At 38.4% G+C, this 288,358-nt stretch overlaps 6 protein-coding genes across 9 annotated transcripts; 2 read left to right on the forward strand and 4 right to left on the reverse strand.

Annotated features, from left to right (window-relative positions):
• Positions 1-27,582: 27,582 nt before the first annotated feature.
• fam49bb (family with sequence similarity 49 member Bb) lies at positions 27,583-112,083 on the reverse strand. 3 transcript variants are annotated; one of them, XM_052114343.1, is made up of 12 exons: positions 111,826-112,082; positions 85,465-85,548; positions 56,431-56,513; positions 55,047-55,168; positions 54,019-54,124; positions 38,765-38,904; positions 32,121-32,198; positions 30,573-30,689; positions 30,393-30,472; positions 30,132-30,258; positions 29,870-29,940; positions 27,583-28,757 (listed from the first exon to the last, which is right to left on the reverse strand). In XM_052114343.1, the coding sequence occupies exons 3-12, from the start codon at positions 56,501-56,503 to the stop codon at positions 28,694-28,696; spliced, it is 978 nt and encodes a 325-aa protein (XP_051970303.1). In that variant the 5' UTR covers positions 56,504-56,513; positions 85,465-85,548; positions 111,826-112,082; the 3' UTR covers positions 27,583-28,693. The 3 variants fall into 3 exon arrangements, with proteins under 3 accessions (XP_051970303.1, XP_051970304.1, XP_051970302.1); XM_052114344.1 differs by lacking the exon at positions 85,465-85,548 and having other exon boundaries at positions 111,826-112,083; XM_052114342.1 differs by lacking the exons at positions 85,465-85,548; positions 111,826-112,082 and adding an exon at positions 72,505-73,201.
• A 1,213-nt stretch (positions 112,084-113,296) lies between these two features.
• On the forward strand, positions 113,297-115,503 carry eef1a1l3 (eukaryotic translation elongation factor 1 alpha 1, like 3). Of its 2 annotated transcripts, XM_052114340.1 has the most exons (7): positions 113,297-113,562; positions 113,638-113,817; positions 113,938-114,234; positions 114,307-114,457; positions 114,546-114,802; positions 114,885-115,119; positions 115,197-115,503. In XM_052114340.1, the coding sequence occupies exons 1-7, from the start codon at positions 113,419-113,421 to the stop codon at positions 115,307-115,309; spliced, it is 1,377 nt and encodes a 458-aa protein (XP_051970300.1). In that variant the 5' UTR covers positions 113,297-113,418; the 3' UTR covers positions 115,310-115,503. The 2 variants fall into 2 exon arrangements, with proteins under 2 accessions (XP_051970300.1, XP_051970299.1); XM_052114339.1 differs by having other exon boundaries at positions 113,297-113,817.
• Positions 115,504-115,755: 252 nt separating this feature from the next.
• Positions 115,756-223,520, reverse strand: asap1b (ArfGAP with SH3 domain, ankyrin repeat and PH domain 1b). The gene is made up of 30 exons (XM_052114337.1): positions 223,290-223,520; positions 222,754-222,824; positions 221,077-221,203; positions 168,620-168,692; positions 167,603-167,748; positions 161,841-161,915; positions 161,384-161,433; positions 160,643-160,772; positions 157,872-157,957; positions 157,062-157,137; positions 156,828-156,914; positions 151,790-151,890; positions 151,595-151,664; positions 150,592-150,679; positions 150,294-150,342; positions 147,580-147,743; positions 144,401-144,534; positions 144,136-144,227; positions 143,471-143,657; positions 141,772-141,857; positions 140,178-140,293; positions 138,634-138,701; positions 132,362-132,469; positions 132,049-132,274; positions 126,297-126,452; positions 125,056-125,134; positions 124,698-124,756; positions 123,663-124,171; positions 120,515-120,637; positions 115,756-117,161 (listed from the first exon to the last, which is right to left on the reverse strand). The coding sequence occupies exons 2-30, from the start codon at positions 222,807-222,809 to the stop codon at positions 117,087-117,089; spliced, it is 3,396 nt and encodes a 1,131-aa protein (XP_051970297.1). The 5' UTR covers positions 222,810-222,824; positions 223,290-223,520; the 3' UTR covers positions 115,756-117,086.
• Positions 223,521-229,431: 5,911 nt separating this feature from the next.
• On the reverse strand, positions 229,432-236,520 carry LOC127634695 (GTPase IMAP family member 4). The gene is made up of 3 exons (XM_052114345.1): positions 236,417-236,520; positions 233,977-234,768; positions 229,432-231,471 (listed from the first exon to the last, which is right to left on the reverse strand). Exons 1-3 carry the CDS (start codon positions 236,445-236,447, stop codon positions 231,446-231,448), a joined length of 849 nt encoding a protein of 282 aa, XP_051970305.1. The 5' UTR covers positions 236,448-236,520; the 3' UTR covers positions 229,432-231,445.
• A 1,841-nt stretch (positions 236,521-238,361) lies between these two features.
• chmp4c (charged multivesicular body protein 4C) lies at positions 238,362-241,925 on the reverse strand. Its single transcript, XM_052114347.1, has 5 exons — positions 241,539-241,925; positions 239,981-240,158; positions 239,411-239,519; positions 238,889-239,015; positions 238,362-238,759 (listed from the first exon to the last, which is right to left on the reverse strand). The coding sequence occupies exons 1-5, from the start codon at positions 241,783-241,785 to the stop codon at positions 238,698-238,700; spliced, it is 723 nt and encodes a 240-aa protein (XP_051970307.1). The 5' UTR covers positions 241,786-241,925; the 3' UTR covers positions 238,362-238,697.
• Positions 241,926-257,159: 15,234 nt separating this feature from the next.
• Positions 257,160-266,306, forward strand: zfand1 (zinc finger, AN1-type domain 1). Its single transcript, XM_052114346.1, has 8 exons — positions 257,160-257,226; positions 257,415-257,457; positions 257,714-257,753; positions 258,152-258,279; positions 258,535-258,626; positions 259,807-259,928; positions 260,039-260,194; positions 265,870-266,306. Exons 1-8 carry the CDS (start codon positions 257,172-257,174, stop codon positions 266,044-266,046), a joined length of 813 nt encoding a protein of 270 aa, XP_051970306.1. The 5' UTR covers positions 257,160-257,171; the 3' UTR covers positions 266,047-266,306.
• The last annotated feature ends 22,052 nt before the right edge of the window (positions 266,307-288,358 follow it).

Raw genomic sequence — 288,358 nt, forward strand, 5'->3', positions numbered from 1 at the left:
TAATCCTTGAGATGTTTCTACAACTTGATTGGAGTCTACCTGTGGTAAATTCAGTTGATTGGACATGATTTGGAAAGGCACACACCTGTCTATATAAGGTCCCACAGTTAATAGTGCATGTCAGAGCAAAACCGAGCCATAAAGTCCAAGGAACTGTCTGTAGACCTCCAAGACAGGATTGTATCGAGGCACAGATCTGGGGAAGGGAACAGAAACATTTCTGCAGCATTGAAGGTCCCAATGAACACAGTGGCCTCCATCATCCGTAAATGGAAGACGTTTGGAACCACCAGGACTCTTCCTAGAGCTGGCCGCCCAACCAAACTGAGCGATCGGGGGAGAAGGGCCTTAGTCAGGGAGGTGACCAAGAACCTGATGGTCACTCTGACTTCAGCATTTCTCTGTGGAGAGAGGAGAACCTTCCAGAAGAACAACCATCTCTGCAGCACTCCACCAATCAGACCTGTATGATAGAGTGGCCAGACGGAAGCCACTCCTCAGTAAAAGGCACATGACAGCCCACTTGGAGTTTGACAAAAGGCACCTGAAGGACTCTCAGACCATGAGAAACAAAATTCTCTGGTCTGATGAAACAAAGATTGAACTCTTTAGCCTGAAAGGCAAGCGTCATGTCTGGAGGAAACCTCATCACCTGGCCAATTCCCTCCCTAAAGTGAAGCATGGTGGTGGCAGCATCATGCTGTGGGGATGTTTTTCAGTGGCAGGAACTGGGAGACTAGTCAGGATAGAGGAAAAGATGAATGCAGCAATATGCAGAGACATCCTTGATGAAAACCTGCTCCAGAGCACTCTGGACCTCAGACTGGGGCGAAGGTTCATCTTCCAACAGTATAATGACCCTAAGCACACAGCCAAGATAACAAAGGAGTGGCTACAGGACAACTCTGTGAATGTCCTTGAATGGCCCAGCCAGAGCCCAGACTTGAACCCGATTGACCATCTCTTGAGAGATCTGAAAATGGCTGTGCACTGACGCTCCCCATCCAACCTGATGGAGCTTGAGGGATCTTGCAAAGAAGAATGGGAGAAACTGCCCAAAAATAGGTGTGCCAACATAGCATCATACTCAAAAAGACTTGAGGCTGAAATTGGTGCAAAAGTTGTTTCAACAAAGTATTGAGCAAAGGCTGTGAATACTTATGTACATGTGATTTTGTACGTTTTTTATTTTTAATAAATTTGCAAAGATTTCAAACAAACTTCTTTCACATTCATTATGCGGTATTGTTTGTAGAATTTTGAGGAAAATAATAAATTTAATCAATTTTGGAATAAGGCTGTAACATAAAAAAATGTGGAAAACGCGAAGTGCTGTGAATACTTTCTGGATGCACTGTATGCCAATCAGACCCCATAAGACCCAAACCAATACCAAAAGTCCTAAAACCCAGACCAATACCAGACTCACCAACATACACAACAATACAAGACCCTTCAACACACTAAGACCCAGACAATACCAAACCCCTAAGATTCAGAACAATACCAGACCCCTCAAGATCTAGACCAATACCAGACCCCTAAGTCCCAGACCAATACTAGACCCTCCAAGACCCAGATCAATACCAGACCCTTCAATACACATGCCAATCAGACCCTTTAAGACCCAGACAAATATCAGACCCCTTAGACAGACCAAAACAAGACCCCCTCAGTCCCAGAGCAATACTATATCCCCTAAGACCCCGACCAATACCAGACCTTTCAAGACCCAAACCAATACCAGACCCCCAAAGACCCAGAAAAATTACAAACACTCTACTACCCAGACCAATAAGACCCCCTGAGACCCAGACCAATACCAGACCCCACTTAGACCAAGATCAATACCAGACCCTCCAAGACCCTGATAAATACCAGACCATCTAAGTTCCAGACAATTACCACACTCCCCAAGACCCATACCAGACCTTCCCAAGACCCAGACCAACATCAGACGCCTAAGACCCAGACCATGACCAATACCAGACCCCCTAAGATCCAGACCAATATCAGACCCCCTAAGAACCAGACTAATACCAAACTGTCCAAAACCCAGACCAATACATTACCCCCTAAGTCCCAGAGTCAGACCAAATGCCAGATCCCCTAAGACTAAGACAAATATTAAACCCTCTAATACCCAGATGAAGACTTGACCACTTTAGGCTCAGACTCACACCACAACCTAATACCAAGACCTAGACCTGAGTAAGGTGGTCTATTCAAATAAACTGAAAAGCAGGAAATGCAGAATTAATTGCAGCATTTGTTTCAACAATAAACGTTTGCATCATACTTTCAATGTTTCCTATTTTAAAAAAAACTGAAATTCTACATATATTACAAAGAAAGCTACACTTTTACATTGTCAATAAAGCACAGCACTCTCATACAAGCTTTACACACAAGTTTGTTTTATCTGAGGTCCACCAAACATAACAGGAGCTGTGGAGGCATCTGTCCTGTTTGGGGTCATGAAACGATACAGTGCCAACTAGTTATGGACATTTTGTATGCTTGAAACAGGCTGTGGTCAAAGCATAGACAATAAATGTTGAACCTGACCCAGACCAAGGTCACATTTATTTTCAAGACTTGAGAGGTCTCAAGGCCAAGAACACCTGACTCCCACACTGAGAACAAATACGTCTGCAACCTAAGACCTGAAAGAGTTGTAAACACACTTGATCACTTGACCAAAACACAGAAGACACATTGGCATTCTGTACGTGTTTAGATGTTCCTAGGTATTTCCAGTATGACGGTTAAGTTTGGAGGTCAAGGATCGTTGGCATCATTTGTTGTGTATCAACAAACTGCATGCACTTGTTACATAATGCAAAATAATAACAATAACAACAGGTCATTCTTCATTTAAAGGAAGCCGGGCAAGCTGTTTTAAAGGGGGTATTCTGCGTGTGTGAGCATCTATTCGTGCATATACGTGTGTTTGTGTTGCCATGCTATTGGCGTGATCTCATCCATGCATCTCAAACAGGGCAGAAAAAGGTGCAGCAGAATGTATGATAGGATAGATTATCTGTCATGTGACTGATAAATTTGCTTTGTCAACATTTAAATCCAAAGCAGTGTCATAAGAAGCTGCTTTTTGTTTTTACAATAACAAGGAAAAAGAGTTTGTTATGAAACCAGTCGTTTAGATGCAGTGTACAAAATATTTAAAAAGAGGCAGCTGGTTGTAAGTTTACTTGTGGTCATTTGAATTGAATGAAAACATATTGTTATGACATCTCTACGATTCAACACACTGTAAAATCATAAAGTCTGTTTCTTATTATGTGGCTTAACTAGAATTATTTTTAATGAACTTAAATGACTTTTAATGAATTTAATTTAATTTCCAGTCTAAACAAACTCCCTTATTTCTTGCACAAATCCTTGGGTAATTTCTTATCATTCACTAAGTTTTAGATCCGTTACTAATATTTGTTAAAAAAATAAATAAAATGCAATGGGTGGGGCAAGCACAAAACTTGAATGACCGTTTGATTTGTAAAAAATCTGTGATCCTTTCAGTGCAATTCTGCTGGCAATGATTCCGTGCAGCCCTGCTGATGAGTCAGTTTCACCCTCTGTGTCTTCAGCATTCCAGAATATTCCACTGGGATTTGACTCTGGAGTCTGAGGAGATTCAATAGATTTTCCATCACAGAATTAACTTTGAGAGGAGTGACATTCTCAGCAGTTGACTCAGCTTTGCTGTAGAAATACATGCATGTCTCCTCTGTCCGCCAAGTCCTCTGATCTTTCATGCTGAAAGGGACACTAAAGTCACACCAAATCTCCCTGGAGAGGGATACAAAGGGACACTAGGGTCAAACCAGCCATCTCTAAAGTGGGATACAGAGATAAGGCTCGGCAGGTCTGTGGCCTACGAAATCACCGGCAGTAATGAATAAAACATGTGATGAGCGTGTCGACGCAGCGTTGACTGCATTATTCATGCTCACTGATGCTGTGTGTGTGTGTGTGTGTGTGTGTGTGTGTGTAAGACGCAGGGATAAGGTGTGGCTGAGATGCAGCAATGGAGGAGAAGATAGTCTCTCTCTACAAGGTGCCTTAGTATTTTAAAAGTGTCTCTCACCATCCTTTTTACGTGTTATCTGTCCATTAGTCCAGTGATTCCCAACTAGGGGTTTGCATACCCTAGAAGGTACTTGGAAAGATGTAGATTTTTGCTATTTTTAACCTACAAAACAGGAAAATAATACATTAAAACCACAAAATGTGATAAATCTCATTTTTAAGGAAAGAAAGTGTGTTATGTGTGCAAGTTTTATATATTTATAATCACATTGTAGCAGAAAGTAGACCCTACTTGGCAATGCTGTTTGGACCCATAGTATCAACTTTAAGTGACTTTAATAATATGAATGATAATGTAATATGACAATAGGGCCTATATTTTTAATTAAAAGGAAAATATTTCTAATTTTGGGGTTGATGAAGGGGTTTTTGAGTATTTCTGTCTGTCTGTCAATTTATCTGACTTTTTTAGTCTGTGCCTGTCATGCTCTTTCTTTCCCAAAGACATTATGTCTTTCAGAGACAAATCAATATGGCATTGTCACAGCAACATGCCTCAACAATTGAAAATGTCTCTCAAAACTCTGCTTCTCTGTACTCCAGAGCAAAGCTACAAAAACTGAAATTATTACAAAATACCAATCCTCAGTCAGCTCGCCCAAAGACCACATTCAAAGACCATCTGATGTATATTGCACACAAAACACTTGCAAAAACAGCAAAAGAGGTGTACACTCATGTTGTCCAAAACACATATGGGTTTCTGTATTCCGCGGAATACAAAAGTAGATATGTTGTTAGATATGCTGATTTAAGAACAATAACAGTTGAAGGAGACTCACTTTTAAGCTTAAAAAAGCACCCAAAAGTGATGCAAAAGTACGTAATTTTCCAAGTTTTCTGAAGACATACAATCACTTATTAAGATGGACAGATCAAAATTGAAGTCACTTTTTACTCTCAAATCAAACTACAGACTAACTCCTGTACAGAGCACAAATCTAATATGGCGACACATCAATAACATCAGACCTCATTCTTGGTCAGAACAAATTTCAGTGTGGAGTCGACTTTATGTCAATAGTTAAAAGTGTGGCTTTCTGAGACAAGACAACACTTGGCATGATACAAATTTTGACATTACTATTTTACTCACACTGTCATGCTAACATGTGCAACCATAGCAATACATCAACAGACAGTCAACATGACAATAGCACTACTTCATCTATCATATATTTAACACATTGCTGTTTTGGCAGCATATATTAAATAGTTTAAGATATAATGTGTGATGGTGAAGCGAGGACTGGTCTTATGGCAGCTTGCGCTACAATGTAAATTATATTGACTGTTCTGTGTTACCTGTCCTATTTGACTTCTATAGATTTTTCAATGATGTGTGTAAAGCATGCATCAGTGAGTTTAGTGTGTGTGTGTGTGTGTGTGTGTGTGTGTGTGTGTGTGTGTGTGTGTGTAAGACGCAGGGATAAGGTGTGGCTGAGATGCAGCAATGGAGGAGAAGATAGTCTCCCTCTACAAGGTGCCTTAGTAGTTTCTCACCAAATGTCTCTCACCAACTTTTTCATGTGTTAGCTGTCCATTAGTCCAGTGATTCCCAAATGGGGGTTTGCATACCCTAGGAGGTACTTGGAAAGATAGATTTTGCTTTTTTTTTACCTATAAAACAGGAAAATAATACATTAAAACCACAAATTGTGATAAATCTAATTTTTAAAGAAAGAAAGTGTGTTAGTGTGCAAGTTTTATATTATATATATATATATATATATATATATATATATATATATATATATATATATATATATATATATATAAGCGCTGAAACAGTTATTTGCCAAAGACAGAGAGAGAGAGAGAGAGAGAGAGAGAGAGAGAGAGAGAGAGAGAGAGAGAGAGAGAGAGAGATGATATAGAAAGATTAAAGAGAGAAAGAAAATGAATGAAGTTGGTGTGACTACTCCACCTGCAGGCCCCAAATGTATATTTAGGTCAAATATATGTGTAAGCAGTTGTTCAAATGTATTAACTCACAAGTTCCTCATTATTTTGAATAAGTAACATGAATATTCATACAGCAGCACAATGTGTGAATGTGATGTGTGATACTGGATTTCTGCAACAGTTCAACCCCAATTCGGAAAACATTGTGACAGTACGAAAAATGCTAATAAAACAAAAATGAGTGATTTGTAAATTATATTCACACATTGCTATATAGAAAGCACTACAACTACACATTATATGATGTTTTACCTTGTTTTTGAAAATGTACTGTAATTTCAAATCAGATGATTGCAACACACTCCAAAAAAGTTGGGACAGGGGCAATTTAAGACTAATAACAATTTGACAAGTTAAAATAACAAGGCAATGTGAAACAGGAGATGTTAAAAAGATGAGGCATTTGTGTCATTGTATATAATGAGCCTCCAAATACAGCCTAGTCTTTCAAGAGCATGGATCATTCAAGACTCGTCAATTTGCCTACAATAGATGCTTCAGCAAATAATCAAGCACATTGAGAACAATGATCCCCAAAGACAAATTGGAAGGTTTTTGGGCATTTCACCCTCTACAGAGCACAATATAGTTAAAAGATTCAAGGAATCTGGTCAAATTTTGGTGCGTAAAGAGCAAAACAAAAACCACTTCTGAAAGTGCATGATCTCTGATCCCTCAGACATCACTGTCTTAAAAAACATCATTCATCTTTTACTTTAGTAAATCTTTGTTAGACAACACCACTCGCCACTGCATCCATCCACAGATGCAAGTTAAGACTTTACTATGCAAAGCAGAAGCTGTACATCAACACTGTCCAGAAGCGCTGCCGACTTCTCTGGGCTCGGTCTCATCTTAGATGGAAGTAGATCAGTGGAACTGGGTTTTTTGGTCTGAAGAGTCCACATTTCAAATAGTTTTTGAAAAGCACAGCCATCATGTTCTCTGGGCCAAATAGGAAATGTGCCATCCATTAGGGTCAGGTCCAAAAGCCAGCATCTGTATGGGCCAGGGGATGTATCAGTGCCCATGGCATGGGTAACTCGTACATCTATGAGAACACCATGAATGCAGACAGATATGTAAAACGTTTGGAGCAACATATACTGCCATCCAGTACCGTCTTTTTCAGGGACATCCAGGCATTTCCAGCAGAACAACTTCAAACCGCATACTGCCTGGATTGCAAGTGCATGGCTGTGTAAGCAGAGACTGTGGGCGCTTGATTATTGTCTAATTGAGAATATGTGGTGCATTATGAAGCGCATTAGATGGCAACAAATACCTCAGACAATTGTTCAGCTAAAGACCTACATAATGGATGAATGGGGTAAAATTCCACTTTCTAAACTTAACAAACTTGTGTCTTCAGTGCCCAAATGCTTAATAAGTATTATTAGAAGAAATTGTAATGTTTCACAGTGGTAAACACTCAACAGTCCCAACTTTTTGGGAGTGTGTTGCAATCATCTGATTTGAAATTACTGTCCATGAAAAATTCACATGATAAAACATCATATAATGTGAAGTTGTAGTGCTTTCAAAATAGCAAAGTGTGAATATAATGAACAAATTACTCCTTTTTGTTTTTATTAGCATTTTTCATATTGTACCAACTTTTTCAGAATTGGGGTTGTATAAACAATATTTTAATATCGAGTAACTTCCATTTTAGATCCAATATGGCCAAGAAAGCATAAGAGTGTTGGAATATATTACTCAAAACGTGTGTTTACAGTAATATGATTAAAACGTGACAGCTGTACAAGTGGCTTACTAACCTTTCTCACTCTATACTTGGAGCACAAACACAGTAAAAATAAAGCTGTGGTGTTGCTTGCAAAACATGTGAGAATTAAAGATTGTATCAATTAATAATTGCTTCATTGCTTTGTAGGAACACAGGTTTAGGAGTCTTATTGCATGATATACTACATGAAAGGGCTCAGCAATATTTCATAATATAGACAAAGGAACCATAAGGTGGAAGTATGTTATCATATAGGGTTACATTTCACAATTCTTTCTCTTTTAATAACTGTATGTACGATTAAACTTTGCTTGCGCTTCACTTTTTTAATCCCCCTCCCTCACTTTTTTTGAATGACACGGTTCCTTTTCACACTTCCCCCTGTGGTCCAACATCCTCTTTTGTGACAGAAACTGTTAACTTACAGGACACAGAGCCAGCACTCAGACGACCACCAAACAGGAAGGCCCATCCACAACCCAGACCCTCTCTGGCTGTAGTGAGAAGGCTTCTCTCTAATTTCACACATCCTTCATTACTTACAGTGCTTCATTCATGAAATCGGATGTGACTATGATCCAAAATGGCCGCCGCAGAGCAAGAAGACATGGTTTGCACAGTCAACAGGGGTTCTCCCAAAGATTTATATGCCATTGACAGACAAGTAACTGCCGCTGCCTCCTTCCGAAACGCAGTGTGAAGAAATCACACTATTACAGACTATGATGAATAACTTACATTGAATAAAGAACATGCATTGCTGAACATCAACAACCACTAAGAAATCAAAGCCTTAATTGTTTGCAGCAATGGTAAGAAAGTTAAAATATAGTTCACCCAAATATGAAAATTCTGCCATTATTTACTCACCCTTATCTTGTTGCAAACCTGTATGTTGTTATTTTGGTTTTAGTGAAACACAAAAATAGACATGTTTGAAGAATCATAATGTAGATATTACACAGAAAACACATTACATTTTGACAATGTAATGGTAGTTTGTCTTTATGTACTTTATGAACGTTGCTCCAGTAACGTTGTGGCCATGTCCTCAAAAATGTTGCCAATTAATACCATGGATGGATAACGTTATTACAGCAACATGGTACCTGGTCTCCAAATACCTTCATCACACAGAGATGAACAGCCTGTAAAGACTGTGTTTTAATTTCAACTGTGCAGTATTTTTATTTTTTTGGCACAAATGTTCACTACAGAGGCCAAAATAAGCATAGCAAATTATGTAAAAGCCTCAATGTTCTTTACTGTATAATGCAGTACTTTAAACTTTCAGCATTTCTAGTAGCATTTGTTCTCTTGAGGTTAATGCAAATATGAAAAGTTGAATATTGCAAACATACTGAAAGCTGATTTAAGAACTTAATTGCACTGAAATTAAAACAATTTCTTGATCACAAGTGTGAACAAATATGATACAGAATGTTTGACTGCTCCCGTTTCACTCTCTGTTCAAGCTGATGAGCCAAACAACGTTTGGTATGTAAGTTTCACATGTTTATGGCACCATCTAGTGGTTATTTGTGAAAAACGTGGTTTCAATGTTTATATCGATCTATTTTAAATGGTGACTGACTTGGTCAAAAAATAACTCTTATGTTAGGATAAATGACAGCTTATTTTAATAAAGTAAAAGTGACTAATGATAATATTGTTATTTATATTGATATTTTAAAATGAGTATTTGCTGAATATAAGCAACTTGTGCATGGTTAAAATATTGTTTATTATTTTATTGAAAACCCCTCTTTGAAATCCATGTATCAAATATGATACAACAGGCATTTATGGTATATCTCTCAATCACCATTACATTACATTCATGCCCACCACAAAAACTTAAAACAAAACAAAATCACAGCTTTTGTTTTCTGTGTATGTTCATATACGCAGCCTGCTCGGTCATTATAAATATCTAATTATTTTAGATTACAAGCTATTATTAAGTCATCTTAGCATAAGTTCCTGAGAATTCGTAATTTTCTGGCAATTTTTTAATATGTCAGACTTTACAGGGTTAAGAATACTTTATATTTTTTTACACAAATAGAATGAATAACTAAATGTTTTTTGTGGCAATTTGTTTTTACATATGCTCATATAGGCCGATTTATTAACAGTGTTGGGCAAGTTACTCAAAACAGTAATCCACCACAAATCACTTCATACTTCTGTAAAATTGTAATTAGATTACTTAAATTTTAATGGACAAGTAATAACATTACAAATAACATTTTTTTAAATAATTGTTATTTTAATGTCTGTATTATTTTCCTTGTTTATTGTCGCTGACCATTCAGCCATCACAGAAACACAAAGAGATGCCCATGTACATATGAACATAATTCATGTTTTAAATGTATTCTACATAAATAGTTATTTATAAAAATATGTGTGGCCCAAGTAACGTACTTAAATGTAATGAACTTGTTTGCACGTCAGTTAACGTAATCTAAATGTAAAAATTTAAATGTATTGTGTTAAACTACTTTTGACTTTAACAGTAATTAGATTACAGTAACTTATTACTTTGTAATTAGTTTAAACCAACACTGTTTATTAATTTAGTTAAGTAATTTGGACATTGAATCTGTGGTGAAAGAAAATAGATTCATTCACAAGAGCGTTTTAGGGACGAAAACCAGAAAATGTCTTGAGATAAAACCCTGAATGATGTCTTAATGTGTGGTAACCGTGGTACAAGCGGAATAATTGACTCTGTTGCTATATTAAAATATATTTTGGGCAAAGGAACTGTGACGAGGAGGAGGGCAAGCCAGGCCGTGACTACGCACACCCAGCCCCCAATCGGGCTAATCAGCTGAAGAGAGGGATAAGTGCAATGGGATGCAGCAGTTGGAGAGAGAGAGAGCCACATGCAGCTGCCGTGTGTGCATTTATGTTTTGTATCTTTTTGTTTAAGTTTAAATTAAAATATTACCTTGACTGTTCAGCCGGTTCCCGCCTCCAACATTCCCATTTTAAACCCAGTTACAGGAACATATTCACCACATTGTCCAAACATACAATAATGTTAACAGGATAAATACTGAACACAGCAACGCAACGTATTTGAAACGTTGCTGCAATTAATTTTGTTCGGTCTGTTACAGTGTCACAATGTAACAGTGTAAGCTGGGTTACAATGACATTGCCAGGGGCTTTCAAGCTCCAAAAAGATCAACACAAAAAATAACCCCAATATTAAAAAGCACCATTAAAGTGTAAATAAAATAGTCCATGTGACTCACTATATTTCAAGTCTTATGAAGCCATAGGTTAGCTGTGTCTTTCCCTCCCTTGGCGCTTGTGTCTAGTGCACATTCACGTCCAGAATTCAAAAATGGCATATTGCATTTGGTTGCTAAATACGAGAAACAATCAAATGACGTTGAAAAACCATTTCTGAATCTGGGTAGGAGCTTTGACGGAAGCGAAGATCAGTGAAAAATGACTTTAAATTTCAGTCTGTTCCTCACTCAAATCTATCAAATGGTTTCAGAAGTTCTTCACAAATATCTAATTTTGTGTTCCACCGAAGAAATATTGTCATTGCTGGTATGAAATGACATGAGGGTGAGCAGATAATGACAGATTTATTTAGTTATTCATTTTTTAGAACTGTTGCTTTAAGTGATACTTTTCTGACTTCTTGCATATCTGACTGCACTTAATGTGTTCTTTACTATGACACCTCAACTGTACTAGCTACAGTACTGATAGAGGTACAGTTCATCATCTAACCTGCACTAACTCAGGGAACAGATCAAACAGGAAGTTTCTGGGTCATTCTGATTGGTGCCCATGTCACAGCTCCCATATTTTCACCCCTTACAAAAGTGGGCCTCTTCACGATGATTAGATTACAGGCTATGAACGGGTGTGACAATTTCTTTTTCTGAAATTAACAACAAACTGGATGGGAGTGGAAGACACAGCAGAGATGACATAAATTCTCAGGGACAATGATGAAAGACACCCATGACCCATGAAAAGGATGGAGAGGTCATGTTGCATCTAAATCAATGTGGCACACCAGAACACACACACCCTGTTAGCAGGTTGGTGGTGTATAAGCCTGTGTGCTGACAGCTGGTGTGAACACAGCAATGTGAGGTCAGGAAGGGTTGCGCTGAGACTGGTTATCCTGGACCAGGTTCAGGATGATCACTCATCCGAGAATGGGACGGAAATGCTTTTTGAAGTCCTTGAAGAAGACATACTCGGGCAAGATGGATGGTGGGAAAGATCTGAAGTTCATCCTCTGTTCCCCGAAGAGAGAAGAAAATGTGTTGTTGGCCTCACAAGGAACAGACCTTCACTAAATTTAAAATGTCAAGTCTGTGACTATCCAATCACATTTAACTTCTCACTAGGTTTATGAATGTCTACGTGAAATTCCAGGTAGTGTTATTATTCCTATCCAGCTACCAACATTTAGCAGGAATGTAAAACAATAAAGTGTGAAACTGTTTAATATTTAGCACTTTTGTGACCTTCTAGAAGACAAAAGCAGTGTGATTAGAGACCTTTAAGAAAGGCATGTCAATTGTCTGTTGAAAGCCCATTACTGTATTAGTGTTTACCTGAGCTGTAATTAATCTGTACACATCATTAATTGCTAAAAACATGAGCTAAAGTGTGGCACAGCAGGGTAGATTCAAAGGAACAGCTAATGAGAGTCATTTGATCAGGAATTGGACTGCACTGATCACTATGTATGTTTCACACTTTAGATTCAGAAGAAACAACTCATAAGAGTCATTTGTTCAGGAATTAGACTACACTGATCACGATGTATGTTTCATGCTGTAGGTTCAAAAGAAACAGCTCATAAGAGTTTTCTGGGGGAATCGGACTACACTGGTCATGATATATGTTTCACACTTTAGATTCAAAAGAACAAGCTCATACGATTCATTGGTTTGTGAATCGGACTGCATTGGTTACAATGTATGTTTCACATAGAGATTCAAAAGAACCAGCTCATAAGATTAATTTGTACAGGAATCAGACTGCACTGGTCGAATGTATATTTCGTGCTGTAGATTCAAAAGAACCAGCTCATAAGATTAATTTGTACAGGAATCGGACTACACTGGTCACAGTGTATGTTTTGCATTGCTGATTTAGTAGCGGTGTTGCAGTCCTGCTGAATGGTAATGCTGGAAACAATGTCAGAATATTTCAGTACTGTGTTCCGTCCACATCGGTGGAAAAATGCACGTTCAAGAACCAAAATTGTTTTTTTCTAGATTTAAATCAGTTCTGAAGGACAACCAATTCCTGAAAACAAATAACAATAAGAACTTTACGAATTTTCACTGGATATTTCTTAGTTTGCCATTTGGCATTATATCTTTCATAGGGAACTCAAAAAACTATCTGTCACTCACTCGACGTTGTGTTGATGTAGTGACACTAGGGGTCACTCTTGAAAACCCGAGACACCTCTAATCTTTGATAAAAGGCCAATGGGAATTGGCGAGTGGTATTTGCATGCTCCTCCCTCGGACATACGGGTATAAAAGGAGGGGACGTCCCAGTGCCTTTCTTCCCGGAAGTGCACAAGGAGCTGACGAGTTCGTGGGATGCACCTTTCTCTGCCCGGTCCCGATCTCTCGGCTCCCCCGCCCTCACTACCCTCAATGACGGAGTGGCCAGGGGTTACTCAAAAGAGCAGTTTCCTCAGTCCCTGGGTCACATAACCGGTGTGTTCGGCAGTCAGCCCAAACACCGGCTTTTCTCTCTCTCTGACAGGTTCAACGCCCTGGCAGCAGCTCCCCCGCCCCGGCGCACCAAGCTGTGTCACAGACGTACTCAAACTCGGACGGTTTCGACGGACTGCAGGGATGAAACACCTCCTCCCCCCTCCTCGACCGATCCGCCGGTGAGCACCAGGAGTCAGGTAAGTGCTTTGATGTCCCTCGACTCAGCACATGGCTCAAACCCCATCAATGTGGCCTCCCTGGCTCCACCCCGCTGCGAGGCCCCACCCGCCGGTACGTCCGACGAAATTGTTCCCCTGGTCCCCCTCGCCCGGAGTTTGGACGCGTGGCTCTACCTTTCTAACCCGTCACATTGGCTGACCCGTATCGTCCGACTCGGCTATGTGATTCAGTTCGCTAGGCATCCGTCCAGGTTTGCCGGAGTCCACATCACCAAGTGAAGGGCAAGAATGCCGCCACCTTGTGTGCGGAAATCGCCACCCTTCTACAGAAGTGCGCGATAGATCCTGTCCCTCCAGCCGTAATGAAGAGCGGGTTCTACAGCCCCTACTACATTGTACCGAAAACAATTGGTTGCGGCCAATCTTGGACTTACAAGTTCTGAAACGGGCCTTACACAGACATTCACGAAGGTTGCAGAGGCTGCCCTTGCCCCGTTAAGGGAAGTGGGTGTCCGGCATTCTCAACAACCTCGATGACTGGCTAATCCTAGCTCACTCTTGGGACGTGTTGTGTGCACACAGGGATCTGGTGCTCCCGCACCTCAGCTGGCTAGGGCTTCGGGTCAACTGGGAAAAGAGCAAGCTCCTCCCTGTTCAGAGCATCTCTTGAGCTTTTCTCGGTTTGGAGTTGGACTCAGTCTAGATGAAGGCGCGCCTCATGAACAAGAGCGCCCAGTCTGTGCTGACCTGTCATTCAGACAGAAGACCGTGGTTCCAATGAAACTATTTCAGAGGCTGCTGGGGCATATGGCATCCTCGGCAGTGACCACACCACTTGGGTTGATGCATATGAGACCGCTTCAGCACTGGCTCCCGAGATGGGCATGGCACCACGGCACACATCACATGACCATCACGCGATCTGTCACTGCCACTTCAGCCCTTGGAACGACCTCGCATTTCTACGGGCAGGGGTTAGAACAAGTCTCCAGGCACGTCGTGGTTACAACCGACGACTCCAAGGCAGGCTGGGGCACTACATGCAACGGGCACGTGGCCTCCAGACCCCTGGACAGGCCCGCAGCTACGTTGGCACATCAACTGCCTCGAGTTGCTTGCAATACTGTTCGCCCTGCAGAGGTTCCAGCCATCGTTTCAGGGCAAGCACGTTGGACATTCAACACGGCGACGGTGGCATATATCAACCGCCAAGGCGGGTTACGCTCCATTCGCATGTCTCTACTTGCCCGCCGTCCTCTCCTATGGAGTCAGCAGCACCTCAAATCGCTGTGAGCCACTCACATCCCAGGCTAACTCAACACCATGGCAGACATGCTGTCACAACAGGTCATCCGCAAGAGAGAGTGGAGACTCCACCCTCAGGTGGTTCAGCTAATTTGAAGTCGATACGGGCAGGGACAGGTAGACCTGTTCACCTCCACAGAATCCTCCCATTGCCCACTCTGGTACGCCCTGACCGAGGACCCCCTTGGCATAGACATGCTGGCACACAGCTGGCCACCTGGACTATGCAAGTATGCATTCCCCCCAGTGAGTCTACTTGCACAAACCCTGTGTAAGGTCAGGGAGGACGAGGCTCCCTAGTGGCTCCCTACTGGCCCACCCAGACTTGGTTCTCGGACCTCATGCTCCTCACATCAGCCCCTACCTGGCAAATTAAGGAAGGAACTTCTTTCTCAGGGACGGGGCACCATCTGGCACCTGCGAACAGACCTCTGGAACCTCCGAGTCTGGCCCTTGGATGGGACGCAGAAGACCTTGGTGGCCTACCACCTGCCGTGGTAGACACCAAACCTCAGGCTAGGGCCCTCTCTACGAGGCGCCTGTATGCCTTGAAGTGGCATCTGTTCACTATGTGGTGTTATTCCCGACACTAAGACACCCAGAGGTGCACAGTCGGCTCAGTGCTTTCCTTTCTGCAGGAGAGGTTGGAGGGAAGGCTGTCCCCCTCCACCTTGAAGGTGTACGTAGCTGCCATAGCTGCGCACCACACACACAGTGGACGGCAAGTCTTTAGGAAAGCATGACCTGATTATCAGGTTCCTGAGAGGTGCTAGGAGGTTGAATCCCTCCAGACCATGCCTTGTTCCCTCATGGGACCTCTCTGTAGTCCTGCAAGGCCTTTGTGGGGCTCCCTTCGAACCCTTAGAGTCGGTAGAGCTTAAGGCACTCTCCTTGAAGACTGCCCTCCTGATGGTGCCCACCTCCATCAAGAGGTTAGGGGACCCGTAAGCGTTCTCTGTCTGCGAAATGTGCTTGGAGTTCGGCTCACATAATCCTGAGACCCCGACCGGGCTATGTGCCCAAGGTTCCCACGACCCCTTTCAGGGAACAAGTGGTGGACCTGCAAGCGCTGCCCCAGGAGGAGGCAGATCCAGCCTTAGCATTGCTGTGTCCAGTGTGCGCTTACGCACCTATTTGGATTGCACGCAGAGCTTTAGGACCTCTGAGTAGCTCTTCGTCTGCTTTGGTGAACAGCGGAAAGGAAGCACTGTCTCCAGACAGAGGATCGCCCACTGGATCATCGATTCCATAGCTGTTGCCTACCAGGCCCAGCACATGCTTCCCCCTGCAGGGCTACGAGCCCATTCCACCAGGAGTGTGGCGACCTACTGGGCTCTGACCAGTGGCCCCTCTCTAGCTGACATTTGCAGAGCAGTGGGCTGGGTTACACCCAACACCTTTGCGAGATTCTACAATCTCCGGGTTAAGCCGGTCTCATCCCATATCTTAGTAGGAACAAACGGGTAAGTCCGGGTCGACCGGCCAGGTTACCACTTGTACCTAACACCTTTCACCTCCCTTGAGCTGAAGAGATCTGTTGTTGATTTCCAGCAGTGTTCACAGATGTGTTCCCTGGTTGAAACTCACTGCCAGCCCAGTACTTGTGCAAACTACGCCCAGTACTGGGACAGGTGCTGCACATGTGCTGGTTCCCCATAGGCAACCCCTTGCGATGTATATTCCGCTGAAAAACATTTCCCTGTTGGAAAACTGCGTCTTCCTTGGGCAGAGACCACTCTGCCCGAGTTTCCAAGCTCGTAGAGCTTCCTCCCCCATTGGGCAGGACCTACCATGGGACTTCTCCACATGGCATACTTCCGACTAGACTCGGAAAGACCATGTGACGTATTTCCACTTAATACCCGGTATTCCCCCCCTCTCTGGGCACCCCTAGTAACACTCCATCGACACAACTTCGAGTGAGTGACAGATAGGGAACGTCCTAGTTTCTTTCGTAACCTCCGTTCCCTGATGGAAGGAACGAGACGTTGTGTTAATCCTGCCACAACGATGAACTACCCGCTGAAATGGCCAGGACCTTATTCTCGGCTCCTCAGAACAAAACCTAATGAGCGGTATGCAGGTCCCCTCCTTTTATACCCGTATGTCAGGGGGAGGGGCATGAAAATATCACTCGCCAATTCCCATTGGCCTTTTATCAAAGATCAGATGTGTCTCAGGCTCTCAAGAGTGACCCCTAGTGTCACTACATCGACACAACGTCTAGTTCTCTTCATCAGGGAACGGAGGTTTAGAAAGTAACCGGGACGTTTTGTTTGTGGCACTTAGTAGCAGTGCGGAGGTGAGGGCGTGGTCGAACTCCCATCTGGGGAGAGAGAATGAGGTAAGGACACCCACCTGAGATGAATTGCTGCTAATCTGTGTTGACAGTGAGAGACGGGGGAGATAAAAACGCAGTACACAGAGGAGAGAGAGTGACACATCTGAGACTGCATGTCTGTGACCAAGACTATTTTAGTTTACTCTCTGAAAAGATGAACTCTGATATAATTCAGCCCTCATAAGTCTTTGTTTGACTTACACCTGAAAGCAATTTTGTTCTGGCGTGAATAAAATCTGACTCACGTGGAGTGTGGAAACTGGCTCCCACTTCCTCCTTTATCTGTTCAACAACAAACCTTTTCACAAGCAGGACAACTAGATATCCACAAGCAGAACTGTACTTCCACTTTGTTTTCTGAGTTATTTCTGTCACATAATTATAATCTAAACTTATTACTTTTGGATGGGAAGTAATTCGAATCACATCGACTATGGCATATATCCTGTCTAAGGTCCATAGCACTAATAATAGAGATGAGTGAAGACCATGTCCATACTAATACGTTTTTAGTCAAAAACCCTTTGGATTGCAACATTTATGCCTCTCATCCACACTAAAATTGCATTTTCCTTCACTGAAAAAGGAAACTTTTGAAAATGCTCTCCAGGACAACATACTTTGGAAAACTATTAGTGTGGACGTGGTCTGAATTTGCCATCAACAAGACATCTGATCTAACAATCCACATTCTCTGGACTAGATCATATCACTTTCCCAAAAGCAGGGGGAACTTTTCTATTTCAGTACAGTAAACCAACTAGACCTGACTAAATCGTCTTGCATAAAACATTATACCACATTAAGCAAACAAATATTGTGGCATTCCTTACTGCTACAGAACAAAGCCGTTGATGTTTTGTCATCATTGATTAACTGTTGCGGGAAAGCTTCACTGATTAAGACAACGAATTAGAGGAAGTGGCTCTGCAAGTGTCGGAGCGTTGAGGGGGTATCAGCAGATAGCCGTTGTCATTCTTAGAAGAGTACACCCTGGAGAGGTGGGGTTGCAATGTGTAAGGACTTTGTGGTTTGGCTGTCAAGGTTGAGTCGTACAGTCAAACTTCTTCAACACTCTCTCTGCTCTTTAGTTGAATTCCCCCAAAATGAATTTCAGTAGTGGCCGTTTAACCTTTTTAATAGTTATTTGGGCTCTTCACCAAAGAGTTTCACATTGTCTCTGTGAAAAGATGTCATATGCTTTCTCAAGCTTTTTACTACTTGTTCATCGTATCCTTGTGTTGGGATTCCACTGTGTTGAAATAAGCAGGTGGGATTGAGTGAAAATGTACACGTGAGTCCTTTTATCATGACTTGCTTACAATAAATGTTCCCCAATGCGTTTAACTCTATGAAGTGAAGCATTAAGCTATGGTGCCACCCCTGTTGCCATGTTCTGTGCAGGTCAAGCATTGTAATGTGACGCTCAATGTCCGAACAATTTCCGAACAAGTAAGCATCCTGGATCTCATTCTGCTGCTTCTGAGTTTGAATCTGACTGCCCCCTGCTGATGCGGCTTGTAAAAACACAACAGATAAGTACTGCAAGCTTAAATTGCTCAGAAGATAGGAAAATATGTACTTTTATAACATAATTTACTTTAGGATTAGGAAGCATGCATTTTAAGCATGAGCTATTTTGTATACAAGTAACCACTGAAATTACAACATGTTGAAATAAATGTACAGATATAAAAAAATTGCATTTTTACTAGATGTAATTCAGTGGATCTCGAGATATCAGGAATGGGCGTAGCACTAGTGACAACGTAATTATTAATTAAAAAAAATTATAATTTTTAAGAAGTATTTAACTGAAATGTATATTTGGAATTTCAACTAGTAAGAAAAGAAATATATATATTTGTTGTTATAATTTGAATAGGAAACTAGTGAAAATGCAATTACAGATATCAAGTAATTACGTCATTTTTTAAAATCAAGAATTCCCTTTTATACTTGTACAAATGTGTTTACTGTTATCAAGCATGATCATTTTCACTAATCATGATTTTATTGCTAATATCAAGAATTATCAGTTTAACTAGTGAAAATTGAATTGAATATATATATATATATCATTCATATCGTGTATGTGATAGAATGTCAAATTGGCTTGTGATATGTCCATGCTATTTAGGTGACAAGAATTTTTAGATGCCCAGATATACATACACATAACTGTGAAAAACTATCAGTATGTATGAGACATCAGTATGTGGGTGCAAATGGAGAGAGAGAGAGAGAGAGAGAGAGAGAGAGAGAGAGAGAGAGAGAGAGAGAGAGAGAGAGAGAGAGAGAGAGAGAGAGAGAGAGAGAGAGAGAGAGAGAGAGAGAGAGTCCTGCAGTTGTTCATGGGTAAATGGCACCTCTGGCTGTATGCTGACAGGGCCGGCACTTTGTGAGGGGCCCCACATCCAACCACATCCTTTACGGTGTTCAATGTCTACTCAAACAACAGAGGCCTTTTCAAGTCTCAATCACGTCACTAGTATGAAACAAAGACATGAGCTCTGTTCCAAAATGATGCTCTCTACTGCTTCTTTAGGAACCTTCCTTCAAAGGTGCATTCGCACTGACAGTGATTCAATTTCTGTAGGTTGCCAGTTGCTTTACCGTTGGTTACAGCAGTAATAGATATTACTGTATCAAACTGTTTCAGGTGGCATTTGTATAAAGCTGAACTATACCTGAGTGGGGGAAACATGAATTGTGTAAGAACAAGACCTTCCTCTTTGCAAATTATTTTAATAAATACCAAAAGTTGTGAGAGTAGGCAAGTAACAGTCTTGTGGTTTACCATGTTCTTGTGTCATGAGATAGCATGCCCCTGTTCTTGGCTTGTGAATTCTCAGGAACTGTATAGTAACAGTTTCTCATTCCCTCCTCTTTCCACATGAGATCACATCAATGTGTGACACACTTTAAAAAGAATCAATGAATTAAGAAGAGGGAGAGATAAGCAGCAGGGGTTATTACAAAGTGAAAGTGGTAGTAATAAAACCATAAAAGCATACTTTTTAAGACAAAGTGCAAGGGTCAAATTATGTGGGGCCATAGGGAGACAAAAAGAAAAGGTTGAGGGGTATTAAAAGTCTTAAAAGTACATATTTAGTAAACTACCTTTTTCAGGACACTGTATTTTAAAGATAATTTTGTAAAAATCCAAATAACATTACAGATCTTTATTGTAAAGGGTTTAAACAATGTTTTCCATGCTTGTTCAATAAATCATAAACAATTAATGAACATGCACCCGTCGAACGGTCATTAAGACACTAACAACTTACAGATGGAAGGCAATTAAGGTCACAGTTATAAAAACTTAAGACACTAAAGAGAACTTTCTACTGACTCTGAAAAACACCATGAGGTCCCTGCTCATCTGAGTGAACATGAATACTGCATAGTGGCATGAGGACTGCAGATTTGGCCAAGGCAATAAATTGCAATGTACGCAGTGTGAGATGACGAAGACAGCGCAACATGGAGACAGGAAGGACAGCTGATTGTCCTTGCAGTGGCAGACCACATGTAACAACACCTGCACAGGATTGGTACATCTGGATATCACACCTGCGGGACATGTACAGGATGACAACAACAACTGCCTGAGTTACACCAGGAATACACAATCTCTCCATCAGTGCTCAGACTGTCCACAATAGGAGAGAGAGAGGCTGGATTGAGGGCTTGTAGGCCTGTTGTAAGGCAGGCCCTTACCAGACATAACCAAAAACAACATCGCCTAAGGGCACAAACTGCCAAAAAGTGCTCTTCACTGACGAGTCAAGGTTTTGTCTCAGCAGGGGTGATGGTCAGACTCGCTTTACACCGAGGCCTGTATGCTGGAGCGGGATCAACTGACATGACCCTCCAGCATGACAATGCCACCAGCCATACTGCTCATTCTGTGCATGATTTCCTGCAAGACAGAAATGCCATTGCCAGCGAAAAGCCCGGATCTCAATCCCATTGAGCACGTCTGGGACCTGTTGGATCGGAGGGTGAGGGCTAGGGCAATTCCCCCAGAAATGTCCGGGTACTTGCAAGTGCCTTGGTGGAAGAGTTGGGTAACATCTGCAAGAACTGGCAAATCTGGTGTCGTCCATGAGGAGGAGATGCATTGCAGTACTTAATGCAGCTGGTGGCCACACCAGATACTGACCGTTATTTTGTTCAGGGACACATTATTCCATTTCTGTTAGTCCCATGTTTGTGAAAATTGTTCAGTTTATGTCTTCATTGTTGAATATTTATCTTCATACAAATATTTACACATGTTAAGTTTGCTGAAAATAAAAGCAGTTGAAAGCGAGAGGACGGTTTTTTTTGCCGAGTTTATAAAGGTTTCAACAGGGTTTTTCCTGTAACAATAGTTTATGCAACATATATACTGTTAGTATGTTTAAAAGGTCTTTCAAAGTTAAGCTGTGCTAATGTGGCACCAAATTACGTTTTGCGTGAGACAAAAATTTGCATGATGAAAAACCTCAACAGATTGCTCCCGAAAATGACCTTTATTGCCATTTTTATTAATTTAGCAGACAAAGCCCCTTGAAAGTCATTGTTTATTTTGCATCTTGACAAAGTAATTTTATTGTTTGCTCTTTCATTGCAATAAACTATGTAAAATAAATAGCGAAAGTACTCTTACAGTACCTAAGGACAAAGTTAAAAAAACAGGCTCATATATCTGCTGTCGGAGATAGGCCTCTTAGAACAAAATTTACAACAACATCAACAGCTGTGCTGAAGTTTACTGATAAATATTTCAATGCTGCATTCAGAATTAACTGTCACTAGAAAGATAAACTGCAACACTAAACCCTCCTTAAACCTTACCAAGGCTTTTTCAATGAATACTGAAACAGGAACGTTATAATTAGATTTAGATAATGATCTGATCATTTATGTGATTATATATGAAGTTACAACACACGGTTGATTCCACACTTAGGCTACCCATTGATTGTGATTCATTATTTATCATCCTTCCTAATAACTTATTCAAATACAAATTTCATAACCTCTGATACACAGTTTGATAATCGTTACCCACAGAGGCTGTAGCCTACAGTACATGACATCTACAAACAGAACTAGCCCTGATAGCACACGTACATCACCTTGACATCTTTCTGATGTGTGTTTACATCTGGAAAACATATTTTTTAGGTTGTTTGCTAATCTGCAATACGTCTATAAGATGTGTCAATAAGTATGCCTCAGATGTCAATAAGATATTCCACAGATGTCTTTGAGATGTTTATGATTTAGAATGTTTGTAAATCTGATATTCATAAGATGTTTAGCAGATGTTAATTAGATTGTGATGCTTTCCAGATGAAAAGATCTAAAACAGACATCTACGAGATGTATGTGTGCTATCTGGATACTCCTAACAATTTCAGTCATCATTAGAAATCAAATCTTAATGGTAGGGCTGTCAATTTAACACATTCATATAGTGGGATTAATTATACAGAAAAAAAAACTTGCTAAAAAAATGTAGACAATTAATAATCCTCAGAAATTGAGAAGGATATACAGGTGAAATTCGAAAAATTAGAATATCGTGCAAAAGTTCATTAATTTCAGTAATTCAACTTAAAAGGTGAAACTAATATATTATATAGACTCATTACAAGCAAAGTAAGATATTTCAAGCCTTTATTTGATATAATTTTGATGATTATGGCTTACAGCTTATGAAAACCCCAAATTCAGAATCTCAGAAAATTAGAATATTGTGAAAAGGTTCAGTATTGTAGGCTCAAAGTGTCACACTCTAATCAGCTAAACACCTGCAAAGGGTTCCTGAGCCTTTAAATGGTCTCTCAGTCTGGTTCAGTTGAATTCACAATCATGGGGAAGACTGCTGACCTGACAGTTGTGCAGAAAACCATCATTGACACCCTCCACAAGGAGGGAAAGCCTCAAAAGGTAATTGCAAAAGAAGTTGGATGTTCTCAAAGTGCTGTATCAAAGCACATTAATAGAAAGTTAAGTGGAAGGGAAAAGTGTGGAAGAAAAAGGTGCACAAGCAGCAGGGATGACCGTAGCCTGGAGAGGATTGTCAGGAAAAGGCCATTCAAATGTGTGGGGAGCTTCACAAGGAGTGGACTGAGGCTGGAGTTACTGCATCAAGAGCCACCACACACAGACGGGTCCTGGACATGGGCTTCAAATGTCAAACGTCTTACCTGGGCTAAAGAAAAAAAGAACTCGTCTGTTGCTCAGTGGTCCAAAGTCCTCTTTTCTGATGAGAGCAAATTTTGCATCTCATTTGGAAACCAAGGTCCCAGAGTCTGGAGGAAGAATGGAGAGGCACACAATCCAAGATGCTTGAAGTCCAATATGAAGTTTCCACAGTCTGTGTTGGTTTGGGGAGCCATGTCATCGGCTGGTGCTGTGTTTTATTAAGTCCAGAGTCAACGCAGCTGTCTACCGGGACATTTTAGAGCACTTCATGCTTCCTTCAGCAGACAAGCTTTATGGAGATGCTGACTTCATTTTCCAGCAGGACTTGGCACCTGCCCACACTGCCAAAAGTACCAAAACCTGGTTCAATGACCATGGTATTACTGTGCTTGATTGGCCAGCAAACTCGCCTGACCTGAACCCCATAGAGAATCTATGGGACATTGCCAAGAGAAAGTGAGAGACATGAGACCAAACAATGCAGAAGAGCTGAAGGCCGCTATTGAAGCATCTTGGTTTTCCATAACACCTCAGCAGTGCCACAGGCTGATAGCATCCATGCCACGCCGCATTGAGGCAGTAATTAATGCAAAAGGGGCCCAAACCAAGTACTGAGTACATATGCATGATTATACTTTTCAGAGGGCCGACATTTCTGTATTTAAAATCCTTTTTTTTTATTGATTTCATGTAATATTTTAATTTTCTGAGATTCTGAATTTGGGGTTTTCATAAGCTGTAAGCCATAATCATCAAAATTATATCAAATAAAGGTTTGAAATATCTTACTTTGCTTGTAATGAATCTATATAATATATTAGTTTCACCTTTTAAGTTGAATTACTGAAATTAATGAACTTTTGCACGATATTCTAATTTTTCGAGTTTCACCTGTATATGCAGGCAGAGCTCCAAAGAGGGGAGGGAGCTCCAAACCGCCAGCAAAGATAGAGGGAGCCCCAAACCTAACCCTTTTCCTAACTGTGAGTGAAAGTGATACCCTTTTTGGATTTGGCACAAACCCCTTTTGTAGTAACCCTGCCCTCTTTTGAGATTCTGACCCCATTTAGAGATCTCCTGCCTGCAGCTATAACTACTTGACCACCGGAGCAATTCAAGCTTGATGTACCACCTTGATGTGGCAGTAGGGTGCAGTCAGCTCCAGCTGTACAGGCAACACGCCTCATCAAATCAATAAGCAACAGGCAGAACAGCATTAACCGCTTTTGCGCTCAAAGACAACTGGACCGAGCACAACAGAATGCAGGGATCATGAGACTCTTTTTTTAACGTTTCAATCTACATTTAACTTGACACGGCATTCTGAAAACACAGCACTCATGACAAGAGACACTGAAACATGTGAAACCAAAGGGAGACACTCCAAAAGTGTCTGTCTGGTGCATGAGAATATAGACCAAAATAGCTCAGAAGGAAAGCCAATAATAGTGTTATATTCACTAAAATGGAAACAAAAAAACCTATATTTTGATTTTTAAGCCACTTTTTATATTATAGAAATTACACCCTACATGCCACAGTATATGTATACTGTATGATGTAATATTTATTATATGCTATATTTATAATTATTTTAATTATTATATACAACATTATTTTTATTTGGGGGCCTTTCTTGTAAATATTGACATACTTTATTAATTAATCGCAAATCATGTAATTAATTTGATTACAAATTTTTATTGATTGACAATTAATGAACCCTAATTAATGGGCAACATAAAATATTAACTTTGTGCAATGTATGTCCACATGTGTAATGTCTATAACGTCTTAAAAACATGAATAACGTCTAGGTTACTGTTGTAACCTCCATTCCCTGATGAAGGGAACGAGACATTGTGTTGAATGAAGCGACACTAGTGGTCTTTCTTGAAGGCCTCGGTTACCTCTGAACTGGGAATCGTGCATCTGTCCATTCAGGTTTTGCACAGAGGAGCCGAGAATAAGGTTCGGTCGTTACAGTGGCTCGGTACAGCATCGTGGCAGGGGGGACACAACGTCTCGTTCCCTCCATCAGGGAACGGAGGTTAAAACCTAGATGTTCCCCATCCATCACTCACTCGACGTTGTGTCGAACGAAATGGCACTAGGTGTCCCTATTCAATCACGCCATGCGCTGAACCGTGTACGTGAGCTGCTGATGCAGGTGCGGGCAGGCAGTTGCGTGTCAAAGCAGCAGGCTGCATCAGACTGCACGTACCCTTCCCCAACAGCCCATAAAAACATGATAAACTTTTTCGGTTCCCGGGATCCCAAAGGGGGGCAAGTGATGTGCGAAGCATGGGAGCAGGCCACGCCAGCCACGCATTCTCAATGCCTCCGTCTCCCAGCTCGGCCTATTTGGTGTCATCGTCGATGACTTTGCCCAGCAGTTTTTGGCGGTGAAGAAACAGAAGGAGGCTATCCCTCATATCATGCCTTGCCACCTTTCCAGCACGAGCTGTGCTCTGTCTGCTCCCCGAGGGCATCCCCTGCGGCTTCCAAACATCAGGCAGCACTGCCTCAACCTGGGCCCAGCTCTCAGCCCCAGCATCGAGCGCCCCACATGAGACTTTTCTCAAAACCAAAGCCTTGGGACACTCTTTTGCCTCCTGAAGCAACACTACCTGTTGTGAAGACCCACAAGGTATGTCGAAAACGATCGTCCCCTTAGTGCCCCTTGCACAGAGCTTTCACTTCCCAACACGTTGCGTTGGTTGGCCAGGTCCATCCGACTCGGCTACACGATTCAGGATGTTCAACACCTGTTGTGTGTGCTCTTTTAGAGAAAATAAACTCAGAAGTGCTGTCGAAGCACCCAGGGGCAAAGTTGCACTGGCGTGCAGAGAAGGAGAATGCCTTCAACAGCAACAGCAAAAGAGGTGAGTGAAACAGAAATTATCTCAGTTTGCTGATCGCACAACTGCTCGGCTCTGAAGAAAAAATCTGAATGGACAGATGCACGATGTCCTCCTTTTTACTGTCTGCCAATTTCTCATTGGCCTTTTCTCAAGTTCAGAGGTAACCGAGGCCTTCAAGAAAGACCACTAGTGTCGCTTCATTCGACACAACGTAGAGTGAGCGACAGACAGGGAAACAACTCTAAACAATTGGATAAAATAAAAATTTGACTTTCTATAGCCTGGTATTATTTAATTCATTATTTTACAATGAATCCTGCTGTCAACATATGTGGGCATACAATTTTAAGAAAACTATTTGCTTGTTTATTAGGTGCTAATAGTTACAAATCAAAAAGGGAAATGCACACAACAGTCACACTCAGATCTCAGGAGGTTAATGACCTGTATTTACTGTAAATAAGTACATAAATATGCTTATTGCCCTTGATCACATTCATATGGAACAGGGATCCCATCCCTATTGATCACAAACTTCCAAGACTTTTCCATTTGTTTTTTGATTACTGGATAAGAATATATAAAAATAATTCCATAGGGATTGCACTCACAAAGAGCAATTTCTAGCCTTTTTATACTGAGCAAAACATAAAAAATATATAACCTTAATCATTTTTCATGACTTCGGAAATCACAATTTTTAATTCCCTGACATTTCCAGGTTTCTGCGAGCAAGAATCCTGATCCTTTAACACATTTAAGTGGTGCTGAATAGCATGTAGACCCCACCCCTTACACAACCTGCTTTCTTGAACTCTTTTATTTTTTTTAAACATCTGCACTCTTCATTCCTGAACCCAGAAATGCTGCATGGATACAGAACACACCCTAAAACTCTCTCTCTCTTCCTCCACAACCCCAAGAGGTCCACTGTCAGAATGCAGAGAGCCCTGCAGTGCCCACCCACAGCAGTTCACAGAATTTATCTCTCCTTTCTCTTCGACCTTCATCCATGCCCTTACTTACTGCAGAGTTACAGCCTATGACCACACCCTCCTCTCATGCTCTCTTATGGAGTAGATTGTTTCCATCCTTGATTGCAAGCATGTTCAAACTGGCTGGTGATTTTCACATAACAGAGTAAAACTTTTTTTTTTCTCCAGACAAATCATTTAATATAATACAGATAAATATTGTAACAGCAGAAATCAGTGCAGCACTTTGATTTGATATTAGACTTTGTAAAAGTGGTGCAGCGAATATTAGGACCAGTGCAAACATTCATGCAATATCCCTCACACCAATAAGAGTGGCCATATGTTCAGGAGTGCATCACCACAGTTGATTTGCATAACACCAAATAAAAACAGCCTTTGTTTGCATATACCTTGGCAACAAAGCATTTAAAATAGTAAAACCATTATAAAAAATGAAAGCATTTTATTTAATCTCAAGATCATATTGTCATCACATCTGACACAACAGATTACAACCTATCACAGTTTTTGAAAGTTAGTTTTCAGACAAGAAAAGAAAAAAAAAAACAGAAATGTATAACAACTAAGAAAAAAAAATACATAAATCAAGAACTATAAAAAATATAAAACTTGAAAATATCTATCAATTTATCTCCACTTTTTAATATGCAAGTACCATTATAATTTCAAAACTTAATTTAAACACCTTTTACACACAATCAAGCAGACAAATGAATTTTAAACTTTGAATTTGAAGAAATGGAATCAGGTTGCCATGCAGTGGATGTAACATTAAATATTAATTCAAACAAAAATAATATATTTCTCTCTTTTAATATAATGTGTATTTCTAGATCATATAGATAATATATAGATATTTTTATGTTCAAGTCAAAACATTCACCCTCCCTTTATCGGGAAACAAGCTAAATTAACACAATAACCACAAATATAATCTAACAATGCTTTCATAGCTGCCATCAGTAGCATGGCTGTATTTCAGAAATATTAAAAACAAGGAATTCAGCAAAACCATTTTGGCACAGAAAACCACACATAATGCCAGTAGCATCTGCTTTGTAAAAAGACAAGGAAAGAATAGAGAAGCTTTTGTCTGATTCTTTTCTGTTTAATAAAAAAGGAATAACATTCTGTGCATCGCTTTAGTCCAGGAGAGAGAGAGAGAGAGTGTGTGTGTGTGTGTGTGTGTGTGTGTGCATCTCCTGAGCATGTACTTGAGGCCAGTCGTGTTTGTCCCAGAGCTTGTTGCTACTGCAGCATGCTTTTTATGGTCTTATTGGTTGACTCATCATTAAGATGTTTTGTTGTGTACCTGCACAGAAGACATTAAATATTTGACCAGCATTATGTTTTGTCATGGGGCATACAAGTCAAGCTATCTGTAGCACTGATGCCAAACAAGTATGTAGTCCTGATGGACTAGACTTCCTATAGATTACTGTTCAACAGAGCATAATCATGGGCCCATTTTTCATAATAAAGTAAATGAGAAAGGTCACAATGTCAGTAGTTCTCTCCAGATCATAGCCAGTTGCAAACTATTTGTTCTTTTGTACCACGATAGCCAGCAATCTAATAAAAAGCTCCAAAATTAATTTTCGCTAATTTAAAGTGCCAAATAAGAGTAAAAATTGACCTGGTCAAGCAAATAAAATGTTACAAGTTAGTGGGTAACTTTTTAGGCACTGCAGCATTACTCGTGATTTCAATTAAATTGTAAGAATACCCGTTGAACGCTCACTGATGTGAACGATTCAAATAAAAGTCAAAAGCATCTGTTGTGAATCACCTGCCAGTTTTTTTAAATTCAGAATTTCACAAAAAAAAAAAAATCATAATACAACTTTTTTGTAACAGGCACACTTTCCTCAACTTACTGAGACTAGCTCATCTCATAGAGAGAAAATTATATTTGTAATTTTAAAAAGCTAAATTATTATACATATACATATATATATATATATATATATATATATATATATATATATATAAAATATTTTCTCAATTCATCTGCCACTTGGACCCTTTGGACCCTTGCGCATAATTGAGTGTGTTTACATGCATCTGACAACATGTGTGGTCATTTAGGAAAACCTTAAACTGTTTTCCTTAATTACACAATTTCACATTGCATGTAAACAACTTCAATGGTGTTCCTTCCTGCTTATCCAATGTGCGCAAGTGTCGTGCGCATGACTGTTTTTGACATCAAAAGCAGAGAATAACACAATTATTTCAAATCTGATGTAAACATAGTTTTCTTGTGTTGTCAGATTTTTTTAAATAAGCAGATTTTTTATAATAATCAGCCTATCCATGTGCATGTAAACATGCTTCGTGAATACAATTTGTATTTAAAACACTATAATATGATGTTGGATATACTGTATGAGCCACTGCATGTTGTTGTGCTCATTATGGTACCTGAGAGCATTTAGTAGACCTTCCACACTATTTGGTGGCTGATCTCGGAGCACTTTAATACAGCCTTTCATCTGTTTGGGGAAAAAGAAGCCATGGTTAGAGTGAGACTAAAATAACAATACTTCAACCTCATGAATCAAAGTGCTGTGAGAGAGCCATCACCATTTTATCTAAGCACTCTGATTATGAGTCAGTGTTAGTCCCTCAGGAAAAGAACTTCAGAGGTGGGTTTGCTGTAATGAGAACTGACGGTTTTACTCACGTCTATTTTGGAGGATTTTGCAAATGCGCCGACGGGATGGACATAATCGTAGAGGATGATGACCCCCACCATGACACGCAGACAGAAGGAAACGGTCTCCTCACTGTTGAATCGGCTACGATACTCTCTGAATAGAAATATAGAGAATAAGCATGTCAATAAATATTAATTTACATTTACTCTCAATTCCTAATAGATTCTACTGATTATACATTGCAATCTGTAAACTTTATGAGATAGAGAAGGAAATGGTAGACTTACGGGGTTTCCAACATAACTTTGCACACGCTTGCCATTGTGCCTAATACATCTGTGGTGTTTTCAATGGGCAAGTTCTTATTCTGTTATGGGGGAAAAATTTGCTATTGTTAAATAAGCAAAAACAAAATGTACACATTGAAAATGTCTTTGAGAGAATTGTTTAGAACCATTTTTGTTTACCTCAGATACAAACTTTGTTGTGCCATCACTTAATGTCTTCAGCATGGGTGTGGCATCAGCGTAAAACAGAGATATCCTATTGGCTAGTTCATTATTCACCTCGTTTTCTCCCTCAGCCTACATAGACAAAAAAAAAATTACTTAAGAAGGAAAGCAAATATTGCTACTTAAAAACAAGGCAAGATGATGGCGAGACCATTATACTTTCGAGAGGCCTTTGCCCAGTGGCCCAGTTTCTCTAGTGAAAAATCAGTCCAAAACTCTAATACATATTTAATGTACTGAATATTACATTAAAATTATTCCCTCTATAAAGGATTGACGTTTCTCAACCTTTCTGCAGAAATTGCCAGGGAAGAGGTGTCAGCAAAATTTTGGGTTCACCAAAGACATCAAATAAGGCATTTTCAGATGGTTTCTGAGCTGTCATAACCTGTATAACTGTGGAAAGCCCCAGAATACTGCAAGTCCTGTTGGTTAATGGGATAGATGGATTCCGGGCAGAGGAACAGCGAATTGAACACAAATGGGAAAAGTGAAGACGTGCCCAGTCATAAAAAGATAATTAATCTTTAGTTCCTTCACAAAATACTTTTAATAATTTAAAAGATCTGCAGCACTGTGAAATCAAATTTGATGGACTGTAAGGGGACTGTATTCTGACGAATAAAACTAATTTAGAAGCAAAAAACATCAACTCCTAAATGAGGACAAAAATAAAATAAAAAAATTTGTTTTATTTCATAAACGAGCAGTTTTAATTCACAGTAAACTTCCTACACCTGCACATTCTGGTTTGTCAAGTCTAAAAATACATTCATATATTAAAAAATAGTCTAAACTGGGGCCAGAGGCAGATGTGAAAAGCGCTAGCTGCTAGAGTGATTTATTTAGCTCTCTTTCAGTGGGGGGTCCCAGGGGGGTTATGGTGGGCTACTGAATTCAGTCTGGGAGAATATGAGGGGAAATCCAGTGCCACTTGACTAAACAAGGTATCTGAACTGCATGGTGTCCCTCAAGGCTCTGTGCTAGGCCCGCTCTCAGATCAGGTTACGTAGTCCCAAGAGATCCGAATCTCTCTGGGAAAGACATGCATGAAGCTGACCACAGATCAGGTGCCACACCATATTAGTGCACTTCAATACACTTCAGTGAGCAGCTTCGAACTCACTCGCTCTCCCAGTGGGAGACCATTTTCTGTTTGGGTCCTTAGCGGTCCCCTGAGGGTTGGTGAGCGCAAGCGGCTGAGTATGTGTGTGAAAAATAAAGATACGTTTGTTAGTTAGAAAAAGTGGTTTGGATAAAATATGTGGTACCCCTTCAAAAGGGTATTTTCATGTAAAAAACAAAAGACAGGTGTGGATTAGACAAGTCAAAGGGATAGATCTTTTTTGTTGAACTATCCCTTTAAGTGGTGAGAGAAATGTACCACAAAGAAAGGAAACAAGGAGATGGCAATAGATGAGAGGAAGGGATGGGATGGGAGAACAGACTTAAGTAAAGTCATTGCAATAGAGAGGTGACAGTTTCTATTCTTGAGAAACTCACAGGAACATTATTGATCCTCATGCGACTCAGGGTTCTCCTGTAATAGCTGAAGTCATTCTGAATGGCAGGATTTGTCATCTGAAAAAGAAAGAAAACCCAAAGTTTTTAGTCACTATAGAGTACCCTGGTAGCTTCCAGGGAGTTCTAAGAAAATATTTAGATTTTGCTTTGTTAAACCTAAAATATTATTAATGATCTAATGTTTGTACTTGTAGTGAACTTTTTTTTTTTTTTTTTTTTTAAGAAATCCAGTGATTTGAAAGGAACAGACTTCAGGATTTTCTGGCATTTTTTCATGATTACTGGATAAGGATTTTTTTTAAATCAATTTTTACAATGATTGCTCTCACGCAGAGCAATTTCTAGCCAATTTATATTTTAGGGTTGTGCATAACTTCACAATTTTCTATTTACTATAGACATTTCCAAATCTTTGCAAGATTTTATACATTTTCATAACATTCCCAGGCCTGAAAATGACAAAATCCAAATTCACTGATATTTCCAGGTTTTCAATGACAATAAAAGGTTCCCTCTTTCACTATAAATTATTAAGAAGCAAGATTTGAGGTACCATCCTTGTCTGTAGCACAAAAAGTGCTGAACAAGTTTAATACTTCATGTCAGATGTTTTTTTTTAAAGCAGTAGTAACAGTGATGCTTGCATTAGCATGCACCACTATTAAAAATAAATGTATTTAAAGTGAGGCATATCTCCAGGCAATTCATATTTACAGTACTATGGATTCAGTGACAGGACTGAAGTAGACAAATGCAGTGTGGTACACCAGAAGGAAGAGAGCACTTACAGGATTAACCAAAGCTTTGCTTAAATGAGCACCAGTTCTCTTAGATAATCAGAGCAATCTTTATCTGTCAGGACCTAGACTGTCTGGGACCTATTTGTTCCCAATAGATGTATTCTTTAAACTTGAACCCTGCTGTTTCAGATATGCTGCTTGTGACAGATGGATAAATATACTTTAATGAATGGAGTTCAGGGTTGAGGACACATTCAGAGACATTCAGAGTTGGTGCTTGTCAAGACTAGAGAAAAGTCGGGTTTGAGAAAGGTCTCGTTAGGAAGGGCCTCTTTACGATTTGCGAGAGCAAAGGTCACCTATAATTATCCCAAATTACCAGCTCAGTGAATTTTGGACAAAGATAGTGACAGACATTAGGTTATTAAAACAACGTAGAGAATGACAACATATAAACTTCAGCTTTGTGGAAGTGGGCTGCAGACAGAATCAAAACATAACATAAACAAAGTTATACTGCATCTATGGCTAGGCGACAGATTTAATTTTCATGATATATTCGCAATTATTTTACTGCAGATATAAAATTAGGCAACATAGTTAATTAGCTTTTTATTTAGCCATTAAGTTTACCATGGACTGTCATTAAACTAGTTTCATAACCGTTCTTCGTCTCACAACTTCCAAGTATGAAGAATAGCAATGCAACTGAAGATTAATTTTAATAGTCAATTAATCTGTTGATTATTTCTTCGATTAATTGGATAAAAAGCAAAATTTTATTTCCTGTATTGTATTTAAAAATACTTTCATTCTGCATTCTATACATTATGTACAAAAACTACTGTAAAGTGACTTCACTGATGGTGCTTCTGGAACACATTTCCAAATAATCAATCATAAAATATTATTTTCATTATTGAAAATGTGATTAATTGTTTTCAGCATGAGTTAAAAAAAAAAAAAAGAGATGTTTTAAACCTCAGTAGCAAAAACGGCAAAAAATGGTTAAACCCCTTAAACTCCATAGGGGGCACTATATCGTGAAATAAGTCGGCGGATTCACTTGTCAGGAATATGGGGTGTCATTTGAAAGCTTAGAATATGAACTTTTCATAGAATTCCATTCAATTTAAATGAATGTTACATAAAATAACAAAATAAGGGCTGAAAACATTCAACAACAACAACAACAACAAAAAAAATACATAAAAATAATCCACCAAGTGGTAGAAATATTAATGTAAAAATAAAATTATTTTACATAGCAATTAAATGGAGAAGTCATATATTAAATGAAAGCTCTTATTCTCAGGAATGGACTGTACAGTTTATTGTAAACCACAGTTCGAAAGATTTTCAAAAGAATCACAAAGTTAAATATGATTTATGCAAGATATAAAATACAAAAATCTTTTTTTCTGCACCGACAAATGCAGCTGTAAACACTAAGTACCTTTTACCTCAGGCAGTTTTCAACAAAATTTTGCCTGTGAGCCCACTTGCTTGTCTTTGAGCTTGCTTGGGTGATTAATCCAATATTATATCTTAGATGTCCAGAACAAAATATGTAGCCTCGCAGGAAAAGCATGTTAATCAAATCATCTGAAAAATATGTTATCAACAATTGATGATAACATGTTTTATAACATTGCAAAGGGAAGAATCTCAGATTTCTAATGACACCTAGATTGAGCTTCTAGTCCACTTAGAGGCCAAGACATTCAATGAAACAATGGGGATGCATGAACTGAAAATTTAGACTAAATGTCTCAGGACCAGCACATCTGTGAGGGCTAGAATGCATTAGAGCGCCACCTACATTTCAGATCTGCATTTTGTGATGGAAGGTAATAGAGAAAAAATATTTTTCCTAGTACTTGCTGCCATCTGGGGGGGGTGTATGTATATATATAGTTAATATTATATGGTTATAATGATTGGTCCTCCAATTGAAGAATAAAATAAAAAATAAAAATCAGCCTTTTAAGCCATTTTAAATCAATTACATAAACATCTAGATAAAAACTAAATATTGTTACAAGTCTGAGAAATATATAGATAATTTTTTTTTATATAAATCGTGCTGGTTTCATGTCTATTTACAGTGAGGGAAAAATTATTTGATCCCCTGCTGATTTTGTGCGTTTGCCCACTGACAAAGAAATGATCAGTCTATAATTTTAATGGTAGGTTAATTTGAACAGTGAGAGACAGAATAACAACAACAAAATCCTGAAAAACACATGTTATAAATTGAATTGCATTTTAATTCCATCTGAGATTTCTTGCTCCCAGGTGTCTTTTATACAGGTAATGAGCTGAGATTAGGGAACACTCTTAAAGGGACTGCTCCTAATCTCAGTTTGTTACCTGTATAAAAGACACCTGTTCACAGAAGCAATCAATCAATCAGATTCCAAACTCTCCACCATCGGCAAGACCAAAGAGCTGTCCAAGGATGTCAGGGACAAGATTGTAGATCTACACAAGGCAGGAATGGGCTTCAAGACCATCGGCAAGCAGCTTGGTGAGAAGGTGACAACAGTTGGTGCGATTATTCGCAAATGGAAGAAACACAAAAGAACTGTCAATCTCCTTCGGTCTGGGCCTCCATGCAAGATCTCACCACGTGGAGTTGCAATGATCATGAGAACGGTGAGGAATCAGCCCAGAACTACACGGGAGGATCTTGTCAATGATCTCAAAGCAGCTGGGACCATAGTCACCAAGAAAACAATTGGTAACACACTACGCCGTGAAGGACTGAAATCCTGCAGCGCCCGCAAGGTCCCCCTGCTCAAGAAAACACATGTACTGGCCCGTCTGAAGTTTGCCAATGAACATCTGAATGATTCAGAGGAAAACTGAGTGAAAATGTTATGGTCAGATGAGACCAAAATCGAGCTCTTTGGCATCAACTCAACTCACCGTGTTTGGAGAAGGAGGAATGCTGCCTATGACCCCAAGAACACCATCCCCACCGTCAAACATGGAGGTGGAAACATTATGCTTTGGGGGTGTTTTTCTGCTAAGGGGACAGGACAACTTCACCACATCAAAGGGACGATGGATGGGGCCATGTACTGTCAAATCTTGGGTGAGAACCTCCTTCTCTCAGCCAGGGCATTGAAAATGGGTCGTGGATGGGTATTCCAACATGACAATGACCCAAAACACATGGCCAAGTCAACAAAGGAGTGGCTCAAGAAGAAGCACATTAAGGTCCTGGAGTGGCCTAGCCAGTCTCCAGACCTTAATCCCATAGAAAATCTGTGGAGGGAGCTGAAGGTTCGAGTTGACAAATGTCAGCCTCGAAACCTTAATGACTTAGAGAAGATCTGCAAAGAGAAGTGGGACAAAATCCCTCCTGAGATGTGTGCAAACCTGGTGGCCAACTCCAAGAAACGTCTGACCTCTGTGATTGCCAACAAGGGTTTTGCCATCAAGTACTAAGTCATGTTTTGCAGAGGGGTTGAATACTTATTTCCGTCATTAAAATGCAATTCAATTTATAACATTTTTAACATGTGTTTTTCTGGATTTTGTTGTTGTTATTCTGTCTCTCACTGTTCAAATTAATCTTATAGATTAAAATTATAGACTGATCATTTGTTTGTCAGTGGGCAAATGTACAATATCAGCAGGGGATCAAATACTTTTTTCCCCCACTGTAGCAGTGCCAGACCAGACCATCCGTCATATCCCTGCAGCATACATCGCAAAAGCATTGGCGGGCTGAACTAGGTCACTGCACCAAGCTGAGAGGAGGGCATGGGTGGATGGAGGTGGGCATGCCACCTTACACCCCCTACCTACCCACATTTAGCAACCCCAATTGGGGGGGGGGGGTCCTTTAATTAGGACATCCCAGTTCTGTGCCACAGGGCATCAGGGTGTATGTGAATGGGATGAATGTTTGTAATAGAAAGAGTGGGAGAGAAAGGCACTAGTGTTGGCCCGGCAAAAAATAAGACAACAGCTAGACAAAACATTATTTGATTTCTTGGGACACATAACACAATACAGCTCGTTTACTCTTCAGTCATTTAAGGTTGAGTGAGTGTCTGAGTTTTTGACATGTGTTGTCGAATGAGTCCATGTAATCAGAGTAATTTAAACTATACACTATAGCTCAGCATCATGGCTCCTTAACACATACACTTTCATTTAGGGCTGTGTCGATACAATCAAATATCGATATATTGTGATACTTTGTATCGTGATATATCATGATATTTTCAGTGCAGTCAGAGATGCTATAACGAGGGACGAAAGTGACAAACCGATCCAGTAGAGTTCAGTAGGGACCTCTCACGCATTTGGATCTAGGGCGGAGAAAAATATTGATTTTCTACATAATCTTCATTTGTACGATCCATTTGCGGTTTAATATAGTCTCTTTTAATAACTTTTCTGTTCTCAGTGGTCAGTTATTTATCAAAAACAATAAAAGAAACATTTAATTCTAATCACACATAGCGTGGATGCTATAAAAAAATGTCTCCCCTTTTCTACCAAATATGGTATGCCCAATTCCCAATGCACTCCAAGTCCTCATGGTGGCGTAGTGACTCGCCTCAATCCAGGTGGTGGAGGACAAATCTCATTTGCCTCCACGTCTGAGACTGTCAATACGCACATTTTATCATGTGGCTTGTTGAGCATGTTACCGCAGAGAGCTGGCGTGTGTGGAGGCTTCACGCTATTCTCCACAGCATCCACGCACAACTCACCACATGCCCCACTGAGAGCAAGAACCACACATTATAGCAAGCACGAGGAGGTTACCCCATGTGACTCTACCCTCCCTACCAACCGGGCCAATTTGGTTGCTTAGGAGACCTGGCTGGATTCGAACTCAAGGGGTGGTAGTTAGCATCAATACCCGCTGAGCTACCCAGCCCCCCTGCCACAGTTCTTAAAGAGAGAGAACGATTTTAGCAAAGTAAACACTTTTAAATAGTACAAATTAGGCATATAATCAACAAACATGTAACAATATACTGTATATATGCAATATAATTTATGCAATAAATTGCTTACTGCTGCAGCTAAGCAAGCTGTAACCAATCAAGTGATCTACCTTGGTTGGACCGCAACTGCCAAGCACACGATTGGCTGCTGCTGTTATCAATCATGATAAAGGGATTGGTTTAGGGTAAAAGGTAAGGTTAACAGTGTAACTTCAAATGTAATTTAATGCAGGTACTTTAAATATAAGTACAATACAACAACAAGTATTTACATAATAAGTACATTTGAGTTCAAATGCTTAAGTGCATAGTAGTTAAAGACACCGAATATAAACATCAAATACTATCATGATGTATAAATTCTATTTAAATAATTATTTTAATTTACTATTTTAGTTTATTTTTTATCTTGCTGTTCTTTTTAATGTTGCTGCTTATTGGGGATTCCAGGGTTCTTCATTATCATGAAAATAATGTCACAATGCAAAAAATGTTAATGGTCCTAAAAGAGTTCAATTTCTTTATGCAAAAGATAAGTTTTAATTTCCCTATGCACAATTGTACTTCTATTTTCTTTGGTTGATTCTAGAGTGACATATTTTTTGGACATGTTCTTAAAAGATGAAGTGAGATTCACCCAAATTCCTGCATTTAATCACCCACACTATTGGCCTGTACTTTGTCAGTTGGCTAGTATCAGTATACATCCATTGTTCTATAAACATCCAAATAAACAAGGATTTCATATGCAAATTCATTCAACGACTGACTCTGTGCAAATCCTTTAGGATTTTTTGGCTTGTACTTTATGTATTATACCCTCTCTTGAAACTAAATATAAATGAGAATAAAAGTCATTTTCACCATCAAGTAATCAGATAAATATGTCTTAAGCTGTGGTCATTACCTTAAGCTCATCAAAGCGGAGTGTGAAGTGCAGGATCTCAGCGAACTGTTTAGCAAGGGCCTGTTCTCTCTCCAGGTGCTGCGTTGGGTCATCATATTTTTCACTTGTGAGTGCTCTTAACAGACTGTGTAGAGCTGCTTCTATAGAATCAAATATCAATAGACAGTTAGGGTCAATTAGGTTTCATTGAGTGCAACTGTGAATGTTCTACATACGCTTAATTTTTATTGACAGCTGCAATGAGAAAAGCATGTCGTCAGCATAGGTACCATTTCCCATACAGTCATAAGTCACAAGAGGCCATGCGTTACAATGATTTTACTATGGTTAATCAGGTGTTGGCTCTGTAACGCACAAAGCCTAGAGTGGCTTATTAATGCTAAAATAATGTAAACTATAATATAATAAAAGAATATGAAAAAATAACTACATTTATTAACAATACTAAATGACAATAAAAATATAAGCGTCTGGACTTAAGCCACACAAAAATGTAGGACTGTCCTTGCATTAGATAACACAAAATCAAACCAAGTGGCATTTACTTTGAAAAATTACAACACAAGCACACTTTTAAAGAAACATATTTCACAAAAAGTTTTTGTAAAGCAATAGATACACGATTCAAATGTTAAGACAAAACGTATTCAGACACTTTCTGGTGGTCAGACATAGGTTCTCCATAGATAATGTGGTGAATTATACCCGTGTTTACTCTGCACCTATGCGACTTCATACATGCACTAAAAATGACCATGGGACTTGTTGGTTAAAAATCGTTTAAAAAGTTCTAGCAAAATTGCAGATCCCATGCCTGCAAACCTGATGCAACCCATTGTATCCAATAATGTGAATAAAGTGATATATGACCAAACTATACAAAAGATCAAACTATTTCCTCACAAGACATTCGCAGGGCTACGCAAAAGTCACAATTTTACATAAGAATTAATCTGAAGTTTCTAGATGTTCTCCACTTACACAAGCTGAAATTCTGAGCCCCTGCAGACGCCTCTACAGATGCCGTTCTTAACCCACAATTCCCATTCTCATTCTCTCCATTGCTCTAATGAGGCAATACGGTACACGGCAGCATGCTAGAGCAATTACATTACATAACAAGAGTCAGCCCGGCAGCCATAAATGAGTATATGGTTGAGGTACAGTATGATCACAACCCATCTGCATTGACCAAACTTCCAACTAATTTTCAATCCTTGTCTAAATTACGGTTCTTAAAATATACAAACAAAACAGAACAGTGCTGCCTTTGGAGTGATTCTGTGTATTGTTGTTGTTAGTTGTGAGAAATGGCTCCAAAAAGTAATATGTGATAGAGGGAGAGAGGAATGGAAAGAGAAAAGTGATGGATGGCTGATGAGGGTTTAAATCCATGTATCAACTACAGTTGATGAACAAATGAGCATTCAGGCCAAGCCTGATCAAGAGGCTTCTAGTCTAATAATCTTTGGAATTTTGGCATGTTATTTTCATATGCTCATTTAGACATTGTAACACAATCAAAAAGGTACCAAAAAGTGCCAAGGTTTAAACATGGATTTGACCGATTCACTGAAAACTATTAACTCAAAAGAACAATTCATTTGTGATTCAGACATCACGATGACACAGCCACCTACAGTATGCAGCTTCTATCTTAAGCTGTATTATTTTCTGTGGATCATGTCACAAAAAAGTAACAAAAGTGTCTGAAGTAAAAAAAAAAAAAAGAGTAAAAGTTCTAAATGTTTTTTCAACCAAGCCAATACAGTCATATACAGTAGGCTCTTCTCCACAGCACAGTGAGTATGAGAAAGAGAGAGGGAATTTTCAGAGGCTGGCCGAGTAAATTGAGCAGATTTGCCGTACGGTAATAACCTCCATCTGCTTTAGTCAGCTTGGCAGGGCTGAAGAGCTGATTAAAAATGGTCATGGAAGAAAACTACTCTCCTCGCAGTCAAAACAGAGCTTGAGATGAGCGGCTTTTAAGGGTACATGCTGAGTATGAAGCGTGAGACGAAGACGGCAGATCAGACGAAGGGAAGGGGAGGGTGGGCGAGTGTATGTCACATCTGATCAGATCATGAGAAAGCCAGAGACAAGAACTGAGATACGTAGACAATGTTACAACGATAGAAATACACAGAGATACACCAGACTGACAGAGTCATGAAAGGTGAGAAAGTAGAGATTGTGAAGTATCTACTCTAAACTAGACAAAGCAAAATGCACCCTCCATGGCTAAACTGATATATACACTTTTAATACAAACACAGAGTTAAATCGAGAATGCCTTTTCAAATTCCAATTCAATTCCTGATTTAATATGAATTTGAAATGGGGTAGCAACAAGAATGCAGAATTGTAAAAAAGGGGAATTTATAATTTTTTTGGTGTTAATATTATTTTTGTCAGTTGATTAACATTTTTAATTGCGATAAATCACAAAAATGTAACCGTTAATCGCAGATTTTGAAAGTGCTGAAATTTGACTCTCAGCTGGCAGACTGTAGCTATCTGCTTTGCTACATTTGCGTCAGGGTGTCAATGCCAGCATCAAGCACCGCTTTAACATCTCCATGAAAAATGCTTGCAGACAAAAACGTCTCATTCTGTGTATTCGTGATAGTTAAAACTTGACAGGCTTCTGCGGTAATTAAATTGTGCCTAGCGGAGGCTGCAAAGTGCTTGCTTTCGGTCACAAGTCTTGCTTTTTACACACAAATAGCATTAAGATGTCCTTTCCCCATCGCTGTTGTGGTGTGTGTATCAATGACTCCATGTGGACACATCGCAAAGGTTCCGCACTAGTCCCACAAGTGTTTTAGCTGGTTTATGATTTATTAACGGTAAATGCATCAATCATGATTAAGAAAAAAATAACGCATTCAACTTTTTAAATAAATCGCATTCGTTAAAGCGTACATTTTGGCAGCTCTTTTTAAAATAATTTCTTTCTCAGCTTAATATGCAGATACTAAGTAAGCCATTGGTTCGTTGATTCTCTCAAAAACTGTAAACACTTGTCTCTGTGACACTACTAAAACGGCTCTGTTTGTTGGAGCAACTCAACCAGCCCGAAATAACACTGGTTAAACCATTGGCATAAGTTTGTGGTGAGTTGGTTTGTCGGAGCAATGGAATATGGGGGAGGGGTATTTTAGAAATCTGTTTGAAAAGAGTCATTATTTTTGCAATTCCATTAGGAGCTCAATTGCCAGCATTTGAGGCATAATATTGATTACCACAAAAATTTAATCAAATGTAAAAAAAAGCAAAAATCTGGGTCCAGTGAGGAACTTACAATGGATTTGAATGTGGCCAATCCGTAAACGTTATAATCCTTACAATTTCAAAAGTGTAGCCACAAGACGTAAACAAAATGTGTTAATGTGATTTTAATGTGATAAAATCATTTACTAACCTTTCCTGTATAAAAATCTAATTTTATAGCTCATCCAATGGCGACAGAATGCTGTAAACCCTAAAACTACTGTTAAAATGACATTTTACTGGTCAAATAATGCACAAGTTTTAACAGAAGAATTATAAAGTGTTTTCTAAAATTACAAGTTTCAGATTTCTGCCAAATTTCAACCCTCCAAAAATTGGCCCAATTTACTTCCATTTTAAATGCCTCACTATAACCCAGATTTTGAAGTTTTTTAAAGAAAAGGATGTATGGGTAAAACTTTATTTTTGTGTTTATCAACATTATGCCACAAATGCTGTTGATTGAACTTTTATCAAACCCAGAATATTCCTTTAAATTAAATTCATAGAAATTCATATACCTGCTGTAAATGTCGTTTTTAAAATTAAATTTATTTTTTCATAGAACCCATAAACACGTTATTAAACGCACAACAAATTATATCTATTTCGAGAAACGTTCGATACTATGAATTTTCGCTAAATTAAATGCCACCTTCAGTAATGTACCTTTAATTTGTACATACTGTATTTCATTATACTTAATACATTAACTTTCATTATGTTGACTATGGAGAAAGAACACTTAATAATCCAGAATGCTCTGATTCATGTCTGAAAATGTAGCTAAACAACATACAGCAAAGCAGGCTTATTGAAGGAAACCTTATACAGAACAACTATGATGTTATCTGTTATTGCCTATTTTGTTTTTATATTCAACTAATGAAAGTCCTCTGTTGTGTGACTGTGCAAAACTTCTTTGAAATGCAATTCTTAAATTCTTAATTGTTTTTCATTTTGTACACATTCATAGTCAAATATAAATGCATTGTATAATCCATATAAACATAGTTAATGGAAGCCTGATTGCTTAAAGAACCCAAAGCTTGCTTAAATCAAGAAAAAGCAATATAAGTAAATTAAGTAAAGTTTGAAATAAATAAAAACAACAAATCTTGACCCTTCTTCATTGTTATTGATATTGTTTTTTGTAATTTATTTAATACAATTATACTATGAATAAACCTCAACAATCTGCTTTCTCATCATGTCAATTTCTGAAAAGTCAAACTTGTCAGTATGCTGCAGTGTACCACAGTCACGCTGTTAAAACATCGAATCGGTTACCTTACGTAACCTCGGTTCTCTCTAGAAGAGGGAACGAGTATTGCGTAAGCTAGCTTACGCTACGGGAAAGATTAATCTTTTCAGAGATATTGAAGCCAAAAAATTATCCTTAATTTTGTATCCATTGTCAACGCAGTGCAGCAACTGCATACCTTGAGCGGGCTAGCTAGCGAGCTCATAGGTTGCTCTGCGGCAACTGCTGCAGCCTATAGACGAACTTGAGTGAACTTGCGTCCAGTGACAGGTGCCCGCGCCGTCACTGTATCAAAGCCCGCCAAAATAGGCGTGGCTAGAGTGCATATATGCGTAAGTTCGTAGGCTGGAACCCTGGTTTTCATTGAATGAAGCGAAAATCGCTCGTGGCGCGAGCACGGCCGGCTACGCAATACTCGTTCCCTCTTCTAGAGAGAACCGAGGTTACGTAAGGTAACCGATTCGTTCTCTTACGAGAGGTTCTCTCGTATTGCGTAAGCTAGCTTACGCTACGGGAACCCATTGTCAACGCCGTGTGTGCCAAGCATCCACTGCATGAGCCCTGGGGTGGGGGGACCCGGGGGAGCCCTTGTGAGTGGGGGAATAATATTTGGCCGGCAAGAGTGCGGGCCAGTGTGTGTGTAATACATAAGCACATAGTGGGAAGGAAAAGACAGAGCGGCGGTGCCGGTCTGTGTGGAATGTGTCCCATCAGTGCAGCTCACCAGGGGAGCTGTAGCGTATTAAACCGCTAGTAGTTTCGCCTGCAGGGCGGGCACTTCCAGATTGTAAAATCTGACAAAGGTGGAGGGGGAAGCCCAGCCCGCTGCCACACATATGTCGTGAATGGAAATCCCGCTGGACCATGCCCACGAGGAGGCCATGCCTCTAGTGGAATGAGCCCTAATGCCTAACGGGCATGGTAGGTCTTTTGACGCATACGCGGCAGCAATAGCATCCACTATCCATCTAGACAGTGTCTGTTTCGAGGCGGCGAAACCCTTGGTGCGCCCTCCGAACGAAACGAAAAGCTGCTCAGAGCGTCTGATAGAGGCGGAGTGCGCAGTATACAATCTCAGTGCTCTGACTGGGCAAAGGAGATTGGCGTCGCGTTCGCTATCGGATGCTGGCAGCGCCGATAGGGAAATGATTTGTGCTCTGAAAGGAGTACCGATCACTTTGGGGACATAGCCGTGTTTAGGCTTTAAAATGACCTTGGAGTCACTTGGTCCAAACTCAAGACACGCAGCGCTGACAGACAGCGCGTGAAGGTCTCCCACACGTTTAACTGATGACAGGGCAGTCAGAAAAACGGTTTTGAGTGAAAGGTATTTCAAATCCACGGATTGAAGCGGTTCGAAAGGGGGCTTTCATAGCTTCGAGAACTACGGAAAGATCCCAGATAGGAACCGATGGGGGCGCGGGGGTTCATCCTTCTAGCTCCCCTGAGGAAGCGGATGACCAGCTCGTTTTTCCCAGTGACTGGCGTGCAGGGTTCAGCGAACGCCACGATGGCCGCCACGTACACTTTGAGCATGGATGGGGATCTGCCCTTATCCAGCAGCTCTTGTAAAAACACGAGCAGCGACGACACCCCACATGTCCGTGGGTCCAGGTCTCTGTCGGTGCACCATTTTGAAAACACAGACCATTTGGACGCATAGAGTCTTCTCGTGGAAGGGGCTCTAGCGTGTATGATAGTGTTTATTACTCCTTCTGGCAAAGCGACGGGTAGTCGTTGATCACCCACGCATGCATCGCCCAGCGCTCTGGGTGGGGATGCCAGATCGTGCCGCGAGCTTGAGAGAGGAGATCTGCTCTCACTGGAATGGGCCACAGGCTGTCAGTGACAGCCGCGTAAGCTCCGGGAACCATGTCTGATTCTCCCAGCGCGGGGCTATGAGGAGCACCGAGTGACGCGTTTCCCTGATCCTCTGCATTACCTGTGGCAATAGCGAGACGGGAGGGAAGGCGTAAAGCGGGTGGTTGGGCCAGTCCTGGGCCAGCGGTCCTCGCTTTCAAGAAAAATACTGGGCAGTGAGAGTTCTCTTCTGGCGCTAAAGAGGTCTATCTCTGCTCTGCCGAATATACTCCATAACTTCTGGACTGTTTGAGCGTGCAGGGACCATTCCCCTGGGGAAATATTGTCTCTGGACAGTCTGTCTGGGCCGTCGTTCATGTGGCCTGGCACGTGCGTCGCCCTCAGCGAGCGCAGGTGGCACTGGGACCAACTCAGTATGCGTTTTGTCAGATGGAAGAGGTTCCTGGATCTGACACCGCCCTGACGGTTTAGATAGGATACCACAGATCTGTTGTCCGGACGGACCAGGACGTGGTGACCCTGAATGACCGGGAGGAAGCGCACGAGTGCGTACTCGACCGCTATCATTTCCAGACAATTTATGTTAAGGAGCTTTTCCTGAACTGACCATAGGCCAAAAACCGGAGAGCCCTCGCAGACCGCACCCCAACCCGTGTTGGACGCGTCTGTCGAGATGACTTTTCGGCGAGATACAGCTCCCATCGTCACTCCCCGCTGATACCATTCGGCCACTGCCCAAGGCTGCAGAGCTGAGATACAGGTCGCGCGCGCTGTGTAGATAAGAGAGCCGTCATCGCCATGGAGTCTAGTTCTATTCCAAGGAAGGAAATTGCCTGACTGGGCTGTAGTGAGCTCTTGGTCCAATTGACTGCAAGACCCAAACTGTTCAGATGACTGAGGAGAACTGTCCTGTGAGACAAAAGCTCCGTATGTGACTGTGCCAAAATCAGCCAATCGTCCAAATAGTTCAGAATTCGCAAGCCCTGACTCCGCAGGGGTGCGAGCGCCGCATCCATGCACTTCGTGAAAGTACGGGGTGCTAAAGACAGGCCGAACGGAAGGATGGTGTATTGATAAACCTGGCCGTCGAGGCGAATCTCAAGAATGGCCTGTGACGGGGATTTATCTGAATCTGAAAGTAGGCATCTTTCAGATCGAGAGAAATAAACCAGTCCCCTGGCACACATGCGCGAGGAGTTTTCCTGATTGTAAGCATTTTGAGCGGTCTTTTTGCGAGCACCTTGTTCAAAACCCTGAGATCTAATATTGGTCTGAGGCCACGGTCTTTCTTGGGGACAAGAAAATAACGGCTGTAAAACCCCAACTTCGCTCAGAGAAGGTGGCACTCTCTCTATGGCCCTTTTGCACAGAAGGTTTGCTATTTCTGAGCGAAGCATGCAGGCTGCTTCCGTGTTCACAGTAGTTTCGAGCCAGCTCTGAAGCGGGGAGGCGGCGATCGAACTGTAGCAAATAGCCCTGTTTTATTGTGCTTAACACCCATTTGGATATCCCTGGGATAGCTTTCCACGCTTTGAAGCGTAGCGCTAGAGGGTGAATGGCCAAGTCGCCCTGATTGCCGCACACAGCGAGCTGAACAGAATGTGTGAGCGCACTTACTGTGCTTATGCATGACTGCTCGCAGACAGCAGGGACAGGCTGTTCTGTGAGTGACTTCCCGATTGAGGTGAATGGGGAAAGAGTCACATCTGTGAAGTGATGCGCGAGCATAGTCACGGGCATGGGACTTACATACAGAGAGGTGTTTGCTGGCCGTGTGCCAGAGTGGGCAGAGAAGGGGCGCACGGATTCGTGGGCGCGCTTATTGACTCCAACACTCGAGCTGGCTGTGCCTGCTTTATGTGAGTGGGCTCTGATAGGGACACGGGAAGTGTAATGCTTGTGTGTAGGGGTGAACACTGGATTGTGGGCACATTTTCTACACATAAGGCATGTTTGCTTTTTCGGTGGTGCCGTCCACAAGAGAAAAAGAGGTGGCGTTAGTTCTTCCTCGACTCCGGCGCGGGTCCTGCTGGATTCCTGGGCCGAGGAGGAGGCTTGGGAGCCTGACCACTCCTCGCTGTCCGAAGCCATGATGGAACAGCAGCCCTTATCCTCCGCCTCGTCATCCGAGATGGCAACAGTGCGGCCGCTCGGCGGCAACTGCGGCGTCCCAGGAGGCGGGGAGGGTGAGCGAGGCTCGAGGAGAGGCTCCGGCGAGGTAGTCGCTTCTAACACCGGTTCCGGCAGCCTTTGGGAGCGGCGCTTCTTTCTCGTGGCGAAGCGAAAGCGGCGGCGGCTCCGGTTTTGAGTGCTCGAGTCCAGCCCGCGGGGTCGACATCGGAAGCTCCTCGCAGAGGTCGCATCCGCCCGTCAGCGAGGCGAGCTCTGCATGTTCCAGTCCCAGGCAGAAGCGCCAGATGAGGTGGCGGTCTCCGGCGCTGAGAGAGGCGGCATGAGCGCAGGTGGTGCGAGGCATCTTAAAAAGACGCTCGTTGCTCTTTTTGTGAAGTTCAGCTGAGGAACTTGCTTGCTCTAAAAGGATACGTCGCCGGATGGCGTAGCTTCGCAGGATGGCTGAAGGTGGCGAAGGCGGCCGGCTTCTTCGGCGCTGTCCAAGCTTGCTAGATGCCCCTCAAGCGGCGACGTGGCTTCTGCAGTTCAGAGATGCGAAGAGCTTCGCTGAATAGATGAAAATCAGGGTTCCAGCCTACGAACTTACGCTTATATGCACTCTAGCCACGCCCATTTTGGCGGGCTTTGATACAGTGACGGCGCTGGCCTGTCATTGGACATAAGTTCACTCAAGTTAGATCTATAGGCTGCAGCAGTTGCCGCAGAGCAACCTATGAGCTCGCTAGCTAGCCCGCTCAAGGTATGCAGTTGCTGCACTGCGTTGACAATGGATACAAAATTAAGGATAATTTTTTGGCTTCAATATCTCAGAAAAGATGAATCTTTCCCGTAGCGTAAGCTAGCTTACGCAATACGAGAGAACCTCTCGTAAGAGAACTACAGTTATAACAACACTGACACCCAAAGGCCCAAACCTTGACCTAATATGCACGGATGGTTTCATCGTCAGACTAGCGCACTACATGCCAAGCAATCAGTGTAGTTTAGCGAAGCATGTCAGGCATGAGAGCTTGTGCCAAAAGACGGTTTAGTGTTCTGGACCATAAAGCGCGGGAAAGTTATATGACGAGTTACGTAACGTGCCCGCATGCGGCTAGCGTGGGGTGGGGGTGGGTGGGGGGTGCACTTATTGACTACACATTGAGAAGCCATTTCGGGGATGTAAAGGCCAAAAGGCTTCAGGGCAAGTCACGACCACAGTCGACCCAGTCAGTCTCATGCTAACATTCTCGTGTCTAGATTGATGAAAGAGCTAACAGTAATGAAGCCAGATGACCACTGAAGTAATCAAGATTTTGATAAGCGCAAAGCTAGTGACCACTTTTTCTCTATGAGTGTCAATTTCTGCACCACTAGCGACACCAAATGAAATTGCAAAAATATTGACCGTTTTCAAACAAGTTTTTTAAACACCCTCCCCATCTGCAAATGGCTTGCCAAACAGATCATAATCAGATCAAACAGCAAAGTTTTGAAAGTGCCACAGAACCAAATCTACAAATGGCTTACATACAGAGGTTAACCAACCAGATTGAGCCTTAGTACTGCGGGAAGTACCGCAGCATGAAAACTTTAAATTCTCACACGTGAGACACGTTCAGACGTTAGAGTGGTGGTGGCGTAGTGGGCTAAAGCACATAAACATAATCAGAAGGTCACTGGTTCGATCCCCACAGCCACCACCATTGTGTCCTTGAGCAAGGCACTTAACTTCAGGTTGCTCTGAGGGGATTGTCCCTGTAATAAGTGCACTGTAATTCGCTTTGGATAAAAGCATCTGCCAAATGCATAAATGTAAATGTTCAAAATGAAAAAACATTGTGAACATTTATTATTTCATTTGTTAGCCATAATGGCAATGCATTTAATTAATGGTGTTAACCTGTGTTATAATTGACCAAGCTAGTTGGCATTGTTTGACCCGCTCATATATGTGTGTGTGTGTGTGTGTGTGTGTGTGTGTGTGTGTGTGTGTGTTTGTGTATGCTTATTTTGTTGTTTTTAAATAATTTTATTTAAAATTACAGCGGTTGGTGTGGAGTAGTTAAAAACTGAAGTTCTTTGAAAGAAACATGTGGACAGATAGCTCAGGGGCTGTTTGCTCATGCCATCCGTTACCGTCTTTTCCTACTAATCGAGCATCTTTACTTATTGTCTGTTTTGATAAATGTAGAACGTAAACTACATCCAGCAGATTCACAAAAGGCCCTTTTGCGCTGTGGCTGCTAATGACACCATCCTGTAAGATCATTGTTGGTAATTTGTTAATATTATACTGTGTTATTTTTTTTTACATGGTATTTAACTAATAATTGTTGCAACGATTTTGCCTTAAAAGGTAAAATATTTGGCGAGGTGCATAGGGCAGCAGCGTTCATGATTACATGATAAAGTTTATTATTCAACTTAATTACATTACACAGTAGCCTACAATAGTGTGAGTGTAGTTCACAATAGTGTGGAACATTATTGCTTTTTGTCACATTGTATTGCGCACGTTGCATCCGAGCAAACTGAGACAATGAGCCTGCGATGAGTGTAAATAATGAATATGATGTCTGAACAAGGTTTGTTCTCCTTGCTCCACTTTATTTCCAAATGTTCTACAGTTGCTGGTGTGTTTTTAGTTTTATTTTCATCACGCCTCGCATGCCTGTGACAGTGGGGGTTCCCTCAACGTCATTTTCCGGTGTTACGGTTTAACTGGGGCTGAGTTCTCAATAAACTTACTACATAATGTTGGCATCCATGTACAGATGAAAATAAGTGGTATAATTAGCTCGAAAGGCAAAATTAAGAAAAACAAAATCTTACTGAGGCAGCAGATTCGATCTGGTTAAAAAAGAATATAACCAGCACAACTTCACACAGCGATATCAGTTGAGCTATTAGGTGGTGATAACAGCAGCGAGCATCTTTATGTTCAAATAAGGTTTCTTTATTCGGTGTGAAATGTTGCACATTTTTAAGCAATGTTAACACCACGTTAACTTGCACTTACCGTTCACAGTGTGACGTCAACTTGCGCTTCCCGTTCACAAGGTGTCGTCATCTTGCTCTTCCCGTTCACAAGGTGTCGTCAACTTGTGCTTCCCGTTCACAAGGTGTCGTCAACTTGCGCTTCCCGTTCACAAGGTGTCGTCAACTTGCGCTTCCCGTTCACAAGGTGTCGTCAACTTGCGCTTCCCGTTCACAATGTGTCGTCAACTTGCGCTCCCCGTTCACAAGGTGTCGTCAACTTGCGCTTCCCGTTCACAAGGTGTCGTCAACTTTTGCGCTTCCCGTTCACAATGTGTCGTCAACTTGCGCTTCCCGTTCACAATGTGACGTCAACTTTTGCGCTTCCCGTTCACAAGGTGACGTCAACTTTTGCGCTTCTCGTTCACAATGTGACGTCAACTTTTGCGCTTCCCGGTCACAATGTGACGTCAACTTTTGCGCTTCCCGGTCACAATGTGACGTCAACTTTTTGCGCGAAAACGATCTCTCTCTCCCGCACGATCCCCTGCATTCAGACTTTAACACTCACGGAGGCATAATTAGCCTAATACGGGACTGGGTGCGTAGAATCATGACCCGGCCCCGCCCTCCGCCCTGCCACAATAATGAATAAAGCTCGTAACCTGCAGGTTTGAACTGCATAGCGTTTCTAGTCATCACATGTGTAGCGTAAAACTCAAACGAATGTATTGAGACAAATATTATACAAATAATGTGGTCACAGAACTAATTCATGTAATGGAAAAATTTGATTCTTTTTCAAATGCTGTATTTTATAATATTTCATTTAATAAGTATTCTGCTCCCATAAATAATGATTCTGTTAACTTTTTCTTTCGTTTTTATTACAGGGAGAATATAACATAAAATGGCACGATGGTATACATATTAATTCATTCGCATTTGATAATCCTGTTAAAAAATGGAAAATATGGGCTAGCCTATCGGCACATTAAAAGAAAGCACAGGTTTCGAGTCTTAACAGTTTTTGGAATTCACAATTGTTTGAATATGCAGTCTAATGATGCCCACTCATAACATCTGTGCATATGTATAGAAATACTCACAAATGATAATTCTCTAAAGAAATGTGAATGAATAAATGCAAACAAATAACTCTCCAATATGTATGTCCTTGTGAATGCTGAAGTTAAGCCTTTATCGTGCATCTCCATTGCTATGTTTCCCCAGAAAATAAATGTTGTGGTTTAAAGTGGTTCTTCTTTGTTCTCCTCTTTTTTTCTTTTTTTATGGTGGTTGGCAAAACAAGCTTAACTTGCCCTTACTGCCTCCAACTGAATGGTCGTTATGTTGGGAGGAAGAGCTCTGAGGCGTTCAGCTCTGGCCTGCTGAAAATCTATTGTTATAAAGCTAATGACACATTCACGCAGTGATCGTGCTGGTAGAAAGCCTATTCTGAATGGATACACACTGTAGTTGTCTCTACACATTAGTCAAGTCAAGTGGTTTTTATTGTCATTCAACCATATACAGTTAGTACAGTACACAGTGAAACGAGACAACGTTCCTCCAGGACCATGATGCTACATAAAACAACATAGGACAAACACAGAACCACATGAGACTACACAGACTAAATAACATACCAATATAAAGTGCACGCGCAAACATGTTCAAAAAGTACAGGACAGTACAATAATTTACTAAAAATGAACAGGACAATAGGCACAGTGAGAGACAGTGCAGTGCCGACCAGTACACAGTAGTGCAAAAAGATGACAGTTTCTAAAAATGCCAAAATGTAAACATAACATACTATGAGATAGTGTTCTATGCACATAGCAGTTATTGAGGTAGCAGCCAGGTAAGTGTAGGAGAAAGTAGTCAACAGTAAACTTTAAAAACATTGCACACTTCCCCTTTAAGATTATTCAACCATTTACTGTTACCCCAAACTTTTTTGTCCAATGTATTAAGGCGCTAGTTTGTAAAACTGTCCTGTGTGCGATTAAAAGAGGACCAGCTGTGATGTTTCCCAGGGGCTGCTCAGGTGTTTGTACACAGTGTGTTTGTGTGTGTTTAATTTGTTAGATCTTCACAGTTCAGAAAGCAGACTGAAATAGATACTGCAAATGCATGTACAGCACTTGATGGCTCCAGGATATTTAAAGCAATAGTTATACAAATTGTCATTTTGTACTCACTTTCATGATGTTCATATGATTTTCTTTCTTGTATCGAAAAAAAAAATCTGCAGAATGTTCATGCTGCTTTTTTCCATAAATGAAAGTCAATGGGGAAAGGTGTTGTCAAGCTCAGAGGACAAAACAGTACTTTAAAAGTGTCATTAAAGTAGTCTGTCTGCACTATACCAAGTCTTCTGAAGCAATACCATAATTTATGTTGTTGTATGCAAAAAAACTATTCTGATCTCAAATCTCATACACATAGGGCCCTATTTTAAGATGCAAGCGTTTAGTGCAGAACAATGCTTTAATTCATAAGTGCAAAGTCAATTGGCAGGGCCATGAAGTTTTGGTATTTTGGTGAAAGCATGCGCTAAGTATATTTTGTTTTGTATAAGTGGTTTTGGCAAAATTGCCCACACACTGTGTAAATGGGCATAGCAAAGTGCAATTTAATTCTGAGGTTCTTCTCCGGTTATTTAACAGTCTGCTTCCTATTATATTAATAATATAATTTCCCTCAAGAACCAGCGATACAAACAAAGACAGCACATTCATAAGTAGTTGGTAGTGTAAATGGACTGTACGCAATGAATTAGAAGAATGGAAAATGACGTTCTTTTGTGCATTAACTGTGTCCTTGATGAATGTCAGGCATTATCTATGACAGCGACACGCTCCTTTTATACGCAAAGAAAATGCGATACTCGTTCGAATTTGGATTTACGCTCTGTTAAATTAAAGAGAATGTAAGTATTATTAATAATTTTCATCTACTGACAGACAAATCATGGTTAGTATTAATAGTGATTGCATCGGCACACATTTCACTTCCACCGGTTTAGAAAATTTTAGTTTATTTAGTGAAACATGAAAAAATTAAATCAAAACTATTTCTTAAATGAAATGACACTTCAAACTAAATGAAAATATAATCAAAATAATGAAGTGGTCAAAAAAAATCATACCAAATACAAACAATTGTTTGATGTTGTGCACGGAAGTAGCGCATTGCGTACGGTCGAAGCACGTAGCGCTGCACTTTGAGCACTCACAAAAAATAGAGCCCATAGATTTAAATATAATGGAGCATCAACACATGATTCTGCAATTTTGACATTATGCGAAACGCCACTGGTTCTTGCGTATGACGTTGCCAATTAAAGTGCACCAAATTTTTATATGTGGACGTGCTAATGAAATTTAAGAGGTATGGTGGTGGGAAACATTTTCAGTGAATAACGACTTAAATTCAAAGTTTTTTCACACAAAACTATTGTATGGCTTCAGAAAACTTGGAATATAGCGCATGAGTCGTATGGACAACTTTTATTGTCCTTTAATGGTCATTTATTTTGTCATTATTGAACCTCGACAGCCAACATCCCCATTCACTTTAATTATGTGATAATACAATATCTGCCTAGACATCTCCTTTTGTGCTCCATGAAAGAGCAAAAATGTCATATGGTTTTGGAATGCATGAGAGCAAGTCAATTATGACAGAATATTCATTTTTTGATCAATTATTCTTTTAATGGTTTGAAGTAAACAACCCTGGATATACACAATGTCTGTGACTATTCAACTCCAATAAGACAGAAAGGCTAACATACCTAATCTCTGTGAAAATTCGTAGAACTTCTTTAGTTTGCCTACTAAAGGCACCACAGCAGACCATGCCTTGTCTTGTAATGCCTCTTCATTGGGATTCTGGATTGCCTGAAAAAACAAACACAAAATATTAATAATACAACATCTGGCAAGATATAAATGGGACATATTTTGAGACGCAGTGAGGTTATGTTAGAAATGAGTATGTGGTATGAGGTTTTTAAATGATGCCTTTTTTGTTGAAGGGTTGCAATTTGTGGATGTAATTTATATCAAATCTAAATACACAAGAGGTTTTAGGTTTATTCATTATTAATATTTTCTACGTTGACACTGGTCAAAACATCTAATTATTGTTTTTCTCTCTTTTCCTTAGTGTTTAGTTTTCAAATACATGTGGCTCGTTTAATATTTACTTAGAGTGCTGACATAAAAAGCAAGGACTAAAATAAGGAATAAAAGAAAACATTCACTTTCATTCCACAGAGGACGCCTGTCCATGGCAACTGTATCTTTATAGCAACAGTATCCATGGCAACAAGGGCATCTATCACACAGACACTCACTCATAGTGAGGCGTGATTGAGCAGAGCTAAAAAATTTCAATCATGCACGCATGAGATGTGAGATTTTCAAAGCCACCAACACTGCTCCTTGCTAAACTCATTTTTTGAATACTATATGTGTATTGAGAGAGTCAATGACACATTAGGAGACAATTATAAACCACTTTGCATGTACAACAGAATATTTGCAGGGCTACATAGTTTTGACAAAACTTACTATTATCACACACAGCCTTTTTATAAGGTGTTACAAACTGCTTCTCTTGGGGTAGGATTTTGACAGAGGGTAAGATTTGGCATGACAGCGGCAATCTGCGTTTTTGACAATAAACCTTTATCCTTAATCTGGATTAATTTCTCGAGTTACGAATAACTTAACTGTGCAGCCCCTAACTTAACTTGTGCATACATATGAGTCAAACACTAGTAGATCTCTCCTTATTCATTTAAGAGTGTGCGTGCACCTCTCGTATCTCTTGCCCGGCGCCTTTATACGCCTGTAATTCGTCAAGTACTCCCCGTGCATCCTTCAGGACCACATCCACCTCTTCCCACGTCTCCTGCTCTGCGTCTGTCGGCTGGGCATCTGGAGAAAGAGTGAGAGAAAAATAGAAAATAAATGGAACAGTCTATAAAGTCTTCAATCAAAAGGTCTTTCAAGGTCACAGTTCATCACTGTCTGACACATGAATAGGATGTATACTCCATATATGCAACTCATGGCCATGGATTAGAGCTTTACACCTCAGCGAACGAGGCACAGATCAAAATGAAGGAAAGAACAAAGAAACCTTTGAACTTACTGACACTTCAAGTACTACATTCAAGATATACTGTAGTATGAACTTGAACTTTGATATATACAATCCAAAAGGAACATTACCAAGTGTTGGTCTCACTGAGGTGGTTACAAAGTTTTTGAGACAAACCTCCACAGCTGAGTCCGTTTTCATATGTTTAAAAGGCAAAGTTTGGAATTTTAAATGGTGGAAACTTCAGTTCCACATCTAAAGAGAAACCTCAATGAGACACTGCCAGCTTTTAACTACAGCTGGCTTCAAGTACATTTTAAGAAATGAAGGGCCACCTCCTTTCCCTAAGCACTCAAATTCTACATATTAAGAATGCTAAGATCTTTTTGCTTGTACGTTCTTGATACAGTAGGTTCTGTTCCTGTGATCTATATATGTTTTGTTGCTCTTGCAGTCCCTCACTCTCCTTCCTTCTCTATATATTACATAACCTCTGAGATGACACTATAGTAATTGTTCCTATAGGAGACCGACTGATGATCCATGAATTCGCCAATGGTTTGGTACTGCCTCCATATGGCCCCCTGTCTTTATTCAATAGAAGTGCTATGCGACTAAGCATGGAGCCAAACACTGTTGGGGTGGAGATGTTCTGTGGGCAAGTGTAATAAAAGCATGGAAACTCTTGTTTTCCACTCTCTCAACACTGTATAATTTTCTTTGGTTTGTTCACCTTCCTTCACTTTGGAGTGAACCTTTGACACAAACAAATGAGGTGGTAGCAGTTTGCATGCAGCTCATGAACTAGTCTCCAAGGAAAGGGAGTTTAAGATCCTATCGACCCCAAAACTTGAGATATAGACCACTGGTGCAACCAAGGGGATCTGATATTTTATATTGTGACAAGGCAACTTGACTTATGCCAAGTCTCCCAGAAACCAACTTCATGGCAAAGTGCAAAAAACATACCAAGAAGGGCATTAGACATATTTGATATCAGCTGCTGAAGTAGTGCATTTTGAGGGAACGTTTGAGAATAGAGGCTTGTTTACAGATAAACTCAAGATAAATGAATAAAGATGAGGAAATATCTTACTTTCAAAATCAAGGAAAAAGTTGGGCTCCTGCTCAAGGTCTGTGCATGTCAAAACTTTAAGGAGGTTCCCCATGACAATGTACCTAAAGAGAGAGAGAAAGAGATGGAGTGAATTAAAAAGACATAACTTGTACAGAAAGTAAATTGCAAAAAGTCTGATGTGTTGGCGATTCTTGCAATTTTGACAGTGAGATCTAAGTGAGATGGTGCGAAACGGGAGTAAAACTCAGCAGGAACTTGGCAATACGAAATGATGGTGATATCTGTGTTGCGATTCTTTGTGTTTAGTATGTTGTGACTCAAAATTGGGATCTTTTCCCCACTTTTTTCACAATCATCTTCACTGGACTTTGGTGCTTTGCACAACAAGTGCTGAAATTCCTGAATTACGTCATCGTAGAGCCATAGAAGTAGCATAGAGTACAAGATCATCAATGTTAGTAAAAACATCAAGCAAGGGAATAACGTACCCTGGCTCCAGCATATTTATCATTACAGGAAAACCCTTGCAGATTAGATGTACGAATTATCTTTATGGACATCCTAAGAAATGAAACATGTTATAGAATTGTATTCTTCGCTCGCTTTGAGTTTGCATTTTGGTTGGATAGAAATAATTGAGTGTTGACGTAATGCTAGCTTTTGGATTAGCGTAAATTGAGGTCTTGACATTATTGTTTTTATGTGAATGAATAAGGTACATTTCTAGTTTCAACACTAATTGTTCTTCAGTGCTTTGTTTTACTGGTCAAGAAAAACTAGCCTCATATTATGTGACCCACAATTGGTTTTCAAACATTGAATATTGGTAAATTATAACAACTTAAGCATAAAGCTACATATCTCTAGAATCTACCCATTTAGTGCCTTAAAAATTAAGATAGAAAAGAAAAGTTTGTTCTGAATCAAAATATAAAATTATATTAAGGATACTTCGAAATATACATTTTCCCCCACCTCTAGTATTAAAGGATGGTTAAAGTTCCCTACTCTGATTCTGTCATGCAACAATCTCCCCTTTTATCAAGTAACCATTGCCCTTCCAACCATCAGTTGATGCTCCTTCCCCTTACCCAACAGCTTCCACTCTCCAGATGCAGTGGTTTGCCTGTACAGGGCCCTGAGCCAACCAGATGTCACTACTGTGACCCCCCCTACCCAGCACACACTCAGAGTTACGGGAATCCCAGCGCTTTGGTGGCCAGTGCCAACCATGCATTTCATACCTACTGCTCACGTTCAGTTCCCTATTGAGGGGCCCTTAGGCTTTCAAAGTCAAGATTTAGGAAGTAGACCACAGTGTTTTTACAACAGCATTCTAAAAAGCATGAATACTCTTGGGATAACGGTGTCTACTGTGAATTTTTGCTTGTACATTTAGGAGTTCAGTCAGTAAATAAAATTAGAGTCATCGGTACAGAAACAAGGCCTGGCCAAACACTCCTTCAACAATTGTAAACTCAAATTCAGAAGATGTAGACCTTCTTGTTGTTTAATATAAAAAAACAAAAAATAAAACATGATATTCCTTGCTCTTTTAAAAATAAAATAGTTTGATGTACTGTACACTTATCCCAAGGCAAGAAATACACTCAACACAATTGCGCAAATGAAGACGTGAATGCTTGGCCAATGCATTGAAATTACGTGGTCCTGTTGTACATATTAACATTAATTCTAGAATTACTGTGGTGGTAACCTCAGTAGTGGAGTGGCTATACGAGTTGCACTTTACAAAAGTGATTAGTCAACTGAAATTGTACCAGTCCGATTTTTGAGAAGTCAGACTACCAGACCTACATAATGAGAGCTTCGTCCAGCATGTCTATGCGTTTATCGGACCACAACTGGCATAACTATTCTGTGCATGCTCCAAAACAAAGAGGAGCAATGTGCATTTGATATTCTTCCTTCAATTATCCAATAACAGACTGTGTCATGTACTGTATACTTCAAACGACACATACAACTCAACAACACCCAATTACGCAAAAACCCGTTGTAGCTCGATTACAACTGTGCATGTAAATGTACAAAGTGTGAACTACGGCAGTCCCCAGCGTGCAGAGATTAGCAAATCAGAACATAATAATGTACATATAGAAGTCTTAAAGGTAAAGTAGCCAAAACAGCCTGTTTAACGAATAATTTTGTTGCAAGGAACCTTAACATAAACTACTGTTTATGCAAGTGGACTTAAAATGTAACAAAAATGTAGAGTACGTCTCATTTTAGCAATACTAAATACTAACTTTAGGTTATTAAAAACTGCATTGCTGTGAGAAAATAAGCTATAAAGGGAAGATTCTAAGAAATTAAAAACACAGTCTTCCCACAATACCAGAGCCCTCTGAAACAGCCACCTGGCTTATAACCAGATAAACCCCGCAAACTGATGAGAACAAGTCTCCACCTGTATTCGGAAAATGATATTTTCTGTATTAATGCTGTTTTTACCAAGAACTCAAAATCCTTTAGAACGAGAGCGATAAAAACATAAAAGACAGAGAAAGAGACCTTCCAAAGGTTCCCATACTAACGCAACAGTAATCATATCATCACTCGCACAGGTCTCACAGTGTCTATACCAGGTTGGGAAGATTAAAAAGCTAAACACCCACACAGTTTATCTAAAACAACCCCAGATATACACAATGTCTGTGACTATTCAATATTTCTTTGACAGTCTTTCCTAAAGGTAGCTATATCGTACAAAAAGACTGAAAGACACATCAAAGGGCCGGCTTGTTTACTTTTAGCTTGTAAAAAGAGATGAAAGAAAAGGGAGGATACAAACAAGAGGGAAAGGGTCAATCTAGGCCACAAAAACATCAGCGTATTACCCATGATTCCTGCACTCGTATGAGCATGCAGACAGGCTAGATGTAGGTCACAGACGAGTGTGTGTGTGTACATGTGGTTGAATGAGTGTTATATAATCATAGCTGATGGTATGACAGGACACTCCTAAAGGAGATGCAAATCTAGAAAGCACAGGGGTAAACAGTCAAGCCTACGCTCCTGCCATTACAATGAGTATGACAGCCGCCTAAATTTGCAGGTGCACTTGAATGCGAAATTGCATGCTTGTAGTATAAATAAGTAGATCACTACATGTTTTGGAGTGAATAATGCTGGCAACTGGTTAATGTAACTGGTATTCAGTGTTGGGGAGTAATACCTAAAAGTACTGATGCTACTAACTTGACTAATAATTACATTATTCAGTACTGTAGGCCAGCTGTTTTCTATACACTATAGCTTTTCCAATAACAAGCTACTTTTTCCAATGATTAATGGAGTAGAGTGATAAACATGCTTTTTTTATACATTGAGTGATTACATGTGCACTAATACGCTGATACCTACCAAAAATCTGCTTTTTTGAAAAATTGCCCAATACAAGAAAACTGCGTTTATATAAAATTTTAAATAATCAAAATATTCTCTGCTTTTGACGTCAAATTGTAAATAGTTATGTGGACATTCGATAAGCCAGTAAGAATGCTGGTAGAGGGGTTTACATGCAGAGTGAAATCAGGATGCTGAGCAAAATCTATGTTTGCAGATTGATTCATGCTTAAACCATTTATGACTTTACCTCAATAAAGGAAAACTGTTTAAGGCATCAATTACCTTACACCAGGGGTGCCCAATAAGTTGATCGCAATCTACCAGTCGATCGCAAAGGCAATGCTGGTAGATCGCACAAAATGTAAATGTACTTTCGTACATTTTTATAAATCTTTTAGTTTCTGTCTGACTTGCACTTGACGAGAAAAATATTGACCAGGCGAGGTTTTGTTTATTCAGTTGCCATGGCAACTAGGTTTGCGCATACGCGGCTTCCAAGGACTTCTGAGAACAGAGTGCGAAATTGCGATGCTACTGCCCGAATTAGGCAAAACTGTCTGATTCCTTTGAGTGTAAGTCATCAGAATAAGGTAAATGCCCTGGCTATTGTAATCTATTGTGCTGTAGGTGTTTTGGGTTTAGTTTTAAAACTGAATGATATCAACATCGAACATTTATTACATATTTTTTTATTAATTAGAAGATGAATTCCATGTAGGGATACATGCAGTAGTCCCAACAAGCATTTTCTTATTTTAAATGAAACTGTTTTTTTTAGTTGGTAGATCTTATTGAGTTGGTCATTTAAAAGTAGATCATCACACAAAAAAGTGTGGGTACCCCTGCCTTACACAATGTCTCCTTATTAAGCATAATCGGTGTAAGATCTTGCATGTAAAAGTACTCTTTTTGCACACGTGCAGCTTTACAGCCAGCAAACCGAAGTAAAACGTAAACATGCTCGCCTAAAACATCCATTCTATTTCATATGAAGCATTGGCAAGTACAATTAATTTTACTCAATCAGTCTGTTCAAATGATTCATTTAAATAAACTGATAAAAAACATGAAAAAAAGATTTCTTCTTTGATTCTTTTGCAGCATTGTACATATATGTTGCAATTCACCAAAACATTAAACTGTATTCTCTAGTATTATTGACTGTTTTTGGTGTAAATGTATCTATTAAAATGCAGTTTAATGCATTTACCTTCACTGAGATCTTTGTATTTGTGCCAGATAAATACTCTGATTGCTCAAACAATAAATATATAAATAAACAAATAAAATGATTTAATCAGAAAGTTAGCAATCAGAGTACTAGTTATTACAAGCCCTGCTGCTTGAAGAGTAGCTAAATACATTTTCAAAAGGTAGCTTGTCTGAAGTTGAACTTAGGGCTAGGTATTGACACGTTTCCCGATTCGATTTAAAACCTTTTAATTCGATTCTGCTTTTGATTAAATTCCAAATCATCGGGTCTATTTCAGTTATTTTTCATTAACTTATGAAAAACAATATTTCTAATTGCTGTTAAATATACATGTGACCTTCTAACTTGGTACATTATGAAAATATTAACTTTACAAATTTAATTATTTCATTCGTTTTTCATCATTTTGGTTACATTATAGGTTATTAAAAATTACAATATTTCATATATTCTATCTCTGAATATGAGGTCTTGAATTTTTTGTTTTGTTACAGGTTTAATGTATACATGCATAATTGGTACTATTTACAACCATGTATGTTGATATGTAGAACAAGTGTTAAATTGGTACTGTCTCTTTAAGAATAGTGGCAGTTAAGCAAGCATCTCACAAAAGTGTTTTGTTGAATGCACATTAACAAGAGTGGAGTCCATTGGCTTCTATACCGCTGTTGTGAAATGTGTGATTACTATTAAATGTTTCCAATTTTGTTGTTTATGATAACTGTAAAGAACAAAGAGGGTATTCATATATACAATATTTAATGACAAATTAATTGTGTGGATCTCGTATTTGGATACTCAACATGCAGCGAAAGGATCTTGGTGCTAAGCTTCTTCACCACTATTCTACTTAATCACTGGCGAGTGAAATCTTAACATTAACAGTTAAGATAATCACAGACATTTTTAGTAACGTAGTGTAAAATATGGTCGCATATGTGTCTAATTTACTTACATTGCACATAAATTAAAGAGCTCATCTTGGGATTTAAAGAATCGATATTGGGATCGTTCAAATGAACATAGTGATTGAAACTGTAGGAGGTCTAACTACATTAATAATGTAGATTCCTCAACATTGGATGACAGTTGGTTTAAGTAACTAGTCAGTATGTATGCCTGGACTGAAAACTCAGAAGAAGAGAGATGGACTGGGAAGGTAACATAATTGCAGTGACAGAACACAGGCTGCTGACAGGTAGAATGTTTAGATGTGAAAGGGGAAGACAGGTAAACCGCAAGACAAAAAGAGTGAGTTTCTGGACGTTAAGGCAAAGAGACACTGGGAGACTTGACCAGGTGTGATGCAGGTAGGGTTATTGACAGGTAAGCCTTTAAGCTGGCAAAGTCTATGTGTGTGTGTGTGTGTGTGTGTGTGCATCTTGAACAGGAACAGGGGAGTTGCTGACAGTAAAGTGCTGATGAAAAGCGTTCTAAGTTCTAACACATACTAAGAGAGCAAAGACCTTGGCGAGCTCTAACACACACTAACCTAATCAGACAATCACACTTTCCAAGCTAGACAAACAGTGAGGGTCAGTGACAGGTTAAAGCCATGCTAAGGATCATGTTTAGATCAGGGTTTAGAGGTCAAGATCAGTGGCATGAGTTGATGATTGCTCTCATGCAAACAGCTGGAGATAGACAAGGCTGTGTAAAATAACAGATTTATTTGACTTGTTTTTAAAGGTTTGGCCTTTAATCGTAAAGGGAGTGCACTTTAGCACCTCTCTCTCTTCTGACTGCTGTTATCCATCTTTCACTAATTTTTTGCTCTTTTGGAAAGCGGTGGAAATGTAATGCTCTTTTAGCAAATGGAAAATCAAAAATAGTTGGTGACTGTAGCAAATATTTACCTCTATATAAGCTTACTGTGCTATAGATGAAATTACTGTGACGTCACATAGCAAGCAAAAGTGCATCTGGATTCTTTTGAGCAGTACATTTTAGCAGCCGTTAGTGATTATTTTGTGCGATGGCTCTGTGAAAAGTTCAAACCTACCAAACAGCTGCTAATGGGTCTTATTAGAGCAGATACGATCCCAATGAACATCATAATTATTATATGTAAAATCCTGAGTTTGATCCACTAATCCTGATGGGAATGTATATAAGTCAAAATCGCTAATAATAATAATTTCTTTCTAATCAAATCTTTACTGTATTCACATTGTACCTGTCCACTTTGCACCTGTTTTTGTCCACTTTGTGATAGGGTCTCAAACCACAATTTATCATTATAATTTTTTGGAACTTAAATTTAATATTATAATAATACTATATTGGTTATTATTAATTACTATTATTATTATTATTATTATTATTATTATACAATAGTAATATATTTCTAAAATACAATCTTAACTTGCAGGGGACATTCCTATGCAGTCCAGTTAACCTTGTTCCAAGTCAACCAAAGTGTTCTCTCTTAAGATTCTATTTTGGCGGGAAAATGCAAGACATGTTTCTATGTGTAGCTGAATTCAAAACAGTAGTATAATGTGCTCCTGATTTTAACATATCATTCTCTCTCCACTAATGCCCAGTGCCATCCCTTAAAAAAAAACAAGAGTTCCTGGCATACTTGCGGCATATTGTCCATTGTTGCCAAAGGTTTGCTGCAGGTTGACAACTACTGGTAAAGAGCTGCGAACTAACATTTGCAGTGAATCACAAGCTCATTTGCGTGTGAAAATAATAAGTAAGGGATGGGTTGTATTATTTCTATCATGCAGCAGCCAAAATGTTTATGCAAAAGTGAAATTAAAGTGAATCTGGAACACTTTAAATCAGGGACTTAACATTCTGAAATGCAAAACATTTAGTTTTGAGCAAAAACTGTATTTTTTCATTCCGGTTCAAAGGTTCTGCAGACTCCTTTCCAAATGGTTGCTGGTTAGAACAAAATAAAAGAACAGCTAATAATGTTCTTTTTAAAATGGCAGTACTCTACGCAACATTGTGGGTGAAATACCAATTGCAGCATTGCCAGATCTTACAAGAGAAACAAGCAATCTGGTCTGGAAAAACAAGCTCAATATAAGCCACTTGCCTCAAAATAAATGAAAAATTTGTGATTTATCACAATAGAAATCATAACAAGCATACAGTTAATTAACAGTTAAGTAAAATTTAAAAGATCTGCTTCCGATTCAAAACACGACAGCATCATATCTGTATTAATGCATGATGTCTAACAATAATTCAGTGAAGACTGGTAAACAACTGAGAAAAGTACTTTTTATATCTAATAATGGTTTGTAGTAATTGTACATAGTTGTTAAACAACATACACAACAAACAATTAGGCAAAGAAATGTGTGATGCAGCAGTTTTCTTCTAAATCAAAGCATGTTTAATAAAGTGGTGTAGTTGAACGCTCTGAAAACACTGTAGTAACACAACAACCCAATACAGACTGGGCAGAGCTGAGGACATAACGACTCGGTTACTAACATAACCTCGGTTCCCTGAGAGAGGGAACGACTATTGCGTAAGTAGCTTACGCTATGGGAAAACTCCGTTACTCGAGAAATATTGAAGTCTTTATGTAAAACGCATTGCAGCTGCACAGCAGACAGTGATGAGCGAGGCAGCTCGGTCATTGGCTGTGCTGCGGCAACTGCTCGAACCAATGACGGGGCGATTTAGAACGCGCCACCAATGGGGCGCGCCCGCTTCAGCGCTCATAGCCTGCTGAAATTAGCATATGAGGGCTATATAATGAGCATCCCGTCATTCCGGTTCTTTAGGTTCAATCGACTGAAGCTGACTGACCAAGCACAGGCACGGCAGCTTACGCAATAGTCGTTCCTCTCTCAGGGAACCGAGGTTACGTTAGTAACCGAGTCGCTCCCTTATCGAGAGGTCTCTCCTATTGCGTAAGTAGCTTACGCTATGGGAACCCCATGTAAAACGCCGTGCGTGCTGACTTCGCTGTATAAAGCCAGAGGCAGGTGCCTGAGCCTTAAAGCAAAGTGATTATTCCACAAGCCGGCCAGAGGCGAGCTATTTAGTGGGGTATGACAGGGCCCTTACCTACAAGGTGGGCGCTCCTTGTACAAACACAAGTACACATCTTATGTACTGAGTTTTTGTGTACTGGTACGCATAATAAACCCTCTAAGTCGGTCAGAGACGGACCTTATAAGGGAGGAGATAATGCCCAGCATGTACATACTCCAGCTCATTCCACAGTCAGACTGATAGAATGTTGGAATGTAGTGAGGGGACCTGTAGGTTATAAAACCTGATAAATGTCGAAGGCGAGGCCCAGCCTGCCACAAATATCTTAAATGGGTATCCCACTCGACCATGCCCACGAGGAGGCCATGCTCCTCGTAGAGTGAGCTTTGACGCCTAAGGGGCATTGAAGGCCCTTGGCTTCATAAGCTAGCGCTATAGCATCCACTATCCAGCGCGATATTCGTTGCTTTGAAACAGCGAGACCCTTAGTTCGGCCGCCAAAGCATACGAATAATTGTTCCGTCTGTCTGAACAGGGCAGAACGTTCCAAATATACTCTGAACGCCCTGACCGGGCAGAGTAAAATTGACTCGCCTTCGTCTGCTGAGGACGATAGCGCTGCCAGAGATATCACCTGTGCTCTGAAGGGAGTGGAGAGCACCTTAGGAATATACCCGTGCTTTGGCCTAAGGACAACTCTGCAGTCGTTAGGTCCAAATTCCAGGCAAGCAGCGTTGATGACAGCGCGTGCAGGTCGCCCACTCTTTTAACTGAAGCGAGTGCCAGCAAGAGCGTGGTTTTGAGCGAGAGCTGCTTGAGGTGCACGGTTCGGAGAGGTTCGAACGGGGCACCTTTGAGTGCGTCCAGGACCGTGGCCAGGTCCCAGATCGGCACCGAAGGTGGGCGAGGAGGGTTCATCCTCCTAGCGCCTCTTAGGAAACGAACGATCAGATTGTTTTTTCCTAATGAATGTCCTTTATCAGGACTGTGTGACGCCGCTATGGCAGCCACATAGACTTTAAGCGTGGAGGGTGTGCGGCCTGCCTCCAGCAGCTTATGCAAAAAGGCGAGTACGCACGGTATCTCGCACGTTTTGGGGTTCAAGCTCTTGGTATCACACCAGTCACTGAACACTTTCCACTTTTGGGCATACAAGCGCCTCGTAGAGGGGGCTCGTGCCTCAGCAATGGTTTTCAGAACTCCACTGGGGAGGTTATCGGGAACCCGTTGAGGGGCCATGCATGGAGGGCCCACAGATCGGGGCGGGGATGAAGAATCATCCCGCTGGCCTGTCCAAGGAGGTCTTGCCTCAGCGGAATCAGCCATGGGGCAGATTGCATCATCTGTACCAGCTCTGGAAACCACGTCTGGTTTTTCCAGAGTGGGGCTACCAGGAGCACTGCACATTTCACCTCCCTGATCCGACTGATGACCTGAGGCAGCATCGCGATCGGGGGAAAAGCATACAAGGGGCGGCTCGGCCAAACTTGGGCAAGCGCGTCCGTGCTTTTGAGAAGAGAGGGCAGTGCGCGTTTTCCTTGGAGGCGAACCTCCGCCTCGCCAAAGGTTCGCCATAACCACTGAACCGTCAGAGGGTGGAGAGACCATTCTCCTGGGAGAACTTTGTCTCTGGATAGCATGTCCGCTCCTTGGTTCAGGACGCCTGGCACGTGCGCTGCTCTTAGCGAGCGCAGGTGGTGTTGTGACCATAGAATGAGCTCCCTGGCCATAGAGTGCAGGGAGCTCGACCTGAGTCCACCTTGGCGATTTATATACAAAACTACCGTCATGTTGTCCGTTCGGACCAGGACGTGTTCGTTTTGCAGGTACGGAAGCAGGGCTCTGAGAGCCAAGGCGACCGCATTCATTTCCAGACAGTTTATGTGTAGGCGCTTTTCCGGGTTTGACCAAAAACCGGAAACAGGCCTGCCCTCGTAAAGGGCCCCCCCATCCTATTTTGGAGGCATCTGTCGTGATCATTTTTCTCCGCGTATTCACGCCCAGACTCACGCCGGTTTGATACCATTTTATGGCTTTCCAGGGCGTCAGGGCTTTTATACAGCCGTGATTCGCTCTGATCAAAAAGTGGCCTGAGCGCCACGCATGAGTGGGGACGCGGCTCTTGAGCCAGCGCTGGAGAGGACGCATGTGCAACAATCCTAGCTGGAGTACAGCTGATGCCGAGGCCATGAGGCCGAGCATTCTCTGAAATCGTTTGACAGGGCGCGTGCGCACCGTTCTGAACGATGTTGCAAGGCGTCGACAGAAAGCGCGCTCTGATGAGAGGTGCGCTGTCATCTGCACTGAGTCTAGCACTATTCCCAGAAAAGAAATATTCTGGCTGGGGGATAGCACGCTCTTTGCAAAATTTATTCTCAGACCCAGGCATTGTAAATGGCTGATAGTCCAAGATCTGTGTGTCATTAACTGAACCTCTGATTGTGCTATGATTAGCCAATCGTCGAGGTAATTCAGTATCCGCACTCCCGCTGTCTCAGGGGAAGTGCTGCATCCATACATTTCGGTGAATGTACGGGGGCCAATGATAGGTCGAATGGTAGTACTGTGTACTGGTATGACTGTCCCTCGAAGCCGAATCTCAGAAAGGGCCTGTGATGAGGCGCTATCGGGATGTGAAAGTAAGCGTCTTTCAAATCCACTGATAGAAACCAATCCCGGGCTGAACTTGCGCGAGGATGTGTTTGGTTGTTAACATTCTGAACGAGCGAATCATTAACGCTTTGTTCAGATGTCTGAGATCCAGGATAGGGCGAAGGCCACCGTCCTTTTTTGGGACGAGAAAATAGCGGCTGTAAAAACCTGCCTCGCTCAAAGAGGGAGGAACAGTTTCTATAGCGCCCTTCTCTATCAGTTTGAGCACCTCGGTGCGTAGAACATGTGACACATCTTTCCTCACTTTCGTCTCGACCACCGCTGAAAAGCGGGGTGGTCTGCGAGCGAATTGAAGTGAGTATCCGTGTTTTATTATGTTCAAAAACCCATTTCGGCATGTCGGGGACTTTTTTTTTTTTTTTCCAGGCTTCTGCTCGCACAGATATGGGCTGAATGCCGGCTGGGGGTGTGTCGCAGTGACGTATGGGCCCCGCCGGCAAATCGCTTTGTGCTAACACAGAATCTACGGCTCTCAGAGGCGCAGGTGCGCGCTAAGCAGCTGTATTGAGTGCCGAGTGCAGAGGTGCGTGTGAGAGTACAGGCACATGCGCTATTTCCGAAATGCTGACAGCATGAGTGCTTGAAACTGTATGAACAGTGTTTTGAAGTGGGGGTGCATTCATCATTATGGGCACGCGCGCCACGTTCATAAAGCTTTCCGCATTTAGCAGGGAGTTTCTTAGCTCGCGCATTACATCTGTGATGTTTGCGGCATAGCTGTTTGAAACTGTGTGGGTAGCTGTGTGTAGGGGTGCGTGCAGGGGTGCGTGCAATACAGCAGGCACACGCGCTACACCTATAGCACTTCCCGTTTTTACTGGGGAAGTGTTTATAACTGTGGGAACAGTGCTTGTGTGTAGTGGTGCATACATGACAATAGGCACACGATCTACATATTTGAGACATCCAGCCTGAGCTGGGGAGGTGTTTGGCACTGTTTTGGTGATTTCTGTGTGTCGCCGTGAAAACGGCGTTTGATTGCAGGTGAGCGAGTTTTATGACTGGCCCATTGACTGCTGTATAGACATTTCCAACCGCCTGTAAGGGGACTGGGTAATGTTCTAATGTTCTACACTGAGCTTACAGCTCTCAGAGGCGCGTGCGTAATGCTCTGCAGAAAGAGCCGGAGAAATGTTAGAAACTACAGTGATTACGGGTGGGGGTGCATACATAGGCACGCGCGCCACTTCCATAAAGCTTCCCGCTCTTAGCGGGAGTTTCTGTCTCGCGCGTCGCATCTGTGATGCTCGCGCTCTGTTTGGAACTGTATGGCCAGCGCTTATGGGTGGGGGTGCATACTGTGGTAGGCACGCCGCCACATAAAGCTTTCCGCATTTAGCGGGGAGTTTCTTAGCTCGCGCGATTGCATCTGTGATGCTTGCGGCATTTAGAGAGCTGTGTGAAACTGTATGGGTATGTGTGTGTAGGGGTGCGTGCATGACAGCAGGCACGTGCGCTATACTTATAGTACTTCCCGCTTTTACTGGGGAAGCGTCTATAACTGTGGGAACAGTGCTTGTGTGTAGTGGTGCATACATGACAGTAGGCACACGATCTACATTTATGGGTCGCCCAGCTGGAGCTGGGGAAGTATTTGGCACTGTTTGGACAGTATTGATAAGTGGGAGTGCGACTTTAGCGTGGACACGTGACCCCTTAGTGACACAGGCAGAAAATGATTTTTGTGTTTTCTGTGTGTTGCCGTTAACACGGCGTTTGAGTGCAGGTGAGCGAGTTCTGTGACTGGCCCATCGACTGCTGTACAGACATTTCCAGCCGCCTGTAAGGGGACTGGGTAATGTTTACACGCTTTGCTCGCTGCTGCTGAGGCGGTCTCTTCCATGCTGGTGCCCGCTCGTGTCCGCTGATGTCGATGGCGCTGGGTCGAACGAGCCCGGCCAGTCATTGGATGCAGCGTCAATAGAAAGAATGTCATCCTTTCCATCCTCGTCCTCTGGCGCGCCGAAACGAGGCGAGACCCACCGCTCTGTTGGAGGGGTGCTGGTCCGCCTCGTGGGCGGCGGGAGATCTCTGGTAGCGGTGAAGCACGCGGGGACTGAGCCGGCGTGGCGTCACCGAAGTCTACGTGCTCTGGCAGCCTCTGTGAGCGGCGCTTTTTCTTGCGCTGCTCGAACAGAGGTGGCAGCATCGGTGGCAGCTGGCTCAGCTTGCGGTGAAAACGGCAAAGCGAGCGCAGCAGCCCGGCGAGGCCCAGTGAGTCGCGATTCGGGCATCCGCCCTGAATGAGTGCAGCTTCTGCGTGGTCTGGTCCCAGGCAGCGAGTGCAAATGATGTGATGATCCCCGTCAGGAAGAGGGCCTCTGCACGAGGCGCAGGCTGAAGGCATCTGAAACAACGCCTTAGAAACATCACTCTTTACTTAAAGCGTCGCGGGGCGAGCGCTTGCAGTAAAAGGATATGCTTAGTAAAAGGATATGCGATCGCGCGCCGGATGGCGTAGCAGAAGGCTTCGAAGGCGGCTGAAGGTGCCGGCGTCCTCTTAGCAGTCCCGCTGTAGCTTTTCAACGGCGGCGAAAGACTCCAACAATCCGGAGGATCCAGCGAAGAGAAGGTCTTCGCTGAAGGAGATTAACTCTAAAGAACCGGAATGACGGGATGCTCATTATATAGCCCTCATATGCTAATTTCAGCAGGCTATGAGCGCGCAAAAGCGGGGCGCGCATCGCCCCGTCATTGGTTTGAGCAGTTGCCGCAGCACAGCCAATGACCGAGCTGCCTCGCTCATCACTGTCTGCTGTGCAGCTGCAATGCGTTTTACATAAAGACTTCAATATTTCTGGAGAAACGGAGTTTTCCCATAGCGTAAGCTACTTACGCAATAGGAGAGACCTCTCGATAAGGGAAACACTGATGCGAGCAGAATATTTATTTATTTAATTAATTGCAGCCCTTTGTGGTTTAATAATCACACAAGGACATTACACGATTTCAGTTTTTTTTATTATTATTATTAATTGTACAGGCCTGGGAAACAGTGGCAGTTTCAGCTCAATTTGAACAAAGCACCCATTGAAAGCAGCTCTTTTCTGGGGCTGCCAAAAGAACTTGGAAGTGCCGTGGTCAAGTGTTTGTTCGTAAACAGTAACTTTATCTACGTTTACTTCTGTGATAAAAACCCAGAGTTGTGAAAAAGGGTCCATAGCAGCATCCTGGCAACCAACAAGAACAACCTAGTATCGTGGCAATGAGTTTTGCACAGGCAAGAAACACAAAAAAGACTAATGACATCATAGACTTGATACTACAAAAGTGTTAGAGGTTTGTATGTGTAAAGCCTTTTTGTTTTTATAACGATAAAGATCAAAAGCAGAGAACATTAATCAGAGTACTAAAATTCACCCCAAAACAACTCTATTCAACAACAGGATATATGGGCCACAGGGCCACTGAACTGAGGAGTGAAAGCTTCAGAAATCCAAATAATATTAGGAACTGTGCATTTGCCTCTCAGCTTTTTCAAGGTGGCCCAAAGGGTGAAGGCTCCCAGTATGAGCTCTTTCCGATGGAGCGAGGCTCTGACCTGGTTGTTTTCTTTTGGAAGCCTCCTACTGGGAGATTGCGTGCTGGAGGAGAGGAGCAACGATGGGATCTAGAGGAGGGGGTGAACGGGGGATTGTCTAAGCCCACTGGGCACTTACAATTCACAACTGCATTCTGATTGGCTGCACCCAAGTTCCCCTGTATTCCACTGTATCCATGGAGTTGAAAAAAAGCTGGTGCTACCAAAAACATGCTGACAGCCAATCAGAATGCGGATTGGGGGGGGGGGGGGTTTGGGGTGGGGGAGCTGAGGGCACTGGAGCAGTAGTCCGACTTAAGAGCTTGTGTGTGAATATATGAATAGCGATGAGGTAATGCGCCCAAAAAAAAAAAAAAACAAGTGCAATGGCAACTAGCCGTTTAATTACAGAATTTTGCAAATGTTTGACATTCCGATCTGAAGGATTATCATTAATTTCAGTATGTGAATAAACCAAGGTTTGACTTGTCACTATGATAGTACCAAAGTAGGTATATATATATATACCTACTTTGGTTATATATATACCTATATATAAATTTCATGATATCAAGTGCAATGTATTTTATATTTATAACTCACATGATTAAGAAAAAGTGTTTTAGTATTTAAACATTTTCTAAATATGTATGTACGACACATCACTGGTGCCCCCAATAATGCAGGGTAGAAAAGCAGTCTGGCAGTGCTGGAATTCTGTAGAAGCACTGCAGCATGGGATTCCACGTGCTCCGCCATACTACGCTATCACTGGCGCCATAGGACAAAAAAAAAAAAAAGACAACAATCTCTCTCCTCCCTCAATCCCTCCGTCACATGGGCTCAGGAATGGAGTGGCTAACCGGCTGCCTGGGGGCAAAAAGGGGGAGGGGAGCGACTGAATCAGTGTGTGTTTTTGTGCACACTCATTTGAGTGAGTGGATGCTATAATCCATTTATGTATGAGAAAAAGTGTGTGAGATGCGTAGAATTGAATTAAAGGGGAGATTAATATAGAAATATTATTTGCAGAGGTGGCACTTATCATAGTACCATTTTCTAAAATTAAACTCCTAGAGGCTCAGCTATGAGTACAGCCACATTGATCTAGTAATACAGGCTTAAAATGTGTATTTATTGACTTGACTATCATTAAAAACAGTGTGCCTATTGATATTTGATTAAGTATGTGCAAATATGTGTGTGTTTGTGTGTGTGTGTGTGTGTGTGTGTGTGTGTGTGTGTGTGTGTGTGTGTGTGTGTGTATGTGTGTGTGTGTGTGTGTGTGTGTCTGTGTGTGTGTGTAATGCATCATGCAAAGTCAGTCTTCCGCAGCATCACTTACATCCTTGTCTGCAGATTTAAATTTGACCTAAATTCCTTGGGGCGTGCCGCCACATCGTGTTAGCCAAGCAGCTGCACTCTAAATCCACCCGACCGCCTGACACTCGCCCAATCAAACAGGCACACAATGCGTGAGCAAGTATCCTTGCAAGATCCACGCCCATAAAGTGCCGGACCCCACCCTGCATTAAAAAAAGTGTATACTTTGATTAGTAGAGTGACGGATATGGGGAGGGGGAGTGTGTGTTTGTTTGTGATTTGTAGCCACGCCCTCAATGGCCACATTGGAGTAAACAGACTCTTTTTAATGCCCTCTTTAAGCATGTTGTGGCAAAATCAAAACAAACTGCTGAGTAAGCCAATGAGGATACAGCAATTCTGTAGGATGTCTGTGATTGGTGCTGGCGGTTTGACTGTTACTGCAACAACAACACTGTCAAATGACAACTGTGAATTTTTACTTAAACTAGCTTTGATAACACCCAAATTAGGACAAATATAAACAATTCTCAAGATATTGGAAAGGTTTTAGAATAGTGGCCTAAAACAATTTTTAAATAGCTATTTTGCTTTTGGTTACATCTTTACTTAAACATACTAGCTTTGAAGTCAACCACACTATGACAAATACTACAACCCAAACAGTGATGCAATTGCTTCTCACTTCATCCGTTACAACTGCTATCACTTAAAAAAAAATTACCATAAATCTCAAGTAGTTGGTGGTGTATGGTGATAACCGGCGAGGTTTGGAGTAGGATTTTTTGTTAATCTCTCCTACAATGGGACCTTTTAGGCTGCACTGTACCGCTCATGATCAAAGGCAGAAACCATGGCAACCAAATATCATAAGCCAAAACAGAGCACCTCATCTGAAATGTTGGGAGAAGGAATTTTAAGCTGCCCCTGTTCAAAACGTTCTAAGTGTGTTTAATCAACAAACATGCGTCACTTCCATTTCAGAAGGTGCTTAGATTATCGTAATCTTTCAAAAGTTCCTTATTTGTAAAGGAACGCCTCAGGTAAGATAATAGTACAAAACATTGAGTGTGCAGTGATAGAACTTCGCATCCTGCATTTAAACATTTCGTCAGTGTCACAGCTAGCGAATACACTCTTCATTTCATGAAACGGCAGAATTGAAGAGTACAGGAGTTAAAACTCTTAAAATGTTCCCTCTTTTGCTGTCAAGGTCTGTAGGAGCGTGGGTTTAGCCTATAAATATAGATTAAACATGGGCCCATCGCCCCAACACGTCCAAGGATACATTTACACAACCTGAAGATGGAGATAATGAGATACAGTTTAATGCAAGTGTTATTGCAGTTGTCTGAACTGCAAAGTCTCTTTGAATTCGTTAACCTGAGCACTAATGCCATTTTACCAGTGGATTTTATAGGGCTGAGTCAGCCAATGTTTGACACATTTGACATATTCTGTAGAACAAAAAATGCCTTTTAGTGCCTGTCGGTTTTCTTAATTCTGAGCAAGTATTTGGCATGCATGAGGGCTGTGCATGCTCAGTGTGAGGGGTGGGGCACTGTCAAACTGAGATGGGATTTTTGGAGGGGGTGTGTGGCAGGAGGTAAATTGCGCTAAGAGGCTCAAGTTAATTTTGTAGGCACAGAGCGCCCTCTGCTGACAGGTTGTGAGGGCCACTCCCTATTCTTAGAGGTTCCTAAAACTAATGAATACATATTTTAAATAAATCAAGAGGTTTAGCATAACATTTCAGCAATTACATGGATAGTGAAGGGTATATTACTTTAAGAAAACCCTAATACCCAGAATTTAAAGGATAAATGTAAATGGCATAATCATGTAAAAGAGAAGTGTAAAGGAAGCTAAAAATTTTTTTACAACGTAGCCTTAACCTTTAAAGACAACCTGAAACATATTTTACTTCCACAAAGATAATTTTTTCTTTGTGAATCAGAATATTTAAGGAGACAAAATGTTTTTACTCCATGCCTATGTTAAGGTGCTGCGTGATATTGTACTGCGTGTTGAAATGCATTCAAATTACCAAACATATAATTTGAAAGTAAAAAAAAAATAAAAAACTGTTTCTTGTATATTTACAACATTAACAGAGTATTTAAAGGGATAGTTCACCCAAAAATCAAAATGCTCTCATCACTTACTCATCCTCATGTCATCCCAGATGTTATGACTTTTTTTCTTCTGCAGAACACAAATGAAGATTTTTTAGCAGAATATCTCGGCTCTCTATGTGCGTACAATGAAAGTGAATGGTGACCAGGCCTTTTAAGTTCCAAAAATCTCATAAAAGGCAGAATGCAGAATGATCTTGCCATTCAAATTTATTCAGCATTGGAACAACAACATCCATAAAAAATAAAATAATTCATGGGTGGGCGGTAAACAGTGTGTATATGACACATAGTAAATGAAAGGGAAGCTAACCCAATGAATATTTAACTAATCCCTCCCTTCAGCTGCATCAACATGTCTTTGAGAGCAGGGCAATGACTGACTCATAAAACACACTGGGATGCATCTCATACTTGAAAGATGTCTCACAGAGCTCTAGGCAGTGGCTGCGTCTGCTCATTCAGCACCACTTTACCTCATTTCTTAAAAGAGCAACTAATGTCAATGGAAACGTAACGGTGCAATATACACTCGCTTTTCAAGTATAGATCACTGTGAATGAGTCATTCAGGGGTACAGAAGTCACATAGAGAAATGTGTATGTTTTAAAGCAACTAGCAATGTCAAAAGTATCAGTATTTCAGTACCAAGCCGATACTAAAACAAAAATTGCAGTACCAACTCAATAAAGATACCCGTGTCTGACTGACACAAGAATTTTAAATGCTCACACACACACATGAATTTGACATATTTGGTAAAAAATTTAAACACACTTATTTTTTAAAATTGGATAGGTCCAAGTGAGTGACAGTTTAACCACGAAATGATGGGATTTCATTAAATATACTGTCTGAATGTGCTACGCACTTTATAGTAAAAGTGTGAAGTCGATCATGTGAAAATCACAGCAAGCGTGCCCTACTTTAAAATAAACTTTATACCATGTTTACTTGATTGAAAAACACAAAGTAAAAATGCAGTTTGTTTTAATGTATTTTTTACATTGACATTCAACTTTTTAAATAGGCTAAAAAGTGTGTTCAATAGCATATTATACATTTTTTTTGCTGTGGTATTGAAATTGGTATCGAGAATCTTTGTATTGGTACAGACTACTAAAAAGTTGGTATTGTGACAACCCTTAAAAGGAACAATTCACCCAAAAATTTAAATTCTGTAATTTTTTTACACCCCTTCAAACCCATATGCCATTTCATTTTCGCAGCACATAAACAAATAATTTTGAAAAATCTTAACATAGCTCTTCCCATATCAAAAAATAACATAGCCCCTAGAACTTATGCTTAATATTCCAAGTCTTCTGAAGCAAAACAAGAGCTCCGAATGAGAAAAAGACCAGAATTTAAGTTGGTATTCTCAATATGGTAGAATACATGAGAACAAGTGCCATATTACAGCTATGTTGATGGACCATTTGCACATCTGAATGCAGAAGTGAATATTATCACTGAATGACAACTTTTTCTGTTTTTTTCCTCAGCCAAACCTGCGTGGCTTCAAAAGACTGAGGACTGAGTGCACAGGTCATATAGTTTATGATTATGCTGTTTCATGCCATTTTTGTACTTTTTAGATCTTGACAGCTGGTTGTATGGAAAGAGCTGCGTTCAAGATTCTTCAAAAATTCTGCTGCATTCAACAGGAAAATAACGGCATACAGGTTTGGAACACAATGAGGGTGAGTAAATAATGGCAGATCTTTCATTTTTGAGTGCACTAATCTCTTCTGCTTGTTGTTTCCCTCGCTTGTTATAAAGAGGAATCTATTGCCTTGCAGATTATCAAGGCAGTTATCACTTATGCACCCTGTTGAGTCTTTATTGACAGAACGGCTAGTTACAGGTTAAAATTGTCAAATAACATCAGAAATATTTTCGGGAGCTGCCCCTGGCATCACACTGACTTGGTTACAGTTTGCAATATGATTCAGTTAATTTCTGATTCAGCCTGACTCAATCTGTATAGGACAATATTTGATCAGGAATAAAAAGGGATAGCAATGCACAAAAAACACCATTATATAGTGTAACAGATTGAAGCGCCTTAACTACATTCTGCAATCATTGCTTTCTGAACAACACACCCACTCATACTTATAACTTTGTAGATGGGGCCACCTGCTGGACAAAATAAGTGATACACAATCCAAGTTCAAACTTGATATGCGAGTTACATTCTGTTTGGGATATGGGGCAGTAAACAACCATCTACTGCAGCAACCAGGCTGAACACCTTAGCAACAATGCACTAAAAACCACACAGAACACATAAGCACCACATAACAAAACCCTAGCAACCAACCATAACACCCTAGAGTTTAGCCCTAGCAATGTGAAATTTTCAACTACTGTGCAATTACTGTTCCACTACAACTATAGGTGGTATACAGTGTACACCATGGGGTGGTAGTGGCGTAGTGGGCTAAAGCACATAACTGGTAATCAGAAGGTTGCTGGTCGACCCCCACAGCCACCACCATTGTGTCCTTGAGCAAGGCAATTAACTCCAGGTTGCTCCGGGGGGATTGTCCCTGTAATAAATGCACTGTAAGTCGCTTTGGATAAAAGCATCTGCCAAATGCATAAATGTAAATGTAAAATGTAGTATTTTGATAGTTGCATATTTGATAAAAGGAATGTTCCACGTTCAATACAAGTTAATGTAATTCAACAGCATTTGTGGCATGTTTATTACAAAAACATAAAAAAATTAAATGCATTTTGATTTGCCCCACATTTATAAAAGAAAAAAACAGTAAAGCACTTACTGTACAATGGAAGTGAATGGGAGCAATCCATAAACTAAACTAAAATACTCACTGTGTTAAAAGTATAGCCACAAGATATAAATAATATGTGTGTTAACATGATTTAAGTGAAATAAAATTGGTAACCCTTTCTGTGTAAAGTTATAGCCAATTTTACAACTTCATCGCCATGACGATGTAGTCAACAAACCCTAAAATGACTGTAAAATGACCATTTAAACAACTTTACGGCTCCAATAATTCATGAGTTTTAAGAGAATTAATGTAAGTACTTTTATAAAATTACAAGTTCCAAAATTTTGCCTTTAACCCTCCAAAAATTGGCCCCATTCACTTCCATTGCAAGTGCCTCACTATAACCTCGATTTGTGCTTTTTTAAAGAAACAATCTTTTTTAAAGATTGTATCACACTAAAATCATGTTAAGACACGTATTACTGTTTACATCTTGTGGCTATACTTTTAAAATAGTGAGCATATTAAAATTTACGGATTGGCTCCATTCACTTCCATTGCAAGTGCCTCACTGGAACCCAGTATATATATATTATTTTTTTTTAAATTTTTTTTTTTTAATTTATTCATATATATTTTTAAAGAAAAGGAGGGGCCAGTTAAAATAAATGTTTGTGGTAATCAACATTATGCCACAAATGCTGTTGTTTGACCTTAACTTGTATTGAACCCGGAATATTCCTTTAAATATTTAATTCACAGATTTGTGAAAAATAGGCACTACATGGTTAGGTAATAGCTGGAACATGTTTGGGTTGAATTTCCAGTAAAACAACTATATCATACCATTACTGTGATATAAAATGCATCTTGTTATTTTAGTAAATCACATAACACAAAATCTCCTTGACTCATTAATATGAATAAATTACAAACAAAAAAGAAAGAAAAGTGGGGCTCTTTGAGGCCCGTAGGCTTTCCAAACTCCAGTATTTCCACACTAACTCATCTCTTGTCAAAATGCTTTGATTCAACATTTTAAACATTGACTGTAAACTGTTACAGCTTCAAGCAGATTGTCTAACTCTAACTTATACCTCCAGCCATGTGAAAATAATCAGGCATTAATAATAGTTATTCCAACAAATAATCACTTTGAGCAATCATGCAAATCCTATTAAAGTGGAGAATCCTCTTGTAGAGGCACTTTTTAAGATTACCAGACAGTGGCAGCATTGGCTGATATGCAGGGGAGGAGACACTGTTCAAATAGGACCTCAGGCTCCACTGCTAGACATGTATATAATCCATCCTTTCCTCTCACATGCACAAGGCATTTTCATTGGCTTCCAGCCACACCATTTGGAATAATCCAAATGCATATCCTGCACTGAGCAACATTATGATTTGTGTGTGTTGCACACATCTAAAAACATGCTACTAGCTTTCCATTTACAGATCTTAGTTCGATTAAAAGATGCGCTTTCTATTTCATTGTCAGTATTATGTTTGTAACCGCTTATCAGGGTATCCATAGGAACGTCCAAAAATAAACATGGGCGGCAAAAAGTAGAAAAACCCATAAATAATAAATTGAGGGTAGCAAATGAAAGCCAATTAAGTCATAAGGGTGGAGGCATGCTGTCATCTGTCAGTGTATTTTATTGCATCAGATAAAGTATTAAACCAAGTGAAAACTAAACAAATCATGTTAGACCTTTTCTCAGTACTTACATTTCTGATCCATTTTTGCAATTACTTTAAACCATCTCATGGTGATTTTTAGTGGATATATGAAGTCAGTTCCACTCACGTGTCCACACACGGGTCCTAGCAGAGTAACCACAGGTTATAGACATGTTCCACTAAAGTTAGACAACCAGGAAGTTTCCAAATACTTTTACTCTTCATTTTTGAACAGTACATCAATTGCAATGGCATACATACTGTACATTTTTATGCTTACACTATATACACATTTGTTTTCCTGATATGATGAAATCTGTCTGGAAGATTAATGAAAATTCCCAATGAACATTAAAGGTGCAGTATGTAAGATTCAGAAACCCTTGTTATTAATGACACCTGTGGACGTCAAGTGAACTGCAGCCAGCTACCTGTTGCTCGTGCTCGTGCACACGCTCCATAGCGACGCGAGCGAGCGAGCATCTACCTAAACAATGACATAACATACAATGAGTCTGAATGTGATAGACTGGCATCATAACAGATGAGGTAGCATAACTAAAATTACACAGTTATGATTGTTTTACTACAAACTTTTGAGACTAAACTAAAACTATTATCAGCTAACATAGCATACTAATACACACATACAACTACATATTACCGAACTATACCAGACAGTTTACTGTTGCACTGTTATGTTGCACTATTGTATGTTTTGTATGTTGTCCTATGATCAAGAAACCAGCGTATTTGTTAAATTGATCCTGTATACCTGACTTCTAGTATAAAGAGAAGATCGCAGAATTTACGAAGCAAGGTAGATTGCAATTCGTCAGCATCAAAATGCATCAGGACTCAAATGCCCTGCTGATGTTCACTCTCGTTTTCGCTCGACCACGATCACGTTCCCGCTTAGCCAGACAGGATTCAGTGGATAAATGTTGTTTTTTTTGGCTTACTCTGAGTTTGTGTAGAGTCGGTGTTGTGCTGGGAACTGGACGTTTGCTGGATTCCATCTCTAAGATAACATTACCTAGTGTTGTAGTTTATTGCTGTTAATAGCGGAATAGAAGCTATAACTGTCTGAGGCAAGGCTCTCAGGAGCACAACCTTCACATAAAAATCAGCCTACAGGCTTTAATAGGCAACCTAGGAAGTCTGGGAAGGGCTAATTGTTTAAGTTGCGTTACAAGCCGTTCACACATTGGCCAAAAAAAGGTGATTACTACATGAAAATTGTTACATACTGCCCCTTTAATGAACATTTCTCTAGTAAAGTTCAATTTGATTACAAATTAAATAAATTACTGTATCACAGTAATAAGAATCGAATGAGAATTGCCGTGTGAATGTTATAAATTGTCATAAAATTAATGTCACAATGCAAAACAAACCCTTAAACTCTTCTGCTATATTGTGAAGAAAGTTAATGCTTAAAATGTAAATGTCTCTGCTATATTGTGAAGAAAGTTAATGCTTAAAATGTAAATGTCTCTGTATACATAAGTCAGGCATATGAGGTATCTTTTGAAATATTAGAATCTGAATTTTTCATACATAACCATCACTTCTGCACTCATTTTACTAAAAATAACAAAATAAGGGCTCAAATAATTTGCGTTGAAAATTAGTGCCCCTCGAGGTAATGCGGTAGAAATATTTATATGAAAATAAAAGTCCTTCACATAGCACATAAATTGATTCATATATCAAATGAAAGCTCTCATTCTCAGGAATGCGACTGTAAAGTTTATTTTGTTGCCCTAATACCACCTTTCGAAAGATTTTCAAAATCACAAAGTGAAATATGATTTCTGTAAGTCATCAAATACAAATGTCTCTTATGTGCTGATTACTGCTGCTGTAAGCCCAAACACTTTACCTTAGACAGTTTTCTAAACAAATTAGCAATTTTTTACTTGTCTGTGAGATTGCTTGGCTGAATAATCCAATTTTATATTTTAGATGTCCAGAACAAAATATGCCATCCAGCAGAAAACGTATGCTAGAAAAATCATCAGAAAAATATGTTTTTAACTATTGATGATAAAACATTCACGATAATGATAAAATAAATCATCACAAAGGGGAGGATCTCAGTTTTCTAATGACATTTAGACTGAGCTTCTAGTCCACTCAGAGGCAGATATATTCAATGAAACAACGAAGGTGGTGCTTGAATTGAAAATTAGACTGATTTTCTCTGGACGAGCACATCTGTGAGGGCTAAAATGCGTTAGAGCGCCACCTACATTTCAGATCTGTATATTGTGATGGAATGTGTTACTAAAACAAAAAACATTTTTTTGCAGTGCTTGCTGCCATCTAGTGGAATAAAATGAGACTTTTCAAAGTGAGGAAGAGGGAACAGAACCAGAATTACATGATTACAAATTTAGGTAAACAAAGAAAAAGTTTTTATTTCTCATAAAAACATTGTTTTTCATAAGATTATAAACGCATAATATTATTTATAAATAATTTGAGTCTTTTTTTGTATGGGGAGATTACTGGATAAATTGGGAAGACCAACTTTTTGCAATTAGGCCACAGTATATGTGAATGGTGAGCTTTAAAATTGGAGTGTGGAAAAATTGCATGTAGCAGCCAAAATAAAGTGCTAGAGTTTAAGGGTTTTAATGCTAAATTATTTTTGCAAAATATAATTTTTACATTTTAATTTTTTATTCAAGTGTGACCTGGATATTTTTTTTTGTGAGATTTATCAAAATACTGCATCCTCATGCATTACATGGAAACCAGTGTATATTTCTTGTAATAATTCTACAATGAAATACAGCAGCTTTTAACAGACAAGGCCCTATAATAATCCCTTTTCCCATCACCACACATTTCTAATATAACAATTTAGGCTTTCTTGCCCACCCGACTGAGAGCTGGCACACATTCAGTACCTACGCTTTGAGAGAAGCCACAATATACACTCATTTGTGTAGCTTTAGACTCCCCTCTGTCATGCATATAAATGGGGCCACCTTCTGTAAACTCTGACCCTGTGATTACATAAGCCGCCATCCTAGAGGAACAGGATGCTGCGTTACTCAAGTCCTCTTTATGTCCCACAATGCGGTTTACTTCCGCAGTGGCCAGTGGGGTTCACATCACATCAGCTATGATGGAAAAAAGTGCAGAGCAAGATGTTCGTCTCTTTTATTTAAGTGTGAAACTACTGTGACAGAGAACTGGTTAAAAAGAGAAATGTGTTAGGAAAACAATCTGCTGAAACAAGTGGTACACTGCTGAGAAAATAACTCTGCTTTCTCAGATTGCTATAAGGGATAGTTTACCCAAAAATGACAATCATGCCATGATTCACTAGCCCACATGTTCCTAAACTGAATTAATTTCTTTCTTTCTTTGGTGTAGCAAAAAAGTTGATTTTAGCCAGAATGTTAGCGTCATGAAGAAAAAAATGTGTTATGGGGTTGGAACAATAGAAGTGTGAATAAATGACATAATTTCCATTTTTGGGTCACCTACCACTTTAAGGGTATATGAGAAGAACAAACTCTTCAATTAATACATGTGAACAAACAATGCTGCATAAAGTAAATCCTAACACAATAAACAGAAATAGTTGACATTATTTTCCAAGGTTTAAATGAAAGAATTTGAACTTCTCAATATGCAAACCACTCAAATGCTGAATCAGGGTTGCCAAAACCACACAATCTCAAAATAAATAATGTATCACAGATCTAGGCACACATTCAGCAAGGCCTTAGAATTTAACACTAATTATCAGCAAAACATATCTGCAAGTTAAAATACTCAAGACAAGTTTTCCATATATGCAGTATATATGCACACATTAAAATTGGTTTATGTACCAATATAGCAAAACATATGAATTAGATTTCCGATATTGGATTTTTCTGATGTGGTAATAAAAGAAAGAAAAGTTGAAAAGCAATAACAGATTAACCTGTCTGTTACAAATTTCACACAGCCTGCACTCGAATACTATTATCTCATGCTGTATTCAGTCTTTAAAAGTGGGACAAAGCAACACAAATGGAATTTGCATGTCAAAAATTTGTTAGATAAAAGACACTTTCCACAACCGACAAGAAAGTAGGTCTTACTTTTCTTATATTTTGTCATATGCTGGGTTCACTTTTATACAGTTCAAGAAAAGCCTAAATATCTTACACTATGCACCAAAGCACAACATTTCCATTCAGTTCATTTCATTTTAATTGTATTGTATTGTCTTCAGTCATTTTTACACATTCATAAATTTGAGATTATGTGCATAATTATAAACTTTCATTGGTGCATTTCACCCCTTTCTCTCCTTGTTGAACGTGAATGACTCGCATGCCAAACTGAAAGAACAACATGCCCACTCCTTTCGTTCAGCCAGTCAGCAGATCCTCGTTCGCAAACGAGATGACGGAGTGATTAATTTATTAGTTTGTGAACGAGTATACAATGTACATTCGTTCATATATAAGACGTTTAATCTCTTTCAGACTCAAACGACTCGACTGGTTAAGTGAAGGGCATATTCATTCAGCTGGTGAAACCAATGTTTTACAGCCTGCACTCGAATGCTATTGGCTTGTGTTATAGTTAGTCTTTACAGGCAATAAAAGCCACTTGCACTGAGGTTATTGGCTTAAAAATATAGAAACATCAGTGAACGAGAAATACATGTAAGTGTATGGAGGTGAATGTTTCGTTCACTTAAATGATTTGTTCAAAACGACTGATTCGTTCACAAACAAAATATCACTACGGTGTTCTACAGTTGCTGTTAGTGCAGTTAATTGCTTTCACAGAGCAATGATTACACAACAGTTATACAGTTTTACTGTATATGTCAAAGCAGTTAAAGCACAATAGTTTGGCCCTAAGTTTGTGCAAGTATGCGCTACAGTAAGTATAGGCGCAAGTGGGTTTGGCGAAATAGTGCATGCAACGTGCTAATAGGCTGGGTCAAGTGCAATTTAATTCTGATGTCCTTCCGCGGTTACTGAACAGTCTGCATCCTATTTAAAATGTAATTTCCTGTCAAGCACCAGTGATATAAAAAAAAAAGACAGCTCATTCATTAGAAGCCGGTACTCAAAATGGACTGTATGCAATGAATTAGATGAATAAAAAACTACATTCTTTTCTATGACAGTGACAGTATGGAAAATGTGATTCTCCCAGAATTTGGATATATGCTCTGTTATAGAGAATTTAAATATTATTAATAATTTTCCATCTATTCATCATGGCTAGTATTAACAGTGATGGTATTGGCACGCATTTCACTTCTACTGGTCGATTTTGAAAAATGTAGTTTGTTTATTGAATCACGAGAAAATTAAACCAAAAATATTTCTAAATTCTAATTAACGTAAAGTATTCCAAAAATCATACCAAATCCTGCAATTTTACCCTCTCTAACTTCTTCCACCAGCCCCTTTTGCAGTGACCAATACAGCATACAAAAACAGATCATAAATACAATGACCAATGGATAGTTTTTGTTTGATAAACTGTCTATATCTGTGATTGTCAGGGACATTATTCGATTTTTCACTATATTTTTAGAGTTTGGACATTAACTTTATTACCACATGTTGGTGTAATCTCCAAACTGAAAATTTAGGAAATTAATTTAGATGTTGCCCTTAAAACAGATGTGGTATTTGACCACTGCATCAACATACAATACACACACAGTTTGCGCACATACACCCACAGATATCGCAAACACTCCCACCCATGGCCACTTGCGCTTTGTGTTGGCACAAAAATTCTGATTAGAATTAACACACACAACAATTTAATAATGTTGTTTTTACCGCAGTAGGTGTCATTCAACAGTGACTTCATAATAGATTACACAATAACTGTATTATAGTACAGATATGTTGCATTGCAACTATCATGTATCAGTAATCTAGTTTACATTCACTTTTCACACTGTTTTGTTATTGAAAAGTGAAAATGCTTAAATAATGTTTGTGAAATTTGCCATCTTCTGCCCGTTTCCATTCAAATGTCTTTTTAATTGATAAAAATGATGTATGTGATGACTTCAAGCTTAAAAAACACTTTTGCATAGGTTTTGGTTTAATCGCAAAAGAAATCTGCCTTCAAGCCGTTTCCATACAGAAATGTATGTATATAGCTAATGGTATATCCCAGATGTCCCTAAATGTTCCATTTGTTCCCTGTGCACTTGTTGATGACAGGTGCATGACACGAGATATTTGTGTTGGTACTCCACTGGAAGTGTCTTCATGACAGAGAATTTTTGATGCGCTACACCTTTTGTCGCAAAAAACCCTTAGATGGAAACGTAGTAAGTGACAGGACAATAGTTAAAAATAAAGCAATGTTCTAATTTTGATCGAAAACTCTTCAATACAGTTATAATAGTAAGCTTACCAGCAGTAAAGCAGAGGAAGTGACAGAAGGGAGGCCTACCTAGGCACTCGGCCAAGGTTGCAATCCAACTCAAATACTAAAACTCTGAAAACAGATAAAGGGAGGAGAGAGAACAGAAGAAAAGAAAGAAATCAAGTCAGTTTCATTATCACCACTCAAAATAAGCAAATACAAAAGAAAAAGGGCTAAGTGACATCATTCATTTAGTTCATGAGGAAATGGACTTTCGTAATCCAGCCACTGGCGTTCAACAATCCACCAAAGTTTTTCAAACTGCATTTCCTTATTTCAGTTCCTCTAAACGTTTGTCTTTTATGGTCTTTCTTCCCATAATAATGCAATTCAAACCCCAGAATAAGCCCTCACACTCCTTAAGCCTTAAAACTAATTTATGCTCAAACAATCACTAAACCATTTTGTGCCTTTTAAACCACACTGCGTATAGCACCATAGCCTGGATGTTCATAGTTTACCCATTACCACAAAAACAAACTCTGCCGTGTCTAAGTCATCAAAGACAACTTTAAGACTTTGGTCTAACGACTGCAATGCATCAACTTCCTTTAAACCACAAAAGACTGAAGTCTGCAGCGAATGAAGACACACAGTTCGATAAAGGTTGGGGAGGTTGATTACGTCAGCGAATTGGTAGATTTTAGTTGATTATAGTTGGTTTAATATTTAAGGCAAGTCATCTTTGACCCCTATCCTTGTGTATTGCATGTAGGCTGTAAAAAATGCCTCGTGGTAAAGTATGGGAGGTGCTCTGGCCACTTCCTCTTGTGCAACACTTCCTCCCATTCACGGCAGACATCAGCTTTCCTTTGTGCTGGCTGGCTTTACCCTCACCTCTTGTCAGTTTACTCTCTTTAGTGCTGTTTTTTCGAAAACTCTATGCATAACATGCATAACATGTGCTATGGGCATGAATGACATTTCAAATGTAGTATCTTATTAAATGTAGTATCTAAATGTAGTATCCTGTTAAATCATGTAATCACACTTATTTTTGCCTGCTGGAGAATAACATTCCTCAGACTAACACTGAAAAGGGGTCCCACACAATTGCATCATTGCAACCAATTAGCGATACCCTAGCAATCACCCTCAAATACCTCTACCGTGTAGCAGCACAATAGCAGCCACTCGGAACACCCTAGCAACCACATAGCAATGCACTTACAACCACTCAGAGCATCTTAGCAACTGCTAACCCATAACATCCTAGCAACACCATAGAAAACACCCATAACACATTAGCAACAGCATACAGTAGCAATGCGCTAACAACCACCAAAACTTTTTTGCAACTACACAGTAGTGTTCTGGCTACCAGCCACAACTCCCAAGCAACACCATAGAAACCACCCATAACACATTAGCAACAGCATACAGTAGCAATGCGCTAACAACCACCAAAACGTTTTTGAAATTGCATAGCACAGACTAGTAACAACCCAGAAGCACCCTAACCACATGGCAATGTGCTTACAACCACTTAGAGCATCTAGGCAATATACAGTATACAGAAGCAATGTGCTAACAAACACTCAGAACACCATAGCAACACCCTAGCAACCACATTGAAATGCGTTTACAACCACACAGAACACTCACAAATGTTAAAATGTTAATGCAAATTGAATTAACAAATGTTAATTCAGTTTATCATGTGAATGGAAATGGATTAAATTACTGCCAAATTACACAGCCCACTCTATGCAGTACTCGCATGGTGTTTTAAATCTAAATCAATCTTTCACTGTGTTCTGAGCTGTGTGATTAGCAAACATTACAGTGAAAGACCCAAACGCTTGACATAACCTAAACTGCAAATTCCTGACAGTGTCTCTGTAAAATGCACTTAGCTTGACAGCTTTATGTCAGAAGGTCAAATTACAAAGTCTGTTAAAACTTAAACAAGTGTCATGTTTCCTTGAGCAGTGACATCATTTTATCCCTCCTCAAACACATCGGAGGTCAGCAGGTGGTGACTAATCACTTCAAAGCTGCTTCTTTGCCATTGATATTGCAGTAATGGCCTTTCACTAGTTTCACAATTTTCAGGATCATGTTGTCTAGTGTATATTTGGCTAATTAAAATGTGCAAAATTGCTCAATACAGATGTAGTGAGAAAATGAAATAACCAATTAAAAAGGGGTGTACCTAAGGGCTACAGTATATAATTAACCCTTTCTGTATATAATTAACCCTTTCATATGCACTGTCACTCATACCATACAGTAGTGCTGCATGATAAATCATATCACAATCGTGATGTCAGCCTGTGCGATTATATGACGGCAAAATCCTGCGATTTTATTAAATAAATAAGTGCATGTGTGGACGTGACAGCCCCTTCTCTCTGAAAGCTGTTTGCCCATTTTCTAAACCGCTAATAAAAAGATGACCAGTCTATAATGATGACACGCGAGACGAGAGCAGCACTGCAGCTCGAGTGTCTGATAGAAACACAGCATGGTGATAAAGCTTTATTTCATCCTTAATTAAGCTTCAAATAATACAGGAGCGTGCCATGTAAATAAGCACAAACTCCAAAACTGTCATTCTCTGTGCGGTCAGAGCTGCTTCAACCGGTCGCGGAAGAGACCCAATCTGAGCAGGAGTCGAGACCAGGAGAGCCGGCTGATGCAGACTCTAACACGGAGATACTCGTCTCTCACCCCCCCCCCCGTCTGCAGCTCGCAACATCAACATCATGAGATCATCATGATAAGATTAATCTTGTGTAAAAAATAACACAAAAATTACAACAACAATAATATATATATATATATACATATATACATATACATATATATATATATATATATATATATATATATATATATATAGGTTTTGGATAGACAAGATTGACAAATGCTTATCAGAAATACTCTAATGGCTAAAATGTTTACAGTGTTCAGTGACTAAAATATCAATATGACAAGATGTTACTAAAATATTACTAAAATGTCAACAGTTTTCATTGACTAAAACTACATAAAAAAATGCTCAGACTTCGTCAAACAAAATGACTAAAAACAATAAATAGAACTAGGATAAGGTTGACTAAATATGATAAAAACATTTGAAACAGGATTAAGACTAAGATTAAATACAAAAAAAAAAAGCTGACACAATGAACACTAGTATTCAGTTGCCAGGTCATTAGGAGTGTATTAATGCAAAGCCAACGTTTACGTGTTTTTAACGTCACTCTTTTTTTTATCAGTATGGTACCACCTCCGCCTCATTTTGAGAAAGGAAAAACCCTGGTTATATGGCGATATTTTGGCTTTAAGATAACAGACACTGAGCAGAGAGAGGTACTGTGCAAAATTAAAGTTGCTACATCACGTGGCAACACGACAAATTTATATCAGCACTTGAAACATCACAGAGAAAAGTAGAAAAGTGAGATTTTAGAAAATTATCCACACACTGGACAAGAGATACCAGCGATAAGTAGAACTTTTTAGAAAGAGGATTTGGAAATACCAGTTGGTCATTTAAAAAAACAACAATAACAACCGTTTTAGTGGTTTGAGTCAACCACACTTTTATATCCAGTTTCCTTTTCAAAAGAGTTTATACAAAGTACAGGCTACATCCAGCTTAATTGTCCCTGTTTGTTTGGACAATCTTATTTTTGTAAAAATTTGTGTTCTTATTTATTGTTCCATTTTATTTAGGTGTAATAATGAGAAAATAACAAGTTTGCAGTAATGCAAAGATATTATTTAATTTAATAAAAATATGATTTTAATTTGAATACACTGTCCATTTATAGTGGTTTTTAATGCTAGTTTGTATGTTTGAGTTGAGCAATACACATTTCAGCATTATCAGTAATCTATTTGTAAATTTTCCTTGATAACCAAGCAAGTTGACCCATGATACCATTTGTTTATTATATCGCAATATTAAACTCAATAATCGCAATATGACATTTTCCCCAAATCGTGCAACCCTACCGTACAGTGACTGTTAATAACTGGGCCCTGCTGAGTAGCATCACACATATGCGTTTCTGCAACAGCCAGTTATGTTACAAGCTGCCAGATTCAAATTGGCACAGGCTGCGCTGGTCAAGCATCTGTAATTTATATTCGCTCAAACAGTTACTCATACAATCTTTTAAACTACAGAATAAGTTTATTTTATATACATACATACATACATACATACATACATACATACATACATAGGACCAGTCACCAAAATGCCACGCTAAGATGTTTACAGCTCTTAAAAGCACAGTAAATACATCAAATGCATCTGGGGCCTGGGTAGCTCAGCGAGTATGGACACTGACTACAACACCTGGAGTCACGAGTACCAATCCAGGGTGTGCTGAGTGACTCCAGCCAGGTCTCCTAAGCAACCAAATTGGCCCGGATGCTAGGGAGGGTACAGTCACATGGGGTAACCTCCTCGTGGTCACGATTAGGGTTCATCACTCTCAATGGGGCCTGTGTGTGGATCACGGAGAGTAGCATGAGTCTCCACATGCTGTGAGTCTCCGCGGTGTCATGCACAGTGAGCCACGTGATAAGATGTGCGAATTGACGGTCTCAGAAGCTGAGACCGTCAATGGTGGTGGAGACTTCTCCTCCACCACCCGGATTGAGGGGGTTGTAACTGCGCTACCACAAGGACCTACTAAGTAGTGGGAACTGGGCATTCCAAATTGGGAGAAAAGGGGATAACAAAAATTATAATAATAAAAATAAAAAATACATCATGCAGTATGCAGTCAAATACAAATGCAGTCTTCCTCTCCCCAGCCTGAGAGAACGAGGGAGGAATGTGTGAAATAAAAATACAAAAAATGCTCCTCTACACTTTGTCCCCTTCTACCAGCTGTGTAGTGTCACATGCAAAAATAACTCTGTAAAGGTATTCAATGGAAAGGAGGCGAGAACCGGCTTTTCAATATAAATAATAGTTTAATGAGAAACTTAGAAGAAGACACAAACACACACATGATGGACATGTCCGCTAATGATCTCTCTCTCCCGCACGGCCCCCTGCAGTCAGCCTTTAAACCTCACGGAGGCATAATTAGCCTAATACGGGACCGGGTGCGTAGGATCACGACCCGGCCCCGCCCTCCACCCTGCCACAAACTCTTTTAGCCCCTACTCATGAAAAGGTTAAATAACTATAATGTGATTTATACTGTAGCAGTGATATGAAATTACTCATACAGTGACATTTGATTTTGAACCGTGCTGTATGAAACGGCTGTTTTAGGCAACTACACACATTGGTTGAGTGGTCATCTTGCTTTAATGAAATGGAACTCGGCACAGATAGGAGATGGTCCCAGATATGCTACCATTGCTGTGTTGCTTTATATTTTGCATACAAAACATAAATAAAAGAATGTAAAAACAATTCTGTCATCTGTAGACAGAGATTGATATCTCAAAACAATTCTGCTCAGTGGCAGAGGAAATGTTTATTGAACAGCTCCAGATCTTGTCTCTAGAGACTACACAATAAGACTTTAAATATTTTCTTCAATCACATTGATATAATGTAGACTGCTTGGCCTATTCAATAATACAGATCCTTAGTTCAGTCTTGCTTTCGCCAAAAGACAAAATGTAGAGAAAGAAATGTAAAATGCTTCCACTATCTGGGAGGTTTTAGATAAATGACTCATGATTTGAATGCATGGCACGGATCACTATGTGGGAAAGTCTGTCAGGATTATCTAATGTATTTTATCTCTTTACCTTAAATGCTAAGCTGGCATTATGGGTGTGTTGGTTAAGTTTAATGGGACTGTGCTGTACGAAATGTAGTCTAGCCTAAAAAATACAGCTCAAGGATGTTAAAGGTTAACTATGCCTGCATGCTTCCACATTAAGAGGAGAGAAAATGGTCCTTACCTGGTGGGATACAACCCAATAAAATTAAGTATTAAAGTATGAATCTTTTTTTTTTTTAGTTTATTTTTTATATATGTTTGAATATTTCATTAAAGGGATCATACAATGGAGAATCAAAATGTCCTTGATATTTAGACATAAGGGTCGCTGTACTATAAAAACATACTGTAAATTTCAGAACTCAAAACTTCCTCCCCAGTCTAAAAAGAACATTTATAGTTACCACCCCGCTGAAACGTCTTGTATTGAGTATTGCACCCTGCAGTAATGCACAATTATCAGTTTGTTTGTAATAAATAGTAAGCCATCGTTTATTGCCAAGTAGAGGTCCGCAACCCAACCCGCGAACGGATGAATTAGGGGCTGTTCACATAAAACGTGTTTTGGAGTGTTCATCATCTCATAATTGTTTTCCTATGTAAGCACATGCTGGATGAACTTCTTTGACTGTTGCATCACATCACGCTGTTTCTTCAGCATCTCGAGCAGAACCGACACATTTTTAGACATGTTTCTTGTTAATAAGAACTTCAAGTCTCAAAATGCATGTCAAGGCACCTGCGCACTGTTTCATTTGCTACACTGCACCTCGATGTTTTTAGAGCGCAAGTGTCACAAAGATTCAATATTCTGAACAAGTTCAGGCTGCAAAGAGGTGACTGTTATATTGTTTAACATTATTCCAGATTGTTCTGCACCAAGAAAAGTTTCTGCATTGATAAACGTTAAGGCATTGTTTATTCCCTTCTGCTCTAGTGTACTGAGGGGCTGATGTGCCTTGTTAAAACTGTGTGTTTACAGTTACAACACTGTTACGAATGTTGATAAAATACAGCATATTTCAACAGTACTTGCTAGGAGAAGGAATGATAAAGATAAAGTGAGTCTTCTGAGTTTGGGCTTAAAATCACTGCTGCTTATCAAATCAAAACATAAACAGATAAAGAATATTTGTTTGAGTTGAATAATTATATTATGTGTGATGAAAGCAGAGTGAAAATAAATATATTACGGTGTAGTAATATGCTAATATACACAGCGGGGGGGCGTGGATACTATTTTTCTGATGCAATGATGTTAGCTAATCAGAACAGTGGGTGTTTACTTTCAAGTTTTAAAGGAGAAGCAGCATAAAACCGAACATTTCTGACAGAGGGTCCGAATGAGGATGGAAAATGATCATGTTTTACAAATATTTGACCGCTTGTTTGTGCAAAAAAAAAAAACTTATATAACATTATAAGCTAACCTCAAGGAACAGAATACAAAATAAAAATAAAACAGCATTTCATGACCCCTTTAAAATTTGGTCTGCTAAAGTTTGACACATTTTTGTCATTTCGCACATTATCATCAACTACAAGACACTATTTTCATTGACAAATTATTTGCCATTTTAGTAAGAGTAAAATGGACCAAAAGTAATGAATATGTCATGATGAAATATTGAATAATTTTAAAGGACACTTTCATCAAAAGAATAAGACTAAAACCAGTGGTGAATTCTCAGGGCCAGCAAAGCCTTCTCTGCTGGCCTAACATGCCAAATAAATCAATACTTTTCATCCTTTCATTCTTAATCACCTTTTTGCCAATGTATTTTTAATCATTTTCCACTCTTAATTAATCTACAAACAAATAGAGAAAAACAAAAAGTTTATCCAGTCAGAATTTATTCCTTGAAGCTTACAAGTAAAGCAACTAGTTTACAAATCGCATGCCCGAAGCCAAGCTTGTTTGCCGAAGCAGCACGTGAGTTTGAGCTTCACCCCATCAGGCCTTCAGAATTTATTCAGAATCCCTCAACAGTGCAAATGAATGAGCAACTAAAGTCAGATTGTCAGATTGTTCAGCCAATCAGATTGACTTATTTGGTCTTGGTGGGTGTGATCTTTAGGATATGTCCCAGTCGAGGGCTTCTAGCTGGCCTTGAGTGACACAATCGTGCTTTAAGTGACTTAATTTGAAAGTGAAGAGCGCGAGATCTTGCTGACGAGTCTGTCATTACTGCCGCTATCACCATTGAGAAAGAGATCCTTATGGATTTACAAACATGAGATGTTCTGCATGACCGTGTGATTGCTTAATTTATTAATCATGAAAGGAGGACTGATTTTCACTGTAAATTGGTAAGTCCTTAAGAAGTGCTTATAGCAACATCAAGAGTTTTCGAAGTGTAAATTATGCTGCTGGAGCATTCAGTGTCGGATCAAGTTTTGAAAAGTAGTGCTGCGTTCCATTCAACTCGGAAAGTCAGATTTTACAACTTCCTACTCGGAAAAGTGCAATGGAATTCAGCTTGAAGTCAGAATTACAACTTGTAGGCTCATGCAGAAAGTCTCGACTCTGACTTCGCTGAGATTCATGGGCATGATATTCAAACATTCATTTTATTAAGTAATATCGATAAATGAATTTGTTTCCACATTACTTGATATTAAAGTTTGTTTAATAAACGCCTGCAGAAACAGGTGTTTAAAACATTATAATCTCTTTTGATAATCGTACACCTGAAGCACAAATGCTAGCGCTGCATTGTTTATCAGTTGGGTTGCTAGGAGACATCTCTAATGAGAGTCAAACCCTTGCTTAGCGAAAGTGAGCATAGAAGATTTGTTTCCTTAAACGTCAACTTCCGAATATCGGGGAATGGAATGGATTTATGGTGGGAGATATCAAATATCAAATAATACGAAATATATTGCAAGCAACATATAAATATTATTAGATAGATTTTTCCAGGTATTATAGACCTCTTTGGTAGATTCATATGAAAAATTATGATTTTTGAATGTCATGCTGCAGTTAAAATTCGGCTTGCTTGAGCATTAATTGTCGTTTCAAGTTTTGGCTTTCGTGTGTGGATGTGTTTTTAAAATATCAATTGGTATTATTATTTAGCTGCGACATAATGTATGATGACCAAAGGCATAGGATGTCTTATTCATTGTGAAACTGAGTTTTCTTAATGGCATGAATCACACTAAAGGCCTAGACTTGTACGGCCCAACACTGACTAAAACAAACAAACAAACTGTGTAAAAATGAACACTGGTTCTACGGTTGACGATTGGACGTGTTAATTCAATTCGATTAATTATATAAAAAAGGTTATAAGCAATATTCCTACCATCGGAGCAATTCAAGCTTGATGTACCACCTGTTTCTGCAGGGGGCAGTAAGCTAAACTCCAGCTGTATAGGCAATGTGCAGCTGAAGAGACAACAAATCACAATCAAACTTGCTTGACAGTAGCAACAGCACAAGTTGAGAATGTGTTTTTGTTTACAAAAACAGCTTTTTTGATTGCAGTTATCTCGAAATGTGTTTTTCTAAGTTTCAAGCTAAGTTGAACTTTACACAACAACCTAAAATGCTGTTTTTATGACCACTTTTTGTATTGTACTATCAATTCATTACTTACTTGCCACAAATGAATGTAATTCATTTTAATTTAATTTATAAATTATTAAAATATATTTATTCAATAATTCATAAATTAATTATTGTTGAGGACAAATATTGATATATGCGATTAATTGCATTAATCATTATTCATGATTTTGGCATGTCCTGTTATTAATTATATTAAAAAATGTAATCGATTGATAGCCCTAGTTTGTTAGGTTGTGTTACGCTGTTAAAATACACTTCTGCTCTTGTTCGTGCATTTACAAAAATGTACATTTTCGTATTGAGCCTTTATCATGCTAACCATTTGGAATATTATTGGGCCTAGGTAGTCCGCAATATAAATACATTTCATGTATGATTTTAAGGACATTTTTATTACGTTTGTAGGATAAACAGCTTTAGCACTATGTTGGGTCATCGCTTGAGGTCTAATATAAAATCTGGGTCATGGAACAAACCAGTTAAAAACCACTGGTTTACTTTATGCCACTGAATGTATCTTTTTCCGTATGTATCAGTTTTATTGTTGTGGATTTCCCATCTACATCAACTTGCCAGAATCGTAAAAAAAGCTATTAAGATGCCATGATTTTATAAATGGCTACAGTGAATTATTTAGCGAATGCATAGTGCACAAAATTGCATTGCCAAAAAGCAACTTTCGGGTTGCAAGGTATTGCAGGCACAAATGAATAAATTCTAAGAGCTGACTGAGGTTTTCAAATGAGCCTGTAGATTTTCACCGGCCAACATTGTAACAGATAAGCAAGGCATCCAGCACAATCCAAATATTATCCAACATCTGTTCAGGATTCCAAACAATGTTGATGTAGAACAGCAGTCTCCAGTGTTGCAGCCACTGCAATTAGGAAAGCAGTGGGGAATGCTTTAGTGCAATCAGTGCCATCAGTGGCCCATTGTGTTGATGCTGTGAAAGCATGCAGCAGTTTGTTGGACAACTGTTTCTGCGCATTACTCACATCAGCCTGAAAAGCATTCACTGGAGTGCCCAAGGCGTAATGCAGATCATATATCACACTTCATGAGCTGTGCATGGATCACATTTGTTCTCACATGTAGACAGCTTGTATAATATACAGTCTGTATATTTCGCATCATAATACGTGTGAACATACATTATAGGATTTACATTGTAATCAATGTAGTATTTTTCTTCTGAACAGAAAATGGACACAAATGCTTATTCAATTCAAAAGAGATGATGAAATGTAATATAATAAAGCAACATTTTCTTTTAAAAGCACACTTACAGTAAATAAGACCTTGGCTTGCTGACTAAGCGATCATCATCATTACCACCTAAAAGCATCATGAAATAAAAATGGAACCAATTACTTTTTTAATCAAATGTCCTGGGTCTTTTCATAATTTCATCATTCAGCATGTTTCATTATTGTTCTAAAAAAAAGTAGAAAAGTAGTTTTCTACCAGGATAATGCATGAATCAAATCCAATATTGCAAAAGCTAATTCCTGAGGTTGACTTTATAATCACTTGATTAAACCTGGGAATGCCACGTTACTATGGCAGCTGCTGAGATTCTAAATGACTGACACCCTGAATGCCTAATGAGATTCAGAACTCAGAAACGAAGAACATCATACTTGGAACATCACCACGGCAACAGCTTGGAACCCTTGCTGTGAGGGGCTGGAACTTTGAGAGAGGACACGAGCTGTGAAGCCTTTTATTTGACGGAGTGAAGCTAATCACGTTGGAAATAAATTAGTTTACATTAGAATCGCAATGTAAATGTTGAGTAAGTGCAGCAGTATACACTTTATTAGCAAAATACAGGGATAACATTGGATGTTACAGTTAATTTGTGATGCTTGCTATTAACATTTTTCACACATGTTTAAAATCCTTAACACTATGTATTAAACTTTGGCAGATAGGAAATCATCCTGAACTGTTTTGTAAAATGGACAAATTTAATGCAGCTAATTCACAAATGAATTGATAAGAGATATGTTGTTACTATTTTTAAGCAGTCTGACTTATGGTTTTTACCAGGGTATTGATTTCCGTGAAGTCTATGAAATTATATTGACACTAACCTTAACCAGAGCCATATCTAATGACTAGAATATCATTGAGACTTGGACCCCATTTCCAGCTGGTATTAAGATGCATTTTTAGGTGATCCGATAACATGTGGTCACTGCTAAATACATGTGGCAACACGATTTGAGATTTGATTTTCAGTGCCCATATAAGCACCTCAGAACAACATAGAGCATGTTTGCCAACCCCTAGGCCGCAGATCCAACATAAATAGGAGATTTTTGCAATTAGATTTTGCATTTTTTAAGTTGACCTAAAATCCAGCCAATATACATTTGTTTTTAAAAACGACTTAAAGCAGCACCGACACATGACCCTCAAGCCATCTATGGATCCTGCATAATGATTTCATCATCAAAAATATATTTATCAATAGCCTATCAAATGTGTATGAATTGTGAGGTGCCCTTTTTCCAGAGTATTAATGGTAGCTCTTAAAAATCTTTTTACATTTCTTTTAAATTTAGGTACTGTTGAAACACAGCTCAGTTAGAGATTGAAATTAACCACAAAAGGATGCAAAGAATGAAATAAACAACAAATAATATCTGAGCATAGGTGATGTTACATGTAGGGCTGGGTATCATTAAAAAAAAATGTATATCGATACCGATACCTTGACTTCGATACCGGTTCCTAAACGATACCGATTTTATGAAATCCATTTTAACAAGATTACAAACATTACACATTACCTCAAAAAAACATTGGTTTTATTTTTTCAGTTTGTTGACTTTTTTTACAGACTCAAGACTCTCCTGAACCTACTCTGGTCACCTCATGCCCGGGTCGGCAGGGGCAGAGGCTATAATATTAAAGTGAATAGGACAAAAAACAAACAAGAAAGCTTAACTGTTAATTCAGCCGACCCTAAGGATAAGTACAGTTTATCAAGATAACTAATTTAATGTACGTTAAACTTGATCAGTTACTGTCAACCTTAAAGCATTTTAAGCATCAATTTAGCTAGCCATCTATAGCCATACATCCAGTATGTGTCCCAGTTTATAGGACTATGTCTAGAAACGTTAATTTAACATGTACACAAGCATGTACCACTACAAGTTAGCCGATTTTGTTTGTTGGTTTGTTTGCTAAACTTTAACCTTACCTTAAGTCATAGCGCCGCTGCATTCATCAGTAGTTTTGGAGGAGGACTCGTGTGGTGGGAATGTTCAAGGAAGCTCTGTGGCAGGAGGACGCTGAGAGGATGACTGCACTGGCTTGCAGTCGAAGACGGAGCAACTTTCTTGTGGAGTTAAATGTTGGACAAAACAGCGCAAGCGCATAAACACAGAGCACAAGTGAATCACAACAGTGTGAGCACCATGATAAAGCTTGCATGTAAAATGTAAACCTGCAGAACTTGCAAATCCCAAACTCGGGCACAACAAATATGATTGTGCACACAAATTAACAAGTCGCGAGCTGAAATAACAATACTGAGTGGTGGTGGCATAGTGGGCTAAATCACATAACTGTAAATCAGAAGGTCGCTGGTTTGATCCCCACAGCCAACACCATTGTGTCCTTGAGCAAGGCACTTAACTCCAGGTTTTTTTTTTTTTATGCATTTACAAAGAATTACAATAAAAATTAAAAGAGTGGCCTTCAAGGCAACAGGGATTCAGCTTTATGGCCTCTGAGCTTTCTAAGGGAGCATTCACACTTGGTTTGATTGCTTGGACTGAACTCAAGCTGCTTTCCTACCCTCCCACTGCCCCCGCTACTCTCTGTTCGCATCATATTATTTGGGTACAAACCGTGGTCCGATTACCTTATCAACGTGAGAACAAGCGGTAACTGTTTTATCACAGTAACTAGGTAACAACTATGGAAGACTATGAAAGCATCACTTGTTATTAAAGTATATGTCTGTTTGGAGTAACCAACAAAAGTTTTCATACATGGAACGGCACTTGAGATCATGCACGTTTGTCTCCCACAGATGCATTGAATGTGTCATGATTTTAAACAAGAGATGTGAAGAATATGAGCTGTTTTTTGAAGGGATTTATTTGGTGGCAGGCAGGTATGAGAAATGCATTATACCATAATACTTGTGATTGTGAGCCTGCAAAGATGCGAATCATACATAATCACAAGTGGTTCACTTCAGCGATTTAGTATGATTGCATTCATATCAGCAGCAAACTGTACTGGAGTTCACATGAACCATAACCCAGACCACCTTTTCAAGCAGACTTGGGTGTGGTTCCCTGGTGCACACCAGAGTTCGGAAAACAGCGCCCCAAACAAACTGAACTTTGACGTCATTCGGACCCGGTTGCGCACAAAAAGTGCCAGTGTGAAAACATGCTAAAGTTGAGTAGCCCTGACTTAAAGCAATGTTCTGTGTTTAATAAAGTTCAATCGACAGCATTTTTAGCATAATGTTGATTATAAAAATAAATAAAAAAATGTTAGCAACAACATGTTACAAACGTGTTGTACTTACCTACATTTGAAGCAAAGAGACTAAATGAGCAAAGAGTTGAAAATTTGCCACATTATGCCACAAATGCTGTCGATTGAGCTTAACTTGTATTAAACCTAGAAGATTCCTTTAAACAACCAATTCTAGGAAATATCATGAAAAAAAAATTGAGTAAGAAAATCCTTTTATCCTTCTCTAACCTCCGATTCAGAAAACAACACTGATGGGTAATATTTTAAAACAACATATACAATGTACAGGTTAAAACAACGTTCAATCTCTCTCTTTTCATCAAAGGGTTTTATCATTGTTGATATTCTGTCAATCAGAATGGACACACAAATGCACAGCTGTAAGCTTACCCTGCCATCATCTTGTAGGTATGCATTTACCCAAGAAAGACCTTGTCTGAAAGACAAGTGCAGAGGTAACTGTGAGCAGTGGGTGGTTGAGTCATCAAAAATATTCCTTACTTCACCCCTCCACACCCCATGTTATAATCTGTTTGTCTTGACCCCACACCGACACACTGACACAGAGATGTGATACTGTCAGTGAAGGAGAAATAAACGAGGCCAGCCACATGATTTGGAAGAAAGCTGACGCAGTAAGGGAAAGAACAACTGACAGCTGCTAAAAGCAATAGATCTGAAATAATCGGGCCACTCTGCCTTATTGTCACCAACCCTGTGAACATACAGACACCATCATATGGAATGTATCTGTATTTCCAGGTTTTGGCCTTAGTTTTATATAACGTAGATATCTATTGGGAATATAATACTTAATATTGATTTAAAATGCATTTGGGATAAGGGTATACCATTTTAACCCAGAAACCAGGTTTAAAGTAAAAGTTCCCTGAAAAATGACTACTCTCTCATCATGTAGGCTATACACCCTCATGTTCTTCCAAACCTGTATAACCTTTTATCCGAGGCACACAAAAGGAGAAATTCTGACAAATGTTGAAAATCAAGGTTGACTGAGGTCGTCAAGTCCCTAACATTCTGCCTTACATCTCGTTTTGTTTCTCACAGTCCCATCCAAACAGTCATTGCTGTAACAACACTAATATTTATTTGAGTGAAAATGCTGTGGTGTTAGAGTATCGAATTAAACTGCTCGAACCTCATGTTCCACTCTGTTCCTTAGTGGAAAGTACAACTTCATGAACAATGATTCAGAGGTTGTATTTTTGCTTTAAAATAAAATTTTATTCCACTGTTATGTTTAGGGTTTCATCATCAGTACAGTCTGCATGGACTGTCCATGCATGCCCCAGATTTTATCGACAAGTGCACAGTCCTCGTCTGTGTGCATCATCGGCACATGCACCTGCCGTTGACTGTACTAAAAGACAATCACCAAGCAGTCATAGTGCCCATGCGCTGAACGCATTCGTATTCGCTTGTGGTCAAAAGAGTATACCTTGAAAAGGCAACATAGATAGAATAGAATAGAATCCTTTATTTTGGTCACACATTATACACAGTTTTTTGCATATATACAGTAAAATGTATTAGTTTTCACATATTCCAGTTAAGCTGGGGTCAGAGTCAGAGAGAAGGGTTAGCCATGATACGGCGCCCTTGGAGCAGATAGGGTTAAGGGCCTTGCTCAAGGGCCCAACATTGGCATCTTGGTGGTGCTGGAACTTGAACCCCCAACCTTCTGGTCAGTAACCCAGAGCCTCAACCACTGAGCCGAATGGGCATGATACCCTCCGGAACACAGAAAAACAAAGTACACCCATGTCTTAAGAATTCCTAAATTACATAATATAGAACTAAATATTTAACTCGTTTTTGGTGCCACTCTGTGGACATTTCACCTGAATACCGGAGCGTTCAACATTCAGCATACGTTCAAAGGCTGTCTAGGTGGCTACCATGCCGCATGTATAGTCGAATAAAATTGGAAATATAAAACAGTTTGCTACATTTATGTTGTTAAAAAGACGGAAACACATCATAACAGGTCCATGAAAAGGGTCCATCTGAGTGATCACATATCTGCGCAGAAGTGCAATGTCAAAACATAATATAATTGATAGTTCCAAAAAGAACTATCGGCAGCGATTAATCAGTAAAACCGATATATCGGCCTACCTCTATTACTGAGAAATATCAGACTGCCGCCATTGACCAATCAGAATCGCATATTCCAGAGAGCTATGTAATACATTTAAGTATTAGCCTGTTTAAGCTTTTTATAGCCTAAATATTCACTAGTATATCCAGTATACACTTTACCAGATGATGTTTATTGAGGAATAAGGTTTATTATTATTTACAAGATATGAAGTTAGAGACACGATATGTGTGCTGATGGGGCATGTTTAGATGTAGTTCTAGTCACATTATTTGTAGCATTGCTCTCGCTTCAATTTAGATACTTGATTATCTAATCAAAATATGCACTAAAGTTAGCATAAAAATATGGATCAATATATTCAATAATGAAAGATAGAGAAACAGGGAGGAATAATATATATATATATATATAGATGCAACTATCTGCATAGATTATTGCTTATAACCGATAGTTCCAAAAAGCAACTATCGGCACCGATTAATCGGTAAAACCAATATATCAGCATACTTGTAATGGAAACGTATTTAGCTTCTGCTTTAAATAAGTAAATAAACCCAGATATGAAAAACACTGACATGAATATCTCCTTTTGTGTTTCAAACTCATGTTAAGCAGGTTTGAAAGAGGGAGAGTAAATGATGACAGATTTTTCATTTTTGGGTGAACTATTTCTTTAAGCTTGAAAAAATACAAAAAGGTCAGCTAAGATATCTCAGGGAACCACTAACGAAGAAGCAGTTGGCTAACCACACATCAGTAAACCTTTTCTTTTACGCAAATAGGGTACTGTTAAGCCGGGCAGGTCGACTAATCAGCCCAGGCCTCAAAAATGAAGAGTAATAGGCTGACTAATGATGCGCAAACAAGCTTGACTTACATCCTCTTTTTTTTAACACTGACTCAGTGAATACTTAAAACATGACCAAACCACCAAATTCACAGTGATATAAACTGCAGTATATGTATCTTGCTTATTGTCAGCTCTATTTGAAAAGCTTCCCTCATGTTTTGTGACTGGACGCAGGGATTCTAGTACTATATAACCCTTCTGCTTGAGTGGAAATTGGCATGTTAAAGGCAACAGATGGATATTGTTGGGTTTCCTTCCCAACCATTGCCAAGTCATCTGTGCCGGTTACCCTGTTCAGCCATTCTTGCCATGGTAACGAGAGGGAGGGGATGCAGTGGGTACACAATATAGCCTATGTAGAGTGTCAGTGTCAGAGTGGCACAGAATCTGAAAATACAAATTTAAGGGTAGAAATTGGACAATTGTAATCTATACAATTAAATTATAATATTTAGCATATCTGAAGGTCTGCTTTTCACTAAAAAAATATTATAATAGATGTACTACGTGACCTTTGATATTTCTGTATTATCTTTAAGGAAGCAGACACTTTACCCTATATTTTCCAGATAAAGTGGAAGATAGAAAGCAAACTTCACTTCTTCCAATGTTCTCTTCCATGCACTCAAGCTAACAAATGTGTATCCCCATGGTGTATTTGTGTTATATATATTTTACATTTAACAATTTAAATGTTAGAAAGCGGATATGGCAATCAAGGAAAATTGCATCGCTCAGCTCATCCATTACTGGATGACATGTGGAAACATGACATTATGAAAATACAGCATTACATGCAGTTACAAGATATCGTGTGCACATCACAGGGATAGTTCACCCAAAAATGAATGTTCTGTCATGTTTTAAACATGTTGTTTTCTTTCTTTCATCTGTGGAACTCTAAAGGAGATGTTAAGAAGAATATTCAGTCTCAATCACTATTCATTGTTATTGTGTGGAAAAATGTTAATAGTGATTGAGGCTAACAGTCCATAAAATTCTGCCTAACATCTCATTTTGTGTTCCACAGAAGAAAATAATCTGTTTGGATGAAACAACATGAGGGTGTGAAAAGGATGACAAAGTTTTAATTGTTGGATAAACTATCCTTTTAATTGTAATTATAGGCCAAATTGAAAATTTTTAAGCCTTCGTACTTTTAAAAAACATAACAAAGAATGATACATGATAAATTGATGAAAGGGATTTTTTTTTTTTTAAACATCCAGAATTTGCAACTAACAAATAAGTTAAATTTATCAGTTTACAATTTCAACACAACGCGCATGAATATTAGAAATATATGTTACAGTTCCACTTAAACAGCATCCAACAGTGCAGGTCAAAGTCAGGTAAAAGAGGAAGCTTGGTGAGCTAGTTGAGAGTGAAGACTACCGTATAATCTTCTTTCGATTTTCATAGGCAAATTCTTAAGATTAGCATTCTTAAAACAACAGGCCCACAGTATTAACAGTACACTTCTCCAGTTATAAACCAAACAATTGAGACTAACAAGCAGTAGCCTATGGTGTAATTCTGACTTTGGTGTAAAAGTGCTTGAATTTAAGTTAAAGTAAAGGAAAGCTGCTCTTGTAGTGTAGTGGCCTTAAGGGAAGACAAGTTTCAGAGTGTGACAGAAAATGTAAAGCATTGTTTCTGCTACAAAAAATACATTGAACGCCACCGTCTGCACTTTGCACTCTTGTAAGAGTCCTATAGCACTAACTCCTTCACTAACCTCCAAATGCACAACATATTTCTCCAGAACTAACATTCTTATTGGGATGAAAAGATTACAATAGATTGCAATTAATACCCTCATGAAATCAAAATGAGACTTTTGTGCCATTCAGGTTCTGCTCCGTTAGCGGCCTCAGGCCATCTACAGTATGTGCTTGTATACAATTAAAACAAAGCAACATATCGCACAGGAAATCGAAATGTTTCTTCTGAAAGTTCTAGAACCCTGTAATCAACTAATTACTAACAAGTGGCATTCCCCATCAGACATTTTTGCACCAACACATTTCCTTTTAACGCTGTGGCAGGGCGGAGGGTGGGGCCGGGTCCTGCATCAACACACCTGGCCCCTAATCAGGCTGATTATCCCAAGCGGGATAAGGGTCAACTGGAGACGGCAGTATATAATGGCATAATAAACTATTATTTTTATTGTCAAGCCGGTTCTCGCCTCCTCCTTTCCATTAACCCCTTTACAGCTACTGATCGCATGTTGTACCAGCAGCACCAGAATAGGGCTGTTCAATTCCAGAAATTTGGGAATCTACTCCGATTCCTGGTTTTGGAATTGATTAAATCGATTCCAAGAGTCGATTCCGGACTCATATTTTCGATTCCGAAAAAACAGGACGTAAATTTAAATCTCATAATAAACAGCTCACTAGTAAGCGTTCTTTGCACTATTTATAATAGCATGAATGACATTTACTATTAATAGCTCCATTCTAAGATTTAATCTGGGCCTATATGCACATACCAAAGCACAATGCTTTAATCCCATGAGACAAATTTGAGGTAAGTCTTAAAAGCACCACTTAACCTATTTAGAAATTGTCTGTTTCCACTCATGAGTTCTTGTTCAGAGATAGATTTATATTAGAATGTACAGAATAACTGTTCACTACCTTTTGTACACTGAATAAAATGGTGATCAGTTGAATGCCACTTAGGTGAATTAAAGTATCAATTTCCTTCCGAAACAGTAAAATATGTAAATTTTTTAAACTTTTGGCTGCCAGTGTGTGTATCTACACACACACACACACACACACACACACACACACACACACACACACACACACACACACACACACACACACACACACACACACACACACACACACACACACACACCCAACCTGTCGAAAGTTTTGGGTCACTTACTCATTCTTTATTATTATTATTTTTCACATTTAAGGATAATAGTAAAGTCATAAAAACTATGGAATACCATTAATGGAACTATAGGAATTGTGTTGTGACTAAAAAAATTAAAAAATAAATCAAAAGTGTGTAATATTTTAGCATTTTCAAAGTAGTCACCCTTTGCCTAGAATTTGCAGACATGAACTCTTGACATTTTCTCAACCAACTTCTTGAGGAATCACCCTGGGATGCTTTTTAAACAGTATTGAAGGAGTTCCCATCTGTGTTGAGCACTTATTGGCTGCTTTTCTTTATTATTTGGGCCAAGCCATCAATTTCAAAAACTTTTTTTTTAAATTACGTTTTAATTTTATAATGAAATAAATGTATAGGTTGGCACAATTATATTTTTGTCCACAAAACTAATTAAAAAAATGTAAGCACACACCTTTAAATCAAAAGACTTTTAAGATCATGAGAAACATTTCAGTCAATAAATCAATAAAGATAATATCTGATGAAACCGCACATGAACGCACACTAGGGCTGTTAACTGGGCAGAGAAACCAAGTTCAAATCTTCACCAAAAATATTTTCAAAATTCAAAGAACATTAAAATCTTAAAGTCAGCAGATTGTTTTAAATTGACACTGTTTCCTTTGTCCACAAGAGGCGCATTAAATACATAAACCATACAGCACCATTAAATTACTGCAAATGGCATTCCTGGCAGTAAAAACAAAAACAAAGAAAAGAGCATTCCATTTTCAACTAATGTGCATAAAATAAATAAATACAAAGTTTTAGCCAGTCCATATTTTCAAATGTTAATTCAAAAGAAAAATGAATGCTACAATAGACAGTTCACATGGTGTTAAACTTACTGATGCCACAGTATACTAACCCCGGCTCAAACTTAATAATAACAGCGAAATACCACATTAATTTTATTAATTACAGTGTATATAAGGTATTTGGCTGAACTCGGAGGTGCAGCGGCTCAGACGGCACAGCCAGGGCTGTTCAATCAGACAAAACAAACTGGAACCCGAGCGTGAGAATCTCAAGACACATATTTCCAAGTTGAACTCCTTTCCTGACAGAGTTTAAAAAAACTAATTGCTTAATCTGAGAAATGCTTATTAAGAGAGCAAGACGCAACGGCCAAGTACGTCCACCAACTGTAAGGGGCTGTTCACACCGAATACTTTTGCAACCATTCATTTGTTTTTCTATGTTTCGCTTTGTTTTTGTTTATTCAGCATCTCTTGCAGGAGCGTTGTTTTTTAGATGCTGTGTCTAATTAAAAAGAAATGTAAAATGTTCTTCTCAAATCTTGACACCTGCTTTCTGTTAAACTGTATTTGTTGCACTGTGTCTTGATTTTATTATCACAAGAACACGATCGATCTGAAATCATCATCAGTGCTTGGCACAAATCCAAAATTCGAATACACAGTTTTAGCATTCGAATGTGCATTTTTTTTTTTCTTAAATTCAACAAATATTCTAAATTCGATTTTAATTTGACAGCCCTAACGCACACAACCCAGATTTTAAATTATTGTTGCAATCAATTATTTTTGGTCACATTTGCAACAATTTTAGTAGCAGTCTGGTGCCCAGAAATTGTTTTAATGCTGTTAGTCTTCTGAAATGTGTATTAGTTCAGTTCATCGAAGAAATAAACAAAGTCTGAAATATCAACCGGTTTCCCTGAAACTAATCGACTCCAGCTTTGAGTCGATCCTCGATTCCAAATGCTTCGGAATCGATTCTTTTTGGAATCAATTCACCGCCCTACCTCAGAGACACAAGTTCTAGTCTGGTGGGAACCAGGAAGTAATAACACTCACATAAACATTGCTGAGTGAGATTCTGAGGTTGCCTTATGCACGAAAACATTTATTTTTATTCCACTGCCGGTTATGTTTCCTTCCCCAACCATCAACTGATTGTAAAGGAAGTGGTTTAACTATAGCACACTGCTATCTACAAAAAGGGGATAGGTCTTTTCAATATGTCCTGCCCCAACTTTCTGTTTCAACAGAAACGGTAACTGCATTTCTCATACAATTTCATGGGGTCTTTAAGAGTGAATAATGATTCATCAATATTTATCAAGTCAGGGAATTTGCACTATCCAAAGATTGCTTTCATGGCTGTGGCTGTGCTATGATTTTGAACATAAACCATGGTTACCTTTCTCTGAGGAAACTCCACTTTTGCACATGTTGCAAGGTTTGCTTCCTCTTGAAAAAGGATAAGAATTTTGTTGGCTAACTTGTAGATAACACCCTTAAATAAGCACCAAGCAAACACTATAGGCTTATATTTTAGCCATAAGTCATGAGCAGAGAGTTGAACAGAATAACAATCTGTGTCATTCCAAAAAGACATCCAGACAGCTTCTGGCTGATTTGGAATACACTTCATGAGTAAATACTACTGCACTACTACCATTGATTAGAATGCTTACGAAGGTAGCTGAATAGCTCTTTCTGCAACCTGGTCTCATAGAATCACGTTACTATACCAAAATATTAGCAAAATGACTGTTACGTGGCTCATTATATGTATTACAGCAGTATTCTGGTGAAATGAACACTTGAGGCGCTACAACAATTACTTGTATTCCCTTTAACACAAATCATGAGTAAAAAGGCAGATTATCAGCTCATAAACACTTACCTTTTGCCCTGTTTCTCAAACAATGCTATTTTATGACAAAAACTATTTTACTCTAGCCCAATATTATACATTTTAACATTTGCATAATCAAATACATTTACAAGCTTGTTCAAGAGTAATCAAATTGCACGATAGCTCAACTGACACAGCGTTGCACTTCGGTGCAAAAGTCTGGGGTACAAGTCCTGAAGAGCCATAGAAGCTACATGAAATAAATTAGTTTCTTCAGCAATTGCGTTTCTCATGTTACATTTGCTTTTATGAAACTATCGGTTAGGTATAAGTTTAAGGTACATATTTTTTTATTTAAAACTCGATAGAGCACTAACCTTTAAAACCTTATCTGTCTGAGAGAAAATTTAACTCACTTTCAGCAGCACACAGTGGACATTTTCACCTCGTCTTTCCCTCAATTCCTCTCTCAAACAAGCACACATACACACACGCCTAACAGTTCCATGTTAGATATCTCTCAGATGCATTTCACAGATTCAGTACAGTGGTAAGTAGCTCTATTTACAACATCTGTCCTTAAAACATACAGACCTATAATGTTTGCACCACATGGTCAAACATGCAGGCAAAGCAATGTGTGCACTCTCTGACTGCCACTGTCCAAGGTCTTAAAAGGGTCATGATATATATATATATAAAACACACATATACACACACCACAGTTAGTTCCGGTCCTCAAATCTGATTGGACGAGAGACGTTCCATGAGCACTGATGGTGTGACAGCATCAGCACTCGGACACTTCACTGTGTGTATCACTACGCATTCATGCTGTTCTAAACTAAAGTATCTGTTAGGAGTTACTGGTTTTATTTCTGAAATTACATATGTTAGCCAGCAGGTGGTGGCAAAAGATAATTTTTGTGTGTAATATGAGCCAGTTGATGACAAAGTGAATCCGTTAGTCATTGTTTACATAGAACTGCGCTCTGTGAACGTTGTATTACTAATACGTTACCAAAGCTAGGAAATAGCTTTAAACGGACAACTTCAGGATCAAGGCTCATGCTGAGAGACACAACTGACTGATTTATTACAGAACTCAAGTGCTTACCTTTTATCAGAGTTTCCACATTGGATACATAATGTTTAAAATGGCGGAGGACATCGCTGTTTCTATAGTGGATCACCGGCTACCGCGAAATAGAGAGGAACACCCCCGCTTGGATGTCTGTTTTTCACTGAGAAAACTGACAGCATCTCTTATTGTGTGTGGCAACAGGTGATTGCACACGCGCTCTCTCTCTCTCTCTCTCTCTCACACACACACACACACACACACACACACACACCTATCCTTGTTTATCCAATAACTCGTTACAAACAGCACAAGCCATGACACCATTTCTGAAGTGAAATTTTTGTATCACTAATGGAGGCTTGGACGCATCATTTGTTTTGAACCAGCAACGGCAGATTCTGATTCATTGCGTAAGAAAGTAGTTCCATGCACAAATGCGTTTTTATGACCGTACTCGGTTTTTCCTAATTTTTTAAAATGTACTTGTTCATTGAACTGTTGCATATAAGCAATAACACACTCACAATCTTGCTATATGGTAATTACCTACGGCCAAATCACAGCAGTGCTGATCACCAGAAAGGCATCAAAATGGTAAAACACACTCATCTAGTTCCTGTTTACATAGACCAACAATTAAAAATGGTGCAAATGGATGAAAGAATTTATCCAGGAGTCTCCTTTTAAGAGTTGTAACTTTACACCACGTCAACGATCAAAGTCTGTCTGTCTAAAGCATGTTTGTAACGGTGGTGCACCCAAACTAAATTGTAATTAAATTCTTCAATTAAATTACATTTAAATCCTGCATTAACGAGTACCCTGTGTGATGTCACAAATTCATGGAGGTAGAGAACGAGACATTTTCGCAGCTCAATGTTGTAATGCATTGAAGTTTTTATGCATTGCATTCATGTATTTTTATGCACTGAGGAAGTTTTGAGTTCTGAAACATACAGGATGTTTTTATGGTACAATGAACTCTTATGTACTCTCTTTCCTCTTATCAAGAGAATTTTGATTCCTCATGACAATGCCCCTTTTAAGTCATTTCAGAAGTCTTCCACAGTAACCTCCCTCCAAGGGCCTTAGGTAAACAACTCATTGAAATGTTGTAACCTTCACATGCCTAGTATGTGAAACTTTATCTATGAAGGATTTGAAATGAGGCATGAAATCAGGAATAAAACCTACTTTACTTAAATGCATCCAAATAATCAAACTCAACGAACCAAAGCAGTAAACTCAGCCAATTGATATATGTTGGCAAGACATCAGAAACTGATTAAAATAGGAAATCTTCCACCAGGTCAAAATTAACTAGTAATGTTAGAGACTTTAACCCAATTACTCCTGAAAAAACAAATAAATAAACCAGATGTTCTTTGGTTTCTAGCTTGTATGAAATAAGCCAGCTCAGTGATCCAGTTCATCTGATAAATCCCATTTATCTAGGACTGATTAGAAATTATTAGTTTGGCCCAGCTAATGTAACTGTGGGAAGTCCCACTAACGATGATAGCAACATTTGAAATGCAAAAAGGAGCTTAAAGTCTGTAATTTACACTCTTAATATAATGTACAGTTATAAAGCTTGTTATATTTTCCCTTACTCAACATTAAACTTACATAAATGATGATCCTTTCAATTTACTCTGATGACACTACAATGATCTACAGGCAATACATTCAGGCAGCATCCTCCTGAACAAACAAACAGGTTACCACATTAGGAACCCATTTTATCTGGATAAGACTGAAAATATAGATGCTACAGCATTGACACACAACGAGGTGTCAGAAATCAACACGTCACAGTCTTCCTGTATGCTTGACTCCAAGCCTCACCTACATACCATAAAAGGAGAGGGAAGGACAAGCAATACCACATTAATCGAACGTTGTGAACTCAGTTGTTGCATGTGAATGACTGCGATGGCAGAAGTTGATAGTTTAATCCAAAGGTACAGAATATAAATTTGATATGACAACATAATATATAAGGAGGTTTATATAGACTGTATTCACCAGGGTTCATGGAAGAATAAACCATCTCATATGGGTATAAATGAGATGTGAAATATACAATGGTAAAATCCTGCTTTCTATGCCACACTAGCAATGATTTTAACATTCATTCTGGGAAGTCAACGTAAAGAAAAAAAAAACTTGAAAAGGGGAAGTGCATGACATTATTGCAGAACATGACACTGTTGGCCATATGTCCAAATACCACTACAAATGCAATTTTGATTTGCATTTTTCTTTTTCTTTTTTGCAGCTGCCAATATATACAATCACTGACTTTAATCTGTCGAGGTGGACAGGCAAATTTAGAGGATAGGCATAGTTGTAATCAAACACACAAGTTTCTCACATGTAAACGCATAAGACTTTTTTAACCAGGAAAGGTTTTCCAAATGCTGTCATTACACTAATGGATTAAATGACCCCTAGTTGCACTAGGCATGCATTTTAATGCACTACAACTGAACACTAGCTTTCAATATACCCACTTGGGACTTTAGATCTGTGCAGAAGCACCAGTTGGACACCCAACCGAGCCAATCATTGTGTTTACACCAGTATCCAGCCTTTTTCTTCGTATAAAGAGGGTAATATTAGAACAGGTCTTACCAATGTTGCACAATGCATGCACTCAGTGGGTGAAGTTACATTAGACTGCATTGCACTGTGTGATCCATAAGCTGCTTTATTGTTTCCATTTGTGCTCGTCATATAAATGCATTTATACACCATTGTCAAACACTCATCTGTTCCTGTCTATATCCTTTCAAACGGATGGGTGCCATCGTGCTGAAAGCACACTGCTCAATCACATGCTGTACTATTTCACTAATGCATTCTGAGTTATGATTATACACAATAAAGCCGCACACATACAGTATAAAGAGAACAAGCGTATATGATCGATATAAGAAATGGGTAAATACTCACCTTTGATTGTGAAATGCTGAAAAACACGTCTGGAGTCCAGGTAACACGCTATAAGCTCCAGGGAGAAGGGTTTGGATCGCTCTACCTCTCTCTCGCTCTCTCAGCTGTATTACTGACTGTTATTTCCGGGTTAATAAAACGTCATTGTGTTTCTCGCATTTATTTCAAACAAAAGATCATTTACTTAATTCAAGCACCAACTTGAGTTATATAATATGAAAGGCATTATAGTATCTGCCGTAAAGTATATAGTAATTGTGTAGACATTCATTCATATATATCAGACATGCGATCATTTGTTGTAACGTAACTGAAAGTAATGAAATTCTATCCAACCCGCCCCCTGCTGGTCAAATGCTGCTGTTGCACATGCGCTATACACCTGATGCATACAGTCAGGACCGTTATGTAAAGGTGTGCAAATGCACTAATAAAAACAGGCTATTATTGACTTACAATGCACTCTCCAAGAAAACTGAAGCCAGTTGCTAATATGAAAAATTCCAAGTGTTTTGACTCCAACTCCCATATTATTTTGTGATAAACATGAGGCCTAATTTGAGATTTATTATGCATTTATTAATCTTGGTTAATGTTAATTTATACAAATACAATTGTTCAATGTTAGTTCATTAGTCGTTCGTATCGCATTAAAGGAATATTCCTGGTTCAAGTTAAGCTCAATCAATAGCACTTGTGGCATAATGTTGATTACCAAAAAAAATTAATTCAACTCATCCCCCCATTAGTACTTAAAAAAAAGCAAGAATCGAGGTTACAGTGAGGCTGATTACAATGGACGTGAATGGGCCCATTTTTTAAGGTTTAAAGGTAGAAATGTGAAGCTTTTAAAATGTTGTAAAATCATACATTAATTTTAGGCATACATTAATTATTACTCATGTATTCTATGAGCTGTAAAGTTGTTTAAATCGTCATTTTTAGGCGCGCTTAATCGTTTGTTGATAATACATCATGGCAACACAGTTGTAGCCTACAATTGACTATAACGTTCCAAATAAAAGGTTAGACAGCGATTTTCTCAGACTAAAATCATGTTAAAACGCAAATTGTTTACGTCTTGTGGTTTATTGATTGGTCCCTTTCACTTACATTGTAAGTGCCTCATTGTATCCATATTTCTTCTTTCTTTTCTTTTTCTTGTTTTTTTTTAAAGAAAAGGACGGGCAAGTCAAAATAAATGTTTGTGGTAATCGCCGCAAATGCTGTCGTTTGAGCTTAACTAGTTGAATTCAGTATATTCCTTTAACAAATGATAACATTTAAAACTTATTTATATAACATTAACCACGATTAATAAATGTTGTTGAAGTAGCCTAGTTACCGTGGCCATTTTTGTAAAAAGATTTATATAATAGAATATAGATCATTGTGGGCGTGGCTGACATTATTGCACCAAGCGCAATGCTGCTCCAGACATTATTGATTTCAGCAGGACTCAATCATCGTTACGGATACTTAACTGGCCATAAGACAATTCATTTCAATGCAAGTTAAAGTCGCGCGGGACGAACGGTGCATTACAAATTCCGTATTTTGTGCGGAAAACCGTATAACTAAACGGTCTACAAAATGGCAAAAGAAAGAATTCATATTAACCTAGTAATAATTGGGCATGTGGACAGTGGTAAGTCCACGACCACAGGTCACCTTGTCTACAAATGTGGAGGGGTGGACCATAGAACAATCGAGAAGTATGAGAAGGCAGCATCCCAGGTTAGTACTATTTTACTCGTTTTCTGGTATTTTTGTGACTTGAGTGTCCAACGTTTTTTAATCTCAATTTTGAAGATTGGAAAGAGTTCTTTCAAGTTTGCCTGGGTTCTGGACAAGCTAAAAGCAGAGAGGGAACGTGGCATTACAATTGATATTTCTCTGTTGAAGTTCAACACTCAGAAGTACACATTTACCATAATTGATGCACCTGGCCATCGTGACTTCATCAAGAACATGATCACAGGGACTTCACAGGTATTGATGTACTTCAGGTGCTGATTTCCTAGAGTGTTAACTTTGGGAACCAGCTATTCCACCAAATTTGACAATTTTAACTTCCCAACGAAATGGCAATATTTTTTTCTACTCCTTCAGGCTGATGCTGCTCTACTGGTTGTCTCAGCTGCCAAGGGTGAATTTGAGGCTGGAATATCTCGCAATGGTCAGACAAGAGAGCATGCTTTGCTGGCTTACACCCTTGGGGTCAAACAGCTTATGGTTTGCATCAACAAAATGGACCTGACTGAACCACCGTTCAGCCAGAAACGTTACGAGGAGGTTGTCAAGAACGTCTCAATCTTCATCAAGAAGATTGGCTTTGACATTAGTGCAGTGCCTTTCATACCAGTTTCTGGTTGGAGTGGGGAGAACATGATCGCTCCATCTCAGAGGGTGACATAACATTACACTTTCTTGCCTCAAAAGATTTATCTACTGTTCCACTGACAAAGTGCTTTTTTTCAGATGCAATGGTTCAAGGGATGGAAGCTGAAAAGGAAAGAAGGCCACTCAAATGGCCGGACCCTGTTGGAGGTCCTTGATTCCCTGCTCCCTCCAGTACGCAATGTGAGCAAGCCATTACGCCTACCACTTCAGGATGTCTACAAGATTGGTGGTAGGTAGAACAAAGTCATTCAAGGTCTTTTACTGCATGGTTTGCTATTTAATTCAAAATTGGGTCCATTTACAATCACTCTTCCAAGGTGTTGGCACAGTGCCTGTGGGTAAAATTGAAACCGGGGTCTTGAAGCCTGGGATGGTCCTGACCTTCTCCCCAGCCAAGTTGACCGCAGAGGTCAAGTCCATCGAGATGCATCACCAGGGCCTTCAGACTGCCCTCCCTGGCCACAACGTGGGCTTCAACATTAAGAATGTAGCCGTGAAGAACCTACGAAGGGGTGACGTAGCAGGGAATGCACAGCAGGACCCGCCAAAAGATGTTAACAGTTTCATTGCTCAGGTAGCATCGCTTCAGTTTGTTCAACTGTGGCTGAACTTGTAACCTTTTTATATCATAGATTTCATTTTGTGGATTTCCACAGATAATCATGCTGAACCACCCAGGTAGAATCAAGGTTGGTTACTCCCCTGTACTCGACTGCCATACAACTCATGTTTCCTGTCGCTTTGCTGAGCTGAGAGAGAAGCTGGATCGGCGTACAGGGCGGAAACTAGAGGACTGGCCCCAGCACCTGATGTCAGGAGATGCTGCCACAGTCAAACTTGTCCCCAATAAGCCCCTCTGTGTGGAGAGCTTCTTCAGTTATCCACCTTTAGGTAAGGAGGTACTTGAGCCAAACCATTGGTCAAATTAACCTTAAGATTTTGATTCGCCCCTAAATTCTGTCTTTCAGGTCGATTTGCAGCAAGGGATTTGAAACAGACTGTTGCTGTCGGGGTCATTAAATCCGTGGAGAAAGTGGATCAAACCAAGAAGCTGGCACAAAAAGCTCAAGTTTCAAAATGAGATGATCATTTGTCCTTTTTTTTTTTTTATAGTATTTCTTTACCAGCAGTCTGGTATCTAAACCAAAAAGGTTATATCTAAGTTGAACTGTATAATTTTATGACATGGCACTTTATGTTGACTTAAAAAAAAGAGATCTTTGTTGACTTTGAAATCTTTTAAATTATTTCTTGTGTAATGGGTTGCTCAATTGACTCTGGGTCCTGTTTGACATTTGTATGAATGTAAATTAACCATTAAGAGCTGTAGTTTGCTGGACTGCAAATAAATTTCTGTTGTCACTTCAGTTTGTGCATGAATCAAAGTTATTTTTCCCTTTTTAAAAGTAGCTTGGGCCCAGTTGTGGGAAATCCCTTGGTTATAATGGCAATATTATTTCTAAAGGTGGTTTTCTTGCTCAACTGGACAGTTTTAAGAATTGGAGTCATTGTTTAACTTGGTTTTTTTATTTTATTATTGATAATTGAATGCAAGTGAACAAGTTCAGACAGAATATGGACTTAGTCCTCAGAATCTGCAGTCAATAGGAAATGAATTGAACAATATCGAAGTCTCAATCCATATACAACCATGTTTGAAATCTGGTTTATTTCAGTGTTCCAAAGGGTGATCTTTTGGCTTAAACATTGACTGGGAAGCCGTAACTATTTCTTAAATTTATTCTAATTAATACTTAAGTCTTGATTACATAAGGATTCAAATCTACATTGATTTTGAATCATTACTTTGAAGGTTGTGTTCTGGTGACTACAAAAAAACCACCTTCAAATGTCATATTGAAAAGGTTATAGTCCTACATTTGGAGGTTTATATGTTGATTTTTAAAAACCTTGGTTACTGGCAGCATAGGGATATAATGGACTAAAATAACATTGATTCTAATTGCAATACATTACATCCATCTATACCACTAGTTAAAATAACATCTATGAAAACAACTGCAGAAAAAACATTTCAAGTATCCAAGACCTCTCAAAACTTCAAACGCTTGTCACAATAGTAAAGAACTAAAATGGAAACAAAAAGGTGACCAGTGTTTGTGGAACACCACTAAATTACAAAGCACTGTCCTTCAGTAAAACTACTTGCGTAAATTAAACCTGGGGTCACAGAGTAGCAAACCAGTGAGAGGCCTTGCATCATTTGACCACAGGTAATGCTGTATGCATTGCACAGGTTAATTATTTACACAAAATAGCAAGAATTGGGAACATTAAATTAACATTTCACTCCTGGACATGCTTTAGTGATGTATTAGGAAATGTGAAAGTAAAAATAACTGAAAACTCCTGACATTCAGGGAAGTTATTTCACCTGGAAGAGAAGTTGACATATTTGTCCCTGCCATAGATGATTTAAACAATGGCCACATTAATACTTAAAATTCTTACAACAAAACTGGCCCTCAGTCGTGACTTAGTGGCAGGTAGAATACAAGTTCACACATTTACTTTTTCAGACTAACACAAAAGCACACAGTCATCTTTGTGTAACACACTCACACAAATTTATGTACAATCTTATATACAGAGATACAGTAACAGTGGAGGGAAAAGTGCTGGTCTTTTAAGTGGGTGCAGTCTAACCGCGGTACGGGTAACAACAGTAAAGAAAGACACCATTTATAGTATGTCTAAGATGGTAAGGTGAAAATTTGTTTTTATTCATTGTGGTTCCATCTTCTTAAAACTTGCATTGTTGATTCAGCAGCTAAGTCAAGTGTGTCCCATAGCCAGAGATATTATGCTGGATGGGAAGTGGAGGGCCAACATCTGTGTCAATCAGACAAGATATGAACGAAAGACATCGGGAATACACCTTTTCTCTCTGGGTGCCCTTCGATGTGCCCGATCTGAGAACAAAGAAAGAATGTGGCTTTTATAAACTTTACTGGGGCTTACAATGGTGTAAATATATAAATTAAGGCTGCATGATTAAAGCAAAAATCATAATTTCGATTAAAATCACATGGTTCGTTGTAGATGACACCACTGAGACTCGCAGCAGACTGTGGAGGCTCATGCTACTCCTCGATCCAAGCACAACTTACCACGCGTCCCACTGAGAGCGAGAACTACTAATCACAACTACGAGGAGGTTATCCCATGTGACTCTACTCTCCCTAGCAACTGGGCCATTTTGGTTGCTTAGGAGACCTGGCTGGAGTCACTCAGCACACCCTGAATTTGAACTTGCGACTCCAGGGGTGGTCAATACTCGCTGAGCTACCCAGGGCCCCCCCCCATGTTTGTTAATGTTAGGCCAAATAAAAATGATTTTAAATGGATATCTATGGTATAGAATAAATTAAATTATTGCCAAATTACTGGTTAAATTATGAATCCACATACAGTAAATAATATGACATATTCAATATTCAAACTTATTAACAGCCGATTTACCAAGTTTCGTACTGCTTTCAGTAAGCCCTTTAGTGGCGAGAAAGGGGACCATTCATCCTGTTCGATGCGTATCAGAGCAGACGCGATAACAACGACGGTGATTCCTGAAATAAGCTATTCATGCCATATTCTTTATGTTGGTTACACCTATAAAATACACTTAGAACAGTTAAGCTGAATTACTTTATTGCTATTTAGTACAAATCAAATTCACATTGGCCTACTTATTAACATGACAAATCAAAAATGTATAATCATTTTTTATAAAATGTACACAGAATTCGAACAAACGCTCCTATTATAGTTTGAAACCTGCATTTCAACGTGAGCTCATGACGCTCGCACAAAGTTCTGCACTCGCACGGATGCTCTCATTAAAAACAAAGCCAGCACAATAAATGAATTATTTACACCACGTCTGTGCCTTGATTAAAATGGGAGCATTTTAGTTTTGCAGTGTTACTCATTTGCAGAGTATTTAATGTCTCCGTTCAAAGCGAGCAGTGCAATATGCAATGAATCCAATATAATTCCTGAGTGCTTTTCGCTCTTTTTCTATAGCTTCTTTTCGAGTGTCAGGTGATGTTTCTTCAGTAGTAATTTTCGTGTGCTACTGCAAACAGGGGTGGAACAAAGCAAGCATCTGGGCATTCAGATGGTTTAAAACTTGCGCATTAGGATCAGTTGTTATTACATATAGGATGGGGGACTAATGTAAGCGGCTCTGTTTGGCAATTGCCGTTTTATTGCTCAACGAACATGTTAGATATTGGTGAGAACACGCAACAGGAGCAGACTTAAAATAAATGCTGTAATCATCCGTTTTTACAATTACATAGTCGTGGCAGCCGTAATCCTGATAAGTTTCTCAATTAATTGTGCAGCCCAACTATAAATCAAGCATGATGTCATGTTATTCAAAACAAAGGATAAGGTGCAATGCTGATTGTTCAATATCCTGTTAATTACGCAGCTATTTACCAAAATAAATAAATGGACATCACGTTTCAAGTGTGATTTTTTTTATTACTTTGTCAGACGAATGCAACATGCACAGCTATGCTTGAAACAATGGTCAATTTGACCGTATAATAGTCACACAAAAATGTTTGTTAAATAATGTAATTTTTTTATTATATAAAATATTTCAATAGCAAAATGCCATGACTAACCAATCAGAATACAGTATTCTCTACTGGTAGAGCATGGCTTTAGCAAAGCTAAGGTCACGGTTGTGATTTCCTCAAAATGCATGTACTGATACAATGTATATAAACGCAGCAAAAAAAGAAATGTCCTCTCACTTTCAACTGCTTTTATTTTCAGCAAATTTAACATGTGTAAATATTTGTATGAACATAAAAAGATTCAACAACTAAGTGCCCGAATAATGTGCCCCTGAACAAAATAACGGTCAGTGTCTGGTGTGGCCACCAGCTGCATTAAGTACTGCAGTGCATCTCCTCCTCATGGACTGCACAAGATTTGCCAGTTCTTGCTTTGAGTTGATACCCAACTCTTCCAACAAGGCACTTACAAGTTCCTGGACATTTCTGGGGGGATCCAACAGGTCCCAGACGTGCTCAATGGCACTGAGATCCGGGCTCTTCGCTGGTCATGGCAGAACACTGACATTCCTGTCTTGCAGGAGATCATGCACAGAATGAGCAGTATGGCTGGTGACATTGTCATGCTGGAGGGTGATGTCAGGATGAGCCAGCAGGAAGGGTACCACATGAAGGAGGAGGATGTCGTCCCTGTAACGCACAGTGTTGAGATTGCCTGCAATGACAACAAGCTCAGTCCGATGATGCTGTGACACACTGCCTCAGACCATGACGGACCCTCCAAATCGATCCCACTCCAGAGTACAGGCCTTGGTGTAACGCTCATTCCTTTGACGATAAACACAATTCCGACATCACCCCTGGAGACAAAACCATGACTCGTCAGTGAAGAGCACTTTTTGCCAATCCTGTCTGGTCCAGAGAAGGTGGGTTTGTGCCCATAGGCGACGTTGTTGCCGGTGATGTCTGGTAAGGACCTACCTTACAACAGGCCTACAAGCCCTCAGTCCAGCGCCTCTCAGCGTAGTGCAGACAGTCTGAGCACTGATGGAGGGATTGTGTATTCCTGCTGTAACTCGGGCAGTTGTTGTTGCCATTCTGTAGCTGTCCCGCAGGTGTGATATTCGGATGTACCGATCCTGTGCAGGTGTTGTTACACGTGGTCTGCCACTGCGAGGACGATCAGCTGTCTCCCTGTAGTGCTGTGTTAGGAGTCTCACAGTATGGACAATTTATTGCCCTGGCTACATCTGCAGTCCTCATGCCTCCACACAGCATGCCTAAGGCACGTTCACTCAGATGAGCAGGGACCCTGAGCAGTGTCAGTCAGAGTCAGTAGAAAGGTCTCTTTAGGGTCCTAAGTTTTATAACGGTGACCTTAATTGCCTTCCGTCTGTAAGCTGTTAGTGTCTTACGACCGTTCCACAGGTGCATGTTCATTAATTGTTTATGGTTTATTGAACAAGCATGGAAAACATTGTATAAACCCTTTACAATAAATATCTGTAAAATTATCTTAAATACAGTGTCCTGAAAAAGGAACATTTCTTTTTTTGCTGAGTTTATAACTTGAATGTCCCTTGGATAAAAACATCTGCCAAATGCGGAAATGTAAATGCAGATAATAAAATAACAAATCATGCAGGATCTTCATGGTTTCAATATAACTAGTGGCAATCATGCTTACAAAGTCTCTTGTAATTTAAAAGGTGTGGTTTGAGTGGTTTTATACTCACCCACCACTCCTGATCTTCTTCTCCTGTCACCACGATGACCTCACCCTCAACAAATGTCAGCTCATCATCGTTATCTGCTTGACAATCATAAATGGTCTTTACCCTTCGCATTTTACTCTTGATCTGAAAAAAGAAATAGATAGTAATGCAATGAGTAGGGGATGCACCGATCCAATACCTGGATTGGTATCGGCTCCGATACTGACATTTTTAGATGGGTCGGGTATCGTCTGACGATCGCAAACCAATTCGGATATTGTGTGTTGCCAATTGTTGTTACTGTCAAGCTCCAAAAATTACATAAAACCACTATTAAAGTAGTCCATATGACTCTTGAAGACAGTGATTCAGCAGAAGCAAATTAAACTACTGTGAACTAGCCTACATACAGACATTTACAGGTCTTTCTGGAGTGTTCAGAGTTCTGACTACAAAAATAAAAGCCTGAGGGAAATATATTACTGTTATTTAGTAACATTTTTAAAGTTAATAATATAATAATAAATAAAAAGAGAGTACTCCCAATCAGCTCGCCACAGTGAGGTATAGATATTATAAACTGATTAAAAAAATGGTCTCAGTGCATCAATAGCAATGTTCCATACTCTAGTGAGCGGTTTACCTACACAGCATTTTAAAGGATTATTGGGGCGCTCCTGACATGAATGCTGTTCCAAAAAGTAGGCAGCAACCTTATGCTGCCCTCTAAGACCCATTCATATGGAACACACTTTTGCATCAGTCTGTGCTGTTTTTCTAATTGTTTTCTATGTAAATAATTGCTAGACAGATGTATTTGATCGTGGTGCCACGCATTGCTGTTTATTTCAAATCATCATACACTGCCTGGCCAAAAACAAAAAAGATTTGCATACTCTAATATTTAGTTGGAACACCTTTAGCTTTGATTATGCCGCAGCATTGTTTCGACAACTTATGCAATGTCACAACATTTATTTCCATCCAGAGTTGCATTAATTTTTGGCCGAGATCTTGTATTGATGACGGGAGAGTCGAACCACGCCATAAAGTCTTCTCCAGCACATCCCAAAGACTTTAAACAGGGTTAAGGTCAGGACTCTGTGATGGTCAGTTTATGTGTGAAAATGATTCCCCATGCTCCCTGAACCACTCTTTCACAATTTGAGCCTGATGAATCTTGGCATTGTCTTCCTAGAATATGCCCATGCCATCAGGGAAGAAAAAATCCATTGATGGGATAACCTGGTCATTCAGTACATTCAGATAGGCTGACTTCATTGTATTGCCATCACTTTGCTGAGCCTAGACCTGACCAATTGAAGCAACCCTAGAACATAACACTGCCTCCAGAGGCTTGTACAGTGGGCACTATGCATGACGGGTGCATCGCTTCATGCGGTTCCTTTCTTACCCTGATGCGCCCATCGCTTTGGTATAGGGTAAATCTGGCTACACAGGTGTTAAGTCCAAATCCTGTAAGTTCTCGTCGCATTGTGCATGTGGTAATGCTCTTACTTTCACAACTTAACATAGCTGTGAGTTCTACTGTTGATTTTTTTTAACGATTTTATTGATCTGATCACAATCAATCAAGATGTTTTTCCAACTACATTTCTTTCACAAAGCTGATGGTTCACCACCATCCTTACAGGTTTTAATAATGCGTTGGACAGTTCTTAACCCAATTCCAGTCATTTCAGCAATCTCCTAAGTTGTTTTCTTTGCTTAATGCAGGCCAATAATTTGCCCCTACTGAAACACAGTAACATCTTTTCCACAATCATGGGATACGTCTTACAACATGGTTGTTTAAGAAATGAGAAGCTACACACTACATCGGTTAGAGTTAAAAAAAAATTTGCCAGCTGAAACATATTAATCACTGCAATAATGATCCAGTCATAGGCTCCTAAGTATCTGCTTATTTAAATCCATACAGCTAGTTTTTGGGCCAGCAGTGTATATTATAATGTTTTACAGCATAGTCTCAATGAGTGCAGTGTCTTATAAATGCTGTGTCAAGTTAAAAGAGCAATTTTTTAAAATCCATCTCGAGAGACCTGCTTTCTGTTCCATCTGTTGTGTCTAGCTTTAATGCAGACGTGTTCAATCTGAACAGGCCCTTAGATACTGCAATTAAAAAAAGAAAAAGAAAAAGATAAAATGCACATATTCTTCAGTGAAAAGGCAATCCCAAAAATGCACAGCGATAAGGTCAGTGGAAAAGCGGTAATCCATCTAACGATACAATTTTTTTTTAATCTAATTAAAAATGTACTATTTTACCCAGTTATTGTGTGTGCTACATACCCACTTGAATTTCATGTTGTTAGCTTAGAAGCATGCTAGCGTCAAAGTAACACTAATTCAAACTCAATAGCAAGAAAAGTCTCCTGTGCTCTTCTCGGGAAGTTGTTGCCTATCTACAGTGTTCCAAATCAGCTAATTTTTCCAGTTGAGTTATGCCACATCCAAAATAATCAATATTTGTTTGAAAACTCTGTTTTCAGTTTTCTAATGGCACTGTTGTGGTAATGGAGAGCGTTTTCAAAACGTTTCGGTTTTGGCAGAGGAAAACCTGTTTTAGTGTGGATGAGAGGATTAAACTTAGCAAAATTAATGCATTTTTAAACAAAAAAATGATTAGTGTGTTTGTGTCCTGAAATGCTGCCTTAGGGTCTGTTCTAGTCACAGCGCAATAAAAGGAACATAATGCACATGCTCGAGATGTGTTTTTAAATGTTTAAATTGATACGCCATTTGAAAAACATAGGCTCATGTGCATATATATATATATATAAAAATACACACATACACACATATACATACATATATATATACATATATATACATATACATACACATACATATATATACATTATATATATATATATATATATATACATATATATATACATATATATATATATATATATATATATATATACACATATACATATACATATATATATATATATATATATATATATATATATATATATATATATATATATATATATCTTTTATGCAAATATAGTACAACTGCACACAAAAGTGCATTCAGTGTTAATAGCTCACTAGGTTTTGGAGCAAAGCTATAATAAGCTTGTCTGTCAGAAGCTCAAGTTGCTGAAAAATTCTTTGCTTTCAAAGACCAACTTCTTACCGGATTTATCTTCCTGGGCAATGGTACAGGTGTCTCCTGTGCCGACGTTGGACTTCCATTGGTGTCTTCACTAGACTGGACAGGCTGAGGTGACAGTTCTTCTTGTGGAATGACTGTTGGACTATCTGATGGCAGGGGCTTGGGGACAACTTCTCCAGGTGGAGGTTTGTGTAGAAGCTCAGTGGTTGTAGGTTTGAGTGGGGAAATATCAGTCAGTTGGGGCTTGGGCGGGAGGTCTTTTAGCTGAGGTTTAGGAGGTAGATCACCCAGCTGGGGTTTAGGGGGAAGGTCAGACAGCTGAGGTTTAGGAGGAAGTTCTCCTGGCTTAGGGGGTAATTCTGAGGGCTGTGGTTTAGGAGCTATGTCCCCAGGTTGAGGTTTGTCAGCTAACGGAACTTTCTGTGGGGTGTCAGTGCTGTGCAGAGTCTTCTGGAACATGATTGGCTCAGGAGGATGGTTTGTTTTATCCACGGATGGGTGATGGATGGTGTCAATCTTACGCAGGGCGACTAATGACAAACAAAATATGTCAGCAGTTTTGATTTGCTTTCTTATGGTTCATACGTTCTAATCTACAGTTCTGGATTACTATGGAAGACAAATTTTAGGAAATATTTTCCACACTACCCAGCACGGGCCAAAATGGAAGTGCCAAACAAGCAAACTAGCAGCAGTATCAAACAATATCAGCAAGTAATGACTGGTAAATGAATCATACTTTAGAGTAAATATTAGGTTATGTTTAAGGTTGCGTATGTTTGTGTATGATTGATGCAACTATGAAAGCACCGCCTTGCATTGTTTTCAACAAGGCCTACTGTGTGTGAATATATTGATGTGGTGCACTATGAAAAAACAAACTAAGTATAATTGGACTAAAAATACACGTGAATGCAAATAACTATAAACTCACGATGATTGATGCATTATTGACTAAATGAACAATTCATCAGAATTCATTGTTTCCACATTCAAATGTTGTAATGTTCAATCTTAGTAATGCAATGTTGCACAGCCAGAAAGCATGTCACTTACCCTTCTGAGGTAGTTTGGGAAGGACCCGTGGACCAAGTGTGGGCTTTGTAGTGTTGTGACTAGAATTGAAAAATGGAACACATGCAAGTCTCAAAATAATGTTTCATAGCATCATATTTAGCATTCTGTATCATATTCTGCAAGTTAAATTATGTAAAGGGAACTGTTTTGCATTCCCAAATAACATGTTGACACAGTTACATGGACATATTCAAATGAAACACAAGAGACCATGTATAAATATGCAGTCTGAGGTTTGTTGACCTTTTTAATGCAAATGGTTGTGTTTAACAAGCAGATATGTCCTAATATAACTTAACAGACATGCCCTAAAAAAGCCTGTGGGAAGGTGGCTTACCTTTGCTGTTGTGGGATGCCCTCAAATCTGTTAGATACAGGAGACATCTTGTTGAAGTGTGAAGGTGTTGAATCACTTCCTGAAATGATGAGTTTGTTTGACAGTAATCACTAAAGTGACACTGCGGAATGTCTTACTGTAATTAATGTACCTCTGATTTGTTAAGTGGCAGAAACTCAACATAGTAAAGCATCTGTATTATCAATAGTAGAGCCAGGCCATGCACAATAATGGTCCAAGGAAGACCATGTATTGCACTAAATTTTTCCATATCAATCACAAATTATGTAATAACTATGGTTGTCAACTGATTTTTAATTGAACTAATTGCACAATAACTAAAAACAGAATATCTCAGCTCAGTAGGTCCGAACAATGCAAGTGAATGGGGACCATGCCTTTCAAGCTCCAAAAAACACATAAAGGCAGTATAAAAGTAACCAATATGACTACAGTGTTCAGAAGTAATATAATAGGTGTAGGTGAGAAATAGATCAATATTTAAGTTGAGCTGAGATTTTCTTCAAAATATATTCACTTGTGTTCAGTAAAAGAAAGAAAGTCATACACATCTGGGATGTGGGCTCAATGTAAATGTCAAAGGGTAAGTATGGGGTCTTTAGGCTGAGCCTTTCAATGGCGATATTGCCCTTTCAATATGGTTGATTATTTCTAATGTATTCTTGAGGGTAGATGCAGATTAACATGTAATGACACCACAGAGAATGAATGAGATTCAAATGATCTGGTAATGCATTTCAAAGACTAAACCAAAAAATATATGCCTGGAGAAAGTCTATGGAGAAAAATTGGAACTCAGTGTCAATTTAAAAACTGTCAGAATTGTATTCAAAAGCAATTTGAACTTGGTGTTTCCACAAAATGGCCCTGCCCCAAATTTGGCATTTACGGTACATTTTGGTGACGTTATGCAGCTTAAAGCCAGAATCATACTTTATGTAGACAAGTATCTATAAATATATTGAATTTAACTTTAAGCAAAACCACATCCAGTGCTCCATTCAGAACAGGGTCAAAATGTCTTAAATGGAAAAAACACATCGTGTTGCCTATGAATAAAAAAATCTTCAAGACGTCTCATGTTGGCCTTAATGAATGAAAACCTAAATAAAAAACAGAAATATACTGACAGCAACACAAATTAGGGTTATAAGAAAAACTGGTTCATTTTGGCTTAAAGCACAGCTAAATTAGAGGCCCAAGGTCTGCAGGTACCCCACCTTTACAGAGAGGGGTAGGGGGGTCAGATAGTGTGCGTTTGTGTCCAGGGGGAGGGGGTGGGGGCCTCTTCTTAGACAGGGTGGAGGAGCTGCCACTACCAGGGCTCTGTGATGCAGGAGTGAGGGTGGATGGGAGCGGGTTCGACAAGGGAGGGGCTGGAGGGAGAACAAACAAACAAACAAAAAACAACATGAAATGGTGTCATGGGGGAAAATGGCTTCTGTTCATTCAAAATGGAGTGGAGGATAAGGGAGAAAGGAAGAACAAAGGGAATAAATTAAAGAGAAAGAATGTAAGTGCAGGTAACCACCATGATAGGATATCAAGTGTTTCTTAAACTGAAGCAGGCCAGGTAAGTGAGGCTTTTAAACTATAAATGGAGAGGGACATAAAGGGAGAAAGGACACCACAAAAGGGTAAAATTACTTGAAGAGAGAGAAAATGGAAGAATGAGCTATTCTACTTTGTAGAGTTGTAGAAATACAGATGGTTCAATAGGACAGGACCACATTGTTAGAGCAAAAGCCAGTGAAAAGCTCAGTCAGAGAGAACCAGGAAGTGATGCACTGTTTAGGCGCAAGCAAATGCAGCGGATAATCAACTTCAGCAAATAACACTGTGCTTTGTTAACTGTAATTAAGACATGCTAAATGTCAATGTTTTTTTCTAACTACCTACAAGAACTATAGCAAAATCAAACAATTTGCATAGCAAATGTCATCTACGGTAAATAAATCAAATAAATTGCAAAGGAAGAATATATTTATAATTGAAGCTTGCTGGACCACTACAACTTGCATTTTAACTCTATTAGTGATCGAAATGCAGTGATGTGTTTTGTGATTATATACTGTATGAATCTCAGGTAGAGCATGTCTCAATCATATACAACAGCAGGAAAAGTATGTGAACCTTTTGGAATTAGCTGTTTTTCTGCATTAATTGGTCTCTTGAGGTTTCTTGAGGTCATTCCACAGCATTAAGGGTTAAGGTCTGGGCCACTCCAATAGGTGTATTTTCTTTTTTGAAGCCATTCTGTAGTGGATTTACTTCGATGTTTAGAATCATGTCCTGCTACATCAACCAACTTCTACTGAGCTTCAGCTGGCGCACAGCCACCCTGACATTATCCTGTAGGATGTCTTGATTAATGATGGCAAGCAGTTCAGGCTCCAAAGCAGCAAAGCAGCCCCAAATCATGATGCTCCCTCCACTGTACTTCACTGTTGGGATGATGGTATGCATGGTGGTATGGAGTGCCCTATTTAGGCCATACGTTGTTGCTGCATGTTCCTCCCAAACAAATTCAACATTAGATTCATCAGTTCACAAAACATTTTCCCAGTTGTGATGTGGCATGTCAAGGTGGTCTTTGGCAAACTTCAGGTATGTAGCAAAGTTTTTGTTGAGTTTTCTTCCTTTGTGTTGTCCTGACATGGACACCATGCCTGTTTTATTTTTTTCTCCCCTTTTCTCTCCAATTTTGGCATGCCTATTTCCCAATGTGCTCTAAGTCCTTGTGGTGATGGAGTGACTTGCCTCAATCTGGGTGGTGGAGGATGAATCTCAGTTGCCTCCACATCTGAGACAGTTAATTCGCACATTTTATCACGTGGCTTGTTGAGCATGTTACCGCGGAGATCCAGCGCATGTGGAGGCTTACGCTATTCTCCGCGGCATCCACGCACAACTCACCAAGCGCCCCACTGAGATCAAAGCACATTATAGTGACCACGAGGTAGTTAACCCAATGTGACTCTATCCACCCTAGCAACCTAAAATAAACAAATAAACTGAGGACAGATGAATTTCTAAACTCTTCAAGATAATTTTGTAACCCTTTCCAGTTTTAATCAAAACAACAATTCTTGATAGTAGGTCTTCTGAGGCATAGTCCACATCAGCAGATGCTTCTTGTGAATAGCAAACTCAAAATGTTTGAGAGCTTTTTATAATTAAAATTAGCTTTAAACCACACCTCCAATCTTGTTTCATTATTTGGATGCCAGGTTTGCCAACTCCCGACTTGATTTAGCTTGATGTCATTACACTATGGGTTCATATACTTTAAAAATACATTAATTTGTGTGTTATTAGTTAAAACAGACTGTGTTTGTTTATTATTGTAATTGTAAAGAAATGTCAAAACAGATTTTAAGACAAAGTTATACATAAAAGCAGGTCATTCCAAAGGGTTCACACTTTTTCTTGCCACTGTAATTAGTAATAATATAGCTAATTTATAATAAATCGAAATAACATAGATTTCGGAAGGAAGCTTAACTGTTATGAAAATGACACCATGTAAAATATCTTAACAACATTAAGCTGCCACTATAATTTGAATATAATTTTGATCATGCAAACATTATTTTTATCTTTTGATTTTGGGTTGAAACATGACACAGACATGTTCTCAGCATTTGTGAGATTCACCTTAAAAGTGTCACATAAGGTCATCAAGGAATCACAAAATGAGTTAATCCAATAGAATAATAAACAAGAATAGTGTATGCAGATAAAAAAGCAGATAATCACTGATGTATGGTCGAGTGCTAGCCAGAGTAGCATAGTGTGAATGAGAACCAAGGAAAGCCAGAGAAGGAGCTGCGAGAGAGAAAAAAGAGAGCAAAGATAAAAAAAAAGAGAATATGTAATTTTAGGTTTGCCTATAAACACGTTACCATATCAAAGTGTAACCATAAACAAAAACCATAAAACATTAAAGTCATACAGTCTGTGAAAGGAAAACAGTAAAGCAGTGTTATTAAAATAACAGATATTAATTAATTACAATGTACACATTGTTGTACACTGTAAACATTTCAGTAAATGACCACACAATTAATAATAATACAACTAATAAAAAGAGTTACAGAATAAAATGCTGAATTTAATGGAGATTTGTATATATAATTGTTCCTCTATAATGTGGTAAAAGACCATGTATTGCACTAAATTAAATAAAAAATTAATGCATTCCTATCCAATTAATTTTACACAACTCTATATTATATAATTACTAAATGCTAATTTTATGCATTTAAAATACATAAAATTGTCACTTATTTGAATGCTTTATTGATTATTTACTATTTAGTTAAGAAACTGTACAATTGTTTTCTTATTACTTTGATTGGAAAAAATTGGCAGTTTAGCATATCATTGTAACGTCAAGTTCAAGCAAGTGAATACCAATCATGAATATGAATTTCATAGTCTAATCTTTCTCATTTCTGCCCTTTGTGTTTCCACTCTTCCCCTCATAATCTCTTTCAATCTTAAAATAGCATGGTAAAATAACAGAAGTAAAAGTGTAAAGTAGAGCCTTAGAGTTCTTAGAGTTAAGAAAATAACAAGTATATCCAATTATATAATAGATAAAGCATTATATCTTTCTGTAATTTCATGACATTTCTAGTTGTTTGCGATTTTTGGAAATCATTTAAATTCAGACTTATTTGCTAATTAATCATTCAGACCAATTGCACGTTTCAACTAACTGAACCAAACCTATTCAAAAGGATTTGCTCACAAATCGGACATCAATATGGCTTGCGAAGAAATTTTACTCTGAAATGTATTAAAAACAAGATAATTACTGTACATAGTTTAACATAGATTAGTTAGATATAGGGCAGTCAATCAATAAAAATGTATTAATAATTGAATAACTTGCATGATGTGCTGATTTAAATTCAAATTAAACGCATATCAATATTTACTGCGGAAGGCCCCCAAATAAAGGCAATTTAGATTATAATAATTAAAATAATAATAAATACAATATATAATAAACATTATAATTCAGACAATTCAAATACATTACATAGTATACATATATTGTGGCAACAGACAAGTAAAGCATTTAGACAATACAAAAAAATATATACTTTGTTTTTCTCGCCTTTTTTCCCCAGTTTGGAATGTCCAATTCCCAATTTGATCTAAGTCCTCATGGTGGTGTAGTGACTCGCCACAATCCGGGTTGCGGAGGATGAATGTCAGCTGCCTCAGAGTTTGAGACCGTCAACCCGCGCATCTTATTAAATGGCTCGTTGAGCGCGTTACCACAGAGACGTAGCGTGTGGAGGCCCACGCCATCCACCGTGGCAATCTACGCACAACTCATCACGCGCCCCACCGAGAGCGAACCACATTATAGCTATCACGAGGAGGTTACCCCGTATGACTCTACCCTTCCTAGCAACCGGGCCAATTTGGTTGCTTGGGAGACTTGGCTGGAGTCACTCAGCTGGGATTCGAACTCACAGATTCCAGGGGTGGTAGCCAGCGTCTTTACCACTGATCAACCCAGTTCCCCCCACAAAAAATGATTGAAAATAACCCTATTATTGGCTTACATGCCTCTGTTCTGTTTTAAAAGTTTTTAAAATGTAAATTCTCTCATTATCAACTTGCCATCTCAGATGTGTATGACTGTCTGTCTTCAGCAGAACACAAAAGAAGATTTTTAGAAGATAGAGCTCTGTCAGGTCCTTAAATTAGAAGTACATAGGTGCCAAAACTTTGACAGTCCAGAAGTTGCATTTAGGCAGTAAAAAAGTAATCCATGCGACTCCAGTCGATCAATAAATGTCTTCTGAAGCAAATCAGTAAGTTTAAGTAAAAAATAAATAAATAATTAAAACGTTAATAACTTTTAAAAAGCGCTTCCTGCCAGCAGCTGACGCGAAGCGTGACGTAAGCTCGTTGGCGAGTTCATGCAAGAATTCATAAGTGCGCTAATTTACAAAGAAGAACAAATATCACGTGAGACTTCGGCTATTTCAAACAGCATCAAAGACATGAATGGAAGCGCCGATTTACATTTACATTTACATTTATGCATTTGGCAGACGCTTTTATCCAAAGCGACTTACAGTGCAATTATTACAGGGACAATCTCCCCGGAGCAACCTGGAGTTAAGTGCCTTGCTCAAGGGCACAATGGTGGTGGCAGTGGGGTTTGAACCAGGGACCCTCTGATTAACAGCCCTGTGCTTTAGCCACTACGCCACCACCACTTCGACCATTTAAAGTTAAAAACTTTAATTATCAACATGTTTCTTACATAAATCAATCGATTTGCTTCAGAAGACATTCATTGTTCGACTGGAGTCACATGGATTACTTTCATGCCACCTAAATGTGTCTTTTGGACCGTCAAAGTGCTGGCACACCATGTACTTCTAAAAATATTCATTTGTGTTCTGCTGAAGAAAGACAGTCATACACATCTGGGATGGCATCAGGGTAAGTGAATAAATAGAAAATGTTCATTTTTGGGTGAACAATTCCTTTAACTGCGGCGTCAGATGGACACTTTAGCACCTACAGTCCCAAGAGCTGTTTTTAGGAAAGTTAAACGTGGTTTGAAACTTTCAAAAACGTTTCTCAAGATCCCAGCTAAGTCCAGCTGTCTTAAGAGTACAAAGGTGCTTCAGTGGAAGGCTGATCTGCCTGCTATTTGGTTTGATGAGGCGTGTTGTCTGTACAGCTGGAGCACTGACTACTCCCTACAGCATCAAGTTGGCACATCACGCTTAAAATTTTGCTGATAGTTGGAACATTCCTTGTTACGGAATTTACGTACAGGTCGAGGGCATGATTAATTGTGTTAACTGTTTTTTGTTTTCATTTAATTGCACTAAATGAATGTGGTAAATCCACAGCCGTGGTTATATTTTGTTCTATGCTCAAATTCTAAAGCATCTAATTTGCTGAGTGTTTCTTGAGTTTCTGGGTTACCTTTTCCTGCATTTCTAGGGGGAAGAGGTGGGGCATCTGAGACTGGAGAGGAGGGGCAATCTGTGGAAACACTGTACATCTGATTGGTGAGTGCAGTGTATGAGAGCCGTTGCTTATCACGCTGGCCAATAAAACCAGGCAGAGAGAGCTTGTCATGAGGAGAGAGACTGTACGAGTGACAGAAACTCTGTGGCCGAGGGGAACGGTCCTTCTTTATTGGACTCGGCTAGGAATGACAGAGAAACATTATTCAGTATGTGAAGCACAGTAATGACAGAGTACTTTAAAAACGGTCCAAGGGGAAATGTCTCACTTTGTCATCCAGATCATCATCACTCTCGTCCAGTTCCTCCAGTCTGAGATTCCATTCATATTCCACATGAACTTTCAGATTGAACTTTCCCTCAGCGGCTTGCACCAGCTGAAGCGCACAAACACACAAGTCAGTTTTTCAAACACACACACACACCCTTCTCAGCAAATGAGTTGCACACCCTGGGGGCTATTTTTAGCTCATCTTTACTGCCATCTATTGTTATTAGATCACAAAGGACATGCAGCAGAAGACATAACATGTCCATGGAGGTTACGTTTTGTTCCCGTGCTTGTCACCTTGCGCGACCCTTAGTTTCAGTTAATATTCAATGCTAGATTTTGAGTTGTTTGTCTAATGTGTGTAAAACTATCATTGTTTTAGTGTGTCTATAAACAGTGCTTCACTTGTTTTAGAGTATTATTTATTGCTAAAGTTTAGCATTGTTTGTTTGCGATGTAGTAAAGTCGCGTTTGTTCGCATGTCACCTTGCGCAACCCTTAGTTTCGGTGGCTCACGTGACTAGCTTTGTTGTGCTAAGCAGCATTAAGGCTTGTCCAGCTTTTTTCACTTAACTCCTTAGTAGCGTGTATATATTTGATGTGAATGCTGACATGGTAGCAGCAGCAGTAGTGGTAACCCTTGTGTAAAGCCCTCCGTCTGAAGACCTACTTGTGTAAAGACCAGTGAGTCCACTGAGCAAGGACACCGACAAGGCACCACTTACCATTGCATATAAGTATCTTTCAATTGTATTTTTTCACCTATATTTTCCTTCTACATTCTAATATGTCTACTTCACGAATAACATATGCCCTCAAGCACATACCTGTTATCTGTTACAGACAGTTTACACGATATAGACACAAGACACAATGCAACCCACACAACCTACAGCCACTTTGCACTTCAGTGGCTGCTCTGCTCTCTTTATCAGTGGGATTCTGCAACTGCCAGTCAGCTGTGAACAAAGTTGACTTCATTCCAGCCGTTGCCACACAGTCCACCCTCAGCATCATTGTACTGACCGAAACATGGATACGTCCAGAGGATACAGCAACACCCACTGCTCTCTCCAACTTCTCCTTCTCTCACAACCCTCGACACATCGGTAGGGGTGGGAGAAAAGGTTTGCTCATTCAAAACAACTGGACATTTTCACCACACTCCTCACTATGTAACGATACTTATTTTGAATTCCATGCTATTACTACTATGCAACCCACAAAAATCCATGTTGTTTTCATCTATCACCCTCCAGGTCAGCTGGCAAACTTTCTCAAGGTGTCCTGCTGTCCTCCTTCCTGGAAGATGGTAGGCCACGTTTGGTTCTTGGAGATTTCAACATACACCAAGACAAGCCCCAGGCCACTGAACTTCAAGCTCTTCTTGCCTCGTTTGACTTGGAAAGGCACTACAGCAACTCACAGATCAGGCAACCAGCTGGACCTAATTTTTACACATTACTGTATCAACTCAAATATTATTGTTACTCCTTTACATGTCTCTGATCACTACTTTGTTCAATTCAACTTGACTCTCCCATCTATATTAAAACAGACTCTGCCTTTGGTTTCCTATTGCCGTAAACTCTGTTCTCTTTCATCCTCGCGCTTTTCCACTGCTGTCTCTACCTCTCTTCCCAGAAAAAACATATTTCCACCCTGGATGTAAACACTGCCACAGACACACTAAGCTCTCCTTTAACAACCTGTCTAGACAGCATCTGTCCTCTCTCCTCTAGGCCAGCACGTATGACACCACCCAGCCCCTGGCTCTCTGATGTTCTCCATGAACATCAGACTAACTTCAGGGCGGCTGAGATGAGATGGCAAAAATCTAAAGATCCAGCAGATCTGGGTAAGTATCAGTCTCTGCTTGCAACTTTTCAGATAACGTTAAATCTGCAAAAACAAAACCAGAACATCAACACGACAACAGACACTTGCAGCTTGTTTAGAACATTCAACACAATTCTCTGTCCTCCCCCTCCCCCTCCACCACTTGACACATCAATGACAGCAGATGTCTTCATTTTTTACTAATAAGGTTACACTCATCAGCAATACATTCACTGCACCACACCTTGTCAAACACCCGCCTCCTGTATGCAGCTCTGCTCTCTCGATGTTCTCTCATCTGACTGATACTGAAGTCTCTAAACTCCACTCCAACCAACCCACCACCTGTTCCCTTGACCCCATTCCATCACACCTTCTCCAGACCATCTCTCAGTCCATCCTACCTGCACTCACACACAAAATTAACACATCTCTACTTACAGGCATTTTCCCACTACATTTAAGCAGGCTAGAGTAAACCTGCTGCTGAAAAAACCTGCACTTAGCCCCACTCAAGTAGAACACTACAGACCAGTCTCTCTCATCCCATTCATGGCAAAAACACTTGAAAGGGCAGTTTTCAATTAGATCTCTGCTCATCTCTCAGAGAACAAGCTACTGGATGACAATCAGTCAGGCTTCAAAAGTGGACACTCCACCGAGATTGCCCTGTTGTCTGTCACTGAGACAGGCGAAAGCTGGATCCAGATCATACGTCCTGATTCTACTGGACCTTTCTGCAGCCTTTGACACAGTCAACCATCAGATCCTACTCTCCACTCTCTCTACACTGGGCATCACAGGAACTGTGCATGACTGGTTTAATTCTTATCTCTCAGGTGAGTCCTTCAAGGTAGCCTGGCGAGGTGAGAAGTCCAAGTCACATCAGTTACTTACTGAGGTACCTCAGGGCTAGGTGCTTGGCCACTTCTCTTCTCTATACACACACACATCACTGGGACCCATCATTCAGGCACAGGTTTTCTCTTACCACTGCTACACCGATGACACACAGCTCTACTTGTCTTTCCAGCCTGTTTGGCAGACATCTCAGCCTGGATGAAGGAACACCACCTGCAACTCAACCCAGCCAAGACTGAGCTCCTTGTCTTTCCAGCCAACCCTGCTGTTGAACACAACATCACCGTGCAGCTGGGTTCAACTACTGTAACACCTTCCAAAACGGTCAGAAATCAAGGAGTAACATCGATAGCCAACTAAATTTCACACGCCACATCTCAAAGACAGCACGATCATGTAGATATACACTCTACAACATCAGGAAGATAAGATCCTTCCTCTCTGAACATGCCACACAACTTCTTTTTCAGTCACTTATTATAACTAGACTGGACTACTGCAACGCTCTCATTACAGGCCTTCCTGCATGTGCAATTAGTCCTCTGCAAGTGATCCAGAATGCAGCAGCACGTCTGGTCTTTAATGAACCAAAGAGAGCTCATGTTACACCACTCCTTGTGTCTGTTCACTGACTGCTGGTTGATGCACGTTTCAAATTCAAGGCTCTGATGATGGCATACAGAACCGTCACTGTGTCTGTTCATAATTTCTGCAGAGCTATGTTACCATCAGAAGCCTGCGGTCTGCTAAGAAGCGGCACCTTGTTGAACCAACACAAAGAGGCACCAAAACACTTTCCCAGACTTTCGGTTTCATCATACCACGTTGGTGGAATGACCTTCCCAACTCCATCTGTGAAGCTGACTCACTTTTTGTCTTCAAAACATGGCTAAAAACACATCTTTTCCATGAGCACTTAACCACTGTTGCACTTTAATCTGTCTTGAATACTACTATTATGATACTAGTGAAACTTTGTAATACAGCTTTTTGTACCACTGTCTTCCATATGATGATTCGCATACAATGTTTTCCTCTTTTGTAAGTCGCTTCAGAAAAAAGCATCTGCCAAATGAAAAAAAAAAAATTATGTAACCATGATTTTAGGTTAAGGTTGAGGTTATCATATATATACTGGCCACTTTATTAGGAACACCTGTACATCTACTTATTCATGCAATTATCTAATCAGCCAATCATGTGGCAGAAGTGTAATAAATAAAATCATGCATATGTGTCAGGAGCTTCAGTTAATGTTCACATCAACCATCAGAATGGGTAAAAATGCGATCTCAGTGATTCAGTCCGTGGCATGATGGGCTAGTTTGAGTATTTCTGTAACTGCTGATCTCCTGGGATTTTCACACACAACACTCTCTAAGTGTAAAGAGAATGGTGCGATAAACAAAAACATCAAGTGAGCTGCAGTCTTGTGGAAAAAACACCTTGTTGATGAGAGAGATCAACGGAGAATGGCCAGACTTGGTTCAAGCTGATAGAAAGGCTTCGGTAAATCATATAACCCCTCTGTACAATTGTAGTGAGCAGAATAGCATCTCAGAATGCACAACATGTTGAACCTTGAGGCGGATGGGCAACAACAGCAGAAGATGATTCCACTTCTGTCAGCCATGAACAGAAAACGGAGACTGCAGTGATCCTACCATTTGTGTACCTCAGCAGAAATCCAGATATCTCAGACCAGGCGATGTTTTTTTCCAATCATCTACTGTCCAGTTTTGGTGAGCCTGTGCCCACTGCAGCCTCATTTTCCTGTTCTAAGCTGACAGTAGTGGTACTCAAGCACGTTTTGCTGCTGTAGCCCATCCACCTCAATGTTCAACCTGTTGTACAGTATGTTCTGAAATGCTTTTCTGCATAGCACTGTTGTAACGTGTATTTATTTGGGTTACTGTCACCTTTCTGTAAGCTTGGACCAGTCTGGCCATTCTCCTCTGACCTCTGTCATTAACGAGCTGTTTTTGACCACAGAACTGCCTCTCACTGGAATTTTTTTGTTTTTCGGACCATTCACTATATACTCTAGATACTGTTGTGTGTGAAAATCCCAGAAGATCAGCAGTTACAGAAATACTCAAACCAGCCCATCTGGCACCAACAATCATGTCACAGTCTAAATCACTGAGATCAAAATGTTTCCCCATTCTGATGGTTGATGTGAACCTTAACTGAAGCTCCTGACCCGTATCTGCTTGATTACAGATGATTACATTACACTGCTGGCCACATGATTGGCTGATTAGATAATTGCTTGAATAAGTAGACGTACAGGTGTAGAGACACATCACAGCAGTGCTGATTTAGGGCCATATAGCATGGTTGCGAGTTCAAAGAACAAGTACATTTTAAAAACTAGAAAAAAAAAATTTGTAAATAGAACTACTTTCTTATGCCACGGATCAGAATCTGCCGTTGTTGGTTCAAAACACAGCCAATTCTCTTAAAACATCACTTTAGAACTATTATTACTAGTAGTACTAGTATCTGTTTCAAAAATGTTATTGGGGAAACAAGGATGTATGTGTGTGTGTGTGTGTGTGTGTGTGTGTGAGAGAGAGAGAGAGAGAGAGAGAGAGAGAGATATTTGTAGTGTGTGATCACCTGTTAATTATGCTGTAGTCTGTTAAGCAGCTTCTGTAGATAATGTCATTTTGATGAAATTCATCCTATTTTCTCAGTGGAAAAATAGCCGTCCAAGTTGGAGTATTCTTCCAGATTACGAGGTAGTTGGTGCGCAAGTCTTTTACTAAAGAAACCACAATCCTCTCTGCCACTTTGAACTGTATTTTCTCTCCAATGTGGAAACTTCGGTAAGAGGTAAGTGCTTTGAGTTTGTGTAATCAATCAGTCTGTTGTGTCCCTCAGCTGTGATGAGCCTTAATGCTGAAGTTGTTAATTTAAAGCTATTTCCTAGCTTTATCACGTACTCACAGATTGCTGTTGAATGTAAACATTGAGTGACGCTGACTCACTTAACGTCACCAACTAGCTCATATTACACACAAAAATGGTCTTTTGCCTCCACCTGCTGGCTAAAATATGTAATGTCACAAAATTAAATGTAAAGAGACAGATAGCTCTTAACACATCTGCACTGCTCTTACACTTTTGTTTAGAATGGCACAAACACATGTGGAGTGATACACACACTGAAACATCAAAGTGCTGAGGGTGTGAAACTATCAGTACTCATGGAATGTTTCTTGTCCAATCAGATTTAAGGACTGGAACTAACTGTTGTGTATGAGGGAAATGCATATTTTTGGTGGTGTGAATGGTCACAATTTAAGTTTTGTATATTAATCACCCTTTGCTTACACTAGTTCATATTAAATGGTCCAGCACTGTGACAAGTAAATTTTTTTAAAGCACAAAAACTACATGTATTCCTCTAATTAAAAAATAAAAGTGGCATGCATAATGATTATAAGAGAATGAGCAAAATGCCATTTACGGTAGTTTTAAAGCAAGTCAAGTCACCACAGGACAAGTCAACTGCTCATATATTAAGAGATCGTTATGATTGTGATCTTAGCAGCAGTTACTCACCGCTTCCTCACACTGGCCGATCTTCATCCGCCTGGCCACATCCAGTGCAGTCTCTCCATTCTGATTGGCTGAAACATGAGGCCACATATTAACAACTGTGAGAAGCACAGAGTTCTGTTAAAGGGACAACTTTTCACACTGATACAGGCTTAACTTAACTTCTACAACCCTAAACCTGACTTTAAGATGCTTTCAGATAGGATGCACAGTGAGATATTTAATCTACACTACAAGCTAGTTTGGACACACCTTACTTTTAATATTTTTCACATTTTAGAAAAGTAGTCAAATCTATGAAATAACATACATGAAATTATGCTGGGCACTTGTTGGCTGTTTTCTCTTTACTATCCATTTTTACTCATCCATTTGAAGAAATAGTTCACCAAAAATACTTTACTCAACCTTATGCCGTCTCAAACTCGTATGAATTTCTTTTTTCTGCGGAACCCCAACATAGATATTTTGATGGACATATGATGTGAATATATCCATACAATGCAAGTCAATGGGGTACAATTCTTCCAAGCTCCAAAAAGAACATTAAGGCACCACCACAAAGGTAATCCATACAACTCCAGTGGTTCAATCCATTTCTTCTGAAGTAAAATGATCGATTTTGGGTGAGAAACAGACAAAAAAAAAAAAAAAAAATGTAACTCCTTTTTCATGATTAACCTTGATATCTGCAGTCTCCTTGACACAATTATGATTTGAAACACATTTACACTTCCTTGCGCTTGATGCATGATCATGCCTAGGCAGATTGTTGGTCCCCATTGACTTTTTTTGATGTACATTATCATCATATCTCCATTAAAATATCTTCATTTGCGTTCCGCAGATGAAATAAATTCATATGAGTTTGAGATGGCGTAAGGGTGAGTAAATGATGGAATTATCATTTTTAGGTGAAGAACTTGTTTAAAATAAAATGCAAATTAATTTTAGATTACTTTAATGTTCATTTATACATATGCACAATTTATATATGTAAAACTAAAGCATTTAGTCATAAGCCCTTAGATTAAACAAATTCAGCCAAGTGTGCCAAAACTTCTGATTGTAGTGTATGTGAAGTGCAAAGGCATAAACTTTAAATGAAAACTATTAACATTTGTAATTAATACAATTATGTTTGTATTAATTTGGGGCAGTGGTGGCTCTGTGGTTAAGGCTCTGGGTTACTGACCAGAAGGTCAGGGGTTCAAGCCCCAGCACCACCAAGATGCCACTGTTGGGTTCTTGAGCAAGGCCCTTAACCCTATCTGCTCCAGGGGCGCTGTACCATGGCTGACCCTGCACTCTTATGTGAAAACTAATAAATTTCACTGTATATATGCAAAAGAACTGTGTGTATAATGTGTGACCAAAATAAAGGATTCTATTCTATTCTACATGTTTTACTTTTTATTGATTTCAGAAGCATATCATGAGTGTGCATCATTACAATGCAAAAATAGGTTATGTGAGCCCAGGTTAAAGTCAGCTGTGGTTTGGCATTAGCATATGCATAGCCCTGTGTGTACTGTGTATATACTCACTGATATCAGTAGCTGGTTTACCCCTCAGCAGTAGTTTGAGGCATTCATGTTTCTCATATAGGCAACAGTAGTGCAGAGCAGTGTTTCCTCTTTCTGTCTGTTTATCCAGATTCCCACTGGAGGCACAGGAACAGTAAAGTTAAACACTTTATTTAAAACACCTACTGCTAAACAAAACAACTGAACACACACCTCTACAGAGCACTTCAAGCATTTTTTTTGAGACTGTGATACTAACAAGGTTTCCACTCTTTATGAGCAACTTCTTGCAATGCAAATATATGTCAGTGGTGGGCAAACAGTGAAAGCAAGTGTATGAATTCTGTTCTGTTTACCAAGTGGGAATCGCAGTAAGGAGAAGAAACAAATTAAAAAGACACTACACAGCTTCAAGCTTACATTCTCATTATGTGTGTGGAATCGAATATCACTGACCTATATTCACTACTGACCTTCAGTTCATTTTTTATATTTTTGTAAAAGAGATTAGCCATATACATCAAAATGTATTATTTGGCTCTGTTGTCACCCAAATGATTAGTTGTATATGCAAAATAAAGAATCGAATAAAACCACAGCACCCTAAAATGGTGCATAAATAACAGTAAACTAAATACAACAGCCAACAGTGCTGTAAAGATTTTGACATAACTACAGAATTTGCATTTGAGCGCATATCTGACCAATTTAAGACAGGAAAAAAAATAACTATTTTTGCAGTAACAAGTTTTGAATTATTTTATACAGCTGAATGTTTCACTATCTAGACAGAGAAGCTGTGAGTGATTGTTTAAGGTAGGGTCATAACCACTTTAACCCTCAGAGACCCTAGCATTGATTATTATTATTATTTTTTTATTGAAAGTGTTTTTAGGATATTACATTTTTAATAAAAAAGTGCTTGTCTCTGACAACAAATCACTTGAAAATTTATGTAATACTCATAGGATAATTCCGATTGCACGTTTGGCAGCATCAGTCCACAATCGGAGCGGATTGCTATCACACTACAGCTGAGGAATAGAGTTAAACTAACAGCTGCAGCATTACTGTACCAGACGCAGGTATTCACACCATCAGAGTCTCTCTCTCTCGCTCTCTCTCTCTCTCTCTCACACACACACACACACACACACACACACACACTGTGAGCCAAGTATAGTTCTGGCTCAGGCATGACCTGATCTTCTAGTGCGGTTATGTAAGCTTTAATCCGCACAGCAGAGAGCAAATTGAGCTGAAGCTGAACTTAAATTACTCTATTATCTGCATATTAATCCCTGCAAAAGTCATGGAGCTCTTACAGTATACACACATACACACATCTAGGAACACCTGGTGTTCTAAGAAAGAAGCATATTAAAAACTCATCCAGGTTAACAGTCGAGCACTAAATGATAATCGTTATGAGGGAACAGAACAAAAGGTTAATGCCGGACAACTGATGACCAAAATTGACAAAAAGAACAGAATCCTGAAGATTACTAACTGCAAAATACAAAAAATATAATGTATTTACAAACTGGAATCTCATGTAAAATCACAACAGGGAGTGTATACTCAGAGAGGTTGGTTGTAGGACGATGTTCAATACCTGTTCTGGACAAGGAAGTCAACCAGGTGCAGTGAGGTGTGGTCAGCTGTCCTAACAGCGTAGTGTAATGCTGTTTCTCCTCCTTCCTTTAAGGGAAAACCCACAAACAATGCATGTATTGGGGGCTGATGCGCAGGATGAAAGCTATATAATATAAACTATTTGGTGATAATTTTAGATGGTGGATGTTTCGGTGATTGCACCCACTCAGAGGCAGCTGTTCATCTGCGAGTCGGACAGCATTATCAAAGTCATATGATGAAGGGACTCTCAGAGAGCAAACTGGGAGAAGATCAAGGCTACAGACTTAAGTCCCATCCAAAATGTCTGCTTTCTGATTTGCAGAAGACCTCAAAATCTGTGCTCAAAGGCTCTGATTTGGATGGTTCATTGACCATGTGCTGTGCTAGTTATACTGGCTATGTCTCTTTGGACCTACTGTCTCCTCCCAGAATCCTCTGCGCACTTCAAATAAAAAAAAAAACAAGCATGTGCGGGGGAAATGATCCGCCCCTCCGACTCGTCATCGTCGCCCTGCCTCTTAGGGCCACCCTTTAGCCAGACTCACGACAGGAGTTGGGCAGGAGAGCGAGAGGAGGTACATAATTAATAAGCTTCATTCTGACAACGGTGAATGAACCTGATGAGAATAATGCTTCATCACCGCTGTCTTTAAAATGCAGAGCGCACCTCTTCTCGGGGAGCCGGCTTCAAATCTCCATGTGTGCACACACTGGAATCCTTGCATGCCCAGGACCAGAGCTAGGAGTGTTTGGATGAGTTGATGCGCCGCCGGACTCGCTCCTCAGACCCCCGGGCCAATTAAATGAGTCTCCGGGGAGAACTGCACACGTAGCAGCCGATGAGCTAGAGGCTGGGCCGCCTTCCCCTCACACCTGCCACGGGCCTGGGAAGACAGGCCGCAAAGGACGACACCGCCCTTTGCACCACGGGGAGCGTGTACAGCTGACGGACCCAGCTAATGCCTAGGTCGTTCCAAAGACACTACCCTGCCCTTCACAGAGCCCTGTCTCAAACTTCATGAAATTGCTGGACAAGCACAGTTTTTGTTTCTGTGTTGACGTATTTCTTTTCAAACAAAAAGTTGGGACCGCACATTTTGAAGGGTTGATCTCTTTATTTGTTAAGTCACAGATGTAAATCATGATTTGCTACTATTTAGTTAGAGGCACTTGGTTTTGGTGGAGGGTAAATCATTTTAATTCTAGAGAGAATCTGATTAGAAGATGAGTCATCAATGTGTTTGGTCATTTTTCTCATAAATTTTAAATGTGTAGATCTGCTGAAAGTTAATTTCTTCATCTTTTAGGAGTACATATAGCATATATTTCAGCATATATGTAACCGGTCCTGCACAACCTGCGTCTCCGGCATTGGAGGCGGGCGCTCTAACAAGGAGGCTAAAGGGTACAGCATGTGGCATCAGTCACAAGTGCCCCTCTTGAGACCAGGGGAGTGAGGTTTACACACTGCACAGCTACCTACCAGCTGGCTACAGTTACATATAAATGGCTATATAGATATGGCTAAAATCATACATGGACTAAAAGCCACAAAACACTTTAACTTTAGAGACAGATATTGTGATCTCTGTAATTTTGGATCCTGTGTTATCGGTTTTAAACCCTACTTAACACTAATGATCGACTTGACTCGCAATTGTATTGCTGTCACTTACCTGTCCTCCTTCAGGTAGTGGTTCCATAAGCTCCACCCCCTCAGCATAAACCTGGATGAGGGCTAGCAGGTCATGTGACTTGACTGCTTCATACAGCTCACTCATCTTAGCCACTGCTGAGCTGCAGGTCTTTCTTGCGAACTTATGATCAACATACTTAACATTTATAAACTCCTTACGCACGGTCCTAAAAACAACATATAAAATAGGTTGAAGTGATGAATTTAAAATGTGTTACATGAACATGTATTCTACATTAATATCTAAAACATTAAATTTAATTCAAGTGACTGCTTATTTCCCACAAACACTGGGAAGTTTTATTTTGCTAGTAGATCTACTTGAAATAAATATATGCTGGGTTGACTATAAAATACATTTTATTAGTTCTCCAATGATTAAAATAGGGACAATGGAAAGCTAGAGAAACCAACATGTCTAAGCACGCACACATGGATCTTATAAATCAGAATAATTTTGAACATTGGTGTCTTTTCTCATATTGCTGCTGTCAATATTTTATAAGTGATATTACCACGGTAAAGGGTATCTGCTCCGAATCTTGCCTAAGAACACCCCTTGAGGTAAAATCATTGTTACATATAACCTCTTCTGCTAAAACTATTATTTTATCCTTTGACATGTTTTATGCCTTACATACTCACATGTCACTAGCAGGAGTGGGTTTAGGAGAGGGACAAGGAAGATTTCCTTCCATTATTTGATTAAAACTACTGTTCCCCACATTCTTGGCCAGCTGAAAGCAATGGATACATTTAGAGATTAATCATCAATCTCAAAATTTATTTAATTCAGATGTAGTTTGTCATGGTTCCAAAGCACTGACAATCAAATATTTTCTATGAAATATGATTTCATTGTTCTACTCTATAATGTTTGCATAGATGATGTCTGAGCCAATGAACACACCAAAAGTTCAGAGGTTCCCAGTTTGTCCAGTTCCATGGACTGGATGCGAGAGATATGGACGCCCATCTCCCGGTGAATTCCTGAACACTCGATGCATGTCAGGATACCCAGGTTAGTTGACAGCCATTTGGGATCTAAGAAAGTCACACAAGAACAATGTGGGAAATAAGAAACAAGGAAACACTAGTAATGCATGCTTTAAGCTATATGGATGCTTTTTGAATCTGTCACCACTAGGGGTCGCCATTAGACTGGTAATTTAATTTCTGTTCTAGAACAGTGAGTCCTACATTATACAAGTTTAATTGAAAAAACAATCACTATATAAAAGTGGTAATGTTATCAACGAGTCTCAGACTGATCAGTGTTTGTGTAAGGAGATGAATGGTTTGTGCCTGTCTGAGTGTGTTGAAGTTGGTTGCAGAGTGTGTGTGAGTCAGAGACAAGCTCTAAGAGTGCCAGTGAAATCCCCAGAGCAGAACCAGTAACAGGGTGACAAAGATAAGAGGATACACACACACACACACACACACACACCAGCAGATGATTAATAAAGACACAGGTCTTCTCCAGCAGTTTTCGCTGCATGCTCAGTAACTCCCAGAAGCCCTCAATCTCTCTCTCTGCATTTTATTTCTCTCTGACACATACATTCAATATGAGCATAAAATCCATTCGTTTAACTGTTTTACAAAATAAGACATCATTCTTAAATCTGCATAAAAAGTTATAGCTTGTGTTTTTTTCCAGTTGAAATCATCCTAGCTTAATATCCAGAGACAACTATAAGTAGGCCATTTGTAGGTTGATATCCCCGAAAACTGTAAACGCTGTCTCTGTGGCGCTAACATTGCCCAGTTTGTTTGACCAGCCAGATACAATATTTGCTCAAACAATAATGTGTGTTTGGGGTGGGACTATACGTTTGTCCAGCTAATGACCAACGGAGAAGTGTTGGGTAACACACATCAGATTTAAATAATCCTGTGCTCAAACAGATTCACTTGTGTGAAGAGTTATGCACCTTGACAAAGATCAGAGCATTTAAAGTGTTTAGCTCTATGCTGAGAAGCTGAAAAACAGCTCAATTTAGCTCTATAAGCCTCTTACACACAAGGTGGGTTTGAAATCATTTTGAAATTGTGCATAAGAAATCCTGAATGGAGACACTTGATATGCTATATATGATATATAGAAAATATATTTTCTAGAATGTTGCATTTGTAAAACGATTATTAAGGTGGTTGGAAACAGTTTATTTGAAAATGATGATGTGTTTTGACCATTCGTGCATGTGTTACGAGTGTGCGATAGCTTGATGTGACTAGCCCACCAAAAGGTCTGACCTTGGCACACAATTCTTTAAACATAGAACTTCTCATTCAGGAGCGATTAACACAGTCACAATCAGCCAGTTTTGAGAGCGGGCGCTCCCAGGTATGAGGAGACTGACGGTATGTGGGCGTCGCAGCTATTTCAGCCCACATTATATCAAATATTACACTTATTCTGCTCTGTCTTGTGGATACATTAACTAAAAGAGATACTTGCTCCAATCTTGCAAATAAAACTATCCCAAAAGAAGGAAGAGGTCATTCAGCTACTCCATCATGACAAGGCAACTCCCTCATGATAATGTGCATTACGTAATGAATGGAAACGGGCAACAACTCGTATTTTCTTAAGTTGAATTTTTTAGAAATGTGCTTAAAATTGCTAAACATTTTGGATGGACACCAATCAACATTCACAGGGTCACCTGAGGTCTCCTCTGCTACATTTACTAGTGTTGAGAAGTCTGACTGCAGCAAATAATTTTCTTTGAATGGTTCATTTCAATAGTCGAAACATCATTTTACTGATTAATGATAAATTTTTGGAGCGGTTCCCGTGCAGCATTTTAAGTGGTCAGAAATGTTTTCACTGATAACCCTGACTACATTTAGAATCACATGGAATATCTGATTTTTAGATTCATGAATTTTTCATTGACATATCCATGTTAAAAGACAAGTAAAAAGGCCCATCTATCTTTTTCCAGAGAGAGAAAACAATGAACGAGTGAGCATGTTGAAATAATTCCAGGAGCAGCAGCCTCCCTCTCAGAACTTCAGCACAGCTTGCATGAGCCAATTACATAAGAGAGAGTGATGTAACAGTGCTTGCTGTCCTGACTGCCTGATCACTAACAATACACTGCTGCTGCTGTTCATGTGCAGAGAGACTAATATAAATGATAGAAACAGAAATACCGGGAATACAAGACGAGTCGAGTGAAGCAGGGAGAAGAGAGCAAGGAAGAAGAGAAAGGAGAGAGAGATGAAAGGCACGAGGTAAAGAGACAAACACAGACTACTAGAGAAAGGCCGATGGACGAACACAGATAGAAAAAAATGATAGAATGATTAAACAGAATGACAAAGGTAAACAACTGACAGATTGACATAAAACATTAACATCGAACAGACAGACAGACAGACAGACAGACACAACAACAATAGAACGAAAGAGAACGACAGCCAGAAAGGCAGAACCACAGATAGACAGAAAGAATGACAGACAGATAGAACAATAGAATGACAGATAGAATGATACAGACAGACAGACAGACAGATAGATAAAAAGACAGGGGGACACATACAGAGAGAGAGACAGACAGACAGATAGAACAATAGACAGAAAGATATACAAATGACAGACACAACAATAGAACGATCGACGGACAGATAGAATGCCAGGCAGACACAACAACAGAATGAAAGAGAATGACAGACAGAAAGACAGAATGGCAGAACCACAGACAGACAGTCAGACAGACCGACAGACAGAGAACAAAAGACAGAGAAAGACAGACAGACAGATAGAACGATAAATCGAAAGACAGAGACAGACAGAAAAATAGAATAGAATGACAGACAAACAGATAGTACAACAGACAGACAGAACGACAGACAGAACAATACAATGACAGATAGAACGGCAGACAGACAGAATGATTAATAAAAGACAGAGACAGACAAGACAATAGAATGATAGATATATTGACAGACAGACAGAAAGTATAACAGACAGTTATAAAGACAGACAGTCGGTGCTAGTTCAGTTTGGAGGTTATCACAAAACATGAGCTTGGAAGACTGACAGAAACAAAGAGCACAGCACAAATGTGACCAGCATACCTGGAGCCCCACAGTCACAGCACACTTCATTGCCGTTCATCCGCAACACATCGTCAATAATGGCCTTGGTAAGATCTTCCAGCCCGTCATCTCCTCCACTCTGCTCTCCTCTGAATGCCATGTTAAGTGCCTCCTCCTTACTGTTAGTTAACACAGAGATCCATCTGTAGAGAGAGAAAAACATTTACAAATACCCAGATTAAATGTTCTCCACCTTTTCTGTTCACAATTTTATGCAGCAAAAAAAGAAAAATCAACACAGTGACGCACAGCATTGGAATGTTTAATATTATAAACCTATCATATTAATTTAACAAATCGATTTTATATTTGTTTGCCAATTATTTTTCTTCAAATAATCCAGTTGCCGGATTGGCAATGTCTTTGAAACCTGTTTAAGACCCCCTCCATCTCGACCCTATATTATTCCCCTTGAAATGTATTTCTAATTTAACAGTAAGTTGGAGCAATGCTCAACAGCATGCAATGGCCCCTTGTTAGCTGGATGATGGGGCTGGCATCTGCACACAGCCATTCAAACGCTTAAAAGAGAATCCAGGCAATAGTGGGGTGAAGGACCTCTAGGATTGGTGTTGGGTCTATTTTGGATCAGCCTCTGTGCTTTTAAGAGCTCTTTAGAATGGCTGTAAAATGTCCCAGTAAGGAAGCCCATACACTCAAAGTAAAGCTGACACTGATGAACAGCAGGGAGCCAGCAGGAGTGTGTGTGTGCTCACAAATTCAGTCAAACATCTATACTGAAATAAATCTGACTATTGAGAACATTTAAAAAAAAGTGGTTCTCGCTATTTAAAAAGGCTCGTAAATCAGTCAAGGGTTAGGGGTTTTGTTTAGGGGTAGGGATAGGGTATAGAAGATATAATTACCTTCATATAAACTTTTGCCTCTATCGGATGTCCTCACTACTAAGACTAATTTATACATAATGCAAGCAGCTAATCATTATGACAAAATTCACTGACATTCTGCTAAGGTTTTTGTTTGGTGATATTTCTGAAATTTTTGACCTAAGAGAACTCAGCTAGTCAAAGAGCGTTAATAATTGGTTAACATTTTTAATTTAATTAATTAGGTGATATGCCGATTAATTCATCATATTAATCACAATTAATTGCTTATATAAATATTTTCAGAGAAAAGCCCTCAAATAACAATGAAAGTTAAAAAAAAAATTATAAATAGTTATACTTTAATAATTATAAACATATGTATTATAAATGCAATAATTTAAAATGCATTACACTATTGTGAAAGACGAGTGAAGCCTTGATATGATATTGATATGCCTTTAGAAGTCAATATATTGTTTATTTCCATATTAATAAATATAATCCTATCATTGGACTTAAATATCCACAGCAATCCATTTTACAATTAAATTAATCAATCTGTAAGGGATGGATTTATCGTAACGGCTTTTCTAAGGATGCGCCAATTTACACCGGAATCAGACTGACACTTTTTGGAGAGTCTCACTTTGGTTGTGTTGTGTCATAAACAGTGTTTTAGGTTGTTGCGTCAAGTTATATGTATTTTGAATCTTAGAAAAACACATCTCAAAATCCCTGCATTTGGATTTGTGCACCATCAAGCTGTATTTAAATACATTCTCCTCTTGTGCTGCTGCTAGTGTCAAGTAAGCCTGAGTGTGGTCTGTTGCCTCTACAGCTTAGCATTGGCTAAACTGCTGGTGTTTCGCTTACTGCCCCCTGCTGAAAAAAGTTTTTTAAAAAGATATGCGAGACAGCTTAACTACTGATGTGTCGTATGCCTGTGAGTTGACAATCTCCACTGACACCCCCTCAACAGACTAATTTTAAAACGATGCTGCACATAGTATAAACACAGGCCTAGGGTGCTTGAGTTGGTTTAGGAAAAAAAAAAAAGTTTAGCTCATTCCATTGCAGTACAAAAAACTGTTCTTGCTTCATTTCAAGACAAACATGCCTGAAAGACTTGTGGGTCTGTATGCGAGTCAGATAATTAGGTAACCGCTAAGACTGATTCAGAGAGTTCATTCAGTGGAGGATTGGACTGATTCAAAGCTATAAATTGTGAACTTGCAGTGCAGGAAACACTTGTGTGTGTGTGGTACCACTAGTAGTGTGGATAAGAAGCACTGCAGGCATAGTTGAAAATATGTTAAAAGATGCATAGATGTTTTGCTTTTTGCAAGAGCATGTTTGTGTCTAAAGGACTCTGTGATGTCACTGTGGTCTCAATGACTTAAATGTGTAAGTGGCATCTTAAGACAAGCAAATGCCACTTCACAAACTTCTCCCCACAGAGACACACAAAACCCATCAAGTAAACGTCTTAACTGAGAGTTAAAATGTCCACTGCGGTTAAGTCAAACTGCCATTACCACACTACAATTATTTTCAGGATGCTAATTTGCTATAAAATAATTAAAGTCATAAAAAAAGAGTGGTATTTTGGTCTCATAAAACTTTTAAAACTCCACACAGATTATGGTACTATAATTGTTGATAATTGTTAAATTACAGTGAAAAAAATTATATAATCAGCATTTAAAAAATATCTCATGGATAACTGCGTTCACAGTGAAGTTAGATTAGAGGATCTGAGTATTTAGAAAAGTAAAATGGCTTATCTTGTGTAAAGATATGGCCTACTTAATAAAAGAAAAGACAATATTAAACAAAAAAATAATTTCCAACAAAAAACCTTACATTATAAATTCCTGCTCATCTTCGGCCTGGAAGTGATATGTACGATTATCTGAAACAGATGATAAGTAAAATATGAGCTTTCTAGATAAATATGAAATGAATCACACTAATTAAACACCAGAAGACACTAATAAAGTATTAATTCATATTTACAGTGCAATTATACAACTGTTTAAGAACGGATTTGACCATTTTCTTCCAAGAATCAGTATGGTAAACAAACACATTACACTAAGCTACTAAATCACTCATGTGGTCTGCCACAAGATCATCTCCCTGTGGATATCTGATGACTTACGGGAAATGAGATCGAAGCACTTCCTGTCCTCAGCGCTGGGCTTGACCTGACATGTGAGCAGGTTGAGTTTGACGGGCTGTCTGTTAGACTGAAATTAGACAAGCGACAAGAAATGCATGTTTAACAACATTTGAATCACTTTTCTAACATCCATGCAGCAACAAACAATTCTTAAAAGCTTTTAAATGTATTCTCCAGACCAATAATCTTCATAAATCACTCAAATACTTGACACAACCTGTTTTGTCTTAATGTGCTTTATTTAATACACATTTCACTGTGCCTGTTATATTATCCTGGCATTGAAAAACAGCAGTGAGGTTTGGCAATTAGTTTGGACTAATAAAAACATGCAATACTTTATTTTGAATGCAGACAAATTAATCGCCGAACCTTACGGCTATTTTTATTGCAAGGATAAAATAACACAAAGTATTTCTATAACAGTGCTCTTTTTCTCACCACGCACAAGAAACCCTGAATTCAATCTGCTAGAAAAAGCGTGCAACAGAATGGAAGAAAATGTAGCAGTCTAAAGACATGCTTTGAAAAGTTGGACTATTTTTTAACTTGGAGTATCTTAAAGATGTAAAATGCAAAACCATCAAAATGCCCATCTAAATGTGTATGGCTTCATTTCTGAGAGGGTTTTACCATACAAACTTTCTAGCAGCTAAAGCAAATTATGCTAATTAGAGCATCACTGCTAAAACATATCTAAACTAATAAAGAAATAATAAATAAAATAAATGAGAGGAGAGGATGAGTAAATCCTATAAAAGTGGTTAACACTCAGTTGCTCTTTTCCCAGTAGGCGCTTAATGAGGGACAGCGGGATGTCTGGGTTGTAATGGAGACACTCAGCCAAAGTTCAGAAAGCTGATGAAGTCTTTTCACTGAAAATGTCTAACCTCTGTTTGTATGGCTGATTACAGGAAGAGATGGAGATGGATAAGAATGTGTGTGTGTGTGTGTGTGTGAGAGTGTGTGTGTTTCTACTCACAGTGGCATGAGAGATGGTAAGAATTCCTCCTTTAACTGAGCACTTCCTCCTCTGCCACACCTTCCTCAATCTACAACACAACAATTACACCATATAACACTATTTATAACTGAATGTGAGAAATTGTATTATACAGTGGTACATAAACATGTGCGTATCTAAATGAGAGAGAGAGTGTGTGTAAGTGGCTCCTACCCATCACTCTTCTTCATCAGATAACCTTTCTTCTCACTGCCAAACTCTTTGTTTCCCTGTAGTTGGTGCATACTGTAGCCACCTTGTTTGCACTGAGAGTCCTGCTCCAGAACACACACACACACACACACACACACACACACACTCTTAAATACCTATATAATCACCAGTCCAAACAGATACACTAGAATCCCTAGACAGGGCTTAAAGTTTTGGGCAAGTGCCGAATTATCGCTATATCTTACGTTCGTTGATCATGTAAATGTATTTTTATGCATTTCAAACTTAAATATTTGGTTTACATATACATATATATACACACACACATACATACTATATACATACACACACACAGGCGGCCAAAAGTTTGGAATAATTTACAGATTTTGCTGTTTCGGGAGGTAATTGGTTCTTGAATTCACCAAAGTGCCATTCAACTGTTCAGTCTAGTCAGGACATTACTGATGTAAACAACAGCACCATCACTATTTGAAAAAGTTATTTTTGATCAAATCTAGACAGGCCCCATTTCCAGCAGCCATCAATCCAACACCTTATCCTTGAATAATAATGCTAAATTGCTAATTTGATACTAGAAAATCACTTGTCATTATATCAAAAATAGTTTAAGGCAATTTGGTTCGTTAAATTAAGCTTAATAATGTCTGTGTTTGTTTTTGAGTTGCCTCAGTATGCAATAGACTGGCATGTATTAAGGTCAATATTAGGTCAAAAAAGAAACAGCTTTCTCAAGAAACTCATCAGTCAATCGTTGTTTTAAGCAATGAAGGCTACGCAATGCTTGAAATGACCAAAAAACTGATGTATTCATACAATGGTGTGAGACAAGACTCAGGGTGCAGGCCTTATGGGAAGAATTGCAAAGAAAAAGCCACTTTTGAAACAGAAAAACAAAAAGAAAAGTTTAGAGTGAGCAAAAGCATTAAAGCATTGAGCTTTTGTGGGATCAGCTAGACTTGTGCATCCCTGAGTCTTCTCTTTACTGTTGTACATGAAACTAGTGTTGAGCAAGTAGAATTTATGGTGTATTTCTTTGAAGGCATGATGCTTGCTTTTAATTAGTTGTATTCTGACACGTTTTTTTTTTTTTTTTTTAAATAGATAGGTGAGATATTTTCCACCAATATTTAATTAACGAAGGACATAAAACATATTGGTGGCGAAGAAAAAGACAAGGGCAGTGACCCCATTGGTCAGAGATAGTGGGCAAAAAGATAACAAAAGGTATATAAATGAGAACTAAAGATGATGTAGTCAGAACGGACAGCTGACCAGTCTCAAGTTTGTTGGTGTTCAATAAACTACAACTTTGGCATCTGGAACTCAAGACTCCGAGAATTCTTGTGCAGTTCTTCTTGCAACGTAGAGAGATTCTTCGCAATTTTCCACAACAAATTCAATGAAGCTGTCAGCTGAGGACATGTGAGGCGTCTATTTCTCAAACTAGAGACTCTGATGTAATTATCCTTTTGTTTTGTTGTACATCTGGCCTTCCACATCTCTTTCTGTCCTTCTTAGAGCCAGTTGTCTTCATTGAAGACTGTAGTTTACACCTTTGTATGAAATCTTCAGTTTTTTTTGCAATTTCAATCATTTTATAGCCTTCATTTTTCAAAACAATGATTGACTGATGAGTTTCTAGAGAAAGTTGTGCATTCTTTGCCATTTCTGACCTAATATTGACCTTAAGACATGCCAGTCTACTGCATACTGTGGCAACTCAAAAACAAACACAAAGACAATGTTAAACTACATTTATATGAACCAAATATCTTTCAACTGTGTTTGATATAATGGCAAGTGATTTTCTAGTACTAAATTATCAATTTAGCATGATTACTCAAGGATAAGGTGTTGGAGTGATGGCTGATGGAAATGTCTAGATTTGATCAAAAATGACTTTGTTCAAATAGTGATGGTGTTGTTTTTTACATCAGTAATGTCCTGACTATACTTTGTGATCAGTTGAATGCCACTTTGGTGAATTAAAGTACCAATTACCTTCCAAAACAGCAAAATCTGTACATTATTTATATATATATATATATATATATATATATATATATATATATATATATATATATATATATATATATATATATATATATATATATATATATATATACACACTGTTGAGCCCTTGATATACATACTAAAGCTGTTAAATGTAATTTAGTAGCACAGTACTTATGTAAAAGATTTAAATATAAACCAAAAGTAAATGTGTACAGTACATTTGTTTTCAATCTATTCACAACCTATTAAAAACATCAGCTTCATCTGTCATCCATTTATTTACTTGCACACAATGATCCATTACAAACACACTGCATGCTGCAAAACTTACTCTTCTAGACTTCAATCCACACAGGCAGCGAGTAAGAGAGAGACATGGGAGAGGGTGTGAATTGCATATCATATGATAGACACGGAGGGGTATGTTGGTACTGCTGTGCCATTTAAATGGACCCATTTAGTACATTAACGCTAATTTACAAAACCATACAAACCAAGCTGCATCTTCGAATTATCTTAACCAGAGTATTTTATTGTAAATAAATGTAAATGGCTGTGTAACAGTAGTAACCACAGTAAAAATATATATTATTAATGTATCAATATACAGTACCGTGCAAATGTTTTAAGCACTTTTGAAAAATGTCATATGGTGAAATTATTTTCAAAAGTAATGCCATAAATAGTTTTAATTGATCAATTCACGTCGTACAAAGTGCAGTAAACATAAAAAAAAAGCTACATTCATATTTTGTGTGACCACCCTTGTAGTCAAAATAGCACCAATTCTCCTGGGTACACCTGGACACAGTTTTTTAAGGTTCTTGGCAGATAGGATGTTCCAAGCTTCTTGGATAATTCACCACAGAGGTGTTTAGGCTGTCATAATTGCATCTGTCTCGTCTTGTCCCAGACTGACTCGATGTTCAGTGGGGGGCTCCCTGTTCTTCTATTCTTTTCACAAAATAAATGTTTGGGAATCTAAAATGTATATTATCTATTAACACACTAAAGCAGAAGATAAAAATAACCATGTAAAGACAAATGTTTTTATGAAAATCTTTCAATAAATTATTTATTTTTTATTTTCCTAATTAAAAAGGTCACAGAACTTTTCTCTGAGCAACCAGAAGTTTCCAGCAAGCCCTATTTCATACTGGCTACAAGCATGATCATTGGGCAAATTAATTTTTCAACTTTTTTTCAGATTTCATTATATGTGGTGTTGTGGCATTAAGCAACAATTTAGAACACTATGGGCCCCGATTTACTAAAGGTTTGCATGTATAAAAACATGTGCAAACTTGATAGCATGCTAAAAAAAGTTTCAAGCTGATCTACCAACATAGTCTTTTAGAGATCGAGTCTTTCAGATGCGCAAAATAGCACAACTTGGCAATTTTTTGTTTCCCCGACAAAATGCGCATAATAAAAGACAACCTAGATGCAAATTAATCAGAGCAAATGAATACAAATGAAAAGCCGGTATTAATTTGATTTGCAATGTGCATCATGCTGTCATTGTGACAAAAAGGAGACTTTGAGAACAGATATGTGAAATTAAATAAACTCATCAAAAACTGTTTTATTCGATTATTTTAAAACTCGATATCATAACTGATAACATCATAAGCCTACTAACAAATTATGCGCAAATTATGTCATAATTTAATGTTTTATACAATGTGTTTAACTGCAGAAATATTGCGAAATATTTTAAGTGGCTGTTCTTTCCAGTAGGCAGGCTGATACACACCTGTATACCAAAAAGGTTTCATCTTGATCCCGTGAAACGAACAAGGAGCGCAAGTTCTTTACCTTGCAGCTTCCTGTGTCTCTGTTGTGTGCAGCTAACTTTGCCATGGTCAAGATAATAGTGGTTTGAAATTCAGATTTCAAGTATACATCAGTGGTGTGATGGCTTAACGTGTACATAATATTGTATTTTCTTTGTGAATTATGAACATTTCAAGTGAAGATTGTCATGTGCATTCTCATCAACACTTGCTAAATATCAGGGATTTTACCATGATATCATACAATCCTATAACTGTATAAACATTTCTTAGTAAATTACCTACAAAACGGCCACAACACGCACATGTAATTTCATAGATTGTACAAGCAAATTAGCAGTTATTTGAGATCTTAGTAAGTCGGGATCTATATTTTCTATATGTATTAGGGACGCATTGATAGTACTTTTTCTGCGGCGAAACTGATTCTGATAACAAATCTCTCCGCATCGGCCAATTCCAATCCCGATCAGACACCAGTGTTGTTGTTTTTTTTTCTTAATTTGTTTAGAATTATACCTAACTGTGTGGAACTGATTTACGTGTCAAAAAATACAAACCTTAAACCATATATTTTGACATTATAAAATATAGGAAAAAAGAAAACAATTACATAAATGTCCTATCAAGAAAAACTTTGTCTAGTCTACTGAAAAATGCAGCAGAAACATTAACAGTGAATTCCACTGTTTTCACATTGTATCTGGACTTTGAATATAGTGCACAATTCCTATGAAGTACATTAATGGTGCTTTTATGTCATTTTTGTAGCTTGACAATAATTACTATGACTAATACACAATATTGGATTTGAATCGGTCTCGTTGGACTGATCCTTTATCTGCCTAAAACACCATCATAGGAGCTGATACTGGTCCAGGTACTGGTATAGGTGCATCCCTAAAATGTATATTTAACTGTCAAGAACATTTCACACCAATATTAAAATAAAGAAATAAGAAATTAAACTTTGTTAAAATAAAATGACTCAGACAGGTTTTTGTGACATTAATCAATGTGGAACCTATTTTAAATACTCTATATATTTACTCTGGCAAAGCACATGTAAAAATAACCACCTTTGAAAAATATTTAACTCCAAATAAGGAATTTGATTTGCAATCAACAACTATTTTGTTTAGATAATCCAGAAATTACAATGGTCCCAAGACAGAACATTGAGGCACACCACACTCTCTGCCTACCTCCTTTTGGTCCACCTGTAGAGAAGATTTAATAATATCCCTTAGTGCCGTGAGCTGCTTTTTCTCTTCATCCTGTGTTTGTTTAATCTAAATCACACCAAAGGAAAATAAACATGTTACACGTTAACACATAAAACATACTGATGCAAAGCAAACTACAGTACAATATAACAGCCTTTATGTTTGCATAGATTTAAAATACAATCATTTCAGGTTCAATTGTGTGATACATACATTGTAAAGGTCAGCTGCTAACTTCTCAATGTACTGCTTGAGTTTATCTGCCGTTTTCAAGCCGTCTTGGAAAAAGCTGACAAAAAAAACACAATAAAATGCTCAAACCACTCTCAACAGAGACCAAGAATTTCTTCCATGAATTTTATAGAAAAGACAATATCATAGTCTTTCCATCAAAAAAATGTTTAGCATAAAGGTGAGCCGGAGTTAATGATATGTAAAAGTATAATGAGCTCATAAGCTCATGAGTGTATTGCAAAAGTGCCGATACATGTTACTAATTAGCAAGGAACAACATTTTATTGCATAAGTAACTGCAATACTTATGGACAGTTTTAAATACCAACACAGATGACTAATATAATCTCTTGCCAACACTAAAAACCTATCAAAACCACAAGAGTCAGACTGGGTGAGTCAGTGATACAGACACACATCAGGACCTGTCTGATATGTATATTTATGAGGTTTAAGCATGATTCTGCATTTGACTCACCTTAGCAAAGTATACATTGGGGGAAAACTGTAGAAAGCTTATCCAAGCCTTAAAGTGCAAAGTAAGCTTGCAGAAATCAATCGGACATGTTTCTGCTGATGCATCTGCAGGTCACAGATGCTAGCTTAGAATATCCTTAACCTTCTTTAAAATTCTTTGTCAAGGCTTATCACTTTTCAGGTCTTGAGGCCAGAGGACCAATAACACTTTCAGTATCGACTGTTATTGCTTTCATCTCATGCACATATACAGGTCCTTAATATGAATATCTGGCTATGTAAAACACATCTAAAAGCAAACATTTTACTTACTTGCACTGTGCATGGTAATACTTGATCAGGTTTTGAAGGAGGTCCACTCCTTTTTTAGTCTTTATTTCGTTCACTTTGATCAGGTACTGTAAAACAGACAGAGTTTGGTTCGCAAATAATGAAAAGGCAAAAATCAATACTCAAACCATCCTTATCTGGCACCAACAATCATCCATGTGATTCTCTAATCAGCCAATTGTGTGGCAGCTGTGCGGTGCATACAATCATGCAGATACGGGTCAGGAGCTTCAGATAATGTTCGCATCAACCATCAGAATGGGGAAGAAAAAGTGATCTCAGTGATATGGACCGTGGCACGATTGTTGGTGCCAGATGGGCTGGTTTGAGTATTTCTGTCAAAAACGTATGTGACCAGATCACATTTGAGGTGTAAACGGTAATACGTTCCATATGTATCCAAGCCGCAATGAAGCACACCCCTAACCTGTCAATCAACCGCTGTGCTAAAACAAGAGTTTAAATTTTGCCGGTTACGAGCTGCTTCAAAAGGAAATAACCGTCCGATCGAAACATTTTAAAAAGCAGATGTCTGATATCACCAAAGATGACAAGCACGAACACGTGAAGCTCCTTTAATAGAGATAATCCACTTAAATGACTGATAAATTTGCTTGATGTTGCGTTTGTGCTTAGATACAATTTCAGCCTTATCTGGAAGAAACAGCTCGCAGTCTTTTTCACACTTTTTATCTTTTCTGACATTGTTGCGCTTCATTATCATGCAGTAACATAGTGAGAGAGTAATTGATGTATGTCGTCATGAAACGGAGACCCTCCAAATCCGAACACATGTGGTCACAGGAGATGCATTTAAGTGACCAGGTGTAAACAGCGGTGTGTCTCACCTGACCACATGTGTTCAGATCACCCGAGATGCATCTTAATACCAGGTGGAAACGGGGCCATAGATATTAAAATTACAATAACAGATTCTGTTCCTCATATCCTAATAGAATGATTCATATCCATTTGGAAAGCATTTAAAAGCTAAGCCTTGATTATTAGCCATGTTTTATAGCAGAGAAAGACACTGCACACTTCCAGTGAATTTATTCAGTCTCCCTATAGTGTCTCCCCCTAGGTGATATCTAAACACCTCTGTGACAGCAATATACTTTAAATTACATTCCCTCCCACAAATTCTTAACAACTACTTACAAAAACAGTTTAGTAATTTGTTAAAGTACCTTCATAACTATCCTCCCTAAGGAACAAAGACAGCATGAATGTTATGATGGCGCTTAACACACATTTCTAGAATAATGAATAATGTGAGCCATCTGCTCTAGTGCTAAGGGAAGACATCTTTTTCATACAAAATAAACAGACCATTAGCAGTGAGACGGCAGTATTACATAATGATTTTGATTTATATCAGACGTCCCAATGACAACAGCTGCTGACTCAGTCCTAAAGCAGTAACATCGATACGCTGAAAACTCTTTAAAATGAACTTATTAAAAAAAATCCTACATAGCAAGAAACCCGTGTTTACATGGGATTTGGAATAAATAGGTTATTCTCTGCTTTTGACGTCAAAGCGTGAACAGGCATGCGCGCAACACTTGTGCACATTGGATAAGGCCGTAAGGTGTTTACATGCAATGCGAAATCAGGGAAATTGCTCTTACATTTTCTTTTCTTTCTTTTTTATTGTACCTGATTCCTGTGGCCTTATGCATGAATCCATTTTCAGAGGCTAACAAGGTAAGTTCAAATTCAGCTAGCTTCGTGCAACAGGCCTCAGAGTGCACATTATTCCAAAGAAATCGAAGGTAATTACTTGCTCCACCTCTGAAACAACTTTCCTTTTTTGGCTGATGTTATCTCTTTTCATTTGAAAATATGTCACATTATGGAAGTAAAATGAGTTGAGTATAGGGCTGGGTGTTATGGCAAAAAACATTATCATGATATTCTTTTTCATATCATTCGATATCGATATTTATCACGATATTCAATCACATTTGCACATTGCACATTTTTTTGAATTTCCAAAAAAAGAAGAGAAAACTAAATCCCAAACAGTCTAAATAGTCTTTACAAAACTGCATTGGGGAACCAGACACAGACAATGCAGTGGTGTCTGAGGGATCTTCTATGAAAATATTACAATATTTTATAGAGTTTATCAATTGAGTGCAGTTGGATATGAATGTTATAACATGATCTGTTCATTCTGAATCATAATGAAGGTATTTATATATAAACATATATATTTTTTTTCCATTCAAATTATTTATTTACATACAGATATTCAAGTATGGGGGCATAGAAGCCTTTGTGACTGAGGAATGATACTGTATGGGGGTTCATGGGAATCTCCAGAGAGGAACTTTTGAAAATGTAAAAGTCTGAATGGACCATTTTTCTATTTTCATTAAAGTGAGAAAGACTAGGCTACAAACTAGTAATTGTTTTGTCTTTCATCCTTGTCAGAGATGATGAAATCGGAGTAATTTCACAAAATTAGAACAGAAATCTATTTGTTTATTATTAAAGGCTTGGAACATGCTTATTAATAAAACTACATTTAGAAAGAAAAAACGTTATGGTCTAAATGCGCTCTGGAAACACGCACCTCATGTTTACTCACATGTGGGGAAAAGAGGATGTGGATGCGGCCTGGGACAGGGCATCAGTGAAGCATGTTTCAGTGCTAGAGACATTTAGCACTGGGTATTGATGAGCATGTTTCTGGATCTAGTATTTGAATGTTGGCCAGTTTGTTAACCAGACTGATTACAAACCTCACACATCTGCAGCTGGAAGAGCCGGCGCTCTTTCTCCATCTCCTCGGCGATCTCAGCTCCAGTGATCTCTGTTCGGATCATTCCGTGCTGCTTGGCATGTTCACGCTTTTCCTTCTCAATCTTGGTACTGAAAGATTGAAAGGAATGTCACCATAAACAGCAAAACATTTTGTGTATTCAATATAAGACCTTAAGAAAACAAAATTGGGAGTTTTAGCTTTTAGTTCATGTCTATTAGCTTTGAAGCCATATGTATGCTAGTGCACGCCTTAATGTTGACATAAGTCACTTTAAGAAGTTAAACAAATTAAAGTCTTTTTTTTTTTTTTTTCAGGAAAACAGACCACAAGAGACTCATCATATTTGTTTAAAATTTCTAAGAATTTTGCACAGTACTGTGTATATATTCTGCCCCAACTTCCAATTTCAATAGAAAATAAGTCAACACACGGGAAACAAAAAACTATGAAAAGACTGTTCATCAAGCCCTTTCATGGGGTCTTTAATGTGAACAAGCAGTAAAGTGCTGTGCGTATTTCCCATTAGTAGCACATCTGCAGGGGAAAATGATGATGACTCAAGTTTTTTGATGGTGCAATTAGATTGCTATAAAATGCATCTGATCATTTCAATAGCTCACAGACTCAAAGTATTCAGTCTGAACTCTGAAAAGGACAAATGTGTACATTGACATGCTCTTCTAACACTTATTGAACAATCAAACACACAAAAACATACAACTTAGTTTCATAGTCCTTCCAGGCCTTGTCAAAAGGTTTTTTCAAATCCTGTAAAAAAGGGAAAAACACAATATGAGCCAGTAGCTAGAGTCCCCCATGTCACACCAAAGATCCAGTAAAAAAAACACAGTAAAAAAAACACAGAGAGTGAGGTAGTGTATTAAAACAAAAAGTACCATCTACATCTGTGTTGAGGAAAGATATCTTATAAGCAGTAAGATAAACAGTGCATTAGTACGGAGACAGCCTAATGGCATCATTATTTTGATTAATATCTGGGGCAACAATAGGAAAAGGACTGATTATAGTCAGTACTAATGGCCATTACAGTGACTTGCGATAACTGACAGATCAATTAGCGGGCTTATGTGTTATGTGACTTTATATGTCAACTACCCATGTGTATTCAAGCCTGTGTGTGCATTTATGAGAACAAGTCTACATATATTTCTCACCCCCTTTACGCCTTTCAGGTCGCCCTTCAACAGAGAGTCCAGTGTGAAGGTCACATTATGACTTAAGCTCTGGAGCTGCATGAACACACAACATATAGACAGAGGAAAAACTGTGTTAATAAGATACATGACACTTGGCAGAACATAAGCACAGCACGGGAGAAATAAGAGCAAACATATCAAATACAGCCATCCACACAAAAAGCCTGTTGAGAGAGAGACACAACCCCGTCAGGATAAGCAGACCTGTAATGTCATTTGATTCTCCTAGACAGATCTTTTAAATTAATTAACATTAATGTTTCAGAACCAAAAGGCTTGATAAATTGGACTCAAATAACAAAAAGATGACACTCATTCTGAATACTGCCCATTTGCATGACCTTAAGAGAAATTTGCATCGGATGCAGAGAAAATAGCGCATAGTAATTATAGTCTAAGATCAGGCATAACATATCATTACATCAACCTTAATGTTTTGTTCGGGTTCTGATAGACACCAAGGTCTAATTGACCACAAACAGAAAGAACATTCGCTAGAACAGATCCCAGTCACGTTTCTGAAAAGTGCGTGCATAGTGATACAATAAAGGTTTAAATCCTCAATAATTTTAGTGTAATGATTTAGATTAGCCCAGAAGAACATATTTAAAGAAATACATTTTGTATTTATTATTTTGTATCTTATTATTTTTACATGTACTTCATTGGGGTCTCTGGGGCCCAAACATAAAATCAGTAAAATCAAAATCAACAAAACATGTGTTACTATATTCTACGTGCCTATTTGCCAAATAATTTATAGACAGCTTCTTGACTGACTTTAAATAATATTGTATCTGGCTACAAACACGTTAGCTTTCTGGATCAAATTACATCTTCAGAAATGCTGTAGAATCATGGAATGCTAAACCAATCGGATTGTGTGCAGATTGCTCCAACCAGTGGTGATAGTCCTCCATATTTGGGCAGAATCATGTGATCAATCAGTCTAATTACATATGGCCACCAGGAGATGGCGCCAAGTACATTACACAGATTCAATGATGACTCAAATGGCAAAGAATTAACCTCATTCTGTGAAATCTCATTACAAAAATAATGTCTGCAATGTTGTGATTGCATTTTTAATTAGCTATTATGTACAATTATTATGTTTTATTTGTTTGGAAAGGCTTCTGGACACTCAGAGATGTTTTTGGAGACAAGGATAAATTATATTTGTAATGCTTTAATGTTTGATTGCTTTGTTGTATCAACACAAAATTGTACTCAGTTAAAGGTGACATGATTTGTTTTTCACTGCTACCTTATTTACTCTGAGATATATAATGTCAAAGCGGAAAAAAGTTCATTTTTGTCAAAAGTTTTTTTTTGTCATTGTTTAGCATTTTCTTAGGTTGAGTCTCAGAATGTATCTCATGCCCCGTTTCCACCTGGTATTACGATGCATCTCAGGTGATCCAATCACTAGTGGTCAGGTGAGACACACCGCTGTTTACACCTGGTCATTTAAATGCATCTCCAGTGAACACTTTTGTTCGGATTTTGAGGGGAGGGTCTCTGTTTCAAGATGTGATTCATCAATCACTATGTCAGTGTTTTACTGCATAATAATAAATCACAAAGATGTCAGAAAAGACAAAGAAAGTGCGAAAAAAACAGTAGGCTGTTTCTCTCAGATGCATCTGAAATTGTATCCAAGTACCAATGTCAAGCAGAATTATCCATTATTTTAGTGGATTACCTGTATTAAAGGAGCTTCAGGTGTTCGTGCTTGTCAACTCTGTTGATATCAGACACCCTAAAGAAGATTTGTGAAGATCTTGTGATTGTGCATGCATCCGTTTTTAAAAAATGTCAGATCGGAAAGTTAGTTCCTTTTAAAGCCGCTTGTTTTAGTGCAGCAGTTGATTGACAGGTGATGGGGTGTCGCTTCACTGCTGCCACTATGCATACAGGACAGATAGATTTACACCTCAAATGCGATGTGGACACATGCATTTTTCACCACTCTGTATGTGTTTAGACCTGTATTTAGGGCTGACCATATGTGATCGGATCACCCAAAATGCATCTTAATACCAGGTGGAAACAGGGTCATAATCTTTTCTTTTTAGTTATAAGCCTTTCATTTTGGGTATGCCTCTGAAACAGGAAATCTGTAAAAACACCCTCGGAGTTTAAAGGGCTAAATTTTAATGCAAAGCTTAAAAGTTAAAACACTGAATTTGGCTTCCATTTCAAACAGATCATTTATAAAGCCACCCGAGAAGGCATGCTCAAAATATTTTTCATACAGCTGATTTGTGTGTTTATTACATTGCAGACATTGAGATAAATGTGTTTAAACTTCGAGTCTTTGTAGTGTACGTGTGTGTCTGCAAAGTGTATGAGATGATGAATAGCTTGTCTGGCTTATAATGCCTATGGCAAATTAAATGAACACCACTATGAAGAGACCCAGAGAAAAGTTGTTTAGTGCACTAACTTTGCTTATTTCATACAAGAGTGAAACTTACATAGATGAGAAAGGTTGTGATGTCAGATGGGGATTTAATTAAGAAATATCAAATGAGCAACACTGTTGTACTGAATATCAGCACAGCTGTTATTACTTGCAGCCTTGTGACCCGAATCACATTCGTGCTGATATTGGAGGTCTGCAACCCAACCCCGAGCCGACGGGTTTCGGGCTGGGTTCGGGTCAGTTTTTCAAGTAGGACTTCGGGTTCGGCTCGGGTTTGTGATGAATGAAAAAATAAACAGGCTTACTGAACTTCGGCAATGCTTTCTTTCCCCTTCTGCTCTAGTGTACTAAGGGGCTGCTGTGCCTTGTTAAAACTGTGTATATTTACTGTTTCAGTACTGTTCCGAATGTTGTCTATATACTTGCATAAAATACAGCCTATATAACAGTACTTGTAGGAGAAGAAATTAGATAGTAAGTAATTTCGGGTTGGGTTCGGGCTTAAAATCTGATGGTATAATTCAGGCCGGGTAGTGTCGGGCCACATGGTCTCACGTAAGGGTCAGGTTTCATTTTAAGGCCCGTGCAGACCTCTAGCTGATATTCAGAACAACAGTTCTGTTTGTCTGATATTGCTTTTATACAGTTGATTGTGATATCACTTTTATAAGTTAATATCAAATCATTTAAATTTTTAGACATAATACATTTATTTGTTGATTTTGTTAAAAATTATTTCAAACAAAGCAAAAGCAGGACCAACCACTGCATATGGCTGAGCAAAAGCACAGACTCTCAGCATGTCTGGAACACAAATAACAAGCAGAGACAGGTGGAGTGATAAAACAGTGAAGCGTCCATGTGCTGTTATATTAAATATCAGCACTATTGGATCACCTGTTGTCCAGTCAGATTAGAGGTCCAGAACTAAATACTATAAAAACCATAACTAAGTATTAAAGTCAATATTTCCACTCTACTCTGTCTTACTATTCTTCAGTGTCTCTAAATGAGAGCTCTTGTTTCAGAGTGATAAATACCACAGCTTACTGCCAAAACAGGCTAAAAGCATTGCTGCCAGACAACAAAGTGCCTCTTCTGAGAAAGAAAAAGAGAGAGAGAGGACAGAGAGAGAGAGAGAGAGAGAGAGAGCGAGAAAGAGAGCGAGAAGGTAGGAGAAGATCAAGAGAATGAATTTCACAGTATAACCACATGAAAAAAGCTACATGTTATTGAAATAAGTTGTGCTTGAAGACATCTTTGAAGCCTAACATGCAGAAAGAAACCAATTAGCTTAAAATCACAATGACAATAGTTACTTTACTTTCCAAGTACAGTGTGAATGCTGACATCCTGCTGTAAGAGACAAGCCAGAGTGTTCAATGTGTCTATATTTGAGCATCAGTGCTCCAGAGAGGCTGCATCCCTCAGGAGGGCATTGTGGAAATGGAGAGGATTAACTGATGACACAGGAACCAGAGGAAATGACTCAGGGAAATAGTAATGATGCTGTTGGCATGAAAGGATGACAGCAAGCGAGAAAATACACACACACACACACACACACACACATACAAAAGTTAGCACACTGGTGGAATAACGCACATCACTAAATTTGCCATGGTATAGAGAATTGCCTCTAACATACCAGCACAGTGGTAACCTGGTATTAGACACTTAAAAAGCACAAATATAGATATAGTACAAACAAACGAACAACCAAAAGAAAAAAAACAAGAGAATGAAAGATACCGATTAAACAAAAGACTGAACAAATGAAAGAAAGAGAATGACTGAAAGAAATAGAACCAAAAAGAATGAACAAACAAATGAAAGATAAAAAGAGAACATACAAAAAAAGGCAGAACGAAGACATGAAAGTTGGAATGAATGAACAAGTGAAAGAAAATAAATACTCCAAACGAAAGACAAAACAAAACAAACAAAAAAGAACAAACAGAGATTGAATGAATGAATGAAAAAAAACAAAATAAAGAAACAAAATGAACATACGAACAAACAAAAGAATGAAAAAAGAATAAACGCAAAAAGAAAATGAACAAGCAAACAAAATAATGCTGGAAAGAGAACAAATAAACAAACTAAAGACAAACAAGCAAAGAGAACGAACAAAAGAAATCACAAACAATCTAAAGAGGATAACAAGGAAAGAATGACAGAACAAACAAAAGACAAAGAATGAATTGAATAAAGACAACAAACAAACAAAAGATAGGAGAACTAACAAACAAATAACAGATCAAACAAACGAACGATAGTCAGAAAGAACAAATAATAAAAAGGCATGAACAAATAAAAATGTAAAGACAGAACGAACAAAAATATTGACAAAATGAACGAGAATGAACAAAAACTAAAGAGAACAAACATATGAAAGAAAAAATAAAGAATATTGTAACTATTCAGTGCCACTGAAATGATAAATATATCAAAGGTATTACCATTTGACCTTAACAATGCTTCACGACACAGCCGCAGTATTTTTTGTTAAGGGAAAAGACACTTGAGAGAGAGAAATGATAAAAACAAAGATAAAACTGAAGCCAGAGAGGTGAAAAATAAAGGAACGCATTCTCTCTCTCTTCTTTCAGCACGCGCTGAACAGCTGCGCAGTCCTGGAACACAGAGCGTCCGCTCACATAGATATGACTTCCCTTCTGCAGCGCTCGCCAGCATTCACACAGTGATTTAGGAATGTGTGTTTGTGTGTGAGTGAGAGGGGTGAAAAGGAGACACGTTGTAGCTACTGCAACTCCCACACACAAAATTTATGTCTCTATCTCCATGTTCCTGCCAGGAAGAGAGAGCAGGGTAGATTATAAAAGCCCATCTCACAAACACACATTCACAACAAACAATTTTCACATATTGCTATTCTCTGAATGCAGCCGCTTAAAACACCAAAGCAGAGAACTCTACAACCTGTGAAGATGCAAAGAGAAACACCCACATACACAAGCATGCACTTTAAGCTCTTTAGCACCTTTCAAAGACGCTGATTTGCTTTAAATGGATCTTGTATGCTACATTTAGCTATCTATGCAAAATCTAGCTACAGTTTGTCCGTATATTTGTATGTCACACATAAAATCTAAAGCAAAATTTGCAGTTTGACAGTTCAAGCCACGACATAAATCGTGCACTCTGAAAAACAAACATCTAACTTCTAGTATCAAGCTAAGTAAACACATTTGAGTTTTTCATCCAATCTTGGATGTCCATTATTTTGGTTTGGAGATGTATTCTCCACACTTTCACACAGAACACTCACCAGATTCTTGAGGAGGGTAGAGAGCTCTTTAGTGAGAGTGGAGAATTTAACGAAGGCTGTGCCCAGATCTGGATTATCCCGACTGATGAAGTTACTGGCAAATTTATCCAATGCCTGAGCGTACGTCTCCTCATTTTGAATATGATCTGAACATTAAGAAGCAAACATGATCACATACAAATCAGTCAGTTACAGTAGAATCTGTGAAAAAAGAGACTATCCACCATCTACAACTTAACATAATAGTTATAAAATTCTCTTGGGGATTGATAAGTAATGGATGTACAGTCGGTCATTTTCCCTACACCAACATGATGTGGTAATGTGATAATGTACAGTTAACTGTACATTATCCTACTTGGCTACTTAACACACACACAAATAAAATCATTTTTCAATTGAAATAATGTAATAGTAATTATAATACATGTAGCAGCAATAATCTTTCTGAATAAAATGTTAAGAAAATCTTTTGTCTCTGAAACAACTATTGTTTTCTGCTGATATAACTAAGGTTAGGTGGGTGGGGATTACATTATGTTTTACATTATAGAACTGTCATGAATGCAGTTTCATGTTGTCTTCAACATATTCAAAAATAATGGGTACTGGTACACAACACAGTAATATGTTTCTGTGCAAAAAACAATGTAAGAGAATTGTGTATGTTTAAACTGATCCTGCTCTGGTACAATTTTTAATAGAACGATATATGGATTAAACACTTATACCTGAGAGCAGCATGCATCTATATTGTATGTGCGTGTGAGAGAGATTAGGTGGGTGGGTGTGGGGGTGGACCCTGGCAACATGTTGATTCCAAATCTAATCTAGTCATTTGTTTTAACAGTATTACAGGCAGACTCCTCTACAGGCACTATAAATCTAATGTGTTGCCATGTTCATGATACTGCCTGGGAAAAATGTGAGAGATCATGAATTTGAAAAGCTGGTTTATTCGCATCATGCTGTATTACAGCATCAACAAAATTTGGGAATTTTTATTTGTGCAAGTACCTTGGCCTGAGTTATAAATGGCTTTGACGGATTTCTTGACCTTCTGTAATGAAGTTCTATCCTGATCCAAAGCCTGTGGAGATACAGATGAGAAACAGAAAATCACTGAAAACGAACAATCAAGATACGATGTAGGAAAAACAGTCACATAAGATACAAGGAACTTTGATTTAAAAAAATAAATAAAATAAAAATGGCTTTTATTAGGCTACAGAGTCTACATCACATGTAAAAATAATAATAATAATAATAACAAAAACAATTTCAAAAGTACTATTCATTCCCTTATGCATCAATAATATAAATAAGTGAAAAATAAGTGCACCTTTAAGTAAATAAAAAGTATTGATTAGGTCATTCCCTTATAGCAGATGTTGAAAAATAGACCAAAGATGAACAAATGCTTTAAAATGTATTCCATGTGTCCTTGCTTTCAGTAATACAATTTTTGCTGAATTCTCAGAGTTTCACAAGGGGGGCTCTAGTGACCATTAGCATTATCCATGTTCTAAGGCAGGGGTGGGCATACTATTTTGGTACAGGGGCCACACTGGCTTTAAGTAGTGCATGGGGGGGCTACATTGTATTCCTTTCGATGTTCCACATTGATTTGGTTCTTGTATTTTTTAAGCTCAGAAATATTTATGTACTCAATTTTCTGAAGTGTATATGTGACTAAGGACAATTGCCTAAAGTGTTGTATTGCTCTACAAAAGGTAGATCATTTTCTATCAGGCATTAAAAAAAGAAAACTGAATAAAGGCTTAGCATAATTATTAATTATTTATTTTACCATCTCTAATTCCATGGTAATTTATTACACAATTGAACACTTAATAATTGAAAATTATAGAACTTTTAATGATTGCTGCAAAGCGGGCATGTTTACTTATTTTTTTCTCAAAATTTCACCCAAAACAAATTACCCGTTTACATGCTAAAAGGGTCATGATGTAAGTCTCGGCAATGGTTTGGCTTTCCATTCTGCATACAACTGAATAAAACAGGTTTCATGACAATGATAAATTATTACTGCAAGAGTTAGATTACAACACTGGTCCTCTAAAATACAGATCTTTGTTTATATTTAATTAAAGTTCATCACCGAGAAGGATTGCTTGCCAACGTAGTAACACCAAACTGGACAAGCAGCCTCAACAATGGACACAGAGTGGCCGTATAACACTTTTCCTTGAGCAGAATATCGTACTACAGATCACCAAGGTTGTTCAAAGGGGAAAGCAAGAGATAGAAAGAATACAATAGGCAGAATATTTTCAATTTTAGGATAAACAAGCCGCGGGCCGATTAAACAATAAAAAGGGCAGATTAAACCATGTAGAGGGCCGGATCCAGCCCGCAGGCAGCAAGTTGCCCATGTCTGTTCTAAGGTCACATTTTATTTTATTTTTTTTACAGATTAAGAAAGAGAACACCAAATACAAATCTTTCACATTCAAAACAAACTAGGCCAAAGGTCAAGCAAAGCTGGGTTATTTACCACCCAGTGGTCAGTGTGTAAATTCAGAAATTAACATCGGCCAAGATAATAACTTGTGTCTTGCACATCGTAGTTAACCATTGAGTTAACTATACACTCACTGAGCACTTTATTAGGTACACATGTGCACCCTACTTATTCATGCAATTATCTAATCAGCCAATTGTGTGGCAGCATTGCCATGCATAAAATCATGCATATACGGGTCAGGAGCTTCAGTTAATGTTCACATCAACCATCAGAATGGGGGAAAAAATGTGATCTCAGTGATTTCCACTGTGGCATGATTGTTGGTGTCAGATGGGCTGGTTTGAGTATTTCTGTAACTGCTGATCTCCTGGGATTTTCACGCATAACAGTCTCTAGAATTTACTCAGAATGGTGGCAAAACAAAACAAAAAAATCCAGTGAGCAGCATTTCTGTGGATGGAAACGCCTTGTTGATGAGAGAGGTCAACGGAGAATGACTGGTTCGAGCTGACAGAAATGCTACGGTAACTCAGATAACCCCTCTGTACAATTGTAGTGAGCAGAATAGCATCTCAGAATGCACAAAACATTTAATCTTGAGGCAGATGGGCTAAAACAGCAGAAGACAATGTCTTGCACTTTATTAGGACCATAGAGTTCCTAATAAATTGCTCAGTGAGTGTAAGTTAATGTAAATGTAAACTTTATGTACAGTTTTACCACATATCCTGGCAATATAACATCTGCATGACAAGAAGTAAAGAGAGACATTATCAACAAATTAAAATTAAAGACATCATAGTGTCTGAAAACACTATGCTCAGCATGGAAAACACTTTAGCATCCACATAGCAGCAATGCATGAATGCAGTAATGCTTTTACTGTAAATGTGTCTCATGTCACATGGTCTGTTTGATCAGCATCGTGCAGACCACTGTGTGGTGCAAGTATATAACTCAGCTTTGCTTGACCTTTTTTTACCTACTACAAGGAAAGAAAACTCTTTGGGGTGAAAGTAAAACTATTAATGAAAATAAATTCCCTCCTTTTCCTCTAAGGGTCACTGTAAAAATCAACCCATGGCTAATTATGCAAAAATTGTCAACTAATCAAGTGAACAGTTGTTTTGCACTAATTAAGTCATGATGCATTTTAAGTACCTCATCAGAATTCTGGTTCTGTGCAATGAACCTGATCAACTCATTCACACAAACTCTTCTTTTTCAGTGTGTGTTTGTAGTTTTGCAAAAAGAGTTACCAGATTTGCATGGTAAAGATGATTTTAGCACTGTTTTACGTCAGTGAGCAGTATGCCAAGGGAGCAATTAAGATCTGTTGTAAGGTTGTTCCTCATTGAAACTGCAAGATAAGCACATTTAACCCTTCACCCTCCACCCTCCACCACATCTTGCTCCCTAACCCTGTTGTTTACGGTCTAAACATCATGTTACACATGTACAGTACTTCATCAAACAAAATCAGCAATTTGCTCATATAGGTCACATCACACAAAGCAATAATGATTTGACTAAATAATGCGCTCAAAACCACTAGATTAAAGTGCACATTTATTACGATACTGGACAAAAAGTGGTATATTAAATCAAGGACGGATGTTTGTTTACAGAGAGGATGGCATTGTATTACCACCTTATAATGGCTGCAATTAAAACAATGCTGATGTCAGGCCTCTGTTATGGCAGAGACAAGAAATGCAGAAAGCGTGACAGCACAGGGCCTGTTTAGCTCTCCACCTCTTATTGAAACTTGACAGCTCCTCACACTGAAGTGAACATGGGAACATTGTTTGCAGAAGAGATTCCCTTGCAACAGGGTAGATAAAAAGGAAGAAGCACTTTTGTGAATCAGCTTATTGGTCTATGCTCACTTTCCAACAAACTCAACTTTTCTCACAACCATAGACATCTTTTGAGAGTAGTGGTCGACCGATATATATCGCAGAGGCTGATAAATAAGAATTGTTTTAATTATCGGCATTGGCCGTTAAATTTCCCCTTTGAACGATTTGTTTCGAGATGTGTCAACGACTAGTCATGGTTTGTTTTGTTGTTACGTGCAATCGTGTTACTACAATAATAAACCTGTGTGCAACACAGTCTAATTTAAAAGGTCAATATATTAATATTAAATGGTTTAATATCAGAGCCGCAGCAGATTCATTTGAGCTCATAATGCAAAATTGCTAGCCTGTTTCATTCTCCCTCTCTATCTCTCAGTTCCCTGTAACTTTTAACTGTCTTGTCTAATGATAAAGGCAAATATCAATCAAACTAATATCATATACCGTCTGCAAATATGTGCATATCTCATTTGAACAGATGTAATAAACCAACCTCACACAACTTCAGCAGATCCAGCATACTGTCGAGTGCTCATAGATCTTCCTCTGAAGCATGTATTTTAACAGTCTCTCCTCTCTTGAGTTCGAATCCAGGGTGTGCTGAGTGACTTCAGCCAGGCCTCATAAGCAACCAAATATGCCCGGTTGCTAGGGAGGGAAGAGTCACATGGGGTAACCTCCTCGTAATCCTGATTAGTGGTTCTCGCTCTCCATGGGAAACGTGATAAATTGTGCGTGGATCGCGGAGAGTAGCATGAGCCTCCACATGCTGCGAGTCTCTGCTGTGTCATGCAGAACAAGCCACGTGATAAGATGTGCGGATTGACTGTCTCAGAAGTGGAGGCTACTGAGACTTGTCCTCCGCCACCTAGATTAAGGTGAGTAACCACACCACCACAAGGACCTACTAGGCAGTGGGAATTGGGCATTCCAAATTGGAAGAAAAGAGGATAATTAGGTTTTTTAAAAACAGTCTCTCCTCAACAGTTCCCTGTAAAACAGGAGGAAGAGGAGAAGGGGGTAGTTTGTTTTCAAGAAAGGAAACGTGTAACACACTATGACCACATGAAAGTAGTTCTTTTGTTGACTTAACTGTTTTTATTGAACCTTTATGAAATATATTTTTAGTCTGTACCAATAGGCTTACTAGCTAGCTAACTATCTGTCTAGCTCTCTTAGTTTGGTCTACATTAGTATTTGGTTCTCTTGGCTAGTATTTGGTAATCTAGGTTAGGTTACCAAATTGCAATTATGTAGCCACTAGCTTGGCTGTGTTAGCTACCACTTTTATCACAAATCATATACAATCTCTCCCATGTGTAAAACTAGATTGTAAAACGTAATAGTGTACTTTTGGGGGAACTTAATTTCACTTCTATCTATCCCACAGAATATTCTTGTAATAAAAGTTTTATTTCTATTTCTTCTGCTCCAAACTTACTTCTCTGTCTGCTCATATGAATGTGACGCATCATAAGAAAGTGTTTCACCACTGTTCAAAAGCACTTTGGATCACATAATTTATATGTATAAATGTTTCCATCTGAAAGGACTAAATATTAAATGAAACAAATGACAATGCAATGCAAAGTAATCTCTTCAGTAATCAAAATACTTTTTGAATGTAACCGTACTCTTATTACCAATTATTTAAATTGTAACTGTAGTGAAATACAGTTCCTTAAATGTTGTATTTTAAATACCTAATCCCGTTACATGTATTCTGTTACTCCCCAAACCTGATTATACTTTATGTAAATACCTGTTATGTAGATTCTGAAGGGCAGAACTAAAGAGAAAACATATATATTTTATCTCTTATATTTGTATGAGACAAAAGGGGAATGCAATTTTGTGCACTCAAATATGGCAACTACAAAAAGCCATTTGGCCCCAAAGTAATTTCTTTAGTCTGGAGCTCTGCTGTAAATGCTTTAGTCCGACTGAAATCATACCAGTCCGATTTTTGCAAAGTCAGACTAACAGACCCAGATAATGTGATTGTAGCTCAGCTTCATCCAGCACGTATACACATTACCAAAATTGGCCTCGGCATTGTGCACATGCATGCTTCAAAAGACAGCAGTAACGTGCAACGTGTATTTAACACTTCCTCAGCAGACATCCTTCCTTCAGTTAATTTGATAACGTATTGTCATGAATTATGTATACTTGGACAGATGAAGACTAGCTCAACTGCACAAAAACCTGATATTCTTACAATACTTTGATGCTGCTCTGATACAAAGTATTCTTGCTTTTTCTGAAAATACTTCAGTGACATTTCAATGGATGGTTTTCCAGAGATAAGGTCAAAACAAAGGCAGAATGTTTAGTTGATCTCAGAGTTTAGACTGTGGGAGGTCAAAGACACTGCTGTAAAAGTTCAGTGAAGACTGCCACATGTTTCCTGTTAAAACTCTTATCCTGTCAACACAGAAAAGGCGTTTCTTTCCAAAACTGGAAATAAGCACATATACAAACCCAAGCCTGATAATACAACCCCTGGCAAAAATTATGGAATTACCACACTTAGAGGATGTTCAATGAATTTTTTACTTCATAGCAAATAAACAAAATCACAGATATGACACAAAACTATTTTTTTTTAATACCTGAACATTCTGGCTTCGTGAAACATCCCTCAAACAAATTAAATTACATTATTGTAATTAATGGCATATTTTTTTCCAGATCAAGTAGAGGAACATAATATGGAATCACTCACTTTTGAGGAAAAAAATATGGAATCACCTTGTAAATTCTAAAACAAATACCGGCACATGTCTAAAAATGCTAATTAGTCTACAGTTAAAAGAGAGTGCTTACAGACCTTATCGCGCTGTTGGACTTGGTTAATTGAAAGGAAACACTGCCCCAACAAGAGAGTTGCCAATTGAAACAACGGAAAGTAATAGTCGACCACACATTAGTTGATGAGAAGAGTCTTGGTCGACCAAGTTTTAATTGGTCGGTTGATCACAGAAAAAAAAAAATCCACAGGAAGTGGAGAAGTCACGCAGTCAGTGACAGACAGACATGATTGTTAACACGGCTGGTCCATATGGTAATTAATTTGTTCGGGCAGGAAATCCACAGTGTGGGATCATTTCGAGAGAGTAAACGATGACCCCAAGAAGGTGACATGCAAACTCTGCAGTCACCTTTAACTTTAGCCACTTAGCATGACATATCACTCTAACGTTAGATAGCCTAGATAAATATACGCTATTGGGCTTATCCAAGTGTTCGTGGGGAATGGGGAAGCTAAATTAGTACCTTGAATGTTTAACTTAATGTGCATTTCTCTCCATAAATTAACAAAATGTTCAGACAGAATCGTTACCGCTTTTGCCGTTGTCGCTGCGGCTCGCTTCATGCTCTTGTAAAATGTATGTTTTAAAGGCTCATTATTACGGTTTAGTATTTCTCTGTAATGTAGACCAGTGTTAGCAACGTTACTTATACCATTCTTTCTCAGCCCTGGAACTCAAACCATTTTCTGATGCCCCCCCAAAAAATATATATGTAATTAAATTAATAAAATGAACATGTGACTACTAGTCAACTAATGGCTTAAACTAACAACTACTAGTCGACTAGGAAAATCTTTGGTAGGGGGCAGCCCAAATGGAAAAGGATTATAAAACTCCTTCAAGAAGGAAATCCAACACTGAGTGTGGCAAAAGAAGTTGGTTGTTCCCAGTCAGCTGTGTCTAAAATGTGGTGCAATTATAAATAAAATGGGAAGGTTTAAAAAGGAAAACATATGGGTAGAGTAAGGAAGACATCAAAGTATCATGATAGAAAACTCAAAGCAATATGCCTTGAAAACAAATGAAAAACAAATGGGTGGAAACTGGAGTAAATGTTTGTGACAGAACTGTAAGAAGTCGGCTGAATGAAATGGGATTTACACATAGAAAATCAAATGTAAACCAGCACTAACACCTAATCTGAAGAAAACAAGGCTTCAGTGGGCTACAGAGAAGCTATCATGCAGTGTGGATGACTGGATGAAAATAATATTCAGTGATGAATCACGAATCTGCATTGGCCATGATGCTGGAACTTTTGTCTGGTGCCATTCTAAGGAAAAACATAAAGATGACTGCCTGAAGAAAACAATAAAAGTTCCCCAGTCATTTATGATATGGGGTTGCATGTCAGGTAAAGGACCAGGGGAGATGGCAATCATTACCTCAACAGTCATGCACAGGTGTACATTGACATTTTGGACACTTTTCTCATTCCATCGATAGTAAATGAAGGTGACGATGAAAAAATAAATTGGTTTTCTCTAATTTCTCAACATTTTAACTTAATACCTGCACTAATATGCTACATGCATCAACATAAAGATCACTTCAAATTCATCTCAACATACATTTAATATTCGGAATGCTGTTAGAACGCATATGATAAGGGATGTTGTGATAATGCTGCTTGAGAATTTTAATCATACATGGAAATCCCACATGAACACCCCAAGCGCTTTAGTTATTGTTTCATGTCTGTCCGAATTAGCAATGAGTGCCTTCTTAAAAATGGAAGGGAGTGTGTGCAGTTTCGGCTCACCTGCGGCGGCTCTTTCCCTGGGTGATGTCGGTGTAAAAGATTAATTATGCATCAATGTAATTCTGTAATGGAATCTTAATGCAATTAATCAAAGCACATTATTGACACTTGTGATAGATTACAGCCACGCAAGGAAACACAAAGAACTTGCGTGCACGTTTTAAATAAACCCTCACATGCATTGTTGGCATTACCATACAGCACTCGTGTCGAGCGATATCTGCAAACAGTCCCTGTTTTGTAAATGTCTTTTGACCATCGCTGATGTAATTAACTGCAAAAAGAAAATGTTCCCAGAAAGGAGAAACACAGGGGGCTTTCTATCAGCATTATGTTTTCTCCACTTGCCATTTTCAACTACACACAATGCTTGCAGAACTGTGATGTCATCATGTTGAACCAAATGAAACACATGTGGAGCATATCCATTAACAGATCCATTCAGGTGCATTTGCGGAGGTTGTAACTGATCCTGTCTGTTTGATGCTTTTTATTAAAAACTTGTGCTCCAGATCAGTCATTAAACGTGAGGTGAACTGACTGTGGTGCCAATGCTTCCTGAACCGTGGGTGGCAAACCGTACAATTATTATTTTTATTTATTTTTTTTTTTATACAGAGAACCGTTACACCCTTAGGTGATTTCATAATTTTTTGCCAGGGGTTGTATACAGTACTACTACACACTCAGACACACACACACACATACATACACACACACACACAGTCCAACCTGAAATACACACAAAAAAAAAATATATATATATATATATTTTTTTTTAAGATTTACAAGTTTCAATTTCATAACAATTCCAAAAGTAATGTAAAGTTTATATGTGCTATATGTAAGATTGACAACAAGCATTTGAACAACAAGCAGTCCAAATTCAAAATATTGGAATGTTGTCTGCCCCGCCCCAGACTCGAAGCTGATGTGGGTTGCCAGAATGTTGACACACAAATTAGCCAATTCAGCATCCATTTTAAAGGATTTCTGGGCTTTAAGCGGTCTCCATCTTCTAAAGGCATCTCCAATATTTATCCGTGGTTTTACTTCGCCTCTGGTCATGGTGGTATTTAGATGGATGGCGAGGCTTTTTAGGTCAGGTGGACTCTGTTATCTCTGATCCAGTTTGTTTGCTGGCTTTCATGGCTGCAGCACACAGTGTGTGTATTTCTTGTTCAAATCTGGCAACCCGGCGGTGTCTAAATACTATTTGTGAGTGTGCAGTGGGCGGGATCACACAGGCCAAAACAAAAACAGAAATTCCGGCCCAGAATAGAAACTTCTAAGTATAGAACCTTGAGGTTGTAAACACTTTTCATTCATTTTTCTGCGCGTTTGTAATAAGCAGGTGAGAAAGCTACAGGATATTATGGAAGATTTAACATTTTCCTCAGAAGAGCGGGACTCCGATGAACGTTTGTATTTTGAAGAGAGACTTGATCCAGCCGAGGATACAATTTCAGACGAGTAAGTCAATTAGTTTTCATTAGTTGACATGCTATTTTATATGTACATGTAAATTGTATGCTGTATAATATAAATATGATATGTAATTTGATATAAAAATAATATGAATGTTTAGATTATATTTGATCGAGTGTTTATGCTGCCTCATTATCATCAACAAATCTTGTGCTTGCAAATATGTGTTCAGGTGTAAATGAGTAAAATGCACTTTACATATGCCCATATTAGAAAATCACCATCTTATAATGATTTCTGAAAGATCATGTGACACTGAAGACTGCAGTAATGATACTGAAAATTCAGCTTTGATCACAAATTACATTTTACAATATATTTAAATAGAAAACTGTTCTTTTAAATTGTAAAAAGAGTTCAGAATATCAATGTTGTTTCTGTATTTTGGATCAAATAAATCCAGTCTTGGTGAGCAGAAGAGACTTCTTTTAACGGTAGTGTAGGTCTAAAATTAAGTAAAGTCTTTATGTAAAGAAAATGTAGTCAGATTACTTCTTTTAACTTAAAACTTGACTTTGATCATTAAGTCTCCTCACATTCATTCTCTTTGTCACACTCCTCATTAGGGATGTGAATATCTGCCAAAAATGCCATTCGATAATCAAGGAGCAAAAGTCGAATACTGTTCGAAAATCGGAAGGGAAAAAAAAAACGCAACTCACAATGACAGAAAGGGAGGCCAATTTAATCTTTTGCGGTTTGTCGTCAAACAAACTGTTTATTAATTGAACAAGGAACTTGTTTTTGTCGTGTTTTTTTTTACACAGTAGGCTAATTGGAAGAACAAAAAAAGGAAAAAAAACATTAAGCAAGACAGTCCGTTTCTGCATCGCCAAACCAGATGCTCGTTAGATCAAAAAATAAAATAAATGCGGAAGGATACATGTCATAATGATTTTATGATTTTAAATAAATATTTATTTATTTTTAAACAAATTAGTTTTAATCAGTGTAACTATTCATAGTCTAACGCTTAGGCATATGTTTTAGCCGCTATAGCATATATTAGCATATATTTTTATATATATATTTTTATATATATATTTTAGATTAATACCTTTTGATTTATAGGTATTTTTAAAAGATGATTTTGTCCTCTTTATTGTTAGTAAGCACGTTTATTACAACCCTCTAAGTTAGGACAATAGCAGAATGATTAATCTTTGCAATAAATCACCAAATAGTCGATTAATCATTCTAATAATCGTTAGATTAATCGATTATCAAAATAATCATTAGTTGCAGCCCGACTCTCAATGGGGAGAGTGGTAAACTGTGCGTAGGTCACGGAGAGTAGCATGAGACTCCACATGCGAAGTCTCCGCGGTGTAATGCGCAATGAGCCATGTGATAAGATGCACGGATTCAGACTTGTCCTCAGCCACCCAGAATGAGCATCGAGTCAGTCTTGGATTACACAAAAGGACAGAATAATTGAGACAGCCTAAATAAATAAAAGAACTGTGGCAAATTCTCCAAGAAGCTTGGAACATCCTATCTGCCAACAACCCAGAAAAACTGTAAGTAGGGAATTGGTGCTGTTTTGAAGGCAAAAGTGTTCACACCAAATATTGATTTAGCTCTTTTTCTGTTTACTGGAATTTGTATGATGTTAATTTATTAATGAATAGTATTTGTCATAATTCTTTTAAGAAATCCTCACTTTGAAAGTTTTCACAAGTGCCTAAAACTTTTGCACAGTACTGTGTGTGTGTGTGTGTGTGTGTGTGTGTGTGTGTGTGTGTGTGTGTGTGTGTGTGTGTGTGTGTGTGTGCGTGTGTGTGTATCACGCACCTCTAATTTAGTAGGTCTTAGGTGCACATTAAAAATAATATACTGTAAAATAAATGGTGCAAGCAAAAGAACAAATTATGCAGTTACAATTATTGGAACTTACCGGTTAAATTAATGTTGCATAATATATCTTCCAATAATATATTGTGCACTTCCACATCAGTTTTAATTGAACTACAAGTAAAAAAATTAATTAGTGTGTACAGAACCAGGTCAGCATGGGTTTGGGTTCTAGATTAAATATACTATTGACCTTTTCCAAGGTCTCTGACATTGTGAATTATCATTCTACTTCTTTTTCCCCACTACTTCAGCAAACTTTCAGTCCAAAAGTACACTATAAAAAGAAAAACTTTTCTTTTAAGCAAAAGTTACTGCCAAATTCTCTGGGCTGTTTGCATTATGGGTGTATACAGCATAGTTTTGCTTTCAAGAAGAATCACTTGCATTCCAGTCATCTGTGGGTGCATCTGTGTGCTTGTGCAATAGAGAAAATGAGTGTTGAGGAAAAGACAAAATAAGAAATTTATAAAAGGCAGCAGGCATGCCAGAAAAATCCTCTTTGTGCCCTGGACACAACAGCACTAGAATTTCCCATGCATAATGGAGAGGCAGGGTGTATGTTCCATCTTTTAGTAAAGCCACTTACTGTCTAAAGCAACACACACACACAAAATGTGTATTCATTGTCAGTACAGTCTTCACGCCTTAAATAGTACAACCAATTTTTCTTGCTTTTTTGTGGCTTGCTCTTTTTCCATGTTCTAGGTCAGGCCAGTGCCCACATCTCCTCTCTTTCAATCAGCAACTATACTATCATTCCAAAACAAATGTAGATTCAGTGAATTAACTTGCATTTAAGCAAGAAAAGAAAGAAGAAAATGTGGTAAGCCTGTTAGAGCCGGAATTGTGTTTTATAACAGTAATTCTGAATGAATTAGCAGAGCCAGGAAGCTTACTAGAAGTCCAAAAAACATTTCTTAACCACATTCTCTCAATAGGATACCTTTTTGAAACTAACACCTAGATATACTTTTGTTTGTTATTTTGCTGCTGATGCTGTATTCATAAAATATTGTACTTAATTTCTTGTCAATTCTACCTGGCTGCTACCCCAATAACTGCTATGTCCATATATAGTATAAACTTATTTGCTGAATACTATGTCATTCACAGCATTTTCTATTATATTGTAATATCTTTTTGCACTACCTGTTTCATCTGACACTTTCACACTAGAACTGTGTACTGGTCAGCGCTGCACTGTCTCTTACTGTGCCTATTGTCCTGTTTCAGCAATTATCGTACCGTCTTGTACTGTTTGCACAAGTTTGCTCATGCACTTTATGTAGAAATGAGTAGGTCTTTTAGTTCTGTGTTTGTTTTAAGTTGTTTTTATGTAACACCATGGTCCTGGAGGAATGTTGTTTCATTTCACTGTGTACTGTACTAGCTGTATATGGTTGCAATGACAATTAAAGCCACTTGACTTGAAGTTATAATCAGAGCTGGGTGCCAACATGGGCTATAAAACAGGTGTCAAACACTCTTAAAAATGCATGCTGCACCTAAGTTTCAGTTAAAATTGTAACTGCATCATGAACATTTCTGCAGAAATAACATGCTAATAGAGATGGGATGATATGGTTCTCTCACAATACAATATGAGGTTCACGATTCGATATAATCTCGATTCAATATAACAACATATAAATGACAAAATACTACAGAATTTGTTTTTATTTTCTGAAAATATGCATGAACAAAATCAAAATCAAAGTTATTTAATATATATATATACACATATATATATATATATATATATATATATATATATACATATATATATATATACACATATATATATATATATATATATATATATATATATATACACATATATATACATATATACACACACACACACCACAGTTAGTCCCGGTCCTCGAATCTGATTGGACGAGAGACATTCCATGAGCACTGATGGTGTGACAGCTTCACTGTGTGTGTATCACTCCGCTTGTGTTCATGCTGTTCTAAACTAAAGTGTAGGTGTAGTGCATATGTGTTAAGAGTTATGGTCTTTATTTTTGAAATTACATATGTTAGCCAGCAGGTGGTGGCAAAAGATAATTTTTCTGTGTAATATGAGCCAGTGAATCCATTAGTCATTGTTTACATAGAACAGCGCTCTGTGAGTTTCCACATTGGATACATACTGTTTAAAATGGCGGAGGACATCGCTGTTTCTATAGTGAATGACATTGGGCTACCCCAAAATAGAGAGGAATACCCTGCTTGGACTTTTAAACCCTCACGCTTTTATATTGAGATTCTGAACTCTCCAGGAATTCCTGTTTGTAGGCAAGTTCACAGTAGTTTAATTCGCTTCTTATTCAATTTCTGGTAAAATGCACTTCCATTGCCATTCTAAATGCATATTATAATTGAATCGAACTATTGAGCATCTACAGCCGAGATGTTGTTCATGATATGTTGTGCATGGTGTGAAGGCTAAAAATAGCCACGAGTGTGTGTGTGTGTGTGTGTGTGTGTGTGTGTGTGTGTGTGTGTGTGTGTGTGTGTGTGTGTAAACGGAGCAGCACCATTCACTGCCATCTTGAGTGTCACAGTCAATTATGTCCCATCCAACAAAATTTCTTGAAAATGTTAGTTCCTTGAGGACTTAAACAATGATTGAAAATTGTTGCGGAGGATGAGAAAATTGGTCTTGGACACATTTATATTCCTTATTATTGTCAATACATTTACCAATGATCAACAAATACCACATGTTTCTTTACTGTAAATGTTTATAGTATAACATGCACTGAAGCTTTTTATTTTTTATATTTTTTAATTATAAATATTTCCATCTCAAAGAACACAAATCCAGTCATGGACACGTTGCGGTAATAAAAAATGTCCCCTTAAATGTGGAAAAAACAACAAAATTGGTATTTATGATGTCATTTGAAATCATGTGCAAAATAGTACATGAAGAGATGTTTATAACTGTATCCTTCTTATTTTGATAGCATTTACTTTTATCATCAAAATGTTTCATGACACCTCATATGTCTAATTTCGCGAGAATCACCCCGATGTGCTGGAGCTGCGCGTGCATTTTATATATTTGCTTATTAAACAGCCTTTTGTTATTCACAGAGCTATTGCACATCTTCAAGTGGCTTTGAAAAAAAGCATGAGTCATATGAACTACTTCGTGTTTTCAAATTTTTTGAGCTTGACAGTAATAAACATGACTAACACACAGTATCTGATTTGGATCATGTTTGTCAGAGTGATACCCGATCTGTCTAAAAGCTTCAGTATCGGAGCCGATACCGAACCAAGTTTCAGATTGGTGCATCCCTAAAAATATCTACTTTCCGATGCATCACAATTTGAAAGATCTCAATATCTATTCTAAAATCCCAAGATAGATCTATTAATCTATGCGCATCTCTCTACTACAATTAGAGGAAATCACTCGCATTTGTAACCAAATTTTGCATTATGCGACTAAAATGTATATGCTGTATTTGTCAACTGGCTGGTAAATGTTTACATTTCACTCACCAGTAATTGTATAGTATAGTGGTGGACTATTCAGCAGCGACATACATTCACTGCGTGTTATGAGTAAATGTTGTTCTGTGTAATGTTGTCCAAAGACGAGATCCACGTGACCCCATTTGACATTCAACAATGTCTCTTTTAAGACCCTTTCTATTCTCTACATAAAGTTGTTGGTCGAAAACGACAGAAAATAAGCATTTAATTGTAATCATGCATGGCATAGATGAGATAAAGCCATTCAAGTCCTCTCTTGTTAACATGTGCTCATCTACAGACGCTCTTTACAGAAATGCTGGTTTTGTTAAAGAGACGGTACCGGTTTTTGCACGTTCAACAACCAAATACTTATGCAATTAAACAATAAACATGTAACAAAAAATTTGGTATGAAATCTAATATCTTATTTATTGTTTGAATACATGACCAAAATGATAAAGTATAATATAATAAGCAAAAGTGACATTATAATTGAAATATACCCATAAGAATCAATATCGAATTGAAACCAAATCGAAAGCTTGTGAATCGAAATCTGTATCAAAACCCAGCCCTACAAGGTATACAAACAGGTTTTCTTTTTATTGCAAGAAGAGTGAAAAATATGTTCCTGTATTAGTCACATGCTATGACCTGACCACTGATACTTTTCCAAAGCATACGGATACTTCTCCAAACAGAACTTATACATAGGTGCTGTACAAAGCCAACAGGCTCTATATGAAAAATAATAATACATTTCAGCTGATGATTAATTATTGATAATTAAAACAGGAACTCAAACTCTCATTCAAAGCAGAAAGACAATAGAGTAACTTATTTTTCTTTGAGTTTTTAAACAGACTGTTTAAGTGGAACATTGCCTGTTATGGCTCATATCTCTAGCTGGCAAGTCTGTCACCTTGACTTCTGAGACTGAAGTCGCAAATGCTGTAAATCAGAAAGCATCTGAGTAGAAAAGTCAAGGGAGGGAACAGCATAAAACATCACACCACACAGAAGACATTTTTCACGCATTCTCTTCATTTCTCTCTGCATATAGCAACTCAACAGTTCTCAAACAGTTAAAAAAAAAAATCACCTGTCAAAAGAGTATAATACAGAAAAAAAAATCACCGTTTTAATGTGAAGTATAGATATAATTAGTAACCTAAAGCTTCAGATAAAGGCCACTAAACAGCAAAGCTGTTTCTTAATCTTTAGTGGGCAGCCTATATTCTCAAACCACTAACTGTAGAGAATTTAGAATAAAACCCTACTGTCATGGCCACACTGGCCTACATTTCCAACCTGACAAATTCACTCATACAAATACACAGACAATTAAACCTATCATAGGTTACCTCAATATTAAGCAATATTGCTGAAAAACATGTACACCTAAATCAACAGATGGAAGTTCAATTGCTTATGTGCTTGGAATGCTGAAACAGCTACAATGTTGCATCTCAAAGGGCCAAATGAAAAATCCTCTACTGGCATAGAGAGAGGTTGCTAAACTAGGCAGTGCTACACTAGCTTAAAGAAGATGTTGGCGCTTCTGGATCCTGTGGTGCACCCTCAAGGCGAGTGACAACAGTCACCACTAGCGTCTCCACCCAGAAGCTAAATTCAGCGTGAGGATGACACAGATGTGGCCTCAAGATGAACAGCATCCTCCTACATCTCCTTCACACCGAGAGCCACACTAATGCTAGCGGACTCTGTTTACACCCCAAGCATTAGCATGCCTGCAGAAGATTGAACCGCAACTGCATTGCACAACCAAACGTAATGCTAGTCAGCCATCCAGCAACACTGTAAGGACAGGGAGAGCCAAAAATAATAACCATTAAATCTAACAAAATAAGGGGCATCAAGGGGATATTTACACTTGGTCACTTCATGTGTTTTTTGGACCCCATTTTTACCTGGTATTATGATGCATTTCGGGTGACCCGATCAAATGTGGTCAGCCCTAAATACAGGTCTAAAAAGGGTCCAATTAATTTTGTGATCAGATCAATGAAACCACATACTAATTAGGGATGGGCATGAGTACTCAGACATGGCAGCAATGATCGATCATGAAAACGATGATCAATGTGATCATGCACGATGTGACATTTCACTTAATTCGAAATTTAGTGACATTAACACTACCGGTCAAAAGTTTAGAGTCAATTTATTCACATTTTAGAATAATAGTAAAGGCATCTAAAATATGTAATAACAGAAATAGAACTATGGGAATTATGTTGTGACTATAAAAATCCAAAATAAATAAAAACTGTGTTATATTTTAGCATCTTCAAAGTAGTCACCCTTTGCCTAGAATTTGTAGAAGTATACTCTTGGCATTCTCTCAACCAACTTCTTGAGGTTTCACTCTTGGATGCTTTTTAAACCGTATTAAAAGGAGTCCCCATCTATGTTGGGCACTTATTGGCTGCTTTTACTTATTATTTGGTCCAAGTCATCCATTTCAAAAAACTAAAAATATTTTTGTAAATACAATTTTAGTTTTGTAATGAAATCAAATAATATGTTGCCACAATTATATTTTTGTCTACAAGACTCATTTGAAACATTTAAGAATATGCCTTCAGATCACAAGGTTTTTAAGATCATGAGAAACAGTTCAGGCAAGTGACCCCAAATTTTTGAACAGCGGTGTACCTGACAACTAAACACAAACATGTCAAAGAGGGAGCTTATTTTTAATACTGAGATTGATTATTTTGTGATTTTGAGGGTACAATGATTGTCAGCGATGTCTCATAGCATATGCAACGCTGTTTGCTAAACACGTTTTATTATCATTTAAATGTAAGAACTTTGACTCGTTAATTGATATTATTTAATAAAAGTGAATGTTTGTCACTGACTGTAATCCTCCCTGCCCTGAGTGCCGACAGGTTTGTGTGATGTAACACACACCTGCATCTCGATGAAACTTTCCAAGTTAGAAGTCTGACATAAGTGTCATTCCGTTGCACTTTCCTCACTTGAAAGGTGGAAATTCAAGCTCTCCGAGTTGAATGGAACGCTTCATGAATCATCACATCAACAACAATATGGAGCATTGTGGCTTTCCACACAGGAGCGAACACTTGGGGAGACACACGTGTGTCAGTGGACTCACTGAAGCAACGCATACACAGCAGGTGAGTATTTCAAACAGCAAGACAGAGCGCAGCTAAATGGAACAGAATTAAGCGTCTTCAAAACTGAACTTCGACTTAACACGCATATTCAAAATACAATGGATATGGCGTCTCCTGTTAAGCCACCCGGAATCTGAAAATAGACGGTTTACACAGTCAATAAAAAAACTGATGCACTCTTACTAAGATGATTACGGTAACCTGAAGGAAGATCGTTTAATACAGGTATTCCATAAAATTTTTCCAAAATGTACTTCCTGATTTTTCCAATGCAGAGCAATGAATTTAAAACATGTGATTTACCATTTGTTTGCAAATTACTTTGCCCCACACGTGGGAACGTATGCGTGTGTGCATTATTTTCCACTAGGGGCTTGTTGTAGTTAAGATGCATCATGTTCGTTGTGCTGCACTTATTGCTTTAGTATTTTTGAGGGTCACCATAGAAGTTAAACACATTTAATTGGTCTTAGCTATATATGGTACCAAAACACAATTAAAACACAACTATTTTTGGAGTTTTGTATTATTTCATCAGATTCAAATCAGACTGCTCACTACTAAGAAAAGTAAAAAAAACTTTTACTTTGCTTTGGTACTGTAAATTCAGTTCCAGTGCAAAGAAAGCACTGCCAATACAGTATTTTAATACGGTTGGAACTGAACATAAAGAAAATCTTAAATGTTGATTCTCAACCCTAATTCAAGACTTAGAATATTAAATAGAGGGCTGGAGGTGAAAATGTGACACTAACTTTTGCTGGAAGAAATCAGGTAATTCAAAGCAAGGATGATCATATAGTGCATTTTTTTTTTGGAACATGGTTAACCCCACCAGTTTAGCCAAGCACGTCTAAGCTCTAACCAGTTTGACCTTAGTCCGGTAGCATCAACCAGCCAGAAACCATGATAAATGTGGCTACCATCAAAAGCTGGTTTTAGCTGAATTTTGCAGAAATTCAGTGTGACAAATAAGCTAATACAAACCTCTCATGATATTTCCCCCCAAATTTAGAGACAAAACTGCTATAAATTTGGAAGAATATTTGTCCTTTAGAGATAATATAGCATTCACAGCTAATGGCAGCTTAATTTTATTCTCAATATTTTAGGCTAATTAAGAGCTACCATATGCCAACTTTAATAGCTTCTATTAAATAAATCTAATTGGGGGCTTGGGTAGCTTCAGCGAGTAATCAAGGGTATGCTGAGTGACACCAGCCAGGTCTCCTAAGCAACCAAATTGGCTCGGTTGCTAGGGAGGGTAGAGTCATATAGGGTAACCTCCTCATGGTCACTATAATGTGGTTCGCTCTTGGTGGGCGCATGGCGAGTTGTACTTTGATGCTGCGGAGAATAGTTTGAAGTCTCCACGGAATCTCAGTTGCGGAGGCAACTGAGATTCGTCCTCCGTCACCCAGATTGAGTCACTGTGCCACCACGAGTCCTTAAAGTGCATTGGGCATTCCAAATTGGGAAGAAAAGGGGAAAAATAAATAAATTAAATTAAAATAAATAAATCTAATTAACCTTATTGTGACAAACTAATGTAGCATCTGCGGTACAGGAACTGTGGTTCAGGAACTGTGGTCAGCTACAATATGTTAAAAGAAAACAGTTAACAGGGAACAAAAAAAATGAAAACATGGGAACTCTCTATGTAAACAGCAAGTATCAAAATTAAATGTCACTTTTGACTTCCCTGGTGTCGACTATCAGAGACAAGAAAAAGAGCAGTTAAATGTTCCTCTTTTAAATTGGGCATGATGGAGATTGAGACTGTGATGTTTAAGCATCTAAAAGTTCACACTCTTAGCTCTTCAGAAGCCTCTCAAAAAGAGCATTCCCAAAGCTGCAGAGATAAACCTCAAAGCACTCCAAATGCACACTTAAAAGAATAGCCATTACCCACATTTGCATATCAACTGCAACAGATTTTGAATTTTTATTCCAGCCTTGTAGCTATGCTATGTTAGATTTAACAACTTTTGAACAAAATGTGAGTGGTGCTTGCCTATGCAAAACTCGTTGGTGCGATGATAGTATTTGAGGTATTTTGGTGTTGCCATGTAGTCGCTTATGTGTTTTGAGCTTTCATTTAGTCTGTTGCAATAGGTGGTTGCTTACCAGTGGGGATTTCTTTAAGACTGCAAGGGAAGCTCAGATTCCCCTATAATGTCAAAAAAATAATGGTCAAATATGTACTATTGTGTAAACAATTTATTGACTAAAAATGCGTTAGAACACGCTCATCTCAAGACGAAGTTCGTTTCAGAATCAGCTACATTACATATAGCAGGTCGGCTGACTCGATTTACTTCTCATACATTCCCAGAAGGCCAGTGCATTTCCTGCTGAAGCCGAAGGCCCATTGACTTCAATGTGGCTGCTCTGAACAGTTTTTTTCAGTGCTCGAAAATAGACGGTCATTGGATAAATGCTGCGATTATGTCCCGCCCACGGACACTCAGCGCCTCTGGGGGTGAATGAGGAGTGGGCTGGCCCGACTCCGGCTTCCGCGTGATGATTGGAGGATCTGTCGAAAGACTGCATCTCCTTTTGATTGACAGCTAATCTGTACTATAAGAAGTCACTGAAGCTATTTCAGCGCCAGTCCCATCACGGATTTCTCAAGTGTAGTCGAAAGACAAACTGCTGCAACCTATTTCTTTATATTTGTTTGGCTGAAATTGCTAGTCAATTTGCATAATACATTTCACACAATTATACACCACATTCCTTGTTTCAGTTTTACCAAGTTTAATATATTTTGTTTTAGAGCCGCTCGCTCATTCGCTCGTTCGCTCATTCATTCATTCATACAGTAGGCTAGGCTAGCGTCAGTACGGGTGAAACTGCGCACGCATTGCAGACGGTGCTAATATTGTCAACCTGATTTTGGCGAAGCCATTTGAAAGTCTTCCTTACGAGGAAAAAATTTTAATTAAACAGCAGGGCAGATCAACACCTAAGATTGATTTAGTGCAAAAAATAGGGTAAATAAGTTTATACTGTAGGCCGAAAATGAGCTTCCCCTCTTTGAAAGACCAGCAGCCGCCACTATTGCTTACTGGCCCATGTCTAAAGCTCATATCCCCAAGTTACTATAATATACAAATTAATACTTATGGTTAGGGGTTTGTTCAAATCCCTGACCCGTTTTAATAATAATATGATGGTTCCTTTAGCAAGCACCACTAATTAAGTTTACTGTTATCTCAATATCAGCTAATATATGTCCTGGAATAATGTTTGGGCATAGTCTGATCTTTCTACATTATGATTTGTTAATGCTGACCAAGTGCCAGATAGACCCCTGAGCGACAGCAGCTCCAAATTGTGCCTCTTATTTGCTCCATCTGTAATGCTAATTCGTAAAATATGACCTTATAACCAGCAGTGCTGCCGGCAAATGGCTTTCACACTGGGGGGCATAATTAAAAATATTTGCGTTAAATGGATATTAAAGAATATGCCTCAAACTCCATCCTTTGTGTTCAATCTAAATCAATCACCCCTTTAAAACGATTAAGTGGTGGAATTCATTTTTTGCTTAAATTGCTTATGACCTTACCCTGATTAAGGAAAGCAGTTTAAGGCATTTACATGACCTTAACCCTTAAATTGTGTTCTGGTCAAAACTGCCCGATTAACTTTTCTTAATTTTTTTAATGAATCTTTTTTTGAAAACAGTAGTCTAGTTTATTTCATCCATTTGGAACACAATTCCATTATTCACAGAGGGCATCTGGCAAGTTTTTTAAATAATTAACATGCTTTCTTTTAATAAATAAAACATGGCTCTCTCATCTTTTTATGTTTTTACCAAATCTCAATTTATATGTTGTTTTAACAAATTTGTAAATATTGAAAACAAAACAGTTCTAACACATGGGGACAAAGATCTAGAAATTTCCTCTGGTCTAATGAAACAAAAAGGTTACTATTTGGCCATAATGACAATCGTTATGTTTGGAGGAAAAAGGGTGAAGCTTGCAAGCTAAAGAACACCAATTCAACTGTGACTTAATGCAATTTAAGTCATTTTTCACTGAAATATTCTTCCCTTTTATGTAGCTCTCAAATCTAATTTGTATCCAGTCCATACATCTATTGCACTTTTAGACGTGACACATAAGATTTGACTTCAGTTCAACTGCACCAATCATTAATGACAAACTCGAAATGCCCTGATACGTTAGCAGATAAAAGCAATTATCTGACTACAGATGCCAGACTACAATTTTCAAGTGCACATGGGGACAAATATCTTACTTTTTGGAGAAATGTCCTCGGGTCTAATGAAACAAAATTTACTATTTGGCCATAATGACCATCATTATGTTTTGAGGAAAAAGGGTGAAGCTTGCAAGCCGAACAACACCATCCCATCTGTGAAGAATGGGGATGGCAGCATCATGTTGTGGGGGTGCTTTGCTGCAGGAGGGACTGGTGCACTTCACAAAATAGATGGAATCATGAGGAAGGAAATGTATGTGATATATTGAAGCAACACCTCAGGGCATCAGTCAAGAAGTTAAAGCTCGGTCAAAAATGTGTCATCCAAATGGACAATGACCCCATGCATACCTCCAAAGTTGTGGCAAAATGGCTTAAGGACAACAAAGTCAAAGTATTGGAGTGGCCATCATAAAGCCCTGACCTCAATCCTGTGCTTGTGCAAGCAAGGAGGCCCACAAACCGGACTCATTTACATCAGTTCTGTCTGGAGGAATGGGCTAAAATTCCAGCAACTTATTGTGAGAAGCTTGTGAAAGGCTCCCCAAAACATTTGACCCAAGTTAAACAATTTAAAGGCAAAGCTAACAAATACTAACAAAGTGTATGTAAACTTCTGACCCACTGGGAATGTGATGAAAGAAATAAAAGCTGAAATACATAATTATCTCTACTATTATTCTAACATTTCACATTCATAAAATAAAGTAGTGATCCTAACTGACCTAAGACAGTTAATGTCTATTATTTAATGACAGGAATTGTGAAAAACAGAGCTTAAATGTATTTGGCTAAGGTTTATGTAAACTTCTGACTTCAACTGTATATGCCATATGAGATATTTATTAACAATCTTAGTGGGCTGGTCATTTTTGTCCAGGAACACAAAAGGTATTAGCACAAACGAACACAACACAAGAGTTAAACATTTTCAGCTTAGTAAGCATAGCCTAATCGGTGCAAAATTGTGCATGTAAACACGTTCACTAAAAAATGGATAATAAGTCATAAAGCAGCTTCACACCACTTGATTTAAAAACAAACAACTGAAAAGAGTAAAACTAACATTACAAAATGCATAGTTATGACTCTTCTGATTGGATGAGCAAATTTCAAAACTGTTGTAAATTGTAAATGCCAATTTCTTTATTTTTCCAGTGTATATAACATAAAACAGTTCTGACCACTGACAGCCTTGCAAATAAATGTACAGTGGTTTAAATGGTATGACAGAATCTCTACTGGTTCTTACATTTCTACTGACACCATTAAGGATATAATCCAATGTACAATGTTTGTTTCTATCAGGCAATGGCATCAATTCATCCAGTCATGGATGGCATCTGGTTGACACAGTATGGGATCAGTCATGGACAAATCTCAGTCTGAACATTTAGGCCAAACCTTTTGACCTTCTTTTCTCACTATCGATGCTTGAGTCCTGATTATCTTCCTTATGGATGGAGTCCAATCTGCACATTTGTCTGACTCATGGGGTGGTACTGATAATCACTGCTCCATGTGTGCGTGCACACACACACACACACACACACACACACACACGCACAGCTGTTCATCTCACACCGCTGCAGGAGGTATGTCACAAGTATTTTTAATGGAGGGGATGGATTATAACCCCCACCGATGCTTCAGCTTAGTAACAGCCATGTGGCTTTTACTTCCTGATCCCTCTCTATCCATTTCCCTTATCCCTCTATCCCTCCCCTCCTTCACAAATCATCTTCTTCATACTTTTTATCAAATCTGTCCCACTCTATACGTACATCAAGTTCCAAAAAGGACAACAAAAACAAAAACATAAAAGTACCATAACAGTAGTCCATAAGAATTAAGGTGTATGTAAACTTCTGACTTTAACTGTACATACCAAATATGAAAGCATACGAAAGATTTGTGTAAGGAACGTACTGAAATTTAAGTAATTTTTCACTGAAATATTCTTCCCCTTTTATGTAGCTCTAATATCTAATTTGCATCCAGTCCATACATCTATTGCATTTTTAGACGTGACACATAAGATTTGACGTCAGTGCAACTGCACCAATCATTAATGACAAACTCGAAATGCCCTGATACGTTAGCAGATAAAAGCAATTATCTGCACATAGGTCGTATGCTTAAAACAGATGATGATCAGGGATAAATATTTCCTGTCAGAAAGGGACAGAAAAATGTATTGGACAATTGGCCTATACTTTGTGCCTTCTGTGAAAGAAAATGTCTCTTGTGTGGAATTGCTTTGAATTGGGTAACAATGCAGTGGCAATTTGCAAGCTTAGAACTGCTAGAAATTCACAAAGTTGAACTACCGTTAATACTTTTAACTCAACAAATTGTATTACTCTAAAGCTTGGCACAGCAAGGAATATGACAAGTTAATTAAAGCTAAAGCAGATACTACTACTACTACAACTAGAAAGGGACAAGTTTCATCATTCAGAATTCAGTATATGAGAGTTAAAAAATTGGGATAAAAGATTAATCGAAATCATGAAATGACGTAGTACGATTATCAAACCGCAAGGGCTGAGATTTAATTAAGTAAATAAATAGTCTGCATGTGTCTGAGATGCTCAGTTCTCTGTACACATTATGTTAATCAGCGGAGTATGTTAAATTTACAGAGCTCTAGATTATAAAATTCTAGTTTATGGACAGAAGAGTGGATGAGTGGATCTTCCAGCAACTCAGGTTTTTTTTATGTTAAAAATCATCAGTTTAAAACGCAAATCGCAATATTTAAAAAAATAATTTCAACAAGATTTTTTGACCAAGCTGATCAGCCCTATTAAGAAATGTAAAAAACTAAGAAATCTCACCAATTAAATGTGAGCCTAACAAGAATTTAGTTTACAAGACATAATTAATGTGCTTTTTGTTTCAGTGTTTTAAATAAATGAGACCAGTTACTTTGAATCATGGAAGGAGAATCATTTTTTCCTCTCAAAGTTATTATCAGTGATTTTATCCAAGGTTGCATTAAAAAAAGCTAAACTATCAAACATTGATATCGGCAGATGTTGTTCAAAATAATCAGAATTAAGTATCAGTGCGTCCCTACATCCTAATTGATGTGATGCATGTAAAGTTGCCGTGTTTGAATGGACATTTTTATATTTTAATTGTTTATCCATTTTGAACCTTAACAGATGCCAATGTATGGAAAAGTGTTGTGTGAAGATTCTTTAAAAAAAAAACATTGCTTGGAATGACCAAAGTAAATAATGACAGAATAAACATTTTTGGGTGAACTCATCATCCCTTTAATGACAAAAGAGTATGACATGCATGACGAAATGGTGCTGTAAACATGTCAATCCCTGATTGTGCATTACATGTATTAAGTATCAAGAGATAAACATGTCTGACATTATCTCTGTTTGTTTGACTGTCTGTCTTCCTTTTATCTCTTATGCACTGGCATTGCAGTTAAAGCTTACACCACTTCCATGGTTTTGACCTCTAGCACGACATCTGGCATATACACAGATGATAGCATTATGGGAGTTTGGATCTAATTTAAGTGCTGCCAGAATAGCAAAAAATGGGAACCACGGACAAGGAGACCTTTAGGAGGACCAATCTGTGGAGTAGCTTTCAAAACAGGCTGTTGAATCATCAGCTGACGTAGACCCCGAAGCCGCCGCCAAGCGCCGCCATTTGCGCCATTTAGAATGTCAGCCGCCGCCAGCCAATAATTTCGTAAGCCAAATTGAGCCGCCATCTGATAAAGTTTGGCTGAGCCGGCTAGAATTATTTGCATCAAATAATAATTATATCACAAAGAGACATACACACACGAAATATATAAACAATACACGAGATCTATTTTCCCACTGGATTCATAACAGCGCAGTCTTGTGCCCGTTGCTACGATACACAGACTCACAGTGAATTGACGACCAATTAAAATTGCTCGTTGTCCGTACAGAAGAAGCGATGCATGTTTTTCTTGCACTGAGGTGAAATGGCGGAAAGAAGCAAGCAAGGTAATTTTGATCTCACTTCTCACATACTTTCCTAATTCCTACTTACTTTTTTCTTAACTTAGGCCCACCCAGACTTTTGTTAAATCTTCAGGGCACGGTTGCACAAACACCTGAATCAAAGATTGATGTTATGAACCAAATATTCTGGAACGGAGAGATTTATAGCACTGAACGTGATATTACTGCAGTAACAAACCACCGTTTCCACATTGCTAATTCACGACGCATGCTTAAGTGTACATTGAAGTGAAATGTGCAAAACTTTGTCCAAAATAATAGGCTACTGATAACAGTGTGTGTTTATATTAAGGCAAGACACGGCAGGCAAAAACATAGTTTTTTTTTTACTGGTCAATTTTGAGATTTTTGGATATTTGTCTTCAATAACATGTCTTCTTTCAGACTTGTGGTGAAAAAAAAGTCTGAAATACACATTTAGGTCTTTATTTTACTACACTTCGTCTGTTTGCGTCTGTAGATTTCTCATAAATTCAACAAAAGTTTGCATTCTTAATCAAGGTGTAATATGATAAGCTTCATCCATGATAATGCCAAGTTATTGTATACAACTTAGCCTACATACATTTAGCCTAAACACAACACATTGTAGGCTATTTGAAAATGTTTAGTAGCATACAGACTACAAAATAAATATGTACATACGCTAGTAAAGTAAAATCTGCTTGTATTGCATTTTGTAGAAAAATAGTGTAAGCCATGCATTGCTTGGAAATATTGAGATCTAGTAAATCAGTATAACATAGACAGTGGTGGATGAAGTACACATACCATGTACTTGAGTTAAAGTAAAGATACTCAAGGTAAAATATTACTTAAGTAAAAGTAGAAGTGCTGCCTTTAAAAATTCACTTGAGTAAAAGTACAAAAGTATTTGCCTTCAAATGTACTTAAGTATCCAAGTACTATGATTTTTTATGGCCATAATGTCCTATTATAATTTGTCACAAGGCTCTTGCTTAACTCAGTCTACATGAAGACTAACGTCACTCTTGGCACACCAATCTATTAATAATATGACATTAATTAGTCAGATGTGTGTGTGTGTGTGTATATGTATATATATATATATATATATATATATATATATATATATATATATTTGAATTGAATACATTTTTTGTGTGTTTAATTTTGGAGGGAAGGGACTGTTCCCATAAGGTATAATACATTTACAGTATTTACAGTATATATTTTTCTCGAGCTGCCTATGGTCATAATTATTAACATCCTAATGTTATGATACATTCAAATAAACCTGCACAATGCCATTAAATATAAATATATATATATATACACACACACACACACACACATGCACGCACGCTATTACACACATACATAGAATATATATATATATATATATTCTATGTTATGGGAGCAGCCAATTTTCCTCCAAAATTAAACACAAAAACGTATTAATGCAGTGTTTCTGCTACTCTCCAGAAAAACAATGCTATTATATGCAAGTCATTTTAGTGTCAACATAATAAGCAATGTACATTATGCGTCAATATTTACCGATAATTGCTGCAATAATAGCTGCTGCTCTCTGCCCCGCTTTAAAATCATTGGCAACGCAATTTGTTTGGAACTATTGAGAGCTACACGAATCACGTGACACGCGGCGGCGAGATCACTGTCGCAACCGCCTATGTTCGCAACTCTCATATTTAATGGCTCTGGGGTGCGCTTCCGTACAACAACGTAACTTGCTGCTCCACTACCGTAGTACGATGCACTGTTGAAGAAATCAACTTGCTAGTCATGACTGTTTCCCGAAACCGTATTGTCGCAAATTGGTTGTTCAACCACATTGGTTAATGATGTCACACATGTGGTGGATTAAAAACTACTTTTAATGAATCTGTTCGAATTAATGATCGAATTAATGCTAGATGTTTTGCTATAAATTACGGACATGTCATCTGAGGACTCTCTCATATTTTTCTCAGTTATTTGCTTTATTTCCAGATTCAATCATTGGCTCGTTCTTACGCACTAGAGCACGTTCACACATGCGTACTCTTCAAAAACGGTGCTTTAAATCTATTGACAAACTAAAAGACATAAAGGACATTTGTATGTCTTCTAAATAAAAGATACTGATTTTACTGAATGTCATCTTGCTTATTTGGCTCAAGATAATAATTTATTAAGCCCACATATTATAATAACAAGAAACTCTGCTTCTAACCACAGGTCGAGAGCTGTCGCTCCAACCACACAAATCTGAGATGCTGTTTGCGAATGTTCGTTGGAACGATGGTTTCGGAAACACCGACTCGCTGAACTATGATGATAACGACGAACTTGCTACCATAGTTGGCTAACGATGCTTTTGGGAAACGCACCCTGGTTCACGCTTAGTAGATGCCGCCAAGGCAAGTTCAAAACAAAGCGCAGCTGTACTGTGATTGGTGGCTCGTTTGACCAGTTACATTTTTATCCACTCATAAATAAAAAGGAACGACTGATTTTGAAAATGTAGTAGAGTAAAAAGTAAGATATTTGACTTTGAAATGTAGTGGAGTTAAAGTAAAAGTCTCCCCAAATTTAAATACTTCAGTAAAGTACAGATACACAAAAAGTTACTTAAGTACAGTAACTAATTACATTTACTTCGTTACTGTCCACCACTGAACATAGACATCTGTAGACATGAAGTGGCAGCTTCAGCCATTTGCAGCTATGAAAAGTTTGGCGGCTGCAGCAGCCATTTAGGTTTTGGCTGAGCCGGCTAGCCAGCCAATAACTTCATCAGCCAGCCATTATTCTCAAAACAAATGGCTTCGGGCTCTAAGCTGACGTGTATTTGTGTTGATGTCTTATCACCAGCAGGAATCAAGATATCCACTGAATCATCTACAATATCCAACAGCACTGACAATCTAAAGAGGGTCATGGAGGAAATACACAGCGAGATGTTATTTAACATACTGTCTCTAGACAACTAATGCTTTTTCCCCAAAGCGATACAATGACAATAAAGGAAAGTTCAAATTCATTAAGCTGCCTTTAGATAAACTCAAAATATGCAATTATTTGGGATGGGTTTCCATCTAATCGATTTGTGAGATTGCATTCTTGTGTTCAAAAACAGTTCAATTGAGCGCAACAGAATGGAACAGAATGCAGGGATCTTTTAAAAAGTTTTAACTGGATACATCTTATATCTCAACGTCCATGGTGTGAGACACTGAACAAAAAGTATGATGCAACAGCCAAAGATGTCTGCCTTGCACATGTGTACATGCAACCATTACAAATAGCATATGGAGCATGACATTTTTTTTTTATATATATTTTTTTTTCAAAAGTAGTGGCTTAAAGGACAAGAATTTAGCAACATCACAAAAAGGGTTAATGTTCCATCTGTGCTGGTCATCCAGACAACAGTAGTTGTATGACATCAGCATTTGCAGTTTCCCACTATCAATGTTCTGGGTTTTTCATTCCATAAACTGCTTTTGAGCATTTTGAGATCATAAATAAAGTTTGGAAGCATTTACGTCCAGTTTTTGCTTGGTGTTCACATCCTAAGGGAATACGGTTGTCTGCAATGGCAACAAAATGAAGAGCAGAAATAAGAAAACACAGATGAGCTCTCGATGTCACCAGCTTTCTGATGGCATGTGAAAATGACTGTGGGAACGACCGTTAAAATAAAATGAATGTAGTACGCTCACTCATCAATAATTTAGCCCTTCACATCTGTCCCTGTGGTCAGAACTGCAGTTATGTTAGGTAAGAGGCTGAAAATAGTACGCTACTTCCTTGTCACAGAAACGAATGTGTGCACCTCAAAAACAAATCACGAGGCATACGCTTTAGCAGAAAGAAAGAGACAGAATAAAACAGGACAGCAAATGAAAGGAAAGAGAAGTCTGTTCTTTAAATAATTCATTTCATTGACAGTGCATCAGGCACATTTAAACCATAGCCACTTTATTCTAGCCGAGATGAAAAATAATGAGCACGTACAAGACACCGAAAATAGCAGCGCAGTAATGAATCAGTCTGGGGATTCACCAGGAAACCAATGCAACCAAACATTAAACAACATTAAGTAGACTCGCAAATTTTGAGCATTTGAAAAATGTAAGTAGTTTTCACTTTAATATTCCAGACATCCAGTGAGAACTAGCACACAAGCTAACAACATTTAATTAAAGATTATGTTGTCTTATGAGGATCAATGCAACTTGTCTATAGTTTTCTATACTAGAAAACACAATATGAAAAAAGGTTGGGGTGTTTCTGCAGTAGCGGTCCTGACTTAATAAAATAAAAAATTAACAATTAAAAAATGAAAATAAAATACAAAATAAAATATTATAATACACACTTTCATACCTCAAACATGAATTTTGAAGCTGCCATGTTTTTGTTTTTTTTGTAGGCAATTCAATATGGCTTCAAAGTTCACATACTTTTCTAGTCAATGGCTGTGCCAAGTGTAATCACAGCATGCAACTACTTTATTTATATACATTTTTGCACCTGCATTACAATCTACATCTTGATGTAATCCTTCCTCATGATCACGCAGCATGATTTCATCAGCTAAATGAGAAACTAGACACCCTTAAAGTGTGACGAGACTCATGCTCAATTGTTAGGTCACAATTCTGTTTCAAAAAGAGCGACAGGCGGAACAGAGCGCCAATCCAGTGAAACTACCATAATGAGAAGTGTAGTGGAAGTCTGGGTGTCCAGTGCCACCACAAAGAACATCACCCTTTACTGCCTAAATAGAATAAGTGCTCTATTTTCATTGATTTGTCACCTAAACGACCTCTGCTTTATTTACTGCTACCTTTTTATATTATTATCAGTAAATGAACCATTTACCAACACACTCAAGAATTTCTGTCCTTATTTACTCAAACAACAAGTCTGCTACTTATCAGCCAAGTCAACATAACTAGACCATAAACAGCAACAGTTGATAATGTTTACTTTTCTATAATCAGGTACATTAATACATTTGTTTTAAAAACAATAATGATTCAATTAGTTTATTTAAATAAGATAACCAATGACATCTTTCCATTGTGTCTGCTTTGACATGCTTTCTGCATTTGTCATGACATAAGTACTTCCTCAAAATTAGCCGTTTAAACAGACCACGATACCAATCACAAGCAATGATAAACTATGAAAAACGAAAATTCATAATTTGTTTATTTGTGCTCCAAGAAAGAAAATTATACGGGAACAAAAATGAGGATGATTAAATGAAGGAAATACCATTTGAGCAAACTATTACTTTAAAAAACTAAAACTTTATCCTGAAAGCATATCCATTAAATCGTCTTGACTTGCGTCAATAATAAGTAGAAAAAATAGAGAGTATTTGTTTCCAAATGCACAACAATCAGTGTCAGTGTTTCTTAATCTAGGGAATGGCTTCTTTCTTTGATCAGTCACACATGTTGGCGTTCATGACAATGCGGCTCCGGCATGGCTGCAAGATTCAGCCCCGTCCTGGAATCTTATGATGAGCATGTGGTGTTGGATGACACAGACCTGAGGGAGTTGTTGAGTTGAGCGGTTGCCTGGGCGATTGAGACGACCATCTGCGAGGCGGCTGACACACAGATACAGAGTCACTCCAAAATGATGGGCTCACACTTACACAAACACTTCAGCTCTGAATACAGGGAAAATCTGAGGCTAGTAAATTGAATTTGCATTGTAGGTGCAAAATGGTGTCACACTTCCAGATAAACTGAATCAAGCTGTCTTTGTCATTTCAGTCTAAACAAACACTTTAAAGTTCAAACTTTAAGAAGAAACTGATTTTTTCCATAAAATCCAGTTATGGACAATCTTTCCCGTAATATTGATGCAGCATGCTTTGTTAAAAACAGAGGTAGTGGACCAAAAGAAACAATGAGCTAAAGTGGCCAAACAAGTTATATATACCAAACAAAACCCCTCAATGACGCAAGTAATATTCATAAAAGTTAAAGGAAGAAACACATTTCCTGCCGTTAAAGACATTATGAATCAGCTTTCCTTTACCATTGTGCAGGAGCCCTTTAGTATATGAATAGCAATGAATTTCCGATGTACATTTTTTTAGCTCAGGCAAAGATCACAGAAATAATAAAAAAGAAAATAACCTTCGTGTAGTTAAACAAGCAAGTCATATGGAGGCTTATGAAATAAGGGGTTTTTGCATTGTTCGTATGGCATGTTTACCAAACTTACCCTCAAAATTTGGTTTTGTGGTGACTACCAATGTCAAATAGGAACACCTTCTAGCAACTCAAGTGAAAAGTGACTCGCTGGCCTGCAATGATTTGAACTAGGCTTTAGTTATCAGTCCTGATGCTTTAGCTTCCGTGCCAAAATAAATAGATGAAATTACTCTGACGTCAGACCGCAGAAAACCTTGCTTCCGGGTTCTTTTGAGCAGCAGATTTCAATGGTGGAAATGGGAATCGCTGCAGTTTTAATCCTCTTTTAAGCTTTATAGAGTGTAATCATGTCTGTTAATGTTAATACAAGTTATTATAAAGGAATATCTATGGTTTATAGAGAGTAAATTGTGTGGGTTCTTTTCTGAAATATTGGAAAAACAAGTTTAAACTTGGTTCAATGAGCCTGTATAATTATGACAGTCATGTAACAGGTTGATGAATATACATCCTCACACGTAACACACTTCTAAAGCCAAAGAATTTGGGTACTTAAAATGAAAATTAATATCAGAAATACTATACATGTCCTACGCTTAGACACGCTTAAAAGGTTAACCCACATACAACAAATAATAATATTTTACTTAATTATGATCATATTCCATATCAAAACTTAATAACAGCCGTTTTCGATTGAACTATATGATTTAATCCATTCAAAATACATGCAAAGATATAATTTTAACAGAATTTTTATTCACTTCACAAAAAGTAGTCCATGTGCTGCGGTGGTTAAGACGGGTCCCGTTCCTCCCGTTATATCGTATATAGTGGTCTTGATCATTGTTAGATCATATTTAACATCATATCTGTCAGCAACAGCACTTTGGAAATTAAAAACAGCCATTTGCAATCGGAGTTTGCACGATTTCTTAGTTAAAAAAAGTTGCTGCGGGTCAACTGAGTCTAATAGAGCCGTGAAATATAAGTTTTCCCTGATGCAACGTTCTGGAGGAAATTTAAAGAAGCCCTAATCTCCAATAAGATTTTGTAACTTCAGTAACTAGTCATAACAGTAACTTCATCTATGGATGAGGTCATTTGTTACAGATCAAATAAGATTAAACAAATATAATGTATACATTAAATAAAAAGCAGCAACCCATATCAGTTGCTCAATGCTCATGGTCTGTGACATCCTTTTTTTCTCCATTACACACACAAACAAACATACACACCATCAAACACACAGGGGTCTGTTTTTGTCCAGCATGCAGTATTGGCAAGAGCCGCGAACAGACCAGAAAACAGCTGTGAGGTTTGGATCACAGCCATTCACCACTCATCACCACAGTACCGCCTGCCACCCCAACAGACCTCCAGACCTGTGCATCTGCGGTGGGTGTGGAAGGAATCCACAGGTTTCCTTGGTGCTCTGGCTTTGTATTAAAGCTTTAATAGGGCAACAGTTCATGTGAACAATTGTAGCTCTACTGTTGTCTCACCAACTTCGACATTGTGGCCAGATTTCCATCATGATAGATTTGCTTTCATAGCATTCCAGTTTCAGCTTGGATGACATGCCAGCTTTAGGTTTATATATGTTTTCGTGACTTTGGATTTACCACCAACACTTCACATGACAGAACAACACTTCTGCACAAACACAACTGTTCATCTGCCGCCTGCTCATCAACCTTCTCCCTCAATGTTGCTAAAAAACACATTGCAAATAAATTTTAGTTTGAAACGACTTGAGTATACCTAAAGTGAATTCTGTAATTGACACTTTTCATGATTAGTTAATTGTGGCAGCAGTAATTGTAATCTCAAGTAAAAACAGGGGCAAGTCATCAATAGCAGTTCACTTCCGGAATTAAGGACACGTTGCTTTCACATCAATCTAGAACAGTATCAGAGAACTTTTTCAAGCAAAATCGAGTGCGGTTGCACACCCCCAGGAATTTGACGCACACTTTTACAAGCTTGTGGGATAAGCACATGCCTTCAGAGGGAACAGTTTAATGACCCTTCATTTCTGTGGTTTTCTAACGTGGACTCTTTACAGAGAGGGCAATCCACTGATTCACTGTTGGAGAATCTAATTTACATTAGTTTCCCTCATGGGCTGTCAAGACAAAGGTCAAAGTGCATGAAAGAATGCAGCCAGGTCACACAGGCTAATTTAGTTTATTCTGATTAGGGCTGGGTATTGATACAGATGTGCTTATTTGACACAAGCTCTCAATTCACTTCCAATTTCGAGTCATTTTGGTATATTTAGGACCCTATGAAATACGTTTTATTTTTTCCAAATTCCATGTTTTCCATTTTCTTTTCTCTGAATTCCAAGTTTTACACTGAGCACCGACTCAATCCGGTTCCAGCGCACAGTATGACTGGCACATGATTGCTTTAAATGCTCATTTTGAGCATACGCTCTGTTACTCCTTACATTCAAATGGATAATTAATCAAATTAAAATTGTGGCATGTCCTAGAGTGATTTATTAAACCACTAAATGCTGCAATATTAGTGTGGAAGAGCTGCATTCTTTGAATGTTTAAATCTGACTGCTCACACACCGGAAACTCCACAGACATTGAGAATCGTTCACAACACATTGTATCAGATGACAGAGCAGAGCACTAATCTACTGTGAACCACACAGCGCATGTCAACCATCTATTTATATAATTAAATCACAGCATTTGCACTTTAAGCTCAACTAAACTTTATTTATATGGCATTAAAATAACAAAGTTGACCTGCTTTTCAGTAAAATAATGTAAATATAACATTTAAAAATAACCACATACACATACTCCAAAACTGTGTCCTACATTTCATTTATCAGACTCAAAGGCCAGTGTAAAGAGATGAGATTTCAGACGAGACTTAAGTGTTGCAAACGGTTTATTCAGAAAGTGAAGCTTCTGGCAAAAAAACACATAATAAAAGCATGTTTCAAAATATAAGATAGAGCCCTGAAATTGAAGAAATTGTGACAGAAATACATTACAACTGTATAGTTAAATGTAATATTTACTGTAATGATAAATAATAATAATAAAGCAATATTTCACAAGCAAAAAAATGCAATGAAATGTTGAAAAGTTCTATTTTCACTTGTTAAGTTTTATGAATAAATTGATTAGACACAGTGATTAGATTATTATTAGAAAATAATAATAATAATAAAAACAAAAAGGAAAACATGATTTGGTAAAGAATAAAACAGGTTTCAGTAGGGTGCTACCTAAAAACACAATTCTCCCTTGATTGAGAAACACTTGCATTTCTTTTAATTTATTATTTACATTGAAATGTATCTTTTAAATAGGCTAAACGGGCTTGTTCAATAGCACATTGTCATATTAGCATATTTATGCTGTGGTACGGTTTTGACAACTGTGAAATTTCACTGGTATCGACTACTGAAATTTTGGTACTGTGACAACATAATTGATCAAATTAATTAAAAGAATTAACAGCATAATTTTTTATTAAATGAAGAGCGTCTATTCTGATCTTCACAGCACAATCCAAAACCCAAAATGAGTTTTATTTGATTTATTTATTATTATGTTATTATGTTCAAATACAATGCTGCACAGTAGAGCATCACATTCTTAATAGCAATGATTAATAGCAATGATGAAAGTCTTAAGATATTGATTAATTATAAAGTAATTATTATTGATATAACTTCTACTACAGCTACATTGAATATTACATTTTACTAAACAGAAGTAATATATTTACGTTGCATTTTTTTTAATTTCACGCATCTAGTTAAATGTAGCTTTTATCTGGCCATTTTAGCGGATGTTTTTGTCGGCTTCTCTTCTCGCCTCCATAATGCAGTCCGAAAATGGGCTGATGTGCTTAATTCACTGCAAAATGCTATGATTTAATTATATATATATATATATATATACACATACATACATACATACATATATACACACTCACCTAAAGGATTATTAGGAACACCATACTAATACTGTGTTTGACCCCCTTTCGCCTTCAGAACTGCCTTAATTCTACGTGGCATTGATTCAACAAGGTGCTGAAAGCATTCTTTAGAAATGTTGGCCCATATTGATAGGATAGCATCTTGCAGTTGATGGAGATTTGTGGGATGCACATCCAGGGCACGAAGCTCCTGTTCCACCACATCCCAAAGATGCTCTATTGGGTTGAGATCTGGTGACTGTGGGGGCCATTTTAGTACAGTGAACTCATTGTCATGTTCAAGAAACCAATTTGAAATGATTCGAGCTTTGTGACATGGTGCATTATCCTGCTGGAAGTAGCCATCAGAGGATGGGTACATGGTGGCCATAAAGGGATGGACATGGTCAGAAACAATGCTCAGGTAGGCCGTGGCATTTAAACAATGCCCAATTGGCACTAAGGGGCCTAAAGTGTGCCAAGAAAACATCCCCCACACCATTACACCACCACCAGCAGCCTGCACAGTGGTAACAAGGCATGATGGATCCATGTTCTCATTCTGTTTACGCCAAATTCTGACTCTACCATCTGAATGTCTCAACAGAAATCGAGACTCATCAGACCAGGCAACATTTTTCCAGTCTTCAACTGTCCAATTTTGGTGAGCTCTTGCAAATTGTAGCCTCTTTTTCCTATTTGTAGTGGAGATGAGTGGTACCCGGTGGGGTCTTCTGCTGTTGTAGCCCATCCGCCTCAAGGTTGTGCGTGTTGTGGCTTCACAAATGCTTTGCTGCATACCTCGGTTGTAACGAGTGGTTATTTCAGGCAAAGTTGCTCTTCTATCAGCTTGAATCAGTCGGCCCATTCTCCTCTGACCTCTAGCATCAACAAGGCATTTTCGCCCACAGGACTGCCGCATACTGGATGTTTTTCCCTTTTCACACCATTCTTTGTAAACCCTAGAAATGGTTGTGCGTGAAAATTCCAGTAACTGAGCAGATTGTGAAATACTTAGACCGGCCCGTCTGGCAACAACAACCATGCCACGCTCAAAATTGCTTAAATCACCTTTCTTTCCCATTCTGACATTCAGTTTGGAGTTCAGGAGAATGTCTTGACCAGGACCACACCCCTAAATGCATTGAAGCAACTGTCATGTGATTGGTTGATTAGATAATTGCATTAATGAGAAATTGAACAGGTGTTCCTAATAATCCTTTAGGTGAGTGTATTTATATATATATATATATATATAGTCTATATGTGCTGTGCTTCACATCAAATAATGTGATCTGCTCTTTGTCATTAATACACACACAGAGCGCACGTGATGTTAATCATGCGGTTAATGTTTAAGCAGTGGCTTCTCACATTCACTTACTGTTAAAATGTATGCAGAATGTATAGGCTTATTTGTTTAATTAAATCTTAGCCTTTTCTCAGTTCTGAACACTGGTTAAATTAAGACTGATTGCGATTTGTCTGGGGACATTACACTGACGTATAGACATCAAAATGGCGTACACACACAGCGATTCCTTCTCAGTGATCAAGTGATAAGGAAAAGATCTCAAAGCTATTTGTTGTACAAAACAAACCCAGATGGGACTTGTGACAGAAATAAAGTACTTTGCAGTACTCTGTAGGGCACAATTTAATTACCACAGTAGCACAATAGGTCTTAACTACCAACAAAAAGCTAAATCACACAATACTTTGCACTAATGAGGGACCGCAGCTGGAGGCTAGCTTGTTTGAGTTCTCCTGTGGAGGGCCTGTCGATGCTCCACTCAAAGTTCAAATAATTTAAACTTTAAAATCTTTCCAAGCATCAGCTAAGGATTATCGGACAATTCGGATGAAGTATCTTACATAATGTGGGGAGTGCCAGCGCTAAAAGTGTATGTGCAGTGCATCTAGATCCATCTAATTTCTTTTACATTTACAAGGTCCTAATACAAAAAGAAAATGATCAAATAAGATAGTGAAAATCCATCTTAACCTTTTCGCACATGCGATCAGACTGGCATGATCACACTAGGCTGGGCTCAGAGATTTATGATCGAACTGGTGCGATCTGCATTCATGCTGCAGTTAGCTGAAGCCGTTGTCATAATGAAACAGCTTCTCAAATAGTCTTAACATCACAATATCTTTATTTTTGATGTTACAAACGTTCAAATATTCCCAAAATGAAAGTTTTTAAAACAGTTACCATCTGAGCTTACAGATGTTTTCAAATGTCAAGCAAAGAATGTATAAACTAGTTCGTACACTCGAGCCTTCTCCTGTTCCATGCGTCACTCATTCTAACCATTGTCTCATCTTTTCAATTAAAATTAATTATAAATAATCATATTATATGTTTGATCATAAAAAATAAATAACAATTTAAAATATTTTATATATATATATATATATATATATATATATATATATATATATAAAAACTTGTCCTCCAGTTCATCTGCTGTGAAGTTTGAGGTGAAATGTTTTCATTAAAGCGCACATTAAAGAACTCCTGCTGGTGGATCCGTCAATACAGGAAAAACTCATGTGTGAAAGGGTTACAATAACTATTAGTGCCCAACCGATTTATCGATATTAGCCTTTCACAGATATATCGTATCGGCGTATATGTTTTCCGATATGCGCAGATATGAAAACTTTTTTTTTCAGAACATATGTGGAAAACAATGCTTGGGGTGATTTAGAATAGTGTCATAATGTAGTTTGTCCAGCAGAGCGTGCTCACTTCAACTGGACAATTCCTACTGAAAGTTTCCCTTGAACTTGTATAGCAGAATGCGGTTTAACACCGCTGCCGCTGTTCATCTCTTGACTCGGTAGGTGTAAATGCTTATTGTTTTACAACCTGACACTAATTTACTGTAGTCAGCATTTGACTGATACTAAACAGTACTACTGATGCTTTTTAAGCTATTTATTGTATTTTTATTTATTGTTTATTTTGTCAGTGTTCATTTCTAGAATTAGTTGACAATGTAAAATAATGATGTCAAGTATTCTTTGATAAAATATTTGATTAAGAAAGCCGACTTCTGAGTTCCTTTGCATAGTCATATCGGTGCACAATCCACATAGAAAAGGTCTGTTTTCACTCCAGCTCACAAATTAACTATAACGGCCACCATATCGGTAATCTGTGAATTTCTCCCCTCTAAAATAGGTATCCATTTAAAACAAAAGAAACGTCCCTTTTTAAGGACACTGTAATTTAAACACTTTATTGTAAAGTGTTTAAACAATGTTTTCCATGCTTGTTCAATGAACCATTAACAATTAATGAACATGCACCCGTAGAACAGTCATTAAGACACAGATGGTAGGCAATTAATATTATATGTTATGGTTATAAAAACTTAAGACACTAAAGAGACCTTTCTACTGGCTCTGAAAAACACCAAAATGCCTGAAAAATGCCTAAGGTCCCTGCTCATCTGTGTGAACGTGCCTTAGGCATGCTGTATGGAGGCATGAGGACTGCAGATGTGGCCAGGGCAATAAATTGCAATCTCCGTAATGTGAGACGCCTAAGACAGCGCTACAGGGAGACAGGAAGGAAAACGGATCATCCTAGCAGTGGCAGACCACGTGTAACAACACCTAAACAGGATCGGTACATCCAAATATCACACCTGCGGGACAGGTACAGGATGACAACAACAACTGGCCGAGTTACTCCAGGAATGCACAATCCCTCCATCAGTGCTCAGACTGTCTGCAAAAGGCTGAGAGAGGCTGGACTGAGGGCTTGTTGTAATGCAGGTCCTTACCAAACATCACCAGAAACAACATCGCCTATGGGCACAAACCCACCTTCGCTGGACCAGACAGGAATGGCAAAAAGTGCTCTTCACTGACGAGTCATGGTTTTGTCTCACCAGGGGTGATGGTCGGACTTGTGTTTATCGTCGAAGGAATGAGCGTTACACCAAGGCCTGTACTCTGGAGTGGGATCGATTTGGAGGGTCTGTTATGGTCTGGGGTGGTGTGTCACAGCATCATTGGACGGAGCTTGTTGTCATTGCAGGCAATCTCAACGCTGTGTTACAGGGAAGACATCCTCCTCCCTAATGTGGTACCCTTCCTGCTGGCTCATCCTGACATCACCCTCCAGCATGACAATGTCACCAGCCATACTGCTCATTCTGTGTATGATTTCCTGCAAGACAGGAATGTCAGTGTTCTGCCATGACCAGCGAAGAGCCCGGATCTCAGTGCCATAGAGCACGTCTGGGACCTGTTGGATCGGAGAGTGAGGGCTAGAGCCATTCCCCCCAGAAATGTCCTAAGTGCCTTGGTGGAAGCGTGGGGTAAGATCTCACAGCAAGAACTGGCAAATCTGGTGCAGTCCATGAGGAGGAGATGCACTGAAGTAATTAATGCAGCTGGAGAGCCAGATACTGGCTGTTACTTTTGATTTTGACTCCCCCCCCCCCTCCCCCAATATTTTTCATATGTCTGTGAAACTTGTTCTGTTATGCCTTATTTGTTGAATCTTTTTTATGTTCATACAAATATTTACACATTAAGTTTGCTGAAAATAAAAGCAGTTGAAAGTGAGAGGACATTTCTTTTTGCTGAGTTTATATTGTATACCGTAACCATAAAACAAAGCTCAATAAAACTCTAGATCTGATGAGATTCTGGTCATACTATCCCTATCATTACTGAAAATATTTCAGTAGCCACGGTATGTTGGCACTATTCCAATATTCTTGGGTATTTATATTTTTCTTTAATAGATAGAATAGATAGAAGAGTTAAAGTTGACGCTCAGTGACTGTGTGCGGTCTTATGCCCTAAAAATCAACATGATATGGCACAGGGAGCACTTTCTTGAAGAATGTAGTTCAGTAAAGTGAGGAACTAAAAGAGGAAAGGGGAATCACATTAAGAGTGGGTGTGCCAGTTAATCAGACTCCTTTTACACCAGTGATGACATCATGTCCTGAAAGCACGCAGGTTTGCCGCCAGATTATTTTCAGCGTGTCCTGTCTCAAGAGGTTGTCTAGTCCCTTTTTTGTTGTGAAAGCTAAAATAATAGCAGGCGGTAGACTGATCAGAGATATAAACAGCAATAAATGTACTGAGAGTAATGCCCAGAGGTCTAAACTACATAACAAAAAATAGATACTGAACTGTTTTTAGTGAATTGAGGTTCAGATCAACATTAAGATTATATACTGCTAACAATATAACAGCAAATGTACTTAATTAAATAGAGTAAGGTTTAACAGGGTATGTAATTGTGATTCGATGTGATTCAGCATGGTTCATTTACTGATAAGAATATAAAAAGTTAGCAGTAAATAAAGCAGAGCTTGTTTTGGTGACAAATCAATAAAAAATAGAGCACTTATTAATATGATGTGACCCGAAACGTATTACCTGGCATCTCATTAGGAGCTTCTCATTAGAACTTAAAACTGAATTAGAAAAACCCTTTTCATTACTGTTACGGATTGGGCATTCCGGAATATTCCGGGTTCAATACAAGTTAAGCTCAATCGACAGTATTTGTGGCATAATGTTGGTTACAACAAAAAAAAAACGTCCGTCTCATACTACCTTTCCTTTTGAAAATGCACAAATTGAGGTTACAGTGAGGCACTTACAATGGAAGTGAATGGGACCAATTTTTGGAGGGTTTAAAAGGCAGAAATGTGAAGCTTAACTTGTTTTACAAAAACACTTACATTATTTCTTCTGTTAAAACTCATGTATTATTAGAGCTGCAAAGTTGTATAAATTGTTATTTTGACAGTATTTTTATTATTTTAGGGTTTACATCGTTACGTCAAACAACTGTTTATATCTTTACAAGGAAAAGGTAAGCAAACTAAAATCATGTTAACATGCATATCGTTTACACCTTGTGGCTAAACTTTTGAAACAGTGAATATTTTAAAGTTTACCGACTGGCCCCATTCACTTCCATTGTAAGTGCCTTACTGTAACCAAGACTTATTTTTTTAAAGAAAAGGAGGGAAAAGTTTAATAAAAATTGTGTGGTAATCAACATTATACCACATTGAGCTAAACTTCTATTGAACCTTTTACATTTTAATGTCATCTATGCTAAGTTCATTCATTGAATGGAAATTCACTTTCTTGTATAAATGCCATTTTAGAGATTCTAAGTTCTAGCTATCCTAAGATCTAGTCTTAGGTCATTGTACAGCATAAAAACCCCGGCTGATGCAGTGGAGGTGGTTGATGTCAATTCCCATGTGGGCCTGTTGAAGCCCTCAGGTTACAGCATTAAATATTCACTCTGTACCTCTGCATAATTTACTGTGTCAACACACAGCAGAATGACTCTGCTAGAAAAAAAGACAGCTGTCCCCAGGAAGAAAGAGAGAGAGAGAGCGAGAGAGAGAGAGAGAGAGAGAGAGAGCAAGAGGAAGGTAAACAAAATAAATCTTCCTACGCAAATGTCTGAGATATTCAAGAATACTAACACCAAATTCTCTATGTACTCTCAGGCAAAGTTGACCCTTGACACATGAGTAGAAAAAGGAAGCGGCAAACTCACACTTGCCTACACTCACCATTTTGACCTACACTCCACCTAGACGCATCCGGAATGCTCACAATGAGCTCCTTCTCTAGTCATTTCATACATCTTGATCAAAGCTCATTGTGCAGCTGTTGCATGGTGATTTTACACAAGTGTAATAGTTAAATTGGCGTGGTTGTTTTAGAAGAAAACTTCCAGTAGCTGGTCAACTAAATAAAGTGAAGCTTTCAAGCAGAGGTAACGTAACAAAACACACCATCCTCCATCGTGGATCAACGCACTCCAGGGCACTCTACCTCCCATTGCTCGGCGGTTTAGATAGTGTCCATTTGGTTGAACCACTTCCACTTTTCCTTGATGGTTCTGTAGTCACTTTAAAAGTTAACTTTTCCCTACACTGTTGGTAGGTCCAGTAGTAGCTGTGTGAGGCCAACAGCTGAGACATTTCCTGAAAGACTTTTTCATTTTGTTTATTGACCACGCCGTGGTTTTGTGCACAGCCATTTCTTTTTTCACAATTCTTAAGTCACGTGAAGAAATGATACTGCTATCGCTGTTTACAACTTTAAAACTAGCGGGTTGATTTTGCGTGTCGGAAATCCAGTGACAGTGGTAGTGACGATTCTCTCTGACCAGTCAGTGAACTGCAGGATTTTGACGTCACATTTAGTATCGGCTCGGCTTGCTTGGAACCTCGGCCAAGGTGGTACTAAAAAAAGTACCAGGTACCAGATACTATCCACAGTGGAAAACCCCCAAAAAACCTCGCAAGTCGAGTTGTACCCCACAGTGGAAAAGCCAAGGAGGAATGTAAAGCCCCATTCACACTGCCAGCGACACGCAGTTGTGCGTTTATTCTTATGTGTAATTTATTCATAGAATGAGGCATGTAGTAATTGATATCACATTTTAATGTCACACTGGTTAATGTTTTACATGTAGTCTGTTGACTAAGTGTCCATCTCATATGTAATTGCTTCACTAAACACCAAGCCCCAGCAGTGTCTGAAAGTTAGCAAACAGTATACTGTTACTCGACTGTTTCGACCAGATTCTTAGCTTTGAGCGAATAAAAATTTGCCGTGAGTGAATGCGAGCCTTGAAGTTTACGTATGTGGCCTGAACAACCACATGCATTCACACGCAACGAGTGTCTCAAATGCGAGTTTGAGGGCATTTGCACAAGGTCTTTAAATGATTAGATAGCTCAAATCAGTGAAACACATGCAGTGACCAAGTGTAAACACACCCTAACTGCTGGTTGGGATGGGTCAATATGGTCTACAAGTCATCCACAAACCAAGTTCAGCTCCTTACTGTTGTGCCCCCTTCCAGCGGTTTTTGAACACAAGAACTGTCCTACGTGAACACCCCAAAAGAAGTCTGGTGGACACGATACAAAATTAGCCAAAAACTATAAAGGGCTTCTTTAAGACCAACTAGTCGTTCACCCCCAACTAGTTTATTTGGAGAATACGTACATTTGCAAAACCTTAAAACACAAAATTTTTCTATCATCCCTTTTACAGCTCCACAATTCTGGATGAAAACTGGAATGCAACCTGGTCTTTACAGGGTCAGAGGCCATAAATTAAAGCCGCAGTGCTCTAACATCTGGTGGGTTCATACTGAGCTAGAATTACATTACCAATGATTGCCCCCAAAAGAATAGACTTCATTTTGCATCGTCTTGGAGATAAATTCTTAAAATGGGCTAAATCCCACAGAACTGCTTATTGTTTCAGACACAGATAGGTTATGCTTCGCCGGAGCTTTTCTTACAGGCATAACAGAGCCTGTCATGTGATCTCGACCTTCCGCACTCAAATTCCGGGGCAGCTACAGTCACCACTGCCCTGTGCACATGGCGGCCCTCTGAATCCAACAGATGGTTTGCATTTAGGACATGGTCCCGTGAAACTAAGAAGGAATCAGCCAGAAAGGTGATTCATGAAGTGGACTTTTCCTCGTTAAGCCAAAATGGCACCAAAAAAAAAAAAAAACTGCTGCCACAGGCATCAGTAAACAAAAGCAATGCTCTGAGAGGAGGCAACAATACAGTAGACAAAGAGCAAAGCACTCAATGCAACTAATAATTACGTCAATGAATGTGCTTGTGACAAAATTTAGCACATAAATGTATGTGTATATAATGTATAATGTATATAAATGTACAAATTGCCTGAATAAAATTTCTGAGGGAATGAAAAAAACAAACAAATGGTTTTAAACTAAAGTAGTGCTATGCGATGAGTCATATGTGCAAAGTCAGTCGTCATGTCCAAGTATTTCCAGGTGGAACTGGGTTGACGACATTGTATGGCATGAGCGATAAAGACAGCCCATTCTTATAAAGTTGTAAGCTTTTGTAAACGGGCTGTATGCAACACTTTAGAAAACTATATAAATACAGACCATTCATGGCATTCGCTATTTTGCTCATTAACTGTGTCCTTCTTTAATGTCAGGTATACCTCGATAACACCCCCTTGAAAAGGTGGTGTTTGTTTCAGCAAATCAGATTTAGGCTATATGAAATTCTAGAGAATATAAGTATTATTAATTATATTGATCTGCTAACACTCAACATCATGGCCAGTTTTAACTAGGGATGTAAAGATCAATTGATCTGGATCGATGCGTCAATAAAATAACCAATGATGCGATAACACTGACGCATGGGTAAACATCGAAGTATATATTTGATAAGATGTACCTTTATTGACACTCTAATGCCAGCCTCATTCGTATGCATTTCCATCAGGCAATGCAGCAACCTTATGGTATTTATCTCTCTTTATTACCTCTAAATATGCTTCTCATGTGGGACACGGAGCGCAGTGTGACTGAAGCCTGGAGTTACGCTCTGCTCCATCCGTGCAAGCATCAACTGGGCTTCCCTCGAAATGTGCGCTCCGGTTACAGGATAGCGCAGAGCAGCTTACATGCGCAATTAAATCAGACTTCCCATGACATTGTGGCTCATGCAACCCATTTAAATTCAACATGAGAATATTTAATCTTTAAAGCACTGTGAAGCAGTTCAACCATGTCAAACAGCTAGATAGCCTCGACAGGCCCTACAATTACAAGACTTTTCATATCTTCAAATAAACACTCTTACTAACTTTTATCACAATAAACTGTAACAGAATTTTTTGATAGAACTGTGGAAGTTGTAGCAAAGAAAAAACAAGGATAGCACATACTTTCAGACAGAAACAATTCATGGGTATGCAAGTATTTTGGATTGGAAGACTTGCTTCGTTGTAGAGATGATAAATTGTCACTGTAGTGTTAACCTCATGACACAAGGCAATGATCTGTCATCAAATGTCCGTTTTATATTATTTGTTTTTCTGTATTTAATTTATAAACATTTTTAACAACTGAAGTAGTTTGTTTTGTTGTGGATGCCCCAATGTGGCTACTGGATTTGCACTTTTCAGAGAGCTCAATAAATGCATTTGTGATATAATAAATGTAACTGATTGTGTAAAATAGGCACATAATATCGATCGCAGGCCCCCGAATCGAAATCGCACCACAACAGAAAATTGACACACCGCACTCATCGCTATGCGAATGTTTGCTCCAGTGGTGTGAATGGCTCCATAGGAATCTATTGTTTCCATTTAAAAACTTCTTCAAAAATTCACATTAGGTGTAAAAAGGCCTTCAGCCGGTACTTTTTTCGACATCAACCATATCGGGTGTTCCAATTTTTCCCATTAATTTTAATACAACTGCTCCATCTCAGGCTAAACTGTCTCTGTTAACACTGATGTTGTACTGTAGGCTAATGATCTGTTAATGAGGTGTGTAATTGTTGTACATCATAATATCTGTCACAATGTCTGCCAAATTAATCGACTGGAATGTTACATCTAGGAGAGCATGTGCCTGTATTTAAGTGAGTGATAAAGTCTTCATCGTGCATGCAATGTGACTTCCATTTGCAGTTACCTGAGTCTACTGACAATCCCATGTTCTGTATTAGCTACAGATGTGTTTTGTTGACTTCTGCCAGCAGTGCCGAGTGTGCAACAGATGTCGGTGGGTTAAATGTTAGTTTGGATGGAAATAAATCACAAAAATATTTTCCACTCTTCTTTCCACTCATGCTGAAAGGAGAAATAAGGCCATGTTTAGATTTCAGGAAACAAGAGACAAAACATCTTGGTGAGTGAGAAGGTGAGGACAGAGCAGTGTGAACTTCAGACCAACCGGAACAAGGGATGAGACATTCTCATTGGCTGCAGAGACTTTAGTCCAATTTAGAGAGTTGGTTAAACAATGGCGAAAGGAACTTAGCAAACAATTCGTACAATTCTATAATCCAACTGTTGTCTTTTGCTGTGACATTTTGACACCTGATGGGAAGAGACAATGATGGCATGAGGCTGATAGGCCCCCCGTAGTGCAGGACTGTCTGTGTCGATTAGTGTCCAGCAACCCCCTACCCCACAACGTGTGGTAAATGACGTGTGACCTGTATCTGTGTGAGTGTGTGTGTGTGTTACAAATTGAATGAAATAGGCCTAGTTTTTTGACTGATATTCAAGATTTTTATGTTAAATTTTCATTTCTAGTTATTTTTAGTTCTAGAAATTTTGCAGTAAATGTTGTTTTATTTGTGGCTGAACAACGTGACTAAATTCTTTGTCAGGATCTATTAAATTATACATTCTAAATTAAATTTATACAAAAAAAGGAACTAGAATACAACTCTTCTATGATGAACATGTTTTCAAAATTAGTTCACAGTCATTTTGAGATTTCTCCAGGACCTTAAGTCAATGACATGTGGTGTAACCGTCCGGAGACAGTAAAAAATACATAAAATTAAAAAATCATATAAAAGCTGAAATTCTTAAATACATTCTGGCATGAGCAGTGCAGAATAATCTTTTTCTCAAAAAAATAAACAATGAAATAATTTCATTTTAATATATGATTAATATTTAAAAATATGTTGTCCACCGAATAAAACTCATGTGGTGTAACCAACATGTAGGTAGCTACTTTGTTGTCATGTGATTTTTTTTTTCTCACCTCAGACAACCTTTTTTGCCAATGACCATTCTGCTAATTAACTTTATTACCACTACAATTTAACTAAACAGTTAAGATTACAACAATAAAAGAGGAGTTATAAATATTAATATTATTATAGGATTCACAAATGTATTGTTGTTTAGGGTTACGTATATTAAAATTTAGTAATTATTCAAAAATAAGTGGCATAAGTTACTTTACTTGTCAACACCGTTGTTTCCTGTTGACCGCACAGAAGTCTAATGCAGATGGGTTCTATTCTTTGGAAACCCATTTAATGGTGCGATTTATTGAAGACCCAAAATTAAAGAACAAATAGCTGATTAAGTAGAAAAGTGAAAATATCTGTAAAAACATTGAGTCGGTCTATCTTTAGTGTGTATCCCATAAAACAAGGGCGTACAAGAACTCAAAGAAACTGACATAATTGTGTTAGTCATTCAACTGTAAGTCTATCTGCACTGGCTGATAGAAACCATTAGGACATTTGATATAACGTTACACTGGAGCGAAGCGGTGTTTATGCTGGTGCATCACTGGGCATGCAAGCTTAATCTGGAGCTGCCAGACCTTTCATATATCCTCCCCCACACTCTCTCTCTCTTTCCTCTCACTCAAATTCTCTTAGTCCACATACGCACTGCAGCTAAATACACTTTTCACTCCTTTTCTGAGTGATTTTAGCCCAGTTCTATGCACACAGACATTGGTTATTTATGGGAGTGACAACTGCATTTTACAACCAAATCCACTTCTGAAAAATTGAGGTAGCGAGAAAGAATTTATTAAATCTCTGTTGAACTGAACAACACATTTAGAAGCACAATTCTGTGAGAACAAGCAGTTTAAATCAGCAGCATTAAGGCCAAAACATACTCTACACAAGTCTGAACATAGACGGTTTTAGCTACGCAAGCTCGATTTTGTGTGTAGTCACATCCAAAATGTGTCAGACCGCAATTTATAACACAGCGCAAGTACCCATTGCATTCTCAATGTTGCCACAAGGGGCGCTATATTGGACATTAGTGTGAACTGTCCATTTCTACTGTTATTTTTCTCTTTCAAGTAGATTACAATCTTGGCAGAGCAATCGTTTGAAGAGAACATTGCTGAGTACATAATGTAAAGTCAATATTTATATCATCTTACCGGAATAATAAAAATAGAGTTTATTGGCACAGACTTTTGAAGGTACCTCTTGAGTACTAAGGTTTGCTACCACCACAGTAATGCAAGAAAGCATGTTATTTGTATTCAACTGGACTACGCACTGGCTAAGCATTGGCCAAGCGCTCGCATCTGCATATGAGTACTTGTGTAAAGCATGTTTCTGGCCTAATGGTGGCTCAGTGAATGACTATTTACTAACTGGTAGAAGTTACTTTGGCCAAAAACAGCTGACACCAAATCGGTTAAACTGTTCTCAGTTTTTTTGTTTACAGCTGTGAGATGCCAAAACACTGCTATGGTTATCGTGATGTCAGTCATTGCAATATAACTCCTGTGACTCCTGTAATCCATACAGACATGGAACAAAAATTGATGGGATTCACTGTAAATACATTTATCATACAATTTGTCCATCTCTTGTTTTTTTTTTTGTGTGTTTCTGTTGTTTTCTCTCTCTGGCTCTGGGTTGAGTGGCACAGAACAGCACATTGCCATCAGGGTTATGTATTACGCAATAGAGCGAAGAGCATCAGACCAAGCTGGAAGCTTTCAGCATAACATCCCCCCCATCTGCCCTCCCCCCGTCCTCTCTGTGTCTGTAACATCAGCATGCAAAATGCTGAATTGGGTTTTCCAATTCCTACCATTCATTTCAATACACGTGGTCCATCTCTGACTAAACAAATTCTATGTTCCAAGCCAAGCGGCATTAAATGTGTCCGGTTAGGTTTGACATAGGCTAAATTCGATTTTTGTCACATTTATAGGTGTTTTTGAAAACGTAAACTGAGCTAAGTGGATACATTTTAAAATGCAGTCTTCCTATTTTAGTGTGGACAGAGGAAATGGAGATATCTGAAAACGATGACGTATTGTCATGTGACGTATTCATGTGATCCATTCAAGTTTCAGATCATACATGGAATGGCATTTTTTCGTGTGATTTTAGCACGGAGCGAAATCCGAAACTGCATTCGGGTCCTTGAATGACATATAACGTGTGAGTAAGCACAGCCAGTGGACTTTCTGGTGCCCTCCTAGGTAAGATGGTGCCCCCCTAGGGAATTGGTGCCATATGCAGTCTGCTTATTGGGAGTGGCGGTACTGATAGTAGTACAGAGTCTAATGAACTACTTTTGTAATGTTTTAATGTTTTTTTCCCCCTTTCTTTTTGGAGCTTGACAGACATAATCGCTATAAACTGTTGTTGTACAGAAAAAAAATTTCTGAAAAGATTATCCTTGTGTTCTGCAGACAAAATAACACCATACCGGTTGAGGGTAAGTGATTTAAGACAGAACTTTCATTTTTAACTGGACAATTCCTATATGACAAACATTGGTTTACAAACTGTGAAACATGAGAGGTTCACCCTGACAGTATATGTATATTAAAGTAACATTCTGGTAATCATACTAGGAGATGAGTTAATTTATCACACAATGTCACTGATTGTTTAGAGAGCAGTTTAAACCCATCTGTGGTCTTTGGCATAAAAACAGTTCAGCTCTGGAATGTGGCCCAAATAACGTGACTAACCCAACTAGCTATTTGGTTTAATCTGGAATCTCCAATATCAATATCAAGGGCTTGGGACACATGTTGACATAATAAGAATAGCATGCCTTTGCAACTTGGACAAAACTTGAGACTTTTGGATATTCTAATCATAGACTGTAAAAAAAGATGGATGACGCCCCTTCGCTCTTTTCCATTGGTGAGAACTGAAGCCGCCAGTGTCCCGATATGGCGCTAACATCTTGGGACTTGAGCCTGCGCAGTTGCGATTTCAGGACCAGGTCTGCACAGTAGGCCCTCACTCTCGCTGAATCAATGGCAAGCACACGCCCCTGCACTTTTGACGGTGTGAAATAATTTATTATAGAAATTTAGATATTAAATTTAAAGCTCCAATCTCCTCAGTCCTCCGAAGATCCCAAAAAAAAAGTCAGTTGGTGCTTTAGTGACTACTTCGCTCAGAGAACCTGTCAATCACAGCTGTCAATCATGATGTCACAGCACCGTTTTTATAGCATCAAATAACAGAAACTATCTTTGGAAAAAAGATATGTGAAGTGTAATTTAATTGTTTATGACCTATACTAGGACCAGTCACCGGGGGGCGATCGAGATGTTTTGGCTTCACTTTTGAGGGCTTGTACGGCACACTTAATTCTAATACATGATCTTATCAAAAAGTCTGATCCAATGAAACTTAATCATGTTCCTCATATCTTTTGTCATTTGATCCATATTTGACATACATTAAGGGGTACGATTTCCAAGTAACCGTGCAAATTCAATGTACTAGCCAATATGTGTTGAAGATGACCATCTCTTGCTTTAAAAGGCAAGTGAAGCTTAAGCAAAGTGGCATTTCAACACTGTTAAAATAATTGCAAAAACAGCTTCCTGTCTTCAAAATATGAGCAGAAGTGGTGCAATAGTGTGGTGTTAAACACTATACAAATGCCCTACTAGTGGTACAAGTATTGTACCACTATACAAAATTTATCCACCTTCTTCTCAAGTCCCCCATACATCTGGTTTAGATGGTGTACATCACCCACATTTTCTTGAAGGTCTAGTTGATAGGCAGAGAATTGAACTGTGGTTAGTGTGTGATTCTGTGTGAACTTTCACAATTAGAAAATGGGTCTAGATTCATACAAGCGTTGTGCAGGAATGTTACAAATTATAACAATTAAACTTCTTTGCTAAACATGTCACTCATAGTAAAAAAAGAGATCATCCCCCTGATTGTCTTTAAGGTAAAAGCCACAAAGCAGCTCTTGAACACTGGCAAGTGCCTGTGTCAATTAGCATTTAAAAGTGGTACATTCATAAATGAATGGTAGAGTGCAGATATGTAGCCTTTTACCATTAATTCAACTCCAATCAACCAAAATACACATTTATAATGTTTTAGGTCTTAATAACACTCGGATCCATCCAAGATATGAGTCTCAAAGCTGGCGTAGACTTACAATAGCCACACACCCAATGATTCATCAGTGGAATCAGAAGCCAGACCAGCTGGCTGAACAGAACTGCAGCCCACACAGCAGAATGCTGCTTCTAGCCTTACAGATTTCAGATGAACTTAAGAGAAGCAATGTACTGGTACAATGAAGCTCTGTAAATAAATGCATTGTACCAATGCAATGTGCAAATGTAAACAGATGCAATGTTCTATAAAAACATATACACTACACTAATGCAAAGTACCAGTAAAAAACGTACTGATGCAAAAACCACTATAAACAGATGCAGTGAACTAATGCTAAGTACCTGTGTAAACAGATGCATCAAACTAGTGCAATACACTAATGTAAATAGACACTAATGCAATATTGCATGGGAAAAGCCTGCAGTTTCTTACCTCCTCTAACACGCTGACTGAATTCCTGCAGCTTTGCAGACGGGTGGTGAAACTGGATGTGGTGGGAGAATTGTAATCCTCTGTTGTTTCCGACAGAAACTCCGACACCGATATTTGATCTGGCATCCTAAAGCGTGAATTCGCCCAGAGAAAAGATTAAAATTGTGTTCAGACGACCAAAAGCATTAAAAAGAAGAGGGGGAGAGATGTTGAGCTAACGGAGCGCGAGATGCCTGCTGCAGCAGCACGCGCTAAACGATTATATCCCCAGAAAACTCAGCGACCTTTTTATTTTTGGGTTCGGCCGTTCCCCTGGGGACTGGATACGCTGTTTCACCCCTCAAACCCTTGAGCTCCGTGGACGTGCAGCTCAGTTTATTCGAGTTGTTTAGTTACAATTCCAGTAGCACGCGCCGTGAAATGATGCCCAATTTGCCCACATTACGTTTATCCTCCTGATGTTTACGACAATGAGTCTGCTAGTGACTTAACGAATGAGATTACCGTGTATGTATGTTTATACGTGCATGCATACTCAGCTAACTGTTTGTCAAACGCCTATACAAGCTCCCTGCACTCAGATCGTGTGAAATGCGCAACGCAAAGTGTGACATATCCGTGCGCGCGCTCCACATTCACCCACCCACCTCTCTGCGCATGCCTCTACACTGCTAAACCCACTCACACTGGCTCTGTGGGCAGCAGGCCAGGGTTTGGTATGTCTTTATGAAACGTAATAAATGCATGCATGTTTCTGGCTAAATCCAAAAAAAAAAAAAAATAAAAAAAAATGAGAGGGAAGAAAGGAAAAGCGGTTAATTAAATCGCTTAATCATGTCTTTATTCGCTTCTTATAATGCCAGGTTTATGTACGTTTATGTAAGTTAAAGGGGTTGTTGTTTCTATTATCATTATATTATTGAGATTATTATTACAGTCAGTAGATTTAATTGTGACATGCTATAGGCTACATGAACTATTTTAAAAGCTACAACATAAACGTTTTCTAATTATTGTATAATTATTATACATGCATTTTCTTGACGATAAAGAAAGGTATTTGTGTACTACCTATTGTATTAGTAGTAGTAAACTTATAACAAATCATCAATGTGAGTCAGTTTATCACTAAGGTGAGTTACTGTAAAGAGATACTCAGCACAACTGACAGTCAGTATGGTTGTTACAACTGCGACTTCTACAGGTGAAATAGAGAAATGCATTTACAGATCAGTCGATCTATTTATATTTTTGACACTCATTCCTGAAAAGATTGATAGTAATATTTTAGATAGTAAAATATTTAGATAGTAATAGTGTCTTTATTTAATCTCAGACTGACACGATGTTCAGTGGGGGGCTGTATGGGGGTTAATACATCTGTTGCAGGACTCCCTGTTCTTCTATTTTAATCTTTTCTATTTGCAAAAGTAATGTTTGGGAGTCTAAAATGTTTATTTACTATTTGCAAACTAAAGCTGAAAATAGAATAACCAATAATCTTAAAACAAATGCTTTTGTGAAACATCTTATGTGCCTAAGACTTTTGCACAGTACTGCATATATATCATTCTTTTATTATTTATTGTATAAATTATTATTACAGAATTATTATTACATTATGGTTTGCATACAGTACATCTGACAGTACATCTTCAAAAAAGCTACATTTCTTACCGGTTCCATATAGATTCCTTAGAGGAAAAGCTTAGGCGGGAAGATGAGGATCTCATGACTTGAAGTTGTAGCTTAAAAGGAATAAATGCAGATCACAATGGATGAGCTTGCCTTACATACATCTTTTTCTTCCTACCATTTTATTAGTTAATGTAGCAACATTAGCAATGCATATCATTAACGTTTGCCTAGCCTATTGATTTTAAACAAAAACATACAAATCACATGTAGACACTGTCGATGATATACAAATACATTTTTTTTCATGTATTTCTGTCTATATACACACATACATGTGTTTAAATGTAAGTAGCTACTGTTCTTTACATTGCCATTATGTGTCAGAGCTACAGTTGGGTACTACTACTTTTAGTATAAGAATAATAAACATCATTAATTGAGCATTTCTCATAAAAGTAACAGCTCAAATTGCTTTACAAAGAAATGAAACGTAAAATAAATACACAGTAATCTAATACAATAACAATAAGAAATATGCCATTATATTCCACATAACTACAAAGTCGGCTACTCACCAAGATTAATGCAACACACGCTTGTAAAGTAAATATATTCCAGTATTTGTCTCCCTGTGGTTTTCATATTAACCTGAGTCTCTCTGCCATCCTCTCTTTGGTGAGTTTAATGAGTGTTTGGTTACTATCTGCCTGTGGGTCCCTTCCTTGCTTGGGGAGGAATGTGTGCTGAAAAATAGCCTGTTACAATGGCTACAGGATCCACAACCTAATGGCTCAGGAACTACGGAAATCCAGGAGACATGGGACAGGAAATGTGAAATCTGTGTAAACATGTGCCTGCTCAAGTGGAATACCCTCACATATATATTCTGCAGCTCAGAAAGAGTGATATACCTCACACACCTGTGAAATGGACGGGGAATATGCAGTCATACTTTACCCTATGGGTAAAATAACTCTTAACAGGCCTGTGGATTACAAACAGGTATTATATTTCTGTTGCTCAACGTACATAATTTACTTTTATCCAAAGTGCCTTACAATGCATTTTAGCTTTGCATTTGATCAGTAGGTGTGTTCCCTGGGTGTCAAACCCATGACTTTGATGTTGACTATCATGTGAGTTACATGAACATTGTTTAAAGCATTTTTACAAACTGAGCTTTACATTACGCATTATTTATATACACTTGCTTAGGCCTTGATGTTTTTGTTCTTTCATGACAAACGTTAAGTTGAATCATATATTGAATCATTTATATAACAGATTGTATTAGATTTGCACTACGTGTGTATGTATGAAGGTGAGTGTATGTACGTATTTACATTTACATTTATGCATTTGGCAGACGCTTTTTTCCAAAGCGACTTACAGTGCACTTATTACAGGGACAATCCCCCAGAGCAACCTGGAGTTAAGGGCCTTGTTCAAGGGCCCAACAGTGGCATCTTGGTGGTGCTGGGGCTTGAACACCCAACCTTCTGGTCAGTAACCCTGAGCCTCAACCACTGAGCCACCACTGCCCCATATATGTATAATTATTTATTTTGTGTTCTTTTCTGTTTTTAATTACCTATGTCTTGCTGCTGTTTTTGGTATTGTTTGTATTGTTGTACACTGGAAGCTCCTGTCACCTAGACATATTCCTTGTATGTGTAAGCATACTTGGCAATAAAGCTGATTCTGAACACAATCACAGACTATTACAGTACATTGAGTTCCTATTTTATCTAGTTATCAAATTAAGGCACTCAAATGCATGGTTATTTTGTCTCTTTTCCATTCAACATTGGTTATGTGTCATTTTCCTTATGTTTATTTTTTTTTGTTGTTTGAATGGAAAGAGAGGAGTATTTATCAAAACATGATGATAACACATTGTCATCAGAAGAGGAACTGCTGAGGCAGAGGGTTCCTGGAACCTGGACATTTCTGACTGTTCCATATTTATAAGTAAATGTTTTGTCTGTGCTGATTCAGACTACACTGCATGAAAAACAATTTGACATATCAGTGAAAGCAATGGCATTTCATTACATTATACAGCCAATGCCACTGAGAAGCAATCTGATATTTACAAAATCTATTGTTGTTAAACTATTGAACATTGGTCTAATTTCATGTAGAATCAGCTTTCTTTTTGATAAAGGTATGCCATCTTTGCCCTACAAAATGTGACAATTTCTGTTGATATCTATAACTCACAAATGGTTCTAAAGGAGCACACTGAATGGGCCTCCAGGCAATCCCCACCGTCCTATGGGAATTAAATTCCATTTGCCAACTGTTCAATCGCTTATCTCAAGGTTTTCAGAGTATGCAATGTAAAATCTCTAAGCTATTAGGAACTCTACTGGAATGTTGATGGTGCTGTGGAATCCTCATACAATTGTCATCCATGATATATACGTATATATAAACTGTATGTGATCATATAGAAAGTCAACATATATGAACTAGACTAGTTTGAAGTGAAGCAAGGATGTTCAAATGAAGAGCAAATCGCTGATAACACCACCAAATAATGCTGTGTTTGAGGTTTTTATAATCAGTACACTGAAAGGGTTTACGAGTAGAGTGCTCATGTATTGATTTCAGTATGCCGGCATATTGAACAGTGGAGTGGATAAATATTTCTGTATTTTTAGAAGTCCTAATGGACTATAGATTTGCCCTGCTGTTCTACAGCTCTGGTTTATAACTGATCTGCATTTACAGTGCATGTTGAGTACAGTACAGTTTGATGTCTGTCGCAGACTGGTATTTTCTTTGTATAGTTTGTCCTTCAGTTTTTATTCAAATTATATTATTGTGTTCTATATTATATATTAATTCTAGCTTCTTTTAACCCTTCTGTTTTGGTAAAAATAACTGTTAATGTAATAGATATACATGATCTCCCTTTTGAATTTAAAAACATTGCCATTGGATTTTTTTTCCACATTAAGCACAGGCTTTAAAAAAACATGTAGTCTGGAAAGAGCACCACATGTATTAATTTTTACAGTTGTGGTAGCCTTTATCTTTTACAGTAGATATACAGTAATCTTTTCATTTTGAGAAAAGAAAATAATATGAAAATTAGAACACTTACACATTGTATCAGTTTTAAACAAATACAGAATTGTGGTTTTCATTTTACTTTTTATATATTTCAGAATACAAACGTCTGCCTGGTGAATATAACATCCACACAAATCTATGGATCAGAATGTCATAGAGATTGGGAAATTACTCTTTTGACTTGGGCTAGTATAAGCAAATATCTTGCATCATTTTTGTAATGCCCTAGCAACCACCTAGCAACACCCTTGTGACCACTCAAAATACCCTGACATTGATATATACAGGTGCTGGTCATATAATTAGAATATCATCAAAAAGTTGATTTATTTCAGTAATTCCTTTCAAAAAGTGAAACTTGGATATTATATTCACATTACACACAGACTGATATATTTCAAATCTTTATTTCATTTAATTGTGAGGATTAAAACTGATGACTAATGAAAATCCCAAATTCAGTATCTCCCAAAATTAGAATATTACCAATACAAAAAAAGGATTTTTAGAAATGTTGGCCAACTGAAAAGTATGAACATGAAAAGTATGAGCATGTACAGCACTCAATACTTAGTTGGGGCTCCTTTTGCCTGAATTACTGCAGCAATGCGGCGTGGCATGGAGTCGATCAGTCTGTGGCACTGCTCGGGTGTTATGAGAGCCCAGGTTGCTCTGATAGTGGCCTTCAGCTCTTCTGCATTGTTGGGTCTGGCGTATCGCATCTTCCTCTTCACAAAACCCCATAGATTTTCTATAGGGTTAAGGTCAGGCGAGTTTGCTGGCCAATTAAGAACAGTGATATCATGGTCCTTAAACCAGGTACTGGTAGCTTTGGCACTGTGTGCAGGTGCTAAGTTCTGTTGGAAAATGAAATCTGCATCTCCATAAAGTTGGTCAGCAGCAGGAAGCATGAAGTGCTCTAAAACTTCCTGGTAGATGGCTGCGTTGACCTTGGACCTCAGAAAACACAGTGGACCAACACCAGCAGATGACATGGCAACCCAAACCATCACTGACTGTAGAAACTTTACACTGGACTTCAAGCAACGTGGATTCTGTGCCTCTCCTCTCCTCCTCCAGACTCTGGGACCTTGATTTCCAAAGGAAATGCAAAATCTACTTTCATCAGAGAACATAACTTTGGACCACTCAGCAGCAGTCCAGTCCTTTTTGTCTTTAGCCCAGGCGAGACGCTTCTGATGCTGTGTCTTGTTCAAGAGTGGCTTGACACAAGGAATGCGACAGCTGAAACCCATGTCTTGCATACGTCTGTGCGTGGTGGTTCTTGAAGCACTCCAGCTGCAGTCCACTCTTTGTGAATCTCCCCCACATTTTTTAATGGGTTTTGTTTCACAATCCTCTCCAGGGTGCGGTTATCCCTATTGCTTGTACACTTTTTTCTACCACATCTTTTCTTTTCCTTCCCTTTGCCTCTCTATTAATGTGCTTGGACACAGCGCTCTGTGAACAGCCAGCCTCTTTAGCAATGATCTTTTGTGTCTTGCCCTCCTTGTGCAAGGTGTCAATGGTCGTCTTTTGGACAGCTGTCAAGTCAGCAGTCTTCCCCATGATTGTGTTACAGAACTAGACTGAGAGACCATTTAAAGGCCTTTGCCGGTGTTTTGAATTAATTAGCTGATTAGAGTGTGGCACCCGGTGTCTTCAATATTGAACCTTTTCACAATATTCTAATTTTCTGAGATACTGATTTTGGGTTTTTTCATTAGTTGTCAGTTATAATCATCAAAATTAAAAGGAATGAACACTTGAAATATATCAGTCTGTGTGGAATGAATGTATACATTATCCAAGTTTCACTTTTTGAATGGAATTACTGAAATAAATCAACTTTTTGATGATATTCTAATTATATGACCAGCACCTGTATATATATTTTAATAAAATGTAATCTTTTTATTAATTATTAATGTTAAGAATCAAAAGCATCTGACCAAAAACCAATCAAAAAGATTAGTATTAATTTTTCACTATTTTTAACTCTTAAAAGGGTCAGAAATGACATGCATTTAACAGCTTAATACTGCAAACTATTTTATTCAGTTAAGAGCAGAATAATTGTAAATAAAATCACATATTACCTTAAGAGATAAATAATGATAATGTTCATCTTAATTAACCTGCTAAATTAACAGTTCTATGTGATTATTGACAATTTGTACCTTTTGTAGGTTTCCCTATACCCTGATTGGATAAAAACTAATTTGATAAGAAATGTCACCTCCTTTTGGGTTGAAGCAGTAACAGCTATAGTTGGAACATCTGAGGAGCAAGTATTGATTTGGAATTGATCAACACAATATGGATAAACACCACCAATCTTTTTGATTATTTCAAAAAGACACATATTTGATCGGTTTTGTCATGTTTTTCTTGACTGACTCAACAGAAGTAAATCAATGCCATTTGAGCTGTAAGAGGATGTGATGTAAGTACCATCAAATGGTATGTGAAGTTTCTCAAGACAAATGTTGTTATTGGCTTGTCAAAGTCTTGTCTAAAACTTGAAATAGTTTGAAAGGTTTTAAATTGATAAAGGCCTTACACAGACAGACAGACAGACAGATAGATAGATAGACAGATTGAATATATGTCTTCTGAAGCAATGCAATCATTTACACAGATTATTTTTTACTATAAATCACCACTTTTACATTCAGAATGTGAAAGTAGTGAAAGTGGAGGTATATAGTAAAAATTGACTTAAATACTTTTTATCTGTTTCTCACCAACACCTATTTTATAGCTTATGAAGACATGTATTTAACCACTTGAGTTGTATGGATTACATTTATGCTGCCTTTATATGATTTTTGGATCTTGAAATTTTGGTCACCATTCACTTGCATTGTATGGCCCTACAGTGCTGAGATAGTCTTAAAATCTTTGTTTGTGTTCAGCAGAAGAAAGAAAGCCACACATCTGGGATGGCATGAGGGTGAGTAAATAATGAGAGAATTAAAATTTGTGAATGAACTATCACATTAAAAGTGTTGTAAGAGATTTTAGCCTTAGCCTTTCTAGCAAGTCAGTTCACTGTCGGCCATCTTTGGTACGCTCTCTGGAGGCTATTTCCATTCACACCAGTGCAGCACCTATCTACTTGAATGGAGAAAGGACAAAATCTCAAAAATGGATGGTCAAGATTACGATCAAAGAACATATTTCAAATCAGCGATACAATATGACAATCATAAATTGTGATTCTTTACCTCATATTATGCTAAAAATGCAATTTAGAGTTGATTAACAGGGGATGTATGTATCTAAAAGGTGATTGGCTCTTTTAACTGTTTCTACATTGGGCACTCAGAGCTTCTTGGTTGGGCATTCTAATTTCTCTCTTTCATTTTAATAGAAGTTACTCATCTCTGCTAAATAATCTCTGCAGTTCTATAATATTTAAGAGATGCAAAGTTCTCAGTGTGTCCCCTCACTTAACAGACCAAGGACAACCAGTAGGCCAGATGATGACTGAACATGAAACGTGCACCTTTTCCTCAAGCAGAGCTGCAGCTCTGCATCTTCCTTTAACTCGACACGGTGCAGTGGTTGAAGAAGGTTAGGCAACTCTAACACGAGTCATCCCTTTAATCACGGCACTGAAAACAGAGTAGGTGTAGCAACGGTCAAAGATGTAGCGCATGTTTACATGGGCCAACAAATAAAAAGAAGCACAATATCAATAGTAGCATTGATATTCCTGGTGGTTAAGGTCATCAAACAACCAGAAAGAACTCCCATTGTCACACTTCACAATAAATGCCATATGAAACATTGTAACCTGAGGTATATTCTTTTAATAGGGGGATCTCATGTATTAGTAGACTCTAAAACATTAAGTTTCTTTCCTTGATTAAGATTTGCAATACATTCCTTTTGTATTTTACAACAATAAAATAAACAGATCAAGTATCACAGCTGTCATCTGTCACCTAAGATTTCATTCTGAGTTATAGTGGCACCTGGTGGTCCAGGCTGGTACCGCATGCTAGTTGTTAGCTAAAAAAAAAAACAATTGTAGAGCAAAACAAAAATGTAAGAAAAAACAAAACAATTGTAGGATATAGGCTCAGGAAGGCAAAAAGACAGCTAAAAAAATGTCACAGTGCGGTTCAGGGCTTCTGAAGTTCATAATGCATTAACTAAACAAATACAAGTATATGTTGAGTAACAGTAACTAAGTCTAATAAATTCTGTAAAAGTATTGTTTAATGTTGTGGCTCTTGTTAACGAATGTAGTTAACTTATGTTATTACATGGGTCTCTGGAATACTCGATTCTGATTGCTTAATGGTGTCATCTAGCGGTCTGATACTTCTGAGTAACAACCGTGCATCTGAGCAAATCTGAATCATCATTCCTACTTCCATATCACTCTGCAATCTCTACAAGTAAGCTAATAAAGTAATTTAAACTCATATCATGTCCATTTATTTATTTATTTGGCAAGTAGTCTTGTAATTCGCTGGATAATGAGCAGTCAGTCATTACACAAAATAAACACCAACTCTGACGTAAACCAGAGGTGGAATTCAGTTGTTCAGCGATTACTCTCTTCTCACATAATAACATTATTTCAATGCATACCATTATTTCATGCCCATTTATTTATTAATTTGGTTAGTAACCATGTAAAAAGCAGGATATGTAGTAAGCCAGTTAATGCAAAATAAACTCCTTTAGGGTGACACAAGACCTGTTCACCCTTTCAGGGTTTATTTTGCAATAACAATCAGCTGACTGTACATTACTTAACAAACACAACCTGTACAGCAAGAATTAGGAGCATTAATTGATGCTTAATAAATATTTCTATATTACTGTATAAATGCATTTGTGTGTAACTCGTGCCACTATTACAAATGACCCGGCAACAACGCGTTTAAAATTTTGGGGTTATTTTGATTAAAAAAAAAACTTAAAAGTACTCAAACACACATTAATTTTATAGACTGTCATTGGAAAAAAGCAAACCTGTGTCAGAGTAATGGCGGCAGACCAACATTTGCTAAGACAGGATTGGTCAGAATCACTGTTCAGGCGGGGCTTAGCGAAGGGTCAATTAATTCATAGTGAAGTCCCCCCTTACAGAATCTCTAACAGTTATTATTGCATTAGTTTAGGCATTTTTACAGGCTATCATGTTGTTTTAAATTTATTAGTGCAAATAACTAATAAGTGGGGAGTGTTTTTCTCAAAACTGATGACTCCATTACCTCAAGAATTTTCTCAAGATATTGCATCAATACCATGTAAATCCTGATTAGCTAACCTTTTGACTCACTGTGTTTCTAGTACACAGTAGTATTGCTATTTGTATGAAATACCATCCATACAAATGCTTTCAATTAGTATATAAGATTGTTCTACTGATTTACTAACACTATTGTAACTTAGAATGATTAATTCCTAGTTATGTTACAATATGTTAAATTTTTTAGGTTAAGAATTATTAGCCTACAGGGATACTGTAAACCCAACTGTAAACCCTACCACTAGAAGCTGCTTGGATTGGTGGACTGAAGTCAAAGATATGTGGATATATAAATAATTTTACCAATAATTTAGGCACTATTAAGTTCAAATGAATTGAGATAAACACAGCAGCACTGGAACAGTCTGTACATGATTAGTCTCTCACTCCTTCAACCAAACCTGCAGAGAAAACAAAGACGTGAGATTAAAAAAAAGCTTTGTTATAGTGCTTTTCTGAACCATTTAAAAAAAATTCCACTTGCTTTTAAATATATTCTACGTACACAGCAATTTTAAGTAGGTAATACATTGTCCAGTTTATGACAAGATGATTATGGGGGGAAAGAATACAAGTCCCATGAAATCTTGTAAACCATTCATTTCTCATGCAAGCACAAATGATATTATGAGAATCATCACATACAGTACATACAGTTGCTAATCTCTGGTAGATGGTATAGCTGGCCAGTTTGTTTTTAGGTAATTAAGGTATTTGTTTGGTCTGCATGATATTGTATTATTTTTTTTAATGATTTTTCATTCATGTGTTTAGTTTATTTGGTTAGATATATTTTTATTGTGCATGCTATTATTAGGGCCCAAGCACTGAAAGTGCGGAGGCCTTATTGTTCTTCTAAGGATTATTATTATTTTCAAGGTTTTCAGTGATTTTGGGGTACTTAACAGTAATACTCAAATCAACAATGTTTTGCAAAATCTGGCACCAACAATCATCCAAACGATTTTATAATCAGCCAATCGTGTGGTAGCAGTGCAGTGCATAATATCATGCAGATATGGGTCAGGAGCTTCAATTAATGTTCACATCAACATCAGAATTGGGAAAAATGTGATCTCAGTGATTTGGAGCATGGTATGATTGTTGGTGCCAGATAATCTGGTATGAGTATTTCTGTAACTGCTGATCTTCTTGATTTTCATGCACAAAAGTCCTTAGAATTTACTCAGAATGGTGCCAAAAGCAAAAAACAACCAGTGAAAAGAAGTTCTGTGGACGCAAATGCCTTATTGATGAGAGGTCAAAAGAGAATGGCCAGACTGGTTCGAACTGACAAAGTCTACGGTAACACAGATAACAGCTCAGTACAATTTTGTGAGAAAAATAGCATCTCAGAAAGTTTTTCACTTTTACTAGTGTTATATTATGAGCCACTAGTGTAGGGTTTACGGGTCACGTCATACATATTGGAGAGATTAGTTTCACTTCTACTCTTCAGAATAGAAGGAATTAATGGATGGCATGCTTTAATTGGAAACTGTGTCAAGCATTTTCGATCAGAAAACTCTGACAAAGAAAATCAGAGTAAATACTGATGGACAAGTTTCAGTTGCCGCCGCTTCTGAGATAGTCAGCCTTGACATCTTGTCATGTGGCTCGCTGTGCATAACACCGCTGAGACTCATAGCATGAGAAGATTCATGCTATTCTCCGCGATCCATGAACAACTTACCATGCGCCCTATTGAGAGCAAGACCCACTAATCGCGAACACGATTACCCCATGTGACTCTACCCTCCCTAGCAACCGGACCAATTTGGTTGCTTAAGAGACCTGGCTGGAGTCACTCAGCACACCCTGGATTCGAACTTGTGACTCCAGAGGTGTCAGTGTCAATCCTCACCAAGTTACCCAGGCCCCTTCTGTGTGATTTTTTTAAAGACTACTCAGAACCATGATACAACACACAGAAATCAGTAAATGATTGAAACACATTAACGTTAAACCTAGTGCTGTCACGATTACTAAATTTGGTTGACGATTAATTGTCATACAAATAATTGTGATTATGACGATGAATTGTCTGATTTAGGGCTATGACGATAAATTGTCTCTTTTAGGGATTTCACGATTAATTGTCATACAAAAGTGTGCATCTCTGTGACACTGCGTGTCATTAACACTGCGTGCATGAACCGATATGTACAGGAACATGTTTCATCACATGATCGCTAAATTAAAGTGAAACCGGAGTGCTTCGTTTTCACTATCAAATTTTATATTTGTTAATTTATACTTTAGCTAAAGTTTGGCACGAGCCTTGGCTGACAACACGTGCATCAGAGCGCTGAAAATTTCACATGCTCTTGCGGACAGGAGCTGCTTCTCTGGTTGACGTCTGCGGTGCGCCTCAGTGATGCTCAGAGTTCAACTCAATGACACACAAACACGCCATTACATAATAGGGAATTAGATGCTCTCAATGAGTGCATTTACATGCACAGCAATATGCTGATAACTATCAAAAATCAGCTTATTTAAAAAACTGACATTTACATGAGATTTGAAGTCATTGCATTATTCTCTACTTTTGATGTCAAAACGAAAACAGGCATATTTGTGCACATTGGCTAAGCTGGTAAGAACGTCGATAAAGGTGTTTGCAATTCAAAATCAGGATAGTGGGCAAAAAACGATGCGTGCCAGTCGTATTTTTGCTTAAACCTATTATGGCCTTACCCCAATAAAAGAAAACCATTTAAGGCGTTTGCATGACCTTACACAATGTCGGCTTATTAGGCATAATCAGTGCATGTAAACACACTCAATATGTTGATATTGTACATTACAGTTTCTATTCAAACGTATGAAAATGTATGTGTACATTTAATGTGTGAATGCGAAATAAATCACCCTGACAAAACAGTGATTGGACATTAACTCACTCTGTGAAGTGTCGACGTCCTTGGTGCGTAGTGAGTTGCAGGAACCATTCTGTTTGGGTCTCGCACCCAGCTCTCGGTTCTCTTTCACAGCATTGGTCTTCAGATTCTCATCCTGCAGTGGACTCAGAGCTTGACATTGTGTTTTATTTTCATCTGTCTTAAGGGTGAAATAACCACCTTCTTCAGCAACTATCTTCTCGATCTTCTCCATTAGCTGGGGCAGCTGCGGGTGCTCGCCAAAAATATAGTTATTGATGACATGGTACCTTTTTTTACACTTGTCCACAACCCACTGAAGGTCACGACCTTCCCTTCGTATATGCCTTTCTATGGACCTGTCCTTCAAAACCTCCGCCCAGGTGAACACCACCAAGGTGTGCTTCCATATGTCCTCCCCAAACAGCACCAAGTTCTCCTCGATACGAGCCCGGTCCGTTTCGGTGAACATGCCCACAGGTATAACAAGCAGGAATGCATGGGGTCCTGGTGGGCACATACTTACACTTCGGACCATCTCCTGTTGGTAATCCCCTGGTGTGGTCTGGGCTGAGAACCAGCCAGGTGTGTCTACAACCGTTACCTTACGCCGATCCACCTCGGTTTCACGTTTCACACAGAATTCAGCAGCACGTTCCAAACGGAACTCCTCACGTCCCAGGATGGTGTTGCCGGTCAGGCTCTTACCTGGCCATCTCCAGCCCAGCAGGATGAGACGAAGCTCAGATAGACGGATTGCCTCTCGGGCGGCCGCCGCCAACCGCTTCTCATCTTCAGGGTCGAGCTGGTCATCGGCTGGAGGGCACAATGAAATGTTTTATTTGAATCCCCTTTTCTCCCAATTTGGAATGCCCAATTCCCTCTACTTAGTAGGTCCTCGTAGTGGCATGGTTACTCACCTCAATCCGAGTGGCAAAGGACAAGACTCAGTTGCCTCCGCTTCTGAGACCGTCAATCCGCACATGTTATCACGTGGCTTGTCGTGCATGACACCACGGAGACTCGCAGCATGTGGAGACTCATGCTAATCTCCGCGATCAACGCACAACTTACCACGCACCCCATGAGAGTGAGAACCACTAATCGACCACAAGGAGGTTACCCCATGTGACTCTACCCTCCCTAGCAACCGGGCCAATTTGGTTGCTTAGGAGGCCTGGCTGGAGTCACTCAGCACACTCTGGATTCGAACTCACGACTCCAGGGGTGGTAGTCGGCGTCAATACTCACTGAACTACCCAGGCCCTGCACAATTACATTATTATGGGCATCACTAAATTGGTTCTATGAATGTTACATATTAGAGTACACAATCAAAGTCAGAATAATCCATATGCCAACAGCCAAAGTATGTGTTAAATTATTTATATGGATTTTAATCATTAATAGGCCCATTTATCCTATTTTACATTATCTGCATAGGGCAATAACCATGCTCACTTAGATGATCAATAAAAATGTAAGATATTTATTCAATTCCAAACTTTAGAGCCTCAATGAATTATAAAAATGTTCTGTTAACATTTCATACATCATCATTAATTTGTATTATGTGCATATTGGTTATATCGCACCCTTCTCTCTAGATATTGCCATCGGCCATTGTAAAATCTATATCAATAAACAACTAATTATAGTTATGTTTAGAAACCCATATTTATTGTAATATGTTGATTTGTTGTGCTTAATTTTACTGTGTTATAGCATAAGTAATTTGATAAGAATTTTTACACAATTAAAACAAGTTATTTATTCTACTTAAAATATGTTAATACAAAACATGGAAAGGTTTCTTTTTTTTTTTAAGTTGCCGACATTAAAAGGTTCACATAATGTTACATACAGTAGTTATTGATAGCTAGACTGGATTTGGATTTAGAGCTAGAATGTTTTTTACCTAATGATGTAAGATCTGAAAGTATTGGGTGTCTCAATCTGAAATGTGATCTTATGACACATCTCTAGTTTCTCCTTAAAGCTTGTGTAACTTCCAGCTAGGAGGAAATAGATGACCAAGAGCTTTTTAATACAGATACATTATCTTTAACTGCCAAGCCCTATTAGAACTGAAAGCAGTGTCTTTGTCCGTATTATTTTAGAGACTGTATTTAACTTTCAACCGGCCTTTAACCTTAAAGAACACTATTTGAGTGATTGACTAAACGCGTTTCAATGTAAAATACACACGTTAATGACATTTTTAGATAAACATAAGCTGATGGCAGAGTTGGTGTTTTTTAATAATACATTTGTGAGGTTTATAGTATGGTGAGAGTGTCTGTTGTCACTTTATTCTACCTTTAAGCGTGATACCTGTCCGTTTCAAGCAGCGGAGACGTGTCACATTCACCAAAAACACACGCGCACGCGCACGCACCGGCTTCAGATAAATAAAAGTACAACAGCTACCTTTTTAAGAAATATACATAAGTATAGCACTTACCGGTTGACTGTGATGGTCTGTCTGAGTTCATGTCGGTACTGTATCTGTAACTTTTACTCGAGTCAGTGACATGGGAGGGAAAGTCAAAAGAGAGGCATTTCCTGCTTGAAGGGCGGGAGGTTTATGCGCGCGCGTTCACAGAGAGCTGACTACGCCACCTAGAGGGTTACTTTCAACATGAACATTTTCCTCAACTACAAAAAATTACAATTACGCCATTTTTTTCGTGTAGTAGTAGTACTAACATTGAATTCATTGAAGTACCTTAAAACAACATTGTGCACGTGATTTTTCAGTACTATCAAACTAAAATAAATCACTGCACAATTATACTACAACAGTAGTTTGTATTAGGGATGACAAACCCTTTTAACACAGCCTATTCCTTAAAACCTATGTATTATTTAAACTAGTGAGAGGAATAATTCGTAAAAAGAAGATTCCAGCTTCAACACATGTGCTCAATCAACAGCATTTGTGACATGATGTTGATTACTGCAAAAAATTATTCCGACTCGTCCCTCGTTTATTAGCAGTAAGGCATTTACTTGAAGTGATTACGGCCAGTCCATAAATAACAACATACACATGGCTTCAAAAGTATAACAAAGAACCCTATCCGTGTAAAATTATATCCAATACTGGGATTACAGACTTTCATGACAACAGTTTGGATATAACTATATTCACACAGGATTAATAGGTGATTTTATGACTATAAAATATTAACATGTATATTGTTTGCATCTTGTATCTATCATTTTAAAATGCGTATATTAGTGTTCATGTACTGGCCCCATTTACTTTCATAATAAGTGCCTTAGAGTAACTCGAATTGTGTGTGTGTGTGTGTGTAAATATGACACAAATGATGTTAATTGAACTGAACTTGAATTAAACCTGGAGCATTCCTTTAAAGTTAAATAGTTCTGTACTGGCAATTAGCTATTACAATAGTTTAAAAGGACAATTGGTCTCGAGCATGACTGATGTGCGTTTTCCGTTCCACTTTTTGACTTATAACTAGTAACACCTATAAACATTCAAGCAAATAGTTTTCCTAAAATCGATGTCCACATATGATGACAGCGGGACTAAGTTGAAATTGAACAGTTCGGATATGAGAAGTGAATGCACTTAGCTGCATAGAGAGCTATAGGATGCTCCTTTGCCCCCTAATTAGTGAATGGCTTTACCTCCAGTGTGATGACTGTCTGCACTGATCTCAGAGCAGCTCGAAATGCACATTATAACACCATATAAATCCTCTGAAAGCAAAATTGTTCTGCTTTTGGATGCATCCATTGAGTCTCAATGTGATAATGCACAATAAATAGGAATTCTAAGGAAAAAATTGGCTGAAGTACACATTATTGTACATTGTGTTTAGCAGCGTGGCGTTTCATGATTAATTGCTCACATTTTAAAAATGACATATTGGATGAAACTTGAGAATCTTTTGACTCAAAAGAGGTTTCAAATGTTAAAACTTAATTAGGTTTCTTACCAGGTTTCTTGTAGTTTAGTTGGCGTTTCTCTTAAAGACAAACTCCTGTTGTCTGACACATGACTGCGTTGAACATTTAATCCTTTACTGACAGCCCAGAATCTTCTGAACTGAGATCAGTCAGTTTAAATTAATTAATATTATGCATATTGCGAAGCCAAAATACAATGTCCACGCATGTGTACATGTGGGTCGCACAAGGGTGTAAATACCATTTTTTTTAAATAAATATCTTTATAATTGCTGTTACTGGCAAAGTCTAAAGGACACAGGTAAGTAGAACTATGTACATTTTACAAGCCTATGTGTATGTCAAAAACTTAGACATACTTTAAACACTTTACATTACTGTAAGCACTCTCCAAATTCTAGTTTTTGAACTTTTCTGGTAAGCAAGTAATTCAATCATCCAGTGATATGTAATTAATATCAGTTTATTTTCATCGAAACCCCACTATTCGACATTTACATTTAATTAAAAATAAACAGTTTATGATCCTTCGCTCATAAAATGCTGCTATTTACACAAAGTAAATTTACACAAAGTTGACTCCAGAAAAATAGTCCTTCATTTTAAAGATCAACTCACAGATATAACTATATAAATTCTCAGCTTCATGTCTCAACTTCATTTCTAAATTTTTTTTTTAAAAGTTCTAACAGTGTGACACAATTTATTGGCAGTGCATGTCTATGATTTGAGAATGCATATATATGTGCAAGAGAATAAAAAGTAGAAAAGTGAAAAGAGAGAAAGTATTTGTGTACTGCTGTCTAGGAAGCCCAGGTAGCCAACCTCTTCATATCATGATCATCCTCCACTCTCTTCTTGGATGCTAAAAAATCAGAAGGAAAAATAATACAAAGAAACAATAGTTTAGCAAAGATTAAATTTAGGTTAAATTTGTACAGTAAATATTGTCCTTTTAAGAGTTTTCATGGGTAAGAGTACTTAAAGTACATACTTGCACGGTGGCTTGGTCTTGTGGTGGGTAGTTTGGTAGTTGGGACACTTGGTAATCTGCCCATATTTTTCATACTTTCTTCTAGTTCTTCCTGTTCTAACTCTGCCAGTTCTGCCAACAATTCATCCTTTTAAGAATGAGAGAGATTATTTTTTAACTAGATAGGTTAGGTTTCAAGACAAATTTTGATATTGGCTTGAAAATGCCTTTTAAGTAACTTTTAAGGATATGTATGGATGGATGTATGGATGGATGGATAAAGCAGATTAAAGGCATTGTGTGGGTTTGTTTACATTTGAATTTTTGACAGTTGAAGTTTGAATTCATGAACATTCTGTTGACTCATCTGAACATTCTGCCAATGCAAGCCAAATCAGAACAGTCTGAAGGTCTGTGCCAAATTTGGTGTTAGTAGCTTTTGGCCTTGGTTTAGGGACTTTGAAAAAACCCTAAACCCTAACGTGTGAAATAACTATTAGAAGTCATCTTTGTGCTCATAAAATGTTAATGCTGAAAATATACCTCATCAAACTGGTCACCAAAAGGTCGTGAGATGGCGTCACTGATCTCCTGAGCTACTTCCTGCTGTTCTGTAATGTCCTGCATGAGGGAGTCAATCTTATCCAGATCTCTAGATAATGTGAAATTTGCTGATCCAGTTAAACAGTTAGCACAGCACAATGCTACCTATAGGTAAAACGAAATACTACTTATATGCCTGCCTAAAAAGAGCATAATTTTAAAAATACTAATAGAATAGAACAGAATACAAATTTCCAATAATCTTGGCCCAAAGGAAACCGTTAAAGTATGTTATTAATATGATACTAATATGATAATGACCATATTTGCAATTGTATTAATTTTAATGGCATATTCTATCTTAACAAGGTAACCTTTAAGAGAGTACACATATTGTTTAGTGAATTCAGCAAGTAAAGAAAAAAGATACAAAATACAAGATACAAATGAAGCACTATGCAATAGTATATAGGGATGTAAAAGTTCAACAATCATAGCACTATCAGGATAAGCAATGATGAGTTTATAGTAATGATTGATATTGTGAAGAACAGAAATTAAGACACTCACATGTTCTGGTGAACCCCTTTGATGGCTTTGGCAGCGTAACCCAAGTTCTTCAGAACCTCCGTGTTTGTGGTGGAGTTCTCCAGGGCCTCTCGCTGGAACTCAATGGTGGACAGGGTCCCATCGATCTGCGTTAACTGCTGCTCGAAGCGTTTCTTCCTCTTAAGAGCCTGAAGTGCAGCTGAGAAAGAGGCGAGATGATCACCATTAAAGCCAATGTTAACACCAACACTGTCAAAGCAATGCAATATTCTTAAGGAATATTCCAGTTTCAAAACAAGTTGGAATTGAATGGAGCCAATACGTGAACATTAAAATACCTACTATTACAAAAGTATAGCCACAAGACATATACAATAGGTGTTAACATGATTTTAGTGTGATGAAATCACTTACCTATTCTTTGTAAATTTAGAGTCAATTTTACAAATTTGTTGCCATGATGATGTAATGTCAACAAACTCTAAAATGACTGTAAAAAATTACGATTTAACAACTTTACAGTTAAAAAAAATACACAAGTTTTAACAGAAGAATTACTATGTGTTTCTATAAAATTATAAGCGTCACATTTCTGCCTTTAAACCCTCCAGAACTTGGCCCCATTCACTTCCACTGCCTCAATGTAACTTCGATTTTTGCTTTTTTTGGAAAAATTATTTTATTATTTTGTGGTAATCAACATTATGCCACAAATTTGCTTGTCGATTGAGCTCATCTTGTATTGAACCCAGAATATTCCTTCCTCGTCTCAACCGTATAGTGTATCCTATTGTGGTTATTATTATCAACATCAAACATTTCAATGTAAAAATGTAAAACAGTTGACTTAAGTTATATTTTTCTTCATTATATAAATAAAATGTACATATATAAAAAGGATAGTGTTGATCATATGAAACATGATCAGCTGCATTTTAAGTAATTTATTTTGAATTCTATGTACTTTTTAGACCATTTTTATTTTCTTATCTCATCATTTTCACTAAATAAGACAACAAAAGATGCTGAATGGCTTGTGAACAAGAAAAGTCAAACATTAGCCATTCTGGAAATATGACATTTAAAACACACACACACACACACACACACACACACACACACACACACACACATATATATATATATATATATATAAAAATAAAATAGATCTTCTCCATATCTACAGGATTTAAATTTGATACATTTTCATTGTTTAAATGAAGATAATTTATAAATGTTATAACTTGGGTGTAAACCACATGTTGATATATACAAAAGGAAGATTTGAAATGAGGAGCGTCCAGCTGAGCAACATGTTTTTGGTGTAATAGGGTGTCACTCCATATAAACAAAAGCCATGTTTCACTGACATGTTTCAATTGGGTGTTGTTACACTTTCCGGATGTAGATCAATTCACTTTTAAATACAGATTATGTAACAGCTTGTTATCTCAATGTTTCTTGCATTTAGCCTTCAACAGATTATTTGGTGTAGGAAAAAGATATCTTAAGACTGTAATATATACACAAACCTGTTGGATCATCATCATCATCATTATTATTATTATTCCTACTGTACCTCTTTTGTTTTTGGTGCCATTCCTCTTGGCAATCGTGAGCTCCTGCTCGATTCTGCTCTCCAGGTATTGCTGTTTTTTAGTTAACATTGCCTCGGTCTCTCTCAGTCTGTGGATGGCCTCCTGGGGTGATGGACCAGAACGGGACCGGTGGTGCCGAGATCTAGAGCTTGAACTAGATCCAGAACTAGAACTGGGTCTGGACGAGCTCGAAGAACTCCCTTTAAAAAGCTTTGAAATTTTACTCATTTTTGAAGGTTTTGATGTAAATCACAGTTGCAGATGCGGCTGGTTCAAAATACCATATAGATGCAGGATTCCGTGGAAAGTGACACCTCTTGACAGTCTACTTTTCAGATTCAACTCAAAACACCGATACGCCAACCCCTCTCTTCCTGAAACTCAACACCTGTGAGCGCAGGTAAATTGCTCAGTAAGCGTCTGTAAGACACGCCCATAAATACAGAGCAAGAGGTTTTTCACTCGCCGGGGTTTGAAACTTCGACAGTGGTAAATGGGAGATCACAGCAAATATTATTTTCACTTACCCATTTGCTCCAAGAGCAAAATCAAAAAAATACAGCGACATTTGAATGACTTTCCAGAAGAGAGAGAGAGAAACAGAGCAGTGGATTAAGACAGTAAAATGGGAGAAGATGGCAAATTTACTGTCGCTCTCTCAGCAGCTATGGTAATTAGTTTTTTAAACTTATGGGTAATATAACACATGTTTGTGTTCTAAAAACTTTTTTTGCTAGATTTGCGCTGCTAAATAAGGCGGAAACGCGTCATCGCAGCGTATGTCACAAAAGGGGCGTGACATATCGGCACGGATGTTGTCTCTTATTGGTCTGGCAAGAGGTCTAAATGACTATCTATCTATTATGTATGTTTACTTCTACGATTTGTCAATTTCATTATTCTAATATTGTCCAAAATGCGGTTTAAGAAGCACATGGACGTTGTTATCAAGTGGTACTTTTCTAAGTCCTGGTCAGGATCGACCAGTCACATGGATGCCAATTAATAGAATTGCAAATATTGTATCTTAAGTTTATATCTTGAATATTGTCCAATAGGACAATATTCAATTTGCTCAATGCAAAATACTCAAGATTCTGAGCCACCAAGCGCCCCCTGGCGGGGGGAAGTGGGGTGAAGTCTTTGTGCGCTATATGATACAGGTCAGTGTATACTTCACACAGGTAATAGTCTGCACTTATATAGCGCCTTTTTACACTTCGTAATATTCAACGCGCTTTACACTCCATTATACACCCATTCACACACCAATGACGGCAGAGATGCCATTGGGAGCAACTTGGGGTTCAGTGTATTGCCTGAGCCACAGCCGCCCCAGAATTATATCCTCATTAAGCTATACCCACTGAATTCTGTTCAACTGACAATTTATATAAAACCCTTCATGACGAAACAAACACAGGGCATGAACGTGATACACTGTGGAGAAATCAGATCAAGTGAAATCATAAAAATTGAGTAATATTGTGACTATTCACTATATGGAAATTTAATTTGGGTTTTATTTAAAAATGTAAAAGGTAAAGACATTTAATGCTGTTATACATTTATTTACAAATAAATACAATAATATGAAAATGCAACTTGTTATAATTGCATCTTAAACATTAAATAATTTTCAGATGTTCGCATATGAATTTGTATAAAAACAAATGATGTCCTCAGAAATGTAATCTTTGTCCAATTTGGCTTCCTAAATTTAACTTGAACTTAAAACTTGCCATGTGTAACCATTAAGTAAAAAGTATTATAAGACTTTCTTTGCACTTTGAATACATGATTATAAACCACTTAATCATTAATTTCCAATAATTTTCAAACACATTTTTCAAGATAAATGGTTTTTATAAATATAATGAGTTTAGTAAAAAATATCAAGATATTCTCATGGTTACACCACATGAACAAAATGTGGCTTTTCATTAAAAAAAATGTCAAAATAAATATCCAATGTTTTTTTAAAAACTTCACGCTCAGTCTTGAGGGCCTAAAGGTCTCCGCTCTGTTTTATGGTTTTTATGATAAACATAAACAACAAAATTACTACCTACATGTTGGTTACACCCAATGACTTTGATTTGGTGGACAAAAGCATTTTTTAAAACACAATTGTTTTTAAAACACCCTTTTTCTTTTTGTTTTAAATACAAATCAAATATTATTCTGCACTAGTCATGCCAACATTTCTTTTTTCAGGAATTTTCGGGAATTATTTTTATTCTGGACACCACATGACATTTTTTTACTTTAAGCCCCAGAAAAAATATCAATATGACTTTCAACTCAGCTATTGAAAAATTTTCATCATAGAAGAGGTATATTCAAGTAAATGGTTTGTGTGAACTGCATTTTTTAAATGTATTTTTAATTGAATATATCTGGACAAAAATGAGCATCACTTCATTGACCCTTAGGACAAATGGCCATAATATGCACCTGTTACCCTCTGTTGTTGTATTTCATGATGAATATTTGTTATGATAATGAAAAGTTTTTTATTATTTTTTAATCGCTCGCCCACTGCAAACACACATTTTTGCCTACACTAATCTACTATTTGACCATGTTTGAAAGTGCGTGAAACATTTTAAAATTTGTGGAATAAGGGGTGTTCCATTCCCTCATTAGCCAGTTTGTATATAATGCCCTTATTTCTGTTCAGTCCTTGTCAGTTGTTGTATGTGTTTTGACCTCCTGTTCTTGACCAGTTCCCATTGTGGATGTTTCTTTTGTTCCTGTGTTTACCCTGTTAATCTGTACTTTGTTCATTTTATTAAATACTTTTAAGCTGCATTTAGATCCTGCTCTGAGGGAGGTCACTGGAACAGGATGTAAATGCAGCTTAAAAGTATTTAATAAAATAAAGTACAGATTAATAAAAATTTAACTGTTTGGCCATAATGACCATCGTTATTTTTGGAGGGAAAAGGATGAGGCTTACAAACCAAAGAACACCATCCCAACTGTGAAGCATGGGGGTGGCAGCATCATGTTGTGGGGGTGCTTTGCTGCAGGAGGGACTGGTGCACTTCACAAAATAGATCATTAATGTGATAGAAAATTACATGGATCTATGGATGCAACCTCTCAAAACGTAATCCAGAAAGTTAAAGCTTGGTCGCAAATTGGTCTTCCAAATGGACAGTGACCCTCAAGTTGTGGCAAAATGGCTTAAGGACAACAAAGTCAAGGTATTGGAGTGGCCATCACAAAGCCCTGACCTCAATCCACTTGAAAATTTGTGGGTAGAACTGAAAAGGGGTGTGCGAGCAAGGAGGCCCACAAACCTGACTCAGTTACACCAGTTCTGTCTGGAGGATTGGGCCAAAATTACAGCAAATTACATTGCATCCGGAAAGTATTCACAATGCTTCACTTTTCCCACATTTTGTTATGTTACAGCCTTATTCCAAAATGGATTAAATTCATTATTTTCCTCAATTCTACAAACAGTAACTCATAATGACAATGTGAAAGAAGTTTGTTTGAAATCTTTGCAATTTAGTAAAAATAAAAAACGAAAACAAAAAAAATATCACATAAGTATTCACAGCCTTTGCTCAATACTTTGAAGCACATTTAGCACCAATTACAGCCTCAAGTCTTTTTGTGTATGATGCTACAATCTTGGCACACCTATTTTTGGGCAGTTTCTCCCATTCTTCTTTGCAGGACCTCTCAAGATCCATCAGGTTGGATGGGAGCGTTGGTACACAGCCATTTTCAGATCTCTCCAGAGATGTTCAATCAGGTACAAGTCTGGGCTCTGGCTGGGCCACTCAAGGACATTCACAGAGTTGTGCCATAGCCACTCCTTTGTTATCTTGGCTGTGTGCTTAGGGACGTTGTCCTGTTGGAAGATGAACCTTCGCACCGGTCTGAGGTCCAGAGCACTCTGGAGCAGGTTTTCATCAAGGATGTCTCTGTACATTGCTGCCTTCATCTTTCCCTCGATCCTGACTAGTTTCCCAGTTCCTGCCGCTGAAAAACATCCCAACAGCATGATTCTGCCACCACCTTGCTTCACTGTAGGGATGGTATTGGCCAGATGATGAGCGGCGCCTGGTTTCCTCCAGACATGAAGCTAACCATTCAGGCCAAAGAGTTTCATCAGACCAGAGAATTTTGTTTCTCATGGTCTGAGAGTCCTTTAGGTGCCTTTTGGCAAACTCCAGGTGGGCTGTCATGTACCTTTTACTGAGGAGTGGCTTCCATCTTCCATCTTTTATTCTGGAAGGTTCTCCTCTCTCCACAGAGAAATGCTGAAGCTCTGTCTGAGTGACCATTGGGTTCTTGGTAACCTCCCTGACTGATGGGGATGCATATATATATATATATATATATATATATATATATATATATATATATATATAAAATCAGTGGTTCTGTTCCATTTTGTTGTGCTCCATATCGGTTTTTAAACTCAAACGTGTTCGGTGTGTGCGCGTCTTGTTTAATGGTGCATAATATACTACTATAGAGCTTCACCTCTACACTGTTTTATACATTTTATTCTAACCTCATCTCTTATCCTTAGATTTGTGTTGTGCTGTGTTGTAGTGTCTTATATTTTTTATTAGTTGGGCTTTCTGCCACACCAATATGGACATGATGGCAGACTGTGAATCCCATGGAAAAAGGTGATGTTATGAGCTGATATGATGTCCAAAATACCATTCCCACTTCAATGCATTCAACTTGAACTTGTGTTCTTTTAGTCTCTCAAATGATACCCAGAAGGTTATAATGACAGTTAAATAAAAAATGGAGGTAATAGATATCCCAACCAGCACTGTAGTCAGGGGCGTGTCCAGGGGGGCAGTGCCTCCCCTAGGATAAGCTCTGCCTCCCCTGAGAATTTGAGAAATAAGCTGTCCATCTGTTGTTTTGAGTGTAGCCCCGAATGTATTTTGAATAGTTGACTGACAAATATGAAACCGGACAAAAGCCTATGTAAACCCCCGAAATCATAAGTTGCCTTATTTCATTGTGCTTTGGCTTTGCACATACTGCATACAGCCTGTAAAAATAGACATAGGCATAATCTAGCCTATAGAATAAATTCCTTTGCTGTCGGTAGCCTATGGGCGACTCCGTTTTTTCCTCTCTGTTGAATATGCAGCAGGTAGAGGAGGAGCTTGCACAGTCGTTGACATCAACTAACGTTACTTAGTGGCGAGTTAACGGCAATTAGCAGGAAAGACAGCAAAAATTAAGCAAATGAGGCTTTGGGGATTTTTCCGAAAGAAGTCAGTGGGTAAGCATTCACATTTGTTTTTGTCCTTAAAGTCTTAAGATCATCATCTAGCTGGCTTTCACCCACAGTAACTAAACCTCAAGAGTTGTAGCCTCTAACGTCCTTGATTGGAGTGACGCAACTGGGTAGCTCCGAGTTAACGCAGTCGCCTCTCACGCCGGAGACCGCGGTTCGTGCCCCGTTCGGAGTGTAGTTTTCTTGTTTATCACTTATCAGGTGTTGTTTTCGCTAAGGATAACCAATAAGCATTAACATAAAATGTATGTGTGACTTGTTTTGTGATATTAGTTTGTAGGAAATATACACTTTGATTTGATTAAATGGTTTTGTAGAGTGTAGCAAAGATGAGCTACAGACTGAGGAGCTGCAGCTGTGCCAGAATCAGGCATGGAAACTGGTAACAGTTAATAAGTCACTTTACTTTAGAGAAAGTTAAAAGTGAAACATTGTTTATCCCAATGATCCTAATGAAAGGATTTTGACAGATGAATTATTCTCATAGAGATGATGAGAATTATATACAGTTCGATGCCATAGTGTGTCAATGAACTTAGACTAAAGTCATTCATGTATTGCTTTAACTTAGGATCTTATACATCATTTTGACTATTTATGTCAAAAAATATAAATTATTTATATTCAATATTTTTTTTACCTCACTTTTCTCACTATAATATAACTCTTTTGTGATGACTTTATGTTAATGTACATGAAAATTCAAGAATCATGATAGATATTAGGGCAATCCCACTGATCTGCTCTTCCCAATACATTTACTTCAATGGTATTGGTCCACAATTTGACATATGTAGCACTTGATGAATTAGTTGTTTGAAGCTGATTTGCAATAAGTTATGTGCCGTATCTGTTCTTTTGCATCACAGATGATTCAGGGAGGAGAGAGGATGTTGAGGATAGTACTAGAGTGAAAGATTTAGGAACTGTAGAAACAGGCCCAGCCAGAGCAAAACTCAAAGAATACCCTCTCACCAGCTTTGGACTACAGGGAAGTGGTTGCTAGTGTGAAAATAAAATTGTCTGGGCTAAGCCCCGGATGTCCTTCAATGCTGGAAACGCCTCTGCATCTGATGATAAATTACAATTTAAAAGTGGATTGTTTTGTGCATATATTTCCATCGCTAACAGATGAGTGAGGTCTGACACAACAAAAATCCAGTTTAAGCCCTATAGTCTAATAGGGGCCCTGTGCCTCTGGGTTCCTGGCTTAGAAAAAGATATGCACTAAAACAGATTGTGTGTAGTATAGCTTAATTTTGCGCCAATTTTTTCAGCCAAATGCCCCCCCAAACATGATATCCTGGTAACCCCTCTGACTGTAGTCCGGAAGACAGCAGTAATGCAAAATAAAGATGTTAACCCCCATAAAACTTTGTAAGAATACAACAAACCTTTATGTGACCTAGTGCAATACAGTATAAGCTTAAAGGAGCAATTGACACAGAGAGTTTTCACCTTAACTTTCACAGTTATTGCCAAGGGAGCAAGGATACTAGCTATCCTCCGTTTATTTAGGAGGCCCAAATAGAATAATCTCTTATTTGTTTGACTTGTATTCATTTAGCTGGAGAAAATTATTAGACAACCAGCCGTGTTATTTTCTGATAAAAAAGGGGTGGTTTTAGATAAAAACAACCTTCTCTAACACTTTTGATAAAAATGGTAATTTTGAGTGGACAAAAATTTGCTAGCACTGTGGGGTCAAGACAGTTTCTTTTTTTTAATTTTTATTAAAGGATGAACCTCTACTTGTTTAAAATGGGATGGGACAATAGCATTACTCAAATAGCTGTTTACAATGGACCGAAAACTAGGGCCTATAATTTTAGGTGCTAAACAGGACTTTTGGGCAGTGAGCATTTCTTTTTTGGATTTTCTCACCTTTTTCTCCCCAATTTGGAATGCCCAATTATCAATGTGCTTCAAGTCTTCGTGGTGGCGTAGTGACTTGCCTCAATTCAGGTGGCGGAGGACTAATCTCATTTGCTGGAGACCGTCAATCCGTGCATCTTATCTCGTGGCTTGTTGAGCGTGTTTCTGTGGTTATATTGCATGTGGAGGCTTCAAGCTATTCTCCGCGGCATCCACGCACAACTCCCTATTCACCCCATAAGAGTGAACCATATTATAGCGACCACGAAGAGGTTACCCCGTGTGACTCTACTCTCCCTAGCAACCAGACAAATTTGGTTGCTTAGGAGACCTGGCACGAGTCATTAAGCACACCCTGGGATTCGAACTAGCGAACTCCAGGGGTGGTAGCCAGCATCTTTACCACGGAGCTTTTATTTATAAGTGGGGCACCAACATTCATAATGTCCAAGCATGTAGAATTAAACCATAGAGTCAGCTCCTCTGTACCTAGAGAACATAAATAGTAGGAACTGAACATGCTGCAAAATCCTCTGCAATTGTTTTCCCCGTAGACTCATTAACAGATCGAAATTAACAGTCAACCAATCGACTCTTAGATGTAAAAGGAAGTTTGACATTAAGAAAAGACAGGTTTAGGGTCAGACAGATAACGGTCCTCTAGGACCACATTATTGATAGATAAACCCATGGATAAAACTAGATCAAGTGTGTGACCATGCCTATGAGTAGCATCACAAACTGATGAGTCAAATTAAAAGAGTCCATAAGTTCAGAGAACTACCTCTCTTGTGGTTTAGACAGAAAACACACATGGATATTGAACTCCCCAATGATCAGGGGATTGTCAGTGCTGGGAACAATGAAAGAAAGAAAAAAAAAAGTCTTGTATAAAATCCTTGTCATATTTGGGTGGGCGGTAGATCAAAGCACAATGCACTATGTTAGTCAGATCCAGTTTAAGCAGTTGTAGCTCAAAACTTGAATATTTTTCCACTGGGAGTACACTGCATTTAAAACAGTCTTTAAGAAGTGTGGCTACACCCCCACACTGACCAGTGGTTCTAGGGGTATTAAATGAGTTGTAGTTCCTAGGCAACAGTTCAGAAAGAAGGCAGGTATCAGCGGGATCGAGCCATGTCTCAGTTAAAAACAGAAAGTCCAGATCATGTGATAAAATAAAATCATGCAGAAATTTTTTATTTGCTACTGATCTCACATTCAGTAGTGCAGCTTTAACTGTGTTAGAGACTGAAGGCTGTGTTTGTGTTGGTGCTGAGAACTCCAGTTCCTTTGGATAGCGAAAATACGATCTTCCATACCATCTGAGAGCTTTTTCCGAAAAACAAAACAAAACAAAAACGAAATACTGGTGCAGGCTGAACAGGGTGTACAGGTAAAAGCCATGTTCACTAAAGCAAAGAGTATATACCCCAGTCAGAGCCAATGGAGCGTGCATTTCTCACCTTCCTCGCCAAACAGCTTTCGTGCTTTCCTTGTCTTTTATGGTGCTTCTTTTTAAAAAAGGATTGTCATTGCAGACAACACTACAATATTATGGACAGTAGATGGTGAAAGACCTAAATTCTTTGTTATCTAGCATTGAGAACTTTTATTTTTTTTAACTGTTTGACAATTCTCATGCATTTTGGCACAAATTGGTGAGCCACATCCCATCACTGCATGCAAAGATTAAGCCTTTGGTGGATGCTCCTTTTATACACAATCATGATACCCTCACCTGCTACCAATTCACCTGCTTTTTGTGTAAAACTTGAATATTCTATCAACTTTTCACTCTTATTTTGCCCCTATTTTTGAGTGTGTTGCAGGCATCAAATTAAATATGTGTTTATAATTACAAAATGCAATCAAGTTTGTCAGCCAAAACATTAAAATACTTTTCTTTGACATTTTCAAAATGAAAGCTGAATAGTGTAAATAGAGATCTGCAGTCAGTATGAATTACTTGGGGATGTATTTTGCAGTAAGTATTGACATTTGTACATCTTCCAACCTATATTTAAACAACAAATGTGTAAAAACTGGTTAAATCCTTAAAATGTCTGATTGTGTAAATATACAGAAATGTATCTTTGAATGTACTTATTAAAGGAATAGTTTGGTATTTTGAACTCTGGGCCCAAATGACATGTTTTCGGTCATGATCGCTATTAGTAGAAACCTGAACATAGCTAGCGCCCTGCTCTGTCATTCCAGTAATGCCAGGAAGCCTCCTCCTACTCTACTGCATGGGTATATGTGTCTTTGAAAACAATGATAAACATTGTTTTGCAAGCCACGACATGTTGTAATCATAATGGTGTCAGTATGTGATCTTGAAAAATTTTTATTAAAAAAAGCTTTCTGTCAGTAGTTATTTTTGGATTCTTCTGCCTCTTGTGGAGCTTACACAGGCTGAGAGGATAGTGAATCTTTGAGGAAAAAAAAAAAAAACTCCTATCCAAATAGCACACATCTGTTGACAGAAAGCTTGTTTTTTTTAATAATTTTTGCAAATAACGCTCTGACACGTAACACTTGGTATGATTATACAGTGAAAATCATGTTTTGAAAAGTGTTTATCATAGTTTTCTAAGACTGTTGCATAAGGCTATGCAGTAGAGTAGGATGGGGCTTCCCGGTGTTACTGGACAAGTTGATCAGGGGAGCTAGTGAAGATACGGTTTATACTAAAAGGGATCATGAAAACATGGGCCCAGGATTCAAAATATTTGAAGTATTTCTACTTATTTCCTATTTTTTTTTTTTCTTCATATAAAAACCAATAATTTGGCAGTTAAACACTTTATCGGACAATTGTATAAAATAACTACTGAATACCTTACATTTAGAGATTGTCTTTTAATTTAGCTATTTTTCATGTGTTCTAATATACTAAGCTTGTTTTTCCACTGTCCAATGAACTTTTTAAAATATAAAAGTTCTGTAAAATGGCTGATTAATACTGTAAATGTGCAGAATTTTGTCTTTGGTTTTATGTACTTATTGCATTTTTAGACATTATTTATTAGTTATTGTACATGAAAATTGTACATCAGTTTTTTCACTGTTTAATGAACATTTATCAACAATAATATGTTGTAATTTAATGAATTATGACTTTAAAATATGCTCTGTATTTTTATTGTTTATTGCATGTTATTTTGTGCCATGGTTATTTACTGTAATTTGACAGTATTTGTCTGGAAACTTTGCTGCCATATTTTAACAGTTTTTTTTTGTCCCTGTCTCTAAGTGTAAAAGTGGCAGAAGCCAGTACAGCTGTCCAATCTGTCTGGATTTACTGAAGGGTCCAGTGACCATTTCCTGTGGACACAGTTTCTTTATGGACTGTATTACAGTCTGTTGGGATCAGGATGATCAGAAGAGAGTCAGCTGCCCTCAGTGCAGACAGACCTTCCCTCCAAGACCTGCTATAGGATAGAATATCTTGGTTGCTGAAATGGTGGAGAAACTGAAGAAGACTGGAGTTCAAACTGCAGTTCCTGCTCCGTGTTATGCTAGACCTGAATATGTGGAGTGTGACGTCTGTACTGGGAGAAAACACAAAGCTGTCAAGTCCTGTCTAGTGTGTCTGAACTCAGAGAATTCAGGAGAGAGAGAAGAAGCTTCAGGAGCTGAAACAAGCAGTGGACTCTCATAATTCATTTATTTTGAGCAATGGAGAAGATTAACTGCTAGAGGCTGGAAGAGATGGTTCATATTCAAGTCATTTTTTCAGCCTCATTGTGGGTCACAGCCTTAAGTGAAGCATGTGTGTGTAACAGCGCTCTGCACAGACAGCAGTGGAGGACAGTGAGAGGATCTTTTCTGAACTGATTCGCTCCATTGAGAGAAGATGCTCTGAGGTGACACAGCTGATCAAAGATCATAAAAAGGCTGCAGTGAGTAAAGCTGAAGGACTCTTGGAGCAACTGGAGCAGGAGATTGATGATCTGAGGATGAGACAAGCCGAGCTGGAGCAGCTTTCACACAAGGAGGATCTCAAGCCTCCTTCACTTATGACCTTATGATAGCTCACTCCAAGACCTGCTATAGAAAAGAACATCTTGGTTGCTGAACTGTTGGAGAAACTGAAGAAGACTGAAACTGTTGTTCCTGCTCCGTGTTATGCCCTCAACAGTACTTAAGTGTAGTGTCTCTCAGCTGAAGAGTTTTCTGGTTTCCTGGTTCAGTGTTTGAGAGCCTTGTGCAAAAGTATGGAATGTCATTTGCACAACTATTTCTAATAATATCTCTATAAATGTGTCATTTGTACAAGTTGTCCAGATTTCTGTACAGATTACATAACACAGGTTTTTCACCTTTATGGCTAAATCGAAAATTCATACAGGCAACTTTGTTTTGACATGCATCAAGCCTTTCTTTTTTTACATGAATCAGAAATACATTACTGCACAGATAAAGTTACTAGATTAGCAGCTATCATATTAGCTTTGTACTTTTCTCAAGTAAGGTTTAGTATCTCTTATTCATGTGTTGAATGCTGCTTTGAGGAGGGAGAGGGGGAGACATTACAACAGCTTTCTGTGCATTAAGAGTTAAGAGTTTCAAAACCTCTCACAACTGCTTTGTACTCAGATTTAGAAATAAATGTGAATGTGAGTTTGCATTTGCGATGACTTTCATATATCTGCTATGTTGACCTTTTATCACCCTGAAGGGGTTTTCTTTTGCAATAATGGCCGGCTAAGTGTTATCCTGCTTTTTACATGGCTACTTACTAAATAAAGAAATGCATGGGCATAAAATATTGATTTGTGTTGTATTTATTTTATGTTTCTTTTTTAGACAGCGGAGTGCACCTGAGACAGAACACAAGCAAAACTGTGTAGAAATATTCCCTGGATGAGCGGTTAGTTATCCAGTGCATCTGTCAATATTCCAAAACATTTGACCTCTGAAAACTGCAATTGACCAGTCTTGGTTGAAGCTATAAAAAAAATAACAATATTAATGTGCGACAGCATTTTCTTCCATCAACCCAGTATGACGCAAATGTGATTTTTATTTTATTTAATATTATTTACATAAACACACAATGTTACTGTTATTATGCATTTGTTAATGTAACTCAACAGTTGTTACAAAAATAATTGTTAAAAATGCATTGTTACCTAACCTTTACATCACAAACATTGTTATATTGATATAGATTCATGATGTAAAATGATACAAGATATGCTATTTCATTAAAGAGTTTTAACAGTATTATTAATTAGCAAAGACTCCAATAACATCTCACTGTTACTGGTTTGGACATATGTGTGATATGACAGGATTACTTTTAGAATCATGTTACATTTATGCTGTTAGATGACACAGTTTCACAGTTGAGTCCACGTTTAACCAAAACACAGGAAGGAGAGGGTTTTTTTGTTTGTTTTTTTGTCAAAATGCAATTTTTGGTAATCATCATGGTCAAAAATACTGTTAATTGAGCTTAAATTATTTTTAACTGGGAACATTCCTTATATGTGATGTGTTAACACCATAATTTTCTCATGGGAAAAGACTGAAAATACGTTATTTTTCTTTTTCAGGCTTGTTTACAGCAAACTAAGTAAAAGGAGTGTAGCTTGGTGCACACACCTTCTATCCTGTTGCTTAATCACAGGGGATAAAGATAGTCAAACTACCCTACATTATAAGCAACTAGGCCTTTGTAACTTATAATCTGAATAGAGAACCCCTCTCTTCAATCCAAAAAGACTCAAACTTGAAATCAAACATCAGGAGGCTATTTGCAACCTTAAAACCTCAGTTTTATTGGTTACAATGTTTTTTTTTAACAAAATAACAAAGATATTGTAAAATTACCATGGGTTACCATGGTTAAGTATAATGGGGTATTTGATTAGTTAGGAAATGGGTTGTTGAATGCTGCAGAAAGGTCCAGCAGAATCAGAACGGACGATCTGGATTCAGCTTTCGCCTGTCTCAGTGACTCAGTGATAGACAGCAGGGCAGTCTCAGTGGAGTGTCCACTTTTGTAGCCTGACTGATTGTCAACCAGCAGCTTGTTCTGTGAGAGATAGGCGGAGATCTGATTGAAAACTGCCCTTTCAAGTGTATTTGCCATGAATGGGATGAGAGAGACTGTCTGTAGTGTAATCTCTGTGGGGTTAAGTGCAGGTTTTTTCAGCAGTGGGGTTACTCAAGCCTGCTTAAATGTAGTGGGAAAAGTGCCTGCAAGTAGAGATGTGTTAATTATGTGTGTAAGTGCCGGTAGGATGGACAGAGAGATGGCCAGGAGAAGGTGTGATGGAATGGGGTCAAGGGAACAGGTTGTGGGGTGGTTTGAGAGGAGGAGTTTAGAGACCTCAGTGTCAGTTAAAGGAGAGAACATAGAGAAAGAATAATTGCATACAGGAGCCAGGTGTTTGACAGGGTGTGGTGCAGTGAATGTATTGCTAATGGCTGTAACCTTATTTGTAAAAAATGTGGCAAAGATATCTGCTGTCAGTGATGTGTCAGGTGGTGGAGGGGGAGGACAGAGAAGTGTCCATTTTCTATTAGACTGCAACAGGAAAAGTTTTTGAAAATTTGAGAGAGTTGGATTTTGTACATTACATCTGTAATTCCATAATTTGTTTGAACTGAATTTCTGTCCTTCAAAAAAAAAAAAAAAAAAAAAAAATCAGGAAGGTACACCCTAAAATTCTGGTTCTATTTATTATATTCTGTTTTCAATTAAGAATTTAGTTTTCAATACCTGCATTTTATATTTATTTTATTGTATCATATATTGTTACTTAGCTTTATTATTTTATGTTACAACTGTTTTCACAGAAGGCTGGGATAGATAAGGCTTTTAAGTCTTGTTACAACGATCACATTGTTTATATGGATCCCTGTATATCCCAATAAAAAGAGAATAAATAAAGAAAGAATCAGCTGAGCAATGGCATATTGTTTGCGAACATTCAGACACTCTTTTTCATCGTGAGGTTCATTTAAATATGAGGATGCACAAGACTACATGTAAAACATCAACTACTATGACATTAAAATGTGTTTATTACTGGGAGCCTGGGTACCTCAGCGAGTATCGACTCTGACTACCACCCCTGGAGTCACAAGTTCGATTCCAGGCTGTGCTGAGACGAGTGACTCCAGCCAGGTCTCCTAAGCATCCATGTTGGCCCGGTAGCTAGGGAGGGTAGAGTCACATGGGATAACCTCCTCCTTGTTTTGATTAGTGGTTCTTGCTCTCAGTGATTTTTTTGGGTGCCAGATGGGCTAATAACCACTCTGTACAATTGCAGTGAGCAGAATAGCATCTCAGAAAGCACAACACTTCACACCTTGAGGCGGATGGGCTACAACAGAAGAAGACCACATTATGTTCCTCTTCTGTTAGCCAAGAACAGAAAGCTTAGGCTGCAGTGGCTCATTTATTCATTAAGCCAGTCACTTTTGACGTCTGATGTCTTTGTGATATACGGTCTCTGCGTGCAAGCAGGAATATGTAAAGCATTTGAAGAAATATGCTCTGCTTGGACACCTTATAATGTTTGTTATTGTTATGAAAGTTAATAAAGTGTCACAAAATAACGACCGGAGTGTCTCATAGAAACGTCACGAACGTGCGATTTCAAAGTTTTTATTTTTATTTTTTAATGGAACAAATATAAATTGTACAAACTTCTGTAGGAAAAAGTAACTAGCACATGTACAAACTTTCACATTAATCAAGTAAGGGGAAACGAAACAAAATACAGACATACTCAAAAACAAGACAACAATTGTAATTAAATAAAAATATATAATTAAATGGAAATAAATAACATACGCATACGCAGAGGAAAGCATTACACATCATCAAAAGTGCTACCAAAGCAATTCTCATAGTGATTCAGGAATCTGTTACTTTTTTGTTTTTAGTCAATTGGTGTGATTTAATGCCTCAACTCCAATAAAAAAATGTGGGACAGTACACTGCGAGTTAGAAATCTTTTGCTTATGGATGAAGAATATTTTTATACAAAATAAAAAAGTGAATAATATATTCTATTGAATCATTGGAAGTGTTGCTATTATCAAATAATATATTTTAAGTTAAAGGATTGGGCATTTCAGAGGGCTTAACTATATGAGAATATAACTGGTTTCATCTCACGTCCACAAAATGTAGACACAGTAAGATTAACAGGATATATATTGTGCAAAATCTTTAAGTGAATTTCTTTGGTCTTATTGTAAATGCAGTTGCAGTCATGAGGCAACAACATGCTCTCTTCCAGACTATACACTCAGTAAAAGATGCCCAATGGAATCAATGCGAGTTTTATGTTGGAAAAAATTGGAGAATATGTTTATTATTACACTTCTTGTTAAATCTACTTATTCCATCTAAAATGAAAGCAGACTCATTCGACGGCACTTTTATTTTGAAACGTGTTCATGACATCATTTAAACATGGCGGAACTGGATATTGGAAAACATTGTGGTATTGAATCATGCAATCAAAAAGGTATGGTGAACCGTATTAATTATGTAATTCAAATCATTTTGGATAATCAAAGCTAAATAATAACTATACTGTAATACAAAATATCCGTTAGCGTTATTCTAAGGCAGCATAAATAAACTGTTAGGTAGCATCAAGTGAAGTGAGTCTAAAACTAATTCATTTGTCCATTTTATTCTATTTCCATGCAGATTTTCTACCGTTCGTGTGTAACAGCTGTTCTGGAGTCTTTTGGTAAGATCTTCTGCTTGGTTAAAGTATTTAATATGTGACTGCGCTCAGCATTACTGATAAAATATTTTGAACAAACAATATAAATAAAAAAAGCACCTGAAGGCATTTGTGCAGAAATATAATAATTCATCCATTGTAATATACACCACAGATGTTAGACTGAGATATTAGGTGATCAGATTTGAGACATTTCACTTATTCATTCATTAGTATTTTTTCAAGTGACGTAAAACACTGTCTTTTCTACAAACTATAGTTTGGAGCACAGAAGCAGGCACTCCCACTCTTGTCCAGAGGTAAGAAACAGCAGCAGGTGTGCCTGTCCCATTATGAGATGATCGTTTTGAGGGTGTGCTCAGTTCAAGTCTGTCTGCCAGTTTTACTTTAGATGCTACAATTAAAAATAATTGGTACAGTACTGTGTTACTCTCCTATATGATGGAGATGTTGTGTAGAATCAGATGTGATCATTGTGGAGAGGACAATCAAATGCAGACATTTGTATCCCTGAACCATTTTATCGAATTAAAAAACGTTTTACCTACAATTGTAAATGCGTTAGATTGTGATAGAATCACATGTAAACTGGTCAACTTTGTTTTGGCAGCTGTATGTACTGTGTTCTTTTATTGGTGATTACATAAATCATTCTCCTGACTCTTCAGATCAGTGGTTTCACTTTATGTATTTTCAGGTGCCAGTGAAGAAAGAGATCACTGGCTCTGGGGGTACAACATCATATCCATGCAGCTTTGAGGAATGCAAAGGGAGAGAATTGCTGCCCGTCATCTGCCCACACTGTGAAAAACTCTTCTGCCTTGCGTACAAAACCTCTTACAAATATTATTTTTCATATCCTCTGTATTAGTGAATCAAATCCAAATCTTATGTGACAGTATTAGCCCTATGTTAGAAAGAGAAATAGACATTATTCAAATTATTTCACAAATTAGCTCCCATCTGCTCATATACATGTTCTGTAAACATTAATGTCAAAAGTGGGAATACTTGAGGGTGTGTTTTAATATAATACATCTTTCCTCCTCTACATACCTGTCTGTTTTCCTCTGTTCTCAGGCATCGTCATCAAGATGACCATAAGTGTGAAAAGCTGGAGACACCGAAGCCTCGCATGGCAGCGACGCAAGAACTGGTGCAGAAGATAGTGGGTCAGTTCATAGGGCTTCTTTATAATTTCCTTTAAAGGCAACATGGCATCAAAATTGACCCTGTTTACTTTCATAATACATGTTTCTAATCTTACTGTGCACAATTTATCAGTAGATGTTATTCCTAAGAAAATCTTTCATCAAAATGTCATAACTTTCTCTGCCTTTGAAACCACTTTACTTTCTGGCTGACATCACCTAATTAGAGGAATATTCCGGATTCAATACAAGTTAAGCTCAATCAACAGCATTTTTGGCATAATGGTTTTAAAAAAAAAATGGTATCCCCTTTTCTCCCAATTTGGAATGTCCAATTCCCGCTACTTAGTGGATCCTCGAGGTGGTGCGGTTACTCACCTCAATCCAGGTGGTGGAGGACATGTCTCAATTGCCTGAGACCATCAATCCATGCATCTTATCACATGGCTCGTTGTGCATGACACCGCGGAGACTCCAAGCATGTGGAGCCTCATGCTACACTCCGCGATCCACGCACAACTTTCCACGCGCCCCACTGAGAGCAAGAACCACTAATCATGACCACGCACTGGTCAGCATGCCCTGGATTTGAACTCACGACTCCAGGGGTTGTAGAAAGAGACAAGACTCGCTGTGCTACCCACTGTGCTAAATAAATGTTTGTGGTAATTAACATTATGCCACAGGGGCATAATGTTAATTACCACAAACATTTATTTAGACTTCCCTCTTCTTAAAATAAGCAAAAATCTCTCTCTCTCTCTCTCTCTCTATATATATATATATATATATATATATATATATATATATATATATATATATATAACACAGTATAAATGTGATTTAGTAAAATTATAAGCTTCACATTTCTGCCTTCATTGAATATGTCAAAATACTCTCAAGGGTGAACTTGACCTTCATCTTCAGGTCTGGCTCCATTCTGTCGTGGAATACCCATGATCCATACCACATTATGATAGTAAAATTGGTTGCAAATGCTGTTTCAAATTGACTAAATCATTTGTATTACTAAACCTGTTGCTGGTATCACAAGTCAGGTGATAATTACGTTGTATGGTGTTAATACACCTCTTGTCCACATGAGGGCAGAAGAGACTTGTATAATACCAGACTTGAAGGCTTGTAACACCACTGAAATTCTTATAAAGTCAGAGAATAATTTCCAGGATATTTCAAACAGAGTCAAAGAAGAACACACCAGCAAGTAAAGGCAGAAAAGGAGCAAAAAATGCTGCGACAGCTGCAAAAGTTGCTCTGATGAAGCTTAAGATGCACGCATCTGGAGACAAAGGCCTGCCACAGGTATTCGAGCAAAACCTGAAAGAATAATGCATCTTTCATTGAAGTGACCTACATTTATTAATAATTAGAAGATATAACCTTTAATATTCCTGTTTTGATCTCCACTTCAGACTGAGCGGACTTATTTCCAGGTGTTTCTGCCTAAAGAGGCTAAAGACTCTAGTTTACCAATGTTCTTCTGTTCCAAATGGAGTGTCGGCAAAGTGGTGGACTTTGCTGGATCTCAGGCCAGTCTGAAGAACAACAATAATGTCCTCACAGCTAAGGTCAGTCAACAGAGCATTACATAAAAAAGAAAGAAAGATGTATTTCTGTATGTTATTTGGTGTATTATATTCACTCTTTATTAACATTAACATTAACATTAGTTTTACATTGAAATTCTTGTAGCTTTAAAGGGCTCATGATATGAGGAATTTTCCTTTTAAGAGCTCAAAAATTCCTCCTCAGACCAAAAAGAGCTTTTACTGACACAAAGCTGCAAAAACAACTCGTTCTGAACTTCTGCAACGTATTGATGTCAGACAGATGAATACATCAACACATGAGCATTTCAGCATGGATTTTTTTATGAATCCGTCACAATGTAATAAAGGCTGTTATTGAAGAATAGGGGAGTTAACAACTAGATTTGTCACAACCTCCTTGAACCTTTTTTCTTAAATATCCATAGGCTTAAAATGTTATGTGTTTACCAAGGAATAAGAGCATTTAAATACAATGGCAAGAAAAAGTATGTGAACTTATTGGAATTACCTTTATGTATAAATTTGTCTTAAAATATTCATCGAAGTTACAATAATGAACAAATACAATATGTTTTAACCAATAACACACACATACTTTTATTGGTCTTGTACATATTGAATACATCATTCAAACATTCACAGTGTAGGTTGGAAAATGTATCAAGAGTCAGGAGTCAGCAAAGCTGGCATCCAATTTATGAAACAAGATTGGAAGCAATCAAATATTTTGAGTTTGCTATTCACAAGAAGCATCTGCTGATGTGGACCAAACAAAAAAAGATATCTCAGAAGACCTACGATCAAGAATTGTTGCTTTGCATAAAGGTTGAAAGGCTTACAAAGTGATCTCGAAGATCTTAGATATTCATCTGTCCATAGTTAGACATATTGAGACAATTTAGTTTACTAGTGGCCATCCAGCCAAGATGAAGTGCACACCGCAGAATGCCCAATGAGGTAACCCCCCCCCCCCCCCCACCCCCCATTGACATCTAAAGACTTGAATGAATAATTGAAACTGGATAACATCTCTGTTAATGAGTCTACAATATGGAAAATGTTAAACAGTCATGTAGTCTATGGCAGGACAACATAAAGGAAGCTTTTTAACAAAAACATTGCTGCGCACCTGAAGTTTGGCAGTGACCACTTGACACTCCACAATACTACTGGGAAAATATTTTGTGAACTGATGAAACTAAGGTTACTTTATTTGGGAAGAACAAGCACTACTATATAATATGTATGGTGTAAAAAGGTCACCGGCAACATCATCCCAACGGTGAAGTATGGTGGAGGGAGTGTTGTGATTTGGTTCTGCTTTGCTGCTTCTTGGCCTAACTGCTTGCCATCATTGAGGGAAAACTTTATTCACAAGTTTATCAAGATGTCAGGGTGGCTGTGGGCCAGCTGAGACTCAGGAGAAGTTGAGTGATGCAGCAGGACAATAGCCCTAAACATTAAAGTAAATCCACTACAGAATGGCTTCAAAAAAAGAAAATCCACCTTTTGGCCTTTCATTGAGCCAGTCAAAGCCCAGACCGTAACCCAATAGAGATACTGCTGATTGACCTCAAGAGAGCCATTTACACCAGACATCATAAGAATATGGCTGAGCTGAAGCAGTTCTGTAAGGAAGAATGGTCCAAAATTCCTTCTGAATATTGTGCAAGTCTAATCCGCAGCTATTGGAAATGCTTGGTTGAGGTTATTGCTGCCAATGGAGGATCAACAGGTAATAAAAAATCAAGGGTTCTCTTACTTTGTGTGTTGTTAGATTAAGCATATCGCATTTGTCTAAACTTGTGACTTTGAAGAGGATTAGATCAAATTTTTTGGCTTATAAATGGCTGTAAATCTCAATAATTTGCTGCAACTACAACACTATGATAACCTGCAAAATGACTGACAAATCGAAAGCTTCATTGTCCGTGGCCTGCAAACACATTTTGGTTTGCTGTTTATAGAGTCTATAGCTGTCACAGAGACCGGTGAGATATCTTACAACACTTATTTTAGTTATAACTCTCAGGGAGTAGGAAAATGTTTTTCATACCTTTCCATGAAAAAAATCACTTACAGCACCTTTAAGTGAACTTAATTACACAAGTTTTGAAATGCCATTACTCAATCCACCTGAGTGATCAAGATTACTTAATCGAGTAGAGAGAAGGTGTAAAGTGGTTGTGAAAGAAAGAAATTTTATATATATATACAGTCAGGTCCATAAATATTGGGACATCGACACAATTCTAATCTTTTTGGCTCTATACACCACCACAATGGATTTGAAATGAAACGAACAAGATGTGCTTTAACTGCAGACTTTCAGCTTTAATTTGAGGGTATTTACATCCAAATCAGGTGAACGGTGTAGGAATTACAACAGTTTGTATATGTGCCTCCCACTTTTTAAAGGACCAAAAGTAATGGGACAATTGGCTGCTCAGCTGTTCCATGGCCAGGTGTGTGTTATTCCCTCATTATCCCATTTACAAGGAGCAGATAAAAGGTCTAGAGTTCATTTCAAGTGTGCTATTTGCATTTGGAATCTGTTGCTGTCAACTCTCAATATGAGATCCAAAGAGCTGTCACTATCAGTGAATCAAGCCATCATTAGGCTGAAAAATCAAAACAAACCCATCAGAGAGATAGCAAAAACATTAGGTGTGGCCAAATCAACTGTTTTGAACATTCTTAAAAAGAAAGAACGCTCCGGTGAGCTCAGCAACACCAAAAGACCCGGAAGACCACGGAAAACAACTGTGGTGGATGACTGAAGAATTCTTTCCCTGGTGAAGAAAACACCCTTCACAACAGTTGGCCAGATCAAGAACACTCTCCAGGAGGTAGGTGTATGTGTGTCAAAGTCAACAATCAAGAGAAGACTTCACCAGAGTGAATACAGAGGGTTCACCACAAGATGTAAACCATTGGTGAGCCTCAAAAACAGGAAGGCCAGATTAGAGTTTGCCAAACAACATCTAAAAAAGCCTTCACAGTTCTGGAACAACATCCTATGGACAGATGAGACAAAGATCAACTTGTACCAGAGTGATGGGAAGAGAAGAGTATGAAGAAGGAAAGGAACTGCTCATGATCCAAAGCATACCACCTCATCAGTGAAGCATGGTGGTGGTATTGTCATGGCGTGGGCATGTATGGCTGCCAATGGAACTGGTTCTCTTGTATTTATTGATGATGTGACTGCTGACAAAAGCAGCAGGATGAATTCTGAAGTGTTTCGGGCAATATTATCTGCTCATATTCAGCCAAATGCTTCAGAACTCATTGGACGGCACTTCACAGTACAGATGGACAATGACACGAAGCATACTGCGAAAGCAACCAAAGAGTTTTTTAAGGGAAAGAAGTGGAATGTTATGCAATGGCCAAGTCAATCACCTGACCTGAATCCGATTGAGCATGCATTTCACTTGCTGAAGACAAAACTGAAGGGAAAATGCCCCAAGAACAAGCAGGAACTGAAGACAGTTGCAGTAGAGGCCTGGCAGAGCATCACCAGGGATGAAACCCAGCATCTGGTGATGTCTATGCATTCCAGACTTCAGGCTGTAATTGACTGCAAAGGATTTGCAACCCAGTATTAAAAAGATTTGCAACCCAATATTTATGGACCTGACTGTAATGTGTGTGTGTATATATATATATATATACACACACACACACACACACACACACTACCGGTCAAAACATTTGAAACGCACTGATTCTTATTATAATGGTTTTTGTTTTGTGTTTTTTTTTATATTATACAGTAATAGTAAAATCATCAAAACTATGAAATAACATAAATGGAACTATGGGAATTATGTTGTGACTAAACAAAATAAATCAAAACTGTGTTATATTTTATCATCTTCAAAGTAGTCACCCTTTGCCTAGAATTTGCAGAAGTATACTCTGGCATTTTCTCAACCAACTTCTTGAGGTATCACCCTGGGATGATTTTTAAACAGTATTGAAGGAGTTCCCATCTATGTTGGGCACTTATTGGCTGCTTTTATTTATTATTTGGCCCAAGTCAGATATTTCAAAAACTTTTTTATTTTAACTACATTTGAGTTTTATAATTAAATAAATTAATATGATGGCGCAAAATATTTTTGTCTACAAAACAAATGTCAAACATTTAAGCATAAGCCTTCAGATTAAAATATTTTAAGTTAATGAGAAACATTTCAGTCAAGTGTTTCAAACATTTTGACCAGTACTGTGTGTGTGTGTGTGTATGTGTGTGTGTGTGTGTGTGTGTGTGTATATATATATATATATATATATATATATATATATATATACACACACACACACACACACACTGGTGGCCAAAAGTTTGAAATCATGCACAGATTTTGCTGTTTTGGAAGGAAGTTGGTACTTTGATTCACCAAAGTGGCATTCAACTGATCTCAAAGTATAGTAAGGACTTTACTGATGTAAAAAAACAGCACCATCACTATTTGAAAAAAGTTATTTTTGATCAAATCTAGATATGCCCCATTTCCAGCAGCCATCACTCCAACACCTTTCCTTGAGTAATCATGCTAAATTGATAATTTTAACTAGAAAATAACTTGCCATTATATCAAACACAGCTGAAAGCTATTCAGTTTGTTAAATGAATCTTAACATTGTCTTTGTGTTTGTTTTTGAGTTGCCACAGTATGCAATAGACTGGCTCGTCTTAAGGTCAATATTAGGTCAAAAATGGCAAAAAAGAAACTGCTTTCTCTAGAAACTCGTCAGTCAATCATTGTTTTCATATGAAGGTGTACACTGCAGTCTTCAAAGACAAAAGACAGCTGGCTCTAACAAGGACAGGAAGAGATGTGGAAGGCCAGATGTACAACTAAACAAGAGGATAATTACATCAGAGTCTCTAGTTTGAGAAATAGACGCCTCACATGTCCTCAGTTGACAGCTTCATTGAATTCTACCCGCTCAACACCAGTTTCATGTACAACAGTAAAGAGAAGACTCCGGGGTGCAGCCTTATGGGAAGAATTGCAAAGAAAAAGCCACTTTTGAAACAGAAAAACAAAAAGAAAAGGTTATAGTGGGGAAAGAAACACAGACATTGGACAACAGATAATTGGAAAAGAGTGTTATGGATCTTAACCCCATTGAGCTTTTGTTGGATCAGCTAGACTGTAAGGTGTGTGAGAATTGCCTGACAAGACAGCCACATCTGGCAATTGCTACAGGAAGTGTGGGGTGAAATGTCACCTGAGTATCTGGACAAACTGACTACTAGAATGGCAAGGATGTGCAAAGCTGTCTTTGCTGCACATGGAGGATTTCTTAATGAGAATACTTTTAAGTAGTTTAAGAAGTTCTGAATTGTTTTTTTAATTGTAACAGTAATTTTTCATATTAATGTGCTGACTATACATTGTGATCAGTTGCCACTTTGGTGAATAAAAGTACCAATTTCTTTCCTTAAGAACAAATCAATAGATTGTGTATATAATAGACAGTGTATATAAAATTCTCAACTTACATTATAAGTGTACCTCAGATAAACTACATATTAAATAAATGTATGATATGACCCCTTTTAAATTACTATACTATATATTACTATATAGCTTAAATTAGCTATTTTGATATTGATGGTTGTTATATATTAACAGCTACTGTGTGGTTCTTTTATCATTGCATGATCTGCACAGAAACTGCGTTTGTGTCATCCTGAAACGGGGGAGGCCTTTAAGATGGATGAAAGCCTACAGTCACTGCTCTCCCACGCAGAGTGTCCTCTCCACAACGGAGGCAACGTCATTCTGGAGTACCTAGAGAATGAAAGCACTGGACTGGATGATGTCACTGCGTATATTCCTTCCTCCTGATAGAAGATTTATCAATTTTTTTTTAGAAGAGATTTTTAATAGTAAAGTGTGAAACAAAGGGTGTTACATTGATAACCAAAGGATTGTTGTTTAAAGATCATTGGATTCATGCGGTTGTTTGCTAAATTAAGTAAAATAGAGATTAGCTCATTGACAACATGATCTAAACTAATGCTTAAAAGGATTTATAAATGTTTCCGTTTTGAAAGGTAATTATAAATACATTCAGGTATTTTTAATAAATATGATTTATAAACTCATTACTATGACTCATTACTATGTAATAATTTGATTTGCTTGTTGTACAGGCAGATGGCTGTGAACTCCCATTTGAGCAAAAGTAGCAAATGCATGTTTTTAGAATAAATGCATGATTCTAATAATCACAAATGCAAAAGTGCATGACTAGGAACTATTATTTTATTGCAAAACACTGAGAAATGTTGACAGCAGAACTTAGGCCTATGTATCCTCTCACCATTATAGACCCAATTAGCATGATTTGGCACATTGATGTATTCCCTAATTGCTTCGAAAGGTTGCAGGCAGGCCAAGACTGACCTTTGTTCTGTTTGTTGCAACATTTTTTGATATTTCAGAAACACACACATTGCTTGTTTGAGTTGGATCTGTAAAGCTAACGATAATGTTGAAAGGACAGGTATGACTCAAAATATGAGAAATGCCAATTTGTGGACAAAAAATAAAACCATGAAAGTTTATAATTTCATATGCTGAATCTCATATACTTTCATGTAAAGCATTTTAAAAATGACATGAGAAAATGTTCTGAATGTTCACTGAAATGACTAAAAGACCTTATAGATTTGTAGAGAGAATTTTAAAACAAAATTTTAAGATGGGAAACTTAATTTGCTCTCATAAGCAGTGACGTAAACATGATAATACATCTACTTGGCAATCAAATTCCTTGAATGAGCTACTCAGTATTCTAATACTTTATTGAACTGACAGCTTATTTGATAAGCCAATGTTGCTTATGTGTTCTGTATGGTTCCTTGGGCATTTCTAGGGTGTTCTTGGTGTTTTCTAGGATTTACACCCAAATGCATCCTCATCATTTGACCTTATTATATTTCTGGGTGGTTGAATACTAGAACAACACAAAAGAGCCCAGTATTCTTGTCCATTAATGACTTGGGTCTGTCCTTTATTGTAAATATTTTGGATTTGTTCATCTGTTTTATCATCCACCATGTGGAAATAGAAATGTAATAGCACACCTCGCTTCAATAAGCCACACGGTTTGAGGTACTATGAGGTTTGAGGTTGTATGCCATAGTGCACTTTAAGATATTTAATTTTTGAAATTATTGGATACCTTTAAGAGAAAATAACCTAATTACTTTGGGAAAATTTTTGTTATTTTGTGGTTTGACTTACAGACACCAATTCATTTGAAAGTGAACAACTGCTGATTTGACGACATTTTGGCAGGCTGGTCGACACATAAACATGCTAAAAGGTAAACCTTAATCATTAAAAAAAATAATTTCCTTTTATTTCTTAAATTGTGTGTTCAATCCAGTTCTGGAGCATAACCAACATTGCACATTTTGGATGTCTCCCTCATTTAATATTCTCAGTGTAATGATGAGGTAGGCTGAGATGATTCCATTTGCAGATCATTATAACAAATATTCCAAACAGTAGTCTTCAATTGTAGTAACAAGCTTTGGTGAAACCTCAAGACAAATCAGTCCAACAGTAATCCAAAGACGTGAATCCAGCAAATGTAATCAATAGTCATAACGACTCGGTTCCCTGAGAGGAGGGAACGAGTATTGCGTAAGTAGCTTACGCTATGGGAAAACTCCGTTTCTCGAGAAATATTGAAGTCTTTATGTAAAACGCATTGCAGCTGCACAGCAGACAGTAATGAACGAGGCAGCTCGGTCATTGGCTGTGCTGCGGCAACTGCTCGAACCAATGACGGGGCGACTCTGAACGCGCGACCAATGGGCGCGCGCCTCGCGTTCGCGCGCTCAGAGCCCGCCGAAATTAGCATAGCCAGGCTATTGGCTAGTTGATTTTACGAACGTTCCATGATTGTCAGACGTCACTGGTGGGCGATGGTATTTCCGGTCTAACGCTACGTTAGGTTCATCGACGACGCCGGTAACTGTCAGGTAAGACTAGGACCAGATAAGCATGGCTTTCTACACCAGATCCCTTCAACATCTGCCAAGGATAACGATAAATGACGTACACCGAATAATTCAAGCGTCATCATCGGCTCCCAAGAGCAAGAGGGAAAAGGGTTTCAAGATATACGCCTCTTCATTCATTGACAATTATGAAGGTAAGTTATGCTATGTCTTTAGCTAGCTGTAGCCCTAACGCTAGCTGATGATGCTAGGTGACGTTAGGCTAGAAAGTAACCTTTACAAAATACTTATTAAACGATTAATTTTAGTTGTTGGTCACATGTGGTTTATTATATGTTCATTTTACTATCTGACATTGAATAAATGTATGGGCGTTTCTTCAACAATGGGCACTTTTAGGCTTGTGAAGTTGAATAAAAAACTTGTTCAAAAGTCACGTAACACCATCTCATATGTTTAAATTATTTGTCTAGTTTTAAGGTCTGTAAGAGGACAAACTTAGATTACAAGAGAAGTTATGAGACTGTGTTAGTCTCATAACTAAGAAGTTATGAGTTATTCTGTTTTTAAATAACAGTATTGAAATGTCATTTCCACCACATCTCAATGCTGTTATTTAAAAACAGAATAACTTATGTCAGTCAAGAATTGTCTAGGATCATTTTTGTAACTAGTTTTATCAGTTTTTCCACAATGCACAAAATATAAGCAATAAATGATGCAACAAAATTGAATTTTCATTCATCTAAATGAAATCAATTAATATAAAAGTATAATTTAGAAATATAAATAATATTATAATCTAAATATAAAAAGTATTGTAATGTATTATAATATAAAAAGTATTACACAAATCTACTCTTGCAATCCATATCAATTGTACTTTGGTCATATTTTTAAAAAATGATATTTTTGGTTACAAAGTACATAAAAGTGCCCATAGTCTAAGAATCACCCATATACTAATGACTTGTGTTGTTCAGTTACATGTATTGAGAGTATTTAGTTATCCCCAGTATCAAGTAAAGACAGACAGGGAGAGTCAGCATCCGTGCTACCTGTCATAGATCTTTGAGGAAACATGACAAACCTCACACCATCAGAGTAGGATGAAAGACAGTTCAGTTGTTCGTCTGATCCAACCAGTTCTGTTCTGGGGCTTCAATTTGGCAATGATGGGTTAAACTGGCAAACAAATGTATAATTACCTAAACAAGTTGAACATCTTAGACAACTATCTAGCTAGCCAAACGTTTGAAGTAGGTAACACTATGATGACACGTGCCTGCCCTATTAGTGTTCTAGTAGACCTACCATTCCTATATGAAACCCCAGAAGCTGGTTGTTGAGACAGTTGCTTTGCTGTTTATATTGTGTTGTGTTTAACTTACTTTCTTACTAACCCTAAAGTAACCTCATTCTCTAACTCATAGTAGCTAACTTGAAAAATAATGCAAAATGCACTTTTGACTTTGAGATATCTGATCAGTTTGTTATCTCTGCTGATTATAACACACTTTTTTGTTTTTTAAAAGATTGTCCTAGAAGACTCCACTCCTGTTCAGCTCTATGAGGTCGAGTGCTCCTGTGTGGCTGGCAGAGCCTTAATCATAATGTTGCATTACTGTATCAGACTGTACAAAACGTGTTTGTGTGAAAATCAATGTAAATAGTTCTCTTTAAGAAATGCACATGTATGTACATAAACAACAAACCTATACAAGGTACCTTTTGTTATTATGAATTCAGTGTTAGTAGTTATTAGATTACGTTAAATTTTATTGTCATTTAGCAGAGTACAGGTACAGAGCCAATGAAATGCAGTTGACATCCAACCAGAAATGCAAAGAAGCATTAAAGTACTGTTGAGTACTGTATTATGTGCAGTTATGTGGACTAGTTATCTACAAACTCATAACTCATACAAAATGTCAAACGTTGCATCACAATGTTACAATTATAGGAGCCATGTTATTGTTGAGTGTAGTATGACAGCTTGTGTCTTTGTATAATAAATGTCTGAATTAACTCATGTATTTGTGTTCCTCCTGGCAGTGTAAAAGACAATAAATGACATGTAAACATTGTCAATATCTCAGACAATTTTCTGAAAGGTATATCACAAGATACAAAAAAACAAACAAACAGCATAGTAAATTACAAAATATATAAGCAGTATATGGAAGCTCATAGAGAAAAATACAGTCCTTGGCGCTGGTAAACAAAAAATGTTTCCACTCAAAAGACATGGCACAGCTCCTTGAACAAGTTTTCAAGCGCCCTGTGGTTATGATGAAATCTTCTAGCTTAAAAATGTCGACTGCATACCCGGTGTTATCGGTAGGAGTGAAGTTCTCGCGTCTTATCTTGACTAGCCACTGAGCTCGTACCTCAGGCTGATGCGGAAAACAATGAAAACTTCAGAATTATACCCGATGAAACGGCACATCGAGGAACACTACAATGTAATTTAGAGTTGCCAATTTGATACTGATATGTAAGACGTTTCTTATTTACTGTTAACATTTTACATACGGTACTCACTGATAGCTTGCCACTCACTCTTCCACAACATCTACATCGGAAATACCGGTAGTAACCTAAACCGGAAGTCCCCCCGCCCACCATGCAGATTTCGAACGTTCGTCGCGTCACCTGTGCACATAGCGAATATAATGGGCACCCCGTCATGCGAGCAGGGTTGCCAGATTGGGCAGTTTTGGAATCTTTTTTGCGGGCAAAAATGGGTTTGGGCGGGTGGATAAAAATTGGGCTGGTTTCGGATCAGTTCGGCGGGTTTTTTTTAGCCGAAACATCGGTACTTCAGATCCTTCTTTCGGCGACTATCTGTTCAGTAGCCTACTCTCACTCACTCACACACACACACACACACACACACACACACACGCCCACTACAGGTCTGGCTGACGTTCCCCCTAAACTCACAACAGTCACTCCCTCACGTCACGCACGCCGGCATCGCCCTCCCCTCAAACACACTAGATTGCGCGGGGTTTTCAAACTTAGCTAGCTGACTGACACTGACAATATGCCAAAGTGGGCAAAATATAGAAAAAGTTACAGGAAAGAGTGGGAAAGAGATCCAGACTTAAAGTCATGGATTGCACCTGGTGCAGAAGAAGGAAAGGCACACTGTAAATACTGCAACGCTGATATCCGTGCTCATTTAAAAGATCTTAAAGATCATGCAGCCACCAAGAAGCATAAGGCAAGGCGCCAGCCAACGGTCAGACCTTTTACAGTTAGCAGAGTGGGTGAGCCCAGTAACCCTGACAACGATGACCAGAAACGACGAGAACTGCGGATAGCAACGTACATTGCGTGCCACACCTCCATTAATGCTGTTGATGAACTATCTGATATACTGAAAGACGACACAGGTGCATTCCAGATGCACAGAACAAAATGCACTGCTGTCATTAAGTCATTGCTAGCACCTCATTTTAGACAGGAGCTAAAGGAGGACATCGGTGACTCCCCGTTCTCGCTCTATTTGGACGAGACAACGGACATTACAGTGAGCAAATTGCTCTTTATATGCATAAAATATCGCTCCAAAAAACACAACCGGTTTATTACCACTTACTTGGGTTTGGTGGAGCTCTCAGATGCTGATGCTAATGGAGTTGAGGAGGCAGTCAATCGATTTTTGCAGGAGTGTGCACTGGACATTGCTAATATGGTGGGGATAGCAACAGATGGGGCCAGTGTATGGTCGGCAGGCATCATTCGGTGTACACGTAATTGAATAACGAAAAACATGCTTTCTTCTTTATTCGTTTTTAGACTGGTGAAACGATATTCACAAACTTATTTTCCTTATGTACAATGCTTAGATATTTAACTTCACATATAAAAAAGAAAGCCTAAAACAAAAACATTTCAACAACTGTAAAATGTTAAATTATATAAAAATAAAACATTAATAAATTATTTTATGATACACATATTACTGTCTTAAGTGAACTCATTTATAAACGCCATTAATAATTTGTCATTATTATTATTAGCCTAAAAATCACCCACAGCCTAAATCACCTCTCTGTATTGTTCCAGAGACATGGCTCTTCTCATTCAGCACTGTGGGAAAAATATAATTTCCGGGTTTGGCCTTAGAATACCAGTAAAATCGACATTTTTTCCATGTTAATTTGTGAATATTTTAAATGTTTAATAAAGGGGCAAAAAGTCATAAACAATACGTCAAGATAAATTTTTTATTATATAAAAATAAATATTTATTATATATTTATTTTATTTATTAAACAATATTTTTTTTTATTTTTTTAACTGCAGCATTTGCAGTTCAAATTCAAATTTTGGTGTTCAACTTTGCCTTTTAAAAATACAACAACCGTTAATTTTTGATTACAGGTTAAAAAAGGATAAACGAATGGACGCAAAGTACACGGACCAATGGGTAATTTTAAAACTCATTAATGATTATCATGTGTTAAACGAGAAACCATAACGAGAAACAAGCCAAAACAAATTTGGGCGGTTTTTTGTGCATTCTCGCGGTTTTTGACTAGGTTTTGGGCTGGAAAACCTTGCTGGCATCTGGCAACCCTGCATGCGAGTTCCTTTAGGTTCAATGGACTGAAGCGAACTGACCAAGCACAAGCACGGCAGCTTACGCAATACTCGTTCCCTCCTCTCAGGGAACCGAGGTTACGTTAGTAACCGAGTCGTTCCCTATCGAGAGGTCTCTCCTATTGCGTAAGTAGCTTACCCTATGGGAACACCCTGCAAAACGCCGTGCGTGCTGACTTCGCTCTATAAAGCCAGAGGCAGATGCCTGAGCCTTAAAGCAAAGTGATTATTCCACGAGCCGGCCAACGGCGAGCTATATAATGGGATAACACAGAGCGCCTTTGCCCCAAGGTGGGGCGCTCATTGTGCAAACACAAGCACATATCTTATGTACTGAGTTTTCTATGTACTGGTACGCATAAAAAATCCTCTAAGTCGGTCAGAGATGGACCTTATAAGGGAGGAGACAATGCCCAGCATATACATACTCTATTCCATTCTATAGTCAGGCTGATAGAATGTTGGAATATAATGAGGGGACCTGTAGGTTATAAAACCTGATAAATGTCGAAGGCGAGGCCCAGCCTGCCGCCGCACAAATATCTTCAATGGGTATCCCACTCGACCACTCCCACGAGGAGGCCATGCTCCTTGTAGAGTGAGCTCTGACGCCTAAGGGGCATTGAAGGCCCTTGGCTTCATAAGCCAGCGCTATAGCATCCACTATCCAGCGCGATATTCTTTGCTTTGAAACTGCAAGACCTTTAGTGCGGCCGCCAAAGCATACAAATTATTGATCCGTCTGTCTGAACAGGGCAGAACGTTCCAAATATACTCTGAACGCCCTGACCGGGCAGAGTAAATTAGCGTTGCTTTCGTCTGCTGGGGACGATAGCGCTGCCAGAGATATCACCTGTACTCTGAAGGGTGTAGCGAGCACTTTAGGAATATACCCGTGCTTTGGCCTAAGGACAACTCTGCAGTCATTAGGTCCAAATTCCAGGCAAGCAGCGCTTGATGACAGCGCATGCAGGTCGCCCACTCTCTTGACTGAAGCGAGTGCCAGCAAGAGCGCGGTTTTGAGCGAGAGCTGTTTAAGGTGCACGGTTCGGAGAGGTTCGAACGGGGCACCCTTGAGTGCGTCCAGGACCGTGGCCAGGTCCCAGATCGGCACCGAGGGGGCGAGGAGGGTTCATCCTCCTAAGCCTCTTAGGAAACGTAATGATTAGATCGTTTTTCCCTAATGAATGTCCTTTATCAGGATTGTGTGACGCCGCTATGGCAGCCACATAGACTTTGAGCATGGAGGGTGTGCGGCCCACCTCCAGCAGCTCTTGCGAAAAGGCGAGTACACTTGGTATCTCGCACAATTTGGGGTTCAAGCTCTTGGTATCACACCAGTCACTGAACACTTTCCACTTTTGGGCATATAAGCACCTCGTAGATGGTGCTCGCGCCTCAGTGATGGTTCTCAAAACTCCACTGGGGAGGTTCTCGGGAACCCGTTGAGGGGCCATGCATGGAGGGCCCACAGATCGGGCGGGATGAAGAATCATCCCGCTGGCCTGCCTGAGGAGGTCTAGCCTCAACGGAATCGGCCATGGGGCAGATTGCATCATCTGCATCAGTTCTGGAAACCACGTATGGTTGTTCCAGAGTGGGGCTACCAGGAGCACTGCACATCTCACTTCCCTGATCCGACTGATGACCTGAGGTAGCATCGTGATCGGGGAAAAAGCATACAAGGGGTGGCTCGGCCAGACTTGGGCGAAGCGTCCGTGCTCTTTGAGAAGAAAAGGGGGCATTGCGCTGCTTTCCCTGGAGGCTAAGAGTTCGACCTCTGCCTCGCCAAAGTTTTGCCATAACCACTGAACCGTCAGGGGTGGAGAGACCATTCTCCTGGGAGAACCTTGTCTCTGGACAGCATGTCTGCTCCCTGGTTCACGGCGCCTGGCACATGCGCTGCTCTCAGTGAGCACAGGTGGTGTTGTGACCATAAGATGAGCTCCTGGCCATAGAGTGCAGGAGCTCGACCTGAGTCCACCCTGGCGATTTATATACTGAAACTACCGTCATGTTGTCCGCTCGGACCAGGACGTGTTCGCTTTTCAGGTACGGAAGCAGGGCTCTGAGAGCCAAGGCGACCGCTTCATTTCCAGACAGTTTATATGTAGGCGCTTTTCGGGTTTGACCAAAAGCCGGATACAGGCCTGCCCTCGTAAAGGGCCCCCATCCTATTTTGGAGGCATCTGTCATGGTCATTTTTCTCCGCAGATTTACGCTCAGACTCACGCCGGTTTGATACCAGTTGACGGCTTTCCAGGGCGCCAGGGCTTTTATACAGACATGATTCGCTCTGATCAAAAAGTGGCCCGAGCGCCACGCTGCGGAGTGGGGACACGGCTCTTGAGCCAGCTGGAGAGGACGCATGTGCAACAATCCTAGCTGGAGTACCGCTGATGCCGAGGCCATGAGACCGAGCATTCTTTGAAATCGTTTGACGGGGCGTAGCGCTCGCTCTGAATGATGTTGCAAGGCGTCGAATAGAGAGCGCCGCTCTGATGAGAGGTGCGCTGTCATCTGCACTGAGTCTAGCACTATTCCCAGAAAAGAGATATTCTGGCTGGGGGATAGAACGCTCTTTGCAAAATTGATTCTCAGACCCAGGCATTCTAGATGGCTGATAATCCAAGATCTGTGCGTCATTAACTGATCCTCTGATTGTGTTATGATTAGCCAATCGTCGAGGTAATTCAGTATTCGCGACTCCCGCTGTCTCAGGGGAAAGTGCCGCGTCCATACATTTCGTGGAATGTACGGGGCCAATGATAGGTCGAATGGTAGTACTGTGTACTGGTATGACTGTCCCTCGAGCTGAATCTCAGAAAAGGCCTGTGATGAGGCGCTATCGAATGTGAAAGTAAGCGCCTTTCAAATCCACTGATAGAAACCAATCCCCAGGGCTGAACTTGCGCGAGGATATGTTTGGTTGTTAACATTCTGAACGAGCGAATCATTAAAGCTTTGTTCAGATGTCTGAGATCTAGGATGGGGCGGAGGCCACCGTCCTTTTTCGGGACAAGAAAATAGCGGCTGTAAAAACCCGCCTCGCTCATAGAGGGAGGAACAGTTTCTATAGCGCCCTTCTCTATCAGTTTGAGCACCTCAGTGCGTAGAACATGTGACACATCTTTCCTCACTTTCGCCTCGACCACCGCTGAAAAGCGGGGTGGTCTGCGAGCGAATTTAAGTGAGTAACCGTGTTTTATTATGTTCAAAACCCATTTTGGCATGTCGGGGATTTTTTCCCAGGCTTCTGCTCGCACAGATATGAGCTGAATGCTGGCTGGGGGCGTGTCGCAGTGACGTATGGGCCCCACCGGCAAATTGCCTTGTGCTAACACAGAGTCTACAGCTCTCAGAGGCGCAGGTGCGCGCTGAGCAGCCGTGTTGAGTGCCGAGTGCAGGGGTGCATACATCATAATAGGCACGCGCGCCACATTCATAAAGCTTCCCGCATTTAGCGGGGAGTTTCTTGGCTCGCACATTGCATCTGTGATGCTTGCGGCATGAGATAGAGAGCTGTTTGGAACTGTATGGGCAGCGCTTATGGGTGGGGGTGCATATATTGTAGTAGGCACGCGCACCACTTCCATAAAGTCTTCCGCTCGCGGCGGGGATTTCTTGGCTATGCATACAGTGTTTGTGTGTAGGGGTGCGTGCAGTACAGCAGGCACGCGCACTACATTTATAGTATTTCCCGTTTTACTGGGGAAGTGTTTATAACTGTGGGAACAGTGCTTGTGTGTAGTGGTGCATACATGACAATAGGCACACGATCTACATTTTTGGGACGTCCAGCCTGAACTGGGGAGGTATTTGGCACTGTTTGGACAGTATTGATATGTGGGAATGCGCACTTTAGTGTGGACATGTGAACCCTTAGTGACACAGGCAGAAAATGACTCTTTTCGTGGTTTCTGTGTGTCGCCGTAAAAACGGCGTTTGATTGCAGGTGAGCGAGTTCTATGACTGGCCCATTGACTGCTGTATAGACATTTCCAGCCGCCTGTAAGGGGACTGGGTAATGTTTTAGGCGTTTATGCGAGCAGCGTCGAGCGTCCTTTTCAGGTCTGCTCCTTGGCTGGGAGACGGGAGGCGCCGCCCTGGCTCGCTGCTGCTGCTGAGGCGGTTTCTGAGACGAGCTGGAGCGCTTGGGCAGGAAGTGATGCATAGCCTGCGAATCCTTCCGGGCCTCAGTGAAGCGCCAGCTGAATTCTTTCACCGCCGGTCCGAACAGGCCGCTCGGAGTGATAGGCGCGTCAAGGAATGGCGCTTTATCCGCGTCCTTCATCTCCGCTAAGCGCCAACCACAGATGGCGCCAAGGACAGTCAAGTTAGCCATGGCCCGGCCGATGGATTGGGCGGTGGCCTTTGTGGCTCGCAGGGCTGCGTCCGTGGCGCTGCGCAGGTCCTTGAAAGCCTCAGGTTCAGGCCCAGACTCGTTAATGGTGCGGAGAAGTTTGGCCTGATAGACTTGTAAAACCGCCATTGAGTGAAGCGCTGACGCAGCTTACGGGCGGCGGCGTATGCGCAACCGGGCAGAGCTGAGGTGGATCTGCAGGGCTTCGAGGGATGAGAAGCTTTGGCCTTCCATCCAGCGGTGGAGGGTGGGCACAGATGGTTGGCCACGGCCTCCTCGAGGGGCGGAGTTGCCTCGTAGCCTCTTTCTCTCGCGCCGTCCACTGAGGAGAGCAAGGAAGAAAAAGAAGGCTTTAGGCGAGCAGAGTGCGGGGCTTTCCACGACTTCGTGAGTGCGTCGTGGACTTCGGGGAAGAAAGGAGAGGGTCTCTATCGGGGGGCCTGCCGGCGCCCCTGCAGGAACCACTCGTCCAGCCGGCTGCGGGCGGGTTCTTCTGGAGAAGACCAGTCGAGCCCGAGGTCTTCCACGGCCCTGGACAGGATACGGACGATCTCAGAGTCCATGCTGGTGCCCGCGCTCGTGTCCGCTGATGTCGATGGCGCGGGGTCGAACGAGCCCAGCCAGTCGTCGGATGCAGCGTTAATAGAAAGGCTGTCATCCTTTTCATCGTCGTCCCCTGACGTGCCAAACGAGACGAGACCCACCGCTCTGTTGGAGGGGTGCAGGTCCGCTCTCGTGAAATGGACTGGCGGCGGGGCGATCTCTGGTAGCAGTGACGCACGCGGGGACTGGGCCGGCGTGACGTCACCGAAGTCTTCGTGCTCCGGCAGCCTCTGTGAGCGGCACTTTTTCTTGCACGGCTCGAACAGAGGTGGCAGCACGGTGGAAGCAGGCTCGTTTGCGGCGAAAGCGGCAAAGCGAACGCGCAGCTCGGCGAGGCCCAGGGAGTCGCATTCGGGGCATCCGCCCTGAATGAGTGCAGCTTCTGCGTGGTCCGGTCACAGGCAGCGAGTGCAAATGACGTGCCGATCTCCGTCAGGAAGAGAGCCTCTGCACGAGGCGCAGGCTGAAGGCATTTGAAACAACGCCTTGGAAAATTACTCTTTTACTTTAAAAGCGTTACGGGGCGAAGCGCTGCAGTAAAGGATATGCGATGCGCGCCGGATGGCGTAGCAGAAGGCTTCAAGGCGGCTGAAGGCGCCGGCGCCCTCTTAGCAGTCCTGCTGTAGGCTTTTCGACAGCGAGCTGAAAGACTCCAACAATCCGGAGGATCCAGCGAAGAGAAGGTCTTCGCTGAAGGAGATTAAATCTAAAGGAACTCGCATGACGGGTGCCCATTATATAGCCTGGCTATGCTAATTTCGGCGGGCTCTGAGCGCGCGAACGCGAGACGCGCGCCCATTGGTCGCGCGTTCAGTCGCCCCGTCATTGTTGCCGCAGCACAGCCAATGACCGAGCTGCCTCGTTCATTACTGTCTGCTGTGCAGCTGCAATGCGTTTTACATAAAGACTTCAATATTTCTCGAGAAACTGAGTTTTCCCATAGCGTAAGCTACTTACGCAATAGGAGAGACCTCTCAATAGGGAACGGTCATTCTAAGCAATGGCATGGAAGAACCGCTTGGTTAGGCAGACTAACTGGCAATACTTCACAATGCATTAATGTGAACACATAGCTTATATACATGGTGAACAGAAAATGACAAGACAGGAACTGATGTGGCAGGAACAGGTAGTGACAGAGTTCAAAATTCAGGTGAGGTCTCCTGGCAGACGGAAGACTGCTCAAACGTTACACTAAGTTTATGTTGAATCCTTTCCTGATGACGTGCTATGATGTAACAACCTGTTAGTGGGAGATGCAACAAACTCTTTTGTTGTATTTGAAGAATTTGACCTTTTCAAGATTAAATCTGGCTAGCTGGCCTGTATGCAATATTTGGATAAACATTTCCAACTAACTTTCCAACTAACCAAGATGAAAAGGGGTAACATGATGACACTTATTGGCTTGGATAGAGATGATGGTTTGTATAGAAATCGTAACCATGCCTAACTGTTTTATTTTTAAATTACACATTTTAAGTCATTTTTAATTTTAAGTCATTAAACTAGTGTGATAAAAATCTTTATTCATGGTACAGGTTATTAATCTGTCATTGTCTTTCTTGGCTTTCAACTCAAGCATGCAAAGCTAGAAATACTTTTTAAAATGATGATAAATGCATTCAAAATGCATTGAAAAATATATTAGTGGTAAAAATGGCACTTTTATAATTTGAAGCCTTACAAAAATCAGTTAATTAGCCTAATATTATTATTATAATAAACTATTTATTTTAAAATTCATCATGTGTCAACTCATTTGAGTTACTTCTCATTATTAAAGAGATTTCATTAAAAAAAACAACAAAAAAAAAAACAGGCTTAAATACGAACTAATTTTGGTCACTTCACATGATTTAATTACAGTTTTTTATTTTTAAAAACAAGGTTTAAAAAGTTCTTAAAACTTATATTATGTGTAATATTGTCACCATAATTTTTTAGTAGTTATCACATAGTACATTTTATAGTGTAATACATTGGGTTTGTGTAAACCCTAAACCTAAGTACATAAACACTAGTAATAGTATAGTAATGCTTGCCTTAACATGCGTCACTAATTTCAACTTTTAGCACACAACAGCATTAGTCCAATGATCTTTAAAATAATAGCTCATTTATAAATAAAATTAAGTCATACTTTACTTACCATCATGTCATCACAAACCTGTATGACTGCCTTTCTTCTATAAAACAATAAAAGTAAATGTCCTAGAATGTATGGGTCTCTCTTTTTCCAAGTGGATGTTTCTCCTTGTATTCCTTGTGTGAAAATCCCAGGAGATCAGCAGTTACAGAAATACTCAAACCAGCACATCTGGCACCAATAATCATGCCAGGCTCCAAATCACTGAGATCACATTTTCCCCCATTCTGATGGTTGATGTGAGCATTAACTGAAGCTCCTGACCCATATCTGCATGATTATATGCACTGCTGCCACATGATTGGCTGATAGATAATTGCAATGATGATTGTTGGTGCCAGATGGGCTGGTTTGAGTATTTCTGTAACTGCTGATCTCCTGGGATTTTCACACACAATAGTGTCTAGAATTTACTCAAAATGGTGCTAAAAACAAAAAACATCCAGTGAGCAGCAGTTCTGTGGATGGATGGAAATGCCTTGTTGATGAGAGAGGTCAACCGAGAATGGCCAGACTGGTTCGAACTGACAAAGTCTACGGTAACTCAGATAACCACTCTGTACAATTGTGGTGAGAAGAATATCATCTCAGATTGATATTCTGATATGTGGGTTGGTGCTGTTTTGGTGGCACAAGGGGGACCTACACAATATTAGGCAGGTGGTTTTAATGTTGTGGCCGATCAGTGTACTGTATATAACTGAAGAGCATACTTTTATAAAAAAATGTTTAATTTGAAATGTCTAGCTCGTGACAAAACAAGAATCATCAATATCAACAGCAATGAAGAGGATTAACATAACTGTTGCTGAGGAAACAATATGGCCAAAAGTAAGTTGACACCCCTTTCCAAATAATGGGTTTGTTTATCTGAGAACAAAGCCTATGTAATTTCATACAATGACATTCTTGCAAATTGTGTTCTTCCAACTTTGTCACAACAGTTTAGAGAAGGGGCCTTTTCAATTAAGATTGGCCCATCTAATGGTGTGAGTTTGAGGTGGGACTACTATTTTAATTTAGCAAAAACTTTACCTTTAATGTTCTGAACTTCTGCTTGTGGATGGCTATTGAGATTTCACCATCCTGTCTAAATATATGTATCCACATTAAACAAGACATGTGATAAAACATGTGTATGTATTGCATTGATGAAAAATGTCCTTAGTATCTATGATCACCTGTATATTATATAAGTTAAGAAAAAGAATCAAAGGTCTGTGTGCTGTTTTCACTGCATGGTGATGCTGACCTTCACTATAATTTTCTCCAAAAGGCATGCTTGCTCACACACACATACACACCCACACTAGTTAGACGCAGTAATTGTCCTTTGAACAGTTTGCGAGGAAGGCTGGTAATCTGGAATTTAGTGCACAGAAAACTACAGCTGATCAATGCTTGTATCAACCCACTCTCTGTGTAGGCTTAGATTTACACCCCAAACCTCCCCAAAACAGCACAGGGTGAATTGGAATGATTGAAGCTGCTGTCTCTTTGGGGTAAAGCCTGTTAATAAATCTGTCAAACATGCAGTCTAAATAAAACCCAAAGAATGAATTCACTCAATCAATTTAAAACATTTAGATTATTTTGATTAACAATGAGTGTCTGCGCTGAAAAGAATGACAGTGACTTACGTAATTAATTTAAACATCATATCTGATTGGGGGGGTTGAAACGTGAATGAAATTACAAATATGAGTTGACTCCAATCTAAACAGATGCACTAGAATGGATCTTCTCTCCTGCAACAACCATCCAATGAGATGGAAAAGATTGTGAGACATACCTAGAGGCTTTGTTGGTGGTGCAGTTTTTGCTACTGGAATTCTGTTGTGTTTGTTCTGATTGTCTTTTTCTTTATTGTTATTTTCTAATCTTAAACTGCCTGGATACCGGAGATCATAAAGTCCAGAGACAACAAACTTGGTAAATTTGAAAAAAAAAAAAATCCCCCTTCCACATAGGCAAGCATCCATGTTTTTCCAATTATGTAAATATGGAACCAATGGATTACTTGCACAACTGCTTCCGTGTTCTACCTAGTGCGTCTCAGGCATTTCCGGTTACAGTGTTCAGCGCACCTACATGCAGAGATGTATTCATGGGAAGGAACACGGAATGCAGTGGTGGGACTACACAGATCTGTATGGAGTTATATGTGTGCCAGAATTCTGCGCATGCAAAATTATATTTTGAGTGCGCAATATGATATTTTTTAGAGCACAAACATTTTCTTTGTATGCAAAATTATACTTTGAGCTTGCAAGATTTTATTTTGAGCACACAAAAATATGCTGCATGCACAAGATTATATTTTGAACGCACAAAAAAGGAATTTTGCATGCGTGTTTTGTAAAGCAATATACTATGTCTTCTTGCAAAGATGAATTCACTTTGAGCAAACAAAAATCAATTCTGCAATTGAATAAAGTTTATTTGAATAAGAATTTGCACATGCTCATAGCTTTGACTGCTTGTCTGTTCAACAAGTTCACACCATTATAATGTGCCATCATTTCAGCCAATCAGTGATGAGGTGGTTAGTTTTTATTGGCTGGCTAGACCACAGATCATACTGTTAATAAAAACAAAAGGAAGAGGAGAAGGGGATATATTTTTTGCAAGAAAGGAAATTTTATTTATCTTGTTTTAGAAACAACACTGCATAAGATACTTAGGTTTTTCAGAGAATGTATTTTTAACTTGTGTATTTCTTCTATACTGGAAGAGTTATTATAGTCAAAACAAGTGAAAAAATCTACCAGTGCTGAAGAAGTAATACAACTTTACTGACCTTGACTAATCTAACAGACTACATTACAAATGACATTTTACAGCATGTTTTCTGTAATCTGTAGTGGAATATATTTCAAAAGACTTAACTGTTTTTATTTAACCTTTATGAAATATATTTATTTGTCTGTACACTGGCAATAGGCTTACTAGCTAGCTAACTTTCTGTCTAGCTCTCTTAGTTTGGTCTACATTAGTATATGGTTCTCTTGGCTATTATTTGGTTATCTAGGTTTAACACATTTGGTAGTATAAATATACATGGGATGGGTTAAAGTGCTCGCGTACCTCCACCATTATATGTAGGGAAACAGTATGTGTGAGCTATGAATTAAATTAAACTGTCCTTATTCTACATCATTATTGTGTAAGGAAATTTATAATGGAATTAGTTGCGTTTGACAACCATTATAAGAAAGATAAATGACAAATAACTAGATTATTTAAATTGCATTCACCATTACAATCGTAATACAACGTCTCGTTGTATCCGCTCACATTTCTATTGTAAGGAATTAGCTTTAATAAGGGAATTAAGATTAATTCAAATATTGGAGTGATATTATTCTCATGGCTTATTGAAAATAATATCACACATATTTAGAAGCAAACTCTTTAAAAACAGGGATGAGATTATTTATCAAAATATACCATAGTCATTCATCTTTGAATACAGACAAACTTTATTACTATTCTAAACATAAACTAATCTAACACATAAAACATGAAACAGGTTGGTGAGTAAAGTGTCTGCATGTGAAATAAATGAACAAAACAGAGAAAATGAACTTTATGGAGTCTGTTAACAACACCTTAAGAACCATTTATCCTTCTTTAAGTCTAAATCGATTTGCAATCGGATTACCAAAAGTATTCAACTAGTACACCAGCACTTTGAGCAAAAGTGTGGAGATGTTCTTCCGTGTCATTGCGATTCAATGCGTTGCATTTCCTCGTGTTGCTTGGTTCTTTGGGTCTTTGTCGAAAGTTAGTTCCGTCAATGTCTTGGACTCTGTTATGATCGTGGATAGTTATTGTCTGGTTCAAGTGAGGCCTTCTGCAAGAGGACTCGCGACTCCCTTTGTGTGAAATGTAGAGCAGAGAGTGAGAGGCTTCCTCGGGACTTGTGTCCCAAGTTTTCCTTGGACTCTACATGGCACAGAGGATTAGAAAGAAGCAAGAGAACCGAAGAGAGGAGACCAAGCGATGGTTCCATGAGAGCGTTGCAACAGAGAAGAAAAAACAGAAGAGCTTTCTTCCTGTTTTGGAAACATTTGAACTGAAATTGGGCACACCCCAAAGGTGTCCTGAGCCAATCAGAAGTGGCTTTTCAGAGTCACTTGGTCGACTGGTCTGTCAATTTCCCAAAGTTGATTTAAAATACTTTGTGTGGAAGATTCTTTCAACTCCCGCTCAAAATAGATTAATCATGAACTTTATATCTTAAAAACGGTGCAAGAGACATGGCTTTCGTTGTCATCAACATTCTCTACATAAATAAGCAAGCATTTACATACTAAATATGACATTATTTCATGATTTTTATATGTGTAAGTTACAAAACATAAACATCCCTGGTTACAAATCATACTGGTCAATTAATTGGTTTTACAACATAGATAGTACATAATACAAATACGTTATGAGAAACCTGATTGTCAGGGAATAATATCCAGTTGAATAGTTACCATTCTTAGTTTAATGTGATTAAAAATACCAGATTAAAGATTATAATCATCGATTTGTCAGTTATATGTGATTACCAATCACTACCCATATTTTAAAAGGTACATTAGTTATAATAATTAATTTGTCAGTTAAACAAGTGATCACAGGTCATTTTCAGAACTATCTAGCAAGGCTAGGTATGGTGTATATTTTATAGGGTTAAATCACATGTACTGGGACATGGATGAGGATCTCATGAGGATCTAACAAGGAAACCTTTCAAAGAAAACCTGCTTTAGCTCTGTGTGGTAGTTCAGAAGGTCAGTGTTTAAATTTGTGGAACAAAGAAGGATCTTCTTTATTGGTCAGCTCTGTCATTACAAACCCTAGTTTGAGATTAACAGGCATGGGAGAGACGGCCTCCTTCAGCAATTTAGGTGCCATGGATTAGTTTTTATGACTCTCTAATGGCTCGGTGGGGAGCTCTCTGATCTGTGGAATGTGATGTTGTGTTCATTTGATGGCTTTGTTCATGGATAATCCTACATAGGTTACCAAATTACAATTATGTAGCTACTTGCTTGGCCGTGATAGCTACCACTTTCATCTGAAATTATATAATTGAATCTCTCCCGTGTGTAAAACTCTTTTAGACTAAAGTAATAGTGTCATTTTGGGGGAACTTAATTTGACTTCTATCTATCCTACAGAATATTCTGGGAGATCAGTTTATTAAAATAAATGTGACCAGATTACAGTCTACAATGGATCTGCAACAACTGAATCTTGTTCTTTTTATTATTATTTTACGAAATAATATTTTCTTTAATAAAATTTGTATTTAGTCCACCATCTTTAGTGTGTCCTCTCCGATTTTTTCGAAAGCTGTTGGGTATCTTAAAATGTTCCGTATGCTGTTTTTATGAAGTTTATGCATTCTACCACAACCCTTCTGGCAAAAAACTACACATCTGAATATAAGAATCCCAGTAATAGTATACATGTTTATAATATAAATACTATAATATTAATACTTGTAATATACATGGATAATATTCTAAATATAATTGAATTACTTTAATATGTTATTGTCTTTCAGTAAGCATCATAACTGATTTAGCAACAAGGTCCCCTCTTTTAGGAATTCATCTGTTAACATGTTCAGTGCATACTCGTGAGCATTGACTGTTAAAGGGATAGTTCACCCAAAATGAAAATTCTGTCATCACATCACATTTTCATGTTTTTGCAAACTTGTATGACTTTCTTTCTTCTTTGGAAATTAAAATGTTAGGCAGAATGTTAGTCTCAATATTCACTTTCGTTGTATGGAAAAAAGAAGATGCAGTGAAAGTGAATGGTGACTAAGACTGACATTCTGCCTACACAGAAGAGAGAGAGAAATTCAAGTGGGGAACAACATGAGGTTGAGTAATGATGACAGAAATAAACATTTTGGCTGAACTATATTTTTAATGACCTGTTTTAAAAAAAGATATATATTATAATTTAAAGTCAGCACATATATTCATCAAGTCTTGCTGGGAAACAAAAGTGAATTAAGAAAGGGCACAATGAAGACTATATACTTAAAAAATTATTCCATCTGAAAAAACTAAAGAAAAGTAGACCCCTGTGAGATTAAGATTGTTTCTCACACAGTGAAACAGATTCTGGATAGAGAAACATGAAACAAACAGAGTGCTTGATGAAGTGGATATTAATCTACAAACAGTTGAGAAACTTCAACTAGTGCTGTGTTCCATGAACAAGTCTTTTAGAAATGCTTTTTAGCTAATAGTTACATAAATGTCAATACAAATATGGAAGAAGATATAAAAATGCTTCTCTCAAAGTCAACAGAATTGAACGCTTTGATGTTTTTGCAAACAATTTCTCACGAGAGTGCATGCCCCCAGAACCCTCTAGACAGTAACGGTGCACTACTTTTATTGGTTAGGTTCCTGTGCATAGCCACAAATGAACTCCTGCAGGTGCCCCTGATAACATATATATGCAAAGAGATATAAGTAACACAGTAAAATAATAAATATCTACTTATAAAGAAGTATGCAGTGATAATATGCTTACATACAGTAAATGAACTCAAAATTGAAAAAAGAAAAAGATAACAAACAAACATGCTTTTATAGCAGGTAGCCCACTTATTTTATTGTGATACGACTTGCCGTGAAAATTTGGCAATACTACTTTCTAACTTGTTATGGCACCGCTGGTTCATTGCAAAATAAAAATTCTTGCCCTTTGCAAAAGCTCTCAAATCTTGTTCATCCTTGGACATAATTAAACCTCTCAAGCAAAAATGGCTGGCACCAGATTTTACGTCACCAAATGCCAAATGCCACTGGTGATGCGCCAAATTTGAATATGCTTAATTGCGAATTATATTTTAAAGAGCTATGGCGGATTGCAAGATTTTCAGTAAATAATGACTTAAGCTTTGATATGTCTTCAGAAGACTTGAAATACAATGCACAATTTGGACTACTTTTTGTAGGCCTTGAGAGCCCCTTATATGCATTTATCATTTGGAAAAGAGCAACTTGACCATTCTTCACAATACCACCTATTGTGTTCCATGAAAGTCATATGGGTTTGGAATGGCATGAGGGAGAATACCATCATTTACTTTTCGGTGAACATTTCCTTTAAATTAACTTTAAATAATGATCTGTTGGTGAATGTTAATTAAAGTTTTACAACCATTATGTAACCCTTTAATGAGGAGAAGGCATCAGTATTACAATGCACATTCATCACAAATTGCATTGCTATAGACCTATATATCATTCATTTTCAGTAAGCCTTAATTGTGCATTCTCAGTGATCTCATGGGACTAAAAACTTGGGCATGCTGGTGTTTCTTAAATAAATGAATGTTGTGTGTGTCAGAGACACGCTGATGGAGTGTGTCAAGGCGTGTGTGATTCTCTTTCACAGTGATGGATCCGAGTCAAATGATCAAAGAAGTACAGAGAGGATGCTGCTGATGGTGTGTGTGCGCGCGCGCGTGTGGAGGGATGTCCTGTGAGATTGACGCAATCTAATCCATTTAGTGACACTCCTTGCAATATATAAGCGCGACATCTTCACATTTCTAAATTACTTCGACTGAAGAATTGACTCGCCACTGAAACACCTGTTACTGAAGAGCAAGCGTCCAAATACACACGTAAGTCTAAAAACTCTCATAAATTTCAACAGCTTTTGGTTATAAACTAATGTGAAAATAATAATAAAATAATAATAATAAATTAATACATTATTTTGAAGTCAAATATGTTGACATTTTGGATTGTATTTATTATTGCTAACTTCTTCAAAGCTAGTAAGGGGCGTTCACATAGTTCACGTGATTGTGTTAAAAAGCTAGACGCAACGCCACGAACACACAACGAATTTTAACCGTTGAAGTTCTTTTTAAATTTAAACGGCGCAAACGAGACGCAGCAAAACGGTCAAAGACGTCCATCTATCGCATTTACATAGGCTATATATAAACAATTGAAAAACTGTGCAGACGGATGCAAAAACTCAACCTAAAGGCACTCCTAGTAAGTTATTTGACCGTTTCGTCGCGTCACACTGTTTTTCCTCTCAACGTTTCGTTTTAAAGAGGCGTTGAAATTGTGTAACTTCTAAAAACGCACTGCTAGCCCTGTTACTGGTTGTTTTTGAATCCAAGAACGTGTCCTGTATGAACGCCCTCATACGCTAACACGTTAAACTTGAGAATAGAGAAGCATAGAGGTCATTAATTACCAAACAAACATTATTAGGCCTAGTATTAGCTATTTTAATATCACAAATTATTAGAAACAAATGAATGGCAAATTCTGGCAATATCAAACCATTAGGATTAGCCTAATAATGATTGATATAGGCCTAATATAAATAATAGCACATTATTATATAGCCTAGGCCCTACATTAAAAAATATTTTAAAGTGTTTAAAATTGCGCTTAC

Source organism: Xyrauchen texanus, chromosome 41 (genome assembly GCF_025860055.1).
Source record: "Xyrauchen texanus isolate HMW12.3.18 chromosome 41, RBS_HiC_50CHRs, whole genome shotgun sequence".
In the NCBI taxonomy this organism is placed as follows: domain Eukaryota; kingdom Metazoa; phylum Chordata; class Actinopteri; order Cypriniformes; family Catostomidae; genus Xyrauchen; species Xyrauchen texanus.

Coding starts and splice junctions, on each gene's coding strand:
- fam49bb (XM_052114342.1), bottom strand. Junction 30,473..30,572: donor CAACAAAGTTTGTATCTGAG/GTAAACAAAAAT, acceptor CCCCCATAACAG/AATAAGAACTTGCCCATTGA. Junction 29,941..30,131: donor CAAAATCCTCCAAAATAGAC/GTGAGTAAAACC, acceptor TTCCCCAAACAG/ATGAAAGGCTGTATTAAAGT.
- eef1a1l3 (XM_052114339.1), top strand. CDS start 113,419: ATGGCAAAAGAAAGAATTCATATTAACCTAGTAATAATTGGGCATGTG. Junction 114,458..114,545: donor GGATGTCTACAAGATTGGTG/GTAGGTAGAACA, acceptor CACTCTTCCAAG/GTGTTGGCACAGTGCCTGTG. Junction 114,803..114,884: donor TTAACAGTTTCATTGCTCAG/GTAGCATCGCTT, acceptor GGATTTCCACAG/ATAATCATGCTGAACCACCC.
- asap1b (XM_052114337.1), bottom strand. CDS start 222,809: ATGAGATCCTCATCTTCCCGCCTAAGCTTTTCCTCTAAGGAATCTATA. Junction 125,135..126,296: donor CCCTACCCCTCTCTGTAAAG/GTGGGGTACCTG, acceptor TCATCATTTCAG/GAAGTGATTCAACACCTTCA. Junction 124,757..125,055: donor GGCATCCCACAACAGCAAAG/GTAAGCCACCTT, acceptor TTTCAATTCTAG/TCACAACACTACAAAGCCCA.
- LOC127634695 (XM_052114345.1), bottom strand. CDS start 236,447: ATGAACTCAGACAGACCATCACAGTCAACCG. Junction 234,769..236,416: donor CAGACCATCACAGTCAACCG/GTAAGTGCTATA, acceptor TGTGCCCTCCAG/CCGATGACCAGCTCGACCCT. Junction 231,472..233,976: donor GGACGTCGACACTTCACAGA/GTGAGTTAATGT, acceptor TTTTCTCTGCAG/GTTTGGTTGAAGGAGTGAGA.
- chmp4c (XM_052114347.1), bottom strand. CDS start 241,785: ATGAGTAAAATTTCAAAGCTTTTTAAAGGGAGTTCTTCGAGCTCGTCC. Junction 240,159..241,538: donor TGGCACCAAAAACAAAAGAG/GTACAGTAGGAA, acceptor CCTCTTTCTCAG/CTGCACTTCAGGCTCTTAAG. Junction 238,760..238,888: donor AAGACCAAGCCACCGTGCAA/GTATGTACTTTA, acceptor CTGATTTTTTAG/CATCCAAGAAGAGAGTGGAG.
- zfand1 (XM_052114346.1), top strand. CDS start 257,172: ATGGCGGAACTGGATATTGGAAAACATTGTGGTATTGAATCATGCAAT. Junction 257,754..258,151: donor ACTCCCACTCTTGTCCAGAG/GTAAGAAACAGC, acceptor ATGTATTTTCAG/GTGCCAGTGAAGAAAGAGAT. Junction 258,627..259,806: donor ACTGGTGCAGAAGATAGTGG/GTCAGTTCATAG, acceptor TATTTCAAACAG/AGTCAAAGAAGAACACACCA.